At 36.5% G+C, this 237,959-nt stretch overlaps 55 protein-coding genes, 1 long non-coding RNA gene and 2 other non-coding genes across 81 annotated transcripts; 30 read left to right on the forward strand and 28 right to left on the reverse strand.

The window, feature by feature from the left end:
* The first annotated feature begins 770 nt into the window (after positions 1-770).
* On the forward strand, positions 771-2,198 carry LOC148178668 (uncharacterized). Its single transcript, XM_088029950.1, has 2 exons — positions 771-848; positions 953-2,198. Exons 1-2 carry the CDS (start codon positions 828-830, stop codon positions 2,147-2,149), a joined length of 1,218 nt encoding a protein of 405 aa, XP_087886076.1. The 5' UTR covers positions 771-827; the 3' UTR covers positions 2,150-2,198.
* A 9,295-nt stretch (positions 2,199-11,493) lies between these two features.
* LOC148178669 (uncharacterized) lies at positions 11,494-13,275 on the forward strand. The gene is made up of 3 exons (XM_088029813.1): positions 11,494-11,567; positions 11,738-11,835; positions 11,882-13,275. Exons 1-3 carry the CDS (start codon positions 11,544-11,546, stop codon positions 13,137-13,139), a joined length of 1,380 nt encoding a protein of 459 aa, XP_087885939.1. The 5' UTR covers positions 11,494-11,543; the 3' UTR covers positions 13,140-13,275.
* Positions 13,276-14,008: 733 nt separating this feature from the next.
* Positions 14,009-14,392, reverse strand: LOC148178670 (uncharacterized). Its single transcript, XM_088029450.1, has 3 exons — positions 14,316-14,392; positions 14,174-14,270; positions 14,009-14,128 (listed from the first exon to the last, which is right to left on the reverse strand). The coding sequence occupies exons 1-3, from the start codon at positions 14,390-14,392 to the stop codon at positions 14,009-14,011; spliced, it is 294 nt and encodes a 97-aa protein (XP_087885576.1).
* Positions 14,393-15,761: 1,369 nt separating this feature from the next.
* LOC148178671 (targeting protein for Xklp2-like) lies at positions 15,762-17,669 on the forward strand. Its single transcript, XM_088029146.1, is given in 4 exon segments — positions 15,762-16,242; positions 16,292-16,982; positions 17,030-17,158; positions 17,209-17,669. Coding segments are annotated over 4 exon segments (1,578 nt in total). The 5' UTR covers positions 15,762-15,895; the 3' UTR covers positions 17,620-17,669.
* A 790-nt stretch (positions 17,670-18,459) lies between these two features.
* LOC148178672 (TBC1 domain family member 12-like) lies at positions 18,460-22,361 on the forward strand. Its single transcript, XM_088029144.1, has 5 exons — positions 18,460-19,457; positions 19,509-19,649; positions 19,696-19,902; positions 19,951-20,624; positions 21,362-22,361. The coding sequence occupies exons 1-5, from the start codon at positions 18,739-18,741 to the stop codon at positions 21,547-21,549; spliced, it is 1,929 nt and encodes a 642-aa protein (XP_087885270.1). The 5' UTR covers positions 18,460-18,738; the 3' UTR covers positions 21,550-22,361.
* An 8-nt stretch (positions 22,362-22,369) lies between these two features.
* Positions 22,370-24,344, reverse strand: LOC148178673 (luciferin 4-monooxygenase-like). The gene is made up of 5 exons (XM_088029451.1): positions 24,092-24,344; positions 23,529-24,046; positions 23,318-23,477; positions 22,982-23,269; positions 22,370-22,936 (listed from the first exon to the last, which is right to left on the reverse strand). The coding sequence occupies exons 1-5, from the start codon at positions 24,203-24,205 to the stop codon at positions 22,370-22,372; spliced, it is 1,647 nt and encodes a 548-aa protein (XP_087885577.1). The 5' UTR covers positions 24,206-24,344.
* A 181-nt stretch (positions 24,345-24,525) lies between these two features.
* On the reverse strand, positions 24,526-26,684 carry LOC148178674 (uncharacterized). Its single transcript, XM_088029355.1, has 5 exons — positions 26,306-26,684; positions 25,743-26,260; positions 25,532-25,688; positions 25,195-25,482; positions 24,526-25,142 (listed from the first exon to the last, which is right to left on the reverse strand). Exons 1-5 carry the CDS (start codon positions 26,414-26,416, stop codon positions 24,612-24,614), a joined length of 1,605 nt encoding a protein of 534 aa, XP_087885481.1. The 5' UTR covers positions 26,417-26,684; the 3' UTR covers positions 24,526-24,611.
* A 326-nt stretch (positions 26,685-27,010) lies between these two features.
* On the reverse strand, positions 27,011-29,209 carry LOC148178675 (luciferin 4-monooxygenase-like). The gene is made up of 5 exons (XM_088029699.1): positions 28,677-29,209; positions 28,110-28,627; positions 27,906-28,065; positions 27,575-27,862; positions 27,011-27,524 (listed from the first exon to the last, which is right to left on the reverse strand). The coding sequence occupies exons 1-5, from the start codon at positions 28,785-28,787 to the stop codon at positions 27,015-27,017; spliced, it is 1,587 nt and encodes a 528-aa protein (XP_087885825.1). The 5' UTR covers positions 28,788-29,209; the 3' UTR covers positions 27,011-27,014.
* A 955-nt stretch (positions 29,210-30,164) lies between these two features.
* On the forward strand, positions 30,165-32,210 carry LOC148178676 (luciferin 4-monooxygenase-like). The gene is made up of 4 exons (XM_088030724.1): positions 30,165-30,321; positions 30,365-30,879; positions 31,187-31,343; positions 31,386-32,210. The coding sequence occupies exons 1-4, from the start codon at positions 30,211-30,213 to the stop codon at positions 32,175-32,177; spliced, it is 1,575 nt and encodes a 524-aa protein (XP_087886850.1). The 5' UTR covers positions 30,165-30,210; the 3' UTR covers positions 32,178-32,210.
* A 69-nt stretch (positions 32,211-32,279) lies between these two features.
* Positions 32,280-32,911, reverse strand: LOC148178677 (chymotrypsin inhibitor-like). Its single transcript, XM_088030726.1, has 2 exons — positions 32,532-32,911; positions 32,280-32,482 (listed from the first exon to the last, which is right to left on the reverse strand). Exons 1-2 carry the CDS (start codon positions 32,587-32,589, stop codon positions 32,307-32,309), a joined length of 234 nt encoding a protein of 77 aa, XP_087886852.1. The 5' UTR covers positions 32,590-32,911; the 3' UTR covers positions 32,280-32,306.
* Positions 32,912-33,290: 379 nt separating this feature from the next.
* On the reverse strand, positions 33,291-33,663 carry LOC148178678 (chymotrypsin inhibitor-like). The gene is made up of 2 exons (XM_088030725.1): positions 33,554-33,663; positions 33,291-33,494 (listed from the first exon to the last, which is right to left on the reverse strand). The coding sequence occupies exons 1-2, from the start codon at positions 33,615-33,617 to the stop codon at positions 33,313-33,315; spliced, it is 246 nt and encodes an 81-aa protein (XP_087886851.1). The 5' UTR covers positions 33,618-33,663; the 3' UTR covers positions 33,291-33,312.
* Positions 33,664-34,262: 599 nt separating this feature from the next.
* LOC148178679 (luciferin 4-monooxygenase-like) lies at positions 34,263-36,150 on the forward strand. The gene is made up of 6 exons (XM_088029452.1): positions 34,263-34,434; positions 34,488-35,005; positions 35,051-35,213; positions 35,261-35,545; positions 35,593-36,095; positions 36,138-36,150. Exons 1-6 carry the CDS (start codon positions 34,327-34,329, stop codon positions 36,148-36,150), a joined length of 1,590 nt encoding a protein of 529 aa, XP_087885578.1. The 5' UTR covers positions 34,263-34,326.
* A 102-nt stretch (positions 36,151-36,252) lies between these two features.
* LOC148178680 (uncharacterized) lies at positions 36,253-43,586 on the forward strand. Its single transcript, XM_088029453.1, has 21 exons — positions 36,253-36,480; positions 36,527-37,044; positions 37,092-37,254; positions 37,304-37,591; positions 37,642-38,161; positions 38,431-38,460; positions 38,584-38,676; positions 38,724-38,832; positions 39,067-39,284; positions 39,337-39,484; positions 39,527-39,549; positions 39,660-39,790; positions 39,838-40,355; positions 40,415-40,574; positions 40,624-40,899; positions 40,943-41,491; positions 41,597-41,618; positions 41,773-41,930; positions 41,972-42,489; positions 42,537-42,696; positions 42,744-43,586. The coding sequence occupies exons 1-21, from the start codon at positions 36,373-36,375 to the stop codon at positions 43,542-43,544; spliced, it is 5,511 nt and encodes a 1,836-aa protein (XP_087885579.1). The 5' UTR covers positions 36,253-36,372; the 3' UTR covers positions 43,545-43,586.
* Positions 43,587-43,679: 93 nt separating this feature from the next.
* Positions 43,680-44,276, forward strand: LOC148178681 (chymotrypsin-elastase inhibitor ixodidin-like). Its single transcript, XM_088030580.1, has 2 exons — positions 43,680-43,856; positions 43,907-44,276. Exons 1-2 carry the CDS (start codon positions 43,799-43,801, stop codon positions 44,065-44,067), a joined length of 219 nt encoding a protein of 72 aa, XP_087886706.1. The 5' UTR covers positions 43,680-43,798; the 3' UTR covers positions 44,068-44,276.
* A 1,738-nt stretch (positions 44,277-46,014) lies between these two features.
* On the reverse strand, positions 46,015-46,086 carry TRNAE-UUC (transfer RNA glutamic acid (anticodon UUC)). Its single transcript has one exon. It is a non-coding gene; the product is annotated as a tRNA-Glu (tRNA).
* Positions 46,087-46,136: 50 nt separating this feature from the next.
* On the reverse strand, positions 46,137-48,310 carry LOC148178683 (luciferin 4-monooxygenase-like). Its single transcript, XM_088030014.1, has 4 exons — positions 48,141-48,310; positions 47,961-48,082; positions 46,899-47,909; positions 46,137-46,854 (listed from the first exon to the last, which is right to left on the reverse strand). The coding sequence occupies exons 1-4, from the start codon at positions 48,154-48,156 to the stop codon at positions 46,330-46,332; spliced, it is 1,674 nt and encodes a 557-aa protein (XP_087886140.1). The 5' UTR covers positions 48,157-48,310; the 3' UTR covers positions 46,137-46,329.
* Positions 48,311-51,956: 3,646 nt separating this feature from the next.
* On the forward strand, positions 51,957-54,696 carry LOC148178684 (uncharacterized; the record flags this gene model as incomplete). Its single annotated transcript, XM_088029454.1, has 5 exons — positions 51,957-51,990; positions 53,303-54,255; positions 54,304-54,462; positions 54,506-54,567; positions 54,639-54,696. Coding segments are annotated over 5 exons (1,266 nt in total), but the record flags the coding sequence as incomplete, so codon positions are not given.
* Positions 54,693-56,076, reverse strand: LOC148178685 (uncharacterized). Its single transcript, XM_088029455.1, has 3 exons — positions 55,012-56,076; positions 54,804-54,962; positions 54,693-54,758 (listed from the first exon to the last, which is right to left on the reverse strand). The coding sequence occupies exons 1-3, from the start codon at positions 56,074-56,076 to the stop codon at positions 54,693-54,695; spliced, it is 1,290 nt and encodes a 429-aa protein (XP_087885581.1).
* A 790-nt stretch (positions 56,077-56,866) lies between these two features.
* On the forward strand, positions 56,867-61,133 carry Ptp61F (Protein tyrosine phosphatase 61F). 2 transcript variants are annotated; one of them, XM_088029291.1, is made up of 7 exons: positions 56,867-57,124; positions 57,308-57,958; positions 58,366-58,533; positions 58,651-58,878; positions 59,060-59,172; positions 59,225-59,344; positions 60,864-61,133. In XM_088029291.1, exons 1-7 carry the CDS (start codon positions 57,050-57,052, stop codon positions 60,886-60,888), a joined length of 1,380 nt encoding a protein of 459 aa, XP_087885417.1. In that variant the 5' UTR covers positions 56,867-57,049; the 3' UTR covers positions 60,889-61,133. The 2 variants fall into 2 exon arrangements, with proteins under 2 accessions (XP_087885417.1, XP_087885416.1); XM_088029290.1 differs by lacking the exon at positions 60,864-61,133 and having other exon boundaries at positions 56,868-57,124; positions 59,225-60,829.
* Positions 61,134-61,220: 87 nt separating this feature from the next.
* On the forward strand, positions 61,221-61,763 carry LOC148178687 (uncharacterized). The gene is made up of 2 exons (XM_088029294.1): positions 61,221-61,355; positions 61,413-61,763. The coding sequence occupies exons 1-2, from the start codon at positions 61,221-61,223 to the stop codon at positions 61,761-61,763; spliced, it is 486 nt and encodes a 161-aa protein (XP_087885420.1).
* Positions 61,764-61,790: 27 nt separating this feature from the next.
* Positions 61,791-62,833, forward strand: LOC148178688 (putative Golgi apparatus membrane protein-like protein CG5021). Of its 2 annotated transcripts, none has more exons than XM_088029292.1 (5): positions 61,791-61,884; positions 61,936-62,012; positions 62,062-62,296; positions 62,369-62,494; positions 62,545-62,833. In XM_088029292.1, exons 1-5 carry the CDS (start codon positions 61,858-61,860, stop codon positions 62,749-62,751), a joined length of 672 nt encoding a protein of 223 aa, XP_087885418.1. In that variant the 5' UTR covers positions 61,791-61,857; the 3' UTR covers positions 62,752-62,833. The 2 variants fall into 2 exon arrangements, with proteins under 2 accessions (XP_087885418.1, XP_087885419.1); XM_088029293.1 differs by having other exon boundaries at positions 62,381-62,494.
* Positions 62,834-62,880: 47 nt separating this feature from the next.
* Positions 62,881-62,972, reverse strand: TRNAI-UAU (transfer RNA isoleucine (anticodon UAU)). Its single transcript is given in 2 exon segments — positions 62,881-62,916; positions 62,935-62,972. It is a non-coding gene; the product is annotated as a tRNA-Ile (tRNA).
* A 228-nt stretch (positions 62,973-63,200) lies between these two features.
* Tmf (TATA element modulatory factor) lies at positions 63,201-67,875 on the reverse strand. Its single transcript, XM_088030126.1, has 7 exons — positions 66,854-67,875; positions 65,368-66,804; positions 64,734-65,052; positions 64,422-64,683; positions 64,179-64,371; positions 63,879-64,131; positions 63,201-63,827 (listed from the first exon to the last, which is right to left on the reverse strand). Exons 1-7 carry the CDS (start codon positions 67,708-67,710, stop codon positions 63,444-63,446), a joined length of 3,705 nt encoding a protein of 1,234 aa, XP_087886252.1. The 5' UTR covers positions 67,711-67,875; the 3' UTR covers positions 63,201-63,443.
* Positions 67,876-68,811: 936 nt separating this feature from the next.
* On the reverse strand, positions 68,812-87,719 carry nonC (serine/threonine-protein kinase Smg1). The gene is made up of 6 exons (XM_088030879.1): positions 87,573-87,719; positions 87,126-87,517; positions 80,694-87,079; positions 70,825-72,396; positions 68,954-70,771; positions 68,812-68,902 (listed from the first exon to the last, which is right to left on the reverse strand). Exons 2-6 carry the CDS (start codon positions 87,457-87,459, stop codon positions 68,825-68,827), a joined length of 10,188 nt encoding a protein of 3,395 aa, XP_087887005.1. The 5' UTR covers positions 87,460-87,517; positions 87,573-87,719; the 3' UTR covers positions 68,812-68,824.
* On the forward strand, positions 73,775-80,682 carry mAChR-C (muscarinic Acetylcholine Receptor, C-type). Of its 2 annotated transcripts, none has more exons than XM_088030881.1 (2): positions 73,775-74,623; positions 80,190-80,682. In XM_088030881.1, exons 1-2 carry the CDS (start codon positions 73,955-73,957, stop codon positions 80,619-80,621), a joined length of 1,101 nt encoding a protein of 366 aa, XP_087887007.1. In that variant the 5' UTR covers positions 73,775-73,954; the 3' UTR covers positions 80,622-80,682. The 2 variants fall into 2 exon arrangements, with proteins under 2 accessions (XP_087887007.1, XP_087887008.1); XM_088030882.1 differs by lacking the exon at positions 73,775-74,623 and adding an exon at positions 76,819-77,609 and having other exon boundaries at positions 80,190-80,636.
* A 20-nt stretch (positions 87,720-87,739) lies between the features above and the next one.
* MED24 (mediator complex subunit 24) lies at positions 87,740-90,885 on the forward strand. Its single transcript, XM_088030880.1, has 2 exons — positions 87,740-90,419; positions 90,468-90,885. The coding sequence occupies exons 1-2, from the start codon at positions 88,077-88,079 to the stop codon at positions 90,858-90,860; spliced, it is 2,736 nt and encodes a 911-aa protein (XP_087887006.1). The 5' UTR covers positions 87,740-88,076; the 3' UTR covers positions 90,861-90,885.
* A 69-nt stretch (positions 90,886-90,954) lies between these two features.
* On the reverse strand, positions 90,955-95,661 carry LOC148178694 (RNA-binding protein 25). 4 transcript variants are annotated; one of them, XM_088029204.1, is made up of 11 exons: positions 95,320-95,661; positions 95,151-95,247; positions 94,877-95,101; positions 94,557-94,724; positions 94,402-94,508; positions 93,005-93,147; positions 92,488-92,919; positions 92,098-92,433; positions 91,907-92,051; positions 91,298-91,858; positions 90,955-91,250 (listed from the first exon to the last, which is right to left on the reverse strand). In XM_088029204.1, the coding sequence occupies exons 1-11, from the start codon at positions 95,425-95,427 to the stop codon at positions 91,158-91,160; spliced, it is 2,415 nt and encodes an 804-aa protein (XP_087885330.1). In that variant the 5' UTR covers positions 95,428-95,661; the 3' UTR covers positions 90,955-91,157. The 4 variants fall into 4 exon arrangements, with proteins under 4 accessions (XP_087885330.1, XP_087885329.1, XP_087885328.1 ...); XM_088029203.1 differs by having other exon boundaries at positions 95,151-95,262; XM_088029202.1 differs by having other exon boundaries at positions 94,402-94,724; positions 95,151-95,262.
* A 747-nt stretch (positions 95,662-96,408) lies between these two features.
* On the reverse strand, positions 96,409-105,795 carry LPCAT (lysophosphatidylcholine acyltransferase). Of its 3 annotated transcripts, none has more exons than XM_088030742.1 (10): positions 105,572-105,795; positions 100,210-100,355; positions 98,289-98,503; positions 97,919-98,186; positions 97,732-97,869; positions 97,553-97,678; positions 97,354-97,504; positions 97,210-97,308; positions 97,015-97,156; positions 96,409-96,964 (listed from the first exon to the last, which is right to left on the reverse strand). In XM_088030742.1, exons 1-10 carry the CDS (start codon positions 105,677-105,679, stop codon positions 96,837-96,839), a joined length of 1,521 nt encoding a protein of 506 aa, XP_087886868.1. In that variant the 5' UTR covers positions 105,680-105,795; the 3' UTR covers positions 96,409-96,836. The 3 variants fall into 3 exon arrangements, with proteins under 3 accessions (XP_087886868.1, XP_087886867.1, XP_087886870.1); XM_088030741.1 differs by lacking the exon at positions 98,289-98,503 and adding an exon at positions 98,681-98,895; XM_088030744.1 differs by lacking the exons at positions 100,210-100,355; positions 105,572-105,795 and adding an exon at positions 98,562-98,671.
* Positions 105,796-105,826: 31 nt separating this feature from the next.
* On the forward strand, positions 105,827-106,824 carry LOC148178696 (uncharacterized). The gene is made up of 3 exons (XM_088030745.1): positions 105,827-106,266; positions 106,312-106,416; positions 106,466-106,824. Exons 1-3 carry the CDS (start codon positions 106,115-106,117, stop codon positions 106,800-106,802), a joined length of 594 nt encoding a protein of 197 aa, XP_087886871.1. The 5' UTR covers positions 105,827-106,114; the 3' UTR covers positions 106,803-106,824.
* Positions 106,825-107,304: 480 nt separating this feature from the next.
* On the forward strand, positions 107,305-113,434 carry LOC148178697 (sodium-dependent neutral amino acid transporter B(0)AT3). The gene is made up of 8 exons (XM_088030579.1): positions 107,305-107,368; positions 109,955-110,224; positions 110,274-110,559; positions 110,616-110,788; positions 110,832-111,500; positions 112,319-112,680; positions 112,729-112,992; positions 113,212-113,434. The coding sequence occupies exons 2-8, from the start codon at positions 110,012-110,014 to the stop codon at positions 113,402-113,404; spliced, it is 2,160 nt and encodes a 719-aa protein (XP_087886705.1). The 5' UTR covers positions 107,305-107,368; positions 109,955-110,011; the 3' UTR covers positions 113,405-113,434.
* A 9,398-nt stretch (positions 113,435-122,832) lies between these two features.
* On the forward strand, positions 122,833-166,871 carry LOC148178698 (uncharacterized). Of its 4 annotated transcripts, XM_088031449.1 has the most exons (19): positions 122,833-123,237; positions 138,167-138,368; positions 141,227-141,294; positions 145,297-145,788; positions 146,580-147,003; positions 151,639-151,739; positions 156,892-157,092; positions 157,417-157,615; positions 158,845-159,053; positions 159,710-160,043; positions 160,100-160,761; positions 160,806-161,528; positions 161,577-161,996; positions 162,044-162,277; positions 162,890-163,333; positions 163,397-164,058; positions 164,118-165,554; positions 165,604-165,692; positions 165,743-166,871. In XM_088031449.1, the coding sequence occupies exons 1-19, from the start codon at positions 122,979-122,981 to the stop codon at positions 166,032-166,034; spliced, it is 7,452 nt and encodes a 2,483-aa protein (XP_087887575.1). In that variant the 5' UTR covers positions 122,833-122,978; the 3' UTR covers positions 166,035-166,871. The 4 variants fall into 4 exon arrangements, with proteins under 4 accessions (XP_087887575.1, XP_087887573.1, XP_087887574.1 ...); XM_088031447.1 differs by having other exon boundaries at positions 162,890-164,058; XM_088031448.1 differs by having other exon boundaries at positions 162,890-164,058; positions 165,752-166,871.
* On the forward strand, positions 142,764-145,165 carry LOC148178699 (glucose dehydrogenase [FAD, quinone]-like). Its single transcript, XM_088031452.1, has 3 exons — positions 142,764-142,953; positions 143,005-143,220; positions 143,644-145,165. The coding sequence occupies exons 1-3, from the start codon at positions 142,767-142,769 to the stop codon at positions 145,116-145,118; spliced, it is 1,878 nt and encodes a 625-aa protein (XP_087887578.1). The 5' UTR covers positions 142,764-142,766; the 3' UTR covers positions 145,119-145,165.
* On the reverse strand, positions 152,412-153,762 carry LOC148178700 (actin, muscle-like). Its single transcript, XM_088050739.1, has one exon. It carries the CDS (start codon positions 153,675-153,677, stop codon positions 152,547-152,549), a length of 1,131 nt encoding a protein of 376 aa, XP_087906865.1. The 5' UTR covers positions 153,678-153,762; the 3' UTR covers positions 152,412-152,546.
* A 48-nt stretch (positions 166,872-166,919) lies between the features above and the next one.
* Tmep (Transmembrane endosomal protein) lies at positions 166,920-174,900 on the reverse strand. 2 transcript variants are annotated; one of them, XM_088031453.1, is made up of 7 exons: positions 174,640-174,900; positions 171,758-171,944; positions 170,593-170,758; positions 170,111-170,539; positions 169,820-170,061; positions 169,676-169,760; positions 166,920-167,507 (listed from the first exon to the last, which is right to left on the reverse strand). In XM_088031453.1, exons 2-7 carry the CDS (start codon positions 171,941-171,943, stop codon positions 167,305-167,307), a joined length of 1,311 nt encoding a protein of 436 aa, XP_087887579.1. In that variant the 5' UTR covers position 171,944; positions 174,640-174,900; the 3' UTR covers positions 166,920-167,304. The 2 variants fall into 2 exon arrangements, with proteins under 2 accessions (XP_087887579.1, XP_087887580.1); XM_088031454.1 differs by lacking the exon at positions 166,920-167,507 and adding an exon at positions 167,567-168,075 and having other exon boundaries at positions 174,640-174,898.
* Positions 174,901-175,339: 439 nt separating this feature from the next.
* Positions 175,340-178,732, reverse strand: LOC148178702 (uncharacterized). Of its 2 annotated transcripts, none has more exons than XR_015771769.1 (2): positions 175,608-178,732; positions 175,340-175,475 (listed from the first exon to the last, which is right to left on the reverse strand). XR_015771769.1 is itself a non-coding variant. In XM_088050423.1 (2 exons), exon 1 carries the CDS (start codon positions 178,581-178,583, stop codon positions 176,961-176,963), a length of 1,623 nt encoding a protein of 540 aa, XP_087906549.1. In that variant the 5' UTR covers positions 178,584-178,732; the 3' UTR covers positions 175,340-175,475; positions 176,938-176,960. The 2 variants fall into 2 exon arrangements, 1 of the variants encoding a protein (XP_087906549.1); XM_088050423.1 differs by having other exon boundaries at positions 176,938-178,732.
* Positions 178,733-178,773: 41 nt separating this feature from the next.
* LOC148178703 (uncharacterized protein C16orf52 homolog A) lies at positions 178,774-180,110 on the forward strand. 2 transcript variants are annotated; one of them, XM_088050426.1, is made up of 3 exons: positions 178,775-179,130; positions 179,182-179,394; positions 179,447-180,110. In XM_088050426.1, exons 1-3 carry the CDS (start codon positions 179,028-179,030, stop codon positions 179,632-179,634), a joined length of 504 nt encoding a protein of 167 aa, XP_087906552.1. In that variant the 5' UTR covers positions 178,775-179,027; the 3' UTR covers positions 179,635-180,110. The 2 variants fall into 2 exon arrangements, with proteins under 2 accessions (XP_087906550.1, XP_087906552.1); XM_088050424.1 differs by having other exon boundaries at positions 178,774-179,394.
* Positions 180,111-180,168: 58 nt separating this feature from the next.
* On the reverse strand, positions 180,169-185,256 carry Helz (Helicase with zinc finger). The gene is made up of 4 exons (XM_088050422.1): positions 184,777-185,256; positions 184,215-184,727; positions 182,383-183,911; positions 180,169-182,334 (listed from the first exon to the last, which is right to left on the reverse strand). The coding sequence occupies exons 1-4, from the start codon at positions 185,057-185,059 to the stop codon at positions 180,322-180,324; spliced, it is 4,338 nt and encodes a 1,445-aa protein (XP_087906548.1). The 5' UTR covers positions 185,060-185,256; the 3' UTR covers positions 180,169-180,321.
* Positions 185,257-185,565: 309 nt separating this feature from the next.
* Positions 185,566-186,762, forward strand: Socs44A (Suppressor of Cytokine Signaling at 44A). Its single transcript, XM_088030346.1, has one exon. The coding sequence runs from the start codon at positions 185,798-185,800 to the stop codon at positions 186,671-186,673; it is 876 nt and encodes a 291-aa protein (XP_087886472.1). The 5' UTR covers positions 185,566-185,797; the 3' UTR covers positions 186,674-186,762.
* A 655-nt stretch (positions 186,763-187,417) lies between these two features.
* On the reverse strand, positions 187,418-190,398 carry Coq9 (ubiquinone biosynthesis protein COQ9, mitochondrial). The gene is made up of 5 exons (XM_088030347.1): positions 190,307-190,398; positions 188,093-188,370; positions 187,838-188,044; positions 187,581-187,790; positions 187,418-187,534 (listed from the first exon to the last, which is right to left on the reverse strand). The coding sequence occupies exons 1-5, from the start codon at positions 190,350-190,352 to the stop codon at positions 187,499-187,501; spliced, it is 777 nt and encodes a 258-aa protein (XP_087886473.1). The 5' UTR covers positions 190,353-190,398; the 3' UTR covers positions 187,418-187,498.
* On the reverse strand, positions 188,387-190,277 carry LOC148178707 (glomulin). The gene has a single exon (XM_088030344.1). The coding sequence runs from the start codon at positions 190,164-190,166 to the stop codon at positions 188,454-188,456; it is 1,713 nt and encodes a 570-aa protein (XP_087886470.1). The 5' UTR covers positions 190,167-190,277; the 3' UTR covers positions 188,387-188,453.
* Positions 190,399-190,721: 323 nt separating the features above from the next.
* Positions 190,722-199,536, forward strand: LRR (capping protein regulator and myosin 1 linker 1 leucine rich repeat protein). 7 transcript variants are annotated; one of them, XM_088030337.1, is made up of 19 exons: positions 190,722-190,813; positions 191,128-191,225; positions 193,179-193,229; positions 193,279-193,488; positions 193,536-193,765; positions 193,813-194,072; positions 194,121-194,308; positions 194,394-194,471; positions 194,518-194,699; positions 194,746-194,897; positions 194,945-195,762; positions 195,817-195,992; positions 196,987-197,209; positions 197,269-197,289; positions 197,555-197,753; positions 197,815-198,273; positions 198,328-198,564; positions 198,654-198,712; positions 198,784-199,536. In XM_088030337.1, exons 1-19 carry the CDS (start codon positions 190,777-190,779, stop codon positions 198,886-198,888), a joined length of 3,783 nt encoding a protein of 1,260 aa, XP_087886463.1. In that variant the 5' UTR covers positions 190,722-190,776; the 3' UTR covers positions 198,889-199,536. The 7 variants fall into 7 exon arrangements, with proteins under 7 accessions (XP_087886463.1, XP_087886461.1, XP_087886464.1 ...); XM_088030335.1 differs by having other exon boundaries at positions 193,813-194,308; XM_088030338.1 differs by lacking the exon at positions 197,269-197,289.
* On the forward strand, positions 191,270-193,025 carry kin17 (kin17 DNA and RNA binding protein). Its single transcript, XM_088030345.1, has one exon. The coding sequence runs from the start codon at positions 191,801-191,803 to the stop codon at positions 192,962-192,964; it is 1,164 nt and encodes a 387-aa protein (XP_087886471.1). The 5' UTR covers positions 191,270-191,800; the 3' UTR covers positions 192,965-193,025.
* Ak6 (adenylate kinase isoenzyme 6) lies at positions 195,931-196,765 on the reverse strand. The gene has a single exon (XM_088030349.1). It carries the CDS (start codon positions 196,537-196,539, stop codon positions 196,000-196,002), a length of 540 nt encoding a protein of 179 aa, XP_087886475.1. The 5' UTR covers positions 196,540-196,765; the 3' UTR covers positions 195,931-195,999.
* Positions 199,537-199,786: 250 nt separating the features above from the next.
* Ced-12 (engulfment and cell motility Ced-12) lies at positions 199,787-202,134 on the reverse strand. Its single transcript, XM_088030343.1, has one exon. The coding sequence runs from the start codon at positions 202,125-202,127 to the stop codon at positions 200,001-200,003; it is 2,127 nt and encodes a 708-aa protein (XP_087886469.1). The 5' UTR covers positions 202,128-202,134; the 3' UTR covers positions 199,787-200,000.
* Positions 202,135-202,340: 206 nt separating this feature from the next.
* On the forward strand, positions 202,341-203,384 carry ND-24 (NADH dehydrogenase ubiquinone). The gene is made up of 5 exons (XM_088030348.1): positions 202,341-202,433; positions 202,506-202,634; positions 202,682-203,077; positions 203,124-203,200; positions 203,249-203,384. Exons 1-5 carry the CDS (start codon positions 202,398-202,400, stop codon positions 203,340-203,342), a joined length of 732 nt encoding a protein of 243 aa, XP_087886474.1. The 5' UTR covers positions 202,341-202,397; the 3' UTR covers positions 203,343-203,384.
* Positions 203,385-203,506: 122 nt separating this feature from the next.
* Positions 203,507-204,779, forward strand: LOC148178713 (chromobox protein homolog 1-like). The gene is made up of 4 exons (XM_088050830.1): positions 203,507-203,845; positions 203,925-204,167; positions 204,215-204,486; positions 204,535-204,779. Exons 1-4 carry the CDS (start codon positions 203,636-203,638, stop codon positions 204,557-204,559), a joined length of 750 nt encoding a protein of 249 aa, XP_087906956.1. The 5' UTR covers positions 203,507-203,635; the 3' UTR covers positions 204,560-204,779.
* Positions 204,780-205,078: 299 nt separating this feature from the next.
* Tgs1 (Trimethylguanosine synthase 1) lies at positions 205,079-210,192 on the forward strand. 3 transcript variants are annotated; one of them, XM_088050826.1, is made up of 9 exons: positions 205,079-205,311; positions 207,207-207,345; positions 207,521-208,355; positions 208,423-208,813; positions 208,859-209,093; positions 209,146-209,401; positions 209,453-209,584; positions 209,630-209,928; positions 209,978-210,192. In XM_088050826.1, the coding sequence occupies exons 1-9, from the start codon at positions 205,214-205,216 to the stop codon at positions 210,086-210,088; spliced, it is 2,496 nt and encodes an 831-aa protein (XP_087906952.1). In that variant the 5' UTR covers positions 205,079-205,213; the 3' UTR covers positions 210,089-210,192. The 3 variants fall into 3 exon arrangements, with proteins under 3 accessions (XP_087906952.1, XP_087906953.1, XP_087906954.1); XM_088050827.1 differs by having other exon boundaries at positions 208,441-208,813; XM_088050828.1 differs by having other exon boundaries at positions 207,575-208,355; positions 208,441-208,813.
* On the forward strand, positions 205,319-207,072 carry gwl (serine/threonine-protein kinase greatwall). Its single transcript, XM_088050829.1, has one exon. It carries the CDS (start codon positions 205,433-205,435, stop codon positions 207,008-207,010), a length of 1,578 nt encoding a protein of 525 aa, XP_087906955.1. The 5' UTR covers positions 205,319-205,432; the 3' UTR covers positions 207,011-207,072.
* A 60-nt stretch (positions 210,193-210,252) lies between the features above and the next one.
* Positions 210,253-213,327, forward strand: LOC148178716 (uncharacterized). The gene is made up of 2 exons (XR_015769635.1): positions 210,253-210,363; positions 212,991-213,327. It is a non-coding gene; the product is annotated as an uncharacterized LOC148178716 (long non-coding RNA).
* Positions 211,221-213,327, forward strand: LOC148178717 (uncharacterized). The gene has a single exon (XM_088030519.1). It carries the CDS (start codon positions 211,324-211,326, stop codon positions 212,638-212,640), a length of 1,317 nt encoding a protein of 438 aa, XP_087886645.1. The 5' UTR covers positions 211,221-211,323; the 3' UTR covers positions 212,641-213,327.
* A 23-nt stretch (positions 213,328-213,350) lies between these two features.
* On the reverse strand, positions 213,351-217,611 carry LOC148178718 (lysosomal alpha-glucosidase-like). Its single transcript, XM_088030475.1, has 14 exons — positions 217,243-217,611; positions 217,005-217,196; positions 216,568-216,957; positions 216,374-216,522; positions 216,150-216,324; positions 216,011-216,101; positions 215,724-215,962; positions 215,432-215,674; positions 215,064-215,383; positions 214,881-215,014; positions 214,687-214,838; positions 214,133-214,637; positions 213,886-214,085; positions 213,351-213,801 (listed from the first exon to the last, which is right to left on the reverse strand). The coding sequence occupies exons 1-14, from the start codon at positions 217,423-217,425 to the stop codon at positions 213,739-213,741; spliced, it is 3,036 nt and encodes a 1,011-aa protein (XP_087886601.1). The 5' UTR covers positions 217,426-217,611; the 3' UTR covers positions 213,351-213,738.
* A 62-nt stretch (positions 217,612-217,673) lies between these two features.
* Positions 217,674-219,754, reverse strand: Nubp1 (NUBP iron-sulfur cluster assembly factor 1). Its single transcript, XM_088030524.1, has 6 exons — positions 219,612-219,754; positions 219,319-219,557; positions 218,490-218,591; positions 218,083-218,439; positions 217,847-218,033; positions 217,674-217,800 (listed from the first exon to the last, which is right to left on the reverse strand). The coding sequence occupies exons 1-6, from the start codon at positions 219,649-219,651 to the stop codon at positions 217,766-217,768; spliced, it is 960 nt and encodes a 319-aa protein (XP_087886650.1). The 5' UTR covers positions 219,652-219,754; the 3' UTR covers positions 217,674-217,765.
* Positions 219,755-220,191: 437 nt separating this feature from the next.
* LOC148178720 (tektin-3-like) lies at positions 220,192-221,990 on the forward strand. The gene is made up of 6 exons (XM_088030506.1): positions 220,192-220,250; positions 220,299-220,453; positions 220,498-220,749; positions 220,795-221,286; positions 221,335-221,712; positions 221,780-221,990. The coding sequence occupies exons 1-6, from the start codon at positions 220,218-220,220 to the stop codon at positions 221,988-221,990; spliced, it is 1,521 nt and encodes a 506-aa protein (XP_087886632.1). The 5' UTR covers positions 220,192-220,217.
* A 14-nt stretch (positions 221,991-222,004) lies between these two features.
* Positions 222,005-223,047, reverse strand: Cox11 (Cytochrome c oxidase copper chaperone COX11). Its single transcript, XM_088030530.1, has 2 exons — positions 222,229-223,047; positions 222,005-222,183 (listed from the first exon to the last, which is right to left on the reverse strand). The coding sequence occupies exons 1-2, from the start codon at positions 222,787-222,789 to the stop codon at positions 222,040-222,042; spliced, it is 705 nt and encodes a 234-aa protein (XP_087886656.1). The 5' UTR covers positions 222,790-223,047; the 3' UTR covers positions 222,005-222,039.
* On the forward strand, positions 223,033-223,645 carry mRpL42 (mitochondrial ribosomal protein L42). Its single transcript, XM_088030546.1, has 2 exons — positions 223,033-223,156; positions 223,209-223,645. The coding sequence occupies exon 2, from the start codon at positions 223,211-223,213 to the stop codon at positions 223,568-223,570; it is 360 nt and encodes a 119-aa protein (XP_087886672.1). The 5' UTR covers positions 223,033-223,156; positions 223,209-223,210; the 3' UTR covers positions 223,571-223,645.
* LOC148178723 (huntingtin-interacting protein K) lies at positions 223,553-224,072 on the reverse strand. The gene has a single exon (XM_088030547.1). The coding sequence runs from the start codon at positions 223,966-223,968 to the stop codon at positions 223,612-223,614; it is 357 nt and encodes a 118-aa protein (XP_087886673.1). The 5' UTR covers positions 223,969-224,072; the 3' UTR covers positions 223,553-223,611.
* A 50-nt stretch (positions 224,073-224,122) lies between these two features.
* COX6B (Cytochrome c oxidase subunit 6B) lies at positions 224,123-225,899 on the reverse strand. Of its 2 annotated transcripts, none has more exons than XM_088030550.1 (2): positions 225,782-225,899; positions 224,123-224,479 (listed from the first exon to the last, which is right to left on the reverse strand). In XM_088030550.1, the coding sequence occupies exon 2, from the start codon at positions 224,472-224,474 to the stop codon at positions 224,229-224,231; it is 246 nt and encodes an 81-aa protein (XP_087886676.1). In that variant the 5' UTR covers positions 224,475-224,479; positions 225,782-225,899; the 3' UTR covers positions 224,123-224,228. The 2 variants fall into 2 exon arrangements, with proteins under 2 accessions (XP_087886676.1, XP_087886675.1); XM_088030549.1 differs by lacking the exon at positions 225,782-225,899 and adding an exon at positions 224,594-224,686.
* On the reverse strand, positions 224,680-225,775 carry LOC148178725 (uncharacterized). The gene has a single exon (XM_088030529.1). It carries the CDS (start codon positions 225,454-225,456, stop codon positions 224,680-224,682), a length of 777 nt encoding a protein of 258 aa, XP_087886655.1. The 5' UTR covers positions 225,457-225,775.
* Positions 225,900-237,959: the final 12,060 nt, after the last annotated feature.

The raw sequence follows: 237,959 nt of genomic DNA on the forward strand, positions 1-237,959 counted from the left end.
CCACACCCCCAAATTAGTTCCTGTATTTCTTCCTTATTGCTAGATTAATGATCCGAACGATGTCGTGTAATTTCTCTCCAAACGATTGTGTTTATGCAAATCCGCCAAGTTTTTAAAATAAAAGACTTTCTTCGGAGGATGAGACGCAAAAATGTCAGTAGCTGGATCTATTCTTTGTGTCAATATTGAATCGAATTTTAATTGTGCAAGTGAAATTTTGACTAACAATGCATGAGAGTTAATTATTGCGCTTAATAGCTACTTGATTTTTGGTCGGAATTGACAAAAATGAATTTCACATGTAATTAAAACTATGATTTTAGCGAATTAGAAAGTCTCTGGAGTGAAAAATTCCACTAAACGCATCCCGACGCGTTGCTGCACACAATATGGTGAAAACTCTGCAAGATGATTATCTGAAGCAGTGTTAACAATGAGTCTAATCTGCTAATTGTCCGCACAGAACCGGAAGAAAGTGTGACGTAACTCGTAAACTTAACCTTGCCAAAAATCCGCTAAAGATTGATTTTACGCATCGATATCGTGCTCTACTTATTTCCAGACAAAACTAAAAACAAATCGGAAGTAAAGACAAAAAAGCAAAAAAAATTAAACGGTAGGAAGTGTACGTAATTACTTGATCCCACCTTAAGAAGAAAGTGGTACCTGAAAACGCCCCCCTCACAAAAGCATCACATGCTCTTAGCTATTTGGGGGGAAAGTAATGCAAAAGATTGGGTGGTATAAAATGTGAGGACTTTGATAGCGACTTCAGTAAATCAACAGCGTTTACCGCCGCACCACCCCAAAAAAGGGGACAACTCAAAATGAAGTGCTGGGCACTCTTGGTTAGTGTTAATTTAGTGTATAGTGATCTTCGTGATAACATATTGGATTACTTAATTAATCAGGTAACTGCTATCTTCACGTTGGTAATTGTTGTTCTTTCAAGGTTACCCTTGGGTGCTTATTCGTTGCCCCGATCCAAAGCGTCCCTGCTGGTCTCTCGCGTGTCAAAAGATCCCATCACGAACCCGAAGGCTATTGGAGCAAAAAACTAATCTGGAAAACGGAATGGGTTAAAATTTGGAAAACCGAGAAGAAGCTGATCTGGAAAACGGAATGGAAAAAATCACAAGTTCCGGCGTGGAAAGAAATCCAAGTTCCCATCTGGAAAGAGTATCAAGTTCCAGACTGGAAAACCGTAACAAAACCTATTTGGAAGGAAACCCAAGTTCCAGCTTGGAAAGAAATCCAAGTCCCTGATTGGAAAGAAGTTCAAGTTCCAGCCTGGAAAGAAATCCAAGTTCCAGACTGGAAGGAAATTCAAGTACCGGACTGGAAAGAAATCCAAGTTCCAGATTGGAAAGAGATCCAAGTCCCAGACTGGAAAGAAATCCAAGTCCCTGACTGGAAAGAAATCCAAGTCCCAGACAAAAAACAAATCTGGGTGCCTGTCTGGAAAGAAATCCAAGTCCCTGCTTGGAAAGAAATCCAAGTACCCGACTGGAAAAAATCCTATGTGCCTGAATGGGTAAAGGAAGGAATCCCTGGAGAGCACTATTTGGGAAAAGATCATCACGGTAACGAATACACCGCACACGATTTGTGGAAGAAGAAACTCATCTGGAAACCTGTATGGAAGAAGATCTGGAGGACAGAAAAGAAACAAATCTGGGTTCCACAGAAAAAACTCGAATGGAAATCAGAATGGAAACAGATTTGGAGAACAGAAAAGAAGCAAATCTGGCGTACAGAAAAGAAGCAAATTTGGAGAACCGAAAAGAAGCAAATCTGGAGAACTGAAAAGAAACAAATTTGGAGAACCGAAAAGAAGCAGATCTGGAGAACCGAGAAGAAACAGATCTGGATCCCGAAAAAAGAACAAATCTGGAGAACTGAAAAGAAACAGATCTGGGTCCCGAAGAAAGAGCTGATTTGGAAGCACGAGAAGGTCCAAATCTGGCGCACGGAGAAGAAACAAATCTGGGTAACAGAGAAAAAGCAGATCTGGAAAGACGTCTGGAAAAAGGTCTCCATTCCGGTATGGAAGAGCTACGAAGTTCCAGCGTGGAAAAAGATCTCCAAACCCATTTGGGAAAAAGTTTGGGTTGCCGTGCACCATCACCACGACCACGGCTGGGACTGATAACCTAACATAGTCAATTGTTTTCTGTACATAATTCTGCTACCCCCTTAGTACAAAGTACTGTATATATCAGGTTCGCCAGTAAGTTGATTCTTTGTTATTTTAAGCTTTTCTATTGTTATTTGTCTAGTTTTAAGTCTTGTACAATAAAGTCGAATTTTTATAACTCGCATTTTTAATCTTTCCACTTTCCCCGGTTGCGTAATCCGCCTCATCTATCTGTTTTCAATTTCATGGTGGCTCCAGCATTGCCGCTTTATACAGCCACTTTCACTGACCAAGATCAAGGTATGTTCTTCAAATCTTAGCTTTCTAAGCGCGAAGGCCGATCAAGTGTTGTTTCTTGCATGTAATACCAATTTTACGATATTACCAAAGAATGCGCAGTTACATCACATTAGAAATTTCTTTAGAATCGTTAATGGTCAGCATAGATTACATTTTACCATTTGTATGCATCATCGGCAGATAATGTAGAAAGTTGCGGAGGATTACACACGACAGGATAATAAGATGGCGAGATACGTGAAATTATCATTTCCGTTGTAATTATCATATGATTGAAGAATTACTCGTGTCTCAGGAAGAGCTACAGGAAACAATCATGAGAAGCTCTCCAAAACTTAATAGAGGTAGAGGAACATAAATCTGCGAACTGTAGTGCACAATAAACCTTTTGTTCTCACATAAGTAAACTTGAACATTTTTTTACACAATCCAGTTTAAATTAACCTACTTTGATGATGGTGATTATTAGGAATTCTTCAATGAATGCACTATCTGTGCATCTCACGTAAGCTGTAAACAAATGTTTATATCCAGCGATTCGGTTGTAAACAGAAACACTTTCTTTTAATAAATTATGCCAGGTTTTACATGTTTTTTTTTCTAAATGGTTCACATTATGTAAAAAGTACACATGTCATGTTAAAAAGTGAAAAGTAACAACCTATGCCGTAGCATATAAAAAGCCAACTGTCACTTTTTATTGTACATATTTTAACATAATGTCATTCAACGATTGAAGCTGAAGGCGTAAGAAAAAAACAATTGTAAATGTAAAACGCTAGGAGGGCTTAACTTGAATTAATTAATCAAACTGTCACAACACTGATCAACATTTTTGTAAGCACGCACGTCGACATTGTTTCGAATTTGGTAAAAGATGTAACAATGAAAGTGACATCAATTTCAAGGAGTCGTAAAGAATGATTGAGGAATTTTCGAAATTATTAATTAACTGCAGTTTAGACCAACAAGAGAAAACAGTTGTCTCCGAGAATATTGCTAAGTGCATGTTTTATTTCCTACATAAGTGATGCGGTCAAAAAAGTTTTTTCACCTTTTTGACCGCATCATAATTGTTTAAATTTATGCTCAGAGAATTTGTAAAATTAAATAACAAAATAAAATTTTATGTTTTGTAGCTACAAATTTATAACTAACAAAACAATAAAGTTTAATGTTTTGTAACTCTATTAGCTAGAATATGTTAGAATTATGGAATTATGGAAATTGTAATTTGCAGTAAGTAGTGCGTGTTTTGTTTCTTCCCACTGAACTAAATTTTATAATTTAAATTTTAAATATCTTGATCTAGACAAAAAATAATAGTCAGATCTAATTATAAGTAATTATAGTACGTGATTATGTATAATGTGTAAATAAGGAGATTGCTAGAATTGACTAAAATAATAAAAAATAAATGGCAAGGTTGCGTATCTTGATTTGACAGTTACTTAAAACTTGTAAAATGTCTACAAAATTCAACTATTAACTATCTATTTTGCGTATATTAAATATTGAAAATGCGTTCGATATTTTGTGCCCACGACTGTAAATTTGAAATGACGTTATAAAAACAGTTTATGTGTCATTCAAATATTCTTCAAATTTGTTTATCTTTTTACCGGAGAGATTACCGTTTTAGAAATTATGAAATTGTTGAAATTGGGTATACAATAAATTGCTGCATGTGTTTAATGTGTTGCCTATACGTAACTATAATTTATACACATTTATGCAGTAGAATTCCTTTAATTTATATTTTAAGAGACGGAAGGTTTAATACGAATTAGCAAGACTTTACCCAGTACCTATTGCAATTTAAAATCATAAACATAAACAAAACAGATTGCAGAATCATTAGTATTTTTTGAAAGTAATGCGGCAAATGACTAAAAAAAGGTTGTAGAAAAACATAATAATAATAAAGCTTCCAGTTTATAACTTTTGAATAAGATTATTTCCAGTCTCAGATTAAAATTTTCATAGATAGTAACTTACAAAACTAAACCCAAAACTCACAGTTGTACATAATTGACCATACATACCTAATAAATAATGTTTGACAAGAGTTCAGCCAACATTTTTAATTTTGAAAATTCTATTTAGTTGCCAACTGTGTTTTACTTTTTTATGTTACCTGATGGTACGTACATACATACTTTTGTAAAAGAAATTTTTTTTTATGTTAATGTATTATAAATTATAACTGTATAATAATATACTTTTATCTATGAAAAACACGTGCTTTATTGTAATCTCCGGTTAATCCGACCTTTTGGCTGTTCCGCTATACCCCTTGGTCCCGCAGGGCTCGGATTAGCGAGATTCTACTGTATATGAACTCACATCATACAACCAACATAACATTGAACTGTAATGTGTAGTATATGGCGAACATACTGACAATCAGATTCGTTATTTTTTCATCTTTTTTTTTTATTTTTACTAGAATACTGAATCAATTATCTTGATACTATTTATCAAACTACTTTTTAAAACTGACAGAACATTTTTAGCATATACTTATTAATAAACTTTCTAGTCATTGGAGATTTACATCGATTTCTTCTGTTTCTGATACCTACAGTTGAAAAAACATGAAGGAAATTCCCTTTATTAGAATTTCTCAACTAAACATTTATTCTGTTCAATTATTTAATCATAAACGTAATATCTACGTATATAATTTTATTAATTAAAGAGACAGAAAAATTGAGTAGTAAAACTTGAAATATAAAATCTTTATTGAATTAACAATTTTTTTATCTGCAGACGTTTTACCACATAATTTTACTGTATAATTTTATTAATAGAGCATCTAATTGGTGCTAAAAATTAAAATATTTATTATAACGTAATTAATTAAGATGAAAAAATTAGGCAACGCCCTAAAAACGGAAATGTACTCAACTAATATAAAATTCTATATGGAAAAATTTGTCTTTGGCCAATACATAATAAAGTCGTTAGAAGACCGATCAAATTATTAATCCTTCACATCTAATCAAACATACGTCAACTTTTTGATATCTTGATATTAATTTACATTTTGCAGATCGATAATCACCAACGATTGTCTAAATAGATTAATCATTTTCTCTGCTTTAAGGCGTTGGGCCCACCTTTCATCATTCAGACTGATTTCAGTAAACCATAATTAAGTTTAAGCCGGAACAATATCAACACTAGCGTGGCGAGAAAAGTATATAATTAAATTAAGAGAAATTCGTACTTCTCCGTGAGTGAAACAATAATAAAAACGAAGAGAAGAGCGCTCTCAAAGAAAAACGAATTTCTTCTATCGTTGAGTTGAACAAAAAAATGATGGGTTCTAGTATCTATCGAGAAAGCAATATATTTCTTGGCATAATAATCTAGTAAATACGCGTTACAGAATTTACATAACAATGCATCTGCAAATCCATGATCTAGTAAATTCTTCACACTCTATAATCTCGTGTCTGCGGTTTATTAAAGAAAGTGTTTTTGCTGCATTGACCTAGTCCTTGAAAGTAAAAGAGCTTCCTCAACCGTGAAAATATTCCATAAGAAGCATTGAACTTGACTGGAGCAATCTGTTAATAAAATATAATTACGTCAATATCCAAGTCAATTACTTTCACTTATTGATTATCCGCAAATTTTCGGTAACTTTCGAACACATCAAAATTCGTTAAACGTCCAAAGAAATTAGAGGTTCGGCGAATCGAATTTTTACGTGATGGAATCATAAATTGGCGATGATGAGGCTGTTCTTTAGAAAACGAGATAACTTATTAGTGAAAGAACGTTATCTTGAAAAGAATCCCTTGGGTAAAATAAAATGCAGGTGTATTTTGATTTATTGCATTTTTGAAGTGCTTTCAAATAATGAAATCGATATCCGCTGGAGAGAGAAACCGTGGGTGAATCGTGCACTTAATGGTTCTAATAGAAATCATTTAAATAGTAATTGCAATTGCAGGCACGATTCTTTGAGACAGTGGATAGTTAATTGGTAAAGTGAAAAATTCAAATGACTTAACGCTAGACAAAATTGTAAACAAACAACTAATTATATCTGCATTTGTTTTTAATCTTAAATAAATAATATACATACATTCAGGAATTTTTCTGTTTCTTCCTGTTTCCTGAAGTTGGTGATGGCGTACAACAAATTCTCGAACCCGCCGATTAGGGAAATGATTTTGGTAAACGTGACACAGACTTTTTTTGTTGCTAAAAATTAGGTTTCACTTATCTCGAATTCAAACATTTTTCGACTCAAACGATGGAACAAATTGAATTTTTATTTTTTTGACCTCCTCTTGTAAACAACTTGACCTATGTTTCGGTATGATATTTGGCTAGATAATCGATCTCGAGTTATAACTGTAATAAGAAATTAAACGCCTGAAAAAAACTCCTCAAAAATGACAAAAATACCTCCTGAAAACCTATTTTCCTCGACATTTAGCTTATCTGTGGAGCAAACCTAAGTTATTGTTAGTTCTTATTTTACACTGAATTTGAGGCTCTTGAAATAATGGGTGGTCAATAAATAAATGGTAAAATTCCAGGAATATCGGTGTTTCATTTCTTCGAAATGACGACAAATAAGAAAGATGTGATTTTTGCCATCGTTTTTCTCGCATTTTTACTGCTAAGGGGTTTTTGTGGGGCAAACTTAAGTTGAAGAGTTTCAATTAAAATAAGCAAGTTGACTGCCACTTCGTATCCAATTGTCTTATTTTTATTTACTTACTTTAGTCCCCAAAATTTCAAATTTTCATCATTTGTAGTTTTTAAAAAAAGTGTTAAATATACCCATCGTGGACTAGACTGTAAACATTTTCAAAGTAAAATTCAAAAATTTCTATGAACGTAAACAAAGAAAATCCTTTTTTACAAATAAAACAGTATGTACTTAATATTTCATTTATTAAATTTACACCATTTATTAAATAAACCCCTAAAATATGTAATCCCACCAAATTTAAATATAAATACAAAAATAGTAATAATAATTTATACCTTTTCATTAAATTCAGCGGAAAAATTTGCTTCTTAAAATATTCGAGAAAGGTGTTTAATCTGTTTACTTATTTGAGCTTTGGTTTGATATTCCAGAAAAAAAAATAGGAATATTTTTGAACGACGATGGTGATGCTTTCACTTCACAAATACAAAACATAATCACAGTCAATCCATATCAATAAAAAAACATCTGGAAGCTACTCTGTAGACTCATGTAAGTGCCAAAATGATGGGAAGAAGGTGTAAATGTGTTAAGGTGTTAAATCCCCCAGCTGAAAAACCCTTCTAGACTTAAAGACTTAAAGAAGACAGTCACGTCTAGTCAATGACGCATAACATATTAAAAAAATGTTCTAAAAACACAAAAGTAGGGTCACAACAATAATAGTAAGAATGAACGAAAGCCTGTAAACAAATCTCAAAAGTCAAAAAACAAAAAATTGAAAAATTGTCTGGACCTCAGAAAAGAAAACAAAACTAAGATTTCAAACTAATTGGCAGAAGGAAGTCTAAATACAAATCTGGCAAACAAAAAAGAATCAAATCTGGAGCAAAGATAAAAAAATATAATAGGAACGAAGCATGGAAACATATGTCATAGAAAGAGATAGGAATTGAAATACGAGAAAAAAACAGACATGATTTTCCTTTTAATCAATCTTCTTCCACTTTCAAACCTCCAAAAAAATATCGCAATATGCGATACTTTTTCCTAATTTCGTTTAAAATCATAACATGCATGTATTTATTTTTACTATCATTACCCAGAAAACGGGAATTTGAAACTGAAGATTGATCTTAAAGTTAATTTTTAATAATTATGTATCTAGGTTTCAAACAAGTATATGAATTTCAGACTTATGGCGCAATATTAGAAAGTGTAACAATAATTTCTTTTCAACTCGAGTTCAAGTGTATACCACGTCTCCGACGTTTTTGAAATTTTTTCTCTTTCTAAAATTAGCTTTTCCACTTTAAAAACAATGCTAAGTCTGTTCTATAATTGGTATTAATGAAATTAGCATAAACGAGTCAACGTCGCGTATCCTCCCACAAAACTGTTTTCATTCCTCATAAACACACTGGACACACATTTCCCATGTCCAAGTGAAAGTATTTAAATCGCTATCGAATTTTTTGAGCATTTAACAACTTGTACCTGAACTTGGCCAATGACCTCCAATGTATCCACAAAAACCATTTTCCGTGAAAATTGCAAGGAATTCCACGCTCCACTTGCAGCGATTACATTACCTCAGACTAAATTAATGAAGAAAGCCAATGTTTATATTGCATAATAAAAAGTGATTAAAATAAGTCACCGCACAAGAAAGTGCGCGGAAAGTCCAAGGCTTTTAACTCTAGAAAGCCCGGACAATAGTGTGGGGGCTGCATTATGCCAAGACCTCTGCAGAAAAATCCCCAATTGCGCCATTCGGATGCTTGTTCCAGTTCGCCAGATGCACGAGCTTTCCATTAAAATTATGGCAATAACTTGGTAATTTTCCAAAGCACGAAGAAAGTTTCTGGGTTATAAACTGGACCACATCTGTTCAATAGAGAGAAAATACATTAGATTGAGCCACTTGATCCTGTTATGGCGTCGGAACTTGAAGCAAATACGGGAATGTCTTTTTTCTCAGTCGTCACTTTCCCTCTTCTTACAACGCTACTTTCGTCAAATGAAATGGAAAGCACGCTTTCCACGTCTTTTCCGGCAACGAACATTATGAAAAATGACACAAGAATTACACAATAGTGGCGTCATTTTTTTGTTTCGCTTATTTGGGCAGCAATTTGCATGTGACGAAAGTGAGGACGTTTGCACGTCAACAATTCACTTTCTGAACCCATCAGAAAACTCGTGATTGATCAAATTTCAGAAGAAAGTGTTCTATTTATAGTGATTTTATACGGGAAACTGCTTAAATTACGTAATTTTCTTTGGCGATAATGAAAAGCAAACCATTTCACTAAAAGCGTAGACATCTCTTCGTGTCGCAAGAAAGCCGATCCCCACGTTGGATGTGATTTTTGATAAATTGTTGTAATTTGTAATTATCGAAGCACTTTCTTCGGTGTCGCAATCGAGGTATGGAAATTTCGCGTTGCTAATTTCGGTTTTGTTTTATTTGTCTGATTGCGGTTTATCTTACGTGTTTTCTCGCATTTTATGGGAGAAATTAGATATTAAAAAAAGTAGTCGGAGGTTATTGTGGTATGGAGCATATTTTCTGTTTTATGATCGGTGACTAATACGATTGCGAAATATCAAGATTATCAAGATATATTAATATGGAGCACACTTCACGCCGATTGTCTCAAAGAGCAATTAAAGTTAACTGAGTGTTCCGTTGATTTAACACCTGAGACAGTTCTCAGTTTTCACCTGTAATTATTATGTTCCGAAATGAGAACTCGAGATTGGTTGGTGGATATGATGTTTACGAATTTTAGAAATGAGTAGATTAGTAATATTCCAGCAACCATTTTCTGAAATTGAATGTTTGGTGCTTGATTTCTAATTTCGTTGGAGTTATTTATGATCTGTTTTCTACAATTTTAAGCTTTTATCTTTTAGACGTATGTATTCATTTTTATTGAGGTAATAAGACGAGAACGTACATACATAAACCAACAAAATTAGAAGAAAGATTTGAGTAATTCCAAGTGAAGTGACACGTTTAGAAAACTTAAAATATATTAATTTTAAAGTACGAATTGTCCATAATGTATTTTTCCCTTAAAAATTTATTTCATTGACCACCATATCCCAGAAATACAATTTCTACAAAAGTCTTAAAAAAATTCTAGAATTATTTTTTAGTCTATGCATAAAAAATGCGAAATTATAACGCTCGATATATTACAAACTAAAGCATTTCAACCAAAATTATTTACAATGAATTATTATAGTATTATGTTCTCAAAAAAACAAATGTTTCGTTAAAATTAAACAAAAGTTTTATCTCACAATTTTTAAAGTTTTCAAAAATGTGCATTTTAAACTAGAAGTACTAGCCACTTGTAAGTATATCTCAATTTGAAAGGTAAAATAAATCTAAAAGCCCCCAAATATAACCGAGTCATCAAAAACAAAAATTTCACACATAAATCAATTATGGTAGGAAAAGAAAAATCGGAACCGCTAATTTTCTCCAGCAGGTACATTATTTTTAATATTGATAGAAATCAAATTAATTTAGACTAATGTAGAGAGTTTACTGTTCTAAATTTTTATTTCAAAATCTAAATTTTACTAAAAATATTAAGAAACTAAAATTTTTTTATCAACTGTTTGACCCATATGCGGAAAGAATACCTAACTAAAAATAAGATGTTAGCATTTCTTTAAACATTGTTGTCGAGTTGACTATTACTCTTTTACTAACGTTTATTAAACTGAGTTCACTCACATCAACTGTTAAAGGTAATTTTACCATTGCAATATAAATTATTTAATGACCACGATTAAACTTACCAAGTACTTTCTTCTTTATCAGTAACTTGTGGCATAATAACACACTCCCACGTAATCCATGAAGTAAAAAACAATGTGTTCCAATTTCTTTTCTGTGTTTTTGATATGTAGAAGCTCTGAATTTCCTGCGGAAAACCGGCAACTTTAGTTTCACTAACTAAAGAATATCCGATGTGTAGCTTTTCATTTTACATTGAAACCCTTCAAGGCTTTCTCTTCCGTATGCTTTTACGCGAAGACGAAATTCCAATAACTTAAAAATTTCCCACAGTAGCTATGACTATGAGATTGCTTCAGATAACTGTCAGATTAAGATTTCGATGGATAAAAGTGCAGTGACCGACGTCTTATCCTGGGTGAAAGTATCTCTGTTTTGCTTTCCTCGTTGGCTTAGTGCCCTTCAAAGTTAAAAGTCTTGAAGATGGATTCTGTAGTGTCGAAACAGATTCACTTTCTTTCCAACCTTGTGCCTTGGCCTTGCCTAACATCAAAGGGGAAAGTGATACCCCACCTGCGACAGAATCTATAAAACAAACTCGAGTTTAACATCGGTAATGAGTTAAAAGTTTTTCTTCAGCGAAGAACGAGTCGCTCCGTGGCTCCCACACCATGAGGGTCCACCGGAATCTAGTGGTTAGTGAAACTGTGTGTGCTGTTGTGTGCGTTCTAGGTCATAACACCTAAACAATTGATTTTTTGAGTTTGTAGAAATTTTCGAAATTTGTTGATTCAGAGATTAGAGCGTTCTGATTTTTGCGTGAAAGTTATCTACTGACGGTATTCTCATCATATTTTCGTTTCAGATTGCCCTTTGGGTAATTCTGCACGTTTCCTGGACGGCCAGCAAACCGGTCGAGTCCAACAAAAAGCCAGAAGATCAAGAAGCAGTCGAGAGTCAAGGGTAAGATTACCCAGAGCACTTTTTTACTCTAATTTCTATGTTGTAGGCTACAAAAACGGGTTGATTACGGTCAATTCCAGCCCCAGCACCATGTAGAACACGTCTATGAAAATGGATTTGATGACCACGGTGGCCATCATGATGAGCATCACGACATTCACCACGATGCTCATCATGAAGAGCACCACGACGTCCACCATGAAGATCATCATGATCATCACGATCACCACGACCACCACGACCATCACGATCCAGGCTTTTGGAAGAAAAAAGTCATTTGGAAGAAAGGATGGAAAAAAATTTGGAAACCCGGTAAAAAACAGATTTGGAATCCATCTTGGAAGAAAGTCTGGAAACCCATTTGGGTCCCCACTAAAAAACCAGCATGGAAAGAAATTCAAGTCCCTGATTGGAAAAAAATCTGGAAGCCAGTGTGGAAAGAAATAAAAGTCCCAGCCTGGAAGGAGATCCAAGTCCCCGATTGGAAAAAAATCTGGAAGCCCGTTTGGAAACCCATAAAAGTGCCGGCTTGGAAGGAAATCCAGGTCCCCGATTGGAAGAAAGTTTGGAAACCGGTCTGGAAAGAAATACAAGTCCCAGCATGGAAAGAAATCCAAGTCCCCGCATGGAAAAAACTCTGGAAACCTGTCTGGGTTAAAGAAGGCATCCATGGCCACCATTACCTAGGAAAAGACCACGAAGGCAGTGAGTACACCGCCCATGACATCTGGAAGAAAAAACTGATCTGGCAACCCGTCTGGAAGAAGTATTGGAAACCCGCCAAAAAGCAAATCTGGGTCCCAGACAAAAAAATAGAATGGAAGGAAGCCTGGAAACAAATTTGGAGAACCGAGAAGAAACAAATCTGGGTCGAAGACAAAAAACTAGTCTGGAAAGAGGCCTGGAAGCAAATCTGGCGACCTGAAAAGAAACAAATCTGGGTTTCCGACAAAAAGCTCGAGTGGAAAGAAGCGTGGAAACAAATCTGGCGAACAGAAAAGAAGCAAATCTGGGTCGAAGATAAAAAATTAGAGTGGAAAGAAGCTTGGAAAAAGATTTGGGTCCCAGCATGGAAACAGATCTGGGTTCCCGGCTGGAAACTAATATGGCGTCCTGTCATTATCCAGGAATGGTTCCCAACGCCCGATCATCACGACCATCATCATCACAAAGAATGGGACAGAAGTGATGGTAAAACAAGTGAGAATAATGTGGCGTCTTTTGTCACAGTTCCCAGTAATCAGGTGCCACAAGCCCAAAATAGTCAAAACCAGGACAAATCCTGGGCGTTTCCTTCTTCCTAACAGTACCTAAAGCCGTACCTTTGTATATATCTAGTTTTAGTTGCATGTTCACTCTCGACTGACTTATTTTATTTTTATTTAACGTATTTTTTAGGTATTGTTGTTGTTTTTTTTTAATAAAACGTCGAATATTTTGTACACTTCTCTCTGTTCCGACTAGTGAAAGTTAATCGGTAGTACTGCACTAATCAATTAAAGAACTTTGGGTTATCGTCACATTATGAATTTACTTTCACTTGTGTATTCCATCAGGGAAAAAACCAATTAGATGAAAGAATCATTTGCATTTAAATTATCTTTTTCGTTTTTACAACGACGTTTCAAGCTAATTAATGTAGTTAAAAAAATCTAGTTTTTGCAAACACACCTACGAAATTAATGATCTCATTGTGCCGTCACTGGAAGAAAGTAATCGTGAATTTTTAGAAATAACTTTCAAGCATTTTTGCGATGTTAGGAGATTCTATAGTGCACTTTTCACCATGGTGGCTCATTAATTATTATTCATTTATGATGAGCACTCGTCGTAAAGCGTTAACTCGGTCATTTTCTCTATTTTTGTTTGCATTATTCTGTAAATCACCTCAACAACTTTTATTAGTAGGTCGCTTTTAATTACTTTTATTATTAATATGAAAATTCGTATAAATCCTAAATTAATACAAAAGAACCATTATAGTGTATTTGATCTTACATATTTATTTGAATATCATATGTAATACTAATCATCTGCGTCTGAAAATAAGACCCAAAAACTAAAAATTTGAAAATAAACCGTAATCTTTTCATAATTTATTTATCTTTAATAGTATAGAGCAAGGCATATAAGGTACAATTATAAATAGAAATTTCTTTAAGAATGGCACTATTTATTTGTGAGGTGGCACCCAAGTGGACGGCGGCTCCCATGTTGGCGGCGTTCTTGGAAATGGAATCCACTCTTTGACTTGGACAGGTCCCCAAACTTTTTTCAACACCGGAATCCAAATCTACAACTAAAGTTAACACTAACCGAACTAAGAAAAAAATTATACTTTTCTTGTCTCCCAGTGCCGGACCCAGTGAGCCTTCCATTGCAGTTTTGTCTGCCATAGTCCCCCAGGTCCCGCCTCCTCCTTCACTGTAACGACACTAATCTTCTTCTTGATTTTTTGTCCTCAAAGCATAATCTCTTACCTTTCGTCTTTATGTAGAATGCCGCAAAATGCTTCACCAATTATCACAGTTAACAACACAAAGTGGTAAATTTTCATGTTTCTGCAAAAGCCATCTATGGCTTTATCTGCAGGAAAGCTCGTGTGGAAATAATGTGGGCGTTGAAAACGCTCTTGTATTTATATTGTCGGTACATTTATTGAATTTTGATTGCCGAAAGTGTTACGGATTGTATGAATTGGGTTATTGGTGTGGAAAATCTCATCAAAATTGTCGACATCGACACGTCGGGATTATTGATGATGCTTAGATACTTTCGGTGACATTTAATGAGGAACGTCTGGAATAACAAGAGGTACGAAAGAGGACGAGCGATTTTCATTTCGGTGTTGAAACAATGTGCGAATTTAATGTGAATAGCGTGGAAAGGTAGAGAAACTTACCTGCTATTTATGTTATGGCAAGATTAAGTTATCTATATCGAAACAAAGTAATGAAGATGAAATTTAAAACAAAAAATATTTTTTTTTATACCGTACAGTGTCTTCTAGTTAATACGCCAAGTTATATGCATGGTAAATAAACCAAAAATATCCACATACAAAACCATTTATATTGTCATTTTAGGTAAAGGTAACTTAACGATTAGACGGGCGCATCTAAAATATAGTGGCCTGCCATTCCAAAACGTTGTATAAGTGCTATTTTAATATTTTTACAGGAAACGAAAAAAACTGTTTTATTCTTAAAGTAGCCAATACCATAAACTGAATTAAATTTATGTGTAGGTATGTAATCTTTTTTGAAACCATTTCCGCAAAAAAAGTCGAAAAAAGTTTATCATCAATGATTAAAAAAATGTTAAAAGTGGGCAAATTTTCAAAACGTTGTAAGTCCATCTACCTACTAATGCGAGTCAAAACATTTTAAGTCCAGCTAAGATGGACATTTTTTAAAAATCGTCTTTCCAAAAGACGATTTATATTGTGTCCCGCTAATTATAATTTTTTTTCGTCGGAAATCCAACACCTCATGCACTTAATCCAAAGTTAGTTTAGATAGGTAGATGCAAATGAAAATAAAAGTAGTATTTACATAATTATTTTATTTAGTCTGTTTGTTATGTTTTAGTAATGATTAAAAAAGAATTAAAATGGTGAAAAAACGGATCTACAGGATGAGTAGTAAGCACCGATAATAATCGATAATATCTAATTTGACCTTTTTTCCAGTTAAAAAAATACTTCTACATTTTTTAAATAAATGTTAGTAACTTTACGCTCATTGTGTTGACAGAACTAGTTGTCACTTCAACGACAGAAAAGAAACACCATGCAACAGAAATTAAATAAGACTTTACAAAAGCAACTAGAGCGCAACAAATGGAAAAAGTGGCTTTTTCATTTTTATCACTTATTTTTGAATGACCTTTTCCTATTTTCTAGACGAACAAAGAAGCAAAAGCAATCAAGTAACAATGACAACCAATCAAACAACTTCTTTCGACGCAAGCGCACATCACTTTTAATAATCAAATTTTCAAACGTGCAACGGTCGTCAGGTCAGAGAAGTTGCTCTTCCCAGAAATTGATGAGATCAAAATGAGTGAAAGTTTTGCTTTTAATGCAAGACAATACTTTGATTTTACTGAAGCTAATTCCGATCAACCAGATGACACTTACTTTGGTAAGTCCAAGTTTTATTCAAGGTAACAAAAAATGGGGACAAAAACATTTCCAGATCTGGTTGTAACTGAAAATACTGAGACTAAGGTCAACGACAATGTCACGGAAAGGGAGAATTCGGATCCCGAGAGCGATGCCTTTTTTTCACCGATGATCACGGAAGTCTCAGGGGCCACCATGCAATTGAAAAAGAACCTGCGCCGTTCATCGAGCGTAGGACACCTTCCTACAAGCCCCAGCACCCATAATGAGTCGTTACCAAAGTAAGTGTAATATTTGATTTTAATTCTACTACTCTGATGAACTTATTAGTGAGGTTGCTGTTGGTGTAATAAAGAAGGCACCATCTCAAGAATGTATAAATCGCTTGGCACAACCTAAACGTTGGACTTCACATGAAAATCTGACGCTTGCAGAAGCGGTGGTTAAGTTTCAAGCAAGAACTCCCAAACGCTTCCGCTCCAAAGCAACCCCGCCAAGAAAAGGTTCTGTTGTTCCATGGAATATCACAAAAGGTCATACTCCACAATTTAAGACCAAAGCGAGAATTCGTCCTGTCACCGCTTTGTCCAAAGAAGAACGTGAAAGGCAAGAACTAGATGAAGCAAAGAAGTTCAAGATAAAGGCACAACCTGTCAATAAAAATGTCTTTAGGGGACCACTGAAGCCAACTGTTGCAGTAAAGCCTACCACTGTTGTGGAACCCTTCAACTTGAAACCAGTCTTAAGAAAAACAGAAGTCCCACAGCAAGAAAAGGTCGTGTTTAAGGCTCAGCCTGTACCAAAATCACTAAACAAGCCTTTTAAACCCCTACCTGGTACTTATGTTCCAACAAGGAAGCAGAGCACTGATTTGTCAAAGAAACCAACTAACATTGCTTCTCTAGAGACAGCAATGAAAACTATGCAACCTTTTAAACCCAGACCGACGGAAATCCAACCATTTAGTTTTGAAACTCGCGACAAACAACTATTGAAGAAGAAGGAAGAATTCATTAATAAAGTAAATTCTGCTTTTAGTTGGTCATGAATATAACTCTTTTTTTTTAGGTTTTTGAAGAAGAGAAAAGAGCACGTGAATTCCATGCCCGTCCTCTTCCAAAAACCATTTTGCGCCAAAAAAATACGAGTGAAGAACAAATTAATGAAGTTGGGACTTCAAGGCCTAGTGTAAACCGCGTAAGTGTTCGCTACAGCTGCAGTTCTATTGTTATATTTTTTAAATTTAGGGACAAAGTAATGAGGAAATGTCGAGCACTCGCTTCAAAGCTAAACCAGCGGTGGTCTTATACAAGAAGCCTTTTGAGCCTAGAAAGGATCAACATCATCACCTGAAAATCGAAGCTTTTCAGTTTACAACAGATGATAGACTTCAAGCCAGACACAAATTTGTGGAAAAGCTGAAAGAAAAAGAAGCGGCTCAAGAGGCGGCTAAAAGAGCTAGGGATGAAGAAGCGAGACGATTGGAGGAGGAGGAAGTGGCTTTACTGAGGAAACAAATGGAGTATAAAGCTCAGCCTATTAAAAAGTACAAGGAGGTCAACATTGAGCATGAGCTTAAATTTACTAATCCTGTTAGCCCAAAATTTCACACTGACAGAATCAGGAACAAAGAAAACAAAGAAAATGAAGCCCAGTGATGTTTTTTAGTTTTAAAATTGTATTTAAAGTAAACTGCTTTTGAATGTGATTTGGGTTTTTTTTTTTGTTTGTGGACTGGTAATTATTTGTTTATAATTCCAATTTTACTTTATTGTTATAAATTGTGTTTAAACTCGACTAGAAGTACGAAAAACAGGTGTGCTGTCACAGAAAGCGCTAACTTTTAAACGACTCTTCTACTGCAAAGTTCCATGAATAAAGTCGACCTTATTGTATCTGCTCTTAAGGGTTAGAATTAGAAGGTATCACTTTAAAGCGCCACTGTTCCTCACATATAAACATTTAAGGAATGAAAATGCCTGTCCCAGATTCTGGAACCTTTTTACTGTGCTCTAATTGTGAAAGAAAAGAACAATTTTTAGAGTCTAGATTCCAATTTCCGAAATAAGATCGTTTTCATTCAAGGTCCTATGGCGACCAATGAGAGACAGCGGAGAAATTAAAGTAGCCAATAGCGTAACAAAGTTAGATATACCACACAGAATGGAGCAAGAATATTGTTGGTTGTCTATTTAGAAACAAAATCCCATTGTTTATTTTTGTTTAAAATTCCTCAAAATACCTAATGGCCGCATAAAGGACTCCAGCAGCAACCACTAAAATAATGCAGACGCCCGACAAAAGCTCAAAAGCTCCATTCAAATCCACCATTTGACATTTGACAGATGCAGAGTTAAGAAGTAAACGAAGCACGCAGACTCATTGCACCGAATTTTTTAAATCACTGTCTTTTGGAATATTTTTCATTATATTTTAAGGTTATATGCTTTTTAGAAAGACATTGTAATAAAGGTTTAACATCCGTAAGTCCAAGTTTCTTAAATATTTCAAATAAAAGCACAATTTGCTAGCAAAAAGATGCTGTAATATTAGTTCCAACTCTCTGATTACAGTTTTCAATTTTTTTAATTTTGGCCACCTACCGGAAAAAATGCGCAACACTGCAAGACAGTGACCTCGGTCTGTCATCCGCTCGTAGAAAGTCGGCCGCGGAACCAACTGTCAATGTACCAAAATATTCCTAATTTTAGTTTTTTATTTATTTCTTCAAAACAATGTTGGGTTCGTCATTGTCCCTTTCATATGTAGGTTAAGAAATGCTAAAAATTGGTTGCAACAACACAAATAAGAAATTGCCATCATGTAGTGAACCACAGGAAGAAACAGATTTGATAATTGATAGTAAGAAAAACTCCATATCGACACAATGTGAAGATCCTGGAGCGATGGGTCATAAAGGACACCATCAGAAGATTCTACTCAAGAATAATGTCACTCAAAGTCTGCCCAACTGTGTGGTAGAAAAGAACAAAGTTGAAGATGTAGATACTGTTGACTGCTGTGATATAAACGTGTTAGTCGAGAACAACTCTGTACAATCGCCGTGGTTCAAAACGTGGCCAGAAAGATGTGACAAATTTAAAAGCAATGAGGGCACTCTCAATTCTCTAAATACTCAAGATAAAATAAATTGTGATATTGTAGAAAATGGTACAGTTAGAAACAAAGTAACTTTAAGTGAAGCTTTGCAAAACATATCATTAGCTTATAGTCCAGTAACAAAGCAATTACATTTAGTTGAAAAGCCTGGAAATGCAGAGGATATTGTAGGGAATGTAAGTCAAAAGATATGTGAAGAAGGTAACTGTGAGAAGAAGGGTCATAAGAGAAACCCTACTGGATCTTTTTCAAGTACAATATCTAGTTTAAGTGAACCATCATCTTCAAGAAGCTTATTAGATGGTGATGAGAAATCTTTAATTGGTTTTGACCACTCCCAGGAAAGGAAAAAGAGTCTCACAAGTTTTTTTAGCAGGTACTAACTGAAATTTAACTGTGTGTAAATTCCTTCTCACTGTTCTTTCAGAAACGTCTTCTCTTCCTTGAGATCCACCTCAAATGTCTCAAGTTCAAAAGTCTGGAAACTTTTTAGTAAAACTGCCAAGGATACTTGTTCTAATTCACCACACCACGTCGCCAGTTCTTCTGCACTTATACAGCATCCAAGGTATAAGTCTACTTTTTATTATAATGTCTAAATGAACAAATGCTAGACCATCCAACTTGCCTGCAAAAGACCAAGAAGAAGAGCAGAGACATCGAGACGAATACAAAGCGATGATTGCGGCGGCAAAAAGGAAGGAAGCTCAAAACACAGTGGCCCGTCAGAAATTACAAAAACTTCAGCTGCAACAAGAGGAACATCAAGCCACTGCCACAAAGCATTTCGTCAAACATGTTCTGCCAAACTGGGATCAAATGTATGTGCAGGCTAGCTTTGCTTTATATCATACATAAAATTGTTTTAGGCGTAACACTAAACAAACTCGGGATCTCTGGTGGCAGGGTCTCCCGTCCAGCGTCCGTGGCAAAGTTTGGCGCTTGGCCATCGGCAACGACCTCAATCTCACACCCCAACTGTACGAAATTTGTCTTTCTCGCGCACAGAACCGCCTCAACAGTCCTTTACCGTCTTCTTCCGACCTCGACCAAGACCAAGAAAGTAGCATGGACGTCATTCAACTGGACATATCTAGGACTTTCCCTCATCTGTGTATTTTTCAAGAAGGAGGACCATACTCTGACATGTTACATTCTCTACTAGCAGCCTATGTTTGTTATCGACCGGACGTTGGCTACGTCCAAGGCATGTCGTACATCGCCGCTATCTTAATTTTGAACATGGAGGCTTTCGAAGCTTTTATCTGTTTTGCTAATTTGCTGAACCAACCACTACATTTATCGGCGTTTACTTTAAACCAATCGCAAATGGATGCTTACTACAGCGCTTATAATGAAGTTTTTTGTTATAATTTACCAAAATTGTACCATCATTTTGAAGAGGCGAATTTAACGCCGGATTTGTATTTGTTGGATTGGATTTATACGATTTTTGCGAAAGCGATGCCGTTAGATGTTGCGTGCAGGGTGTGGGACATTTTCCTGAGAGATGGATTTGAATTTATCTTCAGGACTGCCTTAGGTGAGTTACAGATATAGCAGAAAGAACCATAGATAACATTTTTCTATTGAGATGAACTTAATGAATCAATTTTTTTTGGCTAATGTTATAACTATAAAAGCACTAAAAAATTGAATGTGACGCTTACTATGTATGACGTAATCACATAAAGTACATTACATTGGAATGAATGATATAATACGAGCAACCGATTTGAAGACTCGACATAAATAATGAGCTGAGCGCCATTTGAAAAATCACACTCACGCATAAGTTTATTAATAATTTTCTTTTATACTAGGCATTGTCATATTAACCTGAGGGCAAAAATTATATTATTAGACTTTGGGTCATAGGCTTGCAATAAAATTTTTGGCGTCAGGGTTATAGGACAATGCCTAGTTTAAACGAAAATGTTAAATTTAAAAATTTGAAATGGCACTTTGCCATTTATTTATGCCAAGTCTTTATTTATTTAATATTATTATTATAAATTATCAACTCGCTCGTAGATGATTATTATTTTTAAAAATAGCAATCTCTGAACGTTTAAATCGACGCACTGAAGTTTTAGTTTTTTATCACAAATATGGATTATCTGCTGCCACTAAATCTAACCAAATAAAACATAAGTTTATCTAATGGCAGATTTAACAGATTAATTACTTAATTCTCCTTTTTTCTTGCATTAGGGAGATTGTCATTTTTACGTCTACACCCTCGAATAAGTACAAATTTTAGATGTATATTTTTTGCAGGTATTCTTCATTTAAACCAAGATACTCTAATCAACATGGATTTTTTGCACGGAGCACAGTTCCTTACACGTTTACCTGACGACTTATCGTCAGATCAGTTATTTAAAAGCATACAATTTATAACGACGAACATAGGAAAACAGACTTTTAGCCAAATTGTTGATAAATATAGCCTATCCGGCAGGTAATATAAAATTTCATAAATATGCTGAATGTTAGCTGTCTCGGGAGAACGCTAACAATGTAGGAAATTTTGATAGATCTTTCATTTACATTCTCAAGTGTCCTCTGTGGTCCAATAATTACGTCAAATTCGTTTCCGTCCACATGCCAGTGTATTTTTTGCAGAATCTCGATTAGTAATCTCAAGGATTAAGTTTTAAAAACGAATTAGATGCAACGCAATTTTATTGTTTCTCTAAATTAACATAGCAGAATTCTCGATTTGATATTGTTGTTGAAGTAACAAAGAGGCTGTGTAAAACCATAAAACTTTTGTCTTTTAATTTTGTACATAGACCTGATGGTAAACGTATCCAGTGTTTTGTTCTAAGTTTTGTAAATAATTGGTATTTTTTTATGTCTTAAATTGCTTGCTAGTTGTATAAATCTGTTTTAACTATATTTAAATGTGATTTTTTTTGCCTCTCTTTTGCTGTGTTGTAATATTTCATTTGCTCATTGTGTGCATGACAACAAATACGTCTAAAAATACAATTTTTGTATAATTAGTGATATTGTATAATAGATATTTATGGATGACGTGCTTGAAAAAATTATGAAACGTTGTAATTTATTGCTTGTAGATAAGAGCAAGCATATTATTTATGGACTGCTTATATTCATTTTTAATTAATTTTTTATTGATATACAAGTTACGACAAAATTATAAGAAACAAGCGTTGAGCTTACGTGTTATAAATTGTCAAATATATATTGTAAAAAGATGTCAAATGTAGTGTACGTTTTTTAAAATAAAATTCTAGGACTGAGTTTTTAAGATCGGGTTTAATTATTCGATTTGTGAAATAAAACGGACGAATATAAGAATTCCTCTTTATTTTTTCTTAAAATTCTAGCAACAATATCTAAAACTTCTGTCTTAACGACTCTACCAATTGATGTCCTAGGCAGACTCTCCAAGAATACAATGCCACCTCTCAGTCTTTCAACAGTCGCAACTCTTTTTCTCAAGAAATCGTCGATTTCTTTCTCTCTTAGATTGCAATTGTTGTGCAACACTATGACTGCAGCTGGTGCTTCACCATCTTCTCCCCACGGGACCCCCACAACTACCGCTTCTTTAACGTCTGGAAGCTCCAACAATACATTTTCAATTAAAGAAGGGATGATATGCCACGACTGATATATAAATGTTTCTCTAATTTTTCCCATCACATACACACATCCATCTTCATCATAATATCCGATGTCTCTACTTTTACAAAATCCGTCGTCATCGTAAGCGACCGAAGAGTCACTTGTATAGTAACCTTTCATGAGGAATGATGACTTGAGACGAATTTCACCCTTCTGGTAGGCCGGCAGAGTTTTTCCTGTATCGAGATCGCTTATCTAAAAATTAAAAGTAAACAGTGGCCGAAATGACAATGATGAAACCTTAAGCTGCATTTCCGGCGCCACTTTCCCGGATGAAGACAGTTTGTACTTTACGAGATCGCGATGATGTTGTGGACAGAAGACTGTACATATTCCAGCTTCGGAAGTTTCATATAATAAGCTGATGAATGCAGTTCTAAAAAGGTCAGACATCTGTTGGAACTGGGAAGCTGGCATCGTGGAGCCATCACAAAAAATGACTTTGAGAGAGGAAGTATCATACTGAGACGGTTTAGGGAAGTTTGTGAGGCTGTAGGTTAAAACAGGGTCGGTGAAGATGCATCCAATCTAAAACTGGAATTGTTATACATGACGATTGAAGACAAGAAAGAGTACCTTGTGCTTTTCGATTATTTTGAAGACGTCTTCAGTAGTGAATGTGCTCCGTAAGAAGATTCTATACGTGCCGTGTTTAAAAGAACATGTTAAAAGCAGCATCGCCGATATCCAGTAGAAGGAATTAAAGTGTAGGATGGCTTCTTTGATTCCAATGAAACTAATGAAGGATGCCTTTAGAAGAGTAAAAGATAATAATACTGCTACTTACAACATTTGGTTTGCTATCATAAGGAACGAGTAATGTGAGTGACAAATTGTCTTCGGTAAGCCGGTAGGGCCGCTGCTGAAGAACATAACAGCGACGTCATCAGGATCAACCTTTGCTGGTTTAAACTCATCTTCATCTTGTCGTTCTTTGGTAAACTCAGAAAAACAAGTGTACTTTTCTGTTTTCCCGAAAACAACAATTTCAGATTCGAAATCAACACCAATCAAACTATCTTCAATTAAATGAAGAGCAGCCTTTTCAACGAAGATAATCTTTGGTTTCACCAAACAAAGCAAATATTTAGTATGTCGAACAGATAGTGACGGCTCCAAATTCGAAACTTTTGCACCAAGATAGAAACCAGCAAGTATTGGAATTATAGTGTCTAAAATATTTGAGCAACAAAGGGTTATTACATCATTTTGACAAATTCTTCGTTCTTTTAACGCAAGGGCCGTTCTTACGCTTCTTTGGATCACACTAAAGTAGGTTTCGGACTCGTTAGTAGAACCGTCAATCTAAAAAAGAACGATAATATGAGTTTCAGGAACAGTTCTGCTTACCTGGCAAATTTGGTTCTTGAATTTGTCCCCATATTCGAAAAAAAAATCTCCAAGGCTTGTTTTCGGGACCGGGTGTTTAAATTTTGGACCTCGTAACACATAGGGATCGTCCATGTTGACATTTAGACTTGTTAGTTTGTTTTATTGATAAGAATTGTGTAACATTGATAATCTTTTTTAATGAGCAGTATCTTGCTTGTAGCGTTTTTTAAACAATTATAAGGTATAATTATATCACCGCAGACGTTTAAGCGAACGGGAACATTGAAATCTTTATCTAGTACTTACAGGTACTTACTCTTATCTATAATAAAATTATCGTTCTGCAGTACTTAGCTATAGATTTATGGTTATTATAACACCGTTACCTCTTTTTTAAATATTTAAAATTACTGAAATGACCAAAACGATAAATATTCAACAAAAAACACTGATTGTGAGTTTATTTATTTATTGTAGATATGTATAGAAGATATATTTTGATAAAATTACTAAACATAGGTAGGTATTACATATAGATTTATTGCGTTTTAGATGAATGATCCTTAAATTTCATAACAAAGTCCCTAACTTCTTTCCTTACTATCTTTCCTGTCGGTGTTCTAGGTAAACCATTGGCGAACGTAACTCCTCCTCTGAGTCTCTCTCTGTCCGCGACTCGCTCCCTTAAAAACGCATCAATTTCTTCTTCATTAAGAGTAAAACCGTCCTTAAGCACCACACAAGCTGCTGGTACTTCGCCGTCCTTAACATGTGGAAGCCCAAACACTGCCACTTCTTTTATAACTGGATGTTCTAATAGCACTGCTTCTATTGTTGATGGAATAATATGCCACGACTGGTACTTGAACATCTCTTTGATTCTATCGATGACATAGACACATCCATCAGTATCGTAATAACCAATGTCTCCTGTTTTCAAAAAACCGTCTTTGTCGAAAGCTTGGGAAGAGTCTCCATGGTAGTACCCTTTCATCATAGAGAGACATTTTAGCCGTATTTCTCCCTTCTGGTCAGGACCAAGTAATGCTTCAGTGTCAGAATCAACAATCTTAAATGAATAAAAATGATCGGGTTGAGGTTGACTGATTGGTTTTAGCTACCTTCATTTGGATGCCTGGTGCTGGTGTACCACATGAAGACAATTTTTTTTCAGCTAATTTTTTTTCAACTTTACTGTCGAAACATCCAACAATGCCTATCTCGGACATTCCGTAACCAAGAAGAGGAAGGGCGTTTGAGAAAATATCGCCCATTTTTTTCATTTGAGAAGGTGTTATCGGCGAACCGGCAAACAAAAGTACTTTCACAGACGAAGTGTCATATTGAGGTGCTCGTTCAAAACTTGTAAACTTGTATGCTAAAACCGTCGTAAGAAAAATGCAGGAAGCCTACAACTTGCTTTAGTTAGCATTTTTTTTTTATTTTTTTACGATTTACCTTGTATTTTTCAATTACTTTGAAACTGTCTTCAATACTAATATTGCGACTGAAAATTCTATAAGTCCCCGATTTGAAGCAAGTGGTCATGACCATCAGTGCGGTCATCCAGTAGAACGCAGTGAAGTGGTAAATCGGCTCATTTAAACCAGTTTGACTATAAATTTTTTAGTAAAATACTGAGGATCAATATCAATATGAGCACACTTACTACATCTGCAGTGTCGCATAAAGAAAAGAACGATGCGAATGGCTTATAGCTTTCGGTAATCCAGTGGTACCACTGCTAAAGAGCATAAGAGCGTCGTCGTTAACATCAACTTCTACAGGTTGAAACACTTTTTCGCTCTCTTGAGGTTTTTCCCAGTCCGAGAAAGACGAGTATTGTTTAGAGTGCCCAAAAACAACAATTTCTGTTTGGAATTCGGCACCGTCCAAACTCTCCTCGATCAAACCTACGGCAGACTCTTCAACAAAAATAACTCTTGGTGTTATTAAAGAAAGAAGATGTTTGGTGTGGCGTACAGATAATGATCCTTCTAAATTTGACACTTTGGCGCCTAAGTAATAAGCAGCCAGCATCGGAATAGTGTTGTCTAACGTGTTAGCACAGCATAAAGTAATGGAATCTTTGGATGTTACTCCTTTTTTCTGCATAGCGATGGCCACTCTGGTACTACGTAGTTTTACACTGCCGTAAGTTTCCGTTTTATGGATAGTACCATCAATCTGGTAGATCACAATTAAAACAGTTTATAAAGAGTAAGGACTCACCTGGCAAATTCTGTCTTTGTATTTTTCCGCATTATTGAAAAAAAATTGCCCCATGCTACCCTCATCTACAGGGTACTTAAATTCAGGCCCTCGAAGTACTCTCGCGGCCATGTTGATGCAAATTGTGGTAATGGGACCCAAATAAGGAGATAATAAGCGCGTGGTGCGACGCTCTTAGAGGTTCATCACAAAATCTGCTTCGTCATCTGATAAATGTAAACACATCATGTTAAATTAGAAGATAAATAGTTGAGACTGATAACTCTATTTTGATTGCTTATGATGAAAAAACCAACTATTTTAACTGAACACATTCTACAGTTATTTAGGTGTCATTCTTTGCGTTGTTATTTAACACCACTTAAAGTAACAATTAGTTTAATACACTTCTTTAAATTAAGTACAAAAATTGATTCTAAATGCAGTTGTGCAAAATTATACGTTGGTCTAGGCATGTAATAAGTTTCTTTGACTATCCAGCAGTCATAATAAGCTCGTGTCTTTCACAATGTTCTTACTAATATATCCATACTTAAAATAATGACATTATTATTTTGTTTACATTTCTTAGCCAACAGGGTAGACAACTTACATTACATTTTATTACAAGGAAGTCTACTAATTTGCACCTGTTCATCGTAGTAGGAGTTTAAACAACTACATATTATAAATAAGCTTTATTTTAACAATTGATTTGAATTTCAAAATCTCATGTCGACTTAACAACAATTTTCTTTATCTCATTTCTATTTAACTTTCCTGTTGGTGTTTTAGGCAAATTTGGAACGAAAATAACACCACCTCTTAATTGTTCCTTGTCTGATACTCTTTCAGCCACAAACTTCTCAATTTCTTCTTTATCAACATTGCAACCTTTTTTTGGTACAACACAAGCCGCAGGTACTTCTCCATCTTCTCCTCTGGGAATTCCAAAAACAACAGTCTCTTTAACAGCTGGATGCTCCATTAGCACTTTTTCTATGGCTGTCGGTACTATATGCCAAGATTTATACTTGAACATCTCTTTGATGCGTTCGATGATGTAAACGCAACCATCATCGTCGTAGTACCCAACATCTCCACTCTTAAGAAAGCCATCCTTATCGAAAGACGACGAATTGTCGGTACCGTAGTACCCTGTCATTGCACCTGGAGATTTAATTCGAATTTCCCCTTTTTGATTAGAACCAAGAATTTCGTCAGTGTCAGGATTGGCAACCTAGAATTTTTAGATAACTTAAAACTTTGACTAAGAATATTTGTACCTACTTTAAGAAGAGTTTGAGGTGCAACTTTACCACAAGAACCAATTTTTGTATTGATCAAAGATTTGTCTTTTTGACGGTCGAAAACTGTGACCATACCAGTTTCAGTCATTCCATAACCAAAAATGATCTGAGCTTTTGGAAACAAAAGCGAGAGTTTCTTAAATTGGTCGGGACTTATAGCAGTACCACCTGTCAGCAACAATTGTAAGGAAGAAACGTCGTATTTTTGTGGCTCTGAGACTCTTGTGAGTTCGTAGGTGTAGATCGGTGCAATGAAAAGAGAATTTAGCTAAAAGACGTTAGTTTGAACTTGATATTTTATTAATTGATACCTTGTATTTTTCAATCATCTTGAACATGTTTTCTCCATCAGCAGTACGTCCAAAAATTCTGGTGCCACCAGTCATGAAGCAAGTTGTTAACATTATGAGGCCAGATATCCAGTACATGGTAGTGAAATGTAACATTCGATCCACAGTAAACCCACAATGACTACAAAAAATTACGTTTTTGGTAACAAAACAATTCTAACTTACAATGTAATTTCTGTTAGCTTCAAAAAGCTGTAGTGGCTATGACAAATCGCCTTTGGTAACCCGGTAGTACCACTGCTGAAGAACATAATCGCTGTATCATGAATATCAACATCTGCTGGTCTGAAGTCACTTTCGCCATCACAGGGTTGAACCAATTCCGAAAATGTCGCATATTTCTCAGATTTTCCAAATACAACAATTTCGCTTTTAAGGTCAGCCTCATTCAAACAACCCTCGATCAATTCCAGCGATTCTTTTTCTACGAAAACGAACTTGGGAGTTACCAACCCTAGAAGATGCTTCGTATTCCTGCCAGACAGCGTCGGATCAAGATTTGCTACTTTTGCTCCAAGAAACAAAGCCGCTATCATCGGTATTGTGTTATCAAGACTATTATAGGAACATAAACAAATAACATCGTTGGAAGTGACCCCTTGTTTCTGTAGATTTAACGCCAAACGAACACTTCTCTCCTTGACATTCCGGTACGTCTCTGACTGATCCAAATCAGCATCAATCTAAAATTTATGGTAAAGAATTTATGACGAAAAGTTGGGAAATACATACGTGACAAATTTTCTCCCCATATTTGCTGGCACAGTTGAAAAGAAATTCACCGATACTTAATTTGTTCAAAGTTGAGGTAAAAGCCGTTCCTTGAAGGATAGTAGCAGCCATGGTAACACTTATAAAGAGTAAAGAGTTGGGGCTTATATATCACTCTTTTAGTAAATGATGTTTACAATGCATAAGTACATAAAGGCAGAAAACAACGATGATGCAGCAAATTGTGAAATAAACAGAAGACAGAAGTTCGTTGAAACATTTTTATCTAAATTAAATAACATTTTAAATATAAAACAAATGTGTGATTGTTAGACTTTTATATTTTGTCTTGTGATAATCGTTTATTGGTCTCATAAAATGAAAATAAACGAAGTTTTTCAATTAAAAAAAATTCCTATGTTACCCGTGATTTGTCGTAATTTATAATAATTAAATTAGGTACTAATATGTCTTCTCATCAGTTCAGTTTCATTTTCAGCTATGAACTTTATGTTGAAAGAAGTACTAATGAGATTATTATAGATATCTCAACGCCAAAGTTCATGTAAATCGCTACATAAGTAGTATTGTTACACATCTAATTTTGTCTGACATAAACTTTATTTTATCTACGACAGTTTAGAAAGTCGGCACTTTTTGCACATATTATCGTTCAAAAAATACGTGGTTAGTGAACTTGTGCAATAAAAAGCAATACAAGTTTTATTGCACGATTTTTACTTAGATACGTCAAATCAGCAGTCAAATCGTATTTTCCTAATTTGTATTTAAAACATTCCCAAGTTGCTATGGAAACAAAGCTATTTTAGCATTCTGAATCAAAATTGGATATTATAGCACTGAAAACAAAAGCGGAAATAGCGAAAATATCTCTGTTACAAGAACAAGTTAGGAAAAATAGTATAAAAACCTCGTTTATAAGGCAATTAAGGCACTCATCCTTTAGATTCGTGCTTTAAAATTTGCCTTATGAAACTCGGTGTTTTAATATAGTATTATTTTAACACTTGATACAGATGATTTTTAATTATCTGATTTTATAAATTAGAAATGTAGACCAATCACAGATAAACTCTTGTAAAATACACGTTTAAGAAGTTTCTTTATGGCATTCATGGTCTTTAAAATCAGCCACACTTATGCAATAAAGCCTAATTTTTTAAACTTGTGTCTTAAATAACTATTTATTACCTAATTTAATTATTACTGTTGACAATGACATAATATAAAAGAACGCAGAAGATTTTTTATATTGCTTTGTTTAATAAATTTACTCAATAGCACACAACACTGAAAATCTGTCTCATAAATGCAAAATATTTTAACTTAAAAATCTTTTTTTTTAAATCATTTTAGTAGTGATTCTAGTCCTAGGTAAATACTTTTTTCTATTGATATAAATTGCTGAATTCAAAGTTTTTCAGAGGTTATCGACTCTGTAACTATAAATTAACATTCTTCCTAGTAGATGAAATTGTTAAATACCAATTCTGCTTTCGACACTTGCGCCAACACCGCATAACTGCAACGAAAAATGTCCGCTCGAGTGCTAGAAGGACCTAAAACCGCATTCCCAATTCGAGAGAAGAGCTTAGGTCATTTCCTTTTCAACCGTTGCACCAAATGGAGCGAACGAGTTTGCCAGGTAAAACGCAACTCTTTTAACCCTCTCTAATTTAAGGTTCTAGATTGATGGTACCTCTAATCAATCCGAAACTTATGGTAGTGTTAAATTACGAACCACCCGCTTAGCTATCGAGTTTCAACGAAAAAATGTTGCTCCTGAAGATGTCATTGTCGTTTGTTCCGAAAATACTTTAGATAACATGATTCCTATCATAGCTGGGCTTTATGTTGGTGCAATTATTGCGAATTTGGATCCTAGTCTTTCTGTCAGGCATACTAAGCATTTATTGGCATTGGTGAAACCGAAAATGGTTTTCGTAGATGAAGCGTCTGTTAAGTTGATTGAAGATAGTTTGGAGAGTGAAGTTAAAACAGAGATGGTAGTCTTCGGATCATCAACAAAGTATTCAACGTTTAAGAACTTAATTAAAAAACAAAAACAAGAAGAAAAATTTGTGCCTGTGGATGTACATCTTGATAGTTTAGCTTTAATGTTTTTTAGCAGTGGGACCACTGGACTTCCGAAAGCTATTTGTCATTCCCATCGAAACTACTTCTCAGTTGTTGACCAAACAAGGTAACTTCAAATTAATTATGGTATCAATTGAGGTGTTATTTTTCAAAACTCAATAAATCCATTTTTCATAAATTTTTACAAGGGTTTAGAAAAAACAATCATTTTTTCAATTTTCTTCAAATTTACTTCAATTATTTTGGCATAAGAAGGTAACACAATGTTTTAGCAAGAGGTTTTTTACTGAATAAAATATACATATTGTCAGATTTACACAAAATAATCTCAAATTCACATCAAACCCACTCTCAGTCAAAATTGGATTTATTGAGTTTTAAAAAATAACTCCTCAATTCCGCATTCTTTGTAGTTACGCCGGGTGGGACGAAGACGTTTTTCATTTTACCACTTTTTACTGGAATACTGCAATGATGATACTACTAGGTTGTTTCAACCGTGGCAGTTACAGAATTTTTTGTCGTAACATCACTTCTGAAGAAATTTTCAAAATTATTGAAACTTACAAGGTAAAAACCGCTCAAAAGTTTTGTTTTTAATTTATTTTTCAGATCAAATCCATGTTCATGGCTCCGGTTCTAACATTTAAATTAACACAATTTGAAAACTCTGCACGTTACGACACTTCTTCTGTTAAAACAATGTCTATGGCTGGTACTCCCATGACTGTTCCTCAAATTAAAAAGGTAAAATCTCTTTTTCCTAAAGCACATACCACGTTGTTGTACGGAATGACAGAAATTGGGATAGCCACAGTTTTCCATCCTTTAGACGACAAAGACAATATCAAAATATCTTCATGTGGAAAACCAGGTCCTGACGTCAAACTCAAAGTTGTGGATGATAATGGGAAGATTCTACCTCCAAACCAGAAGGGAGAAATCTGCGTTTGGTCGCCATCTTTGATGAAAGGTTACTATAAATTGGATTCTTCTGAAATCTTCGACCACGAAGGATTCTTGAAAACTGGCGATATCGGTTACTACGACGAAGACGACTGTCTTTACGTCATTGAACGGATCAAAGAAATGTTCAGATATCAATCTTGGCACATTATTCCATCGTTTCTAGAAGCAGTGTTAGTTGAACACCCAGCTATCAATGAAGCGGTGGTTTTTGGTATTCCTGACGAAGTAGATGATGAGGTACCTGCAGCTTGTGTGGTTTTAAAAAACGGCACCACTTTGAAGGAACAAGAAATTGATAACTTCTTACGTGAACGAGTTGCTGATAGAGAAAGACTGCGAGCTGGGGTAACTTTCGTTGACTCGTTACCGAAGACTCCAACAGGAAAAGTTATTAGAAGCAAAGTCAGAGAGTTTGTTATCAGTCTTAAAAAGTAAATTTGCTAGTCTAAATACACTTTATTAGTTTAACAGTTTTTTTCTTAACACATTTTTCTTTAGAATTCAAAATAAAACCATTTTTACACTGACAAACTACTCTACAAGAATCGATACTTTATTGGTCGTTTAACAGTTTTTTTCTTCAATACATTTTCCTTTAGAATTCAAAATAAAACCATTTTTACACTGACAACCTACTTTACAAGAATCGATACAAGCTTGAGAACCTGGTTTTTCTCCACACTTGGGCGGGCAGTGGCTACCACAAGTCGTATACTCTTCATTTTCGCCACAGTTATGATCTGTATTAATGACAATGTATAAAATTCAATTTTAAAGGCGTTGTATTACCTGTGGTGGCGGCGAGAATAAGAGCAGCAGTTATTAAAACCAACAGAGTTGTCTTCATTTTGAAAGCTGGAAACTAACAGGCGCTATTTTTCTATAAAACCTGCCGATATTAGCTTTAATGGTGGGGATCTTTTTTAATTTATTCAAGGTTAACATGTTATTTTACACTGCCCCGCAAAATCGACTTATTCATTTTAAAAATAAAATAAAAATAAAAACTCATTGACGATTCACAATAAATAACTTAATGGGACTTTAATTTGATAGAGCATTTATGGGACAATGCGAAAATGCAAATTAATGTGATGCAGTAGCATTTTGCAATTCTTGCGGAACTAACAGTCACATCAACAGATTTAACGCAAAATGTGGCAAAAAATCATTAACTAAGAAGTGAGAAATTTAATTGAGGAATACTAACTCGTAAAACTCTTGGTAAAAATTACAGCAATTCCCAGTTTTGTTTATTTCTTGTTATTTTTTTTTATGTTTTGATTTTAAATTGCCAAAGTAAGCATGAAATTTGGACCAATTTGAAAAAAAAAAGCGTTAATTTTGCGGTGCAGTGTATTTATTTATTGAAAGATTTTCATCTAGCATGTCATAATATTATATCTGCAGCAACATTATAGTATGTTTGTTTGACCTAAAAGTGAACCTTTATCTACCTAAAAATGTGAAATTACTCAGTTTAGTTCTGTCGAGTTAGATTTGACTATACCAACTCAGGCAAGGAATAAAAAAATTGAAAACGACTAATTTCTGCTCATGAATTTACTCTTTAACAGTTTTCTTCTTTAATACATTTTCCTTCGGAGTTTAAAATGTACCCTTGTTTACACTGACAGCCTATTTTACAAGAAGCAATGCAAGCTTGAATTTTTGATTTCGTTGCACATGTAAGTGGACAGTGAGTCCCGCAGCTCGTAAATTCTTCATTTTCACCACATTTCTGGTTTACACCTAGCAACAACAACAATTAACAATACAGTCGTATTAATAGTAAGAAAGCGTTATCTTACCATCAGCTGCAGAAGCAGCGAAGATAAGTGCAGTGATTACTAGAACCACAAGAGTTGTCTTCATTTTAGTAACTATACAATTTCTGTTGTGGTTTTGTATTTTATGTTCAGCAATGTTTGTCTTGAGAGATTTTTTTTATACAAGGTTAACAAGATAATATTTACTTTACAACATATGGTTACACAACAATAAATCGTTGTGATAATTAAAAAGATGAGAACAGGCGGTAAATATCATTTTAAATATTATTGAAGTATGTTTGTTTGTTTTATCTTCCTAACTTTCCATTTGTAAAATACCTACATACTTACCTACATAGTATAACACTCCTTAGTACATGTTTTGTTGATAAAGTTGTGATTTTTATACTAGGGCTTTAAGCATGACGTCTACATTGTAAAAAAATGTAACTTTTAATAATAATTTACGCGAGATTTTTGTAGCTGAGGATTTGAATGACATTAACTCATGTAAATATTTTTCTAAATTCAATAAAATTATTGACACAGATAAAAAATGTCATGTGTTTGATAACAACTCTAACTAGACAGATTAACATTAAAATTTTAATTTTTGAGAACTGATTAATATAGGAGTATAGTAATAGAGGACCCTAACTATTATTATTGTCGATCAAGAAAGTAATAATTGTAGATTTCTTCTATTTGTTATAACAGCGTTGTTATCTTTATTTGAATTCTACAAAACTAAAAATATAACTCTTTAGATATCAGAATTACTCTCATTTGTTCACAACTCTTACAGCTTAACGATGAGCGCAAAAATTTTAAAAGGTCCTAACTTAAAATATACCCCAACTTCCACATTGGGGCAAGTTTTCTTTAACTGTGCACAAAAACATCACGACAAAATATGTCACGTAAGTTTTATTTTAACGCTTTCAAGTTCAAGTTTACATAAAATGCAAACTAGACTGACTCCAATACCGATGAGCACGAAACATTCTTCAGCATCAAACAAAGAAGTACCAGAGTAGCACTGTCAATGTTGAAACATGGCGTTACTTCTGAGCATGTGATAGTAACATGCTCTTTTGTCAATTTAGACACTCCAGTTCCAATTTTGGCGGCGTTTTTCTTAGGGGCAAAAGTGGCGAATTTAGATCCTACATTATCAGTGCGACATACTTCTCACCTGTTGTCTATCGTCTCTCCACGGATGGTGTTTGTAGAAGAATCGTCTGTTGCTTTGATTGAAGAAAGTCTTCAACTAGCTAAACTAAAAACTGAAATTGTAGTTTTTGGAAAGTCAGCAAAATACATCTCGTTTTCTACGTTTCTTGTTGAACAACCTGGAGAAAATGTGTTTTTGCCTATAGCTGAGGATTTGCGAGACACTGCGATTATGTTCTTCAGTAGTGGTACTACTGGACTTCCTAAGGTTATATGTCATAGCCATCAAAGTTTCCTGTCTCTTGCCTTTTCATTTATGTAAGGATTTCAAGATAGTTTTCTCGATCTCAATATTTGTTTTAGTGAATCTGGAGGACGCTTTGATTCCGTGCTAACGTTCACTTCTTTTTACTGGATCTCGGGAATGCTATATTTCACCGGTTCTTTTGCAGCTGGAGGGCGCAGGATTGTCTGTGGTGGAAACTGGGCACCAGAACAACTTTTTTCTTGCATTGAGAAATATAAGGTAACAAAAAACAAAAAAATTTTGTTCTTACTGTGTTTTTTTTTTAGATTACCTACATGTTTTTGGCTCCAGTGATTCTATCCCAATTGCTCGCTTCTCCTAATTATCACAACTACGATACGTCTTCACTTTTTTCACTTCTTATAACTGGAACACCAGTAAGTCTCTCGTTAATTCGTAAGTTTTACGAGATTTTTAAGAAGACCGATTTAATTTTTGCTTACGGACTCACTGAAGTAGGCGTAGCTACAATGTTACCAACAGATAAAAATAATTTAAGTGAAATAAAAATAGTGTCATCCGGAAAACCAATTTCTGGTTATACGATCAAAGTAAGATTAATCTTTTTGTTTATACGTTGTACGTTAAGAAATTGCAGATTGTAGACACAGAAACTAGAAAAATACTCGAACCACACCAAAAAGGTGAAATCTGTATTAAACCGCTTTCCGCTATGAATGGGTACTACAAAACCGACAGTTCCGACATTTTTGACAAGGACGGTTTTTTGAAAACTGGAGATATTGGTTTTTACGACGAAAAGGAATGTATTTTTGTTGTTGATAGAATCAAAGAAATGTTCAAATATTTATCGTGGCATATAGTACCATCTGCGCTTGAAGTTGTACTTCTTGAACATCCAAATGTTAAAGAAGCGGTGGTGTTTGGTCTTCCAAGAAGTGAAGAAGAAGGGGAGGTACCAACAGCTTGTGTTGTTTTAAAGGACGGTGGCATCGTTACTGAACAAGAAGTTCAAGACTTTCTGGCCGCGAGGGTCTCAGATCGAGAGAGACTTCGAGGAGGAGTGTATTTTTTAAAAGAATTATACCGCACACCCTCGGGGAAGTTGAAAAGAAATGAAATAAAAAATTATGTTATTGAGTTGATTAAAAATAAAATCTAAATTTCAATAATCTATTTTAGTTGTACTTTTTGATAATTACCTAACGTCATAAAAAAACATTTGGATTGTAATTATCAAGGTCTTATAATTCTTAACACTGAGAAGTTCAAAGTTTATTGCAACCAATGGACCCATGAGAGCGCGATGAAATCCCCCACCTTATCACTAGCTGATGATAGAGCGGACCAAAACAACAGTAGGAAACTGCAATCTTGGCTATAACTCCACATTTTGCAATTACTATAACACTTAACAATGAAGACCAACGTGTTACAGGGTCCAACATCGGATTATACACCAAATTCAACAATCGGAGAATTCTTCTTTGATTTAACAGAAAAACACGGAAACAAAATTTGTCATGTAAGTTTGTTTCTTGCTTTTTTAAAAATTGTAATTTAGCAAACAGATTGATGCGATCACTAATGAAGAAGAAACATATCACGACATTCTTCTGAGAAGTACAAGATTGGCTCTGTCGATGTTGAAACGTGGTGTTAATTCACAAGATGTTATAATGACCTGTTCTTCAGTGACTCTGGATGTTCCAGTCTCAATTCTAGCGGCATTTTACTTGGGAGCAAAAGTTGCAAATTTAGATCCAACACTATCAGTGCGACAAATTTCTCATCTGTTGTCTTTAGTCTCCCCAAAAGTGTTGTTTGTCGAAGACACTTTTGTTCAATTGATCGAAGATAGTCTTCAACACGCACAACTTCGAGCATCAATTATAGTTTTTGGAAAGTCGTCAAAGTATGCAACGTTTTCTTCTATAGTTGTTGAACAACCTGAAGAAAAGATGTTCAGACCAGTAACTGTCGATTTACAAGACACCGCTATCATGTTCTTTAGTAGTGGAACTACGGGCTTACCAAAAGCTATTTGCCATAGTCATCAGAGTTTTTTGCATCTTGTCAACTCTTTTTAGTAAGTACCGTAGTACCGCGTAAAATCATTCTGATGTTAACATTCAGCAAATCGGGAGGCCACTTTGAGACTGTTTTGGTGTGTTCTTCCTTTTACTGGATCTCAGGAATGTTGCTCTTGAGTGCCTCCTTTACAGCAGGTGGTCGTAGGATTATTTCTAGTGTCAAATGGAAACCTGAAGAGATTTTCCGCTGCGTTGATAAATATAAAGTAGGTACTCACAACTTCGCTGGTTTATTTTTTAACACTTTTGCTTCAGGTAACTTACATGTTTTTGGCACCAATTCTAATTTCCCAGATGATGGCTGTTCCAGACTACCACAAATATAACACTTCTTCAGTAAGTTCAGTTTTATCTGGAGGTACTGCTATGAGCAACAAGCAGATTCTCAAATTTCACGACATTTTTAAACAAACAAATCTAATTTTTGCGTATGGTCTTACTGAAACAGGCTTAGTTACATTGCTAAATCCAGAAACCGATCAGAAGTTATTTCGCACAAAAATTGGATCTTCTGGAAAACCCAGTTTAGGTGCGACTATCAAGGTCTGTATTTTTTAATTTCTCTTTTTCTCAATAATAGTAGATACCAATAGATTGTTGATGTAAAATCCAGAAAAATATTAGGAGCACACGAAAAAGGCGAAATTTGTATTAAAACTCTTGCTGTTATGAAAGGGTACCACCAAACTGACTGTACTCAAGAGTTTGACGACGATGGTTACTTTAAAACAGGAGATGTCGGATTTTACGACGAAGACAACTGCATTTATATTGTAGAACGACTGAAAGAAATGTTTAAATATTTGTCGTGGCACATAGTACCATCCTCGCTTGAAGGGGTACTGCTTGAACACCCAGATGTTAAGGAAGCTGTGGTGTTTGGTTTACCAAGATCTGAAGAAGAGGGTGAAGTTCCAACAGCTTGTGTTGTCCTAAAAAGTGATGGCAGCGTGACAGAGGAAGAAATTCAAAGTTTTGTGGCTGCTCAAGTTTCCGATAGAGAAAGACTTCGAGGCGGAGTGTACTTTTTGAAAGAACTCAGTCGGACACCTTCAGGAAAATTAATGAGAAGGGAAATTAAAAATTATATTATAAATTATTTAAAACAGGGAATTTGATATGACGGGAAAATGTATTAAAGCAAGCTGTTTTTCCAAATTAATGGGTTTTAAAACTTTTAAATAATACACATTTATTTCCAGTCTAAACTAATTAGATAGGTATTAATTAAATCAAATAAAGCAAAATTTATTAAGTAAGTGCACTAATTTACAAATAATTCTTTTTGTTTTGTGCAAACAATAAAAATTAAGTTTTTTGTTTCATTTAGAGCTCATAATTTAAAATTTTATTTTTGGAACACGATAAAAAATTCCACCAAGATTTGACAGAGTTACACAATGATAAAGAAGGTAGTTATTATTTGAGGATGAAATAATCACATAGTCAAATAATTTTTTTGTCGCCACACAAATTAAAATGATGACAATTATTGTCTCGTTTGCTCTGGAATTTTGTTAATTGGGCACATACAGTTTTATTCTTCACATCCATTAATAGAAATAATAATCTAAAGTTAAACAGCAAATCCCCACTTCGAGTTTTTTTTTTCAATGAATTAAAAGTTGGTATCGAGTGGGTTGTTTGACTGCATTTGTGTTATAAAAATAAATAGCCAACGCTAAAGTAGTGTGTAATTCGCTAACAAAAGTTGTTTCGATTAACCGTGCTTTTCACTTATTCGTGCGACCCTTCCTTTCCATTCGAGCGAAAACCATTACAGTGTTATAAAAAGAATAAAGATAAGATATCTAAACACAGCATTGCCTTTAACATCACATCACGATGACTTGCATCTATAGCAATTTAATTTGTGTCCGCTATAATGACAGTAAAAATATTGGAAGTCTCTAAATGAAACTGTATGATTACTTTAATTGAATTTTGTATTTACCTAAGAAACTGCACTTTTTATTAAAGTTTTTATTTCAAAAGTTAATTCACAAAATTGAATTTAGATCGATTCTACTACCAAACAACATGAAACATCATATGGAAATCAACCAAAGAATTACAAAAATGGCATTGAGGATGTCGAAACATGGCATCACATCTGAAGATATGATCATGACTTGCTTTTCGGTGACTTTGGACAGTCCTGTTCCCATTCTGGCAAATTTATATCTAGGGGCGATACTGGCAAATTTAGATCTAACATTATCATCGCATTTCTTTAGTTTCTCTACGAATGATATTTGTTGAAGAATCTTCAGTTTCTTAAATTGAAGAAAGTCTTCAACTTGCAAAAATAGAAACCGAGATTGTGGTTTTTGGAAAGTCGTCAAAATATCTCACGTTTTCTGCTTTTATTGTCGAACAATCGGAAGAGAAAGAGTTTGGGTCAATGGTTATTGATTTGCAAGACACCGCGATTATGTTCTTCTAAACAATAATATTATTTGCTCAAACACTGTTAAGACTTTTTTATTTAGCTTATGATTGTTTATTTTCATACCTGACTTTTTAAAAAAATGCGGTTTTAATAAAGATAAGATAACAAACTGCACATCTTCTCTTTTCATTTTAAAACCTTAGTAATTACAGTGACTAGCCACTTTACTTGTTCCTTCCATAATGACTGCAAGAATTCTGCAAGGCCCTAAATTAGACTATACAGTCACTTCCACTTTAGGGCAATTTTTTTTTGATTCAGCTGAAAAATTCAAAGACCGCGTTTGTTATGTAAGTTTTTATATAATATCTATCCACTTTTACAAAATAAAATGTAGGTGGATGTTAACACGGATCAACACGTATCGTATTCGGAAATTAAAAGAAAAAGCACAAGAATGGCTTTGATGATGGCTAAATATGGAATCAGTTCAGAAGATGTCATCATGACTTGCTTTTCTGTGACTTTGGACAGTCCAGTTCCAGTTTTGGCGACTTTATTTCTAGGAGCAAAACTAGCAAATTTGGATCCAACGTTATCAGCCCGTCATATCTCTCATCTCGTTTCTTTAGTTTCTCCACGGATGATATTTGTTGAGGAATCTTCTGTCTCTTTAATTGAAGAAAGCCTTCAGCTTGTAAAGATGGGAACAGAAATTGTAGTTCTTGGAAACTCGTTAAAATATCTCACATTTTCTTCTTTTCTGGTTGAACAATCAAAAGAAAAAGAGTTTCGTCCAGTGGTTGTTGATCTGCAAGAAACTGCGATGATGTTTTTCAGCAGTGGGACTACTGGACTTGCGAAAGCTATATGTCACAGTCACCAAAGTTTTTTGCGTCTTGTCCCACCTATGCAGTAAGTTACTAACTTCAATGATTATTGACGAGCAATAAATAGATTTCCTTATAATTTAGAGACACTGAGAACTACGGCAGTGTTTTGTACTTCACCACTTTCTACTGGATTTCAGGGATGGTGTTTTTGGCTACCACATTTTCAACAGGAGGTCGTAGAATTCTATGTAGCAACAATGCCGGACCTGCAAACATTTTTCATTACATTGAAAAATATAAAGTATTCTCTTCACTAAAATGGAAAAGTATTTTATTTAAGTTTATTGCAGGTAACTCAAATTTTTGTCGCACCAGTTTTAACGTATCAACTGACAACTTTTACGGATTACAAGAAGTATGATACTTCTTCGGTTCGTTCAATGTCAACAGGTGGTACTGCCATAAGTGCGTCTCAACTTCGAAAAATTTCCGAAATCTTTCAACATGCTAATATAATGTTCGGCTATGGTCTTACTGAAGTTGGTGGAGTCACAATGTTAAATTTGACAATAAATCAAAGAAAAATTGGGTCCTCAGGAAAACCCTTGCCCGGAATTCTGCTCAAAGTAAGTTAAGATTTTTTTGACATTAAACACTGAAAAATTTTAGATTGTCGATACAGAAGATAATAAAATGTTGAGTCCACACCAAACTGGAGAAATTTGTCTAAAGTCTTTGAGTATTATGATAGGTTATTACAAAACTGATTGCTCTCACCTTTTTGATGCTGATGGCTTCTTGAAAACTGGAGATATTGGATATTATGACGAAGAGGGTTACCTGTACGTCAATGGAAGATTAAAAGAAATGTTCAAGTATTTGTCGTGGCATATAGTTCCGGCGTCTCTTGAAGAAGTCCTTTTCGAGCATCCACAAGTTGCAGAAGCTGTGGTATTTGGATTACCAAAAAATGAGGAAGAAGGAGAAGTACCAGCGGCTTGCGTTGTTCTAAAGGAAGGTAGCTCGGTGAATGCGGAGGAGATACAAGACTTTGTAGCTGCTAGAGTCGCAGATCGCGAGAAGCTTAGAGGTGGTGTTTATTTTTTGAAGGAATTAAATCATACTCCCACCGGAAAGGTTAAGAGAACAGAAGTTAGAAATCAGATTATAGAAATGTTACACAGAAATGAAATATTAAAGAAGAAAAAAGCTGCACTGGTGTTATAATAAACGGACGCAAACAATCCAAATTTGAAAAAAAAATGTATATATTTCCTTAAATACATAAAAATACTAGATTTTAATTTGTATCTAATTTTATAGGTTCTAAAAAATAAGCTTATATGTAATTAAATAAACTTATTAGATAGAAATGTAGTCACGCAACTGGTAAAATAAGCAAAAATTAATGATTGGTAAATTAACGGTTGTATTGTTATTTCTTCTTCCCTGAAATTATCCAAAACTGCGTAACATCACAACAGACACGCAATTCTAAACTCTTCAGTTAGTACCGACCACTATTCATCGTCACACTAAACGTTTTACAATGACCGACAAAATTCTTAAAGGACCAACATTAAAATGCACTGTGAATTGCAGCATGGGCGAATTTTTCTTCAAAACCGCCGAACGCTTTCCAGACAAATTATGCCAAGTAGGTATTACTTCTATTTTCTTAAATAACTGTTTTTTTAGCTTGATACAACTTTAGACAAAGTAGAAACCTACACGGGAGTCAGACAAAGAAGTGTTAGAGTTGCTTTAAGTCTTCAGAAACGTGGAATTACATCTCAAGATGTAGTGGTGTCGTGTACCAAGGTGACGTTAGATAATGTTATTCCAATAATTGCGTCGTTCTATTTGGGAGCTAAACTAGGAAACTTAGATCCTTCATTGTCGGTGAGGCAAACTACCCACTTATTGTCTTTAGTGTCACCGAAACTTATTTTCGTGGAAGAAGATTCTGTTGGCTTAATAGAAGAGAGCCTCAGTGGCGCAAAGTTGAAAGCTGATATTGTGGTTTTTGGGAAGTCGTCGAAATATACAACTTTTTCAGATTTAGTGAAACCGCACTCTAATGAAAATGACTTCAAACCAACCAAGGTGGACATCCATGACACAAGTGTTATTTTCTTTAGTAGTGGTACTACTGGACTTCCTAAGGCTATCTGTCACAGTCACTATAGTTTCTTAAATGTAGCCTACTCATACTAGTAAGTCAAACTTAACAATCTTCATTTTATTACTTTTTGACTGCTAGTGAAGCGGATGGCCGCTGCGAAATGGTTCTTTCATTCACATCATTTTACTGGGTCTCAGCAATGATCATGTTGACTTGTTCTTTTATTGGGGGTGGTTGCCGTGTCTTTTGTGGTCCTCCTGATGCCGAGAAGACATTTCGAGCTATCGATAAATATAAAGTAACTACGTAAGATCTAAATTTCGACATTTCACATTTCTTTTGCAGGTAAAGTCTCTCTTCTTAGCTCCGATTCTTACCTACAAACTTACAAGTTTTGAACGCCACCATGAATACGACATCTCTTCTTTATACAGTATTATTATTGGTGGTACTCCTATCAGTACCGTCCAGTTTGAAAGAGTCCGTTCAATGTTCAAAAACAGCCACATTCTTTTCGTTTATGGATTATCTGAAGCCGGAGTGGTTACCCTTTTCGACCCGATGAACCCAGAAGATCGAAAACTGATTTCGACCAAAGTCGGTTCTTGCGGAAGGCCAGCTCCCGGTCTGAGTGTCAAAGTTGTAGATCTAACAACTAATGAATCTCTTGGAATAAAACAGAAAGGTGAAATTTGTGTCAAAGGTCCTTCAATAATGAAAGGATACCACCGTGTTGAAAACTCTACAGTCTTCGATAAAGATGGATTCTTAAAAACTGGTGATATTGGATACTATGACGAAGATGGATGTTTTTATGTAATTGAAAGATTAAAAGAAATGTTTAAGTACATGTCGTGGCACGTTGTGCCCTCGGCTATTGAAGCCGTGCTTTTGGATCATCCTTGTATTAAAGATGCGGTGGTGTTCGGAAGTCCAAGAAGCGAAGAAGAGGGAGAGGTACCTACAGCATGTGTGGTGTTAAAGGACGATTGTAAGGCCACAAAGGAAGAAATTGAGAAGTTTGTTGCTGGGAAAGTTGCAGATTATGAGAAGCTGAGAGGTGGAGTTCTATTTATGAAGGAGTTAATGAAAACACCCAGTGGTAAAGTAATGAGAAAAGAGATCAAAAATCTCATATTAAAATAAGTTGTAACTGGCTCAGATTTATTAAAACAAATAAATAACTAATTTTGTTCTGTTTATTTCAAAAGAAAATAAAAATTCGCAGAAGTTAACCACAACAAATAGATTAAGTAACGCAACAACACGTTAGATCAGATAAAATCGTCTCCTTCTAAAGATTGTAATTATAAAAGTACCGGTATGAGAATTCCCCGTCAAAAATCCCCGAATATAAAATTAGCTATAAATATAATCTTCAAAACCCACACCTGAACAAAATGAAGACCATTCTTTGCTTGCTTCTTCTTGGCATCACGGCCAATTTGGTACTCTCACGTAAGTTTTTTTTTTTGATATTGTGCAAGTACTGTAACATTTTTTTTTAGAAAATTGTGGAAATGGTGAAGTTTACAAAACGTGTGGGTCAAGATGTCAAGAAAAATGTGGTTCTCAAATTTGCACATTGAATTGTGAGAGAGGTTGTTTTTGTGGTCAAGGTCTGAAGAGAGTTAGTAATGGTCGTTGTCTTCCGTCAAGGTTTTGTTAAATAATGCATGCAATACTCTATTAAAAATAAGCATATCCTATAATTTTGAACATATGTTGTCATCTATCGTGTGGATCCTTTAAATTCGTTAAATAAATCATGACTTTACTGACAATGAGATTTTGTAGGATGAAATTAACTCACCGCTTGCCAGATAAATGTGTTGGTGTATGGTCTGTAATTAAAATAACAATAAATTATAGAAGTTATTATTATTGTTATTAAAAAGTGGAACTATTTTTTGACACTGAAAATCACAAGAAGTCTAGTCACGCAACTATAACAAATAGCAATTAATTACGTACCTAATATGTATATAAATATAAATATTGTGTTTAAAGGTAGCATTGACATGCAAATCTTAATATTCTCTTTAACAGTTTAACAACAACAATTTAATAATATTCCTGTCTCGCAAAAAAAAACTACGATACCACTCTGTTTTTCCTGTTTTCTTATACCTGGTCTGGCTAATAGTTCGAAATTTATGATACGTATTAGTTAAGCGTTTTTTCGATAAATAATGAACGAAAAGAGTAAATATAAAAATACGTACTATCGGAGAGTGTTCAATATATAGAATAATTGATATGTTTTATTAGGAAAAAATAGAAAATATGTTGTGTATGTTTGAAGAGAATTATTGTCATCAAAAATTTGGTGTTATGTGAATTGATTTTCAAATATCGTAATCCGTCAAATATTGTGTGATTCATTAAATTTCCATTCGCAGTTGGCTTTGAGAAAAAAATTCATGTCGTAACTAACACCATTACAGTAGTTTCGACTTAATATTTGCGAGATTTGCTAGTTATCGAACAAGAAGTCAACGCACGTCCAAAATACACGGCCTACCTAGAATGGAAATTTAATGAATCACCCGATAGAAGACGCATCCCTGTTTTGGAACAACAAAATTCTTTATTGTTTTTTTCAATTCAAACATATTAAATTATTCATAGGTGTGTATATGGGTATAAAACGTACTCTAATGTCTGCGATACAGAACAGGCAAAAAAGTGCTTTTTATATTTAAAGTATTTTTTAATGGGTGACATTTTTCAGCACGACAGATAATATGATATTAACGATTGAAACAATTGAAAAATCGACCAAATTATCAGTTGCAAGACACTATTTATATAGAACGACAAAATAAAGGATTGAACGACGTGAAATTTTATTTCCCTGTAAAATAAAAAAATCGGTGGGCTAGTAATATTTATCAAGACAATAAAGATATTCTCCAGGCAATTAATTGATTCAACCTGGTTGTTTAATAACTTCAACGACAGAATGCAACAATGGCAGACTAAACAATTTTTTAACGACATAAATTTTAATTTCTCGACAGGCACAGCAGAACAACAAAATAAAACCAGCAAACCAGAAAGATATTTATAAAAAATTTATTTTATTTCTATTTTTTTATAAAGTTTGTATTTTTTACTTATCGTTCTTAAATAAAAATATATTTTTTTTAACATAAGCCTAGTCGTTTATTAACATTCAATGCTGAAACTACCTACCCCGATTTTTACAATGAACATTATTTGTGTGGAAAATTGTATTTTGTCGTCCAAACTATTTGTTGGAAAACATTAGTTTGCCGATTTTAATAGATTGCACGACTGATAATTTATTTACTTGTTGCGAGGTGAAGTTTGTTCGTCGCCGATTTTAGCCATTCTGTTGGAGAAAATATTAACAGTCGTTGAAAACATTAATTGTCGAGCACATATTTTTTTGACGCTAAAATTATTATTAATGTCTGACATTCACCTCTTTTCATTGTTCATACTCTGTCGCTCACTTATTTAAATTTGTCGTTGATTAACAACTAATCTGTCGGGGTTTTTCTATCGGGAAAATCTTTATATTTGTCGTGCTCTCATATATACCCCTTTTTTAATTATTAAATAATTTAATTTCATATAAAAAAAAAAGTTCCGATACCGGGAATCGAACCCGAGCCTCCTGGGTGAAAGCCAGGTATCCTAGCCACTAGACCATATCGGATATGTACAGTTGTGTTTCAAAAATAAATGTGCACAGAAAAATAGTACCAATTTAATTTAATCTTTTATTATCTTTATGAAAGACAAACCACAACAAATAATATATAAATCTATTGATTTATAACCATAATTTGCAATATCTATCGCTTCTTCTTTTAATTAAAGTACCTAAGTTTACTTATCTCATACCGATACTTAAACACTCGAGATCAAAAATCAAGTACTACTGCAACACCAGTATTGTTCATCCATGATTAATAAACTTTCCATTTCCCAAGATCATTTCTCTTATTTCTTTCCTCCGTACCTTCCCAGTAACAGTCAAGGGTATTTCTTTAATAAACCTAACACCACCTCTCAATCTCTGCCTTTCTGACACTCTTCCATCGACAAACTTCTGAATTTCTTCTTCGGACACTTGAAATCCATCTTTGACAACAACTAGACCCATAGCATGACAACCATCCTCTCTGGGAGCACCAATAACCACTGCTTGTTTTACAGCAGGATGATTCAAAAGCTCGTTCTCAAGGAAAGTGGGAGCTATGAACCAACCTCGGTACTTGAAGGCTTCTTTAATTCTGTCAACGATGTAGAAACAATAATCTTCGTCGTAATAAACAACGTCACCGGTCTTAAGCCAGCCTTTTTCATCGAAAGAGTCTGAAGAGTCTAAGTTGTGGTAACCATTCATTATAAACTTTGATTTAAGACGAAGCTCTCCGCTGCAGTTAGGACCTAAGTTTTCGTTGGTTTCAAGATCTACAACCTATAAAAACAATAAGTGATGTTTTTAAGTATTGGTAAGCTTACTTTGTAGGATACTCCTCCAACTGGAAGACCGACAGATTCTAATTTATCTTCTTTTTTCAAAAGGGGACGATGGTACAAATCGTTACCTCTAAAGTTAGTTACAGCACCACACACTTCAGTTTGTCCATAACACCGGATGATGTCAGCTTCAGGAAAGACTTCTTGTAGTTTCACACTATATTCTTTTGAAATTGCCGATCCAACTATGATTATACTAAGAATGCTGCGAACATCCACTCTTCGTTTGTTTGCCAACATGTCCATAGCTTGAACAGGTGTTAACACAATAGCTACTGGTTTGTACTCTTCAAAAAAATCCCATATTTCATAACCATTGAAATCTTCACATAACAATCGACAAAATCCTTGTAAAATCGACGACAACAACATTGTTCCTGCAGACACCCAATACATAGAAGTGTAACCTAACTGAGTTAATGGAAAGGAAACTCTTTTCGCCTGACTCTTCATAAGCTCGAAATCAGGGTTCTCAGTGTGGTTGAAATTAAATCCTTGACCAACTAAAGAGTAGTGACTTAAACAGATTCCTTTTGGCAAACCTGTGGACCCACTACTAAAATGGATAACAGCTGTGTCTTTGAGATCGGCGATTTCAACGGGATAAAACTCTAGTTCTTCCGGATGAGGTTTCAAAAAAGAGTCAAAAGAATAGTGCTTCGTAGTTTCGCCAAACACGACAATGTCTGTAGTCAACGAAAGAGACTCAACTATCTCTTCAATGACAACTAGAGATTCAGCAGCTACAAAAATAATCCTCGGCTGAACTTGTTTAATAAGATGCTTCATTTCTGGTGGTGAGAACGAAGTATCAAGAGGTGCAACGACAGCACCTAGAAACTGAGTCGCAATGTAAGGCACCACTGCATTGAGGTGGTTTTTCGTGCAAATTGCGACAATATCGTTGCGTTGGATTGACATGTGGAGAGAAGTGCGGATGCAGCGTTGAAGGAGGTCACCAAAAGTGTCTTTTTGTCGAGTTCGCGCATCAATCTGTTTTGAGAATTAGTACAAAAAATTATTATTATTATTTTTGAACAATACCTGAGCAATTTGAGTTTTGTGCTGTTTCATGTATTTGAACATGATAGAGCCCAAATTGTCTGTGGGTTCTTTGATAGAGATGTTGGTGGTAATAATGTGGTCATTGGAGGCACTTATTTGACCTGCAATTAGTGATATAAAAGTATTATTATGTTTTCAAAAAAAAATGTGTGAGCTTACCTGGTAGAAAAACCATTTTTATTAATCTATACCGAAAGATCAATAAGAGGAGACTATGGTCTAGAAACTCCGAAAATTATTTATATAGCGAGTTGTTTACACTTGGGGTTAGAGTACAGTAAGGTATTGTTTTTGATTTTGCTGCCACCTGTGTTTGACTAAAATTGTATTTTATCTTTGAATGTTTTTAGTGTGTTTTTAAAATCTAACAATACACAATTAAACTGTGGCAACGTATCTTTAGAACCCCTTAAGATACGTTGTTGCTATTGGCAATAGAATTTTATAGCATTTAATGTTTACACCACATCACATGCGCAAAACGATAAAAAATAATGGAATTTGTTTATTTCCTGACCCATTAGCACTTTTTTTGACAGCAATGCTCGATCAAAGAGATCATACCCAGCAGTTTATCGAGTTTTACTTTCGAACTACCAGTCAAAAAAAAAGATTGAAGAGATTGAAAACATTCGGTCTACGATCTACGAATAACTTTTTTGCGCAAATAAAATGTGCCAATAACAAATCAATTTTTTGATTAGGTCTCAACAAAATTGACAAAATTGTTTAAAATTTTTATAAAAATTAAGCAATTTTAGAGAATTAGAAGAAATTAAGTACTGATTTTACCTTTGGACTTTCTACGATTATTCGTGAAAAGTGTTTATTGTGAATCAATTCGTGCTTAGTAAACATAGCATTTTTCATTTCAAGCTCGTTGCTATAGCAACAAGTGTGCAATCGCTTTTACACACTCGTTTCTGTAGCAATTAGTGTACAATATGCGTATTGTGCACAGTTCACATAGCAATGCATTCAACATAGCAAACTCACAAACCGTTGACTTGAAAAAAAGTCCAATGTATCTTTTGCACGAATATGAATATGTGCATTCCAAATTATTTTTTGATCTCCTTCATAAAAATTGTTACTTATTTTTTTATTATCTTTAGAACTTGAATGAATGCTTTTGAAATTTTTATTGTTCATTGAAAACAGAGGTTAAGTGCTGTTTAAACTTTGCTCATGCAATACTATACTATGGAAGTTTCCGCAGACAATAGTTATCAAATTATCTTATCATTTTAGCCTATAGACGATTTTGATGACAAAACATAAATAAATTTGAAGGTGAGATATCCGCTTATTTAAACCATCAAACCACAACAAGTGTGTTAAAATAAAAAAGTGTTTGATATTTATAATTGAATTTTTCTTTATCAACTAAGCTAACAATACACTTGATTAATGAGAAATAAATGTAGGTTATAATTGAGTTTTAATTACAGAATAAAAACAATAAAACTACAACTAGTCGGTAGTAATTGAAATTTAATTCACAACTAAAATTAGTATGAACCGCGAAACTTGTTATGTTTGCGTTTTACACCACATCATATACATCATTAGATGGCACACTTTAACAGTTTACACAACTTGTCCTCATACCAAACCTCCCTCATATCCATACTATTACAAATCTTTTTTTTTTTCACTGGTTGCAAAATTTTTTGCAATTTTACTCGCAGTCAGAATTATAGTTATTTCTACACTATTAAAAGAGATGACTCCGCATGAAGTGATAACTGCACTGGTGGTGATTGCAATCAACGCTTCAGGTTGTGTCTCTATTTTAGTGTTGCAATGGATCCTCAAATTACAAATAAAGCATCACAATGGAATCTTGTACCTAATTGAAAGCAGAAAACGTTTTGGAATCGATGAGCTTGTCAACGAAAACTGTAAAAGAAAGATTAATATAATTTTATTTCGGTTTTATTTGCCATCCGTGGTTATTTTAATGAGTTTAGTTGCTCATTGTTTATTTAACTTGGAAGAAGTAACGTTAAATAAAATTGCAAATATTTCTACAGTTACAATTACTTTTTTTTCACACTTTTCGATTTTAATCAGCTGCTTAATGTCTTTGCAAACGTACTGCTTATTATACGAAAAATGTTATGAACAAATAAAAAAATGTTTTCGAAAAAAACATTTTAGAAGAACATTGCAATATCTGCAGAAATTTCAATTGGGAATATTTTCGAACTTTCAACTTTTACACCAAATATTTTCTAAAATTGCTCTTTGGTATTTATTTTGGGGTTGCTTGATAGCAGTTGGCAATTTTTATTTGTTATTCACCACTTTGGAAGATAAAGGAGTTTACTCTGACGAAGAAATGTTAATGTTTTTAACAACAATTGTTGTATTTTTAGCAGTACTTGGTGCTTTAAATAGAATACAACAACTTCACGCTTTGGTAAGTTAGTTATCGTTATTAGTATCAGTTACTTAAAAAGCACAATTAATTTTGTTTTAAGTGTATTTAAAAATAATTGCAATTTGTCTGTTAAATTATCTTCAATTTTTTTTTCTCAATTTGTCTATTGATTTTAAATCTAAACCAATTTTGCGGAACACAAAAAATGACGCGGTAGCTGTCATGTGACTAGTTTTTTCAATTATTATAGACTTTATTAATTTACTACTACTATTATTTTTACGGATTCTAATTAATATTTTTACAGACCGCAGACCTAAATTCATTTTTATTCAAGTGTCCACTCAGCAGGCTGCCCTCATTGGACTTTGCTCAAACTGAGATTGTCATTCAAACGTTAGGTATACAGACACCGCATTTAAAAGCTATGGATATCTTTGTCATTAGGATTAAGATTTTTGCTTCGGTAACTTGAGCAATGTTAAATTTCTTATCTGTTGGGTGCAGGTTGTAGGAACAGTGATGACGTACGTTCTGGTGGCGTTGCAGTTTCACTACACCTGGAGCAAGAAATCGCAATAATGTTTTTGTAACCACCTAATCTAGTTTGCTGTTTTTGTTTATTAAATATGTCACTTTTTGACAGACGTCATGTTATTAAACTGTACTAAAAAATCTTATGTTGGTGTTTTCACCACAGTTGCCACTCTTTCAGTGAAGAAAGACTTGAGCACAGGCACTGCATTAAATTATTTAACAGTTAACAAAGAAAGAAATGCAATTTCATGGTATAAAAATAAAGGAAATAATAGAAAAATATTTAAAAAACATCAAAAATATGAAAACTAAAGCGTGAAAACAAAGAAGCTACTCCTATTTTGTGAACGAATAAAAGTTTCTAATCGAAGATGGAAAATAATGACATATGTTGCATTATACAATCCACTTCACTGTTATGAGCTTTATTTTCCCAATCTTAAATAATAAAAACTTGACTTGTATATTTAAGATAAACAGAACTGGAGCAAAAAAAAAAGCATAAAATATTATCAAGACTTAGATATACAGCATAAGACTATAAAAATATAATAATTTAAGAAAATATTGTTGCAAATTATAAATTTTTGCAATTCTAGCATTATGTTTAAATAACGTTATTAAATACTAAAGTCCCACTTAGAAAAGATGAAAGTCTTCTAAGAAATGTTAATCATCCCGGCGCATCCACCATTATCAACAAAACTGAACATTAAGATAAAATGATGTTTTACCAATGCAGAGAATTATAATAATCATGAAGTTGAAAATGTGCATGCGTTAGGAGCCAAATTGTCTTACGACGAACCTAGTAATTTATTACTCCTATTATGTTATTATTTCAAGAGGTTAATTTATACGAAAAGTTAATCAAGTTGTAAAAGAAAGTATTAATTATTACTCCTATTATTTTTTGATTGTCATTAATGATATACAAAATATATGCATACAAAAAAGTCTAAATATTGTTTTTGTTTTCATATAATTACACTCTCCTAAAAAAATGACCAAATACAATAACTTAATTGAAATTCAATACTTGACACTTCTGACCCAACTCCGATCTAAATCTACAAAAACACAAAAGCAATGTGCTCCCAAACTTGTTCTGTTTGTGTTATTCGTCCTTTTCTCCGAGTTTTCAGATTTAACAATATCACACTTTTCGCAAAGTGTCTTCATTCACAACCACCGTCTTATTCGCATTTCTGCAGATCAAAAACGTTTACATTTCTTGCATTTGTTAACATAAGTTACTTAATCATCAGTAGCATAGTTGTTGCTTCAAATTTGGGGGAAATGACTCCAAATGAAGTCATCTTTTCATTAGTCATCATACTGACGAGTGTTTCAGACAGCATTATGATTGCAGACTTACAGTGGGTTCTTAACTTGCAAGTAAAACATTTGAACGGTATTTCGTCTATCAATGAAAAGAGGAAAAGTTTTGGTGTGGAAAAGTTGTTCGATAAAGAATTCAAAAAAAAACTGTACGTAGATTTTTGTCAGTTTTATCTACCGTACGTAGTTTTTCTAATGACTTTTGGCTCTAAGAATATTTCTAACATAACGTGGAAGAAATGCGCAGATTTGTTGACTCTTATGGTTAATAGTTTTACGCACTTATCAATCTTTTTTTCTTGCCTCAGCTGCGTCGAGACGTATTTAATGTTCTACGAGAAATGTTATCAACAAGTCGTGAAATGTGTTCAAGAACTTCCACGGGCGAGCATTCAGAAATTGCGACGTTTTCAATTGGCCATTTTTGTGAATTTTAAAATGTTTAAAGAGATTTGTTCTGCTAGTATCACATTGTATTTCTTTTCTGGATTGGTCATAATGACTGGCAACTTATATATCGTTTTAACCAGTTTGAAAGAGAACAGATTCCTCACTGATGAAGAAATAATTCTTATTTTGAGTACGCTTGCGGGAGGTCTCGGAGCTCTCGTCTTGGTATATAAAGTACAAAAACTTTATGATGTGGTAAGTTTTTATTCCTATCTAATTTTAATAAGCGAGAATTACAATGTTTACAGAGCGCTGATGTTACTTCCTTCTTGTTTAAATACCCCATCATTAAGTTACAATCTCTTGAAGCTGCGCAGATTGAACTTCTAATCCAAACGTTAATTTTACAAAAACCGCAGCTTACAGCTTTTGATATTTTCGCCCTAAACACAAACATGCTGGCTTCGGTAATTTAAGGAATCTTAATTTTCTTAAATCCTTTAAAGCTTTCAGGAACCGTGCTAACATACGCTTTGGTGGGGTTACAATTTCACCTCCTCTGGTCATAATATCAAAATCAATTTCATTATCACGAACCACATCTATTTCCAAATAATCAACTTCGAATTATTAGCTTCAGTGTCACAAAAGCCATCAAGGATGTCAGAGAAGAACCAAAAAGTTATACCAAGTGATTGTCTGATATGCGCATTTAGACCAGTTCTTTATATCAGTCAAATTAATGTTTACCAAGCCGAGTTTTTCTGCGAACATTCAACACCTCCAGCTAGGCCTCATTTCAAACCATCACTTTTTCTAAAAATGGTTTCCATTTTTTGTAATTTTCTTCTCAGTTACGGTGCTTACCACGACCTGAGTCAGCTATCAGGAAAATTCGCGAATAGCCACGTCATTATTATTCTAGAAATAGTTCTTTGCGTTACTACTGTGTTGTACAACACAGCATTTCTATTAAAAAACCGAGTCAAACTTCAAGAGAACCACGGAATGATCGCTATCATGAAGAAGAGGCATAATTTTGGTGTCACGACCATTATATCAAAATTAGTAGCAAAAAAACTTTATAATTTATCGCTTTATTTGTCGATACTCTTCTTTTGGGAAGAGTTTATAACGTTGAGCGTGACTTTAGCGTTCGAAAATTGGGATCCAAACTTTTTGTTTAGGATTATCGTCCTCGAGATACTCGCAGTAATGACTGGTAGCCTTGGACTTAGTTCCATTCAAAGTCTATGCTTGTATGAAAGCATTTTCGAACAGTGCTACCGCGAAATAAAGATATTCTTGAACAATTTCCATCGATTACCGGACCAAAGATCTCGTCGATTATGTATCGAAAGACTCCAAAAACAGCAAAGACTCTACATGTGTCTTCGCCGCAATTACAAATTACTTGAAGAGTTTTTCCAACCTTCCACCCTTATTTTGTTTAGTTTATTTGTCTGTTTGTTGATGATCGGCTATGGGTATTACTGTATTATTTACTTCACTGGAGAAGTCGGAATGCTGAATTTTGATCTTTTCCTGCTGTTCAAATCGTTAGCTGTTTCAGCAGTCTTTGTTTGGATCTGCTTTAAAGGACAGAACATTTCGACTTTGGTTTGTAAGACTTTTAAAGTTTCTTAAGTTACCTGCTCTTTTTTGCAGAATGAAAAAATTTTGTCGTCCTTGTTTAAATGTCCTTCTAATGGAATGACTTGCGAGGAGCTTGCCCAAATCGAAATGTTAATATCCACTTTGACTTCACAAAAAATTGATTTAAAATCCACAGACATTTTGACTATTGGTACTGGATTGTTGGTGTCGGTAAGATCATAATTTTGTTGAGTTTCATGTGTTTGCGTTTTAGATTTCAGGGACGGTGGTAACTTATATTCTTGTAGCTTTACAGTTTCGTGCTGCGGCGTTAAAGTAGTTAAACAGATTTTGCAAAATTTTATTGAAACACAAATCGTGTGAAAGTGCAAAATATTTGTAAATAGTCTTGTGTTGTTGTTGTATTGTGAGAAAATATATTTCGTCTGCACTCTTAACAATTAATTCCTAACCAATCCTCGAAATTGTAGTGCCACCAACGAGTACGTGACCATAGTCCCAAAAACCTGAAAGCCTAAATGCAGTATGATTTTCCCTGTTGTTCGTCTTACCGATGCCAAAAGTTCTGTTCCAACTGTGAGGATATCTGATGCTTTGAGATCAGGTTTTTGCAACGTCATAGTCTCAAGAATCATCTGAATTTGGACAACTTCTATTGGGTTTAATTTAGTTGTTGAACATCTAAATAAAGTTGATAATGTCTTTTCATTCTAAAAACGAAAATGTAGGTAATTCTTCTGATGGTGTTGTTGGTCTTACCATGATAACAATACGTTGAGCTTTGTAACAAAACAAACAGAAAACGAACACTAACGCACTAGATTTTCTAATAACATAAAAATCAAAAGATTGTAAATCAATATCTTGCTGTACGTACAAAACTCCGACGAAACAGTATGTTATGATCAGTAAACAAATCTTCAATGTGTATATTATAAGGCCATATGAATGGATATGTTCTTCGTTTATTTTAAAATTTCTCCTCAAACTCATGTAGAATCGATGGATTTTCTGAAGTTTTTCTATTAACCTTGTTTTATTCAAGCCTTTTTTTTCTCTATTTGAATCAATTGATTTTATACAGTTATGTAATTCCGTGTAACACTTTTCGAACAAACTGTAGTACAGATCCAGAAACTGCAAGACGTATATTCCTACGGAGGCATTACAAAAAATTGCAATTTCAATAGCCAGCATTCGAACAACAAATTTTAAATGAAATTCTTCTAAGAAGAGTATTTGCAAAAAAGTAATTATTTCCTCGCATGTCAATAAGACAACAAGGAGCAACAAATTATCGTAGATTTTTCTTGCTGAAGATGCACTTATAATTTGGTTGACTCCAAAACATGACTTCCTTGCAATTAGAGTAATTAAACCGTGTGCTTCTTTGATTTTAATGTGATTGCTGAATATACACATTACGTTAAATACTATTGTAGACAAATAGACAATTGACTCGACAATAAGAACTAAATGTTTAACCCGGAGATCACTTCCAATTTGGCTGAAGTGTGTGACGATGGCAAGTAGCAATAAAGCATTTAATAAGACGTTAAAGATTTTCAAACTTCGTAAAGGAGTAAAGTGCGGTTTTAATGGAGGAATTGAGTGTTGACAGGAAAAACGTGCAAGACAAATGTTCAACTTGTTCAAAATAAGAGAAGGTCGAAGCGTGCAAATTGTGCAATCTGCTGGTATCAGTTTCTTATGGAATTTATTTGAGGGGAACATGGTTGGAGTAGCAATGATAGATTCGATTGAAAAATTATTGAAATTACGGAGTTTCATCAGAAATACATTAGGATTTTGTAAAATAAACATGGTCACTATACATTACACTCTGTTGATTTAAATAGAATTAGATTGAGAGATTGAGAATAAAATGAGACCGATAATAATAATTATAAAAATAAATTTTTATTTTGTCACAAAATTTTTAAAGCAAATATAATATAATAAATTATTTTATGTCTAATTAGGCCAAAACAATACGAGAGAAAAAAACACAAGAGCGTTAGCTCGAGTTGTTTACCTTTTTTTGAATGTTTCCAGCCAATAACACATAAATGTGTAATACAAAGTTTTGTACACAATAATGCATACAAATTTGATTGGTTGATAAATGATTTGAACCCTAGTCTTGTCATATATTTTTTTTGTAATTTAAAAATGTTAAGATAAATTACAAGAGTTCAAATATTATTTGTGAAGGCATTTTAAATAAATCATTTTTAGGTCCAGCAAAAAATTATCAAAATGCAGATACTGTGTTTTTGCTTGGGGCAGCCTATTTGTCTGTTGTAGTTATAAATAAATAGTCAATGGGTAGGTCGTGAAACGGCTTTAGCTATTTTGTTTTATAAGTATTCATAATAGTTGTACATATTAATATAAATTCGTTTTTTTCTAATAACATTTGTGTAGTTCTTATCATCTTGCTATCGTGTCGCATTCTGCAGTGAAGTAAAAAAAATATGAAGAGTAATTAAATTTAAAAATGCGCCCCTAAACTATATGAAACCAATTATACACTAAACGATAATTTTAATTTCTTCTTTACCGACTTGTCAAATGTTGACAACTGTTTTCCGAGAAAGCAGAAAGATCTCCGCCTTTGTCTATCTTATTGTGACGTCTGATTTTCGTTCTCTTTCTAAAAATGGTGAACGAACGTTTACACTAGTTGGAGCAGCAAGTTTGTGTAATCTTTTTTTTCGCAAAATTAACCCACAAATGCCGGTTATTTAAAGTGTCGGTTTGTAGCATCGAAATCCGTAGGACTTGAAATCATAAAATGTCGACAGAGAACAACATCGAATCCGAATACCAGAATCTGAATCTGAAAAACGAATGGTCGGCACTTTTTCAGGTATTTCCCGTTCTCATTGTCTTTTTCCAGGTTCTATCCGGTTGAATTAAGGCAACTGCCGTTGTGTTTTGTTGTGTGTGGACGCCGCGTCCACGAATCTTAAGAATTTCCCAGTCGTGAGTCATAAGACTTCACGGCTAAATGACCGACAATTAAACAATTAACTGACTTTTTTTTCTTCAGAAAATCCGTTCCGAGAGTGCCAAGAATGGGAGCTCGTGCACAGAAGCCCTCAAGCCCCAGAACAAGAACCTGAACAGATACAGAGATGTGAGCCCTTATGATCACAGTCGGATTGTTTTATCAAGAGGAAACACCGACTATATCAATGCGAACCTTATCAAAATCAACAAAGCTAACAGAAGGTATATTCTTACTCAGGGCCCCCTTATCAACACCGTGAGTCACTTCTGGCTCATGATATGGGAACAACAGAGCAAAGCAGTGTTGATGCTCAACAAACTTGTGGAAAAGAAACAAGAAAAGTGTTTTCAATACTGGCCCTCCAAAGTTGGACCCGATCATATGATGCAATTCACCGACGTGGGACTCACGTTGGAATATATGGAAGTCCAAGACCATTCTTATTATTTACAAAGAGTGTTGAGATTGACAGATGAAAAGACGCAAGAATCGAGGGATATTTTGCAATTTCATTATACAACGTGGCCTGATTTTGGAGTGCCAAGTTCACCGACTGCGTTTTTAGAGTTCCTGAGAAAGGTTAGGGATGCTGGGGTTTTGGAAGAAACGTTTGGACCAGCGGTGGTACATTGTTCGGCGGGGATCGGCAGATCAGGCACCTTCTGTTTAGTGGATTCATGTTTAGTTCTTGTAAGTAGGAAACCTCAATATACTTTGTATAATAGAACGATTGTCATGATGGAGTTCTAAGAAATGGCGATAAGTTCAGCAGGAAATGTGGAGCACGTGTTTTCTGCTGAAACGACAAAGATTGTTATTTAACGTGCGAATATAATCTGAAATTTGATAAAAATCATTTTTAACACTTCACATTTCTAAGCAAATTTTATACTTGCAGATAACATCATTGATAAAGGTGTAATTCTCCCAGCAGAGATCAAAAGAGAACGAAAAAAAAATGCCGCGCTATTTCTGTAGATTGCTAAATTATGTAGTACATGCTTGGAAGTGGAAAATGCTAATTTTATTTTGTTTAAACGATTGACGTATATTACTGAGTAGATTCATGTTTAGGAACCTCGTTTACTTTTTTTCAGATTGAAAAATTTGGCCTAAATTCTGTAGATGTTAAAGAAATTTTATACGAAATGCGCCGTTACAGGATGGGCCTTATCCAAACCCCCGAACAACTGAGATTTTCCTATCAAGCAATCATAGAAGGTGCAAAACAACTACTCAATCCAAATGCAAATTCAACATCAATGGTAAGTTATTTCCCGTCGTTTTCCCTCCTTCATCCACCCTTTCCAGGAACCCTCAAAACCCTCTCCTTCCAAACCTTATAACCACTGAGAATCTTACAAGACATTTTGTTACTGCAGGAAAACCTTAATCACGTAACACCTGAAATCGTAAATAACGAATCTGGAGACACCGTAGCGGTTTCGAGTTCTGAAGATTCGGAAGACGATGATGGACCTCCACCTCTCCCCCCTCCCAGATTAGACAGTCTGAAAAAACAGAATGGCACGCCACTGGATAGACCGCTCCCCAACATCCCCGGCAGTGTTTCTTTGCATGATATGTGCTACGATGGCGACGGAGATGATGTGAGTTTGCATGAAAAATGGTGGTTTTTACTCAAATTGATTTTGCCACTTTGAAAACGATGCTTTTGACACCTTTGACAAATCTTTCTTTTGTCACCTCCGAAGAAAACATCGCGTTTCTCCCGGTTGGCCACAGAGAGCGTGTCTCTCTGTCTCAATGTGATTTCTGATTTTTTTTCAGTACATTCCAAGTGGTCCTCTACCCGTGGTCCCCGGCGACGAAGAAGAATCCAGCGAGGATGAACTGGAGGATCTGTTGAGTTCGAATTCCGAAACGTTGAGTAACTCGGAAAGGTGCTTTGGTTGCTCGTTTAGTGTTCTCTGGTTAATTTGTTTTTTTTTTCAGTTTATCGGCGTCCGAATTGAGGCATCGTAAGCGTGTCGAACAAAAAGAGAAACTGGAAGCCCAAGTGAGGGACATGAAACGACGGCAACAAGCCAACGAGCAATGGACACAACTGAAGAGGTCTCTATACAAACCTTTATTAATAGCGGGCACTGTCATTTTGGGAGGGGGCCTCATTGCGTATCTTTATTTCAAAGACTAGAAAATTAAAAAAAAAGAGAAATACATTTGTGTTATCGATGGTGAGAGCTGTTTTGGACTAGTTACGAAACACGTATCCAAGTAAACGTTATAGTTTTTAAATTTTATGTATATTCACAAATGTTTTTGGTAGCACTGATAAACTTTATTTAATGTAACAAGAGACGATGCTTTGAGATGTACAGGGTGAGTCAATCGGGAGGAGTCATCTGTCATTTAACTTTGCATATATTAAAACTGTTTTAGGGGATGCCTTATGGGTGCTTTAAAGCTAGATTTTGTCCATTTCACCCTGTATAATGCGTCGGACAATACTTTTTTTAACTATAATTTCTATGTGTTGCAACTGGCGTTACGTAAAGAAATGCATTAGTGTTGGAAAAACTGATACTACCAAAATATAACTTACAAGCAATCATGAGATATCCCTTAAAACTTTTTTGGTTGTGCAGAAATAAAAGTGAGGGGTGACTCCTCTCGTTTGACTCATTGTGTATATCGTAAAAGTTTCTGGATTACATATCAAAATATTGTCTATTTTTATGTTTTAAGCATGTATCCCAATTTTGTATTTATTTACATAAAAAGAACTCATTAGCCACTCATGTTGTTGGAAGTAAATATTTTTAATGTTACCACATCATGATGTGATTTCTTTCTAGCTTCTTCATGAGGATCATTACATCACAAGACGGTTTGTACTAATTTATTGCCAAATTAACATTAAAAATCATTTAGCAACAACACTGAAACGATTTATGCCAAAGTTGTGTATTTCCAAACATGAATCGTTTCCGATTCGCCCTCCATTACACATTTTCAGTATCTTATTCGCATTTCATTTATTCATGTGTAAGTAGGTTAATGTAACGAATGTAGGAACTATTACATGTAGAGGGAACGAGTGGGTAAGACAAAGACTGAGAGATTGCCACCGCTTTTTCTTTGACATTCTGGTGGTAGTCCTAACATGTTGAGCTGGCTCCGCATCCGTCGGTTTTATATGTGCGCATATAAGACTCAGCTGTGATGGTTAACACAAGTTTTATTTCATGTATGCGCAGCGCGAAACTTTTGTATGCCATCATGTAGGTACGTCTCTTCTTTTAATCAAATTACAGGGTGCTTGTCGAGGGAAACTGAAATGCACGATGCATTTTTTATAAAAATTTTCTATCAGAGAATGAACAAAATTTTCTAAGAATTTTGTACTTTATTTACATTCCTTTTAAGTGCCTACAACGCTGTTAACTACGTCGACAATATGTGTTGTTATTATGATTTACTAGAATGTGACAATCGGTTTCAAGTTTGTTTATATCTGGACCGCCGATTATTTGTGATTAATTAATATTTTCTCAAGAGTTTTTATGGATATTCAATAAACATTATGAAAAATTTAAACAGATTGTTTAATATACCTGAGTTTTTCTTTCAGGCCTAAAACTTCACTCCAAGACTGACATTTGAACTTTTTCTGGAGAAGACTGGACTTTGATACATTCAGATTAGTCGAAGATAAGTTCTGCGGTCTTACTTTTTAGTAAAACTAGTCAAAATTCTCTAGGTATGTCGCATGTATCACTTAAGTAACTTTACTGTTTATTCCGTCGAGGTGTCAATTTTGCGTCCACCCGCAAACTTGCCATCCCATGAATTGTGTATAACTTAGAGCCTTTTGTACCCGATGTGCAATGATATAATCTCAAAAAATAGTTAGTGTAATTCTTTTTTATAAAACATATGAACGAAAAAATGTCAATCTAAATTTGTCATAATATTGTACTTTTGTGTAATGAAATTATTCTCTTTATACTTGATTGTATCAGCCACGACATTAGTACAAAGTTTCCCTAGTGCCGGAACAAGTTTTTACGCGAATCCTCGTCAGGGATACAGAGGAATGGCCTTCCCGCAATCAAAAGATAGTGTAAGAAATTTGTAAGCAATAAATGCCGTTTTTAATAAAGCCTTATTCATTATAAAGCTCACACCGTTAAGTGTTAAGGACATCAGACACGTCCTAACTAAAGTTCTTCACGAAGTGACAACTCCATTAAAGGATGTAAAACGGGACACCAGAAAGAGAATGCCTCACCGATACCCAATAAAGTTGCCAAGATCTAAACCATCTTCAAACAAAATTCATGGACACGTTAAAACCCGTTGGGAGAGATGGACGGATTGGTCTTCCTGCAGTGTAAGCTGCGGTAAAGGAAGGCAAATTCGTTGGAGACATTGCTTGGGCGAGTGTGCTGGCGTTGAAACCGAAATGGGAGAGAAGATCTGCCAATTACCCGCTTGCGGGGGCAAACTCTTTGGACTAATTAAACTATGAAAGTAATGATAAGATTGACAATAAAATTTGAATTTTCCGCCAAGTTTGGTAATTTTATCTTTTCCCCTAAAGTGATAAAAGTCGCCAACGTTACATGACAGTAAACATGGCATCAGCCACGGTAAATTTAAATAAATAAACTAAGAAATGACTTAATTTAATTCTGTTTTAGTTGCCTCTTCTTGAGGATGACACTATCGCTTTTGGAGATGAAGACCTAGACACGGGCGACGCTAAAGGAGCCCTAAAGTAACGCCCCAAATAAGGGTACAATAAATCATTCAAATTTCCTTTGCAGGCACCCGTATGTTACATTTTTCCATTTGGCCTTTAGAGGGGCGTCTATCGTAACCTATATGTTGTGTGGGTGGTTCAGTGATAGCTTCATAACAAGTTTTGTGATAGTAGTCTTGTTACTCTCGATGGACTTTTGGACAGTTAAAAACATTACTGGTCGTCTTATGGTGGGGCTGCGATGGTGGAACTACGTCGACGACGACGGGAAGTCCCATTGGGTCTACGAATCGCGAAAGGTTGATTTTTGTTGCTTGTTTTTGTCTCGCTTTTTGGTTTTGTTTACTTATTCAACATTTGGCCCTTTTTAGGGACCATCACAGAACCGAATTAACGAAAGAGAAGCGAGAATTTTCTGGACGGCACTCATTCTTACGCCCTTGTTGTGGGGGGTTTTCTTTGTAATTGCGCTATTTGGGTTGAAGATAAAGTGGATGGTAATGACAGAAATTTTTAAATCTTTTCAATGTCCATTTTTATCTTTCAGTTGCTTGTCCTCATAGCTCTGATATTAAACGGAGCTAACTTATATGGGTATTTCAAGTGCAAAGTCGGAGCTTCAGAAAGTATTAGTTCAGTTACGACCGATTTCTTGAGGAAGCAGGTCTTGCAAAATGCCGTTTCATTGGTGACGCGCGACACGTCGACAGCACCTCAAGCAAATCCCATGAGTCAACCCTCCAACGTCGTCTGATTAGGTTAATTTATTAATTTGTAAATAATTCCATGTTTGTGATAATTAATTTTAATTTAAATTACATTTTGATTAAAATCAAGTTTTTATTTGGATATTAAAAAAAACACACAACTGTGAAAAAAAAGATGCTCTAGGTGAGGCTCGAACTCACAACCCCGGCATTGCTCACGACTACTGTCTTATAAGTACCGTGCGCTAACCAATTGCGCCACTAGAGCTATGGTGGAACCGCGTGAAATAGGCAGTAATAAAGACGACCGTATTTTAATAAATTAATCATATTTTATTTTTCACCCAAAATGTCCCCAGGCACTTATTATGAGAATTTGTAACATTTGTGGCGATAATTACTCATTTTTCTTTAATATCAAATAACTTTTCATAATTGTTTGACAACAGAGGTTATGATTTTGGCGCTAAATTCAAACCGTGATTAAAACACCAGCTCGCTTAACAACATTTATTACAAGATGGAATTTGTACAATAATTTCAAAACAGAAGCTAAATATTCATATCACAGGTTAAATTTTAAGTGCAATATACTTTTACCAAGATAAAACAGCAACTATCAGCACCCACTAACTGATAAATAAAAATCCCGTATCACAAAACACAATAACTATCATCTAGTCATAAAAATTCTTATAAAAGCAACTTTATACTGTACAAGCGGAATAAATTACGTAGCCTATAAATTTTGCTTCTGCTGTCTTAACAACTCATCAATCTGACTTTTGTACATCTCTTTCACATCCTGAAGGTCTAATTTCAATTCTTCGTTTTCCTCCACTTTTTCCCCAAATAGTTGACAAAGAGTATCGTACTGTCGTTGCAAGTCCCCTTGTTGTTCCTTAAGAGTATCATAATTTCGAGTTTTGGCCTCAAGATCTTCAACTCTTGTTAAAAGAGATGATATTTCTTGGTTTAGTAACGACCGCTCTTGCTCGCGTCTATTTAGTTCCCACTGAAGCTGTTGCACTTCCCCGTCGCGTTGTTTTAAGTTGGTTTGAAGCATTTGCATTTCAAACATATTGGTGTAGCGTGGGGCTTGACCCATGTCGAGGGGTTCATCCTAATGAAACATCCGTGAAAGATAATACATAACAAAGAAAAAACGACTCACTTGAGACCAGAAGGAACTACCAAGGGATTCCGCCAGTGAAGCTTTTCCGAGACTCAAAGTTGGGGAATTACTACCAGTGTGAGGAGAATTCCGCCCCAAACTGGGTGGCTCTTGAATCGTGCTTTTCTTTCTTTCCATTTCATTGGTTGATTTCTCGAGCGTGAGTGCTTCTTGAAGATGTGAAGCATCTCTAGTTAGTTCTTCCACTCTGTTTTTTTCTACTTTTAATTTTTCGCGCAGGTCTTCAACATCCCTGTGGTAACAAAATGAAAACAACGTCACGGTGAATAAATAAATTACCTTCTTAAGTCTTGCTCTGCGATTTGCTTCTCTGTTTTGTGTTGTTCCAATTGCATTTTCGTCATCTCGTTCTGGTGCCTTAAGGAACTGATTTGCGATTCTAGATCCGCAAGTTTCGCCCGCAAGCCGACTGCATCATCCTTGACTACTCTTTCGGTGTTCTGCGACGCTTGTAACCTACTCTGCAAGTCATCTAGAAAACGGAACATGTCATTTTACTTCTTTTATAGCACAAAAACGTACTGATTTTAAGTGACAATTCTTGCTCTATCTTCTCAAAATTCGCGACTTTGATTGTATGCGTTGCTTGAAGAGACTCTAACTGCCTCACCAACGGTTTACTGACTTCCATAATTGACTGTGATAATTCTTCATTTCGTGCTTCGGCGTCTTCAAGACGCCGCAAAAGATCGTTGTTTTCTTTTCGGAAAGACTGTTCTTTTTTTGCGTAGTCCAAGTCTAGTTGTCGCATTTTGGCTCGTAACTCCTCGAGTTCGCTTATAATCTGTAACAGAACAGTAAAAACCTAGGAAAAGTGGTAATTCAAAGTATTACGGCAGCGTTCTGCGACTCCGTTTGTCGCTTTTCATTCTCCAAACTCTCGAGTTTATGTTCGCGAGCGATAAGTTCGGAACTGGTTTTGTTTTTGTCGACAAGTTCCTTTTTGGCAGCGTCCAGTGACTTCTTGGCCGTTTCATATTTTTGAGTAAGGTCGTCGAGTTGACTTTGGAGTTTCGCCACTTCACTGTCGAGTTTCTTGTTTTTGGCTGTTAGTTGGTGGACTGCTTCAATTTGGGATCTTTCGACTTCTTCTTTCGCTGTTAGGGAGCGTTTCAAGCGGTCGGTTTCTGACGACAAGTCCTCGATTGTCTCTCTGAAAGAGGGATAAACTTTGAGGGAAGGCTATTTTTTAAGGCCTTCGAGTATGTAAGCTTGAAAAACGGAATATTTGTCTTTATTTAAACTTGCTAAGACTCACCTTACCACAACTCCAATATTCTTTTTCATTTTATAAAAAACAATCAAGACACGGTTTTTGTCTACTAACTCACTATCTCTTGACAGATGTCATTTAATTACTGTTTACGATTGAAAAAATGTTAGAATAACTACACAATAAAAACTATTTGCACAATAAAATAAAGCCACAAAATTATGATCTAAAAAAAACAAAAACAAAAGAACTCACTTCAAATGCTTAATGGTCGATTCGTTCTCCTTCTCCTTCGCCCTCAACTTCTTGATTATATTGGAATGCTGTAACTGTTGCTTAGATAACTTCTCGCCTTCTTCTCTCAACTCTTTTATCGTTTCATCTTTTTCGTTCATCATCGTTTCCAAATCGCCCTTACTCAATCTAGTGGCAGCCTCCTGCTTGCTCTGCTCCAGCTGCTTCCGCAGCGTGTCTTTATCCCTAATCGCTTGTTGGAACTTCTTTTCTAAAGCAGACAACCTCTGCGTATACTCTTCCGTGACTTGCGACAAATCCACCGACTCCAGCTGTTTCGTGAGCATGGTATCCAACTGGTGCATTAAATCCGTGTTCAATTCTTGCAACTCTGCGTTCCTCCGGTTTATGTCTATTAATTTCGATTCTCTCGATTCTAATATGTCCGTCATTTCTGATATTCTTTTAATGAGTCTATCAACTTCGGAGGAGTGGGAGTCGTCACTAATACTTGAAGCTTCGGAAAGTTCTCTTGTATGACCTTTTGCTTTTTTCATAGTCATTTTGCAGAGTAAATCTTTCGTTTCGGATTTCGTTTTGATGCAAGTTTGTTTCGCCGGACTTTGGCGACTCTGAGTACTGCTGGAGTCACCGTTGGGACTCGAAATAATTTCAATATCTGACGATGTGGTTGTTTCTAATTCATCACCGGAAGTGTGTCCTGATGTGTGATCGGAGCCGATTTTCACTAAATCTGAGCGACTCTCTGAACTTACCGGCGAGTTTTCTCGAGGTGGCATGTCCAACTGACTGATGGAGATGTTTTCCAACACTACGTTCCCTTGCTTTGAATCTATCATACTCTGGGAAAGATCCATAAAATGGCTAGTTTTCTGTTCACTACATTCCGGAGTCTTCTCAGTCATAGCGTCAGCAATTAAACTCTTCAAATACACCGAATTCATCCCGGTCTCAGTAATACTGGTGTCGCTGCTACTGTCCATTCCTCCATCCTTCGCGATTACGGTGCGATCGGACTGTGAGCCTTCATCGCATGATTCTGTTTGACCTTCTTCTTGAGGAATGTCGATAATGTTCGTGTTTTTCAGAAGGTTGGACAAATCCTGCCTGCTACTTTGAGGCTGAGTGTCGATTAAAACTTGATTGACTTGAGTGAGGGGTAGATGCATGCCGCTTCTACTGGGGGCACGCGTGATGGCATCTGTGAAGCTGTGGTTCTTTTCAGGGCTGAGGGAAAGGTCACTTTCCGTCATAGTGGTGTTATAAGTATCTTTTAACATTTTCTGAGGTTTGAGATGAAGAAAAGCTTGGTCGAGAACTGTGGCGGAAGTGCTTTCTGAGATTGACGTGTATGACATTGTGTCTTCAGCGACGCTTTCTTCTTGGTCTTCGGGGATGACTTCCACGCTATCAGGGGTGTTTTTTTCCACATAAGGACTGGAAAACAAAATAACATTATTTTGAAGCGTCTCTAGAAAATTGTTACCTAGCTTCTTCTTCAACAAGCGGTGATTCCAGCGGCGACGCAAACTCATCTTGATTTCTGCTGTCTATACTGTCAAAACCAATAATTTCAACAGAACTAGGACTAGTTAAACTTTGAGACAGCACTTCTACAGACTCTGAAGTGTGTTTAGCTACTGCTGAACTAGAAGTAGATATACTCTGTTCCCCTGAAAATAGTTCAGACTCTGGACTAGTAGTGCACTCAGTACTGCAAGTTATTAACTCCACACTCTCAGAACTGTTTTTACCACTTTCACTACTGATTACAGAAAGGCGATTAACAAACGAACTGGATGGTTTTTCCCGCCTCTTGACAACTATTTCCCCACTTGGAGGACTTTCAGGAGACTCTAACTGCAGCTCAATTTTTCCTAGAGTATTGTTCCCTTCATTAGTAACTGTCTCCTCATCAGTTTCAATGGACGACAGCCTCGAGTAGTAACTATCCCCATCATCGCTCTGCTGTACCACTAACTTACTTCTGCTAAAATGCTCACTGCCAGTATCCATAGAATCATCTAAACTGTCAATAGAAGGACTCTTAGGGTTGTCTTTATTACTATCAAAGAACGATCCTGTAAAAGACCCCCACAAACTCGACTGCATCTTTGCTTGCCTGGTGCTCTCATCATCTTTCTTTGATTCTTTTATATGACCTGATTGTGTGATGCCCCATGTCCCAAAAAAGTCGTCCGAATTAGTGTCAATGGGTGTATTTGCAGGAACTGGATTAATTTCGTCATCTTTTATATCTAAAGCTTTATCAATGGTCCTTTGGGCTTCACGTAATGCGGATTTTGCTATGTTGGCAAAGCCTGACGCATCAAACCAACTCATGATTACATTATTAGGTTAACATGAAATTTTGGAATTCACTTTAAAGGCGATAGTTTCGAAAAATTATATTAGAAAGGCTTCGTTGACTGAAATTACTTCGTTTAAGGGCATTGTTTTCAATTTTTGACAGTTATGGCATGTTGACGTCTCACGATGACATTTGACACTTATGACAGGAGACTGCGGGTGGAAGTTGGAGGGTACCGTCAAATGGGGTGATACGATGTGCACCGTAAAACGAAAAAAAAAAAAATCTGGTTTGTGGGAGAAATAAAAACGATAATTTAATAAGTATATTATATATTATGATAAAAGAAATCAGAAAAAGTAATAAACATGGTCGTACAAACACTACAAAGTTTGTCATTCTTTTGGCGTGGTATTCAAGAATGGAAAGTGTCCTCATGAAACATTTATTACAATTTCTAAATAAAAATCAAACTTATAAAACAAAATAACACCCTAGATAAGCAATTAAAACACACTACATCTAAAAATCAATTTATACCTTTGTCAGATCCGTGTTAAACAGTTACATATGAGAGCTAAGAGCATCATTGAAGGTTGTTTACTAATAGAGTTGGAGATATAGTAGGAAACATGAACAGTAAAAAGATCGCACCTGAATTTACACACATCTGGTCAGGAGAAAAATGCCCAAATCATATGTAAATTCGGCCCAAAAGTACCGCAGAATGTTGCGTGGTACAATAAATTTAGAACATCGACGACGTCGACTTCAAAAACATCAAGACTCCATTTTGAAAACACAGATGCTGCCATTTCGACAGCGCGTTTGTCGACTCTGACATGACCGTTGATAATTAAAATGAAAAGCAGCATTAACTTTGAGATACTTTACTATGTTCAAGTTGCAGAGTTTTACCGATAGTGCAAGAACATTTTTTTTTTGTTTTGGGTTTTTTAATTTTTTCAATCCTTCGATTCCTAAATCAAATTCTTGCAAGAACAATAAAACTAAGCGACTTGGCCTGATGACAAGTATAGTTAGAGATGGCGCTGCTGCTTCACCCACGGCGACCAGTGCGCACTGGCGCATTACTAGTACTGAAGAGAGATCCAGGCAGGGCTTTACTGCCGCACTTGATGGACTTCAAACCCACGGTGTCCAGCCCTCGTACAAAAAGGCCAAGTTATCCAAGTTGGTCGCCTCACGGATCACATAATCCACCTAAATAAGCAAACATTAGATTTTAAAATTTTCGTTTTATATTACTCGTACCTGCTCTTGAGAAGTATACTTTCTGCCAGGATCTGGGTCTCGTCCCTCTAACTTCATCTTAACCCTGCGCCAAACGTTAACAGCATAAGCGTTCCTCTGTTGTCCCTTGGTTGTGCTCTCTTGCTTCGCTATCTTTGTCGGACTAACAGAGACGCCATCTTGTCTCATCAACTGAGGGCGATTCCTGGTCGCCTCTAAATTCAGTAAATCCGCATAAATGTGTTCACTGCGTTGTTCCAAAAAACGCAAATGTTCAATACAGGCTCTGACATCCTCTATGTTCATGTCTTTCTTAAACTTCGCAAACAAAGAAGAAAAACTATCGATGTATTGTCGATAATCAGCCACAAACTGTTGTGCTTGAGTGGCGTAGTCCTCGATCTTAGTCATCGACTTAATGAGAGACTTTACATCCACCATGAGCTTACAATGTACATTGTACAACTCCTTGAAATTCTCAACGGAAGAAATCAACTCATCATAGACGCACATAAGACTTGCTCTATCTTCTGTCAACTTTCTCTGTGACATTGTTATCAAATCGGAAATGATCTCAGAAATCGCCTCCAACCACTTCGGGTTATGCAACAAATCCGTCGTCAACAGATTCATGATGCTCTCTTCTGTTGGTGTGAGAACATCGTTTCTAGAACTAGTATACTGACATGCGATTCTCCACTTATCAAAGCTGTTCAAAAACATCTTATCACAGGCCTTCGACTCGTTAGAATGCGTCCGTAAGAGTTCGTGTTGTAAAATTACTTTGCAAGAAGTTAAAGCCTCGCTTGCCATGCCTTGCTCGAGGTTAAGCCGTCCATCGCGAGCGGCAACTGCAGTTTCAAAAGCTGCCGAAATCTCGATAACATTCGGGTTCGCCCCTTTCGCCCAGTTGAGTCTCTGGTGTGCACTCTCGATCAAACTCTGCTGTTTTTCTCTAGCCTCAATCAATTTCGAATGCACGTTCCTTAAAGTGGTCATCTCGTCCTTAAGTTCAAAGATAAACTTGCTTCGTATACTTGTATACACGTGACGCTGTGTTAAAATCTCTTCGTACATGAAATTATAAACCGCAAGTTGGTTCTGAATACGCATTGCGCTTGATTGTAGCACTGTTAACTTCAACTCGATCTTCTTTGGTTCTTGAATCTTTTCCCAAGCGCTTTTCAAATTCGCGGAGAAACTGGAAGCTTGTGATACAAGATTTTGCGTAAAAACTCCTTGTTTCAAAAAGTAATTCCAAGCTTTATGGCACAACTCATCCAAAGGCACTTTCGTCTCAGCACCTATATCTTTCTGTTCGATCTCATGGACGACATCTAAAGTCAAATTCTGCAACAAGAAGCACACCGCGTATGCCACTGCTTCGGTAGTAATCCCCAGCAATTGACGGGAAATAAAATCTGCTATGAATTGTCTCACAGGCTTCACCAACTGCTCGTCGTTGAAAACAACGCATTTTCCGGTGCCTTTAAATGACTGGCACATTTCAAGAGTGAGACCAAAGAATTCCGACATCGTTTGTAAACGCTTTAGTAAAAAGATGTCTTCGAGGATTTCATGGACCTTCGGATTGAATATATGAGCAGCTATGCTTTTTGCTTCTTTAACTTGATCGAGTTTTTTCCAGGAGGTAGGAATGTCCAAACTACCCAAAGTGTTGACCAACGTGTGCATTTCTTGAGTAAGTTTGTCGAAGAGGCCGTTGAAGCCCATGAGGAGCATTTTGCCGGCGCTGAGAGGGTCCGACTGGGTTTGAAGAAGGACGTGGAACTTGGCTCTGAGGGTTGCGACCCGTTCGAGAACTAACTCATAGGAAGGCTACAAGAAATATATTTACATAGTACGTAATCTAGTTAAAAACTGAAACTTACATTTATCTCCATTTGCATGAACAAGCACGATAAAATCTTCTCCAACTGTGCGATCATCTCAGGAATCGTCATCCCCAACTCCATTATCAAATTCCCCAGATCCGTGATCATCTGTATGGCTGTCGGCTCCTCACTCTGGATTTTCTTCATGCTTTCAGGCAAAATGATCGTATGGAAATTAAAATGCAACTCGTGAAGACCTTTGTAGACATTATTCGCACTCCTGATACCGTTCAACACTCTCACAAATTTCTCATCTTCGGCTTCTTGATTCAACGGTAAATTGTTGATCATTTCCACAACTCTAGTGCTGTTCAAAACAAGTTCGTCCAAGAACCAATCTCCGTCCCTCGATGTCAGTTTAATCAACAAATCCCCGCTGCGACTAGCTGCAGTTTCGAGTGTCAAAAAGTTTTTATTAAGAAGCACCAGTTCGTTGGCGATGACGAACTCAAAGGCTTGAGACGCTCCTTTTTCACAGTTAAGAAATGTGGACACTCCTAGTCTCGCGGCAGCGTACATCTTTTCAAGCGCTGCGCTCGTTTCTTGTGCTCTAATTTTTGTCAAGTCTTCGTATAGCTTGTTAACTTGAGCTGCAGTTTCTTTGTAGAAGGCCTCTAAGCTGTAGGAGAACGGTAGCGTGTGTTTGGCGTTGCCAAGATCCAAGAAAATACGAAACTTCTCGTAAACGACATCGCAGCTCTCCACCGATTTGTTTTCTATCATGAACTTGCACCAGTTCAGGAATAAGTACATGCGGTGGTTCTCAATGAAGGATTTCGGACACTGCGACAAGATGACGTGATACTCTTGCAGAAGCTGAAGACATCGGCGGATCGATAAGTTCTGCAGCTTCGAAAACTGTTCGACGTCGGTTTCTGATTGTTCGCACTGAGTTATGACGTCGTTTTTCCCGGCGTTGTGGAGGAATTCTTTGACTAAATCAAAGATATTCATGTCTGTACCAGGAGCGGCTAAGTCGGTGAGCCATTTCGAGAATTGCGTACTCTCGAGGAACTTCAAAGCTTCTAGATATGAAGTAATGTGGGCCTCGGCTTCGTTCATTATTTTGTCGATGTCTTTCTTGGCTGTCTTCATCGCTTCTTGCGTTTTACAGTAAATTTCGTAGCGTGACGGAAGATTGTAGAGACTGTGCTTATTAGCACCGTGAGCCTCCGCTTCTTTTACCAAGGCCATCTGCTGGTGAAGGTCTTGTAGATAATCCTCGGTTTCGGTGATACTCTTGTGGACGTCCAGCCACGAATTGAAGCTTGAAAGAAGAGTTGGAATGTCGTTCTTGATGTTATCTCTGTTTTCATTCCACTCAATTCGCATTTCTGTACACCTCACATTGAACATTGACAGGGTCACTTCTTTCTCTAAATCCTTTTTGCTCTGTCTGGTGCTGACGGTGGATGAAATACCGCCGAAACTAGTTCCTGCCAATACTTCACCCCCAACAGTCCAGTCAATGAGCGGGTCGTAAACGAATGCTTCCAGTAGTGTTAAAAGCGTCTCTCTTCCTTTTCGCATGGTTTTCAAGACGCTCTCACATGCCATTCTAAAAATACCCTGTAAACAAGAGAAATATCATTCTTGTATCCAATAAAAGTTTCCGCTATTAACGTTCTAAATCTATGTATTTTGTAATATTCAATAAATTACATACATTCTTTCAAGTGGTGATAACAAAATGGCGTTTATCACAGCGATAGACGATTTGCGATTGACACGATAATCCCTCGTACATAATGAAAAAACTGTTTTAATTTATGATCACGAATTTCGTTCCGTTAAAAAACAAATTTATCACGCTCTACGTGGGTAATTGGGGGAAAATAATCTTTTATAATGTCGGTACTTTTAACAACAACAATGTTGAATACAATTACCAAGAATGGAGTTTCCAACGCATCATTTTTATGTATTTACGATCGCGAGATAACGAAATTGGCGAAAATAACAACAGAAGTTTTATAGTAGTTCGATTCATTCATAATCGAGCAGAATGACTTTTCATTTTCGTAAATTTTGAATATGCATATGAGATCAAGGGTCAATGAGCATAATCGGAAAAAACAGTACCCAGAGGATCCTCATAACCAAATAAATAAAAAATCGATTTTGGAAAAAATAACCTTGACATTTAGAGTGGTAATGATTTTATCTCGTTCAAATCAAAACTTCATTACTGTAAAGAGGCACAAAATGAGATAGGACATGGTTAAAAAAAAAACTGAAGTGATTATTAAATTGTTGCTTATCTTTATCGTGGGATAAAACTTCTATTCTGTACATATTAATTTAGTTCCGTAAAGTTATTTAATAACCAGTTTTTCGGAAAAGAACATAATAAGAATAGTTCTTTGAACGGCAAATCCACACGTGTCTTTTTTGTTTTCTAAAGACATGAAAAGATTTTACAAATTATATGAATCACAAAGTTAGTGGGGCGAACTAAAATTGAATAGGGTTGCTACGACGCAAACTGTTGAATCCACTTCTTTTTACTTTTGTTTTGCTTTAGGATTAACTCTTTGGTGGTACAGCACGTTGACAGTTGTTCCCTAACTTGAAATTCTTGTAAAAATACCTAAAATTTTGACCGGAACCTGTAAAATTCATCAATTTCAGATCAAAGAGTTGCAAATTCCATTCAAATTGGAATGATAATAGCTATGATAGAGAATATCAATTACATTCTCATCATAAAAGTATCTACAATTTCGAGTGTCAAAACAGCGATAATCGATTCAGTAAATCTAATATCGCTCTCATGATTTAATTTAACAGAAAAAGATAAAACAGAATACACATCCGTCACAGAGAAAAACAGCTTGATTTCCAGCTCCCTCGTCCTCTTCTAGCTAAAAAATCATAACACATAACCGATGAATAGCAGAACAAATAAAGGATGACGTGATTATTTCACAAATTGCTATTTGATCCTCCAACAGTGTACGATGAGTACAGTATGTTTTTCGATGTGCGGCTACTATCACCACAACATACGCCACGAGTGGTCAATCCTAAGAACCATCAATGGAAGAAATGACGCAACTTCACTATTCAATAAAGCGTTGAAAGCGTCCAGAATCCATCAGTTCTAATCCGGGAGTGCTTTCGCGAAATGAACGACAGTTCGGGAGCGCCGTATATCGGAAGTGCGACTTGGATGACCGTGTTTTCTGTCATTTTCGTTGTGATAGTCTTAGGAAATTTAATGACAATCTTTGCGATTGCCTTTAATAAACACCTGTCATCAATCACAGCGAATAAGTTTATTTATAGTTTGGCTATCAGTGATCTGTTAGTGGGATTGTACATCCCTTACCACCTGTGTTTTTACATCTACAATGATGACTTAGGAGGCGAAGAACTTTACTGCATCATCCTCTTCATCATTCCGGTTTTCACATGCTCGCACTCAATTTGCAAACTGTTAACCATTGCGGCTGACCGCTACATCGCCATTGTTTATCCTCTTCACTATAACAGATGCATGACCACAAAGATGGTGTGGACTTTGATTCTTGGAGGATGGATTCTAACCATTGCTTGGTCTACCATACCCATTTATTACAATGATTGGGACGAAAAACAAGATTGTGACATCGTCAACTTTCTTCCTACTGTTTACTTCAACTACATGCTGACACCGCTCTTCGCTTTAGCTTGGTTGACGATGTCTATGGTCTATGTTAAAATCTGGAATGAAGCGCGTCGCCACGCCAAGAGAGTCAAAAAAGCAAGCAGTTTATCAAGAAGTGCACATGTTAGCGATTCCAAGTCGTTGCAGGTAAATGATTTTCAGCAATAAAGCGATGAAAGAGTCGGAAGATAATGTCATGGTCGCAGCGATTTCGCGCGGTATTGAGATGAAGCTTCATTAAAATTTATAAATAGAAGCGTTTGCTAATGAATATTTGAACTTAATTGTTTGGTAAATAAGGTGACGTAACATGATTTTGCTAATTTGTGAATAAAGGCGACGAAATGCTTGTCTTTGGAAGTGAAAACTGAAAAGAAAATTTATGTTCAAAATTTTTATTGTATTTTATTGGCAAGTGGTCAGATTATTAAATATTCATTTTTTTTATTAGAAAAGTTTGTGATTTTATAGCTGATTCTTTTATATTCGAAAGTCTGGCGTTTTATTAACTGTTTTATTATCAATAAATTTTTACAGCAGTTTTATGTACTTTTCCGAATTCTTTATTGTCTTATAATTGTGTAAATTTCAAAATTCAAATTTAGTTTGATGTTTCCTGATTATTAAATTTTTATTTCATTTTACTTTTTTGTTAAAACGCCTGCAGTTTGTGAGCAAAAAAGCAACAAAAACAACACTTTTGGACGACCGAAAGATAAAGACGAAATTGGCTATATGACCTCTACAAAAACAGAAAATAAGAAGAATATAAAATAAAATATACTATGATAGAATTAATTTACGTCTAACAATAAAATCTGATAGAAAAAAAATTATTATAATTTATACGACAACAATAATTAAGAATTGTTTATGATTTAAAAATTAGGTTTCGAAAATTGAAATTTTTGCTACAATAAAAATACAGTAGAAGAAATAATATTAATTTAATTGAAAATACCCCTTTAGACGAAAGATCAAAACTTCAAAATAAGGATGTAAAAACAGCAAATTTCACTTTACGAAATTTTCAAACCTTTTTTTTACTGAAGGATTGATTTCATTCGCATCCGGTATTTCCAACCGCACTGAAAACCGAAACCCCAATTCCCGGTGTGCAATAACCTCAACAACAAGCTTATTTTAATAATTCAGCAATTTTTAAGCACTTTTTCTATTAATTGATCCAAAAGCCCACATTTTAAACACGTGAGACGTTTATGTGCAAACTTTTACGATTATTATGAAGTAATTCAACTAATTAACCATCAAGAACAGGTTGAATTTCTTGGAAAAGTCGTAAAACGTCAAATATCATACTTTAATCGAATAATTTGATTTACATTAAATTCATACCAAAGGTGAAGGCTTTTTGCGCTAATTTCTATCAAAGTGGAAATAACCGATCGAAACAAAGTTGGTTTAATCAAAAAGTGCAGCAATTGGTCAAGTGCAGTAGAAATATAATAAAATACAATGTGGAGACAATTATCGCACGCGTTGTTCCTTTTGTAGCGGTTTAATTAAAATTCTCCGGATTAGATTAAGGTGTAGATTGAGTTGTAATAATATTCATTAAAGGTTTTGTTTGTTATTAAACAATTGCATGTTACGAGGATGATAAGTGACTCGCAGTCTTTATAGCAGCGATAAAAAAGCAAATTAGTGAAAAGTGCAGAACAAGCCTTGATGGTTTTATAATTTTCGGTCATAATTAATGTGGATGGTTGCCTGAAATGTCAAATCAATGAAATATAATTCAGTTTCAGTATTAATTAGAATCAGCAAAAAATTATTTTAAAGTGGAAAACTTCCTCCTTGCAGCAAAAAATCATAACTGGTCAAGGTAAGCGGTTTTATCGAGAATAATTTGTTTGTTAACAATATTTCAAATGTTCACTATTTGAACTACAAGCATGCTTTTATTCATTCATTTATTCATTCATTCATTAGGCACAAATTGTTGTCCATATAAGGTGCCAAAATAGCTCTGCTTCCTGCTAAGGAAGAAGCCAACAGCTCCTTCTGCCATTATAAGCAAACGAATATGAGCGAGTAAATCAATTCAATGAGAGAAGTGCAAATGATAACTGGAGTGTGCGCCAGATTACCAAAAACTGGGTCAAAATAAAATTATCATCCAGACCCAGACCTACTTCTAGAGAAAATTTTCTATTATTCGCATCCTTTTCAATCAAACTTCAATCCGTCATCATGGCTAGTGGCAAATGTCGAAAGGACATTAATCTGCCTGAAATAAATATCTGTTCGCTGGTCCCATACTCAAATAAATCATAAATCTCTTCTCGTCATTTTTCTTTACCACCGCCGCTTGGTTTGTTGATACCGGCACCTCTAATCATCGCTTCACAATCAGTCTATTTCGCGGCAGCTTCAGTGGTGGTCGCTGCATCCTCTGGAACTCTCGTGCCAGTGTCGAATTAAATGTTGAAATGTTGCCAAACCAATAATGGAAAACTCACTCTACAACAGCTATGTAGGTGGAGGTTTGTGGATAGCAGTGTATTCCATTATCATTTGTGCCGCGGTGGCTGGAAATGTGCTCACCCTCTTGGCCATATTAACGACTCGTCAGCTCTCGGCGATGGTCTCCAATCAATTCATCTTCAGCTTAGCCGTCAGTGATTTATTAGTGGGTCTTTCTGTTCCTTACCACATGTGTTTTTATATGTATGACTTTTTTGGGAAGAAAAAAGACACTTGTTTGTTAAGATTCGTGTTAATTTCCTTCGCCTGTGCCAGCTCGATATTGAATCTCTTCGTCGTGGCTACTGATAGGTACTCTGCCATTGTGCATCCATTGAAATACAACAGATATATGACAAGAGGGACGTCGTTACTTTTGATTTCTTTAGTGTGGGTGTTTTCGTTGACTATGACCACGGTGTTGATCTACTGGAACTCATGGAACCCTCGAGAAATGTGCGATGTTCAAATCATCCCTAATGTGTACTTCAATTTCGTGTTGACACCTCTGTTTGTCTTGATATGGGGCGTGATGCTTCTGGTTTACATCAAGATCTGGAGGGAGGCGACGAAACATGCTAAAAGAATCAGAAGCACCACGAACCTTTACCAAACGCATAGCATCAAAGACACCAAATCCATTCAGGTAATTACCCAACAAAAGATAATTATGAGTTATAACCTTCGCAGAGTTGAAGGTCCTTGACGTAACAGGTAATTTAATCAATTCATAAACAACAAAAAGTTAAAAACTATGGAATCTAATTTTAAAACTGGCGTGATCGAATTGAAATAGTCGAATCTCGATAAAATTACATTAGTAAATTTCAGCGTCGATGTGTGGAAGAGTAATAGCTATAAGAATGAAAAGCTTTCGAGTTATTTATTTGAATGAAATAAAAACATCTAAGCGAATGTTAACCATCTGGAAAACACGTGGAGAACATTTAAAAAAAACAAGCAGAAAAGTTAGTAATGTGCTTATTTTGTTTGAATGTTTTTTTTATTACTCTTTTTGCTTGAATGTTGACACTTACTTTGCACCGCTTTGTCACAACAATCGTTTGTTTCCGAACTTAATGACCTCATAAATATTTGTCCATCTAAATTGGATTCTCGCAATAAAAACCAATCGACTGATTTATAAACTGTGAAGTCATCATTTTTGTATCCACACCCGCGTTATCCGGCTCAAAAGACCGTTATTGTATCGCCGACGTCAATGCTTTCAAGCCCTTTATCAATCTCTGTCCTAGGTTCGATTAAACTGACGCACATTTTGAAATTTCCATGCGCCCACGTGTCTGGAATTGATACGAATGACATGTTATATAAAACACTATAAATAAACACAGGTCCTCGATAGTCAATCACCGCGCTACAAAATCGGTATGGGGCACTTAATCACCGTTCTGTATACCAATTAATCCCTAATACAAAATGCGGCCTTCCAATGATGTCTAATTGAAAATTTACATGATGAGACTTGGATGAACGTATTATCTTGAATTGAAATCATTAGTCGGGTAAACAAATTTTACAGTGGATAAGAACATCAATTTGTTTATCCTGACCTAATTAGAAAAGGATTTACCGGCTAGATCTTATCGAGTTAAATGAGTTTTCCAACAAAACAAGGTTAATGATACGGGAATTTATAGGAAAAGTACATTGGAGGGGGCTTTGCAAGTCATTGATGATTGTAACGTGACAATCATTTTCTAGAAATTTAGAAATCTAAAAATCATTATAAAAAAGCCTTCAAAGAAAAAATATCAGTTCTCTTAAAAATTAATCACGTCTTGTAACCCACACTTTACAAAATCAAATGTACAAAAATACTGTAAAACCATAATGACACTTTTTTAAACTGTTCTCTTTGGAAGACAATATAAAAAATCTAACTGATTACGTAATGTAACAGCAAAAATAATTATGTTATTTTTTTCATATTTATCGTTAGAGACTGACGTACTTTTTGACATGTGATTATTGGTTTTGTCAAAATGTTATATTAAAAGAAAAAAAATATTTTAAAAAATTTCTGTTTTCGCTGTTTTCCTCACTGCGAATTAAAAAGTGGGCGCAAGATGACAATGTAAATTGTTTGCGGATCTATTTATCTACGTAAGGGGATGTTATATAACAATTAAATAAGTGAAACTCAAAATAATTTCCGCGACAAAATTTTGGGAAGCGTATAAAGTCTATGTCGGCAGTAAAATCTCCAAATAGGCTATGTCAAAGGTTCAATTTTTTTTTGTGGAAATTGCCCCTCGGGTCTAAAGACATGGTATCCATGAGCCTTTCAAGTCAATGACATTTACAAATTCCAGTATTTGGAGAACTTCTAAATCATTTCACTGGCTGCTATTTTGGGTTACTGTTATTTTCCATTTGCTAACAAAAAGGAAAAGAACAAAAATTGTATTTTAAATTTTTTACGTAAACCCGCATTTTATAGTTTCAAAGTTTATTGTTTTTTTTTAACACTTTTGTTTTATTTTATGAATATATTTTATGAATATAATTGTTAATTTTTCAAAGCGAGAAACAATGAATTTATTATTTTTCTTGAGGAAAACTGACACAAATGATATTTATATCCTTTTTGTAAAATTTTGTTACAGTGTTATTTATGCGTTCCCATCAAAGACAGTAAAGGACAAGTAATTTTGCTTCCAGGTACATAATAGTTAATAAATTAACTTGGTGACAATAAATACAGTAATTATTACGTCAAATATTATTTAATCGTAGTTTTCTACGCAATCCCGTAAATTACGTCAAAACTCGATGAGTGATTGTTTACCTGGTAATTGTATGTTTTATGGCTAAATCTCTCTTACCTCGCTTGATATTTAAATTATTATGCAGCATATAAAAATATCTAAATTGTTCAATTAAACATTTTACCATTTCTTCTGCAAAATGCATACCAATTATTATATTTGAAAAAATGTAAACTGTTTTTGCATGTCCTTCTCTTGGAAAAAATGAAACATCCTTGGCAACATTATAGATCGACCAGGAACTTGGAATCCAGATGTCAACTATCAGCCAAAATTATGAAAACAATTTCAAGGGTTTTTTCTAAAGCATTAGAGAGTTAATCTTAGACAGATTATTATTATTTATTATTTCTTTACATGTCATGACTTGACATGCATAAACCTCAACACATAAGACAGTAATATCGATTTATCGAAAAATCTTTCTTCCCCAGGTCGTCATGCTGACCCTGGGCTGCTTTTCCGTCTGTTGGATGCCCTATTTCATTGTGACCACTTACTACCGCATCACCGGAAACAGCATCAAATACAGTCTCGCATACGAGATCGCCTTTACAATGGCTGTATGCAACTCCGGCATGAACCCTGTGATATACGCTTGGAAAAACTCCAATTTCCGTCAAGCTTTTTGGTGTCTACTAACTTGTCATTCGCCCAACGACGCTACCAAAAAAACCAACTACATCACCAACCACGTTCCCAGTAGTAAAAGGAACTCTGCAGCAATCGGAAGTGATAAAGGCCACGACAATGTAGCAGCTCAAACCGATATCGACTTGGAGAACAACTCTCAAACTCAAAAAGACTATGATGAACACGAGTGCAGTGTCTCTACCGAAATGACAACAGTGAACACGACGTGGTGACGGTTTCATATTGACTCTTAACTTTGTGATATGTAATATAAGATGTAATAAAACTTTTCATATTGAACTCACCTCGATTCCTGTGACGCCCAAAGCTCCTCGGATGTTCGGTGTGAGTCTGAAGGGAACTTTTTCGGGTACTCGTAGAGTTTTGCCTTTTTCAAAGCAAACGTTGTAGTCGATGTGGACCACTTCGCCGCTGGTTAAGTCGACGAGAACGTTGTCGAGGTGGCGATCTCCAAGACCGATGATGTAGCCGATGATGCTCATGACCGCCACCGAATAGGAATATCTTTTCATCACCTGCCACCATGCATTGGCGTCTACCGCGTTACACCAAAGCTCTTTCGCGAGTAGGTCGCTCGGGGTTTCTGCCATCAACTCCGTTAAAACTTGTTTGAGGACACTCGAAGGCCACTCCTTACGATTTTCGATATTTTTTATTCCGTGTTCTTTTAACAATGGGTTCAGTTTGTTGTAGAAGAGCTCCGAGGGTCGTAATACACTCGTCGTCGTATTCACGTTGTTCTTGATGAACGGCTTCGCCATTTCGCGTTGTTGCCAACGTTTGTACAAAGCAAACACCGGAGTAGTACCGTCCACCCATGAAATCAGACCTGAACGGGGTCCCAGAGGTATAACCGAGTAGTGTCGAGCGCGATATAAATTGTTACAATCAGCGTTCTGAGCCATCATTGTATTGGCGATGCTCAAAAACTGCATAATTCTCTCATCTAAGTGTAGATCCTCTAGGCCTTTAAACAAGTAGGTGTACGTTTGTCCATCGGAACCGTAGAAAATCAACTTCTTCGGTTTTGTTTTCGTGGGTAAAATCGAGACCACATTAGAAACATGCGATATTGTAACTCTGGTCTTAGCGGACGTCGCCAAACCAGGCATCACAATTACGGTGTTCTTAATAGACGCCAAAACTGGACTAATCGATTGCATCTTAAGAGTATAAGACGCACGTCGATGGAATTTTTGCTGGAACTGCTTCTGCAACGTCTTTAGTGGCTGCAAAGACTCTTGCGGTTTATCCGCATTCTCAGGGTTCTTCAATTTCGCAATTACGTCTTTGATTTCATCTAAATATTTCTCTTGGAACTCCTTCTCATGGGGAGTTTCTGCCTCCGCGCTCGTGATCTCTTGCAACTGCTCTAACACGAAAACAATCGGTTTGATAATAATTCTGTGCTTTTCCGCAATCAGCGACATTTTCTCTTCCTTATTCAAATTGGGGTTCTCGTTTACTTTCTCGATTTCATACTCAAGTTGCTGCTGGCGTTTCGTGATCTCTGTCTGGTGTTGCGCCAAAGTTCCCAACCACAACTCGTCCCAGAGTAACGTAATGCGACGTAATTCCTTGACCAAAGTCTGCACTTGAGCGATGGTTTCCGGGTCTTGTTTACTGAGAGTATCGACCATGGTTTTAAAGCACGATTGGAGGGCATTGGTAGAATCTTCGTTGTCGCTTTCATAGTTATCTTCTTCTTCGTTCAGTTCTTCATCGTTACATTCGTTGTTCTGCGACAGGCAATCCTTAGGGAGGGAAATTTCGGAAAAGTCGAATTTGAGACCGCCTTCAAGAGCGCCGACAACAGCAGGGAATGTAATTAAATGCGGTGCGTCTTCAGCTATTCGACACAAAAGGTCGGATACGCGGTGGCGGACGTAGCTCTCAGGGTGGTTCAATCGGGAGAAGAGTTGCGGAATGATGACTTTCCATGGCTGAGTTGGGGTAGTTTGTAACCCATCCTCGAGGATGTTTTGTAACTCAAGAGCGTATTTCACCATGAGTCTCAAGAGTCGTAATGTGACGGTGATGACGTTACATTCGGTACTCTTGGTGACATTTTCAGCGTTCATTGTTAACTGCAAGTACTTGAAGTACGCTTCCGCACTCAGAGCATAGTATGTGTAGACCCTTTTCTGCGTGTTTCGCCAGATTTGAACCATACCTTGGAGATCTGCTTCAGGCATATTCTGTAACACCCCGATGTATCGTAACTGACTCAGAATCATCTCCGATGTGTTTAAATCGTGCGATTCTATATCTTCATCGTCCAAGTTTGAGCGAGTCTGTGACAAAATCATAACAATTCTGTTCAAATCTTCTTGGGTGGTACTCGCAGGCAACAGATTCTTTATAACTGCATAATCCTCGTCGGTTAAATTGTTGTGAACATCGGAACTGTGGTCCACAATTTTACGGCCCCAACGATAGCACCAGGTACCAAAAGTATTCCAACTTTTCGCCATTCCAGCACTCTGATGAACGCTGAATTGTAGTAACTTCCCGATGGCCATTTCACTCATTGGAATTACGCTAGATGCGGTGTTTTCCATCATTCCAATTTCGGGGAGCACCATCAAGAGTTTGCCCAACGGGCTGTTGATTTCCGTTAAACAAATCTCTTCGTTGGTCTGGAGCCAGTTCGCGAGCTTCAACAGAATCTTACTACTGATCTTCTTTAGCTCAACACCTCCACAAAGTTCTGCGTACTTCGAGATCGCCGTAGACGCTGAAGCACAAAGATTGAAGCTATGCTGGCGATTTTGGTCTGTCTGGTATGAGAGTTTGATGATCTCCATGATGATGCGAGCGGTGTCGACGCTCCACACTGACATATCACGGATTTTTTGCAAGAATCTACTCGCTAATGTGTTAAAACCGTTGTCTTCAAGAGTCAGTTCTTTGTCTTTCATGAACTTGTTGACGTGGGCGAAAGCTAGTTTAAAGTTGCGTTCTTTCCGGGCTCTTTTTATCACGTCGATGCGTAGGTTAGTGCAGAATGTAGAGGGACCTTGGGTTTGTGCAGTGTTGAAATAATCTGACCACCATAAAACTTTACGTAGGATAGAAGAATCAACTTTTGCGATTTCTGTCTCGAAGTCCTCAGACACTAAGAAGACGGTATTTGCAGCAGTATGACAGAGAATATTTTTGACCCCCTGACTGGCGTATTGCATCACTAACAAGTTTTGTAAGTATTCTGAAGGAGCGAATTTCAGATGATCTCTAATCGAACGTTGAATCTGAGTTAGATTATCTTCCACTTTCTTATCGAGTTCTTTATTGTTGGAAATGTTCATTGCTAAACCGTAGAGATTGGTTTCTAACGTGGTTAAGTTCTCGTACAAACTCCAAGAGTTGGCTTCTTCCTTGTAGTTCCAAGTACACATATCTGTGAAAACTTGTCTACCAACTTCGACATTGAACAGGTTGTTCACGCAAGACCAATCAGTCGTACTAAACCAGTATCTCCGTCCGTTATCCATTTTCTCGGCAGCATTATCTGCGGCATTCCAATTAATCATCTCCACCCAGTTTCCCAATTCTTTATAGCATATTGCGATCTGATCGTAAATGAAGTTTTGGGTGTCGCTCTCCATCTCTGAACTTTCACTCTCATCATCAGTGTGTTTTAGAATCTTTCTGTACCCTTCAATGGCTAACTCGTACTTCTTAGACGCTTGGTCTGCAGCGTGTTTAATCCAAATAAACTTGCGATTCGTTGTCGTCTTACACCAGACATACAACCCAGCAAGTGCTTCAGCTTCTCTCATTTGAAGTAATGCCAACGTAACGAAAATAACAGTTCTTTCAAATTCAACACCGTTGGTGCGGCCAGTGGTCACTAAATCCCCAAGTAAAGCTTGGCCATGTCTGACAGCCGTACAAGGATCTCCCGCATGCATTGATATGTGGATGACAACCATTCGGATGCGGCTCAACCATTCACTGCATGTATTCGTATTTGTGATGAAGAACGATCGGACAAGCTTCGGTGGTTGCGGCATTGCCATGGCACAACCTTCAGAAGCACTGTAGATGGACTTTTCCAAGTGTTCAATGAACTGTAGTAGAAGTTTAACACGCACGCTGTCGTTACGACTGTGTTCACCGTCCTTCTTCTTTGTGTTGATAAGGTCATTCCCTAACTGATTCAAAGCACCCTCGATCTTCGTGAAAGTTTCGTTGGGTTTTCCTAAAGGTGTACGCAGCTTTGAATTAACACAGAACTGGGCACTCTCAAGAGTCGTAAAACTGTTTAAAATCACCCGTGAGTTAAGGGCAAGATCGTAGAAGAAGTCCATTACTTTGTAATTGTGCTGAAGTGGCCAGCTTGAAATGAAGATATCTTCGAGCCAATTGGGTGCGTCTGGAGGTTCGTTCTTAAGCAAGTAATCCATGAAAGTCTTAAATTGTAATGGGTAGATGTCTCCTGTGAGACTATTATTTAAATGCAAGTGTTGCGCCATCCAGATCATGTAATTTGAATAAGTCTTTATGTTGGTTGTCTTCTTCTTGACATCGTAGTTCGAGTTAGATTTGTTGAACTCTACAACTGCGACGTCCCAGGGAAGGTTTATCGATAATCTTGAGTAGCAAAGCCTGATTTCTTGGGAGTTTGAATTAAGATGTAACTTCACTAAATCACAAACATTGATGAGGAAGTGGTTGCTCCACGACAACTGTTTATTCGCCAAAAGTTTCTCTAGATTGGTGCAAACGGAAAGAACGATCTTGGTGTTGAAATGGTAGCCGCATTTGACCAAGACTTCGGTGACGGCGACAAACTTCTCGTTGTCGTACAAGTTTGCCAAATAACTGTCAGAATTAATGAGGATGTCGTTGAACCATTGTAACAAGAGCAAAGTGACTTCGCACGGAGTCTGGATACTCAAAGTCTTGTGCAAGATATCTAGGATAATTTCGAAATTTCCTAGATTTGGAGAAGTATTTGGCACATCGTTGACGTTGAGAACGTCCGTTAACGTGAAAAGTCCCATCAAGCTGGGTTGGTCTTGTTTCTTCGCCACCAGATTACTGCTAGATATAAAATGGTTGTAACACTTGCAGTGAGAGTACAGAAGATACAAAAGGCTGTATTGTAATGCTGGGTTGTTTCTAGCTAACGACTTTTGATAGGGTTCTAGATTTACACCCACTAGTTCCAGAATGCTAGGGTTCAGTGCCCACATGACTATGATCGAGCTAGCGTTGGCCAATTGAGACAGGCATCTCAGTAAAAATAAAACAGTTAACTCCCTCTGTTCATTAGTCAAATCAAAACAATCTTCAGTAAAGGGATTACTCTGGATAAACGGTTTGATACCAGGCACTATCGAACGATAGACGACTTCTAAGTCACCTAAAACGTATCTATAGGCTTCTTGTAACAGTGATACATTCTTGAGGTTCAACAGAGCTTGGTAGACGCAAATGACAGAGTCCTGAATGTTCTTAAAGTGTGAATACCGCATCTTCACGATCTCCGACTTTGGACCGATAAGCTTCTCGATGAGTTCTATTGGTAAGTTAGCCGACAACTCTTTGATGATCTTTGAAATTAGCAAAAGCACCGACACCGTGGTAGCATCGGAAAATTCGTTAACAACTGACAATTCTAAGTCAATTAAACTGTAAATGGCACTACTCAGAACCTGAGTTTTATTATCCAGTTGTCCTAATAAAATCCCAATACCTTCGTTCGCCGCTATGATAATGTTATCTGCTGAAAAATTCTCCAAAACGTCTTTAACTGTCTTCAAAATCTGGTTCAAGCAGGTGGAAACAAACTCTACAGTGATATGTTTGTTGTTGCAGGGCTTAAAACTATCCCCAAGGCATTTCAAAATGGTGTTAAGAGCAAGAATTAGAACGTTAACGTGCTCCAAAGCGTTGGTCTCAGAGTCTCCCAACTGATTACTAAAATTAGTAATATCTTCCAGGAAGTTTTCTATCAGAGATACGGCGAAATCAAGATTGTACTTGAAGTGCGACGAAATTCTTTGCAAGTTTCGGGAAATAAACTCGATGTTAGCTAGCGGTTGGGTGTGATCTACATGCCATCCAAACAAAAGATCTACAGTGTCTTGAAATTGGGTGTAGAAGCAATCTGGATAAAGTTCGACAGTTGTCATGAGAATGTCTAAAATAGCCTTGAAAACTTCAGCGTTCTCTGTTATCTCGATCGACGTCACCAAGTGGTGCATTAAATTCTCAGCATGGTCTTGTAAAACGGATTTGTCTTTTTCAAAAGCCAGTGTCTCTTTAAAGGACTTCATAAGGAGAATCTGCATCTCGTCGTAAGAGTTCTTCATTTTTACAAAAAGCCAGTTCTGATATCTGTCAAAATCGTTTTCTTGTCCCATAATGTAGCCCATTCTTCCCAGAGCTCGGGTGGCCTGTAATTTGGCGAGAGGACCCGGCGACACTTGTAAAATCTCATACATGGAATCGCCAAGTATATGAAAAGCTTTCCGCACATATTGAGCGTTGTCTGGCAGCAATAATACCTCCAATAACTTCTTAGAAATAGCCAATGAGTTTTCCTGGTCTGCTTCAGTACTCAACCGCCGCAAAAGCTTAGAAATACGCGTATCTTCCGGCAAATTGAGCTTAATGTCGTTTTTCTTCTCGGATTCGTAAAATTTTCCATGATAAGACCCTAGCAGGAAAAAATTAGCTGAAAGTTATTTGAATGTCGCGCCTACCTGATGAATCTGCATGTCTAGATAGTGACTCCTGATACTTCCTATTCAAGATGTAAAAATTATCCCCGTCTCGATCTCCGCGGCGGCTTGGTGGACCTCCTCGGCCCCTGTAAGCCCCCCTACGCTCACTGATTTTGGATGACCGAAACTCACTAGAGCGCGGTCTCCCAGAGCCTCTATACCGCGAGTAAACATGATACTTTTGGTTATTTTCTACATCTCCATCGACACTGCTACTCTCGTAATTATCGTCAGAGTGATTATTGTCGTAATCGTTTATTTCTTTAGAGCTTTTTGAAGCTTTGAGCTTGTAAGGCGTGTTATTCGATATCATCACTTACATGCCGCTACGAAAATTGCTTTCATATACATAGACGAAACTGTACTATAATCTGGAAATAACCATGGGAAGTGAGTCAAATTTTCAGGACAAAATATCATACAAACCCAACGATTTTTCTTGAAAATCTGCATCTGTCACACAATATGGTCAAAAATCGAAAACACTAAAGAGCGAAAATCCCTAAGTGGTGACGTAATGCGCGGTTGTCACGTTTGACTAAACCTTTAATTTTTACAATTGAACGGAAATAAACTGAATTCTTGGAAAACTACAACACACATTCAACCAAACGCAAGTGTTGATCGGAATAATTCAACATTTTTATTCCTTCACCGTAAACTAAGAGACTTGTAAATCATTTTACACTGGCAACCCGGTGATATTAAACGTCAAAACGTCGACAACAAACTAGTGTTTACGAGTTTTCAATTTATTAAAAACTCTCAAATGAGTTAGATAAGACTTATTTTGATACAGCACATCAAACTACGACGACACAATGTACTTTCAAATCGGAGAATAATCATAGAGTAAGGTTATGTTTTATCTAACCTTACTTCAATTTTAAACAATTTTTTCTGACTGAAACTCGAATAATCCTCTTCAAAATGGTGATGGAATCAAAAACCACAAGCAAAACGAGCTGCCTGAAAGCTTTGCTCCTTAAAGCATGGCGTGAACGATGGACTGATTTGCAATGGGGCATCAACATCAAAACAGTGCTTCCTAGGGGCGTCAGTGGAGACGTCTATAACTTGGCTGATTGTATTCTCCAACAAGCTGTGGTAGGCGCCGGGGCCAATCAATTAGTTTTGAGTTACTTACGACACTCGTTAAGTGCCCAGCTTGTATCTCACGCCGCTGTTTTACAACGTCTCAGCAAGTACAACCAATTCAATAAGGTTCACTGCGTGTTTAGTTTGCTTGAGTTTCTCGAAGGCATGTTACCGGGAGTGACCTGCTGCGGAAAGCCTGAAGAGACTGTCCTGGCGACCGCGATTTTGTCCATGGCCTGTTGGTTGCTAACAATTTTGCTGCAATGTAAAGGCACTCTACATTTGACTCAAAAGGCATCGTTTTTATTGACAACTTTGATGAACGACGACTTCTACGTGTCTATGATGTGCTTGGCCCGCTACAACGACCCCGAGTTATTTACGGAAACCAACAGAAAATGCGTGGAATTGGGGGCTTCTTTATCCGACTCCGACGAACTATTAAAATGTGTGAAAAAACTGGAGAACGTAGATGTTAACAGTTTGAGCCTTCCAGTGAACAGTGAGAAGTGGCCGGGGGCTCTGGTTCAGTGCTGGTTAGAAGTAAAACTTGTTGGAAACCCTGGAGCCTCCACGAATTCGCTATCAGACCAACTGAGACTTTTTCAAAAGCTTAAAGGCTTTGATGGACCGCGTTTGTACGCAGAATTGATGAGAGGGAGTCTATTGGCGTTGTATGATGTCAACCAGAAGTCACATGAAAGTCAATGGGGGGCGTTCGCCTTTCTTAAAGTCCCCCATATTCTAATGGAGCTCACAGGAAAGAACGACAGTTCAAGCATCGTTGCTGCAGTAGAGTTAATGCTTCAACATAGTCCGCTTTTGGACGCTATGGACGCTAACAGCTCTTGCTCGAGTTTAGAGTGTCTTTTAGGCGAACTTGTAAAGGCGCGCCTGGTTACAGATGTGCAAATCAAGCATTTATTGGAGAAAAGAAAGGCACCACCTTCTCTGAAATTGGACACAGCTCCAGCTGCGACAGGCATCCCCAAAGTTATAATTTGTGCAGAGCCGACCCTCGCGGGTATCTTAAAAACACTTTCAACAGACTATCACAAAATTCAAGATCCGCTCTTGGGGATGCTCCATCAAGTTCTCTCCGGGAAAAGTTTTGAGCTGATCTTAGCCGTAGCCACCGTTCAGGGACAACTTCGCACTCTTGTGACCCGCCTCATCCGCTTCAATGAATGCTCAAAATCCGGTGGAGACAAAGCTAGGGCTCAACTCTTCGATATTAGTTTCCTCATGTTGGTAGCAATCGTTCAGAACTACGGTGCAAACGCTGTCTTAGACCCTGATGGAGAATCACTTTTTGAGCAGTGGGTCAAATCGTGCATGGTCGAACGCCAAAGACCGAAAGCTCCAGAACAACTCCTCCGTCTCGGCGACCCCGTCACAATTGAAATGTTGTTGCAGCAGTTCAATGCGGGCGAAACTGAGTTCAAGCCGACAGTAAAGTGGCAAGACGTCCTCTTCAACATGGCAGGAGTCATGCATGAGGTATTGGTGGCCTGGGAACAAGGAGCTTTGGTAACATCAGATGTGAAACGAATCTTGGATGCCGTCCGTGGCCGCATGTGTTGTCTTCCTTTAGCAGCGGCTGCGTGGTTGTGCGCCTACATGCGCACCGCCCCGCAAGAAAACCTACTCAAGCCTGTTAACATGGTACAGCAACTACTGTCTCCCCCGGCTGTTGAAGAGGACAGTTTAAGAGAGCGCTGGCAGTTAACATGTGAAATAATCCGGAAAATGCAACGCGACGTCCAGTTGCCTTTACAGACCAAAAGCAGTCATCACCTCATCTCACGACAACCAGCTATTGAACAATTACATTCTGCATGGTCCGCAGCAATACGCCGAGGATGGTTGGACCATAGCTCCGCTAAGACTTTACACTGTCTGCTAGACACTGCAGGGCCCCGATGGCTTGTCTCGGCCGTTGTCCAAGAACTTATGAAGCTGAGGTACCGAGATCAACTTCAGAGAGGCGTCGACTTGGCTTTGGCCTCATTTCATGTAGATATAGTGTCATGTACTTTGGAGCTCTTGTCTCACGTTTTGCCCCAAATGCTGTACAATGATTTACAAGCGGACTCGTTTATGGAACCCCAATTATTGGCGCTGGCGTATTTGACCAGTTATTGTATTTACACAGCCTACGACTCTTTCTCAGAGGTGGGTGAAGCAACGAAAATGAAAATTCGTGACTCCATTTTTTTGCAGGAATCGGAGGAACCTCTTGTTAAAGTGGCACGGCTGAATGATGGTCCAGGTGATGGGTCGCCTATGGACCAGCTTATTGCTGCACTTAGACAACTGTTGTCAATTTTCGAGGATGGCGTCCAAACAGGTTATATCACACAACAAACGTATTTCGCGTTTTATTTAATTAAAAGTTTGGTCGAGGTGAAAATTAATTCTGCCAATGCTTTGTTGGCTGCAATTCCTCCAGCTCTCATTACGGATTTGTTGAGAACGCTGCCCGAATTGTTCAGTTATCCAATTTTGCTGTATTTGCATGATGTTTCCAACACACATGGTAGAATTAACATGGCCAAAGATTTGTGCGTTTTGAGGAACTATCATTTGAGGAATGTGTCCCAAGATAGTTTGTAGTTGAATAAAAACGTGGAACTAATAATTTAATGTACTTTTTTTTCTTTGATGGAGGAGATAAAAATTAACTTCCCTGTTGAAGCAAGAACAAGGCTTGAAATTCATCTTTATTTTCTCAAAAATTGAAGATGCTTACATAAAATAGTTTAATTTTTGCATGACAGGCGTAAAAGTCAAAGCCTTTTTACAGAGAAATGTATTCCTCGCGTCATAACATAATCGACAGTTTGATATACATAAATTATACAAATGTAAATCTAAAGTCCATTTCGTTCTTATATACACTTTAAATAACTGCTACTTCACTAAACCTAGTTTCTTTGCTTCAACTTCATAAATTATCAACCTCCACATCTTGACGACAAAGACCTCTGCTTCTTCATCTAATACCTGTAAGTACCACATGTAACATATCATCTTCAAAAATAGATATTTACCATTTGGACGTCTTGTAGAATAACTTGCGGTTGCGACCCCGCCAAAACTTTCGAGCAAATAAAATCAACCAGAGTGGGTTCAGGTTCCCCGATATACTCTATAATTTTCTTGTTTATCCAAGGACGAATCTTCCTCTCCATCAAACTGTTATCAATTGCCGACCAATCGAGCTGATACGCGAACAATGCGTCCTTTTCTGTAGGAATTTTTTCGATGAGAGATTTGATGTGTTTTTTCTTCTCTTCCTGCGACTTGATGGACTCTTCCGATTTTTTATCACCATCTTTATCTTTTTTCGATTTCTTATCTTCACTATAGTCTAAGGGAACTAATTTCCGTTTCTTTACTTGTGTGTTGCTATCATCTTCGTCGGGATTGAAAACTTCACGCAAGTCGAGTTTTTTACGCTTAGGATCGCGTCCCTGAGTTTGGGGGCTAAACGTAATGGGTTTAGCTAAAGTGATTTTCATTCCTGTACCAGGAGGAGGTGGAGGATTCTCGTCATGGTTGGAGGTGAATGAATGGCGTGAATCTTCGTCCCCAGCTTGGACTTGTGTCCACTAAAAAAAAAAGTGAAATTCGAGATACTATGCAGATGAAAAAGTTACTTTAGTAGACTCCGAATCGTCGTTTGAATTAGCGTCAGGTTCTGGAGGAGCTGGACTATAATGGTTATCATCCATGTCACTATCACTGTCAATTGGTTCTGCTTCAACTGCTGCCAACTCTTGAGCCGCCTGTTGGATTACATATCTGTGGAAAAAAAAATAGAATAGCGAATAACTGGTATCAGAGTTACTTTTCTCTTTCTTCTCTCTGCCTTTGCCTGTCTCGTTGCCGCTCCACTTCGCGGTGACGCTCTCTTTCTCGTGCTTTCTGTCTTTCCATCTCCCTTTCCTTTTCTTTCTCCTTCTGCTTCCAATGCTCCAAGTTCACGTCGATTAGTAACCTCGGTTTGTATTGATCTTCTTTTTCTTTCTTGGCCCTTTCGAACTCGGCGTTGGGATCTTCGTGTTCACCTGAGAATATCCTATTTTTCAATTCTTCAATTTCTTCTTTCTCTTTTTGTCTATCTCTGTTATCAAGTTCTGCTTCCTTCACGCGCTCAGCTAGGCGCCGCTGCAATTCTCTACCCCTGAAAAAAAAAAACGTTAGCTCCATAAAACGTCTTGTAAAGTGATTTCCGTACTTGTAATATTTGATATCATCTCTTTCGTCATCGTAATCCTCCAAGAATTCTTTCAAACGCTTCGCCTCATGTTCACGTTCTTCTTCTTTCAGTCTTTCCTTCTCCCTTTCTTTCTCGTATTCTTTTGCTTTTCGACGTTCTCGCGTTTCCCATGTCCTGAGTCTCTCCTGATACGCTGCTTCTTTTTCCCTGGCCCGTCTTTCGGCTTTTTTCTTTTCTTTCGCCTCTTCTTCCATTTCTTTTTCCCTCAACAAGTCCTTTGCACTTTTCTTATCTTCTCTTTCGCGTTCACGTTCTCGCATCTCGCGTTCTCTTTCGCGTTCCCGTTCTCTTTCTCTCTCACGTTCACGTTCCCGTTCCCTTTCACGCTCTCTTTCCCTATCCCTTTCTCTATCGCGTTCCCGCTCGCGCTCTCGGCTGTGTTCATGTGTCCTGATGGAATAAAAGTGACAAATAAGTTTTTTGGAAAATTTTGTAGGTGTGATTTGAAAATGTGTACAAAAAAGTTGATATTTACCGTGATTTAGATCGGGAACGTCGCCTCCTCTTCTCATCCTTTTCGCGTCTTCGCGGACTGGGAGAATGGGAAGGAGACTTTTCACGGTTCTTCTCTTTTTCCTCCTTTTTACGCTTGCTGACTTCCTTCTCTTCCTCTTGTTTCTAAAATAAAAACATACGAAAATTAATGATCACACCGATCATGGGGCTGTTATAATTTGAAAAGTTTTTTCATACCAGTGGATGATCAGGTATACGGTTTTTTTTAAATAAAATCTTTCAATTTATTTAATTTTTGCGTTGGCATTTTTTCGTAATGCTGTAACGAGTTAGAAAATTTTAAACAAGTTAGTATTCTGGGATTTACAAAGGAATAAGATTTTGTTAATACTGATGAATTAAAATAAAATCCAGAACCATTCGAAAATATTCCGAAAATGGCAGCTGTAGGTGAAGGGGGCTTCAGCAAGGACCGAAGTCGCATTCCTGTTTTCTTCACAAATTCGTGGCGCTATTTTAGAGAATGAAGTGTTGAAGTAAAATTGGTCATCCAGTTTGAAGCTTGTGTGAAAGAAAACAGGACTGCGATTCAATAATCGCAGTCCTGTTTTCTTTCACACAAGCTGCCAGCAACTTTGCCAGGATTTTGATCAGGATCAGAATTTTGACGGAAGTAAATCCTATCGATAATAATATTTTCAAATATTTTCGAATGAATGTACTTAAATATAAATATGAAGACATTTCTACATGTACTTTTTTTTAACTTACTCTCGAAACAGACGACATAAATCCTTACTCTGAACTTGAGGAACGTCCCCAACTTGCGAATCTCCACAATTTCGACGATAACAAGTTACACCACGGACTATAACTTACAAATACAGTCCGTGGCACAAAAACTAACTAACATTACCAAGAAGTGGACTAATAATACAATAAAATCTCAGCATCAACACAAATCGTTACAATCTTCGTTTGCAAAGAAAACCGTGAAACAATGAACAAAATTGTAACTATTTATGTGTGGAACAATAAACAGGAGAAAAACCATGATCAAACACCACACACACATTTTAATTTTTATTTTAATGAAAGAAACGTATAAAACGAACTAGAATTTAAAATATGTGTGTGAATTTAAAAAGGTACAGTGGAGATAACTGTTGACACGTTACTCACCAACGGCGCCATGGGCCGAACCTAGGTGGGACTGCGTTGCTTCCATTTGCCTGTTTGGTTTCAAGCACCATATGAGCGCAACCTTACTTCTAATACTTTGAATTTAAAAAAGATAGCACCCCCCCACCCTGACATGAATCTTACAACTGAAAATTCGTACATTTTCAGTCAGACCCGAATTTTGCTTGTGTGTTCCCCCATTACTGAGTCTTAAAAGTGAAAAAATCAACTTACTTTCATAATTTCACGGAACTTTCCGATCTCTCTCGTTATCAAATCGCGCTTTTCTTCCTCTACGTCGGCTTCTTCCAAAACTTTGTGACATTTTTCAATCACTTCCTCTAAAGAAAACATTAGAATGAGGAAACTAGAGAAAGGAGACCACTCACCTTCTTTTTTTAGCTCAAAGTTATTCATCTCTTCCTCATATTCATGGAGAATCTGCTTTATCCTCTCCACCGCGACAGCGTCTAAAGCTTGAGTTTCTTCATCTAGTACCTCCTCTTCAGGTTCATCCTGTAGTGGCGAGGACCCCTTTTCTTTTTTTCTTCGCTCAGCTGAAGAAAAGATGAATTAAAACCCAAAAAAATTCGGGTTCGCGGTTACAAAACAAGAAAACTTACATTTATGGTACTTATACAAATTTACTGCTATATACTGAAGAAAGGACATTAAAATCAACAGATGGAGAATAAGAATAAAATAATACCTTTGTATTCGTCAAGGACGGTTTTGGTTTTTGCATCGACTTTAGCCACCAGCCTCTTGTCACCAACCATAAGGTCATGAAGCAACCTAACAGCCCTTAAGCCGGCGTCAGGTCCAGCTAGTTCACAAAAACCAAATGCTTTTACCTTCTTCCAGCTCATGACGTGTCCACACGCGGCCAAAATTTGTCGGATCATCGCGTCGGGGGCTCTTTCCGTAATGTTTCCTGCACAAACCTCATAAATACAATTAAAACGTTACTAATAACGACATACCGACGAAGACTGTCACGGCAGGTCCTTGCATCTGCTTGATTTGCTCCCTGCTGGCGTTCAACCGGGGTAAAGCCCGAATTTGGGGAGCGCTTGTTACCTGAATAGGTACCATCTGTCAAATGTAAGACTCCACTAAAGACAACATCTAAACAGCAAGAAAGAAACTTACGTGTTGTAATGGCATTACTGCTGGCATTAAGGGGGGTGCGGGCCCCCCCATGGACATGTAGGCCATAGGGAGACCTTGCATAATTGGAGGGCGGCCGGGATACGACATTGTGATTTATACGAAAATCAGCTTGACAAGCCGAACATGAATCCAACCTAAGAATTGGGTTACCAAAGATTTTTCACAGCAGCGAAACAGGAAAAAACACGATGAAATCGTTTTCACGGGATTTTTTTATCTAAACCGCTATAATTGACGATTTTTCGGCGTTTTTCCACAAGAAACGCTTCACTTACAAGACTCTCACATGTCACTTACGGCCGCACTACTGCCAACGTGACTGTTACCAACGTCGTAGTACAAATTCCCAAACTTTTGGCGGTTGAGTTTTAAATGACACTCCTGCTTCAATGGTTCTTCAGAGCTTTCAGATAATCGTAGAAACAACGTAAGAAATGCCAGAATCCTTTTTTCTCGGACTATCACATCTTGCATTGGCTGGAACAGGGATTTATTGCCTCACTCAGATCAAAGATGAAAAAATTGGTTGTCCTCATGTCAGTTACACCATTATTTCCGTCAACAACATTTTTGGATTCTGCTCCTGGATTACAGAGTCACCTTTAAAAGAAATATACAAGTTTACATCATACTGCCAAATCCTTTTCGTTCTTCCTTGCATGACATCAGCCATTTGGTTGCAAAATGGATACCCGCCATATTGGAGCTGGGCCTGGGCAATTGTGCCTATATTTCCCTTAATATGCTTTCTATTGGATGCAGATAGTGACTCACCATTGAAAGATATTCTCATTTTATTGAATTTGGTTGGAATTGGAGTTGTATCATTTGTAAAAGAATTAAAATATGGAATGGCAGCAACGTTATCATATGCAGTGGCTCACTGTTGTTTCAGAAGGGCGGAGGTTCGATATACGGCCCTGTACAACTGCACGTTGTGCATCTTTACGTATTTTTCATTGGAAACAATTGGCTTTGGTCACGACGTTTTCTAATGGGTTTTGTACAAAATTCACCATAAAATTTATGTACTTGAAATGTTGTTAACAATAAAAATTTTAAATAAACTTGGTTTATTTTAGTGTTTATTGAAAAACATTCGATAACAGCTACATACTTACATAATATGAATCTTTTATGTCTTTGACATTCTTATAAATCGTTTCTTTCAGTATAGTACGTACAATAATGAGAAAAAATATAATCAAAAATGACTTGTATTGTCTATACAAAACTATATTAAATATATAGATAATTATATACAATAAATAAATAAATAAACTGATACAAGCGGTTGTATCCTACTAAACAATAACTATCACACTATCGGTTAGCTTGAAAATGTTATGAAGCTACAAAATCCTACATTTAATATACATAAAAATATGCTTCAGATCATTTTGCATGGTAAATCAATTCGTTCATTTACTTCTTCTTCATAATACTGACTCGAGTTTCGGGAATTGAGGAATTTAAACATGAAGAACATGTAAAGATCAATCTATCTTCTTCGAGTAGTCATTGGGACAAATATCCCCATTTCTTGGAATAAACTTTTCTTCATGGCTGAGACTGAACAAGCTCGCAAATTCGGCTTTCTTAACAGCGTATCCGAGGAAGTTATCTAAAATTAGCCTTCCATTTTTGGACCTTTCATCAGCGTCACTTACGTACCGAATGTTATGTATCCAAGTTTATTTTTGTCTACTTGTCCAAATATTTCATAAGCGTACTCTTTACTGAAAGCTAACGTGTGGAAAAGCGCTTTGCTGAAGTCTTCCACTGTAAGTCTTCCACATCCACTGGTATCATAAATCTACGAAAAACACTAAACTACTTGGGGATCACACTAAAGTTGTAGTTACAAACCTTACAAGCTAATTTCACAGCGTCGAGGGTTGTTCGGCTGTTTGATAACGCCAACACCCCGAGAAGGTAATCTCGAAAATCAATAGCACCAATGCAGTTCTGGAAAGAATTTATAGTTATGTCTTACAAGTTCGAGTAACTTACTTTGTCGTAAAATCGGAATAAGTGTTGAGTCGCGAGATCAGTAGGTGACAAGTTTAATAATTTACAAAATTCGGGGAATGATATTCTAGTGCAATTTTGGCACAAAATATTGGAGTTAAGGAGATTCTCTTCCACGTTGGCCTGGTGTAAACTAAAGAAAAGAATAAAGTACGCACACAAACTAGTGAGTGGCACTTACTTAAGACGATGTCTTAGCTTCTGGACTTCAACCAGAGAGGATGAGTTGGGAAGATTCATCTCTTTGGCCTTTGCCATAAGTTTGCAGTCTCCATAAGTATAATCCGAAACCGGCACTCCCAAGGCCCTAAAAGAAATTGTTGTCAAATAAAATATTTTACCTCCTCTAGATTTGCATACTTTGCCATGACGGCTCTAACATTCTTGGCAAACAATTTTGGGTCTCTCTTCTCCTCTTCGTTTGGTTTGTACACTGGTAAAAACTCAATCTCACAGTAACTGTACGGCTGCGTTAAAGTCAACCATAACAGTTTGAGCCTAAAACTCGAAAATTACTCTGGATATTTATTGATGGTATATTGCATACGCGCTGGGTCCCTCCCATGTCCACGTGACTGTATCCAGCTTGTTGGGATACCTTATGCAAACAGGTTGAATGGGAACCCCTGGATAGAACGCTCCTGGTTTGAACGTAATCAAACACGACCTGTTCGTACACGTCCCTTCTGGGAAGATCAAAATCTGTGGCCAATCTAGATTCGACGTCGCCCTACTAATAATTTCCTTAATCGTATTCTGCCTCGAGTCTGGATCATCTCTCCACACATACACAGGTTGCGTGAAGTTGATTAATTCTAGAACAAGGTTTTTTAGTAGATGTTATATAAGCGTACTAATTCGCTTTCTATGTATCCTGGTTACGGTACCACGAGTTAGAAATAAAAAAATGTACATACTTCCGATGTAGGGGTTTGTACCACTCTCCCGTCTCACAATAATGGAGGGAAAGCCAGTAGCGTAGATGATCCCCCCATCCAAAAAAGTCGAGTGGGGGGCTATCACCAAAATGGGAGCTTCCCGGCGGTCGGCTTGTTTACCTTTGATTACCACATTCATCCCTCCGATGCGGTAAACGCTTTGACCCAAAAAGCACAGTATAGGGGTCAACTTCCTGAGCATCAAAACACTATTAATGATGGGAAACTCTAAATGAAAAGGGTTAGTCGAACCTAGTGGCACCCAAACCAAAGTTGCAACAAAAAAAACTTTTTGTCACACCTCCACCCAAAACCATAGAAAGCAAGTTAGTATAGCCAGAAGAACCCAAGAAAAAATGTTAGTTACATACTCCCAAAGAAAGGTATAGCCGCTGTTTCTCCTTTCGCCACTATCGACGGCCCTCCCATATACACCATAGCGATGCTATCCATGAAAGAAGAATGAGGTGCTAAAGCTACTACGGGAGCTGCAGCCCGATCCGACTGCTTCCCTATCACTCGGAGTCGAAAACCTCCGGCGACGTACAAACATCGGATTACTTGGGCCGATATTCGACGTACTGTACTGTCCAAAGATGAAAAGAATTAAATTAACACCGAAACAGACAATTTTGACACGATTCATCAATAAACTTGTTTCAAATTAAGCCGTGAAATGTTGGATGCGTTCCAGTTCAATTTATTATGTAAATAAATTCTGATACTTTATCTACGTGATCGTTCTGGCAAATTACAGGAACTTGGGATCGAAACTTGCTTTATTGCTTTTCCAGGATCTAAAAATAAGATGCCGGCAAATTTGGGGCAGTGATTACTGAAATTAAGGTGGAGAAATGAAAATCGATTATTAGAAATCTGTAATAAATGCTTTGAGATTTTTAATTTAAGTAAGTGCATTTATGGATCTACGGGCTTTTGCCGGTAGCAAAGAGTTAACTAGTTCATTGTTTAAGTATGTATTTATATTTACACTCATTATCTAAACTATTTATCTGTACTCCTACTTGATAGTCTATAAAAAAATTCTGAATTGTTTGATTTACTATAAAACTACCCAATAATAATAATTATTCTTATAGTCTTGTCACTCAGTTTTATGTCCTTATTATTATAATTACTAGAAATAAATAATTAAAATCAAACACTTTTTATGTACATACGCAGTTATTATTATACAGAAAGCCTTTCTAAAAATTTAAACAAAATATTTAAAAAACGAATAAAAATAAATTTTTATTCCTAGGCCTGGCCCCAGTTTACTTAAAATGTATCTTTGAATTAAACAAAAACTAAAAACTAACACAAGAGACAATATAAAGTGGAAATAAATAAATTAACAGCAAATTTCTTTGTTTTTGCTGCCTTGTCTAAGTGACAAATCAACTTTTAGCTAGACAGTAATCACGCACAATTGAAATCCTGTTCTTTGTTTCCTTTCGCTGCTTTCTTTTCGTCTTCTGTTGTCTACTATTGAGTTCTGAGATAACGTTTTATTTGCTAATACTTTTCTCGGAAAGAACAAACTCGATTGTGTTGAAAGAAAGTTGTGATATTTGTAAAAATGTGCCTAATTTGATTAACATCTCATCAAGGCCATGAATAATTGATTAATCGCAAAGTTAAAAATCTGTTTACATATTCAAATGTGACGCCTAGTTACATATTTTTACAATCCGCTATTACAATTGAATAATTGCACTGAAACGCATCCCAGATTTTTAGTAATGAAAGGTAATTAATAGCATTTATCTACCACTTAAAGATACCAATGTGGTCAACCTGTCGATTTAACAATGCGGATTTCTCCAATTAATTGTTAATAACAATAAAGTGAAAACAGCAGAAGCGTTATGTACAGCAAGGCAAAGGGTAAATTTACCTTCTCCATCCTGAGAGAGGTTTAGCTCTGAGATCTTCTTCAGTGAGTCCCCATAAACCAATACATGCCAGTAACCATCCACTTATTAAGAAGATGCAGATGATGGAAACTCGAATTGGTAGTAAAACCACTGTCAAGACTGCAGTCTGAAAAAAAAGTAGTGTCACGGAGAGTAGCACATACATTTGACGGTTGACTTCCATTTAGCTAAAATTTATGTTTTTGTGTTAATTGGAACATATCCATGGCCTCAGGGCTTAGATTTCCGACCGAACGTGTCAAAAAGTAGCACGAATTTTTTCGGTGGACCAAGGAAGGAAATATGAGAGTTTGTGGGTTAGTGGCTTCAATGTGATTATTTTTTTCTAATTAAAATTATTGTCAAACATGTTCATTGAACTCCTACAATCAAGTCATTCTTTGCTTAATTTCGCAAGAATAAATCTGAATGACACCATTACATTAAAATTCTGTGTGTCATTAATATTAGAAAAAAAGATCTATCGATTATTGTATGGAGGTCAAGGACTATAAGAAGAAAGTTTCGTAACGGAACTTGAACATCCACTCAAGACAATCGAATTTTAGAACGACACCTGCTTTAGAAATGGAACGGCGCTAATGTACGAAATATTTCTAATGTTACACTTAATTCAACTATCACTGATTATAGAAACCACTTTTTCTTCGAAATCGTTATAATTGTGAGGTTTCGTGATCTACAACTGCAATTTTTTACGAAAGTCTGTGTAACCTTTCTAAACGTTAATAATTCTCTCGTTTATTTCAACTACCACACATGACCTCCCCAAATATCAAACAACGTTATTTTTGTACATGCATAAACATAGCATGAGATTCCAGTTTCAGGACCATTATTTTGTTTAGTTAGAACTTAGAACACTTATTTATTTGGGACGATCTGACTGTAAAAATTAATTTATGTCTGTACATCTTTTTAAATCTTTTGTTTCGAAATTCTTTGCATTTTTAATAGGGAATAATTCCAAGGCTGTGCAAATTTTTCTACGTAAATTTTACTTTGTAACATTGTAGGAAAAAATTACTGAATTTTGTGTTTGATAAGTTATTTTAGCGCTCTTGTTTTGACACCGACGTCAGGCTCATTAGCTTATTACATGATCATTTGTTGCGAAAACCGGTCAAACCTAAAATAGTTCAAAGTATAGGAGAAACAAGTGACAACAAAGTGCAGAGAAAATAAGGGAAAGCATGTTATAACAAATGAAGCTTGTTTAAAAACCGAAATCCTTTAGTAAGATAGTAAGTAACAAGTAATGTCGATTAAGTAACGTAATGCAACTGCATATGAATCAAAAATAAGAAAGTTAAGAAAAAGTAACAAGACAAGCAGTAAATGTCAATGATAGGACAATAATTAACATTTTTGTCCAAACTCAGTTTACCTAATCAAAATCAAATTTACATTTTTATGCGAAAAATCGTTGAGTAATATTCCAGTCGAGATAATGTAAATAAAAATTTGTTCAAACTTAAAAATATTTTGATTTGCTTGTATTTTTTTAAACTGCAACGTTGCCTATATTTTTTGTAACCATCAATATATTATAATTCCTTATTAATGCACATTGAATCAAGAATAAATCCTTGAAACGCACCGGAACAGACGTAACACTAAACCAGGAAGAGAAACGCTCCACCAATTTTGGCGTAATTACAGATGTGAATTTTAGAAAAACGATAATTGCCAGCAAGATTGTGGCTGTTAGCAATGCCGGTTGTCTTTTGCAAAAGTGTTTAGCACTGTCTATAAATGTCTTGGTCAAACAAGAGCAATCTTAAATTGATTTTCAGGCTCAAGGGTCATTAACTGGAAACTATTCTCATTTCAGGAGAAATGAGAGAGTTTGCGATAGCAAGTAATTGTGGTTAATAAATGCATTAGGTGTATAATTATTATAACGCACAATTTCATGTGTGGTGGTGGTTTTGACACGAGTATGATGAGAACTAAATTGTTTTTTTTTTGCAAGAATATGTTGAGAATTCCCGTGGTTTAACGCAACTCAAAGAGAATTAAAATTAAAATAAATAATCGTGTTGTCCATACAATTTCTCCTTGAATTAAAATAATATGCACTTATTTTCTCTCACGGCATGTGTTATAAGAAAATTTTTGTAAGAAATGTGTAATGTAATCACAGAAATAAACCACAGTTATTTTATTATTAATTATTATAAACAAAGCAAACATAAAGCTTAAAAGATTGAATTATAGAGTATTTAAAGTAGACTTTTACTACTAGAAATGTAAACTATAACTCAAGAACATTACGACAACGCAAAATATTTTCTTTACATTGCAAATACCACCAGTATTTGTCTTCCGATTAATAAATTTTATCGGATCACTGAACCCTGAGATGAAACGCTGTTATTTTCATGAAAACAATCTCTTTCTGATCAAGTTAAAAATTCAGTAGTGAAAGTTGCAGTGAAATGTAATGTGAATCACATGGAGATGCGAGAAACAAAGGCGTAGATTGTATATTTAGATCTTACAGGAGACACGTTTTAATGCTTGGTTATTCTTATTTTTAACAAATGTCAAAGTAATATTGGAAGTGTTCAAACTCTTATTAGATGTTAATTAATAGTGATGTTATAATGAACGTACTTGAGTTTCTCATGTTAAATATTGGCTAAGTTAAGTGTCTTGTTAGAAAATGTCTTTTCATCCGCATTATTATGTAATGGACGTTGCACTTGCACTGAGGGCTGATAATATGGTGAAACTCAATCTGTTGTATTAGATTCTTAGAGATGACCATTTTGATCTCAATTTTTTTCGTGCTCTCCCGAGTTTCTGGGTCAACATTTTTTTACTGTTAATTTATCGGTCAATACATGATGGCTTTAGACGGAAGAACCTATTTTTTAAATTTTAAAAACTGATGAGTATTCAATTTTGATGCCTTCTGTAAATTTTATATTTTTAAAAACATCGGAAATTTTTAGCCTTGTTCAAATTAGTAATAATGGCTTTTCTTTAGATAAAAATCCCTGAAGGTTACCTTTTTGTTTAATGTTTGTCAGAATAATGAAGTTTTCAGGAACGAATTAGCGTTGTTATGCAAAGACTTGCAGCAAAGGCTATCTGACAATAGACTAAAAATTAAATTGTTGGGTGTTGTTTAACATCTCGTTGGTTTTATCAAAATAAAAAACATAAAATATAAATAAAATTGTAGAAATTTTATTTTCAAATTTGCCACCGAATAAAACAAAGAAACTCGATTAATTTACGTTAGTGTGCCCAGCAAACTCTGGTTTGCCTAAATAATAAAAAACAGCAAACTACAAAAGTTTTGTAAATTGTGGAGTCGTTTTAAAAGAATTGACAAATTATTTTAAAAATTGCACAAAAAAGATAAACTTAAAAAGGTTTACAAATAGAGCTATGTAGGGGAGTTTTCGATAATATTAAATTTATTTAATTCTCATTAATTAACAGATTTATAAATTGTGTATCAAAATATTTATTATTTATAAATTTAAATTTGACAATGTACACGTGTTTTATTTCCTATTAATTATTTTTTTGTGTTTAATTTAATTTAATTAAATTTGAATTAATAAAAATTAAATTTTATTTAATTACATTTTTAAAGACAATGAGCAGAAAATCTTGAAAATTCTGATCTTAAACGTCAATATGTTACAAATTTGACCTATTCTTTTTTCATTTTTAATATACTAAAGAAAATGTAGAGCAACTGTTATGAAACAGTCAACGTGAGCAAAATTATTTGATTGAATAAAAAACAAACTGTCAAATAAAGTAATAAAAACATGTTAAGGCAGAATTTTATATCAAGTTTTTAAACAAATTTTAAATAGTAAGCGGAAAACAGAAATGCAATATCAATCAGACGAGAAATATCAGGAATATTTGTAAAAAATATCTTAAATATTATGCTGAATTTAATCCATTTTAATGAACTAATGTAGATAACACATAAATTCTTTGTAATGATAAAAATCTTTACGTACATTTATATTAATAAAAATGCGTTCCAGCCGTTACGAAATTAGTAACCATTCCATATCACATAGGAAGTACTTTCTTTTCTCTTCCTAAAAATCGCTTGCTAGAAGTGCGTACAACTTTCGTCACCAAATTTCTACTTTTTCCGGGTTCCAGGACCCCATCGTAATTAACAAGTTACATAAACACTGCACATTAATAATTAACAAGAGCCCACCTTTTCGCCTTAAATGATACAAAAAGCAGAAAGCTTGCAAAATTTTCGCCCGACTATTAGATGTCGAAACAACAATGCGTAATGGACAATGTATGTTTAAAGATGTAAAGTAAAGAACTCGGAGATTTTAAATTCAAATAAAAACAACTTTCTTCGCATAAGAGCACGTCCGATGAACTTTCCTTTCTTTTAAATTAATTCATCGCGTGGTCCCTTCGCAAGCTCTAGAATTCTTCACCGGTTAGCAGTTACCTGCTGCGAGAAGAAGAAAGCAGTAATGACACACTGAACTGACACACATTGTATTATGCAGTTTACCTAATTATTTACAACTCTTGCTCTCGCTGTGATAACAACACCTTATATCACATGTGATAACAACAGATACGCAGAATTTAACAGTGTTTTTGGTAAAAAACTAGTTGTATGACCCACTAACTTGTTTTCGGAGTGTTAGAGTTTTGCAATGACCTCGAGTAAACACAGGATTATTAATTTTACCGCTGTACTGCAAGATTAATTTATTCAAGAGTGTTTCGCGCAATTATTGAAGGGTGACATTGGGAGCACACCCCCTATCTAACTCAACACTACATCGGCTTCAGCAAGGTTGTTAACGAAGGGTGAAGGAAGCGCGTCATCGAATGTTTACACGTGCTGATAACAGTGCTGACTTTAGGAGCGGAAATATTTCCAAATTAATTTAATTTGTGATTAGTGAAGAAAGTAAATAATTACATTAGGGTTAATAAAGACTTTGTTCGATGTTGTCACTAGAAAAAAATTGGATCTTCATGATAATCGTTTGGAACTCTCCATTCTGTTTAATTCCAAATCAATTAAAATAGCGAAAAAACAAAACGAGTTGAAAGAAAAATGGAATTATTCTAAAAAAATGTTTAAGTAAACCAGAATTAAACGAATCTTCTGGACTTCAATAAATAATGCAATTTTGCACAATTGGGCTGACGCATGTAAACACAAAAATTGCTGACATCTCTAGACAGACCTTGTTGCTAAAACCGAATTTATATCTCCCGTGCTTGCACAAGTCTTTTTAACAGAAATTCGGGTGGAAATCTTGGAAAAATTAGAATTTAACTCATAAGACTCACTTTAACTTTTTCGTACGTTGTATCCAATTCCAGGCGGTGTACGAAAGGATTTAAGAGTTCTTCAGCTAAACTATCATGCGAAATACCAGCGTCTAATTTGGCGTTCATTCTCACTCAATTTTTAACTATAATAATACAAAATCGTGGCTTTCACACTCTTTAAACTAAACCGCGCGCGATGCAGACAACAAATGACATCCCTTCCATGTTAAAACAGAACCAATCGAATGTGAAACTTAGCGGCCGAAGTAAGAACGAGCAACGACGATATACGAGATCAATAATTTCACTTTTGCGTGGTTCGGAGGCCTACTTGTGGCATCTATGGCGCGGCGCCCAGAAATAAATGGAACAGAAACCCTTTCAATATTGCTCATTTCAAATTTCGCGGGCACTTTAAAGTTGGCGCCCCCGCTTGACCAATAAAAGAAGTTCAGCGGTGGCTATGTTTTGTTTGTGCGCGTGGTGCAGTGTTTACTGATTTAAATTGAGGAGATAGTAGATCAGAAAAAGAAAATAAAAAATCATTTGTTATGAGACGAAATGGACGTGGAATCACAGACTCAAAAGCATTTAGTTTCATTTTGTAAAACTTTGCCGGTACATGTCGATTCCTGGAAGTCGGTATTGCAGGATTCTGCGAAACCGCTGGACGCTCTGTCAAATTTCTGCATGCAACATCGCAATGTTAAAATGTAAGCGCGAAATTTAAATCTGATTTAAATTAATTTTTTTTATAGAGCCACTTTAGACAGTTTGGAAAATTGCGGAGATGCGAAAAGGATACTATTGAGTCAAATTTCTACAAGAATAGAGGAGGAATTATTAAATATCAAAGAAATAATGTGAGTTTTAGTTTAGGTATTTGGGATTTTTTTACAATCGTTGTTTCAGAGATAAGTTAAATAAACTCAACATCGACTTAAAGAATAAACTTCTGGTTTTTGAGCGCTCCACGTTGGCTTTAGACTGGGAACAAAACAGCGAGCTTATTAGAGGGAGTGCTTCGCAGCCCCAATTATCTCGATTATTACAAGAGGGGTTGGAATTCTTGAATTTCTTCATGAAACATGCGAAAAATATAACTGACACATTTAGGAAGCTTGACGTAAATCGTGAAGAGTGCATTAGGGGGCTTCAGGAAGCATTTGATGTTAATCTAGAAAATGGGGCGGTAACTACGTTGATTGCCTTAACGCAATATGTTGATAATACCAAAGCTATAATGTAAGACGTGTAGCAATAAAAAAATTATGAATAAATTGTTGTTTTGTTTTAAATACATTTAAAAAAGTTTAATTTTATAGTAAAAATGCATTAAGTCAATCATCCTGGTCTGTTTACAAACGAGATAGTTTCTAAACTAATCAACTGGTCGTATTTACTTTAGCCAGAAATTTAATTTAGAATAGCAAATACCTACTCTAACTTCACCCTTATTTGGGTACATCAGCACCACGACAAAATAAATTAAAACCTCTCGTTTTTCTCTGTTTTGTTTTCTTTTATTTCTCCTTTTCAAGATACAGCACAGCACGTATTGTGTCTAGAACCCAGACAATTTCCTATTTTTCTTCCCTGGAGCTGAGAAATCTTTTTTGTCGTAGCGCTAAACCTACGTTTTGCCCCTTCTGAATGGAAATGTGCGACAGAGAACAGAAACAATAAAAACAAAATTTTCTCTTACGTCCGTGGAAGCGTCGTGGCGCCGGCGCTAGTATTGATTCGGTTTAAACCATGAGTTTGTGTGTGTGACGCTTACCGACAGGAGGTTGATGCCGTCCTCACCATCCACAGGTACGTAATATTAAAGAAAAATTATCATGACTGAGAGAGCGGTGATTTAGACCAAGGAAAATTTTCGGATTAAAAATGAATGCGTATAGAAAATTTTAGGGAGGTTTGAGGTTTGGGAAATATGTAAAAGGTAGTTATTAATTAAAGACAAAGAGAATGAAATGTGGAGTTAATAAGGGAGGAATGAGACTCCAACAGGCGCTTTTTGGTTCTTGAAGTTATTGGCGTTTTTATTAAATCTTATTGAATTTAATTTGAAATATTACCCCGCTTATTGGCTTAATTTTTGCTTCTGGAAAGAACTGAGCAAAAATCAATCATTCTTAATTCTTGTATTTCGAGTGTTTTGCCTAAATTTACTCTCTTTCAAATCTGAAGACGCCTCCATTAACGAGCGTAAATCCACGCTACAATCTTCAATTTCTTCTTACTGCAATTTTCCACTTTATTTATTTCTTTGTCGCTTGACTTTTCAACCCTCCGTGCTCCCACACCACTAAAGTTTGCAAACTTGAGTTTGATATCATTACTCAACTGACAAAATTTTCATAATTAACCACTGTGAGTCAAGTTTATGTGTTCTGAGATACGTGCATTCGTGCACAGTATTCACATTCAAATTAATTAAATTATTGATATAATCACTTCTTTTCCATCTTTCACCATTCACTTAAAGAAACTAATTTTCTTCCGTTATAAAACGAGTAATTGAAAAGGTAAGAACATGCCTTCCGAAAATCACTTCCCGTGTACTTTCGCAAATATTCCAGTCACGTCTTTTTGATATCCTAAGGGATGCGCAATCAATTCGTCTCTCGTACACTCCGCTAATTTTCTTTTAACGAAAAACAGAATTTTCCGACGCTATCATAATTACGAGGAAAAGTAAGAGTTTTTTAGACTGTATTTCGGCACGTTCAGATTCCGACGTGATTCTTGTCAAGTGACGTAATTGTTGACGTCTTTGTTGTGCTTTTCTTTGTAGGAGGTAGTCGTGTTGTGTTTCACGGAATTCCTCAAAGGAAATCTTGAGGAACTGTAGTGACGAAAGAATTAGAAAAGGATGTAAGAAGATAAATGGGATTATGCAAAGTTTCTATCTATCAGAGTTGTCAGAAACTTAACTAATGGTCAAAGGTTTTTAGCTATGCCCGAAGATATTAGCACGCAAATAAAATGCAGCTAACGTATGACCGGCGCATCGAACCAGCGAGCAGCGGTGTCTGTGATTTTTTGTTTTTCTCGTTTTTCTAAATGTTGTGCTTCTGGCTGATAACCCAGTCCAATAAAACTTTTACTAGGCAAATATTTAGGTCGAAGTCTCATAAGTGATTCAGGTCAGGGTAATCTGGAACAAGAGCCCTTCATTTCCTCCGCATTAAAAGCCCCTCTTTAACAAAAAAGTAAAGTGGAGGTAAAACACATTTTGAAGACTAGACTAAAAAAGTACTTTGCTGGATTCTGAGTCCTGTAGTTTCAACATTTTAAATCTAATTTTCTCAGTAATCCCCGGGTCTTAATTTAATCGCCTATTTACCTGTCAGGTGTTTAATAAAATGAAGTAGTTGAAACCGCACTCACGACCTACACTCTTCATCAACACTTTCAACACCCCGTATCAAACTTTATTATTAAATCAATACGAAATTGCTCGTTTATATTGTTGGGGGAAACAGAAGCCAGCAACGAGAGGGAGGAAACGATGCATTGTCCAAACCATTAAGGAAACGGTAAACATTGCTAAGAAAAACCAGACGGATCAATTAGACAAGTTTGGTTTATGATATAATTTCAGGGAGTTGAGATTTATTGGTTTGTATCCTCTCTTATGCAGATAAATGCCAGAGGGATTTTCTACATAAGCTGTTTAGGTTGTGAGGGTGGATGTGTGAAATTGGCGAACTAAATCTGACATGTTTAATTCCTGAAGATTTGAAGAGTTATAAAACGATCAAATGAGAGTTTTTCGGTTTAACTAAGGTAATTAATTTCGCGTTATCTTGTTGGTTCCGGCTTCCAATTCATTCAATCGATATTACTAATAGCTACAATGCTTCGAGGGTGCTTATGGTTAATTTAATTAGTCTCGGAAATTACTTGTGTATTTCTTATCCTTACTACCATATTCGTGCTTTCGAGTTATTACAGATTTAGTGGGATTTTTTTTGTCAAAAGGGAAAGTTTACATTGAGACAAATATGAGACTTTTCCTTCTTCCGAGTCCTAAATCAATAAAGTAGAGGATTTTTGGGAGTTACCATTCTGGAGACCTGCACATCTGGATTTGGACAAGTGATTGATTTTAAAGATGATATCTTATTACTTTCACATCTTAAAATAGTTTTAGATAATGTTGTTCCGGCGCATGCACCATTTTTCACAACAAGTTTTAACAATGCGTGGTGCTCATCACAATTTATAAAATTAAATTAAAAAATAGCTAACATTTATCATTTTGTCACGGCTCAAATAAAACCCCTCATCATCGAAAAAATTCCGAAAACAAAGACCCTTATTGTAGTAGTTAAATCGTTTGTTGCTCCGTTAATACTTCCTATTCTTTACCATCCATCGTATTATTTCCAGCTCAAGATGCCAAACTTCACCGACAATAATATTTAGAAGTAGTTCTTCACCCCCATTATGGCAAACACGGCTCATTTGGTTCGTCGGCAGAGCTCCCGCGACCTAAACCCCCAACGCTCTGTCGATCGCTTAGAACTAAAAGAGATGCGTGGTCGTCTTGTCGTCGAAAATGGAAACACTAGTAGTTATGGAGCAACAAACGCGGCCTTCGAGGACACAAGTCCTAACACAAGAATCAAATCGGACTGTAAAAGAGACTCCCAGGTTGTGGTAAGTTGGTGTAATATCAAAGAAAAAGTTTGATGATCGATCGTCGTAGGATGGTAAACCCATCTTCCGACCGGAATCTGGTGAAGATGAGCGAGAATCCTGGGATAGTAAACTGACATTCTTGTTGGCTACTGTGGGTTATGCTGTTGGTCTTGGGAATGTGTGGCGGTTTCCTTATTTGGCGCAGAAGAATGGAGGCGGCGCTTTCTTAATTCCGTATTTTATTATGTTGGCGGTTGAAGGGATACCGATTTTTTATCTGGAGTTGGCGATCGGTCAAAGGTTGCGGAAGGGAGCCATCGGGGTGTGGAATCAAGTGTCGCCATTTCTTGCGGGTGAGTGAAAGTAAATTAAGAGATTTCCAGTCAGTAATTGCAATATTTATAAACAGGTATTGGAATTAGCAGCGCGGTGGTTTCCTTCAACGTTGCTATTTACTACAACACCATTATAGCATGGTGTCTCTTCTATTTCGTGCAAAGCTTTCAGGCCCAGCTCCCATGGGCCGAGTGCCCAAAAGTTTACTTTCCCAATGGATCTTACACCTCTGAACCTGAATGTGTGGTAAGTATTATCATCAGATTTTTCCGAAACTAACTCTTAACAGGTTAGCAGTCCCACACAGTACTTCTGGTACCGCACCACCCTCATGATATCGCCCGACATCAACAGTCCCGAAAGTTTTAACTGGAAGATTGCCCTCGCCCTGGTCATCGCCTGGATTCTAGTCTATATGTGCATGATTAAAGGCATTGCGTCTTCAGGAAAGGTGGTCTACGTCACTGCTACTTTCCCCTACATTGTCCTCATAATTTTCTTTTTTCGTGGTATCACTTTAAAAGGAGCTTTCGATGGATTGAGACATCTCTTCACTCCAACGTGGCACATTATTCTAGATCCTGTGGTTTGGCTGGAGGCGGGGACGCAGATTTTCTTCTCGTTGGGACTAGCATTTGGAGGCCTTATTGCGTTTTCGTCGTACAACCCAGTTAACAACAATTGTTATAGAGATGCTCTGATGGTGTCTTTCACGAACTGTTTCACGTCGATGTTCGCAGGAATTGTAGTTTTTTCGATTATTGGATTCAAGGCGACGATGGTTTATGAGAAGTGTTTGACATTGAGAAATAATACCATTACTGGATTGATGGGGGCGTTCGATGGAGTGCTACCTGAAGCAGGAGCGGTGTTCAATGTAACCAACGCCGATGGGAGTGTTAGTAGCGTCATTATGCCTTCATTGCCAGAATGTGACTTAGAGAAGGAGCTAGATAACGTAAGTACTCTTGATTCAACAATAAACTCATAAAATTAAAATGCCATTAAATACAAACAGTAAGAAATCAAACGATGCTGCAAAAAGAATCATAAAAAAACGCAATATCAACCTCGCACATCAATTTCCGCTCTTCCAACTCTCACTTCTTGTTCCAATTAAATCCTCGCCGTTTGCGGTCAGATGCTAGCGAAAACCCTCGCTAGAATTTGCTTTATAATCCACACCGCTTATTGTCGCTATAGAAACATTGGTTTCTCACAACAAAGAAAATCTGTTAAAGCCATCACGAGACGCGTTTATTTTGTGCAAAATTCTAAAATGACTAATATTTGTAAATGTTGATTTTCAGGCTCTTTTTAGAATGAAGCTCTAAATCTTTAGTAAATATTTACTCCGAAAATAACTAATTTGTAACGCTGTGTAAAGTCTGAAGAGAATGATGAGATTGTGTCTGGACAATTAGATGAGTTATTGGAGAAAAATAATGTTGAAAATACTAAAAAGTTAGATTTTTATGAGTTAGCACCTTTCGTAAGTGGTAGGGAAATTTCGCAATAATCTGCTTCTAAATTCTTAGACGTAAGCATTTCATGGGTTCTCATAAAATTTCCATTTCCCTTCTTTTCCCTTCCAAGGAAACCGTAAACTAAATCCTTTTACTTTCGATTCGCCGTCTTTAAGATTAAATCCTCTTGGGAATGTCCCGTCGTAACATTTATTTGTGTAAATCCTCATTTTTTACACTGTAAATTCTCTTCTAACTGTTCTTGTTTGCGTTGCATTTCCATAATCCATCATCCACAATTTCGTTACAGTCAGCGTCCGGCACAGGACTCGCCTTTATCATCTTCACCGAAGCAATAAACCAATTTCCTGGCGCTCAATTCTGGTCGATCCTCTTCTTCTTGATGCTCTTCACTCTAGGAATAGACTCCCAATTCGGCACTCTCGAAGGTGTCGTCACCTCCATCGTCGATATGAAGCTTTTTCCCAATCTCCCAAAGGAAATTCTCACTGGAGTTATTTGTTTGAGCTGTTGCATCATCTCCATGGCCTTTGCTCATGGTGCTGGAAACTACATCTTTGTACTATTCGACAACTACAGCGGGAATTTTCCATTGTTGATCATTGCGTTGTTTGAGTGCATTGGAGTGTCGTATGTTTATGGTTTGAAGAGGTGAGTTACAAAGACAAAACGAAATGAGATTATGAGATGTTTGTTTAGGTTTGCTGATGATATAGAGATGATGACGGGACAACGGCCTGGGCTGTACTGGCTTATTTGCTGGAAGTATTTGTCACCACTGGCGATGCTCTCCATTCTTGTTGCGAGCTTTGTGGAGATTGCAGTTGATGGAACTGGGTATGATGCGTGGGTACCCAGCAAAGGCGACACGGACAGACATCAATGGCCTACATGGTCAGTTGTACTTATTTTGGTTCTGGTGTTTAGTTCGATTGCTTGGATTCCGGGAACTGCTATCGCAAGGTAAGAAAATCTGAACTCTGTGTGAAACTGCCTGTTTAAATTAAAGACCTTTTATCAAACTTAATTTGTTTAAAATTAATTTAAAATCATAGGACGATCTTTACATTTTGGTTAAAAAACGGACTCTGACTCATTTATGCAAAACAGAACATTTAACTTTCCGGGAGATCTGCGCTAACGATTTTTTAATCACACTAATGCAGTTTTTTTCCCATCTAGGCTCTTTGGAATCGTGATAATCGACGACAACGAAAAAGCATGGTTTCCGGCCAACGACCTGAAGGATTTCCACGGAATAATGCCCCACGAAGTTTCAACAGCTGAAACCCTTCTATTTTGTATCCGAGCTGATGGAAGTGAAGGTTTGTGCTGTCCAACGGGTTTTGTCGACGATGAAGAAGATATCGATTAGACAGCTCGCAGTAGTCCATTAGAAGAGATTCATATCCATAAATATTTCATATCATAATGGTTGTATACTCACTTTCAGAAGCCGCGGTCCAGATTATCAAGAACTTCCGGTTTCTGAAAATAGAATAAGTCCGCGCCGACTGGAAATCAGAATTTTTCTTTTTACTGGAATCGAAGTTGCAGCAAGTAGAATTTGCAAGACTGATGAAAAAATTCTACTGTTGTGGCTTTTGAAATTTGGTGAAGGGTATTTACATTTGTAGGTCAAAAAGTACCTAGGTCCGATCTATTTTTTAAACTTTTGACAATACAGCCGAAATTGACAATAAATTTAGAGTTAGACAACCTAAGAATTGAGGTGTTCAAGTCTTTCTCTTCTGATTTCTTGGAAACTAAAAATGTGATATATTTGCACAAATGTTTGTTTCTCTAAACAGCAACGGCAGACTCGTTTTTGCTCTCTCCTTTTCAAAGTAACAGAGATTCTTTGTCAACATATCCATTTCGTGACATATCTCCAATAGAATCCACGCCATTTAGAGTCTGTCCTCAATATAGTCAATTTAAAATCATCATTTTAGACAATAATAGATTTAAGATTGGTGTGTAGCTTTAGCGACTTTATGTAACTAGCTGATTTGTTGCTCCTTGTTGTTAAATAGATCAGTTTGTTCCAACCGGAAAATGCGAACAGCTCAGTTGGTTATAAAGTGGTAATGTACGACAATAATAATACTTAAGTAGGACCTAAAATGTTACTTCTGGCTCAGAATATTTGACGGCTTAGAAAACAATGTAGAATCTTAAAAAATAGCTGTTTCTCTATAGTAAACAATCGAGAAAGACTTAAAATTCTTAAAAATAGCACTAATTTTTATACATCCCTAAAGAACCCGAATATCTAAGCCTCAAAAATTGGCCACATAAAAGAGTTGTATTGAAAATGTCTTAAATAATGTAAAACTACTTGTATTTCTTGGTAGTTTACTTTCAGAAACCAGTTAAATTTGTAATATTTTATCTTGTTTTTTAAGACGGCAAATATCCTGGACGAGATGTAACTTTCTAGGTCCTAATACTTACTTATGAAGCAAATGTATGTTAACAATTTAAATATTTTTTATTGCTATGCTGCTAGTTCTTGTTGAATACGTAATCATACTGTATAAATGTATAAAAGTAATGTAAATATCAGACCTGTTACACTGTGGAAACTAAACTCAACGATAAACCAAGCAACAATGTCTTTTATTTGACGTCTTGAAGCGGAAATTCTCGTGATATGTCAAACACCACAAACGAAAACGAATTAGAAGAAAACGAACAGAGCGAATATGACAAAGTAATGTCTATTTTGGGTGTTCTGTCAGGTAGTTATTGCAAAAATCTTATAAAACTACCAAAAGTTTAAACTTTTAGGCACAGTAGGAATCACATTCCTTATTATTTGTTGCTGTGAAATTAGCAATGACCGCAGTCCATGAAATTAATAATTGCAAATGTTTAATTTTTCTTGGCACGGAAAAAGTGGCAAAAATGAAAAAAAAGTGTAAGTGTAAGAACAACTGAACAAAAAATGGACTTGAAAGTGCTTGCAACAGTTGTGTTTAGGATTTTCTTGTGACTAAAGAAAAGGAAATTGATAATCTTTCAACAACTTTTGTATGGAGAATTTACATTTAAAGAGCCTTATAATAAATAATGGTTAAACATGCAAAAAACGTTTTCTCAATTTTAGTCTGAAAAGTCCGAAAAATACAAAATTGCTTTCAGTTAAGAGTTGGTTAAAAGTTTGCATGTAAATTCTGTGTTGGCGCTAATATCTAATACTTTAGGTAGATTGAATTTTTTTTTTGGATTTTCAAGAAGTTTAAGAATTTAGAAAGTACAATTTTTAGGTGGTTTATAAGATTGCTCATTATCAAACTTTTTACGTTCTTTTAATGTTTTACGGCACCGTTTTTGACTAAAAGTACGTTGACCGTTATCACTCAAAGTTATCAGGACAATGCAAGAATTATTTCAACAATAAAGACGCAAATTTCCAAAACGTTGCACGTCCGTCTACTAATACGTGTCAAAACATTTTAGGCCCAGCTAAGGTGGACACTTTTTAAAAATTCTCCAAAAGACGATTTTTATTGTTTCCCGCTATTTCTCAACACCGTTTGAAGAGCTCTTCTACATTTGTCTTGGTTTCTGATTCGATTTTTACCTCGATTTTTGCTAGGCTTATATTTGAGACTTACAACGTTTTGACTTTCACACTTGATTAATTTCAAATTTAGCAGATGTTTAGCAAAACCACACGCAAGACATAGATTTGGCATTATACAACCCAAATTCGAAGAAATCCTGTTTTTGCCTAAATTAGCACTTACAGCGTTTTGAAATGGCAGGCCCAATTATGTAAAAGAGCTAATTTATTATGATTATGAGTGAGTATTTGTTTGGATCTGTATTATCCCGGATTACAATCTTTGCTAATTCAAGTCAGAAACCAAAACGTTTGAAGTGGATAAAAATGTAACAAATACGAATGTATTTACAAATATAAAAAGAGTTTACATTTTTTGCCAGTAACATAGCGTATCACTTCGGTTGGAATTTCTCCTAACAAAGCAGTTTGTATCCATTCTAAGTCAGAAACAGCTCAATGAATTTGTTATAGCTTTGACGATTTCTGTTTCGGATCAATTCATACAATGCGTCTAGACGACAATTTTTTATGTTAGATGTTACCAAATAACACGCCGAATAATATTAGCAAATTAAAAATAAAACTCGCTGTTTTCAATAGTAATAAATTTGCAAAAAAAATATACAAATATACCGGTGCATAACAATCGATTTTATCATTGGCCTTTGTCTTCTTTTAAACGAATTCTGCAGAAACTTGTAACTTTATATCAATAGATGGCGCCTGAAATTCTCAATTCAAAAATCTAGAAATTAAAATGTAAAAAATTAAGCTTACGCGGGACGGTAATAAAATATAACATTTCAATAATTCTGTCATTAAATTTGAGACAAATTAAATTGTGACAATTTAAATTTAATTATTAAAATTCCTATCTTAATTAAAAAAAAGCACTTTTTTTTTAAATTTATCGTTGTCTAGAAGTACTATTAAAGCGCCATTTTGAAGGTACAAAATCGATGCATTGTCGAATTACTCAAGTTATTTTTGTCATTTACTTTAACGTTGCCATGTTAAACAAGATTATAAGAGCATAAAATCTGCTATTAAAATATTTATTGGGTGTTGTGCTTTTAGTATTAGAAAGTAAAAATATTATTAAAAAAATCTTTTAGTGCCATTTTTACACTTTATTACCACTTGTCCACCTTTTCTTAGTTTCTTCCTCTCGTTGATGTTTTATCCGCCGACACTAAAAGCTTTTAAAGAGGTTCAAGTGATTTACTTTCCCACGCGTTTTCAAAGATACTATTTTATATTGATTATTCTGTTTCTATGAGTGTAAAAAATGAACAACTGGTACAAATTACAGCTTATTATTTCTAAGTTTAAACAAGTTCTCTAACACAACTGCTTGATTTCCACTACTCTTAGAAATTCTTTATTGAGTTTTTGAAGTCTTGCAATAGTGGGATACAACCCAACTAGTTTACTGTTGTCATAGCACGGTTAAGCGTCCTCGTAAACTTCATCAAATATTGACTTTCTAATGAAAAATGGATATCTTTGGATATCATTAGGGTTGTTGCATAGAGACGCTTGCAGTTGGTCACTGAACCTGGGTCAAGAACCCGGGCAAGTGACCTGGTAAAACATACCGGTCGATACAAAAGTTTAGAAAAAAAGTTGAAAAGAAATTGCCAATCGTTCCAATATCAATTAACCAACAAAAAACATGTTGTGTTAAAATGGAATGATAACAAACAACTCGACGTGTAAATTGGAGTAGAATATTACCTCTTACAATAATATTGCTGGGAAAACTGTAAAACTTGTTTTATTTAGATTTGTCGCAAGATCTTTTATTCCACAAACCCGTCTTATGCATAATAAAAGATTTCACCCTCTCGTCCGCATCATTTTATAAAAAAACAATCAGCCTTTGATAAAAATTCTCGTTTGAAGCGTGCACTCCCTCGTGCTATTATTAGTTTGGCAACAAAAAACAGCAAAGCTATAATTTTGCCATTACGTATGTGTCAAGTTTCTATTCTACCATGTCAAGACGAGGAAGTGACCGAGGTGATATGTTTACAAACATTCGCTCTATGGATTTTCAATAAAAACATTCCACTCGGTGTTTCGATAAAAAAAGAAATTTCGTTTGCTCGGACAGGGATAACCGTAAATAAAAAAATTATTTAATGACCCGGACACGGTTTTTCCATGGAAATTCTCAAGTTTTACAGTTAAAACGGGAGAAATTTGAGGCGAATGGAAAATAAAAACAAAAGATGGTGATACTGGCGGTGTCATGGCGCCACTTTTTTTGTCGCGGTATTCGTTCTTATTTTATAACAGAAAATACTATAACAGTTTACTGGTGGACAAATAAAGAGGCCCTGATGTATAATTTTATGGCGAAAGTGTGAAGAGCTTGTAAATACGTGCATTTTTTATGAAGACTAAGGAATATAAAAGTGACCTTTTTAAGTTTATTTTTTACTTAAAAAAAAACAGTGAAATGATGAACGACCAACTTGAAGAAAATATGCAGGAATGAAATTTTAGATTTGCTGTCATCATAAATATTGCGGTTTTAATATAACAAAACTGACAAGTTAAAACAGGTATTTAATGTCAGTTATTTAATTATAACTCCAAATATTCATTATCGCAATACATTTTTTGTTAACTTTGAAACTTTCCCGGCGCATCCACCAAACTATAAATAAATGTTATCGATTGGCTTTTAAAGACTAATTAATATTAAACAAAACAGCACGTCTGCAAATTTACACGAATGAGGATAATTCAGCTCATTTATTGTCTTTCCAACGTAAACACGTTGAAAGTTTCCAACATTAAGCATGCCAGAAATTTCACAATAAATAATACCATTTTAACCGAGTTTCCATTTGAAGTATTTGCTCAACTAATGCGACCAGCTCGTGCAAGGTGTTCTCTAGGCTAACAACACAAATAACAATAAATTTATGACTAGGAGTATTATCAACAAATAAAACACATTTCGGATATCTCTGGAATCATATTTGCACGAAACGAAGGAAGTTTCAGCAGGATTTAGTGGCGTGCCGTAGAAGCTAGTCTCTATTTCAATTATTAGTTGTCAAGAAAAGAAGTAACTGATCACCACTTTTACGACTTCTAAATTTTGAATGACGGTTGGTGGTTACAGTGCTTTAATCTCTTGATTGCAAAGATAAATCAAACGCAGAGTACATTAGCACGGTCGAAATAATGTGCGTAATACAGCCTTGAATATTTAGAGGGATATTTTCGTAGTGTGGTTTAATTTTTAATTTCTCCGGGAGATTTATCAAACCCACCCCATTTTCATGATCTTTCAATTTTACGTATTTTTATTCACATGCAACGTCATAATTTGACGAAAAAAGGTCCTAATCAATAGACCTCGCCGCATTACATAATTTAATTTACATTTTGGTTTTACTATGGAAATATTATTCATTATCAAAGGATAAGCTACTTATGAACAAAACTAAAAATATTCCACGCGGGTTAAAAGGTGGATTTTAGCAAATGATGGGAAAATAGAACTTAACGTATTATTACGCAGCTAAAAGTTGAACGAAATTCTAATAATAGCAGCTACTTCCACGAGTTTTATGTAGAAATTCCTTTTTTTTTTAAATCTCAAAATGAACGTATGCTCCGAATGGTTCGAAGAGAAATGTAAAACCGGGCAAAATGCGCTATAACATTATTCAAATAAAGGAGGAACCATCAGGGTTTATGTGTGAATTCCCTGAAATGTGCTATGTATAGAGTTTACATTTGTTGAAAAATAACTCGAGTTTTGTAAAGAAAGTGGGGCAAGTTTTCGAATGAAAAGAGGCGTCAGCGTCACGAATTACGAGAAGGAAAAATTTGTTAAGTGATTTTTCCGTTTACTTTAAACTGTGAAAGTTGGCAGCTGGAACTGGTGGAGGTGTTTTGTTACGTGCTCCATTTTTCAAGATTAATTGATAAAAATAAACATGGACGTTTAATCTTTTCGAGTTACGCTTTCATAACTGTTTCCAATCTATAAATTAAAACGTGTCAAACTAATCTCGGGAGCTACAACATGGGCGGCCGAACACATAAATTTCAAGATTTATTTTTCATTAAATCTACTTTTTGTTCTTCTATTTCTCAAAAATAATAGTCGAAGAAATTTACAAACACCTGTCTTCTGTTCGAAGATGAATTTGTGCTGCTATTGAATCACGAAACATTTTTTTAATTTTTAAATTTTATGTCGACAGAACTTTGTTTTATTGACATTTAAAAACTCTCGATTTGCTAATTTCATCTTGAACACGCTCCACTTCTTGTCGTGTCACCTCTGCGTTTCGCTTCAGAAGTTGGCAATAAATCAGCGTGAACTTGAAAAAGCTCAATTTAAGTTCTATTAGTTGAAAAAGTCAACTCCATGCAAATTCCAGAAAACCAATTTGATTCATTTTAGAGAATAACTCGAAATTTTCCCTGGGGTCAAAACGTGTCTTATCAATGTTAATTTATAACGTAAAATATGGAATAAATCTCCTAAACCTTTCGTGCCTAATTTACATTTTAACCCAAGTTATTCAGTTCATTTGAACTCGATTATAAAATATATTTTCGGAGCATTTTGAGACTAGGTGCTCACATGTTTCCATCATTAAAGGATATCTCTTCACGGCTTAATGCATAAATCCCATTTAGTTGGATCTCTATAGTTAAATTGTGATTCTGTTTGCTAGTTCAGGTTACGCAAAGGATTCATTAACGTCACAATCAACTAGGAAGTGTTTTATTCACCAAGTTGGTTGGTAGCAGTTGTAGTTTAGTAATAATACCAAGTAAACATAATTTATTTTCAAACGTTGACAACAGGAAACTTTCACGGGATCAAACTAGACCCACTTATCAGAAAATTACCTGTTATGGAATTTTAACAAAACCATAAATCTTCACCGATAGTCGTGCCATTAATCCATGTCGTGCAATTTTTGGCCGAAATCGCGTTTGGAAAGTAGCCACAAAGCCGATTCTGACGCGACTTACGTTAATTCACATTTGGGAAAATTATGTGAGGGAAAAAAAGCAGAACTCTTTCAACAAGATAGAGTAAATGGATCTAAATTAATCTTTAGTTTGTGAGCTAAATATAAAAACCGAAAACTAAAAAAATAATAGTAAATGGTGTATTTCTTTTTGAGTACTTTACGCCTTGACCACTTTTTTTATTGTTTCAAAGTTGAATTAATCGGATCAACTACAAAAGCATGAGATTATAAAATGGTAGAGACGCCGGCGCCGCACGCCGTGCAAACAACTTCCCAAAAACTGTTACTCATATTTGTATTATAAGGACTGAGTTTGGCACGCAGTCGTTTCTTCAAAAACACTGACAGAGTAGTTTTTAGCATGGCATCCGTAACGACTCATTTTTACTGTAGAACTAATCTGACATTGTAGTAATTACCACCATTAGCACATTTGTACCTCTTTTTCCTTCAGGTTCCTCACACTACCACTGATCTCATGCTGCGTGTTATTTCTACGCAAATGAAATAAAAAACTTGGCAGTCTAGACGGCGCGTATTGCTATTCCGGATGAACAATAATTCGTCCGAAACACAAATCGCAAAGTTGATGAAATAATACAGTGATCTGTTTCTGACAAGCGGAATTAAAATACAAAACAGCACGACGAAGTATTAAAAAACTAAAGTAACCCGCTTGATATTAAAATGCCATGCAAACAATTTTAGGTCATGGTTAAAGAAATGATTTGGATCGAGTTTTTAAGTTGCACTTATTTATGATAACAATCTTAGGGGAACGCAAAGTTTACATTTCATTACTTTGGAATGTGTTGCTTTGTTAATGGGTGCTTTCAGTCGGAATTGGAGAAGTTTTTCAGTTTGATTTAATGTGACAGGTTCTTGTTTGCAGGATTGAGGACGAGGTGGTGATATGTAGTTTGATCATCAATCAATTGGATCATTATTTCACTTTCAGAGGGTGACAGAGGGTGGATACTGAACTGTCTGCGATTGTTTTTCGACTAATTTAATAAAACTGTGGTAGAATTCAAAAAGAGTTCTGTTTCAGAAATCTTTCTTAATTAATTCGTGAAATATTTGTTTGAAACCTTCAGCGTCTTTATGCTGCCAAGACAATAAATGAGCCAAATTATCTTCATTCTGATAAATTTACTGATGAGCTATTTCGCTTAATATTAATTAGTGGCGAAAAACCAAATCGATATAATTAAAAATGGTGGATGCGCCGGGCGAATTTTTCCACTTTTCTCCAATAACAAATTAATTTAATGTACATTCAATGTAAAATGGTGTTGAAGGCCATAACAATTTTTATTTTATTTAAGAACACTCTTTTCATTTTAGCTTCTATAATACACGTCCGCACTCACTAATGTCTTTAAAATAGCCGATAAGCAGTCATTTTTCATATTTCCAGACATTTCTCTTTATTACATCGTTATAATAACAAGCGACCGCTATAAATGACACTGAAAGAAAAACCATGAAGGGCGAAAAAATTGCATATCCAGCAGATCGATGACAGTTGAGACAAAGAAAAAAATTACTTAAAAGTCACAAAGTGATCAGTTTTCTTGAAGAATCCGAATTAATCATTTGAGCAAAGATAAAAGAATTTAAACGCTGAGATAAAGTGCTTTGTTGAAAGTAATCACCATCTATTTGTACAAAAAAAATCAATTTTCTTAGCACAAGACGGTTGTGAACTGGTAGTATTTGTCAGAACTCAACGTTAAATATTACAAAAGCCATAAATATTCCTGTAGAAATCGACCAAAGCCTGCATTTGTCTGAATCGTAATTACACAATTTATATAAAAATCTGAGTTTTTAGTTCACATTTTTTAAACTGGTTTTAAACATAAGTACAGCGAGAAAAAAAATATATTCAAGTCCTCATATTCTTGTACAAAAACAACACAAGCACAATAAACTCAAAAGACATTTTATTAGTTTATATCACCTTGAGGAGCAAAGCTTGCAAATAGAAGATCGCCGCTCGACAACTTATGTCACCAAAGACATTGGTAGGGTCCCTCATCGTAAACTTTCCCGCCATAACAGCAAGCACATCTAGTCCTCGTAATAATCCTCCAGGTATGTACACCGTGTACGGTTCAGGTGTTTCAGCAATTTTCCGTCTGAGTATGGAATCGATCGTTCAAAGCGCAGCTCGCCTTCCTCAACGCGACCGGTTGGCTCAGTTTGTGTGCGTTCGGCTTCCCAGAAACTCGCTTTGCACCCTCTGTGTACACATTGTTCTACTTAAAACTACGATGCGTCGTCGCTTCTTAATCTAATCTAATATTTTTTTCAAGTTTTGGTGTGATCGGCTTTCATTTTCGGATCAAATCATGTTGTTGTTTATAGCACTGTTGTTCTTAGAGCGGTTGTTGTGTTGTACAGGACTATTGGTCAATCCGTCAAGTCCGGGAGATCCGGCACCGGGAAGATCGCCAGGACCACCGAAAACTACGGCGATGATGCTAGGAAATGAATGCGAAGTGGAAGGAAATGTTAAGGAGATGGATGACGGTGACGAGGTGGTGGAGATCGCTGTGACTCATAAACTTTTCAAGACGGAGGTGGTGGTGCCAGGAATCGAATATCAGGGTACGTAACAAGTTTGGGGAATAGACAATACACATATTTCACCAGTTTTGGATAACAGTGGAATTGAGGATATACATTAAGATGACAAAAGTTGCATTGTTGGTAGAACAAAACAATTCAGTGTCCAACTCAAATTTGGAGTTATTGGAATATGCGCATAATATTATTACATATTTATTAAATCATTATAATTTTTGATATTTAATAATTTATATAGGTAAATTAAAAATGTTTATTTATTTACTCGTTTGTTTTTGTTGGAATAAAACAAGTGGAATTTAACGCGGGAACAATCAAATATGTACAACTCGATATAAAGTTAATTAAACAAGTAAGAAAAAAATAGAAAGAATAATTATTTCAATAGCTGTGCTTTAAACACAAATATATTCACAAAAACTAAATATGTATATTGCGGCGTAAGTTTTTATGTGAAAACTTCACATTAAAGTCAAAATGTTTTCCAATTTTTTATTTCGTTTTTTTTGTTCTTTGCTGACACATTTTGGCTTTGAATGTTAATGAAACTTCAAAGTAAATACCTAGTATATAAATTTTCAGGAATTTAATTTCAATTGATTGACTGCTTCTTCATATGTAGAGAGAAACCAAAATTTATAATAATTATGTACTTTGTATTATAAAGAAACGAAGTTTAATTTTTTTTTTCATTGAGTAATAAAACAACTTACATTACATTACATCACATTGCATTGCATTTTTAAGATTTTCTTATAATAAAATTTACTATACATTTGCATATACAGAGTGTCCCAGAACTCATGACCCATAGAGCAAAGGAGGGTGTCGACAGCAATACAGATAGTAAATTTTAAAACAAAAATTAATAGTTTAATAGTATTCGAGAAAGGATATAAAATTAACAACCAATCCCGGAAGCCTATTCTAGAGATGGAGTAAAATATCCTAAACAACGAAAGTGTAATGTTTATCTGTTCAATGAATGATATTATGTGTCCATAGTTACCGATTTTCAAATACGGCTCTGCTTCGAGATTGGCTACCGATTTTTCGTCTTAACTCAATTATTTTTTGAGCAAAAAAGTTTTGTTTTAAATTTTGTGTTCAGAATTGTTGCTTTCATAAGTCTTTTTTCTCTGGGCCATGAGTTCTGGGACAGCCTGTATTTTCGATAAATTATATTACAAAAAACAAAACAGCACAAAATACTTCAAACTAACAGCACTACTTTTGTTGCTTTGGTTACACACTCTACTGTACGGACAAAATATTTTCGTTCAGACCTTTGCATTTGGTTTCTCCCGGCGCCTCCACCATTTTTAGTCTAAAAAAATATTCTGGAAGCATTGTTAACTTAAATGTTAAGGTACATTAAAATTCATTAGGATTCAAAGGCATATTTAAATTTTTATAGGCCTTGCAAATTTGTGTAAATAAATTCAAAAATAATTCTAAAAAAAAAGTGAATTATTCAATTAATTTGTTGGGTATCATACAATATACAATTATTGCAATTATGCAGTTAGCGTTTTTTAGAAACACTTACTGTTCATATCAAAAAACTTTTTTGCGAGTTTTTGTTTTAGTTGTGCTTGTGTTTTTATTATCTTTAAACATATTTTCCAAGAGATAATGCTTGTGCAGTTGAATTTTCCATTGACTGAACCAAAGTGTCGAAATAAACAAACGTTTTATGAAGGTAATGTCATATTAAACATGTATTCGAGAAGTCACTTTAAACATAATAAACTGACCTTTTAGATGTTAATTACTTTTTTGTTGTACAAGTATTGCCCACATAAGCTATGAAATGAAACGAGCTTTTGCGTCATTTATGAAGATATTAAAAGTTTATGATTAAAGTCAATGATTCATTACAACATTATGTATACGTTTTGTTTAAAATTACTAAAGTTTAGGCATGATTTTGCGAAAAAAGTCGTTGCGTGGCTTTAAATGGGTATAAACTTCAGATATGGTAATTACGAGTCAGCAAGTTGGAAATGAAATAAGTAAGTGTGTCACAGATATGTCGCTAAGACTACTCAGTTTGTAACGCCAAAGCTCGGCATTTAAATTAATTCTTTACACGCTGAGACTAAAGTTGTCATTTTAACATTCTGTGGTCGCATAACCTGGCTTCCTGATGAGATAAACGACCAGCTATAAATCCTTTTTCACGCAACATAAACATGTTTTTCGTACAATGCGAGAAAAGTTTACAACTAATTTAAGAGACCAATAATAAATGCAAGTATCTCTAAAAATCTCACTATTCTTCCCTGCACAATCTGCTTTTTCTTGTAAGAAGGCACCATAAAAAGGAGGGTTCACTGTCATCTATGACGAACGAGAACCAATGAATAAAGTTTCTTTATTAAGACCAAGAGCGCACACAATAAATGGGTCAAGTTTCAAGCTTTCTTTTTATATTTATGATTTTGTTTTCGTTCGGATATAGAGCCTATTTATAAAGGAGACACCGCGTTATGTTTTACAAATTAAATTAATTTATGACCGGACAAAAGTCGGAAAATTATACACTTGGTCATTATTATTGATGTCGTGTCTCGATGAAATTGAAATTTTCAACTGGAGCGTGCTCTAATTAACATGCATTACTCAGTACACGCTTTCAAGAAATTGCTTGCTCCATTAGTACAAAAACGCTTTTGTACAATTTTCATTTTGTCCTCTTGCAATGATCAAAACCACGAACTAATTCTGTTAATAAGATAAACATTGTTGCAATTCTCCTGGATAATTAAACTTGCGATGATGGCGCAACTAAGTTACTGACAAAATCGAGTTGCTAACATGAAAACTGAAGTTTTTCAAGTAATTTTCGTTGAGACAGCGCTGTCAGACTTGGGATTTGTCATCAATCAGCTAATTGACCACTTCCGCTTCTTGCAACATGTAATTAATAAAGCGTGATTAATTAAATTCTCGCGAGATCTGAACAATTCTTGCTTACGTTAACTTGGTTGTAATGCAAAGATTAATTACGGGAAACTTGAAGGAAATTTTGAGTGATAGTGTTAGCTTAGTATAGGTGGTTTCCAGAAGAGGACGAAGGATCAAGGACTTTAAGACAACATATTATCTGTCATTTACATATTATTCTAATTTCTATTAAATGCTATACAGGGTGTCCCAGAACTCGCGCCCCAGAGAGCAAGGGAGGGTGCCGACAGCAATACAGATGGTAAATTTCAAAACAAAAATTGACTAAGTTTAATAGTATTCAAGAACTGATAAAAAGTTAACAACCAATCCCGAAAGCTTATTCGAGAAATGGAGTAAATGGCCATCTCAATTTCCTAGGCAACGAGAGTCTAATTTTCATCTGACCAATGAATGATAGTATGTGTCCATAGTTACCAATTTTCAAATTCTGTTCAGCTTCAGGATTGGCTACAGTTTTTTTGTCTTATCTCGGTTATATTTTGAGCTAAAAAAATATGGTTTCCAAATTTTGGTTCAGAATTATTGCCTCCATAAGCCCTTTTTCTCTGGGGCGCGAGTTCTGGGACACCCTGTATACTGTAAAATAGTTAGAATTTAATTTTATTTGAAATACACTTAGCGTAATGGTTTCTGTGTTAAATGCGACTAATTTTCTAAATAGCGGATTATATCTGTGACAAATATGCTTTTCTTGTCTCAACGTCTTAGTGGTGGCAAGAATCAGTAATAAGCTGATTTACCTAATTAGCACTGAGGAATCAAAATAAGTACTAAAAACCGCCTTCTTGGTTCCTTTACATTACCGAAAGCTTTACGACATTAAAACTTAGTGCATGGCATAATGTAAAACATTATTCAAATTAACATCATTTCAAGCGAGATCACAGCCTGAAACACATTCACCACACCTTTTACTTGCTCACTCCACTTCTTGTTTCTCAGCGTCTGAACCACAATGCCTCACTTTTAATTAAAATAATTTATATATCAAGAACGCAAAATGCTCGAGCGAGTTACTGTTTATAATGAATTAATGATACACGAAAAATTGATTTTCACTTTCTTTTTATACGACCTCTCAAGATGAATTGTTTATGGAAACATTTAGCGCGTGAATAGTTACTAGGGTGAAATACGCACTGAATTTTTTACGAATTCGACGAAAGACTCACATAAATCTTTTTTTTCTGTGTATTAAGATAAGACAAGAAGTGGGCACAACCAACGTTCTAATTTGGCGAATAGGACAATCTGAGGATTTCCCTGGAATTAATGAGGGATAGACCGCCCTATTTTAATCAGGATTTTGTATAATTTATAAAGTAATCACGTACGTATTATGACAAAAATTAAATGAAACCACAAGTTTTAATTACAAATTTCGTCATTTTGATGGATTATTTTAGTACGGAAGCACCAATGCTGCAGTAAAAGCCCTTTAATTCATTCCAAAATTAAAATCAATTAATACCTTTATTAGCCTGCACGCGGTTTTAATTTCATAACTCAGTCCTGATTCAAGCACCTGTCAGCTTAACCGCCGTCATTTTTATTAATTTATTTCAATTTTACCTTGGATTTTCAACGTGATCATAAAGCATCCGGTAATTTTACCTCGTAAATAATGCACTAGTCAAATCCTCTCGTAACTTCTATATGAAAGTTTTGTACAAATCTGAATAGGGTGTCCAATGAAATATGCATGTTCAACACAGATTGCATATTTCCTGTTTTTCTTTACAGTGGAACAATGTTATTTTATGACCGGTCGATTCTGCAATCCTGAAAGCCATAAATGTTAAATTATCAAATTCATGAGAGTGAAGTGAATTTATGAAAGTGGAAACAGGAGAAAGATTTTATAGTATTTCGCTGCGCAAAAAACATATCGTTAAATGGTTAGGTCCAGTGATTTGCCATAAAAAGAGTTTGTTTTTTGATACCACTTGTAGAATAAAGGACTGTCTTACAATAATAACAAGGAGTTGAGAGAGTGGGCATAATTCCACTTGTAGTTTATTTACTCTTTCATCGCCCAAAGCTCATAATCCCTCCAATCCGACTTACCATTAAAAAATTACAATGTTTTTCTAAAGTATTCCACCGAGATCACTATGCCATATCTTCTCTAAACAAAACGTTACTGTAAACATCATTATAAAATTTCCAAGGCACTGGTCCAACTTCCTTCTCAACGGTCTCCTGGTATCGTATTCAATTTAGCAAATGCACATTCAATTAGGACTTCAGCCGTGGTGTAAATTAATCAGTCGTGGAGACGATGAATTATGGGACATCTCCTGCATGGAAAACTAATTCGAAGTTTTCCCAATACTCCTCTTAATCTAGATACTCCCGCCGAAACGAACCAAATTTCCTTCGAAACTAGGACGCGATGATGCTATTAACCCAATTACAGGATTTTATTTAAAGTCATGTGAAATGACCAATAATAGGCGCCTTCATTGATTTCCACAAGCACGCCAACAATGACGTACCAGATTCCTAGTGGCAGCAAAAATTCGACCGTTTCTCGGAGCGAATCCGTTCAAGATAGAAATGAGGGTTTTTGCTTTCTTTGTCAAGACAAGTACCGATAACTGAAAGAAAAACATGTCATCGTTATCTCTTATTTCTGCGAAGCTTTGGCGATGCAAATTCGGATTTAAAAAATCAAACGGATTTGTGTCGAGCTAAAGTTGACGGAGCATTTTAATACCTTCTGTTTACATTACTTGAAAACAGTTCGTTAAGAAAACATGTTTCCATGCTTTTAACGTCGAATTTGAGGAAATGTAGCTTAAGTGCACGTTCTTGTGGTCTTCTTCTTAATTGTATTTCTCAACTAACGGTATTTTCTCGTTTAGAAACAATTATTTTAAGTTATTCATGACGGTAATTAATTTATTGATTCTGTGTGCTACTCGCCAGTTTTAATTTGTGACAATTTTCGGCCATGTACTTTTAAAAGGTTAAAGTTCACTGTTGCCAGATTAAGGTTAAAAGTTTAACTTGAATAAGCACGTCACTATAAAGTGCTCTAAATAATGCAAAATGTTCCGAATGAACACTTATTGTAAGCGCAGCAGTAAGAGTAAAAAGATGGAATAAAAAATTCATTTGCATTGCTTTAGATTTTAAAGTCTAGAATTAAGGTCAGTCTTTAGAAACTTGGAAAATAATAGAGAATCTGGGCAAAGAACTGCGGAATAGACAAAATCCAAATGGAATCAATACTTGATACAATCTCTGTGTGTATTTTTTATTTTGTAAAGTGCATAATTATCAGAATGTTGTTACTTTTTTCTAGTTAATTCATTGATTATATTCCGACTTGAATTAATAAGCCTCACACTGGAGGTCATTTTCGTAATTTTATCGTGTTTTATATGTAAAAACTTTCATTATCCAAACACTGGACACGTCGTGATTATTAGCTCTCGTAAAAACTGGTCAGTTTTGACCTGTTTATTACGGATGCCAAATGCAATTTTATCTGATATCAAAAACCGGGTTGACCCGGCGCATCCACCATTTTAATCAATTTTACATTACACTTTTATGAGTAGACTCAAACATATCCACTGTCAAAAATTGCCGAAAAATTACTCAATAAAGCACTTTTGTTCGCTTTTTACATTGTGAAAGGACCGAGTATTCAGTTAATGGTTTGTTTGAAATAATATCTCCGCGTGCCTTCCACCAAGTTGTTATCACAATCAATATGTTTGTTAGCTCTAAACTCTGCAATATCAATTTGTAACAAACGCGTAAACAAGTTTGACATTTAAAAAGTTTTTTCGTTGATTGAAAGGCATGGTTTCATAAATATTTAAAGTTTCATTTAATGCGATCACGAAAGTTTCCAATTTAATCAGCATAGTATTAAGAACGGATAAGGGAACAAATTTCTTAACATAGATCTTTGAAAGTGCGTTAAGGAAATTCAAAAAGAGACGCGTAATTCAAGTAGAAAATTGAATCAAGAGACGTCACTGAATACTGCAATAAAACGTCTAAAAATGGAGATATGTTTCTGTGTTATCTGTAATTTATCGGAAACGCAGGAACAGTGGGCTTTGTGCATTTTCAGCCCCTATAAATCTGGGAGCAGTCCATAAATCCTTCTAATCCTCCGCACACAGGCGTTGATTTAACGAAAATATGTCTAAATCCTGTGTTTACCTTTACGTCCAATATTTAATTTGTTGCTTTATTATCGACTTAATTAAACAGGAAACCCGTTTCTTTGCAAAAACTCAGACGTATGTTAATTTGAATTATTGACTTTCTATTTTGATACGCATCACTGGTTTATAGCGCTTTGTAAACAACCACCCTCATGGAGACTATTCTATAACATTGTCTGTGGCAACGCAATCGTATAATGTCTAGGCCAGGTTATAAATCAGGTGCAAGAAAAAAGCTTCGCGTATAAATTATAGGCATATTAAGTCCTCAATGTAAAGGACTTTTCAAGAACTTCTTTGCAAAAAACAAAGCCGAAATAAAAAATTTAATTAAAAAGATTTCACACCTTTCGATGGGACTCTAATTCAAAAATATACCTCAGAGAGACAATTAGATATCTGAAAATTTTAAATCAAATCCATGTAGGCTGTCTGGGCATGTTTTAAATTCATTTTAGCCTGCACAAAAAGAGGAGCTTTGGGAGCAATAATTCACGCTTCGGATTTCAATAAAAACTTGAAATTAATTTATTTTCTAATTTGGACAGTGACAATGGTAATTTGCACTGTGGTATTTTCACAACACTATTCCTGTTATTTTTATGAGTGCTTATTACACGTATTGTGTGGAATAGTTCAATTCCAACAAAATTAATTTCACCATAAAGCCTAACGACGAATTTTATGAGCTGGATTAAAACAGGCTTTATTAGCGGCAGCCGGATCTAATTGGGTTTTTTATTTAAGTATTGATTAAAGGATTATTTAAAATAAAACATAAAATGTAAATAGCTAAAAAGGACGGTGTTTAAAGAGAGGGTTGGGTGAACAAAACACAGATGGTTTTTAAATTGAGCCGAACAAAAAAAAAGCAAATAAATCGTTAATTTCTTCTAATTTGTTATTCGTTTTTTGTAAAAATTGTTTAGATATCAAACTTTGCAGGATAATTAACCGAAAACTTGACAAGCAAATCCGTATTTCAGTGGTCAACTGAACCTACAATATTCCCGTTGTTTCGCTCAGATTTTAATGCTCTCAAAGGAATTCGCCAATGTGGCTGAAAATGCAAGTTTTCGAGAGATTGTAAACAGTTTTTGCGGTTTATAAAAAATCTGCTGCAATAACAAAGCACAAGAAATAGGCTTCCAATCAGCTTCAAAAATAAAACATAAACTATTTCAGTCAAAACCGCGTTACTTCCCAACCTTTCCACAAAGTTGAAAGCTTTTCCATTCAAAATCCGATTCTAATTTAGTCCCTCACAAAAAGCCCAGAAATCGTGCTCCCATAATACATAACCAGCCCCTAAATTGATGAGTTGAGCCAAAGTTAAGCGACTTCCACAACGGATCAATAATCTTACATAACAACTTTACCGACGACTTTCTTTATCAAATTTTTTCGCACTATAAAGGTCCGATTCGTGACCCTTTTTATCATTTATCGCCTTAGGATTGACCATTGTTTTCCAAGTAAATCTAATCTTATGTCGTGACGCGGTATTTAACAATTACGTCACGCATGAGCACCACAAATAACCTGCAGCTACCCTACGTGGTCAATAGTTTTGACGTCATTGGCTCACCTGATGTAATTGGATTAGTAGAAACGCTGCTTAAGATGTGTAGGTGGGGAAGATCATCCCGAGCCTTCCTCCATTTTTAAGCCAATCGAAGGAGATGCACGTGTTGTTTTTATAATTGAAACATTACGTATTCTGAAGGCAAAGTCGGGGAAGTTTAAAAAGGGTCGCCGTTTCGTTGGAAGGAAAAATAAGCCGAGTAATGTCGGTGAAATTTGATGAACGACTAACGAATGTATTGTTGTGGTTATTTAAAATACCATCCACTAATCATCCACTAATCTTGTTAGCGCTGTAGAGCTGCATGGATGAGCTGCTATTTTCGTTTTACGAACTTTGGCTGAATATTTTTCCCATAATAAACTTTTAATATGCTACTTTACGACCCTATAAAACCATACCAATTTATCTTAGCAGAGCTATTTTACCCCACATACCTGAATTCGTAATTCCGATCAATGAACAACCTCAATGAAAAGTACAACATTCGTGACGTCAAAGCTACGTTTCGGCTAAATAATAAATAAAGTCTTTGCATGCTCTACAATCGTACGACCTATTGAAAAGCTGAGCCTAGTATAAATTAGATTGGGCAGACATTCATAAAATTTGTTTATGGTCTGCCTCGGTTTAAACTAAGCTTTTAAACAAAAGGAAAGGGTTCAGAGGCTAATCAACCTCGATCTTGAAAATGTTTAGAGATAAATACTCTAATTCAATGTAAACACGGGAAAAAGCGGTTTAGATAATCTACATCCACCTTTAGTTTCGTGTTAAAACACCTGCAAGCCGGAGAATAACAAACTGGTTTGGTTAAAATCACAGAAAAAGGGTAATTGCGTTTTTTAATTAAAATTTTTCGCCGCATTGAACTACTCTCATGGATATTTGCATTTGAAATTTCCTAATTCGATTGATCGTGGATATAAAGCTTTATGACAACAATAACGGAATTTCTCTTTTCTGTTTTCATAACCGTTTGTGGAAAGCTCCAAGAAAATTGCTAACGACATTATCTTTTCTTTGTTAGAGATCGTTTAAAATGTATTTCTACAGATTTCGCCCAAGGCCACACGTAATTATTTCATTATGAAATTAGTCTTCAAACGGATATCATTAAACATTGTTCTTAACGATAAACATTGGGAATACACATCCCATCATTTTAATTAAACATTATTCTCTGAAGACCTGTGTTGAAAATCGCTCATTAATTAAAAAGCCGGTGCGGACTAATTTAAGTTGAGGAAATTATTTGCAAGGCAATTACGAATTTATACAAATTAGTCCAGCAAATGTAGGTTATTAAATAAATTGCTAAACTAATTTTGCAATTTTCCCAGCGCCACCATCAATATTACAATCTCCATAAGTCGCTGTTTTTTTAATTTTGACAGCGCAGGTAGCTCCAATATATCTCTTGTATATTAGCTCATGAATGTTGCATCAGACGTAGACTCGAGTTATCTTTCATTTGATACCAGAGCTTTACATCACAAGAAGCAGACATTAATTTTTCAACGATATCGATGCAAATTTTCCGAAGCGCGCACAAAAATATATCTACAATAACATTAGCTTTACATAAAAACGTCATAAATTTCGTTTCGGAGTGTGAAGGATGAACTGGCGACATTTAAACTAATATAAAAACATTCGAGAAAAGAAACTAAGTGGAATTTTACGTTCGTCGGCGTAGATATGACAGAAATTCAAATAACAACTTTGTTTAAATTATTTTGAGAGGAAGTGAAGGCTGTTTAACGCATGAAAGACAACGACATTTCGATTGGATACTTTTTGCTAACGGATAAAGTTTTATGCCAATAAAAGTTCGAGAAACGATGCGATAAATAATAAGTGGGGGCTACTGTGAAAGAGTGGAAGAGTGAAAGAGTGGAACGAGAAAAAGGTTTGTAAAGATAAATGAAGCTAAGGTGAAAGTTTTCTTTGTGACTTAGAAAGTTAGCGGGAAGAGAGCTAAAATGACTACAAACATCTTATGAAAGATTTAAAAATATCGGCAGCATAGCAAATACAAATTTAAGCCAATTATGTATTGATAAAAAGGTTTTTTTTGATATAAATAAAATATTTATAGGATAAAATGGCATAAATAAACAGGAAAATTCAGTAATTAAAAATGAGGTGATTATAGGTATCTATCTATATCGAATTACAATAACGAAATGCAATTTCGAAACTAACTAATTAACCAATTAAGTTTCGTTTTTATGTGCTTATAAGTATTTCAACAAATGACAATTTATTAGATTGATACGCAAAATATGTAAAGTACAACAAAAAGTATTGTTGTTCATTTGTGGAGCTGACATTTCGGTCCTGTTGCCTAAGAAATTAAAATAGCTTTTTATTTCACGCCTGTTCTACCTATGCAAAAGCTTTTAGGATTGGCTATCAGTTTTTCCTCCTTGTTTAAATACTATTAAACTTAGACCATTTTGGTTTTAAATTTGCAATCTGTATTTATGTCGGCACTTCCTTTTGCTCTCTGGGGTCATGAGTTCTGTAACACCTGTATATTTAAAAATGATGGAAGCGTCGGAATAATATTGATAGCTTTCTTAAAAAATTAAATTGCTACAACAGCCATTAATGAATATACGTAAATAAAAAACGACAATAAAAATGCCAAAGTTGAACAGAAATGTCCACACTCAGTAACCAACAAACAACCCTGAAATATTCCATAAATTACGATCTCACCTTGTTATTAAAAATGTCAATACTAATTTACCCCCAACCGCTATAATATAGCAAGTCACGCCTTTATTGCATCAACCCCATCCAGCGCTAATCCAGTCCATAACCCCCTTAAAAGTCAACGCTGCACTCCTGCCATTTGCACACAGATTTACAGGTAATCGATTTAAACAATGACGTCACATCCTTATCCTTAGTTCAGCGACCTGGGACGCCGGATGCACGTCCATTTTGTTTGAATTGGACCATGTTGCTTTCACATTTCCTTTTGGTGGCACCAAATTTAATAAATAAATCGAGATTTCCTTGGATGTGTTCTCAAAAGATTTTTCGGCGACCGTACTGTAATAATTGAAGTTGGAGACTTTCAGAGCTAATGCGGGTTGTGGGTATTGTCCACGAGGGTAGTTTTGGGTTTATACAGATTTTTACAAGCGGGTAGTTTGGAATAATAGGCACAAAAACATAAAAAGTTGGAACACGTCAGTTTATCGTTGGGTTAAGAGGTGAAGGGGTAATTTACACAGAAGGTAATTGCGTGACTTTTAAGTGCATGTTGACACATAATTGGAATTTATTTTATTGGAAAAAAACAGGAAAGCTGATGGACAATAGAGGTAAAAATTCCCAACTCAGTGTTTTGGTGGAAAAAATAACAAGTGGAAACTCTTATCTTTAGCTCACAAAAAGCTTCTCAATACTTCAAATTCCACTTACCGCCTCAAAACTTTAAAAAGTCACAAGTGCTTCCACATCTCCATTTAGTTTCGCTTCGACTAAAAATGGCAGTCCACTGTAATAATTATGAAGATGGTATTGAACCGTAGTTTAAAGACTTTGCCTTGATCTAATTAAAGCTTCTAGAAATGTAAAGTTATATAACTCCGAGACGGCTACATTCGTTTCCTATTTATATACAATATTCTAAACGAGCTTTGAATAGAAACTCATTAAACTTTTCCATCTGGAATATAAAGAAACGCTTCACACCACTCGAATCGAGTGTTTTAACCCAGTTCTGTTCGATGCAATGGTAAAAAGTGATTAATGAGGGACATTAGTACGAGTAAAAACACATCCCTTACTTACTGTTGTTTTAAGCAAAATTATGAGGAGCACTTAGATTTATTATGATTGTTATCAAGAATTAAACGAGAGCTCGGGGAAACTTTTGGGAGTGGATTTATGAAACAGATGTACAGGTAAATAGATAACTTGATGTAGCTCAGAACTTTTTATAGCAGCAAAACTGTCGGCAAAAAATGGTGAATGCGCTGAAGTTAGATATAATTCGAAAATAAATGTTTGAGAATGGATAATAATACTCTTAACTTTTTTTATGTGTTTTAAAAACAGATCAAGAACACTAAAAAAGACAATCTGCAATATTTTTTCAAACACGTTTTGTACTAACCAGAATAAATTCAACTCATGTTTTTTAAATTGGTTTGTTTTCTCCATCTCTACTAAGCAATGTTGAATCGTAACTGTTAATTAAATTATACATTTAAATTTATAACTAAAAGCGTTTAAACTTTGACAGTTTAAAACGCATCCATTTATCAACATTTCATGAATTTCTATATTTCTACAGGATCATTGTAACCACAACAAATTTAAGCCTTCCAAAAACAAAACACAAATGGTTCATCTGTTTGATCCTGCATTTAACAAATTTGCGTAATTATTCATTCATGTCCCATTTTAAACATTTTAACTATACTCGTGTCACAATTTCATTCCATTAGTAAATTTATTATTCATCGAGGACAAGTAATTGGCACTTTCATATTAAATTAAATCAATATTTGATCTGACACATTTTTATCGTTGTGGTTAACGCAGATTGTCTTCACTCTAATTAAACGAAAGTAGTATTAAAGTTAACGCAGCGTCTCTTCATTTTAAGGTCGGTTTTCTTTTAATTACATTCTCAAAGTTACAGCTGTTTCTTTAAATTTAGCGTTCGAAACAAAGCCTGTTTTTTGGTGTTGTTTTATTTATAGCAAACACTATTTCCTAATGGACTTCTGGACAAAGTAAAATCCGAAAAACAGTTTGTTTGTGAAAAGTTTCATGTCCAAACAAATTTTTCTTCCGATTATCGCGAATTTGAGCATAAACAGTGTTTTGCTCGACTAAACAACGAAATACGAGTACATTGTAAACTCCGCACACTAAATTAATTAAACAGTGAGTGTAGCACTTGGAATAGCAGAGTTGGGAGTAGATTAGAACATTTCCGTAAGGACAAAATGTGATACTCTGGGTGAAACAATATTATCTCTAGACAGTAAATATTTATTTATTAATTTAGTAGAAAAGCACAAGAAGAAGAATAAAAAGCGACTAAAAAGAGATTTTTTTTTATTGGGCTGTGTAGGATTTCGATTCGAGAGGTTGTTTTTACGTTCCACTGAACTACTCGAAGATTGAATCGAGGCATCTGCCTATTGTAGAACGTTAGAATGGATGATGGTCTTCAGGGCATTCTCATCAATCTAGACGTGATTCAGAGCACCTCGAACAACCATGAAAACGACCTTTGATTAAGATTTACAGACGTGGTGGAGGAGCTCATCTTGAAAATTGGCGACCATATTCAAATTAGAGTGATCTGTTTTGAGCCTGATGGATGGTACAATTTGAATACAAATTACGAAATTGTTTCATGTAAATGATAAATTCTTAATAAAAAAACTGGGCGCATCTACAAATACTTTTTTTAACATTACCTTTTCCTTACTTATTTTTGTTAAGTTAAACAATTTTCCAAAACTCTACAGGAATCATTGAGACCAAATTAAAAATGAAATTTTAGCTTATTCCTGAATAAAGCGACATCTTTAATTCTTCCAATTAGGACAGAATATTTTCATTTTCAATAAATGGCTAATTAGCGCATTCACGAGAATATTTTTTAATTAATAACAAGCAGCCTGTTCGTTTTATTTACCGTGAAAAACAATAAAGTAGACCGGAAAGCGTAATATATATCATGTATTCGAGTGGGTTACAAAGTTTTTAAAGGATAAACCAATTTACAACGCCTAGGACTGCAGATGTACGTTTACAGCATTCGAATTTAACATTTTGTCGACAGAACACGTCATCCATGTGGCCATGTATTTCTTGATATCTAATAAGAGAAAGCATTAGATATAAAAATGATGTCTCAGTATTTTTAAACTTTTCTTTCTCCACAAATTTATATCAAACTTTTAAGCGCTTATTTTTAAAGTGTCGGGATTATAATAACCCCTTGTTTTTCTGCCCTAAAAACTCTATTTTCCGCCCTTAATCTGACGCCGGCAAATTCTTCAACTCTTTGTAAGCTAATCCTATAATTCTACCAACTTTGCCTCTTGACAACAAAAATACTACTATATTTTAAGAGCCGTGGACTATTGTTTCTAAGTATTTTTTAATGTTATCCCATTTAAGATGTGTCACTGATATTTTGTTGTATTGATTCCAGTCATATTGAAGAGAATAAAGGAAGGACCCGTCATAGCTTTCACAATAAAATCCAGAGTCGACGAGTTTCCAATGGGCAAATTCATCAATAACGAATTGAATTGCCGACCACACGTCTTTAAAAGTCAATTGAAAGACTCACTAACGGTAAACTGGACCATGGAGGTCAACGAGGCTTTTCAAACCACAAATCTCACCTTCGAGTAAGTGTTATTTGAACCCAAAAGGCCGCAGCTGCACAATATCGAAACAGTTATCCATTTTTCATTTTTGCGCAGAGATAAAGTTGCATTTCAGCACAGCTTGCTAATATCTACCAACCACTGTATGAATGAAATTACATCAGCTCAACGATATTTGCATATTTAGCCCATCAAGCTACTGGCTAACCGAAATTTAACTGGGATCTCGATTAGTGTTTCAGTTTATCTAATATGTCATGAAACGGCTTCCGGAGATATGGAAATTGCTCCTGTTCGAAGTTGTCAAGAAGTTGTGGCAAACCTCGAGAATTACGGGCACAATAAGCGCCTAGTTATTTAAATAAATCATGAGTTTAGTCCGGTGGAAATTACACTCCGGAAGTCACACTTTAATGGAACATTTTATGCATATTCAACATGTGGGTAGTTGAAACATTTTTTATCGTTGACCACACCCAAGCCTGCTTATGAAGTTTTATTATAAAGTTGGACCGCAAAAATGTATCGATCGACAAGAGTTTATTATTTTGGGTCGGATTAAACAAAAAAAAGAATGGGAGAGTGAGTGGAATGTCCCGGCGCATCCACCATTTATGACTTTTATACAACACCGCAAAATACAATATATTTCGAATCAATTAGGCTCCTCTGTGCTATAATGATCATTATAAATGCAAATTTTTGTTGGAAGCTGGAAGTTTTGTTTATGTATCTTGACAAATTTATGTTCAAAGAACGACCGAGTGTATTCAAATGATGAACCTAAAAATAAAGCATTTCAATGGAAATTCACTTCCATTAATTTGCAAAACATATATTTAACAGAAGCAGTCTGAATTTAGAAATAAAACAAAGTAAGAAACTTATTTAGATTATCATGAGTTACTAGATCATCGCGGTTACTTTCTGAAGCATCTGTTATTATTTTATGAATGTTCAGTAGGATTATGACATATTACAAGCTATAAATATCCGTTTTTCAACATAATTTCAAAGTAAAATCTAAGTTTCAAATTGAGCAGTGTCGCATCGTAAGTTCGCGAGTATGAAACTAATTTATTTTCTTCCAGTATAGCGTTTTTTTAATATTAGTGTCACACGGTTTTCTTTATTTTTAGAATCTTTTTCAAAAACATATTTAAACTTTGCAAAACAAAACTTTACAGATTAGTTTAATTACTTTATGTAGCCACGAAGTTTTTAGATTTCTTGACACAATGAAGAAATTAATAATATATTGTGTTGTCTTATTTCATTCAAAATAATTTGTTTGGCTTGAGAAAGTATTAAACACATGTTTTATAGACATAATTTTAAATTGTCTTCTATTTTTACGCCCATTCTGTGCCCCATTACTGATAATGATAATACACCACATCGCATATATTCATTATGTAGCTAAAATGTAAATATCATGTTAAACTAAAAAAATATATAATTTATAAATTAAAAAAATTTAAAAAAAATGTATATACTTATTCAAAAGTTTTATTTCTAAATAACATTAGAGTCCTTAATTAAATTTTTAACAAAAAATAATTTATAAAATTCCATTTTCAATAAGTTTCACGTACGTTCATTTATTTGATGAACTTTTGAAGCTTGATTTATTTATAATAATGGTCTAAACATAAATTACAAAAAAACTAATTATAAATTTATAAAAATAAACATTTTTATTAAAAAAAAATACTAGTAGAAATTTTATTTTTTAATTCTAATCATTTATTGTCGATATTAAATGTATGACGGTTTCTAGCAGTTCCATTTTAGAGTTATATTAGTAGATATATCAAATAAAATAAGTCATAATACTTAAAGTTAGTAAATTATTGTTCCATACTTCGAAGTCAGTGTTTCTCGGATCTGTTATGTCAACCTATGTAAATTACATTCAATCAAATAGATGTAAACAAGACAGATTGAAACACGTGTTTCGAACATCCTAGAACAGATTACTCCAAGCCCAAATTCCGTGATAAATTACCAACCACAATAAAAATCGTTAAAGCAAAAATTTTCCCACAAAAGCGCACTGAATATGTGCACTTGTTTGGTAATCAAACAGTTATGTTTGTAAATTCGTGTTTAATACACTCAATTTTCCGTTCATTTCTATATTGTTTCAATATTGTGCAAAGAACTTTTTCTAAAATTTATTAGTAATTTAACGTTGTGTTCTGATGCAATTGAATTTGCATGCATACGTTACCCTGGTATTGATCTGATAGCCCCTAAAATGTGTTCTAGTTATCGAAAATGTTCTCAAAATTACCCTAATTGCCCTCTACATAATTTACCACGTCGGCACTTTCCTTTCTGAGCGAACAATTTGTATGCACATAGGTATGCCATCAAATATTTATGTTTTCCTTTGTTTAATCCCATAAGCATCCTAGATTTGCGCATAATCTCCAGGGTTACGTGTTCCACGCATGTTTGGCAAAGACAACTTTTATTGTTTACCATCCACCGAGTTTCGCGAGATCTAAACAGTAACCGTCTTAAAACAAACAAAATTAACGCAGCAGACGAATTTCAGTCTGTGATTAAATTTTCTACAATTAGAAGACTCTGTGGAGTTGGAAGTGAGCTGTTAAGATTCGATATCACGACAAAGTTTCTAAAATTTAATACGCTCTTTGCGTTCGAAAGTTTTATCAGAGAGAAAGCTTTTATTGGCGTCGAAGAAGGCCATTGAAGGTTTATCTTTGAAGTGATTACATAAGTACGACTATTTGAGACAAATAACAAAAAATGGGAACGTGCCAAGGGCTGCCTTTGAACCACTTGGCGCTTTTCAAAGTCGTCTCACAAAGAAACATTTTTCTACTACTGATCAATTCGTTTTGTTATAGATTGAATTATCAACTGTCTGGCGACTCCACAGTATCCAGAACGTTCCACTCGCTTCCTGTAACTCCAGGTAACGTTTTTTAATCACTCCATTCCCATTTACCTTACTAATAAATCATCAAATTAAGATAAGCATCCGCAATGCTGCACCGAAGTGTATACCAAATAATCGCTAGTCATATTTTCAAATTTTGAGCATACCGGTTGAAATTACTTCCTAATGCAGATTTAAACTCAAAACTTTTAATAAATACAATTCTCCTGCTTTTAATGCAAAGACAATTTTTCTGGAATAATTAATTTATGGTGCAGATGTTTCTATTAATCGGCGCAGTGCAGCAGTGCTTGGAAGTCGCAGTTTCGTCTCGTTGTTATTGCAGCTCAAGTAAGCAATAAAAGAAGTTGTAAACATTTCCGCTCATAACATCCAAAAATGAAATTAATGTAATGGTATTTTAGAATAAAAGAAACCAGGGAACGATGGTGAAAACTAACTTGTTAAAATGTTAATTTCGTACAAGATATTCTAAATATTTTTTTTCTCATCGTTGTAATAATCATTTTAATTTACATATCATATATTACCATTTTATTTGCATGTCGGAAAAGTTATTGATAACTATTATTCCGAGCAAACGGAGCGAACGAGGATTTCAGGACATCTAGGAATTATTAATTAATTATTAAGTATTATGATTCATAACGTCCTGGGTTAGTTCAATAATTCAATAGTTTATCGGTTTCAGTCAATTATTTTAAAAAAGTATGGGTAGGTATATTCAGGGTGTTAGATAATGTTACACCCATATACTAATGGCTAATCGAAAAAGCTAAGCTACTATTTTGATTTCTGCAATTGTCTATGTATATTGGTTCAAAAGCTTTGAAGCTCGAATTAGAACATTTAATCCAATTTAAAAATTTTCAAAAGTCCCAGTGGTGTTTCGACCAAATGAATGAAATTAGTAGGGTCAATAAGGGAAAAAACAGTAGTGCAATTTTGTTTCTAAAAAAATGTTAAATAAAATTCAATAAATGTTCAAAATCTTCATATTTTTTGAGATTTTGGATAAAATTATTTACTTACGAGTGACGCACAACTTTGTGTTGTTTACTATCGTCATAGTTTTTCAGTTCAAGATTATATTTTTTTAAATAATTTATTAATTAATCGAATGGCAATTACATATCCCAAAATACATTAATGAAATGAAATAGACCTGTAAAATAAAAATTTAAACTGTTATGTCATGTCTTAAACAATAACATTTTGTGACACTCGTTTGTGCAATAAAGTTCATATCTGGTCGCTACAAAATTACCGTACGTACTAAATTACAAAAATTACATTAATTTGCTTACGACACATTTACCCAGGAAAAAATTTTAATAGCCTGAAACCGATAACTGCACTTTTAACTTTGTTTGTTTATACCAATTCTGATAAGTATAACATTCCTGATAACATTGCAGAGTGCACTTATTATTTATGACACTGACTGATAAACATAAATTTTATTTTTGAAACACCTACCGTAGTAAATGCACTTTTCACAAGAAATGAAGAACGACTTATTTTTTCTGCTCCTGGTTACTCTTCATAATTGTTGGTGTGAAGACACCATAGACTATTATAAAAAAATTATCAAAGCACAAGTAAATCAGTCGTTAAATTACCACTATCCAACAAGGGCATCGATTTTTCGAGCTACAGATGATAACATTATTGGTAAAATTATTGGTAATTATGGTTTAGAACACAGCTAAAAATTTCTTTCAGATTTTGGTAATTACGATTTTATAATAATTGGTGCAGGTGCTAGTGGTACGGTTGTTGCAAATCGATTATCCGAAATTAAAGAATGGAAAATTTTACTTTTGGAAGCTGGAGATTTTGATAACAACATTACTGATATTCCCGATATGGAGATTAGTTTGAAGTTGAGTGATTTCGATTGGGGGTACAAAAGCAAGCAACAAACAACGTGTTGTTTGGGTATAGTAATTTTGTATTTTTAAACACAACTCAAAATATTTATTCAAAAGTTGTAGGGATGCTTTTTTTCATTTGTTCAACAGTTTCTAATAAGTTAGGTTCATCAAAAAACACATCGTAAAGTTTTTGACTCATCGTATATGTTAAAAGAATTTAAAATTTTTGAAGTATTATATTTATGTCTGCATCAGGATTGTTAACAACTTATTTGTTACAAAGTATTTTACGTAATCACATTGTTGAATATAAATGAGTTACAAAATTGAATTCCAGGAATATTATTATCTAATTCTAAGAAACAAGTTTTTTCTTCTATTTATAATTTATTATTCCTTCTACAAATAGACACACAATTTTTTTTAACCTTAACTAAAAATTAGATTTTTAAAAATACTGGTAATTTTAAATTTACTAAATTTTAAGGCATGGTGAACCAACAGTGTCAGTACCCACGCGGCCGCGGTATCGGAGGGACAACTCTCATCAACGGCCTAGTTTATTCCCGCGGCAACAAAATAGACTACGACAAATTCTCGGAACACGGAATTACCGGTTGGTCATATTATCAACTCCTTCCTTTCTTCAAACTTTCAGAAAACTTTGTTAAATCCGACCCTGACGTCAAAGTCGATTGGAAAAGCCACGGAAAAGGCGGCTACTTAAATGTAGAATACCCAAGACCACGTCACCCTCTCTTAACTCTCTGGCTTAACGCAAACAAAGAAAAAGGGTACAAAGTTGTGGATTACAACAACGGAGAACAAGAAGGCATTGCCATAGCTCAAATTAACACGAGACGAGGTCGACGAGAAGATGGTGGTAACGCTTTTATCAAGCCAGTTCAACGTCGTGAGAATTTGACCATTTTAACAAAAAGTTACGTCGTGAAAATTGTCGTAGCTGATGATAAATCCGCCGAAGGAGTTAGATTTGTCATGGGTGAGAAAAACTACTTTGTTAGGTGTAAAAAAGAGGTTATTTTAAGTGCTGGGGCTATAGAATCACCGCATATTCTCATGTTGTCTGGTATTGGACCTTCAAGACATTTAGAAGAAGTTGGAATTCGGACAATTCAAGACTTACAAGTCGGGACTAAATTACGAGACCATCCAACTTTCTATGGGATGTATTTCGATTCAAATTACAGTAAAACGCACGAAGAACTTGCAGTTTACATTAAGAAGTATTTGCGAGGAGAAATTCCGCTCACTGTGCCCAACTACAATGGCGGCTTAGGATTCTATACCAGCAAACTTGAGAAAATGAAAAACTACCCTGACATTGAAATCATGATGCTCCCAATTGACGGTTTCTCTGACACCCTTTCGCAACAACTCAGCCAAGCAAAAGAAAAAACATGGCAACATTTAGACCAAAGCCGCTCGTTTTTGACCTACATCATTGGACTCCACTCGAAATCCCACGGGCACATCAAATTGAAAACCAACGATCCGTTCGATTATCCTCTCATCGACTCGAAATTTCTGTCGGACCCAGAAGATCACGACATCGCGATGTTGTACGAAGGAATTAAGATCGCCCTAAATGTCGTAGATACACAAGCGTTTAAGAGTATTAACGTAAGTTTATTTAAGCAGAATCTTCCAGGTTGTGAGAATAAAACTTATTTGTCAAAAGAATATTGGTATTGCGCATTGAGATACTTTACTGGGAATGTATACCATCCGTTTGGCACCTGTCCTATGGGAGGGGACCCAAAGAAAGGAGCTGTGGTAGATGGAGAAGGAAAAGTGCACGGAATTGGAAATTTGAGAGTAGTTGATGCGAGTATTATTCCAGGGCCGTTTTCAGGACATCCTAATGCAATTTGCGTCATGATGGGAGAGAAAATCTCGTATGACATCAAAAAAAAATATTTGGATAAAAACAATTGTTAATACGTGCAAAGAAATAAAATCCAAAATAAACAGACAATTACACTGAATTTGTTTTATTTTATTTATTTATTTTATCTTTGTTTTGTTATTTCTTATAAGCTCCTTTTTTTTATTCCCGCCGTCTACAGGCACTTCAAATATCCTTTCTAAAACTCACCATCTTCAATTACCCTTTCAGACTGTCAACTCCGCCTGAAGAAATCTGAAGCAATAATAAGTTCCGGCGATTTCCCGCCCTCAATCGACTGCCAAGTGTGGTTTCCCATTCACAGCACCGGTCACAGTCTCGTCGTCGAATTGACCCGTCTTAACGTCCCGTGCTCCAAAGGTTACGTCCATTTTTCTGGCCTCAACATAAGCCAACACCAGCAACATTTTCGTAGTCACCGCCAGGCTCATCTTTGCGGGAAACTCGAGGAACTGGCGGAAAGCGACCGACATGTTTACTTCCCGTTCTCTCATACTCCACCGGTGATGCACACACATGGGAAACCGGTCTTCACGCTGTCGTACCATCTGGTAGATTATTGTTACAATGTTACATTTGTGACGAAGAATGGAAGCTTCGAGTTGAAACCTACAGAGGCATTGCAGTGCACTTTTAAGATTTATCTGCCGTATGGGAATAGAGTTGCGTTAAGGCTGCAGATTGGAGATAGCACATCTACAGGTAAAAAGAAAAAGATTGTAATGATCTTGTCGTAGAGAAGTAAAATGTAGCATATGAAAGGCTTGTAATTTATTTTAGAAACGTTCCGAGACAATTAAATTTAGCGTGGCGCATCCACCATTTTTATATTTAAACATCAAACTTCTCTTTCGCAATTTTGAAGCTTTAAACGACACGAGTATTGTTTAAAAATCAATAAATTCTTCTTGAAAAATCTTGCTTGTCTATTGGTAGTTATAAAAGTTAATTACGTTAAATACAAAGTTTTAGACACCTAACTCTTCCTTTTCTTCGCAGACTCAGTTTTTCTGCTTTCATTAAAGTTTATTTGAGTAAAATTTACAACAGACGTTTCCCGATAAAAAGTTGCTTAAATTTCCTATCAAACTTTGCATTATTCCAGCGCAACAAATTACGTCAGATAAAATTAGTAGGAAAAATATTTCTGTACTCACAAAAGTCCGTGGGTGTACATCTTGGGAATTCTCAAAGTATCTAGATTAAATAATTCAATTAGGTACTTGAGTTGATGTAACACTTCAAAGTAGGAAAAACTTTTTGAGAGGAAGAGAGATGAAAATCGATACCACCCTGAATCGTGTTTTAATTGGAAACCACTTGTGGTGGAACGCAAGAAGATAAGTGAATAAGCCAAAAGTCAATTTTAACTAATAAGAAGAGAGGATGAAAAATTAAAACTGTAATTTTATCTCCATCAATTCCGTCTAAAATTAGATTCCGGTGCCTCCACCAAAAGTAAAGTCTTATGCTAATTTATTTTCTTTCCGTAGGTACTCCAGCGACGGACTTGCTGACCCAGGACTCTCACGCATCCCCGAGTCATTGCGACGGACTTCTGACCCAGCTCCGAGACGGTGACAACTCCTGGTCCCATTGCACCAAGCCCGGAGACGCTGAACGTCAAATCGAGATAGTGTCAAGGGGTAACAAAGTGGTGTTAAAAGTGAATGTCCGTAGTTCACACGGTGGTGCTCTCGGGTTGCGAATGCAATATAACGCGGCTCCCATTGAGGAGATCGTGGGTGGATGTGGTTTCGGCTGGGTCACTCTGAAACAATTCTGTGTTGCTGCGGTTGAAGAGGCGAAGTTGCCGTGGGCACAAGCTGAGATGGAATGTGGAAGAAGAGGAGGGCATCTAGCGAGCATCAGGAGCGAGTATGCACAGAATGTCGTCAATAATCTTCTGATTAACAGGTAGAAGAGAGAGAAAGGAATTTTTGTAATTATTGGGAAAGAATGGGTTTTTTTTCTGGAGTATTTGTCTATTGTTCTAGAAAACAATAGGAAAGGAACAAAAAGCTTATTAAAAAATGATAATGCTGAGGTGAGAGCAGAGAAACGCTTAACATTATTAAGATAGGGACTCGTAAAGAACAGACAATGCGTGAATTACCACTATTACAGACGCGTGGTAATTATTTACACTCGCGTTTAGAACGAGTTCATTCTGGTGGAAATTGCATTTCCCTAGTTGACATCAATTGTAAACAGAGCATCAGGTCTATCAGCTAGAAAATGTTGAAAATTGTACTGTCAGTTTGAATGCGTTTTCAACCTAATTATTATGTTCAAACATTTCTAGAAGATATAATTCATATTTTTCTCAATATAAAATATAAATTAATATTTTTCTACGTGTTTAATGTTCGATCTACGTCTTTTACACATTTCGAGCCACATATTAACATAAAAGGCTGCTTTTAAAATATTAATTGCTTAAACAAAACGTAAAAGCCGGAAACTTTCACATGTAACGCAAAACCAGCGCGAAATTTATTGAAAATGGAAATTCTGTTCCACCACTGTAAACATTAGCTTTGAGCTTTTTTCCGACAGGAAATAAAGTCGCTTTTTGTCTTTCATTTTAACAGCTATTTTTACAGTACACAAAAAAATCAATATCATTCTGAAGTAATAAAAGTGCTATAAAATTAGCTTTAAATTTAAAGATAAGTATTCCTATGTTTGGTTTCCTCTTTCACTTTACTTCTAATATAATCTCCTTGACAAGGAAAATACGACAGCGGAAAACTCTTCGCATTTTCAATTTCCATATCATGAAGTTCCTAAGTAGCTACGTATAAATAGGTAAAGTTTTCTAACACGGATTTTATTGAACCGTCACGTAAATTCATACAAAGTTTTGAAAAACTGCCGTTGAGATATACACGTGTAGCTCATTTTCACTAACTTATGCACATCTTCGGGGAAATCCTCCATTTATTTTTACCTGCCCTATTGATACAATTTTCTGCATTTTGCCCCATTTAACGATTTTAAGACTAAATTACCAACATTATATCGCTGTCTCCGTGACATCACTCATCCATTTTGCAACGTTAAGTTGAAACAACTCGGGAACAGAATTTCAGTCCCTGTAGACATGGTATGGTACCCTTCGGATCCATATCCTCCACTGTTGCTTCCTCTCGTCCTTCTGAAAATTATCCTGGTGGCAAATTCGAAGACACATTCACATAAACTGTGACCGAGACAGACATATTTTGATGGTAATAATAAAGTGGGCAGTGAAGAAATCGTTTTGTCTTAATCTTAGAATCGTGAGATTGATTGGGAAATCTATTGCGTGACCTTTATCAAAGTTTTGCAAGCGACATTCACATTTCAAGAGTGCAAAAATAATTGACGTCGCAAGATCGATAGGACACATTTTGTATCAAAGTCGAGTTGCTTTAAACTTTAGCTAATTTTTTAGAAATTTCGCGACTTCTAGTAAGTTAATAACTTCTTTAATGACGATTTACTCCTTTATTTGGTTTCTTAAGTGGTCGCTTTCTATTAATTAGATAATTTACGGAAAAACATGAAACTCGAACTTGTATCTGCTGGGTAGAAGTTTCTCAGTTAAATTACTTGTTTAAGTTTGGGGAATCTGAATGTTCCCTTTGTCTGATTTGTTTGCAAGTGGGAATAAGTTTTTGATATTTAGGACATCACTCTTAAAATTTACGAGGGGAAAAGACAATTTTCATATATCAAGAAAAAAATATCGCGGAGATCATCCGCAATGCGTTGGTTTTGCTGTCTTAGCATTTTCGTCAAAATTGTTTTAGTGTGGGCGTTTGATGTGATAAATGGCAAATTCTGGGCTTCTATATCGGATTCTGACAGCTGTTAGAGCTGGATGAAGTATTTTACATAAATGTTTCTTATACATGTTATACAGTACGAGTTGACTATTTTCGCTCTTTACATAATGCAATCAATAACAATTCGCCCACAATTCCCAAACATTTAATTCCTGTTGTTATTGGCTTGATTTACAAACAGTTCGCTCCACGTCCGCACATTCCCACAACTTCTAATTAGTTGATAAACTACATTAGAACTTGTAGCACCTTGTTAATAAGACATCAAAAACGTATTCGTAATGATCGTAAATACCACTCTCGGCTGCATTATCAATCAATTATCGCAAAGGACACGTGAGACATTTTTCAATTCCTGCTTCAGCAACATCTGGGTTAGATGAAGCCGTAGTAACGCGTTAGCTGACAGACACTTAATTCAATTAACTGATTATGTTGTGTAGAAACTGAAAAAATACGAGTAGAGATAATTTAATTTGAGCTAGCGTTGTTGGTTTAATTTCCAAATAGATAACAAGAAAAAGTTATTTCTCGTCCAACAATCCTAATTTATAGTGCGGTCGAGTCTACATTAGAAACTTGATCGGCAAAAGTTCCAATCTAATCTAACTTTCTTGCAATTTGTAACTGTGAAAAATTAGGACTGAATAAACAGTTGTGTTTACACGGAACCGTGTCATTTTGTTTATTATTTACATTTCATTTATTAGAGACCTTTTTTAGCTCAAAAAAAATTTGCATTTACAAGTGTCTGTTTTAATGCGATAATACCAAAAAAGACAACGTATCTCTATTTATGAAGGAAAAAAAATCATATTTACAGAGCTGAAATTAACTGGAGACGCGCCAAGACAGTGGAAAAACCAGAACGTTCACACAAGTCTTAAGTTTTATGGTTATCTCTAACAGTTTGAGAGCAAATTAAAGATGTAAATAATAAGAGAGAAATTTTACGAGTTTGCTTGTACATAATTTAAATTATAACCGAACTGCGGTGAATTTACATTTGAAAATAACATAAGAGAAGAGATAAAAATAAAATGATGGAATGACACTGATTCGTGATAAAATTGTTAGTTTTATATTAATACAATAAAGTGTCATTCAATGCCAGAATTTACAACGTACAAACGAATTTAATTTTCAAAGTACTTCTAGAAAATAAAATAAAGGACGACAACTCGTTATTTCCTGAGAGTTTTAGCGTGTGTATACTTGGCTGCCTATGCTAGAATCAATTTTGCACAACACGAGCTACGTTTGACGTTGCTTCTTCGAGACAAATACAATAAAAAACAAACGTCTAAAAAGCAGGAAAGTTTTACATTTTCGGGCTATTTATTCTTAAAGAAACAATTTTAAGCTGAAAAGCTCTATTAGTTGATTTCAAAGTTTAAGTAACAAGAAAATCACCTAAAAACTTTGAAAGTATTTTAAATACCTATTTACTTGTTTTAATAAAATCTTACTCACATCAAAAGCGTTAGTTTGATAAGATTAATTTTAATTAATTATAAATTCCATAAAATTATAAAGTCCAATATTTGAAATTCATGTTTTTTTTTCGCGAAAAAAACGTTACATTTGCAGCAACAGATAAAAGCAGTCCTTCACCAAAAACTATCTTACTTCTGTACAAGTTTAAAATTGCAATAAACGCAAAAACAACAAAGTGCAATAACCCCTTTCTAATCCGAAGCTCCAATAATCCGAATGATTCAGAGAATCAAACGACATCTGTAGGTACATTAGACTTTCTTTATAAAAAACCAACGACGTTAATATTTCATTTTAAATTACAATTTTTTTCAAATTATCAGCGTGTTTTATCGTACCTACACACGAGAAAATATGGATTTTTGAATAATTTTTCAAATAAGCTCGTTCCTTTTTTTAAATTAATTGATTTATAAGTTCATATTTTACTGTTTGTTTTATGTACTTTAGTGATTTCAATAGTCCGAATTTTTCGATAATCCGAATGAGGCCAGTTTTAATTGATTCGATTGATTTTAATTGATAGCGAAGGATTTCTGTATATCACATTTTATGTCAAATTTGCTTTAATCTATCAAAATTTGCTGCTTATTGTACAACTGATTACATTTTCATTTATTAAAAAAATTGTTTGTATTTTAGTTGGGCAAAATAGCCTAAAAAACAAACAAAACTGGTGTATGCTATTATGAATACGTTTTATGGAGATCATATGTATTTTGTTACTTTAGAATCATCTATTTTTCAATAAAGAAATTAAAGCAAAAAATTATAAACGTCCTTCCATTATCAAAGTGTGGTGTTTAACGTTAAACGGGATTTAAAACCGTTTTCAAGTTTTTATTTACTTACTGGCTATTTACATATTTTGCATCGATCTTTTTAAGGCAATAATTCGTCAAAACTTTAATGCTTTGCAACGAATTTAATTTATAATATTTTATAATTTATAATATTAAATCGTACCACAAACAAGTTTTTGTATGTTAAATTACCCTTTTATGAACAATCAAGTACATATAAATACCCTCAAGTTTATTGAGTATCAAAATTTTATTGAATTATGTTCTTGAAGTGACCGATTCAAAATAAATGGCATTTACATATAACCATGCCCATGTATGAAAATTATTGAAAACAAGTAAAAAATTTTAAAAGTTAGAATTTGATAAACCTATCACTGTTAAATAAAAAAATAAATGCATTCTTTTTTAATTTCCAGCCCAGGTTATCGCGACCATAACGCATACTGGATCGGCGCCTCCGACAAGATCGTCGAAAGCGATTTCCGTTGGTCAGATGGCCTTCCTTTTTCATACACGAGTAAGTATTATAAAAATCCATTAAGTGCCCCCTTGTTCAAATCGCATTCTAAGTATAATACATTCATTCGCCCCACCTCTCGAACACGCGCCGCCACAACTCCTCTACTTATTTAGTAAAATATGTTTTGTGCGCTATTTTTAAAGGCAGTTCTCTAGCGCAAAGCCAAAGTTATTTCTGAATGGAAGCGAGTCGAGAAAAAAACTATCTGAAGAAGAGTTGAGCCGATTCAGAGACGATGAGGAAGTAAAGTAAATATTATCGAATAGTGTCAGAAGCTCGAAGCTATTTCCAGCGTCGTGTTATAAATACTCTTGACGTATATTTGTGTACATTCTTTGGTTACCTCCCGCACTTGGCCATGTACTTATTAAGTAATATGTATTTTCGGGCACGAATTGTGGGCTATGTTTAGGCGGATGGAAATAGATGGGGGGTTCGGGGGTGATCAAAAGAGAAGTTGGGATTTGTAGAAATAAGGCCGAAGATTTTATTTAGTTAAAAAAGTACAATGGACATAGTATAACATAATGATGCCCTTGATTACCAAAAAGTTTCAAAAAAATAAGAGGCAGGCCTGTTACTAGATAGGGATTTATTTACCTGCCCAGTCACATGGTATAGTTACAATAAGTAAATGATAACAAATTAAAAATAAGTATATTTCAAAGATGTTATTAATAAATTATATTCAAAGATGTTCCTTATAAAGTCTGTCTGGCAGTACAACCACGGTCGCAACAATAATAATAAATCTGTAGATGTAATACAGGTATAACAACATGGCAAATAAAAATGCAAAAGAGCTTAGAAGCACTTGCGGTGGACAATTCCAGGGCCGGATTCGTCGTATTCTTGCTTGGAGATCCACATCTGTTGGAAGGTGGAGAGGGAAGCCAAGATGGATCCACCGATCCATACGGAGTACTTCCTTTCTGGGGGAGCGATGATCTTGATCTTGATGGTGGATGGAGCGAGGGCAGTGATTTCCTTTTGCATACGGTCAGCAATACCAGGGTACATGGTGGTGCCTCCAGAGAGGACAGTGTTGGCGTACAAGTCCTTACGGATGTCGACGTCGCACTTCATGATGGAGTTGTAGACGGTTTCATGGATACCGCAAGATTCCATACCCAAGAAGGAAGGTTGGAAGAGGGCCTCAGGGCAGCGGAATCTTTCATTGCCAATGGTGATGACTTGACCATCAGGCAATTCGTAGCTCTTCTCCAAAGAGGTGGAGGCGGCAGCGGTGGCCATTTCTTGCTCGAAGTCCAAAGCGACATAGCAAAGTTTTTCCTTGATGTCACGGACAATTTCACGCTCAGCTGTGGTGGTGAATGAGTAACCACGTTCGGTCAAGATCTTCATGAGGTAGTCAGTCAAATCACGACCGGCCAAGTCCAAACGGAGGATGGCATGAGGAAGAGCATAACCTTCATAGATGGGTACAGTGTGGGTGACACCATCTCCAGAGTCCAAGACGATACCAGTGGTACGACCGGAAGCGTACAAGGAGAGGACAGCTTGGATGGCAACATACATAGCTGGGGTGTTGAAGGTCTCAAACATGATTTGGGTCATCTTTTCGCGGTTAGCTTTGGGGTTCAAGGGGGCTTCAGTGAGCAAGACAGGGTGTTCTTCAGGGGCAACGCGGAGTTCATTGTAGAAGGTGTGATGCCAGATCTTTTCCATATCATCCCAGTTGGTGATGATGCCGTGTTCAATGGGGTATTTCAAGGTGAGGATACCTCTCTTGCTTTGGGCTTCATCTCCTACATAGGAGTCTTTTTGACCCATACCGACCATGACGCCCTGATGCCTGGGGCGACCTACGATGGATGGGAAGACGGCACGGGGCGCGTCATCACCGGCGAAGCCGGCTTTGCACATACCGGAGCCGTTGTCAACGACAAGAGCCGCTACATCGTCGTCACACATGTTGTCTGATGTGGTTGATCACTGCTCACTAGACAGAAAGGACACAGCTAAGAAGCTACGATGCGACTGGGTGCTGAGAACGCAACGGGAGTCTTTTATAGGGTACGCCGACAGCGGCGGGGACCCAGTATTCTATTTTTTCTGACGCCCTACCTGACATCGCATCTTACTATATTAGTTCCAACGATCTCAAGCGCCCAAAGATGTTTATTTCCAATTTCTATCAACAAAAAATCTTATTCACTACTCTCTTAATAACTCCAATAACAAACCAACCACCCCAAGACTCTTAAAAACCAAAAACCAAATAAACACAAAGTTACATCGTTGCAAACCCTAATAATCACTCTCTTCCTAAATTGGTCATTTTTGTCAGAAAAATCCTGCATCAAGCAGAAACCCCCATTCGACGCCGCTGGTTCAAGACGGTTCCCAAAATAACTCGTACCGTCCATGTATGGCTCGCGTCGTACAGCGACGCAGTCGCATGGCGTCGCCCAAATAAGACATCGTTGTTAGTGGGAGGCGCGAGCGATTTCATAAACGTGGCAAGGTGTACAGCCCTCCAAAATAGTACCTCTAACCAAAAATGCATGCTTCCAGATCTTTCAACCCCAACGCTACCATTTTCAGAAGAAAGAACTTTAAATTTTTATTTTCATTTATCTCATTTAGGCCTCAGTCCAGCTCAACTCTCATAAGGAGACATTATACGACTGTTACATCAAATAAATCATCGTGTTTATGTGGTGTAATTGTTAACATGACGTAAGCGAGACTTCCGTAAGTAATTGCGTTGACATATTAACAGTGCGTACAATTTTTGGCAAGATCCGGAAAAAACTTGCATTTTCTTCCACTGACTAAGAGAGGCGCGATATAGTAAACGGGACCGTGGGTGTCTCTGTTTTTCGGAAAATAACTCATATGAGCTTAGTCATGAAATAAAAAATGTTTGGAATTTTTTTAATTTGGTTCATTTTGTTGATTTTAGGGCAGTGACGATTTACAGCTCGGCTTCGCTCTGCCATTCTGTACTAATTTCCATTAATTAAGAAAACAGACCACGTCGATGCGCCAGTTGCAGCGCTTTATTAGACAAAAAATATTAATTGCATCTCATCTGAAAGATTGTTATTGTTGTAGCAATGACCAACTAGTTTAAATATTTCATCATCGCAAAATTTGTAATAAAATTTTAATCACAAAATTGAAATTGATGAAGTTCTATATCAACACTATTTTTACATAACGTTACTGAAACGCTAGACACTGATTGTAGAATTCTAAAAATGAGCAAACCGATGCACCCAATCTCTGACAGAATGCATTATTTGAGCGGAAGCCAAGCCAAAATGCACGTGTTTCTGATTTTGGGCAATACAGCTATTATTACGAAAATCCAATTAATTTTCTTGAAAAAAATCGTTTTTATTTTTTTTTAATTATTGAGAGTGTTTAGTTATACAATTCAAAGCTGTTTCCCCCACAATATTGATTTCCCTTTTCTTTGGCTTTTGCGATATTTACTTCGTACATGCATAATATCGTCATTCAAGTTATTTCCCTCAAAAGCGAACAAATAAATCAATAAATACATTTAAAACCATACTAAACCCACTTTCATTTAATGCAGAGCAAGTAAGTGAACTCCCTTTTGATCTATTTAAAGTTTATTTAAGTTTTAAGTTTATTTAATCTTACATACGCCAAAGGCTGCTTAGGGTTGTTGCCTGATTTTGTATTAAAAATTACCTAAATTGAACTAAATATACTTAATCTCTATGTCTATTATTAATAAAAAAATTGCTAACAACAATTAAATTAAATATTTCAAAAATGCTCTTAAAAAAATTTAGACATTGAAATTTTCTACATAAATACTTCTAATACATAGTTGGCATTTAGGGTAGTATGCTTGTTGTCCAAGTTGAGGACATAATTTGGGGACCCAGATTTCAAGATCCTTAATTGCCTGAAACTTGATAACGCCAATGGTGCTTATTACGTTTTTTGCACGATTAGAACTATAAATCATGGTAATAAAGTTGAAGAATTTGATACGGTAATAAATTTGCGGAACTCTTCTGTCCCCAAAGTTAAAGAAACATTGTAATAGTATCAACTTTTTGCAACTATTACTTACCGCCCTATGGCTCTTTAAAGAGATTTACCGTCTTGACAACTAAATCCAAGCTGTAAATTTTACATACCGACCGGAAAATACACTCGTAATTGATGAAAATTAATAATTAAATTAAAATAACGAAGTGTGTGTTAAGTTATACCAATTACTTTTATTTTATTATAAAGTAGCATACATAGGTCGTTATTTTCGACTTGAAGATCAAAAGAAACATAAAACCGAAATTATTGTTATTATTTATTAAACATGTTCGAACACGAACTGCATACATACATTCACAATTTGTGTAATAACTCGATTAGAAACAATTTTATTGATTATTTTTTATTAAATTGTAGAAAAAGCAATTCTCGTAAAATTGTACGACATAATAAGAAATAAACCTCCCAAAATAGACTAATCAGATAATATTATTCACGTCTTCCTGCAATTACTTCCCTGCATAACCTACGTATGTACAATAATAGAAATCCAAACATGAAACGATACAGTTCTTCTCGCAAATCTAAAGCAATCCAAAAATACAAAGAATCGATTTTCTTTATATTCAGCACTGCTCTTCCACCCCAACACCTTCTACCATTTATTGCAATATCTTTTTCCCGAACATCTGCGTCATTCTTTTCTTATTTCCATGAAGTATCTGTATTCTGTATCTTATATTACATTTTAAAAAAACACTTTATAAACTCTCTCTTTAACAGAAGATCCGAACCGTAAAATCAGTATGAAAATTTTGCTGTTCCTCGGAAAATTTATAGTAGCGGCGAAAATCCTTTTAATTATCCTAATTCCGCCGTTCTAATTCAATGTTTATCCAGCAGAACTAGTAGTTCTGATTCGTGCATCGTTTTTTTTAATATTAAACTGTGCCAGCTGAAAAAGTTACAGGCCAAGGTTGCACTCTCTCCCGGTTTTACATTTCATTATTTTTAACTAAATCCTTGAACGATTCTTTGCGCGAAAGCGGCTTTGGCTAAAAGCTCCTAAAATATCCGATTGATGATGGCGAGCTTTATCTGATTTAGGATGTGATTTTTACTATGTTTTTACCGTATTCTGTTTCAGACTGGTTTCTTGGCTGGCCTCAGCATAGCCATTACAATCGGCAACCGAACGATGACGGTCTTAGCGAGCAGGATTGCGTCGAAGTTAGAAGGATTTACTCGCTCCCTTCGACGTCGGCCAGTTTGGCCTCAGCTTTTATGTGGAACGACAGGGATTGTTCGACACCTAATTATTTTATTTGCGAGCGACTTCAGACGGACGGTGGGTATTTTTAGTTTATAAATAAAAAAGGCGCTCTGAAAGGATCTTTCGGGATTTTCTCCGCGCTGAATATTCATGAATAAATTTTCATTTTATAAATAAAAATGGATAGCGTTCAACACTGTCGTTTTGCTTTTTAACATTAGAATTCGTCCAGAATATGTTGAGTTACACGTAAATAAAAAATATTTATGGATTCCATAAATTCCGAGGCTCATCTCTGCCCGAATACATTTCCCGTCATGAATTTTCGATGCGTTTTCCTCCACGGGTCGAACCTTGTTTAAATCATTCAATCTGGTCTTAAAAAGGGACAATTTCCAGAATCCCTGGACGACAACTGGCCGCCAGACTGTAACAGATCCGTGGAACTGTCAAGACAACAACCCAGAGCAATAGTGAACAGTCCAGGATTTCCACGGCACTATCCAGACAACACCGACTGTGAAACAGAAATCGCGGCGCCTCCTGGTTATCGACTGGTGCTTGATTTTGAAGAGTTGGTCCTTGAAAATGAACCTTCGTAAGTGTTTCGTTTCCTTTGAAGAACAGAGAGTATTGTTAATAAATTGAGGACCTTTAAGAGGATAGCTCTTTTAGACGCCTCCTTGAAAGAAAGGATTTTAGAAGGAAATATTAAGTAATGAGGACTAGAATTTGTACAGATTCTTTGGCTTGAAAATGTTGAGGACGCTAGCATTCTTTAAAAGAAACATTTTTAGCAAGCATTCCGTTTCTCTTCTATTTAAAATAAAGAAAATAATAAAACGGTTGAGTTGCGAAGGGGAAATTTATTTCACATTTTAAACAAAATTTTTACAGAGTTATGACAAAAGTAATATTTCATGTAATAAGAGAAAATGGTTATCTTAATAAAAATACATGTGTATGTAAATGGAAACAGCAATATTCCTTGTTTTCCTCGTTTCCTTTCCATTGACCCAACTTTATATCTACTCATAAAAATACGTTACGTCATATGGAAATCAGACACATAAGAAACATTTTAAATATATGATAAGATAAAAGAGAAAATGTTGTCAAAAAACATTACAGTCTGTATTTTTTATTAATCTGTTCTGTAAAACTCTAGATGTGACCTACTTGTGGAACGCGAATGAAATCTTAAATACCTTTAGGAACAATTTGTCTTTTTCTTTATAAAAAAACGTCAATTCAACCCCGCTCGTGTAAAAAATCATTAGGGTGCTGAAAATCAATTTACGATAAAGCTGCCTCGCTCCCAATAATCCATCTATAATAAACAGAATAAACTTGAGTTTATCAAAGGTCTCAAGCTTTCAGTTTCCATTAAAACAATCTATCTTTGGGAACTAATAACAAACGAGAAGTGTGTTTACCTTGTTAGAAAAATCTCACGAGATAATGCCATAATTTCTTTCCAAAGCAAGAAAAATTGGTGATTCCCACAAAATCCCCGTCATTGCACGCACCACAATTTATCACAAAGTAAACATCGGATCCCTTTGAGAGTGCCCAAAAAAATGGTTCTGGTTTTGTCAGCGGGGAAGATATATGACCAATACCAATTTTCGTTGAGTTTTAATTTAAAAAGAAATTCATCAAACTTGCTATGGCAACATTTAAAAGTGATTTATGTCTTACGGCCATTGTGTGCCTCCAATGTCCATTTGTGCTTGCTTTTATCCCTCGATTAAAAACACGGACCTTATTGTCCAAAATACTTTCATGCAAATTGAGCGATCGATCAATTCTGATTTTGATTTACAGTTGCAGCTATGACTATTTGGAGATTTTGGAAAGTAACAACTCTAGTTCGTCTATAAACTCCAGCTCAGCGAGGCGTCTTTGTGGCGACTGGAGTTCAAAGCTGAAACTTCTTCGATATGTCAGTAACAGGTCCAGACTCAAATTAAAATTCAGCTCAGATTACTCTCATCATTTCGGAGGATACAAGGCGCGCGTCTCAATGGAAAGCAGTAAGCATTTTTATAACAAATACCAGGGATTCGAGGTGGTGGCTTTTTCGTGTTACATTACATTAGGGAATTCTACTTCACTGGAATACAAACCATCAAACTAATAGAAATCTAGAAAAAAGTTCTAGACCCAGTCTCAACGAAATTAAGCTGATAATTATCTAAAGTATTCTTAATAACTAAACACAAGTGAGTCGATTAAACGGGAATTATACAGTCTTATTACTTGATATGGTAAGACTCCCATTTGCTGATGGGACTATCCAAACCGACGATTTCGCGCTATGAAATTACATCTACTTCCGACATTTTATATTCTTCGCTGCTACACTTTCGTTTAATGAGTTGGGTCTGGGCCGGAGTTGTGAATTCTTAATTCCTCTCATAACGTGCGATTCATCCCACGAAATTATCTCGTCGCCTTAAAAGTGGCTACTTGGCTTAAACTCGGAAATAAATCGGATTATCTCAATATATGACGTCAGTTTGTCTTCCGCTTTAAATCTCCATCTTCTACCCTTTCGCCCAATCATTTTTATGCTCAGATCGTGCATTTTTGGAGCAAAACCCCGAATGTTATAATCGTGCGTGAGCTGAAATCTTGAACTGCTTTCAAGCGATTACCACCATATTGACATTACTCGTTCTTTTGCAAGCATCTCACTGCTCAGATGACCGCCTTCACATGTTTAACAACTCTTGTTACCTCTTCGTGAGCTACCCTGAAGTGACGTGGTCAACAGCTCAAGAAATCTGCAAAGGCAAAAAGAGTCAACTAGCTTCTGTTATAAGTCCTGAAGAAGAACGTTTCATCACAACGAACATAAGGAAGTCTGTGGATTATCGCACTAGTGCTCTTTACTGGTTGGGAGGGAGGTCAGAACCCAATTCGGACTACAAATGGATTGACGAAAACCCCATGGATTACATGGGGTGGTTACCAGGACAAAAACCAGATAATGAAACAACAAGGAGAGCAGAAGGTCCAAGGTAACAAAAGACTTTTTAGTCAAATCGTGATCTTATATTTTCCGACTATTTTCTAGATGCCTCAGTGTGCAATGGACGCCTTCTCCAACACCCATGCTGCCAAGCGGCCTTTACTGGCGCTCCCATCGCTGCAACAGCCACGGCGGATACGTATGCAAGAAATCCAGCAGTTACCTCTTCGCAGTCGGCGTCAATTTTAACAAAACTGTTAACGGAACCGAAGGCACCCTTACCACTCCTCATTATCCCGAAAACTACTACAACCATCTGGACTTCTCGGTCAGAATCGTAGGACCAGATAGAACACGTCTTGTTGTAAAGTTCCATAAAATCGATATTGAAGCTCAACTCGAGTGCCTTTATGACTTTGTGGAGTTGAGCAGTGGAGCGCAAAGAAACGACGCCGTGAAGTTCTGTGGCGTTCACGACACGGAAATGCATCGTTTTAACTTCGTGTCAGAAACCAATGAAATTAAGCTAAGGTTTCATTCGGATTATTCCATTTCTGGAAGCGGGTTTTCCCTAAACTGGCACGCGGTGGACGTGTCGGCATGTCCTCTGCAAACTCTGACAGCAAAAGAAGGAGTGTTGAAGAGCCCGAATTATCCCGATTTTATCCTGGGAAGGTTAGATTGTACTATTACCATATTAGCGCCTGTAGGAAAAAGAGTATGGTTGGAATTCCAAGATTACAACGTGGAGAAGACGTATCTCCAAGGTAATTTAAATAGGCAAATAAACCATACTAATTTTCTCCTGCAGATGCTTCGGTGAAGGTTCCAGACAACATAATCCTAGAACTCCGAGTCGGAAAAGAAACCCCTGTATTCCGCCCCTTTGAAACTGAAACTCTCCTCACCGAAGGTTCATTCATTTCCGCCGAAGAAAAACTGAGAATCAGCCTTCGTACCGGAGATAGGCCTTCCGGCAAGGGATTTCGCGCCATATACAAAATCATCACTTCAGCATCCGAAGAACGAATCATCAATCTCAAACACAATTCGTCCGGTTCCCTCCTTCACTTGAATTATCCCGATAATCCTCCATTTAACGTTAATTTTCTCCAGCATTTTATCGCACCTCTGGGATGCATAATTTCGTTGGAGCTCTTCCACGTCAAGTTCACTGATACGGAATGTCCGGATGGAAACGGAATCGTCGAAGTTTACGATAATTATTACGACACTAACGGAACAGCTTGGAGGATGTGCTACGATGCCAGCAATGAAGAAGCAGTCATTCCTGTCACTCCAATATCGATTACCTCATTTCTAAACACACTGCATTTACGCCAAAAGAGCGGAATAGTGGGAATCTCGTTGAATGGGAGTTTGAGGGTGCAAGACGATCCACACTTTAAGGGAAAGTTATTGAGACAAAAAGATGCAGAAGTAGAAGCGTGCGCTCCAAATCCGTGCCAAAATGGAGGAAAATGTGTCACGAAAAATACTCGGAATTTCTGTCAGTGTACAGGGCACTTCACAGGTAATTGCAATTTTTACAACAGCGCAGTTCCAAGTTTTCTCCTTCTAGGTCTTTTTTGCGCTATCACCAAGTGCGAGCTTCAACCGTGCATGTTTGGAACTTGCGAACTTACAAATTCAAGCTATAAGTGTCATTGCAAGACCGGCTATGTAGGCCCAACTTGTGAGCAAAAGAAGAAGCCCTGTGAAGGAAATCCTTGCGAAAGTCGTGGTGTTTGCATCGAGCGAGGAGACGGTTTCGTGTGTCGCTGCCACGCGTGGTGGGAGGGTCCTAAATGCGAAAAGAAAATGCAGCATATCCCTTATAAGCCGCTCAGCGAGAGAATGTTCCATGAACCTTTTTGGTTAGGGCTAATGACTGTCTTCGTGGTGATGGCCGTGATCGGATTAGTATGGTGCGCCAAGAGGCACTTCCCAGAGAAAATCGAAAAGCTGCTGAATGAAGAGAATGATCGCAATAGGAGTACAAGTAAGATTTTTCCAAAATGACGCGAAAGTTACCGAATTCGTTTTCAGTCTCTTCCCTACGGAGTTCTTCCGTTCGTGAGCAACTGGCAGTAGCGTCCGGAGGCGGTTCAGTGACTGTGACACCGAGTCCAGGAGGTCCGGCAGCACCTCGCTCTCTCTTTGGCCGCTTGGGTATCCGCAAGCCATCCATCCTCAGCCTCACCAGTCCACACGCCAGCGGCTACGTGCCTGCCACTGCCCGAACATTTAGTTTGGACGATTTGCTAAAACCTCCCCCGAGACGTAAGGCCTGGTGCCTGAGCTGTTAATGTCGACACACCTATACTCTATACTCTCACTATCTGTTTTTTCTATTTATTGTCTGTTGTCGTAGACCAGAATGACCCTTTATCCTCACTACCTTGCGTGTGGCTGGTAGGTTGCACAGTACAAGTCGTTACATTCGTCGCACTGACGACAGCTATTGTATATACACCACAAAGGCTACCATTGTGCATATGCAGAGAGCATATTTAAAGGCGTCGAAGCAGTGCTAAGATAGCATCCGTATTGTCGCGCTAAAGGGCTTTGTGAGATTTGTCCCGTGACCAAAGGACTAGAAAGCGTAGAAAACGAGTAGGTCATCATTGAAACGAATCCTTTTTAGTTATGTATTATTATTTTACACAACATACATCTTTCATTTACTACAGTTTTACATTTTCCTCATAACCTGATCTACCGCTATACTTTATTTTAGACAAGACAAATTTCACGGGCCGCGAGTCTCATTTTGTGTCTTATCATAAAATTCAAGTGGCAATTGCTTTCGGTAATCCTACAATAGTATGTGGCTTGTGTGACGTCCACTTTCACAATCTTTCACAACTGAAGTGTTCCATATGATCTCCACAGGTACTCCATCACCAAAGAAAAAGCGCAACAACTCAACTCCAACAAAGAAAAACGCCGCTGAGAAAAAACAGATTTTACAACAACTGATATCTCCCGGCAATAAGCAACTCTCTCGCAAAGTGAGCCTCGGTGAGCTCATGCAGATGAGCGAACGAAAATTCAAAGAGAATGCTGATCAAAAGCTCGACTGTAACATAAAAGAAACAAAGTTCAGCGAGAGCGGTGATAGCCTCCAGACGACGCTCACGGACCCGAAACTCGAAAAGAAAGTGACGTTCGCGCGATTGTTGAACAAAGTATCTGCCGAGATGAGCTCCGGCTCCGAGATGGAGCTGGGGATTATGCAAAGCGGTCGCTTAGGCTGCGTGTTCGCGCGTCCATCGAGCACTCCACCTTCTCCGAACGTGGACGCTCGATCGCCGAACAGCACCTCGAGCAATCAAGGTAGCGACTCGTTCACTAGCTCCGACCTCGCGATACCGAGTGCTTTGAGTTCAAGTATTTCAGATTTGCTTAGAAAAAACAATTCTCGAATGGTCAACAAGCAGAAGCCCGCGAGCGCCGACTCCATCTTGGCGATGTTCCGCAACTTCTCCTCGAGTTCGGCGGGCGCGAATCTACCGCCATCCCTCAAAGTATCACCTTCGACCACACCCACCGCGTCGTCACCACAAGACGATATCGCGGGAGATGACGAGTCATCCACATCCTCGATTCATACCCCAGTGTCGTTCTCGAGCGGCCCCCCCGAGAGTCCGGTGTTGCATCGTCAAAGCACCATCGAAGTCCCGGTTCTAGATCCGCTGAGCGCACACAAATCGTCGAGTGGTGGAAGCAACTTCTTGCATCCGCCTACTATACTTTTAGAAATACCGAGCACAATCAACAAGTGCCTTTCACCCATTAGGGAGATGCCTACGCCGTTACCCTCGCCGATGCCGTCGCCAGCGCTTACGCCAATTATGCGACGGAGCACTGTTTCTTCCGTCACCGACGATGCTGAAATGAGTGATGACAGGATCTCGGTGGAGCTTCCTAATATTTCCATTAGTGACGATGATGAGATGCCATGCACGCAGGACATCGCCATTGACCCACAAGCAGAAGACGGGTTCATTCTCGAGGAAGCCGCCGCCATGCAGCAGCAAAACGCGGGAGCAAGAATCAAAGTAAAATTCTGTCGGAAATTGTGTTTTTGTGTAATTGTAGAAACCTATTTCTGTTTCAGCATCGCCCACCACCCCTGGGCCAACCTTCCGAATCCACCGTACCTCAACCCCTCGTGATTCCCATGCTAACCATACAAACTCCTTCTCCAACCCACTCAAAAATTCCATCTCTCCTCTTTCCTGGTTCTCCCCCTCCGCACAAATCCCGCCTCCAAGAACCTTCTTTTCAATTTCCGCCTCCCAAACAAACCCGCAAACTTTACAAAGATTTCGATAAGCCCAACTCCCTTGACCTTCCGTGCGCTCCACCCATGATAACCATCACGTGTAATATGAGCGAGGCTGATTCCGATGCGGAATCCATATCACCCGCAAATAAAGCTGCCGGGCACCTGGGGGGAGCCTCAGGAGGCATGACGTACCTCAGTCCCTTTCCCATGGGTGCTCGTGGAGATCACAACGCTTCCGAGTCTAATCTGAGCTCTTCAGGATATAGTTCGATGGCGAGCCCTGGGCCGTCAAGATGTGGTTCTAGTAACCCGTTATGTCCTTCCGAAATGGAGGATCAAGGACCACCTGGGTCGGGAACAACGCATCGAAGACCGTCGCCGGTATTGAAAACAACTTCCAACGCGAATGAGAAAAATGAAATTAAAAATAGTACGCAGGAACAAAGAAGAGGGAGGTCGGATTCAGAAACCTTATCAGATGACCCTCTTCTAGAGTCTAACGATGAAGGTATAGGAACCGACCACATTGACGAAAAAATTGAAGAGGGCGATCTGAAAAGCGCCAAAGAACTCGAAGTATTCATGGGAGTTGAAGGCGAAACGAAGACATTACTAGACCTTCCGATAGTTCCTCCAGTTCCACGTCTGGGAAAAACTTTGGAAGACAATATGGAGCGGCTTTTTCCCCCAAGTGCTAAAAAAACCCTCCAACTACCTTCCATCGTCGTCCAGTGCGACTCTTCTGGTTGTGAAAAACTCCTAAGTCCCATGAGCTCTCGTAGTGAGAGTCCTTTGAGTGACCGTAGCGGAATCGCAAGATTCTCTTCTCAATTCTACGGAAGGAACAAAGATTTGTTACCTTTCACAGATTCCGATGGTTTATACGACTTTCCGAGTACCGACAAAGTCAACGTGATGTCGACCACGCAGAAGAAAACCAGCAGAAAAAGAGAGAAGAAAATGTTGAGAAACTGCAAAACGCCGAGTCCTACTAAACCAGTCAATCCTTTATCGTTACACAATCACCTTGATGTTCCATGTAAAGACAGTTTTTATAAGGTACCCCCGCCGAGGAAACTGAGCCCCAAACGAAGGGTGACGCGATCGCAAGTAGTTAGTTCGAGTTCTAGTTCTGATAGTATCAATTCAAATCGTGAGATTAAGCTGTCTTCGTCAAGCCCAAGTCCAGACACCATCAGGTGGTCATCACCTATTGATTGGTTGGACGAAAAGTGCCAGCAGAAGATGCACGAAGGAGATTATGACGTAAGTACAAAAATAGGTTTTTTTGAAGAATCAAAAAGATGAATTTCAGGACGTTAACACAGCCATGTTGCCCAAGCCCGCGGACGCAACGAAGCACCATAAAGTCAGCCGGTTGAGAGCAATAAGTCATCAAATACGGTAATAAAATCTGGTAAATTTACTGTTAGCACGTTTATACTATTTTACAGATTTTTAAGACGATTGGAGTTGAGTCTTAAGAGGAGAGATCGCACAGTGAGTCCTTCAGATAGTTTGGATAGCGGCGAAGAAGAAGGCTCTCCTCGTGCGACATCCCCGTTGCTGCAGCAAACGAAAGGTCCAAAAATAGAAATCAGAAAAAGCAACAGCATCGGGAAATTGCCCTGTTCTCAGAAAACCAAATCGAAACGAGCAAAGTATAAACGCGGTGAACTTTTACTTCCACAAGAAGAACAAGCTTGGAATAGAATCGTGATAACGGGAAACGGTCATTCCGATTAAAATAAGTGTTTTCAATAATCGTAATAAAATAATTTTTAAATAAATTGTACTGATAGGTAAATAACGAAAAGAAAAACGAATAACTTAATAATATATTCTAAACATCGAACAATCATAACTGTAATTTTTAACGCAATATTTTAAAAAAGTGGAGAACTCGCGATGCTTGTTCAAATGTAAGCATTTACTTACCGAATTTAATGGATATAATATTGATTTTAATGCTCAATCGCGTTGTTGTTAAATGTTGCACATTGTTTTGATTCCTCGCCCCCGAAGAGATTCGATTGTGGGCTAAACAGACATTTGTCGATCAATTGAAGGAAATTCTTTAATTTATCGATGAGTGTCGGGTTAACATTATTACTGTAAATATGTCGTCCATGACATTCAAACATTCCCCGTGGGATTAAAACACAAATTCAAGCTAAACTGGTTCAAGAGGAACACATAGAAGGGCTTGTACATGAGACTGATTTTCTACTATTTAAATTTTAGCCGTTCTTTGTTCGTTCGTGTATTTGCACTGTTCATGTCCAGTCCCCGTTTGTACTCCCACGTGTTATTGTCATACGGGTATCGTTATTCGTTGATACCACTGTGATAGACCTACTACACTGTAACTTCTACAGCAATATACTGAAGGGAGCAAGAAGTCTTTTTGGCACAAACGAGCAATTATATGATGTAGAATTGCGCACTACTCTCTAACTAATTTTCTTTGTGACTTATTCAGATAACTTTTAAGAAAGTCTTTCATTAGGCCATGCATTTAAAAGTATATATTTTCTATGTTGTTTATTTGCTGTACTCATCGAAATTTTAATAAAGTGCTTGTTTTTCTTACTTTTGAATTTCATTCTCCACCACGACAATAAAACCCCATTATACAACAGTATATTTTTATTAGCTTTTTTTAATGAAACATTTAACAACCTCCTTGATAAAAAGATACAGAAACACAACTTAAAAAATAAATAATTTGAATCTGAATAAAAACACCGCATTTTGATTAGTCGTTAGAATACATTGCACAGTTGTCGATAAATAGATCGTCGAAAATCGTCAGAAAAACGACGATATACAAATTTCAAAGTGGAGAAGAAATCACATATACTAATAGATTATAATATGCTGAATAATTTTAAGTACATGTATCAACAATAATATACTAACCGGTGGCGATGAAAGGAATGTAATATCTACTCTATTGTACAAAAATATCATCTTCATAACTGACGAAACAAAAATTTCCTAGTTGATTAATGATTCAGTTATCTTCGTCGGAACTCAGCAGCATCGTTTTTTCGGTATAATTCTGGGAAATTGTGGAAACACGTGGTCCTGCCGTTACGGGTGGTCTTGAGGGATTATCTAAGCTGTTATAACATTGAGGCACGGTGCCTCCACTGGGACTCATGGGGTCGTCAGGGTCGTACGTTGACAACCTCATTCCACGCCCATTTTTCCCACCTGAAATCACTAGGTTGTCACCAACCAACAACACATCAACATGCAAAAAAACGAACGAAGACACACCAAACCAATTTATTTAAAAAAAAATATACGTACAGTAAGATTAAATTAATACAAGTCTAAACGATACTAAAATACAATTATATACATTGAACTATTTAAGTACGTTAATGCAACTTTGATCCTACTCAAAGGTTCTAAAATAAAAAAATAATTACTAGAAAATATCACAACATATTTAAGGTTGCTCGTTGGAGACGTAGCCGCAACTCGCGTTACGAATCTTGTACATATGTAAAAATACAATTTACAATTTCTCGATAGATAGTTTGCAGAATACAAAGTCTGTGCACTAGTATAGAACTTTATACCATCAAAGTTATAAAGAAAATTATCGTCGATTCCTTCGCGATAAAATCCTTTATCTGGAGAACCCTGAGAGTATGAAATAGTGTATGGTGGTGGTAGATCAGTGAGATGAAATAGCTAGTCTAGCACCAAAGGCGTCATGCAGCGGCATGCTAGCAACTTCACAGCCTCTCATACGGTTGGTGCGAGATGACCTCTGTAAAAAGCATTCGTTACATGCAGCACATTTATATACACCGCCTAAGGCGATTCAAATTTGAAAAGGTTAGAGCACTCTTATCAAATCTGGTCTTTCGAACCGGATGTAAGCTATGAAACCGTTTTATTCAAACACACCGTAAAATAGAAATGAAAGTTGTTGGCAGAAGCATTGAAATGTATTTCGATACCGTTTTTTTGGCAGCCGTTTATAAAATCTAGTCGAGTTGTCTTCCTATCTCCCAAAACAATTCGTTTTCCGAAGTAATGCGGTCATTCCATAAATAACTACACTTTTTCGGACATGGACGCCAATTTTTGTATGATACGAATATTTTTGGGACAAAAAACTAGGTTGAAGCTATCAAAACTCGTGGATATCAAAAGTGATTTTGAAATATTTGACAAAAACAAAAACAATAATTTAATCTGCAAATAAAGTAAAAAAAACAGGTGCAACAGAATTTTGGAAGAGATAAATAAAGATTCATTACTTATTACCTTACTTATCCCACTTTTATCGCTTTTCAACTCAATACCCTATTTAGTTTTTTAAAATAAAATTTAACGGCTTGAATCTAAAATATGAATACTAGTTTACAAGCTTTTATATGTCAGGGTCAAAAGGATTAAATCTGCAAGTCAAGCTAAAAGCAGCAAAATTCTGTCCGCTTTTTTTAGAAAAAAATAAAATTTTCAAAAATATACATTGAGTATTAATTACTATTATATTTGAATGTGCCAAAGACCGTTTACGTTATTATTTTTTAAACAATTGTTCGCCCTGTTCGTGTCTAAAACTCCAAATTATTAGGAAATGACCTCAAATGTGAATAGAAAAAATCTATATTGAGTAACATTCTTACTGCCATCTTTCTGCGCATTTCATAAGAACGTTTTTACAGTTCTGTTAATTTCTAATTCTTATTAAATAAATTTTGCAAAAAACGTAGCAAAAATAGTCAAAATTGTCTTTATTATACACATTCTGAAAATTTCTCGATCACTATTAGAAATTACGACCGCCGTTAAAATTCCGGACGTAGAGAAATAATCTGCAGTTTTTATGATCCAGAAAACATTCTGACAACGGAATATGGAAAAAAACCGTAGACCAAGAGAATAAGACCAAGAGAATAAGATAAGTTTTAAGCGAATAATAAATTACATTATTCTCGAATATCATACATAATATACCCGCTACATATTATCACCTGATTCCGAAAACTTACTAAATCCCAATCTAAGATTTTACAGAAATATGCATTGTACTTTTAGATCTTCAAAATCTGAAGTATTTGACATTTTAAATGCAGTGTTTTTAGATATGTTAACTGAACCTTCCAGTAACTGCTATTAATATTTGTAGTTTCTATGTAATCTTGTTTCAAATAAGTATTTCACATACCAAATACTCATTAAACTGACGAGTATTTCAAAACCACCTGTATCAATAACAATTTAAACTGTTCCAATGCTTACACACTTTCGATGATTACAACATCAACGTAGTATCAGAAAATATTTACATAAACGAATACTTGCAACATAAATGACCACTACACTAACGTGCAAATAGTAAAACAAAAAAACTTTACCTGAACTATACTGCGTGTATTGTTGGTACTGTGGATGGAAATTATGAATAGCATCCGTCATGATATCTTTGGGATTCATAGTTTCCTAAACAAAAGATATTCCACGTTACTAACTACTCAAAACTAATTAGAAATTAAACTTACTTTGAGGCTACTAGAAATACTCTGCATTGTAACAGACCTTCCACGTGAGTCAGTAACACATCCTTGTGCATATACCCTGTATGGAAAAGCGTACCTCAAAGCAACGGCGGCACAAAACATCTCAATACAAATCAAAAAGTTCTGGTAGCCAGCTGAAACGGTACCCGCAGACGTTCGTGTACCGTTGCTGTCAATGATGGGGGAGATCACGTTGGCCTTTTCCAGAATGGCTAAACCAACACCTGTAACAAGAATTAGTACTCTCGTTTCTTAATCTATTAAAAACCCTACCTTGCCAGAAGGACAAGAAAATCACAGATTTGACAGTACAGAACTTTAACACGGGTTCAAATGGCGTCAAAAGATCTCTTGTCGCAAAATAAAACAAAAACAATCCATAAAGGGCAAGAGACACGGAAATGTTGTAAATGATAGTAATGTAAATGTATCCACCATCAGGACTCCAATCGCCGTCGCGGTAATGACCAAAGGCTTGCAAAAAGATAATGACGAAAGCCATCAAAGGTTTGACAAGACAGAATTGCAATGTCGCCTGTTTGCAGAACCTAAGGAAGCCGATGGTGTAGGTTTTACCATTGAGGCAGCAAGTACCGTATAGGCAGCTCGAACGAATAGGTTTACCACGAATTTCGGACATGATATTGCCTTCCCCTCCAAGGTATTCATAGCAAAGTGACAAAAAGTTGTATATCACGAAAGCTAAAAGAACAAAAATATAATTGTGGTGTTAGGATTTGTTTAAGTCTTCATACCTTCATAGCAATCCCGGACGGTGAAAAAATATACGTAGTAACTTTCGGAATTGAAGAACAAAAGGCTGATCCATGAGTAAGTGGCGTAGATTGGTACTATGAATAAAATACGGACTATCCATCGCTGCTCAGTTGGGTTTGTATACCACCGGAGGTGATGATAGATCTGCAAACAGATTTTTTATTACTAATGTGGAATAATTGGTCGTAAATGTTATCATGAGTTCTCTTCAGTATTTTCGATCAGATTAGGGTTCAATTGTTAAATTTATCTTTCAATCTAACTTACAGAGATTATTACCCATTACTATTATTATTATTAGATTTATTACCCATTACTAAAAATATTTATAAGAAACAAATTCTAAATATTAGAGAGTTATTTTATTACATATTGTGGTACACTAACATTTCCAATTAGCTGTACATTTTTTATTAATGCAGACTTTAAACTAATAGTTTCATGCGGTGAAATTTAACCTTACGATTAAAAAACATTTCCATAATCAATATTTAAATAATGTTTATATAATTATGCGCATATCGTAATCTTTCCATTTCTTTTAATTCCAGGTACAAAAATACATTAATTTTGGACAAAAAAAAACTTCATTTTCTCTTTGTGAATGTGCTCCAGAAAAAAAACGTATCACGGATTTTCAACCTTTTGTTGCGATGACGACATTTTCTAGTTTCCCAACCTTGTACAACAACAAAACAAGCCCCCACCTGGTGTACCTATTGAAGGTCATTTTTCGCTGGACGCCACAAATATCGTTTAGAAACAAACTAACAAGTTACACTCTACTTCCTTAACACTTTTTAGCTTTTAATGCCTGCTTGAAGGATTCCAATAATAATACGTCAAACGATATTCGTGAGGTCTCATTAAAAACCCTTCATGATTTCTGTAAATCAATAATTCTGCAAACGCGTCACGCATTACACAAATTACCCCGTTCTACATTCTTGTACATCAGTAAGTAAAAATCGATGGAGATCAGCAAGAAAACAATATGGCAAATCACGAGTCTCGAACGCCGTGACCGTAACATCCTGATGGAATCTAAAGAAAGTGAAAAGGTCAACCACAAAACAGGTTGTAAAAGTAATCTATAGTTGGAGAAAACTTCGCCCTGATCGTTTTTCTGCGACTTTCTTTTACCTGTGTGCATGTGACAAATAGAGCCGCCCACACGAACACTCCAGCAATGCCTTGTGCCAGTTTAGTCTGGAGAAAAATCGGTTCTAAAGGACCTGAATGGGGATCGGATGCCATGGTTTCGTTGGTCAGCAGAGTTGCGGCTAAAGACGATACGGTTGTGCTACTTGCCACTTTTGTTGACGTCATGCTGCAACAAAGAAAAATATTTTTTTACGTGACAACTAAAGAATTTTAACCACTAGTTTCTAGTTGATAGTTGAAACGTAGAATTGCGTAATTTCAGTTGACATTTAAACCAGAGCTGAGGGTATGGTTTTATTCAAAACGATTTATAATTAAATACTGATGCATCACCAGCATAGACAATGACTAATGTTTTGGTTGACCTGCCAATCAATTTAAGTCATAAAATCGGCCTCAAACGTTCCATTTATTGACAAGCACTTAGATTGAATATAATGGTTGCCTCTATGGATAATGATAATGGTAGGATGTTTTAACAACGTTTGTGATAACAGACCTTTGCGCTGACGCCAACATAACTATAGTAGATCAAATTTCTTGTCGTGGGAAAAATCATGGGAATGCCTTTCATAATAGTGATACCTTCTCGAAAGCAGATCAGACATTCAGAAGATTAGCTAACAATTCAAAGCACAAACTTCCTAAATATACTAGTCGCTATCTTTTCCTTCGTTTTTAATGGCCTCTACCTGAGTCATCGTCATGTTACAACAATACAATCTTGGGCTGATTTTGCACTATTTTAATTAACTTTAGATAAAGACTTTTAAGCATGTGTAACCAAACAATTAAGAAATTCCTGCAAACTCACAAATCACTAAATTTAGGCTCCCTTTAGATTCACCACAATGACTTTACCCCCGTCATAAATTAATTACAGTTCTGTCCTACTCACAGCATCAACCTCTGAATTTAATTCAAATTGAACTCCATTGGCTTCAATTTGCTATAATAACCAATTCCAATCAATAAAGAACGTCGCAGAAGTGTCATTGTTCAAAATTACTTATAATAAGCTCAAAGTTGCCTTCGGACCACTAAACATTCTGTGGTATTTCCACAAAGCTCTTCGTTTATGATGCTAAATCAACAAACTTTAATAATTCACCCCCTGAGCTAACCTGATTAATGGGTGCCCCATAACACTTCCATTAACGACTTGCCATAAAACTTCTATCTCAGATAAAAGCAGATTTTCTGTAATTCGCGTTAGCAGCAGCAATGACAACATTAATCAAAACATGTTTCTTTTTCGGAATTTTGAAAAATACGTTCAATGCTATAGACATTATAATATAGAAAAAACGTTTTATTTTATATAAACAAGTAGTAATAAAAACTTACATTAATTTCCTTTTTTGAAAAAGCCCTGACATTTATATTACATAGTTGCAAAAACATAATGTACAAAGTCCCCAAATTTAAAAGTGCGAGACAAAAAAATTAGTTTTTCTTAAAAGTACTTATTACATGTAAGCATGGAACAGGGACATGTTGGGTATTATTATTACGAATTAAACGAACACGCGTACTTTTTATTTTGAGCAATCATTGGATCACCTTATTTTCACATTTGAGAAGCTAGCTAGTTATTAAAGTGTAGATACCAACCAAATTTTAAAAAACCTCCCCACATTTTAAAATTTTGGAAGCTCAAAAATAAGAAGCAAGTTTTTTTCAGATTTACACATTTAGTAATAATAATAACAATGATCTGTATTTAAAAACTGTATTTTTTACAATTTTTTACCAACTGATGCAAATAAAAACAATTTGACATTTGTGACAACAAAAGCGTTTTTACAGTTTGTTTTTTTTCGTAAATTCCGGTTGAAACCCGCCCAAAGTCGTAAACTGAAGGTGTACAGCCTCCATTTGATGCATAATTTAAACAGTTGTTGTTTAAAGCGAAATGAAACTTCCCAAAGACACTATGGGGTCTAAACCAGTAAAATCATTGAATGCGAAGAAGACCATGTGAAGAGGCAACGAAACAATGCGATATTGGCAGATTTTCTCAGCGCTAATTCAGAACAGGACCTAATTCAGAAACCAAAGAAAGTCAGGTATCTTACAAGGACATTTTTTTTCATTTGCAGATACTTTATCTTGCCCTACTTAACATCTACTTTATTACGAAATGAATCATAAATTGCGTACACTGCGAAAGCAAGACTAATGAGACCTCCAGAAAAACCAGAACTGAACACTGTTGAAACTCACGCGCCAGGAAGTCGATATTTTCATTTTATTGGAAAAGTTAACAGCTAGTAACTAGAAAAGTAAACATGCCAAGCCATATAAACAACATCAATAATTTTAATTAGTCAGAATGCAGTATTTCAACCCAATCAAATTGACAACGACTTTTCAGATTTGAAAAAGACAAGTTGATTCGGCAAAAAATGAAGATGACACCATCAAACACGTGATGTTTTAGTCGTGATTCATGATGTAATCTTTTTGATGAAAATTTGAAGCATTTTTTCTTGGAATTTGAGATATGGGTACTTCCACATGAACTGTTAACTAACAGTAATGGAGCGATCTCACGTAAAAGTACTTAAAATGTCTTGTTACGCCACTGACCATGATTTTATGTGAAAGGTGTTAAATAACAAGTACTGGAAGATCTAGATTTCCGTGTTCTCATCAAAACAACAAAAACGCAATCTGTTATCATCTCTGATAACACAACATTCGTTACTCATTGTGGCCTCAGATTTCATACGATTATGAAAATCAATTAACAACCCCATGTTGAACCAAAAATAGAATCAAAACAACAAGAAACTGTTTTGTCCACTGATTTCCATCATCCTAATAAGAGAAACTTTTGGCATATGGTAAATTCTCACCTGTATAAAAATCCAACTGTCAGAAAACACAAGAACTCTCAGTTCTTTCACAGTTCAAGGGATTTACGCGGAACTTTTTTTGCAGAAATCAAAGCTGCGGACACTATAAAACCAAACTCACGGACATTGTGGTTTACTTACGCCCTGCAGAGGGCTTCTTTCACGAAAATAACATACACCAACACACACCTTTCTACAAATTCCGCCATATTCTGGGATGACCTCTTTGGGTGCGCATGCTCACGATGGCGCGAATTTTGCTGTCAATACAAGATGGGGATTCAATTTTAAACATAAACTGTCTTTCTCAAGGTTGAAGCTTGGTAAATAATAAACAAAGACCGGGTCATGACCAAGCCGTTTGAATGGCATTAATGATAAAGAAGTTCTTGGGGAAAGAAAAAGGCAAAAACAGAGCCGATGTCTCTTCTAGTAATTGCCACAAAAAATTCATAGTATGTGCACGAACATTTGAAGAATATTAACTCGAATCATTGACCGGAGATGTATTTCTTCCGTTTTTATTTTCACCACCTAGGGGAAATAAAATTATCTTTTTATAGATAGTGAAACATCAAAAGCTCTCAAGCTAATGAACCCGTAATCACTTTTACTTTGTAGCGAATTTGATTAAATCATGCTGGAGCTAGACAGATCCGTACTAAAATTATGTTTTAGATCCTAAATTAAAAAACAATAATCCTGCGCAACATAAACTTTATTTTCCTTATTACATTACGACACAACTAAAATATGCAGTTTGACTTAAGTACTGAACACAACGCTGTTTGTCCCTAATAATGAAGGAGGCCATCCTTGAAACGTCGACCACGGATCTATGGACAGAAAAAGTATTAAAAAAATGAACGGTTTCAAAACTGGATTAAAATGAAGAGTCGAGTCAGTGTTATTTTTGATTAAGTAATAAAAAGGACAAAACTCTTCATTTTAAAAGAAACTAAATATACAACTAAAGAAGAGATTCTAAACCCGATGGATTGGATATTAAACACTTTTGTTACTGGAGATTTTGAACTTCCTGAAGAACATGAACGCACACGCATCACTAACGTTTAGTCAATTTTTTCACACACTCTGACTTTGCATGCATTTCATGCTTCACGATCACTGAACTACCGAATTGTTCCAAGAATTAGCACACAGCAGCCACTGAAACGCTATAAGTTCGGTAGCACTATATTTCACCTTAGTAAATATTTAATCTCTAAATGTCGATGTCTTGCGGCAAAGCAATTAGCTCTAGTTATAAATAAATATGTAAACATCTTTTGTTATCGATTTTAATGAATGGACGAAACCGGATTAAAAGGATTTATTTATGGTTGTCGATAAAATCCATTCAAAATAGAAGAACCTACGTCAATGCAACATAACACTTTATAAATCCAACAATATTTGTACAAATAAATTGTGATAATTTCTTAAAAACATGAACCGTATCCATCAAATCCTTGGTATTGACAATTGAATGTTCACCGATTTAGAACTTAACCGGAAGACATCTTGGTTTCGTAGTACAATAAACTTAAGTCTCTTAATAACATCACAATTTAAATTAATACTAAATAGAAACATGTTTGAGGTACAGTGAGACAGACCAAGTAAAGCAAAAACCTGAGAACTTCCTTCCTTATAAAAGACCAAGTAAATACAAATGATTACATTCGCAATCTTTAGGAATGTTCCTTATTATCCAAAATCACGTCAAAATGACTTCAACATCCTAAGGCCCTTTGACACTTATCCAAATATCCTGGTTCCTCTAGAACTCCTCTTGGTATTCTTAACATACCAATAGTATCGTCCTTGGATCCTCTTCCTCTTTTTGTTAACCCATTACATAAACTTTGAACATCGAATTTTCACTATTTTTTGCATCACAATTTGACGAAACCCAATATTATTTGCAGATATTAGTAGTTGATTTGTCATTTTCCTCATTACTGTTTTAAAAAATTTTAAAAGACAGACTGCATCAAGTCGAAATTGCATGCTTTCTCAATGTCAATGCCTAATGCAAGGGAAACCATTTTCTTTCCACTGATATTTTCTTGTTTCTTAAGATTAAAGTTGATCTTTCATGATTCCGACCTGAAGCTATCCAATCCCTGGCTGTCCGAATGTTGCAACCAAAGTCGAAATATCATCAAATTCCAAAGAACCTTTTTCACGTCATTATTAATTCCAAATCCTTTCACAACAACGATAAACACAAATCTCTTTAAGTTGTTCCTCGGTGTATCAACAACATACAAATTACTATTACTTGACACTTACCAATAAAATAAAAAGTTAAATTGTTAGTTATCATGGTGCCTCAAAAATTTTATTGTTTCATTTTGAAGAACCACGCACAAGTTCTTCTGGTTCAGGAATGGCTGCCCAATGATAACATCAACTTCTTGTACATGATCCGGCACAACGACAGCTCTTATTCGAGCTTTTATAGAATCCACCTCAAGCACGACTTCTGTTTCTCCAAGTACCGAGACGGACCCTCCTCCATATACTTCCAAAAAATGATCAGTAGTTGTAACTTCCAACTTCAAGCAACTCGCTATTTCCTGCCTTATTGCCACCGTAGTACATCCGGTATCCAAGAAAGATCGGAATTTGCAGCCGTTGATGGTACAGTTTTTGAATAAGAAGGGAGCATACGATTTGTTGTATTTGCAAAACATCATCTTGTCGATATTCCGACAGTTTCTAGCTAAATGTCCTCGGTTCATACAAATACTGCATACTTTCGCCGCCATTGGGGTTTTGTTCTGGTGTCGTAAATTTGATCGTATGAATCTTTTATCGAGTCTTGAATGTACTGGAGCTGTTCGCTTTGGAGGTGTCTTCACCGAACGCGTTCCTTCGTCGTGGTTTCCTTGGGTGTGGTAATCAAACTCGTCGTTCCTTGGCGCTTTTTCGTACTCAAAAAGTTGTTCCTGAGAAACAGCGTCAGGTTCCTCTACCATGTTTGTATCAGCTTCTGGGTAGTACCAGTTTAATACTGGTTCCGTTGCTGGGGAGTAGTCCACAGTGTATTCCGGCAATGTACCCAAAAACTGCGAGTACAGTGTCTCTGGTGTCAGAAAATTGAGCCCTTTAGCTTGTTCTTGGATAGTTTGGTTGTTCAAACCGTCGATTAAACAGGAAACTGCATCTTCGCCTGTAATTTTGCAGGCTTCAATCAGGTACATTTTACTGAAGTAATAAGTGACCATGTTCTCATCTGCTTGTTTCAGTCTTGTTACTAGTCTTTTCAAGGACGTCACAAAATCGGTGTTGTCTGGAAACATCTTGGTGATGAGGATCTTCCATTCAGGCCAAGTGTAGTCATAACTCGGGAGAATATTATACCAGGCTTTCACTATTCCTGACATCTGACTTCCCATATAAGAAATAGTAGTCTTCTCATCCCAGTTGTTCTGAATTGAAATTTCTTGTATCTTGTTAATCCACATTGACGTTGTAAAACTATGGCGCCGTGGTTCTAAAATGTACTGCCCTCGTCTATCATTTGTGCTCTTCTCTTTGAGATTGGAAGATACTGGGGTTTCAGGTGGTGGGTTATTCCTCTTCACAAGTTCCTCAATCAAACCTTCAAGACGTGTCAATCGCTCCAAAGTGGCATCTGCCGTGCTGGGGGCTGGGGGATACTGAGATTGTTTCTTAACTTCCTGGTGATACATATTGTTCAATTTTTCCTCTTTGTTTGGCTTGCTAGATTCATTTTTGGGGTAATAATTCGACTTTTTCTCTTTATTTGAGTGTTGGTGATGCAGGTATGAATCCTCATCAGAGTTTATGGAACTCAAGGAGTCATCTTGATATTCTATACCTCGAGTTTGGTCGCGATCCCTATTGCGATCTCGTTCATTAAAACGTTCGTAATCGTACGGCTGAATATGGTGATGATGGCGACGACTCATTATACAACACTTAATCACCACGTTAAAAGTTCAGTTTATTAATTTTCTCCAAAATTGGCACGTTCATAAAAAAAACTTAAAGATAATCAAACACTCTATAAATTTGACAGACTGCTAAACATGAAGTTAGCTCCTCCGCCAATCCCAGGACCACCAACTTAAATAAAGAAAAAAAAAACAATCGTCAATAATTTTCACCATTTGCTCTAGCAGCAATAATTCTATAACCAGACAGTTGTTGTTCTCTGCTATAACTTATTCTTGCAATTTCTACTCTTCAATTTCAAGTAACTGCAGCAAACACTTGTATGAATAAAATCATCGCTTACTTCACGCAGCTGTCATACAACCCTATCACGTGACTAACCAAAACATATCCTGTAATCCGTAGCTGTCAAATTAAAATCCAAACAAGCCTCGAATTTGTTCTAAAACAGCCACAAAATGGACAAACTGACCCTAATCTCGGGTACTTTGTTCATGGCAGCTGACATCTTCGCCATCGTAAGTTTGGCGATGCCAGATTGGATTATCACTGATGTTGGTGGTAAGGACTCATCTAATATGTTTTACCTCGCAGCAACACGTTCATTTGTAGGAGATACACGTCTGGGTTTAATGTGGACTTGCATGACTTTGTACACGCGCCCTCAAGTTTGTTTCACACCTGACCTTCAGCCTGAGTGGTTATTGGCCTTAGTTTGTATCTTTGTGGGCTGCATTTGTATTACAACCACTATTATTTTATTAGCATCGTCGCAATGGGACCGCAATGTGATTCCATATGCAAGATGGGTTGGATTTACTGCCAGTAAGTGTAGTTGTCTGTGTTTGTACAAGAGTAACTTTTTTTTTTCTTTTAGTGGTGTTGTTTTGTTTGGCTGCTGTTATATTTCCAATGGGTTTCCATGTTGATGAGATTGGGGGACAACCTTACCAACTACCAAACAGTCATCAAGTGGGGATTTCATATATTTTATTTGTTTTAGCGTTATGGATTACAGTGATATCTGAGCTGTTTGCAGGCAAAGTTTGTTTACCTCATTTCTAATGTTTTTACCAAAAGAAATAACACAAACAGTATTGACATTTTTCAGGAGCAAAGGGGGACATTTTTATTGAATTTGGTATTTAAAAAGATCTGATCTAGTATTAGAATCGTGTCAATTTTGTAATTATGTAAATGTGTATATGTAAATAAGTTTGTTATCATGGGCAATTACTGTACCCAGTTTGAAACCAGCACTTACAAGGTCACTATGAAATGCAAACAGAATAAAGTATTGTTAAGTTCAATATCACATCAGACTACACTTAAAAAAACTACGTGGACAATTTGATCTTGTACTTAAATTGAAACTCAGGCGATTTTTTTTTTAAATGAGCTCTCTACGTAAAAAAGATTTTTTCTTTACTTTTAAAGACCTTGTGTTTGCATTATGAAACCGTACTATTTTATACCAATTTTATTTTAGTTCATGTTAATTATAGGTACGTTGTGGGGTCAATAAAATAAGTTAGAGAAAAGTCTCCGTTTTTTCTCCAGTCTGTTGTCTTTAGTTGATTAGCTGGCACAAAACACAGTTTTCAATTAAAAAATCAATATGTACTTTTATATTATAGAATTATAAATACTGTAAAAAAAATTCTAGAATATATCTACAATAAACAAGTTTAGTGTATATAACAACAGCAAGTGAGTATTCGTATGATATATACAATGTAAATACAACAAATTTTATGAGAAGTACTGATAAAATCCCACATTTGCATTATTCGCAGACCTAGTGTAGGTCTGACTTTGGTTCTCAACATTACAAGCCTTAAAAACCTCATACCAATCGTCATTACTCGTACTGCTAATGCTCAAGTTAGCAAAATCCTCGTTAATATGTCTCTGCATATCATTGTCTTTCATCCCGTTAACCCCACCGTTAACGTTACCCGCAACGGTACGATAGGCGTTACTCTGTCTTTTATACAAAGGATTAGACTTATTCGAATCCATCCAATGCCCCGTCGAATCCACTTCTTTCATATAAATCGGTTTATTGAAATTGATCTGATTGGAAGGACTGTCGTACCAATTGAACGTTGGCGAATCTGACGATGAATGTGGTGTGGTACGACCCAACACGTTGCAATCAGTTATTCGAGAACCCTTCTGATTCGTAGTGTGCAAAAGGTACTTGAACTTATCCGCCGCCGCTTGTCCAGACGTGTCTCTCAGATAATTGTACCACCTTTCCTGGACACTTGGTGGCTGCAGAATCATATCAGCCAGCGACATCTGCTGCGGTAATAAACTCACACAGTCGTTCAACATCTGCGCTTCAGGAAAATGCACGTTATTCATGAACTGTATTAGTTTAGCGCTTGATTTCTTCTGGAGAGGTGGAGGCGGCGGCGCACTTAACGGAGCCACAGGTACTTGTCTTGAGGGAGGTACCAAAGGGATTTCGTGAGTGTTGAGTACCCTCAGGGGCCGAAACCCATTAGCTAGAGGAAGTGGATTGGGAACGGTCGTAGGGAGATTGAGGACATAAGGAGCTGGAAGAGGAAGAGGTCGCTGCTGGTACATAAACGGCAGCATTCTAACATTGGTTTGAATGTTGGGGAATGGTGGTGGGATCACTTTCGGCTGGGGCAACGGATTTGCTGGTTGCATCATCTCTTTGTATTTGCGAGGAATGAACTCTGGGGCAAGCGGATTTAAAGTGTAGACCTTTTTGAGTTCGATTCCGTCGAGTTGGAAGCGGAGTTGAGTCCAGGTTATGCCGTACAAACTACTGTTGTCGTTGCAGATCTGAAGAAAGCGTTCCCAGACTTTGCTACAGCGACCAAGAGAACAGAGAGCAATTGGATCGCCAACCACGGCTACCAAACTCTGAGCCCGAGTAATCGCCGTGTTCAATAGTTTTGAGTTCGAAAGGAAACCGTAATCTACGTCGGTTTCTCCTTTGCTGTTGCTGCAAGTGCGCCTCGTTCGAACCGTTGATAAAATTATAGCTCTAAATTGTTTTCCTTGAACATTTAAGACACGTTCCACGCAAACATCGATTTTTCGTTTTCTAAGCTCAGAGCGTATCCTAAACACTTGGTCTGAGTATGGTGTGACAACCCCAATTGACTGTTCGTTCATATCACCCCATTCCGTTGGCCAATTCCTCTTCAATTCCGCCACCCTCTCCACTACTTCGTACACCTCGGAGTTGTTATAAAAAGCTGTCGAATTCTTATCTTGTACATCTTCTCCACGCGTAGTAAAAAACGTCAACGGATAAAACCGAAAATGCTTGGGTTGTTTACTGCTCGACACCAACTTCTGGTCGTAGAACGACTCCGACGTAAACTGAATTATTGTTTCGTGAGCTCTGTAGTTTTCACAAAGGAGAATTTTACAAGGGAATTGTGGTGGATAATGATCGTACAACCGTTCGAGGAGAGAAATGTGTAAATTGCGATCTTTTGCGAACTTGGAAAAAATGTCAGGCCCTAGTTGCATGTGGTCACCAGCTAAAACGATACGACTGTTTTCCGTAGCTAAAGCCAGTGGTGTTATAGTTTCGCATTCCAAAGCTTGGGCAGCTTCATCCAAGAGGATGTGCGTAAAGATTCCTGATGGTAGACCCATGGCTGAAAGATACACAGAAGTGGACAGCGTTACGACCACGATTTTGTGCTGCTCGATGTCTGCAAACGTGGGGAGTTGAAATTCGCGAGTGTTGCCATTGACTTTGATGTTGCAATACTGGAAAAGAAAAATCTTAAAAAAAATTATTATATTTTAAACACTCACCTTCTGCACAACAGGGCTCACAGTGGCCACCCATCGCTTCTGATAGTAAATCCTTAACGGTCTAGCATTCTCGTTCCCACTTTCGACCCAAAGATGCAAATAGTCCTTGATATACAAGTCCGCGGCACTGTTCGAATGCGTACACAACAAAATCTTATTCCCATCGTCCTTAATCAACTCTTTAATAGCCTGCGCTAATGTAAATGTCTTGCCTGTACCAAACGGCCCTATCACCAAAATCGGTGGAATTTTAACAAAGATGGGCGTCGTGATCGCAACCACTGCCTCTTTCTGTTTCAAATTAAGTCGACTGTCTAAAGAAGAAGACCACTGACGTGACGGTGACCATGGAATCCTTGGTTCCACGTACGTATCCGGGAAAATCAACTTGTAGCTCTTAATTTTATCAATAGTGTAGTGCCATTCGCAATAAGGAACACGATTTAGTTGAAACTGAATTTGCACCTCCAAATCTGCGTCGGTGGTTAATCCCAAATCTTGAACAGTCTTTGCTGAAAGTCGAAGATAAATCATATCCTTGCCTTTGTCTTCTATTATGGCTTCGTATACTTTCCGGGGTGAGCAGTTTTCGGACGGGTAAGGAAGTAAATAAACAGAGTTGCAGTGCATCAGAATCAAACGACCTTCCGCGGTGTCTTCCGAGAGTTCTTTGGAGAGACAAACGGATGCGAAGAGTTCGCCATTACTGGAGTACTTCGCGGTGCTTGCGGCCATGCTATTGGGTGATAATAAGTAACTATGCGCAATCTGGAGTCTTGTTGTCAAGTTGAACTGAGAAATAAGATTGTATCGAGCGATTTCTTCAATTAAAAGCAACTCGTGCATGCGTTCCCGGTAGTTGTTCCTTGTCAACTTTTTCTCGGTAACAGTGGCATTTGAGACGACAAAATTATCAGTTTGAGGATACGGATACATTGCCTTTAGATTTTTTTCCCATTCATAGTTGCTCCCAGAAGAAACAAGGGTGGAAAAAAATGACACAACTTCAGAATTATAGCTCGTCCACCTCTCTGACACAGATAAAGTAATTTCTTTACGAATCTCATTAATTTTTTCAATATCAGAATCTGGGACTACATCCACACAAAGATGTTTGACCACCACAGGGTCGAATCCAAAGTCAAATACCACAGATTGTCTAAAAGTCCCAAAAATTGTAGTCTGGAACGTGACAACAACGTAGTACTCAATAGGGATTTTATCCTCGAAATTGGAATTGAGTGAGATGAATTCCTGGTTGTTGTTAATCTCGTAGGGGTGTGTGTCAGCGACCACTTCGGAAATATGGAAGTGATTGCGATGAGTATCTTGAAGTAAAGCTATAGCTCGTAAAGGTTTCCATGTTGTCATTGAGAATTTCCACTTGTGGTTGCTGTTTTTCGAAGAAACTGTTACGGAAAGTGGACATGAACAGGTGTCTTCTACGCCGTCGACTTTTTCAGTCATTACTGTTTTGCTGTTTGTTGTTTGAAGCCATTTTTCTAGAAGGTCTTCCGTGTACGATTTACCTGAAATATTAGTGTTACAAGTGGACAACATAATTACGTTGAAAACGTTTTAAAATAAGCTATATTCGCATTGTTACTGAATCTATTGTTTAGTTTTTAATGTAACTCTATAATGAAGTAATAAAATCAGCTTTACTAACAACGAAATTGTTAATGCACAAATTTCATTTCTTTCGTCATAGATAAAAAATCTTTTTCACAATATATCAGACAGTCCCTTGTAAAAAGGCTCGCATATTGGGTAAAAAATAAAATCTTATTATAATGAGAAAAGCAACCAAATACTTATTCTAAAATAATTACCATACAGCTCCTTCTCCTTGGCTCTCAGCATCTTCATTTCCCTATATTGGAACCTTTCTTTCCACTCCATCAATTCAGCCTCTCCATGCGCCTCCACACATTGTATCCCAAACCGGCACGTCCCTAATTCCTTCCAACTCTCACAAATGGTGTAAGCATCAGACTTGAATCCCCTTGGCGGCGCTCTCCAGTACCAATCATGTCCTTCATCAGACATAATCATAGTCTCATGTTCTTGAGTCAAACAATGTGCCATCAACTCTGACTTATCTTTAAAAGAAAGGTTGCAATAGATGCAGAATACTGTCCCTACTGGAATCTTATTCTCCTGTTTATTTATGAGTTTGCCTTTGCTGAAATTTTTATCTAAACTGTTCAACCAAGGCTCAAGGCTCTGTCTAGAAGGTAACGCGAAAAACCGTTCAAGAGCGTTCTCCAAACCCATTTTTTCTTCTCCAATTTGATTCAGTTGTTTGACAATCATAAGCCAATCTTTAATGACCAATTCAGCCTCTGAAAATACATTATTGTTTGATATTGAATTAGACAAAATGGGGCTTACCTGGTACGCGATTCAACGCAAACAACGAGCGTATCAATTGAATCCTCGTTCGCGGTTCATTGCTGTTGTACTTGCCGCTGAAGGTTTTTAAAATCTGTCTGCAATCACTGATGATGGTTTCATGGTGGCCCAATTGGTAAAGACATTCGGAACGGTCCAATATGTACGTGAGAATCTGTTGTTCGGTGTTATTCTGTTTTTGCAGTAATTTATTGTAATGGTCTAGAGCCAATGTCCATTCTCGTTTTTTCAAATGATCGGCAGCTTGAACCTCCATTTCCATTAACCAAAATGAAAGAGCACTTAATCCTAAACGATTTCCGAATCACGCACGTTCACATTATTACAAAACGACGTTTTAATTTGCTGTAAAGTGTGTGTAAATTTTTTCTTTCATTATTGTTGTGTGACAGTTGTGTTTAATGTTACGGCGAATTTTGACAGAAATGAAAGAATGTCAACAATTGCCAACCAGCTTGGAAAACAGAAGAAGGGGTAACTTTTGGGGCGATTATTAATCCTGTTGAGGCCTTCTTTCTTATGATTGATTATGTATGCATGGGTGAGTTGGTTCGGATGTGGCGAAGGAGCCCCTTGTTGGATGACACAACTTTATTTCCAGCGCTGTTTTGTTAACCACTTTTTGAAACGCGTTTTTGATTATTAATCCCACTAAAAATATTCTTAGATCATTTCATCGATGAAGAAAGCGGAAAATTGGAAGAAAAAATGAAATTTGAATTTTTTAATATTTAGGTATTGGTAGCACTGAAAAAACATCCTATCACGCCACCTGGTGGCGCGGCTCGACTCATTCAGTGACATTCCGTGATTTCGTGTTGACAAGAATTTGACATTGACACCTTTATAATTAATCACTGATATAAATGATAACGAAATTAGTACTACTTTTGCTCCGTAATAATTCGTGGTACTGTGTATACAATAATGGGTAATCTTTCCTTTTAACGTCATTCCTAGTTCTCAGTGTAGTGATCTCGTTTGCATCTAAATTCGCAGAATGGACCAACAAGGAAGTGGAAAAAAGAAAGCGAAAACTTTAATCCACCGCTTCCTCAAAATCAAAGATCGCTTCCAAGATCGTTCACCTCGGCCCGAACCCGATAATGAAACAAAAGACTTCTCTGACTTCGAAATCCGCCCCCATCGCAACAGCTTCCGTAGAAGCCTCAAAAAAATGCACACTCGAGTGAAAAGTTGCATGTTCCCTCAGGAATCAACTCCAAAACGTCCAGCAACTATTGCAGAAGTCCCGTGTTCCTCTAAAATAATCCTAAGTTTACCGTCACCACCTCCAGTTCCTGAACGTCCTGCAACGTTACAAATCGGCAACTCACCGCCAAAGCGAGAAACCAGCCCCAGCGAAACACGCACACATCGAATACCCACCGACGAAATCGTTAGTTTGTCAAATTGTTATTGGTACTGGGGCCCCATGCCCACGGCGGAAGCTGAAGAACGTCTCCAGTATAAACCTGATGGTACCTTCCTAGTCCGGGATTCTTCCTCCACAAGTTATTTGTTTAGTATAAGTTTTCGAAGTGTGGGCAAAACCATGCATGCAAGAATTGAGTACAGTAGGGGAAAGTACAATTTGTGTGGGACTTATACTGAGGGGTTCAACACTGTGACAGAGTTAATACAAGATGCCATGAAGACATCAGAAAATGGAATTTATTGTTACTCACGTCGGAACGAATATGCTTGCGAATTTCCTGTAAGGCTCACAAAACCAATTTCCAGGTATATAGAAGTGTGGTCTCTCAAGCATTTGTGCAAGTTTACAATAAGACAGTACACTAATATGAATGATATACCGAAATTGCCTCTACCTACTGTGCTACACGGTTATTTACAAGAGAAGCCCTATTTTTGAACATCCGACGCCGTACTTAAATCTTTTTATTTACAATTTAGGTTACTTAAGTAAGATATGTTTTTGCATTTTGAATATTGCGGTTTTCTATTTGTTGCTTTTATTTCATATGCATTTAAGATTTTACTAGTCTCGTAAATTAAAATGAATACATTTAATTCGTTGGGGCTTAGGTACAAGTGTCTTTTATAATTCAATTAAAAATTGCAAACAATTATGCAATATTTTAATCAGTTAAAATCTGTTTTTTGTAATGAGATCATTGCTGTAAAACCTGACGATAAATACCTATTGTGTGTTACACAATTAAACACCCGATGGGCGTGGCAATAATGTTTTAAAACGTTTGATTTGCAAAACTTTTTGATACGTGAGTGAACTTGATTTTAATTTATTTTACTATCAGGAATTTCACTTATTTTAAGCCTTGCACACATTAGCTCCACGATATGCTATCTTTATATCTATTGTTTTTATTATTACATTCAAAAATGTATATTGTTATCTACCTATTACACAAATGATTCGCAAAGACTACTACTCCGAAACAGAGACGTCCAAGTTAAACAGATATTTTGCATACACGTTTATTGATACCTATTTTTGTGTGAAGTTGCAATACCCAAGTGCTAAACATGAGAGTTTAGTGAATCATTTGGCTAATACGTAAAGTGATCGCCTGTTGTATATAAATACTACTGAAAGTTAAAGAAAATCCACAAGTTGTGATATGAATAAATTAAGTGCAATGATGACTCCGTCTTTTATTTAGCAAAAACTATTAACAAAATCCCAAAATATACATAACACAGACAAGTCCAGGTACTATCTGGTCCAATTGACTCCGAGGATGTTCCGCGCCTGTAACAAAACAGTAGCTAGAGCACTTAACATTTTATGCACTTACGGTGACAAACGCCGACGTGACGGTGTCTTTGGGGCTCCCGCTCCCCAAATCCGCCTTGCACAGTACTTCGTGGATCTGCACTGCTTCTTTTAGCCTCTTATTTAAGAACTTCCACGTGGCTTCATACTCCGGTGATTTGTCTTGAATTAAGTAGAGCTCTGTAGCTTTGTACACCCCTGCCACCCCTAACCTCCTGGCATACCAATTGAACTGTAACAACAACTTTCATCTATCTGAAGACGTCTTCTATTACTTACATCCACAGACCGATCTCCTGCGTAGTAACAAATATCATCCACGTCCGTCAACAGCGTCGCCAACGCATTAGGGACGTTCGGGGGCAGCGACATTATAGCTATTGCTTGTGGCCACCGACTTAAATAAGGAACAATCATCTTTAACCTATTTTGAAGGGCTTTTTCCACGAATTCTGCGGGAGCAATTTGGTTTTGTGCCTTTTCTAACTGAAATTATGAACAAACGGTTGAAGAACTACAGAAACTGGTGAATACCTCTTTTAAAATTTCAACTAGTTTTAAGTTGGAACATCTTTGAAAATAATGTATCAAGTCGCCGCCACCTTTGGGAAACAAACCGTGGGTTACACCAGGATAACCCACAGAATTGGCTCCTGCACTTAGAGCGTTTCGTGACCAACCTAGTTCTATAACGAAGGGCAAAGAAGCGGCCAAGATCTTGTTTTTTACGTCTTTTTCGTAGTCGTCGCTTTGGGCTGAAGAGGAGGTTTGGTTTGAGTTTGGGCGGCATGATGTCCGTGTAAACGCTGAATCTAAAAGTCAGAACTTTTTTATTTTTATCAGTCAAACGGATGAAATAAAACTACAATTTTTTTATCAACTTTATTACAAAACTTTAACCATTATTCTTTTTTACATTTATACATTCCACCACACGACTTAACAAACTATCCAACACATCCAGCGTGGTCAACGATAAGTTCAAAATCTCCACCTTTTTTTCTGGAGCAATTTCAAGCAAGTTTTTACCAGAAACAGTCACAGAAACCTCACAATCCGACTTTTCTTTTTCAGCACTTTCCTCATTCACTTCTTTAATCTTCAACCGGTAATGTTCTTTGGCCATAGAAATTCCAGTCTTCAAGTTCTTGAAATAGCCTTCCTCTAAAGTGGTAACATAGCAATCTATCCCAGTATCGTCCTGTGTATCAACAATAATCAAATATCGCAGAAAATTCAATGTTGACACAATTTGATCCGAACTATCAACGAGATCTGTTTCTTCTTTGTTTTTCAGTAAAGTGAACGCATCGAGCAGATCAAAGAGTTTATGGTTCTTGTAGTACACCGACATGCTTTTCAAGTTACCACGATTGATTTCCTGTGTTATCATGTTCTTGTATTGCATGATTAAATTGCCTTTTAGTCCACTGTGGGTCAGGTATCGCAACAAGTTTATTATTATTAAGAAACGACCTTGGGGCTCGAATGACCACAGATATTTGTGTAGAACTTGTAAACTTTGTTTTCTAACACGTTCGTTTTCGTTGTGGACAATAACATTGGAGATTGTTTTACAAAACTTGCCGTGATGTTCCGCATGTAACAACAAATAGGAAAGGTGTTCAAGATCGATGTGTTTTACCAAGGCTTCAGCCAAGTGCACCCCTTTCTCTATTACGAACTGACTAGTCTGTGACAATAAATTATTAACGTAATGGAGCACACAGTGTAAAATATATACAGGATTGTACACTCTTGGAATACAATTGATACAGACTTGTTGTGATAGTATTAAATAGTAAAAAGTCCCCAGTGATAGATCGTTTGGTTTAATTAAGTCACTGTCAGGATCACCCTCTCGCATTTCAAGAAACATAAATGGATCCGACATAAGAGAGCAAAAATTTTGAACGAGCTCTTCAGCGGTAACACGCGCTCTGGATTTCGTGGATTTGTATAAGTCCATGTCCAGGAAAGCAAGTGGTTTCCCTGTTAACTCCACGAGAAACTTCCCCAAGACTTGTTTCCTTTCAATGACATTTCCAACTTCTCCTCTGTTCCTAAGTTCTTCCACAAACGTCCCACAGAACAACACCAAATTATCATACAAGTTATTTATCCTGCAGACAGCATCATCAGAATCCAAGAGCAAGCGCTCTTCATCTGTCAAATTCAAATCTTCAGGAGTCTCAACTTTACTTAAATAATGTCTAATAGCATTAAAGCACCACCCTAAGGAGGTTATTCTCTTATCAGGGACTCGCAGCAACACTGTTTTAGTTGGTTTCAACAACGCTAAGAACATGACATCATCCTTCGCTAATTCAATCTCTTCTATAAACTGGAGGAGAACTTCTTCAGGCTTTGAAACCTGTGCAATGATGTCTATCATCTTCTGACAGCATTTGAAGACCTCAACACTGTTATCTTCACATTCTTCGTTTAAATAATAAGCCACGATAGGCACCAAGTCCCATGAATTGTTAAAAAGCTCATCACTGTGTTTGTTGTCGGTGAAAAGCGTAAGAGCTTGCACTGTACTCCCTTCTTTCAACAGATTGGAAATGATGTTCGGGAAACTATTGTCACCCAACTCCGACGACATATTTACACGAATTATAACAAACTACACGAAATTCAATAATATTTGTAATAATCACAGCATGACAGCCACCTCCACTGTCGTGCAAAAATTTGAGGTTATGTCCTTGTTAATCCAAAGAAATGACTCAAAAAAATACTCACATTTTAGCGTAGATCCTACTGTTGTAAATAAAGCACGGAAAGACATTTCTAATCACATTTAAATAAATAAAATAAATATTTTTCTACAAGTGCGAGAGTTGGTTACTTTCGCTTTGATGTTGTGACAACTAAAGTCCCTAATCCCACTAGCAGTCATTCTTTTCAAAGATTTGGAGCGACAAGAAGAGGTGTGAATCAAGTGCATAAGTGTTGTTATAATTAATTGTTTGAAAACAATGTAATTATTCATTTGAAAATTATTTGAATTTTAATTGAAACATCAGGGCTACCACTTTCTGTAGTGGCAACACGTAACGCTCAAAACCCACTAACACCACCCTAATAACCCGAAATCCCGAAAATGACAATGACAGTGGCAGCCGAAAAAAAATGTTATTTTCGTGCAATTAACTGAACGGACAATTATAAAAATATTTAAATGAAGTGCTTGTGTTTCACGCTTTTAAACTATGTCTACTCGATCACAACTAACTAAGGACTTGAACGGTAAGCAGAGATTTACGAATTTGTTGACAAAAACAATGTTTACAATAGTCAAAGGGGAGTGTCAATATTGATGATTAATATAATTTGCAAAGCTTTGTTTATTGAACTCAATGAGTCATTAGAACATGTTTTGCTTAATTTCATAACAAAAAAGCCAGAAGCTAACGTAACACTGCTCTAAATCGTTTAGGATATTTGATTTGTTTTTTTCACATCCACTCTGAAATTGTTGATTTTGAGGACTTCCCGGTAGAGATAACATCATCGAATATGGGTTTTTATGGTACTTAAATATTGCCAATTTCCGTTCACAGAAAGCATAAAATCGTCTGTTGGGAATAAAGTGAAGATACTCTTTAAAAATGTTGTCAGGTTGGAAACAAAAGGAGACAAGACTGAAAATAGGGTTTTGGTGAGTTATAGGAAAATGTGACCACAGGAAAAGTCGTGATTATTACATGTAATTATAACATACAATCTAAAATGATTAGATTAGTGAGATATGTTCATAAGTAATTAAGAACATGAGTAATCGCTAATCAAGTATGGTCACTTTCTAGTCGAGGTGCTAAATAGTTAAGAACGAAGCACCGTAGATTTATTTACTAATTTCTCAATATCCGCACCTGCGACGGTTATTTAATATAATTAAGAACAAAAATTAATGTCCAGCTTTGACCTTGTCTGTTAAACAAATTCGTCATACTTTATTTTAGGTCTGCAATAAAATTAAGTAATTGACAATGAAATGGATGCGTAATATCCGACTTTCCAGGAACGCAAACGCAATTTTTCAAATTGATCCGCCATTTTGTTAGTTGAGTTCCTGACCGGTGTCGCGCTGCACCCCGATTGTCAATTTGACAGTTCGCCATTTGTGACATTTCTCGAACTTTGCGTTGTTTTGTTTCGCGCAGTGAACCAAATAGTCTCTTTGACTCTCAACATATTATTCCTATTTTGTCAGTTTTGTGTTAACTTTCAACAATGCCGCGCGCCGAAGTGGGTACCCCTAAATACATCGCTAACAAGATGAAGGCGAAGGGTCTCCAAAAGCTCCGCTGGTACTGTCAGATGTGTCAGAAACAATGTCGGGACGAAAACGGCTTTAAGTGCCACATGATGTCGGAATCTCACCAGCGGCAGCTTCTTCTCTTCGCCGATAACTCCAGAAGAATCATTGATGATTTTTCTTACCAATTTGCTAAGGAGTACCTCACTATTCTAAGGAGGCAGTTTGGTACCAAACGCGTCAATGCTAATCGGGTGTACCAAGAATACATCTCGGATCGTAACCATCTTCACATGAATGCCACCCGTTGGGTCACTTTGACAGGTTTTGTCAAGTGGCTGGGAAGAACAGGAAAATGCCTAGTAGATGAAACTGAAAAGGGGTGGTTCATTACATATGTGGATAGAGACCCTGAAACCATCGCCCGTGAAGAAAAAAAGAATAAAAAGTTAAAAATGGACAAAGATGATGAAGAAAAGACTATGGAGTTTGTTCAGAAGCAAGTACAGATAGGACAAGAGCGTGATGTTAACAAAGATGGGCCGGTTTACACAGAATTGTTCCGTGAAAACGAAGAAGAGAAGCTAACCCTTGACTTGAAACTAGAAACAAAAAGAGATATTAAACCTGTGGTATTCAAAGTCCCAAAACGGCCCTTAGAAGAAGGATCCTCAAAATCTCTAATTATGAAGAAACCAAAAAGCGAAAACAGGAAAAAAACGGCTCTAGATGAAATCAAAGAACTTGAAGAAATCAAAAAGGAAAAAAGCAACAGAAAAGATTATTGGATCACTGAAGGCATTGTGGTGAAAGTTGTGGCTAGAAGTTTGGGTGAAGAGTATTATAAACAGAAGGGAGTTATTAGAGAGGTGCAGAACAAATACGCGGCGGTGGTAAAGTTGTTTGACAGTGGGCGCAAATTGAAACTAGACCAAGCGCATTTAGAGACTGTTATTCCAGCAATTGGCAAACTGGTCAGAGTTGTGAATGGAGCCTACAGAGGAGAAACAGCGACGTTGATGTCTATAGATGAAGCTCACTTTTGTGCAGAAATTAAAATTGCGTCGGGGTTGTTGATGGGGAGGACTGTAACGGGGGTTCAATATGAAGATATTTGTAAACTACATGAAGAACAGTAATAGAAACATGCCTAGATATAAGTGTAAATAGTTTTTTAACAAATAAATGATTTTTTTTAAAGTGTTAATTTTATTTTTTGTAAGGAACAAAATTGGTTTTTTTTTGCGGCTGACATTAAATAATCTAATTTTGAGTCACATTTTGGTCATTTCTTTTCCTGTGGTCAACTATTATGCTAAAAAAAATTTTCTTTTTTTACAACACTTTGTTTAGGTATTTTCCCCATGTCGAATCTTACTGCTCACAGCAAAAGTGCCAACAAAAGTAAGTACGCACTAAAATTCAACTCGTGCTTCCATAACCTTTTTTTAAGATCGACTGCCATTTCCACTACCTGGAAATCCAAGCGTTGGAAAGCAAACGAGGCAATCAGTTGAGTCTAACCATCAACGACAAAGTATATTCATTTTTAACTGGTGACGACTCAACATGTAGCGCTGAAGTAGATAACATGATTTCGGCATTAAACAATGCCATACGAAACATTTTTCCAACCGTCCCACTTCAACACATCATTAAAAAAGTTATTGATTCATTTTTTTATTCTTTAAAATGACCAATCGATTTTAGATTGACGTAATTCCGAACACCAGACTTCAACAATTAAGGGATTTAGAAGCTATCGCGAGCAGTAGGCGTGAAGTGGGGCCGTGTGGAGGTTTTTCAACACAGTATGCTTGCATGTGCGACTTCCATGGCATGACATATAGAGAAGAGGTAGCCTGGGACGTGGACAACATCTACGTGTCGCTGAATACTCGAGAATTATGCCTTAAAGACTTCGATTATTTAGATCAAAAGTGGGTAGCTCCTTCTTCTTAACATCCTCTTATAACATTCTTTCCAGAGACTTAATTCCAATAATCAGCGCTTTAGAGTATAACACGTGGTTTACAAGGCTGAGAGCAAACCAAGTGAAGCTATCTCATGACAACATTGACAGAATCCTCCACGTGTTACGCAAGTCTCTTAATCTGGAGGAAATTTACTTGGATAATTTAGGGTTGAAGGCGGACTTCATTAATAAATTAGGCAGCGTTTTGAAGTTGAATCCGGGCAGCGCGCTTCACACCATAGATTTATCTTATAACACAATTGAAGATAAAGGTTGTATTAAAATTAGGGTCGTCTCTAGATTTACCGCTTCTGTCGCAGGTGCTATTTATCTGTCAGGTTGTATTTCTCGGCTCAATAAAGGGCTGGTTCATCTGAATTTGGCTCACTGTGGATTGAGCTCGAAGGGCATCAACCATTTAGCGGCGGCACTCAACAATAACCCCAGCGTTTTGACGACCCTCACTTACCTCAACTTGAGTGGCAATAGTCTCAAAGACGATATAAGTGTAAGCAAAGGCTAGGGACAGTTTCCCTCATTCACCCTGCAGCCTCTAGTTTTTGAATTGCTGTTTTCACACAATTTTTTTACAGAATCTGCACTCGTTTTTCTCTAATCCTAATGCACTTCAGCATATAGATATATCAGGCACTGATGTAATTCTGGAAAATGTGAGTGATTAGCGTGATGCCTGCCTATTTTAACCTGTGTTTTCAGTTATTCGGTGCCCTCGTTCGTGGCTGTACAACCAATCTAGTTCATTTAAATATTTGTAAGAATCCTTTTAGTAGTAAAAAGAACAAAGAGGCGCCGATATCGTTCAAGCAATTTTTCAGCACCACTCTAAACCTCAAATTTCTAAACATGTCTCACTGCAAACTTCCACAAGAGGCGTTGAAGTAAGTACGTACTTTACCGCGATTCATTTCTCACTTTAATCCACAGAAATCTACTGCTGGGATTAGCCTGCAATGAATTTACCAAAGAAATGTCATTAGATATAAGTAATAACGGATTAGGAAGTCAGGGTGCCCACGTTTTAGAATCATGTGTTCACGGTGTTCGCTGCATTTCTAGTCTAGATATATCGGATAACAGTAAGTTCGTTTTTTACTTAGGCACACACTTATTTACCTGTTTTTAGATATGGACGGTGATTTGTCCAACGTAGTTTTAGCAATAAGTAAAAATAAGTCTTTGAGGCACCTCCAAATGGGTCGTAGCATGAAAAAACACATGTCCACGATAATGGACTCGGTCGTTCAGATCCTTCAAGATGACGAATGTCTTCTCCAGACTCTCATGATTCCCGATTGTCGTCTACGTTCCGACTTGTTCAACCTCTTGAACGCGCTGGGTGATAATAAATCCTTGGAAACCTTAGATATAAGCGGCAATTTTATCGGGGATTCCGGTGCTCGCCTTCTCGCTAAAGCTCTCCAGATCAACCATAAACTAAAAACCGTTATCATGGACAGAAACAATATTACACTGCAAGGGTATTTCGATATCGCCTACGCATTAGAAAGCAATAGAACCGTTCAATACATTCCATTTCCTATCTTTGACGTCACTCCTTGCATGAAAGCTAACACTGAAAAAACTGACGCGATTATGAGGAAAATCCAAGATATGTTGAATAGAAATGTGACTTTGAAAAGGAACTTGATGAAGCCGGTGCCGTTGCAACCAGGATTTTTGTTGATTTCTAAACAACAAGCGTTAGAGAGGTTGGTCTCTCAGACGCAGGAAGCGATCAAAGGATACTCAACAGCGGATTCTATTGTTTCGCATAATGACATTAACCACGCTACTGGGGTTATACAAGACGCGGAGAATTCGAAGCAATTGTTAGTGAGACTGCAAGAAGTCGCCAAGCATAGAGATGATGGTCATCCAATTGAGGCGAAGCTCCAACAAGCGGCGAGTGATGTACACGGTAGCATAAGCGACTATTTGCAGGTATGTATTTTTTTAAACCTTTTAATGGAGAGTGATAAGAAATTTATTTTGAAGGTTACCATGGACAAAATGTTGAAGTGCTGCAAGGACCAGTGCCCCTATATCTTGCATGATGAGCAGATGGTCCAAGACATAAAGAAAGCTTGCAAGAACAAAAAACAAATCCCATTAGATTTTGTGACAACATGTATTAAACAACAAGCAGGAGTTGACATAATGAACAGAGTCAGGTAACGTTTACACATTATTATCCTGAAACCATTGTTGTATCCACAAACATATCCTATTTACATTATCATCTAATTCAGTGGGCGCCACACTACTCAGTTCATGTACAATACTAACATTATAGGACGCCTTAGCCTCCTCTAATATCGTCTGGAATATCTCACAGTCAATATTATCTTCCAATTTTTTTCCTGTGTACCCCCGCGCTTTGAGTCTATCATACAACGTTGTGTTATCGGTACGCAAAACAAAAACCACATCAAACCACCGTTCGGGAAAAAATTCACAACTGTGATAATCAACAATATTGCCTCCTTTGCACATCACTTCTTCGAGACCATCGAGTAATTTATCTTCGTCCAAAATGGGGCACTGATACACTTCGTCAAATTCTTCTAAACAGTTGTAATTTTTGGCGATTTTTGAGATTTCTAACCATTGAAGACCGGTGATTTCGCTTAGTTTTTCACAAAGGGTTGATTTACCGACGCCGGGGGTACCTGTAACGAGAATGTTGGGGGCTTGTCGCTTTGTTGGGGCCGTTGCCATTTTCAACGCGGAAAGCGTGGAACCTAACCTCAAAATGTGCAAATGTCAAGGGAGTGTCATGCAATCAGGATTAGCTTGCGTAGTAGTTGCAAAGTTTTCAACAGAAAGCGGCTCATCTGAATTTTCAGCTTTCTACTTCTTTTAACTTTTATTCATGGAAATAGAGAAAAATTAATGTTGATTTAAAACAACGCTCTGTGTTTTGACGTTTTGAAATGTCAAATGCCTGAAGGGGGAATTTCAAAATTAATATCCCTAATTTAATTACCAAATAAATTAATAAATTAAGGTAAATAGGCAATAACCTAATGACTAATGAGAACATGATTTTTTTGAATATTTATCGGAATAAGCCCCAGAATTGAAAGCGCATTGGATTTTTTTGTAACCACTCTCAAAAATTTAAATTTAAAATTCCGAAAAACTTGTAAAACTGGCTGTTTATAGGGAATTGAATCTTCTGGTAGCCGCCCAGTTGTCAGAACAGATCACTGATGAAGTTTACGAAACGTTGATGAGAAGTTATAAAATTCTAGTAGGGGATGCTAGTGCTATAAGAATCGATTCTCCTCCGAGAAGATCAAGGTTGAGTAGTTCAGGTAGTTCTAGACACGGTGCTAGTGATATATCCATAACCGATAGTAGTCATCAATCAGATCACTCTCCTTTGGTAAGTTAACTTCTAAAAAGATTCCTTCATATATTAACTTTACATCAAATTCTGTGCAGATGTTGGAATATCTGAACTTAGTAAGTAACCATCAGAATTTTACTTAGAGATGGTTTAATTTTTTATGCTTCAATTTTATTTTCACGTGGCTGTTTACATTTCTAGGATATAGCTAAGTTTTTGTTTTTTTTTTGTAGTTGGAACATTACAAAATTTTATCCGTACTGATTTTGTTTTTATTTGTCGCACGTTTTGTATTGAAATGGCACTTTTTTTGTCATTTTTATTAATTAAAGTAGAAAAGTGATTTTATAGTGTGAAATTTTGAATTTATGTGCATTTTAGGCCACTCCTCATCTTTCCATAAAGAGAAAAAGCCTCCATGGTCGAAAACTGCGACCGAAATCTGTGGTAGACAGCGTTGAAGGTCTTTCAGCTGACGACATTCCAAGTCTCTTGCCATCTAGTAATCGCACTTCCGAAGAAGACGACTCTGTAACAGAATTGCCTAGTGCTTCCCATCAACTTCAGCATTTAGTGAAAGGTAATTATAATTTGCATATTGCAATCACATCACATCATTTATTACTTTTTCCTTACTACAGGACGTCCTCGCCGCGCAAAAACCCGCGCCCCAACCCGGCCTTTGGTAAAACCGCCGGATCTTAGCGACCCCGTGTCGCACGATTTGGTAGAAGGTCTCGATACGTTCTTCCGTCCAGGTTCTGTAACACCAACTTCGGACGACTGCAACTCATTCCAGGCTGACGGTAGCCCAAACCATGAATTTGCTTCACCAATTTTGAGCGACGACCGCAGAACTCCTAAACTAAGCAGAAACTCACCGTTGTTGCGAGGTTTAATGACACCAACTCCGCGGTCTAGATCTACAGACAATCTAGAAAAATTCTCACCATCTTCAGGAAGAAAAAACATCAGCGAATGTGCATCGCCGTTGTCGAGAAGGTTAACGGGTGAAAGTGTGATGTCGCATGAGAGTAGCGATGGGAGCATTGCTGGGGATATTACCATGACTATGGAGAATTCTTCATCGGGAGAAACAGGTAGTAAAACTGTGTTTTTTAGTAGCCTTGTTACTTTGACGTTGATGATTTTAGTTGACCATGACTGCTTTAAACACATTAAAATTAAAGCGGGGCCGATTATCGCCCCAAAACCGCGTCCATGGTCCATGGTGAACTCCGAAGCTAAAAACGTTGATCTAAGTCTTCTAAGTGATGGTTCTTCTCCTATCAATTCAACAGGTAATACACCTGATTCCGCTGACACGTTAGACAGTTCAGAATCGTCGTTAGAAAAGAGAGTTACAAAGGAAGTCAAGCTAAAACGAGGTGGTAAGTTTTCTTTATTGTGTCAACACCTTCTTTTTCTTTTTTACTTTCTCTTTTATGCTTCTGTTATTTTATTTCTTTTTGTTTGGAAGGTGTTTTGCAGAATTATTTACCTGAGCGTGGCGACCACAAGTTTTTGCAACGTTACAAGGTACTTTTCCCGTTTTTCTGTTTTTTGTTTTCTCTTTGTAAAGTGAGTTGTGAGTAATCTGGTTTTTTTAGGCGACAACGTCTGATAAACCCAGTCAGTCATCGAACGACGTCACTAGGAGAAGAGATAGCAATTATAATTGTAGCGAAACTAAAGATGCACACATTAGTAGATGATTTGATTATATTTTTAGCCTAACAAATTCATAGATATCTTCTAGGAAAGGTACGTTGCCTTTCATCTTCCCACTTTAAGAAAAAGTATAAATTTATTATATCTTGCTTCATTCGTAGGCGACTATTTTTATGAACCTAAAACTTTAAGGTTTTGACTGCAAATACAATATTTTAGAATTGTTTCCAACACAAATTTCAGAGCTTCCTGTATAATCGTGTATGATCACAATTACATAATTCGTTTGACGTAATCACTCAAAGTATTATTTGCTTATTGTAATTAGTCCATAATTTTTAAATGATACGTAAATTGAGACTTACATCACTTTGGTCAGTAAATTGTGTTAAAATGCCATTTTTTAAAATGTGTAACGATTTTGTTGCAAAATGTGGATCTCATTGATTATAAGATTCTGTAAGATGTAACTCATTCCATAGATACTTACCAATTAAATTTATTATTTCGAATTTTTTGTATATAAGGATACATTTATGTAGCTTTTACAAAGTGCAGTCAAGTATTTGTATTTTGTTATAACGTTGTGTTTTTAATGTGTTATGTATTTTTTATATATACTTGTAACATGAAATTTGCTTCCAATCTTGTATTTGTCGTTTTTATACAGTCAATAAAAAAAGTTTATTATCGCTACTGTAAGCTAGTGCTAGTGTGTGGAGTGTCGATATTCAGTGCTATTTTCTTTAAAAATAATTAATTCTAATTATCTGTGAAGTGTGGACGAAGGTTTGTCTTTTAATAACGTTTTAAAAACTCGTGGTTAATACTACTTAACCAAATTTCATTTCGTATAAATTGCAAGCGTTGTTCAAGTGACGTAAAATTGGTGGATGCGCCGGGTCATAGTTTAAACTGAATTTATCAGTTTGAAAAAAGAACTTGTATAAAATCGTCTTTATTCATGCAAGTTAATACAATCCATTATCATATTCACATTCTAAATTACCTCATGTGTGCAAATAGCTAAATACTCGAGATTGCTAAATATCATTTCGTTATTCTAATTAGTCTTTCATTCGTCTTGATGAGATTCCAACTTCCAACATCACAGAGGACGGAACAACAATACTTTGATGGCCCTCCTTCAAATCTCTTACTTCAGATCATAGCAAAAATGATAATGTACCGGATCTGGAGGTACCGGTGGTGGATCCTGAGGGATTGTCACTCCTTCTGCGTCCAATAGCCTCAACTTAATTTCCATCGACAATAAAGTGTCCAAGTCGCGGTCAGTCTCCTTACTGGTCATCCTCTGCCCCAACAAAGCGTTTATTCCGTCAGTCCAATACGCGAAAGTCATTTCATCCGGGGCCACGCAATCCAAAGACTGCAAATCTACACTTTCTAAAGCTAGAGAAAAGGCTAATTGATGTGACGCCTTCCGAGCTCGCATATGTGGGCAGTCTCTACCCACTAATAGCGCTCTGATGTCTGCGACTGCTAATTTAGAAGGCAATTCTTCCGTCGATGGAGCACTTTTTTCGTCGCAATCGCCGTAATGGAGTACTTTATGATTGGGGCTGAGTCGAATGTACCAGAATTTGTCTTTGATTCTTTGGCCACGAGCGGAATATTTGGTGAAACGAGTACCATCAACGAGAAAAGCGAGACGTTGTTGTTTTACGAGATTCAAAATGTCTGGGGTGATTTGCTCGCGAAGTTCCACAATGGGGCGCGCATGAGATTCCCACTCTTCTCTAGATGTGCGTTCCAGTTGCCATAGTTGAGTAATGTCACTGTAGGTGAGAGTTTGGAGTTTGGTTTTTAATTGGTCCAGTGACGCCGGGGAGACGTCCAAAGAACGTACGATTTGTTCCCTGACGACGCTTGCGACTTTCCCAAAGTCTTCTGAAGTCGCTCGCATTTCTTTCCACGTTTTGTTCAACAATACTATACATATACAAAAGCACTCCTCAAAGGGATTGTCATGCGTGAAAAACAAAGGCTGGAACGACGCCCCTTGCTCAGATGGCGCCTCTCCAATCTTCAACAATTCGCATAAAATTCTTACCAGTTCAACGCTGGCTCTTCCAAAGGGACACTCGTGCTCATCAGCCCTACAGCTATTCTCTAGAACCAACTTGGTGTAGCTATCAACGTGGTTCCTCGCAAAATAAACCATACAATCCAACGCTAGCAACCCAGGAGGCGTCTCAGTAAAATCCAGCGCGGGATTAATATCATTTTTGAAGCCCAGTTTCTTGTAATCGCGAGTGAACCCACCGGGACCTCTAGCACCCCCGGCGCCCTCACTGTCAAAGGCAATGCGTCGCAATTCTTTTATCTTATCATGTCCATCCTGGTCCTGCGGATCCATCTTCGTCACCATTCTCTGCTCCAAAAGCCCCAGCATCAGCGTCTGGAGAACATACAATTGATGCGCCATCTCTGCTCCCTTTGCTGCCCCCGTTTGTAAAATATGGTTCTGGATGACGCTTCTAACTTGCTTGCTGGTAAGCGTCGCCGCCAACTGCCGCCGTTTCGTAACATCAGCTCGTAGTAACAGTGCGTTGATGAGTGCAACCGCGTTTTGCTGCACGACTGAAGTTTCTTGAAGATGCCCCACCAAGGCCCCAATTGGAACTTCGCGTTCTACTTGTCCGTATCCTTCGCTACTATTCAAAACTATGTTTTCTAGTATAGAGAGAGCGGCTTGGGTCACTTCGGGTTCCTGTTGCGTGTTCACAAAGCTAGCGACTCTGTTAATAAAATCCCCGTTTAGGATGTCCCACGAGACAATCCCATGCTCCATCAACTCCACAAATGACTGTAAAGTGTGCGCTAAGACAGCCCCTTTGAATTTCCCACTTTCTATCTGTTTAATTATCAAAGTCAGACCTTGTTTGTTGATAAAATCAAGCGCGAACGTCATGTCGGCGCTCAAATTCGACAAACGTAACATCGCGTGCGCTTTTTCCTCTGCAGATCCAGTTTGGAGCTTCTGAAGAATATCTTGAGCTGTCTTTGAGGGTGAGCATTGAAGGCGGAGAACTGACCCGTTCTTGATCTCATTCCTATTTTTTTCGGTGATATAATTACGATTATTGTTGTCGTTAAATTGAAGAGCGTACTGGTCGGGGTCTGATAGGTGCCAGCCATTACACAGTTCTTGAATAATGCCGGCTAGGGGTTGTTTTTGGTTAAACTCGATGAGTTGGGGCACCTGGTCGGTCATTTCGACCGCAATTTTCACGATGTAGGAGTCCTTCATGGCGGGCATTTTGATGGAGACGTCGTTTAAACCATTGTTGTCGAGGAAGGCGGCAGAGTAATCATTTATTTACTTAAAATAGTCAAAACAACATTTTGACAAGTCTGACAGGAAATTGGATGACACATGGGCGACGACACGCCCATTAAAACTTGTGTGAAGCTAGTCCATGAGCCCTATTATTTATTGTGTCATCAACGTTGGCACCTCTGACTTAACGTCAGTTGTCAACCAGCAGAATAAATTCCAAATTACTCAAAAACTCGTGAATTCTACAACATGTTGACAACGATTAGAACATTAGGAACATGTTTGGTAACTATTGCAGCCTTACTATGCTTATCTTTAGCTTTCTTTGCTGTTACATAACATAACCTTACTTTTTAGCGAAGAACTTTGGGGGCCCGTGCCCTACAAACTGCTTCGAGTCTCCAACATGAGGCTGTTTTCAACCATAGGGACACCCCCGAAGATAACCCAGACATCCCTTTTGATTTCACTTCTGATAATAAAAAAGTAATTTCTGTTTATATAGAAACACTTGTCTAAAAGAACTTTTTTAGCGTGTTGAGGCCATTCTAGCTATTTATCCAGAGGGTCATAAACGCGCTGCCATGATCCCGTTACTTGATCTAGCTCAGAGACAACATGGTTGGCTCCCTATTTCTGCAATGCATAAAGTTGCAGAAATCTTAGAATTACCAAGAATGAGAGTTTATGAAGTTGCAACTTTTTATACAATGTTCATGAGAAAACCAACAGGAAAGTATCATTTGCAAGTATGCACAACAACTCCATGTTGGTTGAGGGGCTCTGATGAGATCTTAGAAGCAGTCAAGTGTAATTTAAAGTTGGAAGTTGGGGAGACCTCTAGTGATGGAATGTTCACCATTTCTGAAGTGGAATGCTTGGGAGCTTGTGTCAACGCACCGATGATTCAAATCAATGATGATTATTACGTAAATAGAAATTAAATACAAGAGATTGTTTCTAACATTTTTTTAGGAAGACCTGACTCTACAAGACACTGAGGAGATTTTGAATGATTTAAAGAATAACAAGAAACCAAAACCAGGCCCAAGGTAGTAGTAAAAGGTTGAAATACGATTTAAAAAAATGTTTTATTACAGGAGTGGGCGTTTTGCATCAGAACCTATTGGTGAGCCCACTTCATTGGCTGGGGAGCCCCCGGGTCCAGGTTTCGGTGTTCGCGCGGACCTCTAAGTTGTTAATGTGATTTTTTTAATAAATTATCTTTAGAGTTTACCATTTGTTTTTGAGCCTCAAAGCTCACTTTTTGAACATGATTTTTTCGACCAATACCCTAATCATATAAGTATCATATGACTCACCGCAATGCTGTGATTGGTCAATTTGAACCTCTCGCAGTGGTGTTATGGCGTCATTTTTGACTTTCTGTCTGGCTTGTTTTGGCAACACTGTTAGGGTAGCCATTTTCCGTGGCGTCCTCATAAATTATAAACAACTTTTGTATCTCTAAATAAAAAAAATACAGAATGAAGCGCAGAGGAAGAAAGAGTAAAGCAGCTGAAACTCCGGAAAACGGTGTCGATGACCGTGAAGATCAAAATGGTGATGCATCAGAACGCGATGATCAAGCCGACCAGGATCAAGAAGAACCCGAGGAAAAGCGACGAAAATCTGGCAAGCGGAAGAGCGCCTCGAAGAAGGATAAAGTGGAGGAGGACGAACAAGAAGCATATGAGGTCAGTGAAAAAGATTTTGGCGCGTTTTCTATGTTTTATAATGCCAAATTCCCTTAAACCATTCTATATTTTTCATCAGGTTGAGCAAGTTTTGGATGAAAAAAACATCAGAGGGGTGCGTCATTATTTGATTAGATGGAAAGGCTATGAACCTGAATCAGACACCTGGGAACCTGAATCAACACTGAATTGTGCAGAGTTGATTGCAGAATACAAAGCAAAACAGAAAAAGAAGGGAAAAACCAAAATACAGCCTACAAAAAAGAAGGGAAGAGACTCAAAATCTTCTGATACTTCATGGGATGAAAATGAGAATTTTGAGGTAAAATAATCATAGTTGCATCTTTTATTCTCATTTTATAATCACAGGTTGACCGTATTCTGGATGTTTACTTCAAGAAGAATGGTCAGCGTGAATTTTTGGTGTCATGGAAAGGTTATCCCTCAGAACAAAACAGTTGGGAGCCTGAAGATAACATGGATTGTAAAGATTTAATCAAAAGATTCATGGAAAAGGTGGAAAGAGCTAAAGAATCTGATCACAGAGAATTAAGGGTTAAAAGAACGCACACTGATAGATTTACGCTTACCACAGATGTACGCGGGCGTAGACTAAGCAGAAGAAACAAAGGAAGACAGAGGTAAATATTTATGTTTATACAGTTAAATTTTTATTTATTTTTCTCTAGGGTACATTACCATGATGCTGAATAAGAAAACAGTAGTACAATACTTTCAGAGATATCAGTGTTTATCTTAAAATATATTATAACATTTTTTTCTAGAAAACTGGAATTGTTTACTTGATTTAATGAAAATGGTGTTTAATACTTCTCAGTTGTAGAGTCTACAATCTCATTTCAATTGTGCAAAAGTTTTTTTGTTGTACAACAAATTTATGTTTATTGAAATAAAAATAATATATTAGTATGTACTTCTACACTTCATGTCTGTGCAAATAAATTTTTATAAAAATCCATGTTACACAATTTCCAAATTGTGCCGAAGGCTTTTTCAATATGGTTTAGAAACAAGTCAAAACATTTTAAAAGTGTTCTGTTATGAGGGGGCCATACTAAGTGTCATCAATACCAATATGACACATTGAATTCCCCAGACTTACTGAAATAATATTTGAATCCAGAATTGTTAATAATTACCGGAATTGCATTCGATGCGGTCTTTTCGATTAACATTAGTTTTTTCTCCCTTGCTGCTCATTAAAATTCTCCTTTTATGAGGATTCTCAACAATTAACAGCTTTCATACCCGCGGCCATGTTGGTGCACCTGTCATTGTAGGTGCCTGTGCAATCATGTAAATTTCCTCGAAATTCACCCCCAAAAATGCAGTTCTAATCCCCTTAATATGTGCGAGTTGCCGTGGTACGCATTGGCCGAAGTTTATTTAAGGAATCGTGATAAATCCAGAGAAATCTACTGTTTGTGCAGCAGAGTCTTTCTAAGGTAGGTTATGATTCTGTCATCTGTCAAACCGTGCCGCCATTATATTTAAAAGTACCTTTGCAAAAACGGTTTTTCCACGAAACATAAATAAAATCGACAATGCCCGGTTAAGCAATCGACAATGACGAGCAATGAAAATGGGGCAAAAGCCCCTGTGATCCATGATTTCTGCATTATCAAGCCCATAAGTCGAGGGGCTTTTGGGAAGGTGTTCTTGGGGTGCAAAAAGAACAACACCGACGTAATGTACGCGATTAAAGTGATGAAAAAGACGGAAATGGTGAACAAGAATATGGTGTCGCAAGTAGTGAACGAGAGGAACGCTTTGGCATTGACGAAGAGCCCATTTTGTGTGCAGTTGTACTACACGTTGCAAACAGCGTCTTCTATTTACTTGGTGATGGACTACATGGTTGGGGGCGATTTAAAGTCGTTACTCAGCGTTTATGGTTTTTTTGATGAGAGCATGGCAGCTTTTTACGTAGCAGAAGTGTGTTTGGCCCTCCAGTACCTCCATAATCACAGTATTATCCATCGTGACATCAAGCCGGACAACATGCTTCTCTCCAAAGACGGTCACGTCAAACTCACTGATTTTGGTCTGTCTTGTGTGCAAATCCACAGAGATTTGGAAATTTCAGATTTTGAAAACGCCACGCCTAATCTGTGTACAAGAACACCAGGCCAGCTTTTAAGCCTGACTTCCCATCTTAGTTTCGGGTCTGGAAACTCACGACATTGTGTCGATTTTAGTAAACATGACGACTCAGGTACCAACTTGGAGAAGTACAACACGAGTGGTTCAGCTATGTCGGGAGTCATGTTTCTATCAGCCGAGGGAGCCTCTCTTCAAGTCACTGACGGTAGTTCTTATTATACATGTACGAGCACCCAAAACGATGAGTCAACGTGTACGACGTCCCCAGTTAGTCGCAGAGGATGTTACAAACTACGAGGGGGCGAAAGGAAGCGAAAGCAGCGGTCACCTACACCTGATCACCCGCGCAAGTCATACATAAAAACAGGTTTAACAGGAGAAATGGAGATTTTACGAGTTGACTCAACGAGTCCTCCTAAAGGGGTGACTTTTTCAACCCCTGTCTCAAGTCAAAAACCTAATAAAGCTTTAAAGACTACCCGTTTCGCGATACCAAAAGAAGACGTGAAAAGTGGAGAGAACATAGTCAGCCCCATTACCCCCAAAACTCCTAGGACTCCATACAGAACACCAAAATCCGTGCGAAGAGGACAATGGACTTCTGACCAAAGAATTCTCGGGACTCCTGACTATTTAGCTCCCGAGTTGCTACTGCGACAGGGCCACAACTGTGCCGTTGATTGGTGGGCTCTGGGGGTTTGTTTCTACGAGTTTGTGACAGGGATTCCTCCCTTTAACGACGAGACTCCCCAACAAGTTTTCAAAAACATTCTGGAACATAATATAGAATGGCCAACTGACGACGAAGCTTTGTCAAAGGATACAGTTGATGCTATAGAAAGTTTTTTAACTCCTGACCCGGAAAAAAGGCCTAAAGCTCCGGAAGTTATGAAGTTGAAAGTGTTCAAAAACACGGATTGGAATAATTTATTGCAGGCACAACCGCCATTTGTGCCTGATCCTTATGATTTAACAGATACGGGTTATTTTCAAGCTAGGAACGAATTACTTAATTTTAATATCTCTAATTTTGAAATGTAGGTTACCAATTAGTCTGACTAGATTTAAGATTTCCATGTGATCAATAAAATTTATTTTGAGAACGATTTGTTTTATTTGACCTTTGACCATTTTCAAATGGCAGACAAAAATTTAAGTCTCATGAACACAAAAGTAGGTAATTAGGCACAAAACTTCGTGCAATTTTCTGTTTTAACATGTCCTGTTGCAATTTTAGAAACAAAGATGATAGACTCAAACGTTCCGTCTTCTCGACTGAATTCAGTGCTTCTGAAGAAGAACTTTTGATCGATGAAGAAGTTTCAAGCGAATGCAATTCTCTGCCGCAAATCCTAAGGAACAAGCTAAAACAAGATGTGAGTAAATCAATAATTTATAAATAGACACCGATTATTGGCCTGATTTTATGGAAATGCAAGTAATATCTGGTCGTTATTCACACATTTCTCCACATTAGTGATTTTAGCACTATTACGAAATTGTTTTTTTAATAAATGTGTTCCTCAAATTCATTCATCTTTGCTTCTTCAGCTTTTCAAGTTTGGCACAAGAATGGCCAGTGTGTATTCATCTATATCTTTCAAGGTGGAACCAGAGACCGTCAGTTGTTACTGCAGCGCCTCCCACACCGACAATTTGTCCACCGACGAACACGACAGTCTCCGTGACTCTCACGATCCCCGCCCCCTTCATCGCGGCCTCCAATCTAGTGATAGCGGCGCCGACTTGACTGAATGTATCCGGCACGACATCGACAGCGATTGGCAAAAATTTTGGTCCCACAATGGTGAAAAACTGATCTGGGAATCGTGGATTGCAAAATACAGCGCTTACATCAATCCTGACTATCTTCATTTTGCACAAAACCAAGCAGGTGAACAGAAAGAGCGGCGCCAACAGTTAACATTGGACGTGGAGGTGAAGGAGGAGGATAGAAGGAGTGACCATGATGTCAAAAATAGAATTCTTATAAGGGATTTATCAGGGAGTGACGATAAATTAAATGCGGAGGTTTCAGAGGGATGGAATCCCCTGTCTCCAGTGAGCGTAGATTGCGAGACTGACGTGGAGCAATTGTTGAGTTCGAGATGTGGATCTCATGCGAGCTCATTGAGAACGGTGGATTCCATGACTAATGTGACGAGGATGACGATTTCTTCATTGGATTTAAGTCAGAGCTCCCACAGTTCCGATAGTTTCTCATCTGTGAGCTCTGTGCAGAGTTCCTTAAGTTCTACAAGTTCGGAAGAGCACGAAGAGGATTACCAACACCAATGGCACGTCTTATGGAAGAGACACTACGAGGAGGAGTTCATGAGACAATATGAGCTGTTTATAGGGTCTTGGAAAGATCTCAACATTTCTGGTAAGCTTGGGGACACGCTTGTTACTCCGGGTGCCACAACAGATTTAAAATCCTTACCTAATTTTAGCTCCTTTCACTCCTACAGATGTGGTAACTGGTGAAAAGATCGACAACAGCATTTCCGGCACAGCCAATGCGTATTTAAGCAGCCCCTCGCACCCTAGTAAACAAAATAAAAGAAATATTCATAAAGTTTTCCAAGGAAAAGTAGAAAACGACGACGTCAGGTGTCCTATTCAAGTCAATAGCAACGTAGCAACGTCTTTAGGTAATTTGTTGAGCAACTTAAAAGTATCTAGCGAAGAGAATAGCAGAATGGACGAAATAACCAAAATTCAATGCGGATACGATAGTCTAGATGAGGAAAAATCAGAGATGGCAGCACTCGGGCTACCGACTTCATTTGGAAGTAACACCAAAAGGGAAAGAACGGAAGAAATCGATACTCCAGAAGAAAGGTACAGTATGATCTAAGTCAAACGAAAGTAAAAGAAACATTCTAGTTCGTCGGTATCGGGCGATTTCGAGTCTTGTCGCAAAAGAATCAAAGCAGCCTTCAATCTTATGGGGGTGGAATATCATGACACCAATAGAACCCCGTTAACGGGGCAAGTGCTTTATAAAATGAAACACATTCGAATGCAAAATCGCCATTTGAAATTACGGAATGAGCGACCCAAGCACATCCATTTTGATGATGATGGTAACGCCATCGACAAAACTGGACCTTCTGAAGACGTAATCATTTAATTGTGATAGTATCCCCATTGAGGTGTTTTTTTTTTTCTAGGAAAAATTCCAAAGTATTTTGCCTGATAGCTCGGATGATAAGCAAAGTTCCGCAGATGAGGCAATTCTGGAATTGGTAACAACACCACCGAAACTAGAAGAACAAATGGACGATACCGTTGTTCCTAAACGCAAGAAAAGAAAGAAGAAAATTGTTATGCCTCCAGAAATCAAAGAAAATATTCATTTGCGTAAATACTGGCACAAGAGGTTCAATCTTTTTAGCAAATTCGACGAAGGCATTAAACTGGATGAAGGTTAACTATAATAAAAAGTACTTCTCCAAAAACAATTTCTTATTTTCACAGAAAGCTGGTATTCGGTTACCCCAGAACAAGTCGCGAGACATATTGCACAAAGATGCACATGTGATGTCGTCATAGATGGTTTCTGTGGAGCAGGAGGTAACTCCATCCAATTTGCAATGACTTGCAAACGAGGTAAAGCCTACATTTTTTGTAATCACTTTTCAAAGCGTTTTTTAGTTATAGCAATTGACATCGATCCCAAAAAAATCGAATTGGCCCGCAACAACGCTGAAGTTTACGGTGTGGCCGACCGTATCGAATTCATTGTTGGGGATTTTTTTCAACTGGCAACAGATTTGAAAGCGGATGTGCTCTTTCTCAGTCCTCCTTGGGGTGGACCATCATATTTGAAGGAAGTGGTGTATGATTTAGAGTCAATGTTAAAGCCGTTACCAATTTCTAGGCTTCTAGAAGTAGGGAGGGCGATTACTAGCAATATCGCTGTGTTCTTACCAAGAAATAGCAACGCTTTTTTAGTGAGTTTTGGGACGGAAAGTTGAAATGTTACTATTATTTTATTTGTAGCTAATCGACGAAACAAAGCCAGCAGGAGGTGTAGAGATTGAGCAAAATTTCATGAAGAAAAAACTTGTTTCAATTACTGCCTATTACAGCGATCTCATTAAAAAAATGTAATTCCATTAGATTAAGTTGAATCTTTCATGTGTTTGTTTTTAATAAGTTTGTGTATTGTAATTAATTCTGATTTTGTATTTTATTTTATTAAAACATGTCTGAAATTATCGTTTAATTTTCGCGCGGTTATGTAAGCACTGACGAACTAGGGATTTTTTACTTTCCACCAACTATTTGACAGTTGGAGTGAAAACATAAATTCGGCCACAATGGTAAACTAAAACGAAATTTTGCACAATTTCTTTTGAAATTCCTACAAGATGACTACTTCAATGGTGAGTCCAGTTTTCATTTTTAGTAGTAGCAAAGTATCTCACCTTCTAATATCGATCTATTTACAATTTTATGACATTAGTCATCTGTTTGTAAACTATTGCATAAATAGGCATTTACAAGGATTTTCTTCTTCGGATCAGTACAACAAACACTGTTATACATTCGTAGCAGCAAAATAATCATATTTTTATCGACCTCTTTTAGCTTCTTTATAACAATCTTTTTTGCTATAATTTACATTCTAGTTTAACAAAAATAATCCCGAAATGCAGAGTTTTAAACGATTTTCTTTGGCTGGAATGTTCAAAAAATCTAAGAAAACTCCTCCAGTTCATAACTCCACCCACCTCAAGGTCAGCGAATCAAAGGAATGGTTATCTAAGCACCGCCCACATAAACAACACCTACTTTTTTATGCGCAAACAATGCTGCTAGTTCAATTCCTAATCATAAATTGCGGCTTAAATAAATATTTGGCTCTTTTTGACCATGGATAGCCACCATTTACCTTATGAGCCAAAAAAGAATTGCGCAAATCACTGTAGAAATTTGGATAGGTTTTGCACCTTTGCTACTTTCTATCGCACTGCTATCCTTCAATTGCTTCTGGTATCTTTTTTACGCAAAATTTTGCACCTATCTAACCCTCTAATCTTTATTTTGACAAACTTCCTAACATCCTTGGTAAAAACCACAAGTTTTCGAGTTTACTTTTATTGGGGTTGATGGAGTTATGAACACAACCCTTGGTTAGGATACTTGTAGTCGAATCGCAGTAAATCCTTCTTACAGGTGAGGTGATGGTTCGTTGTTTCGGTCACGGCGATGGAGCCTTCCAAAACTCTTATCTAGATCACTCTACTAATAACATTTCTCTGGTGGTTGGGGGATAAACTGTATGCACAAGGTGCAGGGTTGCATGTTAACACATTCTAGTCACAAAGCCATCAAAAACACAAATGACTAATGCGCAAGCCAAAGAGAAAGTGCGCAAGCACGAATGCGCAGTATGTCAAAAAAAATTCCTGACCAAGCACGATCTCAAAAAGCATCTAAGGGTGCATACAAACGAGCGCCCGTACGTGTGCAAAGAGTGCAATCAAGGGTTCCGGCAAGCTGGCTCGCTAAAGAACCACGTGGCAGCCAAGCACTCGATTGGTTTACCAACATTGCAGACGTACGTGTGCCATTATTGCAACAAAGAGTTCCCGGTGAAGGAGAGATTGAGATTGCATATACGGATACATACAGGAGTTAAACCTTACCAATGTAGAGTATGTCCAAAGACATTCGCTCGTGGAGGGCAATTGGTTCAACACATGCGAACGCACACGGGGGTAAAACCCTATACTTGCAGCATATGCAAGTCGGCGTTCACGTGCTCCGCCAACTTGAAGCTCCACATAAAAGGGCACTTGGAGATTAGAGACTATGTGTGCGACATCTGTGGAAAGAAGTTCTACAGACGCGACGCACTAAAAAAGCACTTGACGTGCTACCACGGAAACTTGAAAGCGTTTCACTGTAAGATTTGTAATAAACAGTTGAAAGGACACTTGCCGCAACATATGCGGGTGCATAAGAAAGACAAACCACACGGATGTGCCCATTGTGGGGCAAGATTTGCGCAGAGGTCGCAGCTTACTGTACACCAGAGGATACACTCAGGAGAAAAGCCTTATAGGTGCCAGGTTTGCTGGAAGGCGTTTGCCCATTCCACTGCCCTTAAATTGCACATTCGAAGACACACAGGAGAAAAACCGTTTGTTTGCGTCTTGTGTGAAAACGTCTCGTTCTCGCAGCTACCACATCTCAAGAAGCACATGCTGTGCATTCATAAAAGTTCGAAACCATACGTTTGCAGCCATTGCCGGAGCTTCCATCAGACGAAAAATGATCTCGACTGTCATTATTCAAATTGTAAAGACTATTACGCTAATGTACACCAAAAAAACGATCTCCAGGTCAGTGTGATTGACCCTCCTATGTCGCTAGAGAAGATGCGCTTTCTCCTCGCTGTCCTCTTGAAGAAGATATCCTCGCAGGAGCGGCTAGAGGAGTTGGGATTTAACAAAAGACTCATCGATGATATCCTCGTTGATTCCATAAAAAGCTCGGGTCGGGAGCCGTGCAAAGACTTAACCCTCTCCGTGGCACAGAAGCTGAAAAAGAACGTGGAAATCCTTCTGGAGTGGACGGTCCCGAAACAGTATATGGAGAAATTCAAAAACGAACAAAGATCCACCGAAGAACTTCTTGAAGAGCTGACGTCTTAATCAAACTGTAGTACAATGTAGACTTTAGATTAGATTAGGGTAGCTTAAATGACTGTTTGCTATTCTAAGTCTTGTGCCCGGTTTTCATAGCGCTTTGTTTGGGAAATTGTACCTGGACGGGTGGCAATGGCTTTCCGCACTGTTCTTGCCCAAGGTGTAAACCCGAGTACAAATCAAAACTAGCTTTAAGCACTCTATGATTGTCACAATACCAAAGGGAAAAGCCAAACGGTTTACTTGTGCAGAGAACCCGTACAATTAGCTTTACTATTTTTTATTATTTTTACTTGATTATAAGACCAAAGAGTTTTGTTGAAATAATTTTAGTTGAGATTTTATTTTATTTGCAGGGTGCTCCATTTGCATCTATAGATTTTAAGTGCAATAACTTTCGTGGCAATTGTAGATTCGTCTTCTAACCTGTTTGGCATCACAACTCTATCCAAACTAATTTCGTGGTGTGATTATATTTATATAAAAAACCAGTGGTGGTCTTTTAATATTAAGTTGCCGTTTTAGTGTTCCTGCAGGCATTTGCCGGTGCCATATTTCCTTGTTAGAGAACTTTCGGACCACCACTGGTCAGAGTTTATCACCATATTTTCTAAACATATAATTTTTGATGTAATTATTGTTATGGGCATTTTCATCCCCTTCCACTCTAAAATAAAAGCTTAAAAATCGTTATTGGAGCTAATGTTTAAACAAAATTTCCCAAATCTTTAGTTTTTATTCCTTAAGAACAGTCAATTCCTACAAGCGACAATTGTCTAAAGCTACATTCACACTGACAAAATTAGTACCACCGTTAACCTTACCTAATTTCCTTTCTGATTAAAAAAATCTGTTAAATTTGTACTAATTTTAGCACTGTGAAGTAAATTTATTACGTATAATTCCTAAAAACTAATTGTAACACTTAAGCTTATGGTAAATTGCTCAGTCGATTCCAAACAGCCTTAAACATCGATTAACGATTAACAATAGCGGGTAACCTCTAATTGGCACACAAATCTTTGGTGGCGCTTACGTTATAAACAAAGAAATGTGACGAGTCGCCACTGAGCTTGTCATGATTATGCCTTATTAAACTCACTTTTACTTCCACGTGACTACTACAGACTTCTGTAGTTCTACGTCGAGATTTTCAATCAGTAAATACTGCAAAAATACATCGTTAATAAATTCAAACGTTTACATGAAACAAAAACAGTAAAATTTTTGGCAAGCGAAGCGAAAACTCACCTTATGTATAGTGTCATATCTAAAAGCTTGAGCAATGTTGTTGACGAGCACCTCAGAAACAGGATCATTCAAACCAACAACAGTCACTGCTCCCAAATTCGGCGGGCTTTCGTTATTACTCCAAAACAAATTCTCACTCCTTATCACTCCTTTCTCCATCGAAAAATTAATCAAACTGTACTGATTTTCTTCATAAGAATCTGAAAACAACTATCAAATTTGGACTTTAGAGAGCCACTTTTCGTACTGAGCGAATCCCCATCGTCCCAATAAAATTCTCCATATCCGTTCATTTCTTCGTCAGCTGCCGCTAAAATCTCGAGCTTGTTAAGTCTGGAACTTGTTGTCGTCTGCTTAGGTGCTTGCTGGGGGAAAATGCAACCCCCTCGTATCAACAAAGGTATAGTATCTAACGGTGCCGAAAGATTGACTTTTTCTCCTTGACTCACAATTGGAGACTTGGTGTAAAAATCGTACCAAACCCCTCTAGGTAAATACGGCGTGACCGTAGTAGTATTGTCTTCCAAAACCGGAATGATCATTAAACCAGAGCCCCATAAAAACTGCGTGTCAATATCATACGTTTCAGTATCGTTCGGGAATTCGAAAAACAGCGGTCTTGAAACAGTATCTCCGCGAACGTGGGCTGTCCAAAATAGAGTGTATAAGTATGGAAGCAATTGGTAACGAATGGAAAGGGCTTTGCGGGCAGATATTGTAACTTCGGGGCCCATAGCGACCGGGTCCTGGTCCTAGGACAAAATGGGTAAGTACCATAAACGATCTAATTTATGTACTTACAATTCCATCATCAGTGTTATGGTTTCTAGAAAATGGGTAGAAAGCGCCCAATTGGGTCCAACGGTTGCAGAGAGCTCTGGTTGTGTTACCATTGAAGCCGCAGATGTCGGCCCCCATGAGGGGGATTCCGAATAAACTAAAACTCAATAATTCTGCGAGGATTAGAGCAACAATTATGATAGAAAAATACGTACGTGGTATGGTGTAACGCATATCTAACCAATCGGAGACCACGTCACCACTCCAGTGACCAGCATAATGACCATGGCCTGAAAAGGTTGAGCGAGAAATGACCATGGGGCGCTTACCCCTAATTTCGGACATGGCGCTACGGCAAAAAAATTACACTCGCGATTTCTTCTTAATTTCTTACTTACAAACTCGTGACTATTGCTTCTGTAAATCCGAATAAATTATGAACGTCGTAGTGGGAGCCAGCGTAGTGCTTCGCCGACATGCACATCGTTTTGTAATTAAGGACACCACCGTCAATACTGGGCACATACGGCGGACTTTCTAAATTCGATTTAGGACAGCCTGTAACGGCGCCTGAGAGAAAATTCGATGGTTCGTTCATATCAATCCATGCTCCATCGAACGGTACCAGATCATGCAGAGACTTCAACATAAGAGTCCAGTAATCCACGGTGGTAGGATGGGTGAAATCAGGCCATACCGTGGTACCACTATTCCAAACCTAACACAACCTATTGGAAAACTAGTCGACTTCTTGGACATTACTCACTTTGCCAATGAATATCTGCCCAGTGGAATTCTTCACGAAAATATCCATTTTCACCCCTTCTTCATACGGTAAGTAAGTTCCTGGTGCCTCACTGCCGCTGATTCCTGGGTCAACCAAAGGAATATAGTGCATTCCCCGGGAATGTAGTTCTTTAACAAAACCGGGAAGACCTTTGAAATTGACGGGATCAACAGTAAAGTCGTTGCTGTTTTTCATGTAATCTAAGTCGTTCCATTGGGTGTCCTACAAACCTCACCATTAAAAGGTTGAAAATATAAAAATATCCACGTACCAATGGGATTCCAGCGTCGATGTTTCGTTGCATCACCAGTCTGGTCCGGTTAAGAGTTTTATAACCAAAACGGCATAAGTGGAAGCCCAACCCCCAATACGGCGGCATGAATGGCCTCCCAACCAGGTCCGTGTACTGGCTAATAACGTCACTTGGAGAAGGACCCAGGAAGAAGTAGAAGTCTAAAACACCACCGATGGGACGAAACGTAACTGCAGGCGTGGGTTGGAAGATCACATCTGCAAATATTGAAATCTAGAAACTAAACCATGCAATTTACCTCATACCCATAGCGTTGGAATTTTGAAGGTAAAATCCATGGCTGCTGGTGGAGTTTTCCATGATAAGATAAAAAGGATGACTTCCGTACATATTTCTCTGGAAATCAAAATTTATGAAGCGCTATGTGTACTTGTGAATGCTTACATCAAATGATGGTATTGAGTCGTGGTTGAATAAGGTAAACCTAGACCACTGGGTTGATAGCAAAAGTCTATTCCGGTGTTCCCCTATGCCGTAAATGTAGGACGATGGTAGTTTTCCCGTTAATTGCAAAAACTGGTTGGAGAAAATAAAGTTGGGCAAATCCAAAGCGTCAAAACTAAAATTTCAATGGTAAAAAACAATAACTTATAAAAAAAACTACTAACATGACAACGTTGTCCGATTTTCGTATTACTCTAAACCCACTCTTTGTTGAGTCAATGTAAAACAAATACGTCAGATTCGTGGCTGCTTTGTCCACCACGGGGACTTCGGGGTATGGGGGCTCAAACCTATTTCTCAAAGGATCTATAATCTTTAAGACACATTAAACTTGGTACTAAAGGAACTGATCTCATACCTTAATGTGCAGCCTGGTCTCTGTTTCAAACCTAGCACTCAACTTTATGACCTCTACATCGTCGGGATACGCAGTCGAGAAATTTCTCCTCAAAAACGCATCTAAACCATACGCTGTTTCCGTAACGTTTATATAATTGTAGGTCGGGTAGTTTGAAGGGAAAAAGCAGTATGGGACAGATATATCAACTTTGGTTTTTGGCTTTTTCTTTGCAGGGATCCAGCAACATCCTCGCGCCTCACAACTTTGCTGATTTGCTCCATTTTCAGGGAAACAATCAAACCGGTCATTTTCTTCCAGAATCTTGCACTTTCCATAGTCGGGCTTTGGTGGAGGAGGTAAAGCTTTAGAAGGAACTTTAATTTGATCAGGTTTTTGGACGTAATGGCCCTACAAATATTGTTATACCTCTTATCAACAATACTTTTATACATTACTTGTTCAGGTAAGGTATGATGCTCACACCGTTCTTGTGCATAAATAATTCCAAAACAGTGCAACAAATATATTAAAGGAAGGACGAAAAACACAGCCAGTAGCGTTATAACCAGCAACACCGCTGGGATACTTGACCGGGTGTACTTCTTTGATTCATTATTTTGTCTTGAAAAGCGGACGTATGCTTCGCCCTTTAAATGGTAACTAAGTTGAAAGGTAAAGTCAGTTTTAACTTACACTGCGCTGCTTCTTTAGAGGAGAACCTTTGAAATCACCGTCCAAAGACGATTCTTTTGTGACGGAGTGTTTCGGCTGGGGGGCTTCGTTACAAAAGGCTTCAAATGACACGGATTCAGTTCTAGACAGGTGACGATTACGCCGGGCTCTAAACGCTTGCAGTAAATAGCGAATTCTTGTCATGTCGATTAGCGGAAAGTAAAAGCAAATTATTTGCAGTTAAATCTTCACATCCTGTGATAAGAGAGACGAAGAACAATAGTGTCGCGGTCAAAAGTGTTTATCGCTGAAGTTTTAACGGAAACTTATTGTTGATATCATTGTTTGTTTTGACGTTTATCACATAACCTCACAACCTCTAGATGACATTTAGCAATTTCCACTGGACTTCTGCATGAGCGAAAAATTTCAAATCTAAAGAAAAACAAAAGTACCAACTCAAAAAATATATTTATTTAAAAAACACCATACATTATAAAGATTTTACTTAAAATTACAATAAAAACGATCGAACCCACACTTTTTATTCTTCTCTGGATTCGCAAACGGCCACAAGTTCTAAAAATCAAATATAAAACTCAATCTAAAAGGTTGAATTTCTTACTTTTGACGATTTGGTTGAGGGACTCCACGGCCGGAGAATTCGGCAATTCGCTGACGAAATCTTTGCCTTCATCGCAAAACCGTGCAATCATAGGATCAAGGGGCAAAGTCCCCAAAAATGGAACTCCCAACTCCTCACACATTTTCTTAGCCCCTCCTGTTGTTGCTGGGAATATTTCTGACAACCTCTAAAAACTCGAATTTCGTATAAAGCCTTCAACTCGCGTTTACACAAACCTTGCAGCAGGGGCACACAAAAATGGACATGTTCTCCACTACTCCCAAAATCCGTATATTAACTTTCTTGCAAAAATCGATCTCTTTTCTGACATCTAGCAAAGCGACTTCTTGAGGGGTCGTTACGATCACCGCCCCTGTTAAACCAGCTTGGGATAAGTAAGTGGAGGCCGACAAGTGCTCGTCTGAGGTTCCTGGTGGGGTATCCATTAAAAGGTAGTCTAAATTTCCCCAGTCAACTTCGCTAAGGAATTGTCTGATCATTCCATTCTTTTTGGGCCCTCGCCAAATAACAGCATCATCAGGGGATGAAAGGAGAAAACCGATGGACATGACTGATAAGTTGTCATCGACGTACTATTAAAAATTAGCGTAAAAGTGAATTTTACGGAAGTTAAAGAACCTACAACAGGCGACCATCCTGAGCCAGATTGATGAACTTGTTCGTTGAGAACTCCAAGGACACGGGGTTGCGAAGGACCGCAGATGTCTATGTCAAGGACGGCAACCTATAGAAAATGTCTCTTAGATTCAAGCATGTGGACAAAACATATTTAAACGCAGATTTTTAATATTTCTTTGACTAGGATTTAGGCAAAAATTAAAGAATTATATCAGTTATCATTTCAGACTTATGGATGAAAACAATACGTTCAAGGCGTTTTAATGAGCAAAGGTTAATTGATGTTATCAAGGGAACTCTATAAACAATACAAAGTACACATGATACGTATTTCGTCGTTTGTTAAACCAGACGATTAACAATAAAAATAGAATAAATTAATGCCATCTAATCCTGTTTTTTTCCTTTGCACTTTTAAACATAAATAATTGAAACGTGGAATTTTTACATCGCGATTCTTGTTATGGTTCTATAAATAAAGCCAATGACACCATTCACCCTAACCCACCCCTTCACATAACTAGGGCACAGAGCAACGTACAGCCTGGCACAAGACGTTCAACTTTGCCCTGTGTCAAAGATAAATCTGTTAGTCTCAACTCGTCGTCCCTAAAACCTAGACAAAGCCTTAAAACAGGAAATTCAAAAAAAAACAATGACAATGAATTAAACAAAAACTAAAAATTTTAAATTTCGTAACAATAATGATATTCGGTGGCCCTGAATCACGAAGAAGTCGATACAATAGAGTAAGTGGACGCCAAGTAAACAATTGCACAATAGGCACATGACTTCAATAATAATTTTTATCACTAAAATTTTGTAATGCTTACATTTCGTTCTTTATCATCTGCCGCAAGACCTCTGCTAAGCATGGCCGTCACTGTGCTTTTCCCTACGCCCCCTTTCCCTGAAAGGACAAGAATCTTGTTTCGGACGTTCTCCAAACGTTCCTTGACGAGTTGAATTCCGGGGTCTGGAGCTTTGGGTCCGGAGGCACATATTTGTTGGTTGGGGCAACCAGCACAAGCGGAGGCTTTGCCTGCATCGGCGCTTTCGGTACCGGGGCAATCTTAAGAGAAAAAAATGTCATACCGAAATTAGCAAAAAAATTAATAAGACTTACGCTCAGGGGCATTGGTGGGCTTTTCTATAGAACTGGACATTTTTTATTATTACAAAATCATAAACTTTACCATTATATGATACGAGAGCAAGTGTAAAATTTTGACGTTGACGTTTATTTTTATTTGATTTCAGAACAGGGCGCCAACACAACAAGTCAATGCAAAAATCCCTGCATTCGAAGATGATTTTTAAATTTCAGTTAAATAAGAAGTCAAACACAAAATTTATAAGATCGAAAGTTTTTGTAAACCACCTTTGTGGAGTCTACCCGTCCTTGTATTTGAATAAAAGCCAAATTTAGATTTAAAAAATTGAATTTTACTACTGATGCGCCACCTACACAAAATCAAGATTAACTTTCCCAAAACAAAAATTGAAAACAGATTATTAACAAGCATTTAAAATGCAATTTGTTTAAATCTGCCCCATGTTTGCCTAACACAATTAAAAATAAAATAATAAAAATTTGAAAAGAGTTTTTATTCAGTCGTTTTCTTCTACCAACCTAACCGCGACACACTAACCACCCCACATTTTTCAATTCAAATGTTTTGTTTGACACTCCAAATTTTTTTTCTTTTGAATTTGAGCCTAAAACGTGGTAATGTCGATCAAAACGGATACAGTTTTATATTCTGTGAGTTAGGTTTTCCACAAATAAACTTCAATAACATATGTTTTGCAGCAACTCCAACCATGGAGTTCTGTGGCCGCAGATCCATGCATGGAGCAAGTTGCTGGTCCCCCAGTACCAGTACGCATCGGTCAGTACTACCAAACTCCGAGGCCTCATCCGTGGCGTCCCACTTTGGGCTATGAGAATGTAGAAGTTACTCCCTTGTACGAGCCCCCTTTTTATTCTCTTTTCTAATGGTGTTTTCTAGACCCAGTCAACCTGTGACTAATGCAATAATCGATCCGTGTTACACTCCTTATGGAATGGCCACTGAGCCCCTTAAATTTCCAAACCTGGTAACAGGTTTTGAACGGAACCCCGCCCATGCCGCTAGGGCTGCACTATACACTCGTTACACACCCATAGAATGGACCCACAACAACTTACGCAACTACAACGACTCTGATACGAATCGCAACTATTCTGAACGACTCAGAGGCGAGTTTATTCGAGTTATGAGGTGTGTATAAAAAAGGGTCTTTAACTTCTACACGTTCTTTTCAAGAGAAACGGATGAGAAAACAGCGCAAGGACAACGAGAAGTCGGACGTCGACTCGGAGAAAGAATTACGGATTTAACGTTCTGGCGCAACGAAGCCCGAACTGAACTCGAGCGACTTCTTACAGAAACGGATCTGCTCCAAGAAGCGCGACGCTCACTTGAAAAATCAATTTCGGACATCGAAGGTCCTCTTCATATAGCCCAGGAATGTCTCTACCAACGTGAAAACCGCCATGGCATCGACCTAGTGCATGACAACCCCGAACAAACCCTTCTCCGAGAAGTCGAAATTTATAGAAACTCCCAAGAAAAGCTCAAGTGTCTTTATGGTAAAGTCAAAGACCAACTTAGGAACAACAGAGCCGCACAACACGAGCTTGAAACCGATGTTAGGAGCAAGGAAGGCGCTCTAGGCATTGACAACATGTGCCACCAACTCAACAACTTCTCCAAAGGAATCAACTATTATGGAGGCATAGAAAAATATGATCCCACGTAGATATCACCAACTTTATTTGTAGCAAAATCAATGTTAGTTTTCAGGGTTTCTACAGTGACAAGTTGGGCTGAAAACAGTAACAGAATTGTTCAAAGGTCGCAGTCAGAGCGTGGAAAATCAGCTCAGTTACGATCTGACACTGAGAATTTAATAAATACTGTGGCGACTCAAGTATGGGACGCCTGGAGCAACACGAATAACGCGTTAGCTCGAAGGGCCGCAGAAACTCTGGAGACCAAGAGCAAGCTACAAATGCATTTACACAAAGTCCAACAGGAAATTTTTGATGTTGAGAAAAATATTGAACTGCTGAAAAAAGGGATTATGGATAAGACTAACCCCATGAAAGTAGCTCACACCCGATTGGAAGCTAGGACTCATCGGAAACAAGTGGAGCTGTGTCGAGACACCGCGCAAGAGAGGTATGTGACCGAATATTTTCCCGACACTCCCAAGTGATTAAAATTCCAACATTCATTCTATTTCTAGACTCGTCAAAGAAGTGGTGGACATTCAGGACAGCATTGAATATCTCCACAGAAAACTTCAAGAGGCGGAAGCCCAACACCAGCAGCTTCTGAAAACTAGATCAAACCTTGAATCTGACTTACATAACAAAGTTAATTCCTTATTCATTGACAGAGAAAAATGCATGGGAATGAGAAGGTCATTTCCTATCACTGCCACTATCAAATACTAAAAATCTCTCTCAAATAAATCATGCACTAGCCAACATTTATTTACAACTCTTACTTAACAAATGAAGGAACAGGTAATTTCATTCCTTCTTTGGCCTCAAAAAACGTATACGACAACGTTATTTCATTTATATACTCCATGAGGGGGTCATCAACAAATTCCGGGTCAATATAAAAGAACACAGGCATATCAACCTAGAAAATCAAGATTACAGTTTATCAACACCGCCAGTCTCATACCTCTTCCCTAGGATCCAACTGTTGCTCCTCAAAGCAAAAACACTGAATTTTATTAAAATATTGTCCAGCTTCAAAAGGCACAACATTGTATGTACTTATTCCTATCACAGGTTTATCAGTGGGGTTCGTTGCAGTGTAAAACGCAAGCGCTGTCTCCCCAGGGTACACAGTAATTTCTGTTTGTTGAGGGTGGAAATTCCACCTCATACTAGCTGCGGTATCCGCATTAAACTTGATTTTAATAGGACGGTGTTTCACTACTGACATTGTCTCTACTTTTTCCGCGTCGTGACCGGCTTGAGTAGTGCCTCCATAACTATAAGCTTGGCAAAAGAGACGATATAAAGGAACAGCGGCGTAACTAAGACCTGCAGTAACTACCCCGGCCGCGGTTACATAGTAGAGTGTTGATCTAACGCGAGTTCTGTGGCTGTCGGTGTTTTTCGCGTTTTGAGACAAATGGGGACTGTTGTGAAAAAATCGAAATTTAGGGTAAAAAGTCCTCGACGGTGTTGCACTGCGAAGAAGGTTTACAAATTTGACTAGATGGAAGGGAAACATTGTCCACTTTTTCTTAAATTCTCATTTAAACACGAACATGACAACTCACATAACCACACTTTATTAAATTTACGTTTATAATGAATTCCTGACAGACACCTCCAACTTGGAAAATAAAAACATGCACAGTTCGCTCAGTATTTCGGATAGGCGAATGTATTTAAAGAAATTTTACACAGGCACAAACTTTTTGAGGTTAATTTTATAACCTACATTTGAGCTACCAGTGACTTTTGCAGCAAGTTCTGGTAACTTTTAGTGATATTTTTTATTTCCGATTACAACTAACCTGAAAAACAACAGAAAACTTTAAAGAATCCTTACTTTTGCGTTATTTAAAGTAACAAAAAAGTGTATCTCCCGTGAAGTAAGTAATTATCTTATTTTTTGATGATTACATGATAATTGTTATATTTCAGTCATGATTTTGAGGTTATCCCAATTTCGTCTTGTCTCCGTGCTATCCCAGCGGTTCTACTCTGCCAAGTTCCCAGATCATCGAATCGTTTTAACCGATGATGCCAGCACCTTTGTGGCCTGGCATCCAAAACATGACTACCCTTATGAATGCACAAAGCCTATACCTGAAGTATCAGTACAAGACACATCTGTTTTAAAAACGCAACTCACACCTGAACTCCTTGAAATCTTCAACAAGAAAACAGAAGAACAAGCAAGACAAGAACTGATGAATCTGACCCATACAACTAAACACCGATGGTTCCCTCGTGCGCGCGATAAACGTGCCAAAAATACACCCATGGACAGAGAATACTTGTAATTTTTCGAATTTATTCACTAATTGTACAAAATTGTAATAAATTAGTTCGTAAGAGCTACTAGAGCATTGACAACATTTCCGTGGTACTCTCGTAAAGTTCTTTCTGCTAGAGTTCTTGAAATCTCCATCTCGCGAACAATGAGATCGACGTCTTCTTTTTTAATTGACACTTTTAGTAGTTCTTTTTCGCGGGCTTGCTTCTCGAGGGCTTCTTTGTTTCGGCGGTCACCAATTGCCGAAATAGCACCAGCGACGTTTTGTGTGGAGATTTCCTTCTCTTCAGCGTAGTCTGTTACTTTTTCTAAGTCGGCAGCACCGCTGTCGTATTTGGCGGTTTTCTTTTGGGATTTTTCAGGGAGCTCTTCACTGCTACCATTTACTGTTTCTTCGTCTGCCATAATGTTAATATTTGAAAATAGCGAGAAGTTTTGGACAAGCAACGGAAAAATTAGGTTATGTCGACAAGCAATGACGTCGTGTTATCACACCGTTGCAAACATTCAGCAAACAAAGTAACCAGAAATTTGAAATTGTGACATCAAACAATTTAAAAAAGGTTTAAATGTTACTTTATTAACATAAAGTGATATTATTTACACTGCATAACATTGAATAGTAAAAGAATGTAAGCTACTTTATATCTACAGACACGAAATGTTTAGATGTTGCCAGGAAAAGTGCCTGCTTCTCTTTGGTCATCCCATTTCTCAACCCATGCGTTGGGGCAAATGGAGTGGAACACTTTTTTGAAGTAATCGCAAGGCTTGTAGTCGGTACCTCTAATTCTCTGGCAACGATGGTAGTCCAAATAGCTTTGATAGCAATACCGGGTTTGATTGGTGTTGGGAAAACGAGGATCAAAAGGTGCTGTCTTCAAATCTTCCACTTTGAGAGCCGCCGGCATGGTGTCTGGAAACAAAAAGAGTCTCGTCGATATTTTAAAAAATGAAAGTTATTTTACTTGAATTTGTTTTGGTAATGTCATTATCAAAGGTTTCATGATTTTTTGCGTGTGATTATTACCTAAGAGTAGATTAGCGTCCATATGAAACACTGTGAATTTTTGAACTTAAGTCTAGATAAACTAAATAGTAACAATAAAAAATTGTCTATTTAACGAGTAGCCTCGTTTTGGAATCATCATCACAACACGCTTCTTTGTATCGCTTCACTTCCTTCATGTATAGTGTCCACGCATCTTGGGCATCAGCCTCTTCCTGACTCGCGGATTTATTCTTCTGTACCATTCCCGTTTTTAGCACTTTGCCTCCTCTCCTTTTTCCGAACGCTGGAGGAGGAACTTTGGTCTCTGGAGCCGCCGCTTCGGCTTCCTTTTTTTTTAGCTCCTCCTCCTGCATCTTTTTAAACATCTCCATAAACGACCCATCATTTTTAAATTGGTTTTCATTGGAAACGTCTTCTTCTTCCTCTTCCACTTCTTCTTCAACTTTAATTTTGTCTTCCACCTCAGGTTCAAGCTTTATGTGGGAATGATCGCGCGATCGTGAACGTTTTCGACTTCTGGACCTCCTCCTTCTCCTATGCGATTTGGAGCGAGACCTGGATTTGGAGTGGGATCTGGAATGCCGGCTGCGTTTGTGCCTGCGACTGCGAGAGCGGCTCCTGGAGGAGCTGTAGCGGCGTCGGCGGTGCTTGTGCCGCCCCCGCGACCTCGAGCGATGGCGGCGGTGACGCGACCTTGATCGCGACCGCCGCCGGTGTTCCAACTTACGCTCATACTTAATATATTCGGAACTCTTTAAAAACGGATCGATTCGGTCTATGGCCCGCTCGGGGCTCTCCTGTTTGACCGAGCTGTTGGACAGGTCCTCGTCCGTGCCTGGGGGCGGCGGATTGCACCACATTCCCGCCGACGACGGATTCATGACTATTGCTGTGACCTACAAGAGAACTTGCAGGTATAGTTAATGCAGCGAGGCGACATTCATTCAATCTTCAAAACTGTCAGGAGATGATGGAATTATTTTGTACCTACAGCGGTACGGAACGAACTTTTGGGCATTTTAGCGGTCGGTTTGGGCCCCCAACCATCTAAGCGGCGATTAAGTGTTAGGTAATCAATGGACAACACGACGTTGTCCCGGGCGAGGACTGTGAATTAATTCCACAACGCCTCTGGGCAAAAAATACCACGAATGTGCCCACGATAACATTTCTACTTAAAACTAACTAATTCCTACGCTATTATACCTGATTTTTGCTAGACTTTTGAGGAGATTTTTCCAACACAACAATGGCTTCCACTTCGTCTATTACCGATTTTCCGCAGCGTTAACAGCGACGCCACAGAAACAGATGGTTTTCAAAACCAGTAGATGGGTCGGTAAAACAGTATTCTAACCAACCTACGTAAGTTTATATCTATGCAACCAATAATACACATAAAGAAAAACCGCCGAAAAATAAAATTTAAGAATAATAAGAGCAATTATTATTGCTTGCTTGATAGCGACAAATTTACCAAATATTAGAGTCCAAATTAAATATAAAACACAATATACATTCAAAAAATTCAAAAATACAAAATGCAGATCGTAATTCTGTGTAAACACGATCACCACATTCCACCTGTCTAATTTAATTACAAACTTGCGTATTTACAGCTTTCCAACAACTATGAGCCGTGATATTTTTTATTTAATTGGAGCGACAATTTTTCAGCAGCCGACTCATGTTTAGGTGTCAGAGATGAATGGCTCAACGATTTATATTTCCAGGATTCTCTTCGTTACACTTAATGATATTCAAAAAATTGTAAAAAGTTCGAAAACCACGTATGAAATAGTATATTAAGTATTAAGAACAGTAAGGACACTTTCCGGATCGAAGATAATTGTTTGGAGGAGGAGCGAAGCGACGACTACAATTATTGTCTGAGATCGGTATAGTTCTTTAACGTTCGTGATGCTTATAATATTTTTTGCACGATAGACAAATTTCGATTATTTTTAAAAAACTAAAAATGTTACAAATAATTGACATTAATTCTTCTTCGATAACTCTAAAGTCAAAATTTCGGTATAAGAATGTATATAAATTCTTTTTTTATATTGACTATTTTTAAATTTTTACTTACCATTTTGTTCATCTTGGTAACCAGTAAACTCAACTTATTGTTCTAGCAGCTAAGTAAAATTGTTCTGGAAGCTAATTTTTAATTCAAAATTGTCAAATCAGTTTCGTTGCAGTCTAAGAAATGAAATTAATGTAAGTTATAAAATTTGAATCATAGTAAATTTACACTTAACTCAAATTTAGCAGCTCCTGTAATGCTATGCGCTACATGAATTTTAAGTGTTTTGAAATGTCCCGTATAATATTCATTTTTGTGGTGAATTTTATAGAAGCCAATAAAATTAATTTTATCCAATTTCTAAAACTATCAATAAAGAGCATATTGCTTTGAATATTTTAACAATAGCATGGAAGTTTCTACAGGAACATTAGTGAGACAAATATCAACACACACAGTTCAGAAAAATATTTCTACATTGTTTCTTAAAAATAATGTTTCAAACTCGACGTAGGTGGTCGCATAAATGACAAGTTGGAGGTTGGCATTACATTGAGCATATTTCTATTTTGAGAATGCTGTTAATATATTTAATTTAAAAAGAATGATGGGAGAATATTAATTACAAAATCCCAAATTTATTAAATTTGTGGTTGTCAGCAGGTTGTCCAAGCGATATTTGTTGGTTGTTTCTTTGCATATCGAGTCTACTGAAATTTTGGGGAGACAAAATCTAAAAACTTTTATTTTTGTTTACTTGATGTGTTATGTCTCAAAATATTTTCACCTAATTGTTTTCACGATAACGGCTATTTCAGTTCAATAGAATAGTGACACTGACTAATTATGTTTAGAGCTTTTACTATCTACATAAATATGCGCGCACAATTTACAGTCAAAAAAAGAAAAACAGTTGTAAAGTACTTAATTGAGAAATGGGAGTGAACTTCATTAGTTAAAATGTTATACAAAACTTTTAGGTTCACTTTCGAACTTCTTTTAATTACACCGTATGACTAAAAATGGGTTTCAGAAATGAAAGATGCATTCTCTCCTCTCCTGCAAACATAGGTTTGCCTCGTGCCCAACACATTCCCTATTTTTATTTTTGCAACAGTATTTCTCAGTTATGACAGGATGAGTGATTTTTCGCCCAGATGTTTCGCACCTTTCCACATTTCCTTCACTTTATGTACCTTCAAACCACAATCTCATTTCCATGGGTGCGCTCAAAATGGACAAACATCCATAATCAGGTTATTTGCGGTCATTTCGTCGTGGGTACTTCCTCTACATCGATGTGCGATTATTCTCTACTTAACACCTACTCTCTATTTTTAGTATCGTCCTTTGAGATGGATTACGCAAACCCATAAAAACATGAATTATTGTTACAAATGGGTGCCAACTAAATATAACTTGGCCACATCCAAATTAATTTCGCACGATTGTAAATCTTTTGCGTTGGAGAGCCGTCAACGTGGCACGCACCGATCACCCTTAAATAATTAGGTGGATTACTAGATCAAGTGATTTATGTCGCCATCTTGAACGCCATGTTGAAACAGCTATTTTTAACAAATGCGAGTACGTGTTGTAAGTGAAAACAGTACTTTTATTTGGCGATTATATGGAGATTGAACGTGATTTCGTGCTGTTGCTGAGAAAGAAGAAAATTTGGCTCTTTTTGGACACACTCCAGAGTCAGGCCAAATTGACTGCCAACTCGTTCGAATTATAGTCGCGAGTTAACATATTTTGATAAGATGATGCCTACAAGAAGCGAGTTATGAGCGACCTTATTCTTTTCGCTTTGAAGTTTTCACTTTAAACTTAAAATTGCTTGAAATAATAAGCAGCAAGTGAAATTTATTACTTAACTCTGCTAGACGACCAAAGTATCACAACTTCCACCTTTAGTGTCACTTTTAAAAAACAATAAATCATTTCTTAATCTTTTTACACATGTTTAGATTGCAGCACCGCTTGGGAATTCATAAAACAGAGCCAATAATAAAATAAGTGATTTACAGTGAATTCGAAAAAATACCGCTGTCATCGTTTTAAAAATTTATGAAATTATCTTTCGGTATTTAGTTGAATAAACAACCGCTTAAAAATTGGACAATACTTCAAAATATGAAGAGGTTTCAGTAGCAACTCGTCCACAATTTATAGGTTTTGGGGGATTTTATAACACGCAACTTCCTGGAGCAATAATAATAAAAAATTAATAAAATTCTGATGTGTTTATTTTTGCAGAAAATAACTGTGGGCATGAGTGCAATTTAAAAGATTAAATTTCACAGAGACAGATTTCCACATGAAAAATTTACTCGGGGAACATAAAATGTAGAAAACAGAATCTGTACTAACTACTTCTTGGATAATAAAATTTGAGACTGCACTCACACGACTAAAATTTGATTGTCTTTTCGGAGTAAGTCAAAAGCGCTAATAAATTTAAATGCAGTAAGTTAGCCACCTATAAATCTAAATATAATGAACCGTATAATAAGTCAGAAATAACTATAAGTACATCTTTTGTAACATGTCACTTTACAGCTGCTATTACATATTATAGATCAAACGCGAAATTTCTTCAAAATCATTTTCATTCTTAACTTTCAATTATAAAATTCGGTCAAGATTAACACAGTTTATCATTTTTTATAATTTCTTTGGGCAATTTTAGAACACCTGTATACGAATAAGATTAAAGATATAAGCATACTCGTGCGACAAATTTTTAAATCTAGAGATAACAAATCCAAACTCACAGATTCTTCAGTGCTGCGACTCTGGATTTTCTTGGATTTTCTATTCTTGAAAAAAATGTGTAAATTCTTCTAAAAGAGGGTATTTTATTTTATTTTTATTCTTCAAAGCTCGCAAATTTTGCAAGAATATAACCTTGTCACGTAGTAAAAAGCAACGGAAAACAGGACAAATTTTAAACTGAAAAACCACAAGGCTGTCCAACTCTTGTCTTTATTAAAAAAAAAACCCACATTTGAATTAATTTAATTTTATTTAATAAAACAGTCCATTTAACAAGTTATCCTGTCACCATCACCATCGCCGCCACCGATTATTCACCCCCGTCCCTTTTTCCGCCATCAATTTTTCAGCGTCGTGTAACCTGAAACCATGACACGTCCTGAAAATTCCCTCGACATGGATTGATTTCTCATCGGTGTCAAATTCTCACATCCTAAAATTTTCCAGCCATCGACTAGATAACCTACAAAACAAACTTATTAGTTACAAACGGCGTTGTTAAAAATTGTTTATTTAGCTCGGAAGATTCCTTTCGGCCGCCGTTTCCTGAAAGTGAGCACAAACACATGGCGAGCGGCATTACAGAAAATTCTAAAATAACGACCAACCAGATCGCACGGAAACACGGATTTTAGGACTACCGACGGAAATAAAAATAATATGACGTGTTATAAATGATTGCGGCCAATTAAATTCTGTATGTTAGTTGTAATATTTTACAAGTTATGTGTAAACTATGGTCGAAACGAAATCAAACAGAGCGGGCTAAAATTAACTGAAATGGAAACATATGGCGAGAAGTGGAGGAAGTGGGAGACGAGTTTTGGAAGAAAATTTTAGAGGAAATTTGATGCTAACTATAAGAAAGAAACTAAAATTATTGGGGTTGAATTATAGTTATAACTTCTTATCCCTCGCAGTTGAGGTCAACTCGTGCACTAGCCTCATCCTCTCTGCTGGCGACTTTAATACAGCGGCAGCAAAGCGGAAAAAGACACGTTCACAAGTGTGTCTCCGTGAAAATGTATGCAGACATAATTTTCTATTGTTGCGTAATTCTACCATAATTCATCCGCTGTTTTTTTCCCACCGTTAACCGTCTTGTTTTGTCGACGTCCTTCGGATAAATAGATTTTCTACTTAACGAAGAATTGTTGGTTAAAGCTGGTTAAGAGCTTAGACGAGCTTTTCCGGGCCCCATGTCGCTTCTAACGTCCTTTATTCGCAGTTGTAGTAAAGTGCTTTCCATCATCACAGAAAAATCCAGGCTAATTTTCACCTTCGAACGGAGGGGCTTTACGGCATGTTTAAAGTGTGGTACTTGAGGAATAGAGTAATGGCGGTTTTATAGCTGTTCGATGTCAATATGGACATGAGTAGTGAGAGTGGCGTACGGGAAATGTCAGTAGTATGGTATAAAATGTTACTTCTGAACAAGGGTATCTGGTGTGTAAAAAAAATAAAAAATAATAAATTTTATGCAATCGAAGATCAAAAAATTAAGCAAAAATCCCAAAAATACCTAAACAACACCCTAAAATTCTTCAAAAACGAGTGATTTTTTTACTCCTCAAAATGGCTCTACTTCTAGAATTATTGGATACATTTGGCAAACGAAAAAATCGTTTAAAATATGTACATCCAATTTTCTCATAACCCCTCTAAAAAACTTCCAAATACCTTGTTTTAAAGCACCCCAAAATACCGTTTATTTTCTAGATCAGAACATTTGGCGCATGCAAAAATGAGTAAAAAATTGCCTAGAAAAGTCTACCAATGTTCTAAAATATATATGTAGGTACTTTAGTTTTTAAGCACCCCAAAATTACCTCAAGATAAACCATATACACCACCACAAATTGGACATACAAAACAATACATAGTTTAAAATTATCAATAAGGACACACAATCTGTTTTCAAACACTCCAAAATTGGTTTTATTTCTATACCTTGCCAATTGATACATATATAAAATAGAAAAAAAAGCCAAACCAAGGCGGTGCATCCACCATAAAGAATGTATACACTATAATAATCAAATCACTGGCTTCTTTGAATCTGCAATGGAATCAGTGGCGTAACTATAGCGTTTGAGGCCCGTGGCAAATCCATCGGATGGGGCTCTTTCTCTATCGATTTTTAAGAAGCCCTCTTTGACCAGGGGTCCTTCCAGCTCGGGGCCCGTGGCATTTTGCCGTCTTGCCACCATATTGTTACGCCACTGAATGGAATACACGTAAGAAAGTACATAAAAACTGATTTGCTAGACGGAATGTGATAAGAACTGCAATATCTGTTGGTTTTATTACCTATTAAACACAATTAAGACCAATTTAGAAATTAATTGATAACAGTACTGGTATCAGCTTTAGTTTGTACTTTAGGAGTACAGAAATTTTGTTTAGTTTAGATCAGTATCGTTCACTAAATAATTCGCAAACACTTCTAAGTTAGTATTAAAACATAGACCACCAAAGATGTTTGTTTTTATATACATACGTTTACATATAAAGATAATAATAAATAATAATAAATTAATTTTTAAATATACGTAATATACAGTATGTCCCCGGATTGAGTTCACAAGAAGAAAAAAAACGTTATTTTTCATTTTACAAAAAAATTACAAAGGAATAATATTTTTTGCTTAATTCAAAACAAATAAATCTTTAATTAAAACTTTAATATTATCAGGCTTTGTTCTTGAAATCGATAAAAACAAAAAATAACAAAGAACTTTTTTTATTTAATTTTAACAAATTTTAACTATTCGATTAACCCACCACCTCTTTCAGCACATAATTCAATTCTAACTTGTAATTCTTTAAGACTGTATTGAATTTTCTCAATTATTGTTATTAATGCAACTGCATTTCTTATCAGATTTTTAATACTTATATACTTTTATACACATTATTGAAATTTTCCCTTAATCTTTAACACACTATTTAATATTTTGAATCCACAGCCTGCTTATACAGGGTCCGGCAACACTTGTGTCCACCCCCAAAATCGTCTTAAATTTTAAAGAGAAAATTTTGAAAATTTGCATACGCTGACAGTTGACAAAGCTCTAGAAGCTGACGTAAAAATTTGTTTTTTATCACTGATAGTTTTGGCGTCGCGACGCCTTAAAAATGTAATTGTTAGGTAATTGTGAGGGTTTGTGATATCAACCCCTAATTTAATTTTTTTTTCAATATAAATATGTTAAAAATATCTGAGTTATTATTTTAGATTCAATGCAAATTGGTTTCAAAATTTGAGGAAAAAATGCTGTTTTATCAAGTTAGTTTCCAAGTTTATTATGTCAAAATTGGGAACTACGTTTACACCCATCTGTCAACATCTTGTGTCACAAATGATATCTATTCTTTGGCTCGCTTTAGATTGTAACAAAAGTCTTACTTGGTGAAATTGTCACTTTGTCGATGTTAATTAACGATTTCTGGTGTCCATAAAGTGCAACATGCCCGTGGTAATCAAAATTAACCTTTATAAAAGTGAGTGAAGTGACTTGTGAAATTTTGGTGTAAACGTAGATTGCCGCTGCACTGTCATAATTTTGAAAACTAACTTGATAAAGCAACGTTTTTTTCGCAAATTTTAAACACAATTGGCATTAGATTTAAAATAAAAACTCAGATATTTGTACCACAGTTATGTTGAAATAAAATTGAATTCGCGTATATTTCCGCAAAAACTCAAAAATCGCTAAAAATTATGCTTCTTAGGCGTCGCGACGCCAACCAAACCGTGATAAAAAAACAAATTTTTGCGTCAGCTTCTAGAGCTTTGTCAACTATGAGCGTATGCAAATTTTCAAAATTTTATCTATAGAATTAAAGACGATTTTGGGAGTGGACACAAGTGTTGCCGGACCCTGTATTTACACACAATTATACAATTCAATAAATAAAAATATGAAAAAATTGAATTTCAGAGTACAAACTAATAATTTTTAAATTTTAATTGCAGATTTATCTGCTTTGAATTCAGCAAAAAATGTTATTCCTTTGTCATTTTTTTGTAAAATAGAAAATAAAGTTTTTTTCCCTCTTGTGAACTCAATCCGGGGACATACTGTACATTATTGGCTACGTCGCAAAAATTGTGATTGTGATTGGTGCACTTTAAATTGTGACATTCGTGATTGGTTGACTTTTAGTCACATTAACTTAAAATCCAGTGAGTTTAGATTTTTTTACAAATTCACTCTCAAATGCTAGGCATAATATAATATGTATGCGCAACGTCCTTTGCAAATTCTGGCACGCTCAGTAGTTATCCTTCTCATCTAAACTTCTGTGCCCAATTTTTGGTAGGTACCTACTTGGTCTTGCGGTGTTTTTTTTGATTAAATTTATGCTCATGTTCAGTGGTTTTCTATCTGCCATTTTCCATAACCCAGAAGTTAAATTTTGGAGTTAACAAAATCTTTTATATTTTTGTACTAAAAACTATCTAAGGATTAAAGAAAAAAAAGGTTGACAGTACTGTTTTGACATTTCTGAACTGTCATGGGACGATGTAATCTCTACATATTATTCTGGCTTAACTTAAAAAAATAAATTAATTAATGCTGCTTTGAAATTTTCTTTCAAAGTTTAGACGAACCTAATTAGCTTATCAATTAAAATTTTGATAGGAACTTTATCTTCTTGTGCTTGTGGATCAAACTGAAAGACGAGAAGGTAACAGCAAAGGAGTTTTCCAAAAACTTTTTTGTCTCAATTGAGTGATGTAATTTAAGCAACTTTTCCACATATTGTACAGTTTTAAAAACTTATTTAAAAAAAAACTAAGCTACAATAATTTATTGTTATACCTTACAAACCAATCGAAATAGAGATTGGCGCTTTTGAGGGCCTAATTTATTTCAAACAAATTATTTTTCCCCAATAGCCACCTTTGAAAATGATGTTTTTAAAACCAGTAATTAAGTGAAAGATAAACAAGTATGATAAGAAGCGAGCGTAAACGTTTTTGTTTTAACGGTTTTTACAGTCTTTGGAAAACAGTTGTTGAATTCAGTGGCATAAATCTCGAATAACGAGTAATCCAAGAGGATTTTGCCCCATTCAAATTTCGATTTTTTTTTGCAGAATCATTATCTACAGGGGTGTCTGATATTGGGGTTAAAATGATTGCACTTTATTCGGGTACGCCTGTATGTAGTTCAGTAATGTTTTTTTTCCGTGCTTTAATAAGAGTTATATTATAACATTGTTTTTCAATTGTTTTCGATGTTTTAAGAAACCTCTTAACGCACTGTTTTGTGACTTAACCGTTTTAGGAAAATGTTTCCAAATGAAAACTTCTAATTGTTTTTCTAAAAAAAAAAACAATAAAATAATGCCTTAATATTTACAATCGAATATGTAAAACATCATTTTGATATACAAACATTAATTGATACGCGGAAATGTCTGAAGTATCAGTCTGTACAGACAACAGTTCTGCCAGCTCATCCATGTTACAAAGCTCGCTTTGACGTTGTGTGCTACTAACAAGCCTCGGAAGTTATGAATCATAACAGCCGTAGATTTCTTAAATTAAAAAAAAAAGTCGGTTAATATCTGCGGCTGTTCTTACACATAATCCATAATTTCCTATTTTCAGCGACAAAATTTGTAATCATTTCTCTATGTCGCCACGGTTCACAATGTAAATGACAGAAAATTATAATTTCTTGTTATTTCCATGTTGGCTTTCAATGTAAATGACTGAAAATGATGGGGTCCCAAAATAACTGCTTCTTTAATAACTCTCACTGACATTTTCTCTTTTCGTCTTTCGTGGTAATTACCACGTTCGCGTCATCTATGGAAATTCCAAATTCCTCGTCAAACCGCACACCGTCGATAACCGGAATCTCATTGCACAATTAATTGCTATCTTTAATACCGCATATTTATATTTTAACTGGCGCATACGATGGTGGCATTAAGCCAAAAGAGAATACTGTAAATTTCCCTCATGATGGATGCTACGGTCGTTTTTGGCGCCCAACGTGGAAATGTGCAGTGACAGGAACCGCTTGGAAAAGGTTTTCTCCGTGGACATTCTTATTTTACTGCTTGTTGCAATCCACATTTAAGTGTTATTTTAAAAGTGCATAAATACATAACTAAATTTTAACAGTCAATAGTAAAACCCGGACGACAGTAAAATCGCAGATTTATTTAAAACGAACGTTTTGTTTCATGGGAAGATAAAATCTGGTTAATTATAAACATGATGAGGCGACAGACGCGTGAAAGAAGATACGGGATATTTTTAACGTCGTGTTAGGTAGAACCAAAATTTCTATCAACACCTGAGTGTAACCCATTTTATGCGAAAAACCGGCGCGACAGTCAAACTATTAATTTTGCTTCTTGGATTTTAGAGCGACAAAAACACAGAAGACAGATCTATGATCATCTGAGTTGAAGACTTAACACTCAAAGCTGCCCTGACTCAACAAGAGTGGTAGCGATATTTCAAAAGCACCGTTTTTGTTAATTATTTTCTTTCAGTGTCTGCCAAACTTTTAAATAGCACTTTTTTCTCCGCTATTTTTACCGCTACAACGCGGTGAAATTCACCCACCTAAAGATAATCGAGACGGATGTTCCAACATTTATAAATTTTCGAAAAACAGACTACCTGATGATCACCGACATGGATAATTATGTTTTGGTTTTGGCGACGGACAAAACGCGACAGTTGCGGGAACGGTCCCAAAATAACACTTTCTTCTTCTTCATTCATTTTACAGATTGACGTTAAAATAACTAATTTAGTCTTTACCGGACATCCTGTGTTGTCAAGCATGTTTTAATTGAAAAGTGAACATTATTGTTGCTAATCCGGGTGATTTATTCCGGTGACGCCTTCCTGTAACGGCTCGTTACGTGAAATTTACGGGCGAGTCTATTACTTCATAAATCTAGTTTATAGACAAGACAAGTTTTTTTAGGAAAGTTGTAAAAGTCGTATTTTACTCTTTCTCCTAGATGTTACAATTTAGAATACAATTTAAATTATCCTGTACAAAATGTTCTATGAGAAGGTAACATACATAGTTTCATTTAGATAATAGGTAATAGACAATTTCCACATTGGATGCTTTAATCGTTACCATAGCAACGTAGAAAATTTAAAAGAGATGTACTTATTTAAAATGCAAATCGTAAAAAAACTGCATAAAAACTGGTAAAACTTAAAAACATTCGTTCACTTCAACGCTTGCGTCTTCGGCACTTTCTTGTAACAGAGCTATTTCCGCATTCATTTTGAATGCGTTAACAGACCATTTCCTCATCGGATACGTTAATAGCCTCGTTGCCATAGCAACCTAAGAAGAACAATTCAAAATCTGAATTTGAAAGACAAAATCATTTTCAGACCGTTCTACACTAAATCATCGTTTTTCCATACAACTTTTCCATAATTTTTGTACGTTTACCAATCTAGAAAAAACAAGAAAAAGCATAATAAAATTTCCAAATGTCTAGATATGATGTGATAGCTACAGAAAATTTTCTTCCATTTGATTATTATCTGAAAATTTAATGTTTAGAGCTCTTCCCAAGTTGGGATAAAAAATATACAAAAAAAATTTAATATTTTAAAGCTCAAAACCAAATGAAAGCCATAATGTAAATGACACCAAAATCTCTTTTGATTTAATCAAATTCTATTTTGATTGAAAAATACTCTCAATACATAAGTAGTTGGGTCAAATTTATTACCATAATTTCTAACTCCACTTAGATTTTATTTCTTCTAGATTAATTAACGAATTCTGGGATAAAGTCCTAAACATAACAATATTAGAGCAGCTTAGAAAGTTAGAAAAGCTCTTATATCCTGTAAATGCTCATATGACCAACTTTATCCAAAATTTCAGATCAGGGGCTTATCTAATATACGTTTTAACAAGTTTTCAATGGTATGCTTTACATCATTCATATCGTTAATTTAAGATTTTAAAGTTGTAAAATTAGTTTCATATTTCAAAGTGACCAAAAAATTCATGTATTTGGCAAAAGCAGAGTTTTACAAGAGAAAAATGCGCCACGCTGTCTTACTTATGAAACATGTGTTTAATAATGTTTTGTTGTCTCATTATTGTAATGTATTTTATAAAAACATTTTCAAATTTCCATTTAGCGACATTTTCCTAAAACGGTTAAGTTGGCGAAACATTCTTCAAATGTCATCTATCATCAAATCTCATAGTTTTGACAAGCAACTGACAGGAGAACCAACTTACAAAACACTGCATTAAGAAGTTTCTTGAAACATCGGTAACAATTCTATAATGTAACTCCTAAAAAGCACCAAAACAGAAAAGTATTTATTAAAGAAACAAGTTTAAAAAGTCATTCATTATTATACATGTGTTTTAAAAGACACGAATGCCGTAAAGAGACTTTTCAAATGTGTATCTTACAAAGTTTTATCTACGATTATTCTTCATTTCTAATTTATAAAAAAAGTTAATTAATTCATCTGTCATCAAATGTCAAATAAATAAAATTTAAGAGCTGATTACTCGTACCTAAGGAAAAAAATGTGTAACA

This window comes from Gnatocerus cornutus, chromosome 2, assembly GCF_029298725.1.
Source record: "Gnatocerus cornutus isolate USDA-ARS CGAHR chromosome 2, icGnaCorn1.1, whole genome shotgun sequence".
Taxonomy (NCBI): domain Eukaryota; kingdom Metazoa; phylum Arthropoda; class Insecta; order Coleoptera; family Tenebrionidae; genus Gnatocerus; species Gnatocerus cornutus.

Bases quoted from the DNA above. Each gene is read 5' to 3' on its own strand.
- LPCAT (XM_088030742.1), bottom strand. From the start codon at position 105,679: ATGAACGCCAAATTAGACGCTGGTATTTCGCATGATAGTTTAGCTGAA. The intron at 100,356-105,571 runs GTGAGTCTTATG...CTTTTTTTTCAG, and splicing joins CAACGTACGAAAAAGTTAAA to ACTGCAGTCTTGACAGTGGT. The intron at 97,679-97,731 runs GTATGCAAATCT...AATTTCTTTTAG, and splicing joins GTTAGAGCCGTCATGGCAAA to GGCCTTGGGAGTGCCGGTTT.
- LOC148178685 (XM_088029455.1), bottom strand. From the start codon at position 56,076: ATGTTTATTTTACAAAATCCTAATGTATTTCTGATGAAACTCCGTAAT. The intron at 54,963-55,011 runs GTAAGACCAACA...TTTCGTTTTTAG, and splicing joins CTCAACGTATTGTTATCATG to AATGAAAAGACATTATCAAC. The intron at 54,759-54,803 runs GTAAGACGAACA...TTAGGCTTTCAG, and splicing joins GAACAGAACTTTTGGCATCG to GTTTTTGGGACTATGGTCAC.
- COX6B (XM_088030549.1), bottom strand. From the start codon at position 224,615: ATGGACGCTAATCTACTCTTAG. The intron at 224,480-224,593 runs GTAATAATCACA...TTTTGTTTCCAG, and splicing joins GGACGCTAATCTACTCTTAG to ACACCATGCCGGCGGCTCTC.
- kin17 (XM_088030345.1), top strand. From the start codon at position 191,801: ATGCCGCGCGCCGAAGTGGGTACCCCTAAATACATCGCTAACAAGATG.
- Tmep (XM_088031453.1), bottom strand. From the start codon at position 171,943: ATGACGTCAACAAAAGTGGCAAGTAGCACAACCGTATCGTCTTTAGCC. The intron at 169,761-169,819 runs GTAAGTTTAATT...TCTTTTGTTTAG, and splicing joins GTATTTCTAGTAGCCTCAAA to GAAACTATGAATCCCAAAGA. The intron at 167,508-169,675 runs GTAAAGTTTTTT...TAGTGATTTCAG, and splicing joins ATACACGCAGTATAGTTCAG to GTGGGAAAAATGGGCGTGGA.
- LOC148178723 (XM_088030547.1), bottom strand. From the start codon at position 223,968: ATGGCAGACGAAGAAACAGTAAATGGTAGCAGTGAAGAGCTCCCTGAA.
- LOC148178720 (XM_088030506.1), top strand. From the start codon at position 220,218: ATGTCGATCAAAACGGATACAGTTTTATATTCT. The intron at 220,251-220,298 runs GTGAGTTAGGTT...TATGTTTTGCAG, and splicing joins CGGATACAGTTTTATATTCT to CAACTCCAACCATGGAGTTC. The intron at 220,750-220,794 runs GTGTGTATAAAA...GTTCTTTTCAAG, and splicing joins GAGTTTATTCGAGTTATGAG to AGAAACGGATGAGAAAACAG.
- LOC148178670 (XM_088029450.1), bottom strand. From the start codon at position 14,392: ATGAAAATTTACCACTTTGTGTTGTTAACTGTGATAATTGGTGAAGCA. The intron at 14,271-14,315 runs GTAAGAGATTAT...GAAGAAGATTAG, and splicing joins ATTCTACATAAAGACGAAAG to TGTCGTTACAGTGAAGGAGG. The intron at 14,129-14,173 runs GTATAATTTTTT...CTTTAGTTGTAG, and splicing joins GGCACTGGGAGACAAGAAAA to ATTTGGATTCCGGTGTTGAA.
- Tgs1 (XM_088050826.1), top strand. From the start codon at position 205,214: ATGTGCGAGTTGCCGTGGTACGCATTGGCCGAAGTTTATTTAAGGAAT. The intron at 205,312-207,206 runs GTAGGTTATGAT...TTGCAATTTTAG, and splicing joins TGCAGCAGAGTCTTTCTAAG to AAACAAAGATGATAGACTCA. The intron at 209,585-209,629 runs GTAAAGCCTACA...AGCGTTTTTTAG, and splicing joins TGCAATGACTTGCAAACGAG to TTATAGCAATTGACATCGAT.
- Socs44A (XM_088030346.1), top strand. From the start codon at position 185,798: ATGGACCAACAAGGAAGTGGAAAAAAGAAAGCGAAAACTTTAATCCAC.
- nonC (XM_088030879.1), bottom strand. From the start codon at position 87,459: ATGATATCGAATAACACGCCTTACAAGCTCAAAGCTTCAAAAAGCTCT. The intron at 70,772-70,824 runs GTAAGTTTCAGT...TATTTCTTGTAG, and splicing joins TCATGCAAATGGAGATAAAT to CCTTCCTATGAGTTAGTTCT. The intron at 68,903-68,953 runs GTACGAGTAATA...TTGCTTATTTAG, and splicing joins AGTATACTTCTCAAGAGCAG to GTGGATTATGTGATCCGTGA.
- LOC148178700 (XM_088050739.1), bottom strand. From the start codon at position 153,677: ATGTGTGACGACGATGTAGCGGCTCTTGTCGTTGACAACGGCTCCGGT.
- gwl (XM_088050829.1), top strand. From the start codon at position 205,433: ATGACGAGCAATGAAAATGGGGCAAAAGCCCCTGTGATCCATGATTTC.
- LOC148178699 (XM_088031452.1), top strand. From the start codon at position 142,767: ATGCACTTTTCACAAGAAATGAAGAACGACTTATTTTTTCTGCTCCTG. The intron at 142,954-143,004 runs GTAAAATTATTG...AATTTCTTTCAG, and splicing joins TACAGATGATAACATTATTG to ATTTTGGTAATTACGATTTT. The intron at 143,221-143,643 runs GTATAGTAATTT...CTAAATTTTAAG, and splicing joins ACAAACAACGTGTTGTTTGG to GCATGGTGAACCAACAGTGT.
- LOC148178703 (XM_088050424.1), top strand. From the start codon at position 179,028: ATGGACAAACTGACCCTAATCTCGGGTACTTTGTTCATGGCAGCTGAC. The intron at 179,395-179,446 runs GTAAGTGTAGTT...TTTTTCTTTTAG, and splicing joins ATGGGTTGGATTTACTGCCA to TGGTGTTGTTTTGTTTGGCT.
- LOC148178683 (XM_088030014.1), bottom strand. The intron at 47,910-47,960 runs GTATTGTTCAAA...TTCTCAAAACAG, and splicing joins ACAAAACTCAAATTGCTCAG to ATTGATGCGCGAACTCGACA. The intron at 46,855-46,898 runs GTAAGCTTACCA...TTGTTTTTATAG, and splicing joins TTGGAGGAGTATCCTACAAA to GTTGTAGATCTTGAAACCAA.
- LOC148178681 (XM_088030580.1), top strand. From the start codon at position 43,799: ATGAAGACCATTCTTTGCTTGCTTCTTCTTGGCATCACGGCCAATTTG. The intron at 43,857-43,906 runs GTAAGTTTTTTT...ATTTTTTTTTAG, and splicing joins GGCCAATTTGGTACTCTCAC to AAAATTGTGGAAATGGTGAA.
- LOC148178694 (XM_088029202.1), bottom strand. From the start codon at position 95,427: ATGTCGTATCCCGGCCGCCCTCCAATTATGCAAGGTCTCCCTATGGCC. The intron at 95,102-95,150 runs GTATGTCGTTAT...AGGTTTGTGCAG, and splicing joins TGCCGTGACAGTCTTCGTCG to GAAACATTACGGAAAGAGCC. The intron at 92,052-92,097 runs GTAACTCTGATA...TTTTTTCCACAG, and splicing joins CAGAGAGAAGAAAGAGAAAA to ATATGTAATCCAACAGGCGG.
- Ptp61F (XM_088029290.1), top strand. From the start codon at position 57,050: ATGTCGACAGAGAACAACATCGAATCCGAATACCAGAATCTGAATCTG. The intron at 57,959-58,365 runs GTAAGTAGGAAA...ACTTTTTTTCAG, and splicing joins TGGATTCATGTTTAGTTCTT to ATTGAAAAATTTGGCCTAAA. The intron at 59,173-59,224 runs GTGCTTTGGTTG...TTTTTTTTTCAG, and splicing joins ACGTTGAGTAACTCGGAAAG to TTTATCGGCGTCCGAATTGA.
- mRpL42 (XM_088030546.1), top strand. From the start codon at position 223,211: ATGATTTTGAGGTTATCCCAATTTCGTCTTGTCTCCGTGCTATCCCAG.
- MED24 (XM_088030880.1), top strand. From the start codon at position 88,077: ATGGTGATGGAATCAAAAACCACAAGCAAAACGAGCTGCCTGAAAGCT. The intron at 90,420-90,467 runs GTGGGTGAAGCA...ATTTTTTTGCAG, and splicing joins CCTACGACTCTTTCTCAGAG to GAATCGGAGGAACCTCTTGT.
- LOC148178675 (XM_088029699.1), bottom strand. From the start codon at position 28,787: ATGGCTGCTACTATCCTTCAAGGAACGGCTTTTACCTCAACTTTGAAC. The intron at 27,863-27,905 runs GTATCAATTAAT...AACGTCTTTTAG, and splicing joins AGATGATTGAAAAATACAAG to CTAAATTCTCTTTTCATTGC. The intron at 27,525-27,574 runs GTAGGTACAAAT...TAAAAATTCTAG, and splicing joins CACCTCAAACTCTTCTTAAA to GTTGCCAATCCTGACACTGA.
- Cox11 (XM_088030530.1), bottom strand. From the start codon at position 222,789: ATGTTTCCCTTCCATCTAGTCAAATTTGTAAACCTTCTTCGCAGTGCA. The intron at 222,184-222,228 runs GTATGAGACTGG...TTGATTTTCTAG, and splicing joins AGTTGGATCCTAGGGAAGAG to GTTGATATGCCTGTGTTCTT.
- LOC148178718 (XM_088030475.1), bottom strand. From the start codon at position 217,425: ATGACAAGAATTCGCTATTTACTGCAAGCGTTTAGAGCCCGGCGTAAT. The intron at 215,675-215,723 runs GTACGTGGATAT...TGAGGTTTGTAG, and splicing joins TCGACGCTGGAATCCCATTG to GACACCCAATGGAACGACTT. The intron at 214,086-214,132 runs GTACGAAAAGTG...AGTTGTTTTCAG, and splicing joins GGACGATGGGGATTCGCTCA to ATTCTTATGAAGAAAATCAG.
- LOC148178713 (XM_088050830.1), top strand. From the start codon at position 203,636: ATGAAGCGCAGAGGAAGAAAGAGTAAAGCAGCTGAAACTCCGGAAAAC. The intron at 203,846-203,924 runs GTCAGTGAAAAA...ATTTTTCATCAG, and splicing joins ACGAACAAGAAGCATATGAG to GTTGAGCAAGTTTTGGATGA. The intron at 204,168-204,214 runs GTAAAATAATCA...TTATAATCACAG, and splicing joins ATGAAAATGAGAATTTTGAG to GTTGACCGTATTCTGGATGT.
- LOC148178678 (XM_088030725.1), bottom strand. From the start codon at position 33,617: ATGAAGACAACTCTTGTGGTTCTAGTAATCACTGCACTTATCTTCGCT. The intron at 33,495-33,553 runs GTAAGATAACGC...TGTTGTTGCTAG, and splicing joins CGCTGCTTCTGCAGCTGATG to GTGTAAACCAGAAATGTGGT.
- LOC148178677 (XM_088030726.1), bottom strand. From the start codon at position 32,589: ATGAAGACAACTCTGTTGGTTTTAATAACTGCTGCTCTTATTCTCGCC. The intron at 32,483-32,531 runs GTAATACAACGC...TCATTAATACAG, and splicing joins TATTCTCGCCGCCACCACAG to ATCATAACTGTGGCGAAAAT.
- LOC148178697 (XM_088030579.1), top strand. From the start codon at position 110,012: ATGGCAAACACGGCTCATTTGGTTCGTCGGCAGAGCTCCCGCGACCTA. The intron at 111,501-112,318 runs GTAAGTACTCTT...ATTTCGTTACAG, and splicing joins TAGAGAAGGAGCTAGATAAC to TCAGCGTCCGGCACAGGACT. The intron at 112,681-112,728 runs GTGAGTTACAAA...ATGTTTGTTTAG, and splicing joins TATGTTTATGGTTTGAAGAG to GTTTGCTGATGATATAGAGA.
- LOC148178676 (XM_088030724.1), top strand. From the start codon at position 30,211: ATGTCCGCTCGAGTGCTAGAAGGACCTAAAACCGCATTCCCAATTCGA. The intron at 30,322-30,364 runs GTAAAACGCAAC...TTAAGGTTCTAG, and splicing joins GGAGCGAACGAGTTTGCCAG to ATTGATGGTACCTCTAATCA. The intron at 30,880-31,186 runs GTAACTTCAAAT...CATTCTTTGTAG, and splicing joins TCAGTTGTTGACCAAACAAG to TTACGCCGGGTGGGACGAAG.
- Helz (XM_088050422.1), bottom strand. From the start codon at position 185,059: ATGGAAATGGAGGTTCAAGCTGCCGATCATTTGAAAAAACGAGAATGG. The intron at 183,912-184,214 runs GTAATTATTTTA...CTAATATTTCAG, and splicing joins CAAGGAGAAGGAGCTGTATG to GTAAATCGTACACGGAAGAC. The intron at 182,335-182,382 runs GTGAGTGTTTAA...TTTCTTTTCCAG, and splicing joins TGAGCCCTGTTGTGCAGAAG to TATTGCAACATCAAAGTCAA.
- Tmf (XM_088030126.1), bottom strand. From the start codon at position 67,710: ATGAGTTGGTTTGATGCGTCAGGCTTTGCCAACATAGCAAAATCCGCA. The intron at 64,132-64,178 runs GTAATTTATTTA...TTGTTACCACAG, and splicing joins GCAGAGCAAGACTTAAGAAG to GGATGTTGAAGACCTGCGCG. The intron at 63,828-63,878 runs GTGAGTCGTTTT...ATGTTTCATTAG, and splicing joins GTAGTTCCTTCTGGTCTCAA to GATGAACCCCTCGACATGGG.
- Nubp1 (XM_088030524.1), bottom strand. From the start codon at position 219,651: ATGTCCAGTTCTATAGAAAAGCCCACCAATGCCCCTGAGC. The intron at 218,440-218,489 runs GTAGGTTCTTTA...AATTTTTAATAG, and splicing joins GCTCAGGATGGTCGCCTGTT to TACGTCGATGACAACTTATC. The intron at 218,034-218,082 runs GTTTGTGTAAAC...TCGAGTTTTTAG, and splicing joins TTGTGTGCCCCTGCTGCAAG to AGGTTGTCAGAAATATTCCC.
- LOC148178680 (XM_088029453.1), top strand. From the start codon at position 36,373: ATGAAGACCAACGTGTTACAGGGTCCAACATCGGATTATACACCAAAT. The intron at 40,900-40,942 runs GTAAGTTAAGAT...GAAAAATTTTAG, and splicing joins TGCCCGGAATTCTGCTCAAA to ATTGTCGATACAGAAGATAA. The intron at 42,490-42,536 runs GTAAGTCAAACT...TTTGACTGCTAG, and splicing joins AATGTAGCCTACTCATACTA to TGAAGCGGATGGCCGCTGCG.
- LOC148178688 (XM_088029292.1), top strand. From the start codon at position 61,858: ATGACAGTAAACATGGCATCAGCCACG. The intron at 62,013-62,061 runs GTAACGCCCCAA...TTTCCTTTGCAG, and splicing joins GACGCTAAAGGAGCCCTAAA to GCACCCGTATGTTACATTTT. The intron at 62,495-62,544 runs GTAATGACAGAA...TTTATCTTTCAG, and splicing joins GGTTGAAGATAAAGTGGATG to TTGCTTGTCCTCATAGCTCT.
- LOC148178669 (XM_088029813.1), top strand. From the start codon at position 11,544: ATGAGGGTCCACCGGAATCTAGTG. The intron at 11,568-11,737 runs GTTAGTGAAACT...TTTTCGTTTCAG, and splicing joins GGGTCCACCGGAATCTAGTG to ATTGCCCTTTGGGTAATTCT. The intron at 11,836-11,881 runs GTAAGATTACCC...TCTATGTTGTAG, and splicing joins GAAGCAGTCGAGAGTCAAGG to GCTACAAAAACGGGTTGATT.
- LOC148178696 (XM_088030745.1), top strand. From the start codon at position 106,115: ATGGACGTGGAATCACAGACTCAAAAGCATTTAGTTTCATTTTGTAAA. The intron at 106,267-106,311 runs GTAAGCGCGAAA...TTTTTTTTATAG, and splicing joins CAACATCGCAATGTTAAAAT to AGCCACTTTAGACAGTTTGG. The intron at 106,417-106,465 runs GTGAGTTTTAGT...TCGTTGTTTCAG, and splicing joins TTAAATATCAAAGAAATAAT to AGATAAGTTAAATAAACTCA.
- Ak6 (XM_088030349.1), bottom strand. From the start codon at position 196,539: ATGGCAACGGCCCCAACAAAGCGACAAGCCCCCAACATTCTCGTTACA.
- LOC148178668 (XM_088029950.1), top strand. From the start codon at position 828: ATGAAGTGCTGGGCACTCTTG. The intron at 849-952 runs GTTAGTGTTAAT...TGTTCTTTCAAG, and splicing joins TGAAGTGCTGGGCACTCTTG to GTTACCCTTGGGTGCTTATT.
- LOC148178707 (XM_088030344.1), bottom strand. From the start codon at position 190,166: ATGTCGTCGGAGTTGGGTGACAATAGTTTCCCGAACATCATTTCCAAT.
- LOC148178702 (XM_088050423.1), bottom strand. From the start codon at position 178,583: ATGAGTCGTCGCCATCATCACCATATTCAGCCGTACGATTACGAACGT.
- LOC148178679 (XM_088029452.1), top strand. From the start codon at position 34,327: ATGAGCGCAAAAATTTTAAAAGGTCCTAACTTAAAATATACCCCAACT. The intron at 34,435-34,487 runs GTAAGTTTTATT...AATGCAAACTAG, and splicing joins ATCACGACAAAATATGTCAC to ACTGACTCCAATACCGATGA. The intron at 35,546-35,592 runs GTAAGATTAATC...AAGAAATTGCAG, and splicing joins TTTCTGGTTATACGATCAAA to ATTGTAGACACAGAAACTAG.
- Coq9 (XM_088030347.1), bottom strand. From the start codon at position 190,352: ATGTCTTTCCGTGCTTTATTTACAACAGTAGGATCTACGCTAAAAT. The intron at 188,371-190,306 runs GTGAGTATTTTT...TCTGACTTTTAG, and splicing joins AGTAGGATCTACGCTAAAAT to ATTCAGCGTTTACACGGACA. The intron at 187,791-187,837 runs GTAAGTAATAGA...TTGTTGTTACAG, and splicing joins CAGGAGATCGGTCTGTGGAT to TTCAATTGGTATGCCAGGAG.
- mAChR-C (XM_088030881.1), top strand. From the start codon at position 73,955: ATGAACGACAGTTCGGGAGCGCCGTATATCGGAAGTGCGACTTGGATG. The intron at 74,624-80,189 runs GTAAATGATTTT...TTTCTTCCCCAG, and splicing joins GCGATTCCAAGTCGTTGCAG to GTCGTCATGCTGACCCTGGG.
- ND-24 (XM_088030348.1), top strand. From the start codon at position 202,398: ATGTTGACAACGATTAGAACATTAGGAACATGTTTG. The intron at 202,434-202,505 runs GTAACTATTGCA...CTTACTTTTTAG, and splicing joins GAACATTAGGAACATGTTTG to CGAAGAACTTTGGGGGCCCG. The intron at 203,201-203,248 runs GTAGTAGTAAAA...GTTTTATTACAG, and splicing joins AAACCAAAACCAGGCCCAAG to GAGTGGGCGTTTTGCATCAG.
- LOC148178672 (XM_088029144.1), top strand. From the start codon at position 18,739: ATGCTAAAAATTGGTTGCAACAACACAAATAAGAAATTGCCATCATGT. The intron at 19,458-19,508 runs GTACTAACTGAA...CTGTTCTTTCAG, and splicing joins CTCACAAGTTTTTTTAGCAG to AAACGTCTTCTCTTCCTTGA. The intron at 19,650-19,695 runs GTATAAGTCTAC...AACAAATGCTAG, and splicing joins GCACTTATACAGCATCCAAG to ACCATCCAACTTGCCTGCAA.
- LRR (XM_088030335.1), top strand. From the start codon at position 190,777: ATGTCTACTCGATCACAACTAACTAAGGACTTGAACG. The intron at 193,766-193,812 runs GTGGGTAGCTCC...CATTCTTTCCAG, and splicing joins TTCGATTATTTAGATCAAAA to AGACTTAATTCCAATAATCA. The intron at 197,290-197,554 runs GTAAGTAACCAT...TGTGCATTTTAG, and splicing joins TGTTGGAATATCTGAACTTA to GCCACTCCTCATCTTTCCAT.
- LOC148178725 (XM_088030529.1), bottom strand. From the start codon at position 225,456: ATGAATCCGTCGTCGGCGGGAATGTGGTGCAATCCGCCGCCCCCAGGC.
- LOC148178717 (XM_088030519.1), top strand. From the start codon at position 211,324: ATGACTAATGCGCAAGCCAAAGAGAAAGTGCGCAAGCACGAATGCGCA.
- LOC148178674 (XM_088029355.1), bottom strand. From the start codon at position 26,416: ATGGCCGCGAGAGTACTTCGAGGGCCTGAATTTAAGTACCCTGTAGAT. The intron at 25,689-25,742 runs GTAAGTGTGCTC...AAAAATTTATAG, and splicing joins TATGCGACACTGCAGATGTA to TCAAACTGGTTTAAATGAGC. The intron at 25,143-25,194 runs GTAGCTAAAACC...TATTCATTTAAG, and splicing joins CACCAGGCATCCAAATGAAG to ATTGTTGATTCTGACACTGA.
- LOC148178698 (XM_088031447.1), top strand. From the start codon at position 122,979: ATGTTGTTGTTTATAGCACTGTTGTTCTTAGAGCGGTTGTTGTGTTGT. The intron at 123,238-138,166 runs GTACGTAACAAG...TATTGATTCCAG, and splicing joins GCCAGGAATCGAATATCAGG to TCATATTGAAGAGAATAAAG. The intron at 161,529-161,576 runs GTAATTGCAATT...TTCTCCTTCTAG, and splicing joins GTGTACAGGGCACTTCACAG to GTCTTTTTTGCGCTATCACC.
- LOC148178673 (XM_088029451.1), bottom strand. From the start codon at position 24,205: ATGGACGATCCCTATGTGTTACGAGGTCCAAAATTTAAACACCCGGTC. The intron at 24,047-24,091 runs GTAAGCAGAACT...GTTCTTTTTTAG, and splicing joins TCAAGAACCAAATTTGCCAG to ATTGACGGTTCTACTAACGA. The intron at 22,937-22,981 runs GTTTCATCATTG...TTTAATTTTTAG, and splicing joins CGCCGGAAATGCAGCTTAAG to ATAAGCGATCTCGATACAGG.
- LOC148178687 (XM_088029294.1), top strand. From the start codon at position 61,221: ATGAAATTATTCTCTTTATACTTGATTGTATCAGCCACGACATTAGTA. The intron at 61,356-61,412 runs GTAAGAAATTTG...TTCATTATAAAG, and splicing joins TCCCGCAATCAAAAGATAGT to CTCACACCGTTAAGTGTTAA.
- Ced-12 (XM_088030343.1), bottom strand. From the start codon at position 202,127: ATGCCCGCCATGAAGGACTCCTACATCGTGAAAATTGCGGTCGAAATG.